The 210,721-nt window shown below is 40.8% G+C and overlaps 2 protein-coding genes and 1 long non-coding RNA gene across 19 annotated transcripts; all 3 read right to left on the bottom strand.

Annotated features, from left to right (window-relative positions):
* Positions 1-5,932: 5,932 nt before the first annotated feature.
* Tfpi (tissue factor pathway inhibitor) lies at positions 5,933-82,295 on the bottom strand. 9 transcript variants are annotated; one of them, XM_035446186.1, is made up of 12 exons: positions 82,147-82,291; positions 80,265-80,354; positions 70,071-70,213; positions 66,135-66,327; positions 47,759-47,903; positions 34,987-35,109; positions 31,533-31,730; positions 29,476-29,514; positions 18,066-18,242; positions 17,421-17,513; positions 7,699-7,878; positions 5,933-6,560 (listed from the first exon to the last, which is right to left on the bottom strand). In XM_035446186.1, the coding sequence occupies exons 6-12, from the start codon at positions 35,105-35,107 to the stop codon at positions 6,469-6,471; spliced, it is 900 nt and encodes a 299-aa protein (XP_035302077.1). In that variant the 5' UTR covers positions 35,108-35,109; positions 47,759-47,903; positions 66,135-66,327; positions 70,071-70,213; positions 80,265-80,354; positions 82,147-82,291; the 3' UTR covers positions 5,933-6,468. The 9 variants fall into 9 exon arrangements, with proteins under 9 accessions (XP_035302077.1, XP_035302076.1, XP_027278496.1 ...); XM_035446185.1 differs by lacking the exon at positions 80,265-80,354 and having other exon boundaries at positions 82,147-82,295; XM_027422695.2 differs by lacking the exons at positions 66,135-66,327; positions 70,071-70,213; positions 80,265-80,354; positions 82,147-82,291 and adding exons at positions 37,270-37,335; positions 50,990-51,137.
* Positions 82,296-93,669: 11,374 nt separating this feature from the next.
* Positions 93,670-111,142, bottom strand: LOC118239075. The gene is made up of 4 exons (XR_004770546.1): positions 110,791-111,142; positions 107,653-107,893; positions 105,354-105,434; positions 93,670-93,762 (listed from the first exon to the last, which is right to left on the bottom strand). It is a non-coding gene; the product is annotated as an uncharacterized LOC118239075 (long non-coding RNA).
* A 42,620-nt stretch (positions 111,143-153,762) lies between these two features.
* Ctnnd1 (catenin delta 1) lies at positions 153,763-209,983 on the bottom strand. Of its 9 annotated transcripts, none has more exons than XM_027422690.2 (20): positions 209,677-209,982; positions 182,529-182,646; positions 181,012-181,300; positions 178,690-178,761; positions 177,019-177,171; positions 176,076-176,611; positions 170,793-171,256; positions 168,970-169,153; positions 167,458-167,575; positions 166,529-166,682; positions 166,155-166,172; positions 165,645-165,713; positions 164,311-164,438; positions 164,062-164,212; positions 163,291-163,483; positions 162,598-162,712; positions 161,956-162,043; positions 158,423-158,485; positions 156,649-156,752; positions 153,763-155,886 (listed from the first exon to the last, which is right to left on the bottom strand). In XM_027422690.2, exons 3-20 carry the CDS (start codon positions 181,204-181,206, stop codon positions 155,878-155,880), a joined length of 2,814 nt encoding a protein of 937 aa, XP_027278491.1. In that variant the 5' UTR covers positions 181,207-181,300; positions 182,529-182,646; positions 209,677-209,982; the 3' UTR covers positions 153,763-155,877. The 9 variants fall into 9 exon arrangements, with proteins under 9 accessions (XP_027278491.1, XP_027278490.1, XP_027278493.1 ...); XM_027422689.2 differs by having other exon boundaries at positions 153,763-155,889; positions 209,677-209,981; XM_027422684.2 differs by lacking the exon at positions 153,763-155,886 and adding an exon at positions 156,058-156,264 and having other exon boundaries at positions 209,677-209,983.
* Between the last annotated feature and the right edge of the window lie 738 nt (positions 209,984-210,721).

The raw sequence follows: 210,721 nt of genomic DNA, 5'->3' as shown, positions 1-210,721 counted from the left end.
GTGGCTATTTTCTTTTTATTTCATATTAGTTGTTTATTAATATTTAAGTCATGAATAACTACTTACGATTTATAGTGTTTTCAGTTATTATTCAAAGATAACAGTAAACCTGTAAAATAGCATGTATTTTGGAGTATCAGTATTTATACCTGCCAGAAAATGTAGCTATTTTCAAACATGATACAATGCAATAATTTTATGTGGTAAATGAACTTTAATTTTTTTCTAAAAAAATTTATCTCTAAACATAATTGTACTATAAATACTTTAAGAAAGTATTGAGTGTGAGCAGGGAAAAATCAGTAAACCTGAAATATATTTGTTAGTTAGTTTTATGTAAAGTGATAAATTATGAGATTTGACAATAATCATAACTCCTAAACCCAGACAGTATGAAAAATCACATGATCTTTGCATCAAATTTCTCCCGAACAAAGAGAAAAGATTGATGAAATAATATCTGGAATTCTTTATGCCTTTTAAACTCTGGGTCAACATATTTTATGACATTTAGAAAGTGGTAAACTACTCTAATGAGCAAGGAAATCTCCCTGAATTAAGCTCAGAGGCACAGGACTAACAGTAAGCTACTGCAACTAGGTAGCAAACTGAGGAGCCCAGAGCCCCTGCAGATTAGTAAGGGAAGTAAAGACACAAGCTACAGAATCTAAGAATATCGTGTTTCTGAAAGACTGTGGTCTTTTTTAAACTTTTACTGTCTTCATCTGTGTAAGAAATTTATTACAGAATCTTTGATTTTATTTATGTATATATAACAGGATATATACGTATAAAAATAAGAGACATGATTGACAATCTCAATCAATCACCGATAAAGGAAAAGCTATGTAACAAACTGAAATGACACAGTGTAACCTTAGGAGATGGAGAATAAGCAAATGGGTAAATTGGGAAGTCACTTTGTATAGAATTTTAGTTTTGCTTTCTTTAGGGAACTATTGAATTTTTTTGCGTGCTGTTTCCTCCAGCTCTTGGGAAGAAAAGCCAATGCTGTAAATTACCACTGCCTCCTTAAATAATAACTCATTAATCATAAAAACAGCAGAGACATGCTTTGGTGACAACTGCGGAGTTCTGATGTGGAGTCACACGATGCACAGGGAGCCACAAACACTCAAAATAGCTCTGTTTTAGGAAATAAAGAACAAATAAGAAGTGTCTTCTGTTTGGACCATGTAAAAGACAATTGAAAGCATGTAAGAAATTACATTATCTATAATTAGCAGCTAATGCTGCCAGTACCCCCACATAGAGCATAAGCCATGCACAGTGCTAATAGTCCACTTTTCTGTAAAGTGAGGAAAGATGCACAGATGAAAGCCATTTTGAGGAACAGTCACATTTGTCCACTTCAAAATTTCACTGCAGGACTTATGCCCTGCATTTTGGTCCTTTATGGGGCACAAAAGTGCTAACGTCTCTAAATAAGGCTATGGCCTCCCCTACAAAATGGCCCTTGCCTCATAAGGCAATTAATCAGGAAGATGCTAAATCCAAGTCTTAGATCCACAAGTTAGACAAACTAGATGAAAATAATGTGTGACAAATTTAGGTTTCTGCTGTCTAAACTGACCACTTGAGTTTCTGTAGCCATTGCCTTGAAATATGGGTCTTTAAAAACAACCAAAACAGAACATTTTTACATGGAACATGTTATAGATAGACCATTCCCAGTGAAAATGCAAGGGTGGTCAAAGACAGCATTTAAAAATAAGCTTGTGAGGGCTGGAGATACAGCTCAGCCGTTAAAGACTAGGCTCACAACCCAAAAATAAGCTTGTGAATGCCTATCATTCTAAACTAGCCATTTTTTGTGTTTTTATGATGTAAAATATCTTCAAATAATTGATGTAATTAAAAGACTAATGTATTCCATCACTTATAAGAATTCAGTTTTTGAGAAATGCATGTCTTATACCCTTACATCAAAAAAAAATTCATTAAGGAAACAAGTTGACCACATAGTGTACTGCTTTACCTAACAACTGCTGTTAGGACTTTTTCCAAAGCAAAGAATAATTAATTGCATTTGGTAAAACAATTTCTACCCAATGCCATGTCTACTGAGAGTGACTATGCTATTTCTAAAACTAAAGGACCAACTTTCATTGTACTTGTACACATTATTTATTTAAGGTAAGTAATAATGTTTAAATAAAATTTACTATGCATAAGATTTATACAAGTGCAAAAATGGAATTTAAAGTGAGCAGCCATCTGCACAACAACATAGTGATCTCATGAGCCTGAGGTACTTCCTACAGGATTTCAGTACAGTTACATCAGAATCAACCATTTACCTCTTTACAAAGCCTCATTCTTGATATGTCTTGGTGGATTGAACATCTGTGGACGTTGTATTGTCTGGCTGGTGGTGTTCATGAGAGTCGACTGGAAGAAGAAAGGGTTAGTACTGGCAAATGAGGCATGAAATAGAGGTAGAATGAATCTTAGATCTGAAAAGCTTAGAAATTCCTGGTTTATTTTAGTAAGGTGAAGTGATCTCGCTGACTCTAAGTGCTCTTGGATGGAGTGATCTTATTTCTCTCTTCTGAGGGCCTTGTCCCTTTCATGCTCAGTAATGCTCCTGTTTGAGTGAAAAACTGTATTTTGTCACTCTTGTTCGTGAATCTATCAGTATGGACAAGTAATAAAGAACAAAAGTTAACGTGTGAGCGGTTCATTTGAGGCATGAAGATCTCCTTTCCCAGAAAGGTTTAAAATAATTCTTTCTATTTCTGGAACAGAGTTAGACGTTGATGCTTTCTCATCTCATGATATCAATTTATATTGGATATGTTGTGAGATGCTTCCTATTTTTGAATACTAATCTTAATTGTGAAAACAAAGTTAATTTAAATTTGCATTTGACATCTTGACCCATTGGTTATTTTTTAAGTGAACAATTCTATATTTGCAAACAAATTAATCATTAAATTCAAAGATGACAGATGGTTTTAATGTTTTCTAATACTAGAAGACAATATATTATTTTTGTATAGTGCATATTATATTATTATATATTATGTTATTCAATTATTGTCATTACTATAACTTGTAAAAGGTTTTAGCAATTTGTAATTTATTCTATTTTCTTCAAATTTTCATTCATCTTATTTACCACAACCATATTCTCTAGAATATAAGTATTCACAAACATAAAGGGTTTTGTGATGCACAGAATGAATAATTTAAAGAGTAACATGTTGTACTTTGAAAAAGAACTCTGGAGACCTGTGAAAAGGATGGAATTTTTGACAGTTGAGGAATTGAGTATCTGTAGTCCCATCCTGCCACCTAGTGTTCTCAAATTATAAAGTGTGGCTTGTTGGCAGGAATAAAAGTAAAACCCTCTCCCCTTTTTACTAATGAAACAAATCTCAACAACTGAAAAAGGTAAGTCCTCCCTGGCCTTTACACACACACACACACACACACACACACACATCAATGCTCTAAAGTCAATGACTGGGTCAATATAGATGGACTACTAAACAGCTGATCAGGAATATAAATCGAATTTCCAACAACTCCTAACATAATAGTAAATGCCTCTCACATTTTGATAAGCAAGCTTCTTTTAAGTTTGGAAAGAATTTGTTCAAAATTATCTGTCCAAAATTTTAATCATTAGTAGGCTATAATATTGCTTCAACTTAATATTTAGCTGACCTTTTACAAAACCATATTTTGTACATACTCATTATCTCCAAGACTTAGGTCCTCAAACTTTTCATCACCAGAAGTTTCTGAATAGTCATCCACTGAGCACAAACCAATTGATCATCTACCATATTAAACATTCAGATAGCAACTAGAATACAAAATTTGTCAATAGGAGATTCTCTGTTCTTGAGATTTTGCTGTAAACATTCTTATTGTTTAAAACTTTTGAAATTTTTATACATATACACCATTTAAATGATCATATCCATCTCACTCCATCCCCCCAATATCCCAACACATCTTGATCCTCATAACTTCATGTCTCCCTCCCCTTTCTCTCTCTCTTTTAATAACTTACTAGGTCTAATAAGTGTTGCTCATATGCACGTGTGTGTAAGGGACATCCTTTAGGTGCATCAGCTAGGGGTGGGGACTGTGATCTTTTCCCTTTTCCAAGCTGGAATGTTTAACTGGCTTGATCCTGTGCAGGTAACTACAGCTGTTGTGAGCAGAGGATAGCATTTCATGGTGCTTCTCTGATCCTCTAACTTACAACGTTTTTTCCACCCCTCTTCCTTGATGATTCCTGAGCTTTGACCAGTAGGAAGGTGAGGCTTTTGATATATGTGGGGAGAGGATGAATTCCTGATTGATGTGTGTTGTTGACATGAACATGGCAAGGTCAAAGACCCCAATGCTTCAGGCCTAGGGGGATAGCAAAGCTTTCCCCTGGCCTGTGTGTACAAAGTCTGAGGGAATATTGAAAAACTAGTTCAATATCTAGTCATCATCTTCCTAGGGTCCAATAACTGATCACTTCCAAAGAGCACTATAGAGCTTCTATTTGTCTGGGAATCAAAATGGCTCAAAAATTTGAAAAAAATGGAGCATTATATCCACATATACTGGAAATCAGAGCCTCCAAGTTTAGTAAACATTATTCCTGAACCATGGACCTTTCTTGAATTTTTTATTTAATTATGAAAAAACATATGAAAAGAATTTGACACAGTATACAATTCCCAACTAATTTCTGCATTTTGTCTTTTTATATTTACTGTAAAACTAAGGATGTTGGTCTATGTTGAGCCAAAGAGGCAATGGGGAGCATTTAGGCACTAATCTTCACTTTAATAGAATGATTTTAAAATTTGATTCCTAAATTTCATATTACTTATGATTTTGTTACATATGTATTATCAGATTAGCTAATCACTATCTTGCTGCAAGATTATTCAGATAAAAAGGTTGAATTTCATAAAATTCATTCATTTGTTAAAATTGATGCTTAAACTTTGTTTTTTATTTTTTTACTATATTAAGTAATGATTAAATGTGAACTATTATTTAGTAAAAAAAAAAAAATACCTCCTCCTCACTTTTCACTCACCTTCTTGTCCACCTCCCCCTCTCCTCCCTGTTACTCTTCATAAATGAATTCCTATGAACCACTCTGCCCCAGCCCTCTTTATTCAGCATTCTGAGTAATGCTATCTAAGAAACTACCAGTGTGATTGGAATAATCCAAGGGCTGCTCCTGAAGGACTGATACAGTGGGGAACTTTATGTTGCACAGAGAATGCAGGAAACATAACCATGGCCTCAAGTCAAAGAGCCTAAGAAAGAATGGGATACCCAAAGACCATGAGAACAAATGAATGCCAACTTCATAAAAAATACGATAAAGTTAAAAACTGCTGTTAGGAAATCAACACCCCCAAAATAAATAATTGACTAATTTTGCAGCATTTTCTCCTTTCTTCTGGTGTGGAGATGGACCCTGTGTACTAAAATAGTTTGAACTGGAAGCATTGGTATATAATGTGTAGTTATATTTTTTTTATTTAATAATATGTTTTGCTTTATACAATAACTGATGCAATTGTTGATGGAAATACAAATATAGAAAGCTGACATAGGCTTTTTCAAAGTTTTTTTTTAATTTATGTATACATATGTATTTGGGGGCGGGGATGCCTGTGGAGACCGGAAGAGGACGTCAGAGCACCTGGAGCTGGAGTTGCAGATGGCTGTTAGCCAGCCACCCAACACCCAAGTAATGAAAAATGAATTCATTCATGTCTTGTGGGAAAGCAGTACCTACTCATTCATGTCTTCTTCCATGGATCTTTAAGGCATTGTGTACTACTTTCTTTGACAAATAAGAAATCATAATGTACGACTACACTTTTATAACTTAAAGAGATTGTCAACAAGTTCTAAACAGGGAAGCAAATGCAGAGCGAAGCAGGGACAGTGATTTTTATTTGTTTTTACAACTCTGTACCTTTATGATAAGTAGCAAGAAGTTCTCTAGTAAACATCAGTGTAACAGTCAAGTTTATTGTTCAAGGTAGAATATTTTATTTCTTACATTGTTAAAAATAAAATTGAGAAGGTTTAGATTATCAAGAGTACATAATGTTCATGATCATAACAAAAGAAAATATATCTTCTAGTAGATGTTCGCCAATGGAAATGAGAAGATTGGTTCATGTGGTTAGTAGTAAGAGAACTTGTAATTAAACAGAAAATAGTTTGAAAGGGACTGAGATAAAATTCACAGTAGCCAGGTAATTAATTATAGCTTTAAAAAAGTACATTGGCTAGATTAGAAAAGAAACAATGAAAACACATTCTTAGCAGACACAATGGCCTGGAAAATTAACTATTAATATAGTCATTAAAATTATTGTAGTAGAAGAATAGACATCATAGTAAAACTACCTTATGAAATATTTAGTGAAATTAATGTAACAATAATGTGTTTATATCTTAACACTAATTAAATGCTTCATAGACTACTTTCACAGAAGGCTCCTTTCTTCTTTGGGTTTTAATTGTTCTTTCTTTTGATATTCTTTTGAGGAAACCTACAATAAGAACAATAAATGATAAGATAATAGTGAAAAGAGAACACATAAGAATTTATCTCAAATTTTCTGTCTTTCATTTGTCTCTGTATTTTTGTAAAATAATCTATTTTTAAGAAAGTTGCCAGGTGTTGGTGGCGCACGCCTTTAATCCCAGCACTCGGGAGGCAGAGGCAGGTGGATCCTCTGTGAGTTCAAGGCCAGCCTGGTCTCCAGAGCGAGTGCCAGGATAGGCTCCAAAGCTACACAGAGAAACCCTGTCTTGAAACACCAAAAGAAAAAAAGAAAAAAAAGAAAAGAAAGTCATTTTGCATGTATGAAAGTCACTAAAACTGGGTGAGTATATCATCATTCCATTAAAAAATACATGCTTAATTTTATAAAAGGGTAGATATGTGATAAATGTGTGGTTACTAGAGTAACAGATTTTTTTATTTAATGTCTATGTTCTTAGTATTCTTTGTGTTCTTTGTATTATATCATTATTATATTCAGGAGAAAAGTAATCACAATGTTAAAGTTTTTGGTGTATTAAAAGAACTTGCAAAAAATTTTAATGTATTTCTTAAAAATAAATTCTTAGTTCTTAAACATTCAAGAAAGAAAATTGGGGCTGAGAGATGGCTCAGCAATTAAGAGTGTGCACTGCTCTTGCGTAGGACTGACTTCAACTCCCAACACTCACTTTAGTCAGCCCATAAACACCTGCAACTGCACTTCCAGTGGATCTGATACCCTATTTAGATTAGGAAAACACCTGCACATACACATGGCATACCCATATCCAGATGTGCATGCGCGCGCGCGCGCGCACGCACACACACACACACACACACACACACACACACACACACACACATAAATTAAAAATCTTTTAAAAAGAAAAAAATTAAGATTGTGAATCTATTTGCAATTGATAATTGTTCTGTAATACATATGAAGAACAATTACAGCTAGCATATCTACTAGTATTATATAAGTTTGGTTGGTGGTGGGAGGACAAACATTGACTAAGACATTATGTTACTTCTTATAAGTAAAGAAACATTTGTTATTTCATAAGTTAAAGTATTTTATGATTCCAATATAATTATCCTTTCAAATATTAGTGATTTAATGAGAAGTGTATCTTTCATACCTCTTTTACACGCCCTAACACAGTCTTTTTTGGTAGTAAAATTATTATGATTTCCCCCACATCCAGTGTACTTAAATTGGCGGCATTTCCCAATGGTTGAATTGTAGTAGAATCTTTTCTCATTGGCTTGACACAATCCACTGTCTGCTGGACTAAGACACCATGAAGGGCCATGATATTCTATAAATAAATAAATAAATAAATAAATAAATAAATAAATAAATTTAAAACCCAGAAAATTTTGTAAGCTCTATGCATGGTGAATCTGAGCCTTCTTGTTATGTATTCCTTGCATATTAGTTTGATGTCATGTCTTCTGAATAAAGCAGAATCCTGTGAAGACTAATACACAAGAAAGTCCTAGAGTTTCAATTCCCAGAATATGCTTAAACAAATTGAAATGTCCATAATACCATGTTCTTTCTCCAATGAACAAAACAGAGCACATTTGATAAAAGGAAAGTTTATGGTTAGTGTTTATATGAACAAATTAGTTATACACAATCAAACCAAGTCCTACTCAACAACTTCTGAAACTTCAACGATATATTTACAAAAACATATAAATTAGTATATATGAAATAAATGTCCCATATTTCCATAGTAAAGTAAGTCACCGGTTTGAAATAGATAGCTTAGTCTGTCAACAGGACCAACAAATACCCAAAAACCAAGACCATACAACTAGGATAATAATGACAACAGTGATAACAATAACTCTAATGTGAAAAGTAGTTGGAGCTTAGTAAATCTTTTTTATTTCTTCGGTGATTTCTCTCAGGAAGGACAAGCTGGTACTTCTCACTGTCCAGCTAAGTCTGATGGTCGTAAATGAAGGCTGCAAGTAAGGTGTTGATGGTAATAAACTATGAAGGAAAACTTCAGTGTCTTCAGCAGGTGGTAAGATATCATACAGCACATGCAGAGGAAGCCCGGATAAATGTTCATGGGCAGAAAATACGACTTTGAAGAATCTAGTGCCCAGCAAAGGCAAGCAGGTTGTGCAGAAAGCAAGCAGCAATCTTTCAGCATGTAAACCCTAAGTGGAAAAAGACTGTAAAAGAAGATAACTAAAGTGAACAACACATAAGAAACGTCTTCATTTGATAAATACATTTTTGTCATCTCCTGCCTTCTAGATAGATTAATAGAAATCAGAATGTCCTGACATACTGAGTGAGAGCTTGGGAGATTAGAGGCACTGAGGATGATGGACTAATATTTAAGAAAAATTTATAAAAGCAATGTACAAATGTAAGGTTTGTACTCACATAAAGAATATTTAGTTTCATTTAGATCATTGGCTAAATACGTAAACACTGATTTTGAATGATACCCTTAAGATCTCTAAAGCAGTGTTCATCCAGTGTCTAGGCTTATTTTATATTCTGCTACTCTGCATCCTTGAATATGAATGTGTCCCATCATAAACCAAAGTTAAGATCATGTGATGGGAATGGGTTCTAAAGGTTCCACCACATGCCAGCACTTTCTGTCATGAATAGTTTAAGGAGACATGTTGCAGTTAGGTCCTCCTATTGTCCAGCTACTCCAGTGGGTATCCTGTGTTTTTTCATTCCTCCCCAGTTTAGATTTGAATAGCTAGCAACTGCACCTCTTTTGTCTCTTCAGCTTCCAAAGTCACCATCCGGGTTCAGAAACAAAAGTGGCAGACCAGAAGCAATTGAATGGAATTTGTTACTTGTTTTGTGTTTTTTCCCAGCGAGCACCACATATATTTCATAACAAAGTGTATATAGAAGGTAAGTAATGTATACATCACTTTAGTGTTTTCTATACAAGATGTGTCAGTCCATAGTAAGTTGCAGATAATGCAAGTTAATGTATCGATATCTATAACTGTGCCTTTCTTTACATATTAATTATTATGTATTTTAATAGCAATGCCCACCCTAAGGCCCCTTATGTCAGGACAGAGAAATTTTCATTCTCTGAGAGCATCTCCTTCTCCACTTACCATATAACCGCATGAAAGTTTAGCATCATAATCGAAATTGAACATACTTCTAAGAAAAGAAAAGCTAATTTGGCTACTGGCCCTCGACTGGAGGTAAGAAGGAAGAATGTTGCCAGAAACCAAAAGCCTACATCACAGGTTAAAACTAGAACCAGAAGAACCAGAACAGGCGTTTCTAGGGGAATGTAAATCATGGGGTGTATGCCATAGGTATAATAGACACATAGGCTCTAACCTCTGTTTTCCTTAGACTATCTATTCCTATTCACTAATGGCCAGTGGAAACGGGTTTCATGCAGCTCCGGGCAGCAGAAGGCAGGAGTCGTATGAAAGCAGGCAGTTAAGAACACAGTTAACCCACCAGGTGGTGGTGGCACATGCCTTTAATCCCAGCACTTGGGAGGCAGGAGCAGGAAGATCTCTGTGAGTTCAAGGCCAGCCTGGTCTACAGAGTGGGTGCCAGGATAGCCTCCAAAGCTACACAGAGAAACCATGTCTTGACAAACAAAAATAAAAAAGAAGCCACCCCCATGCTCATGGGTGTGCTTTATTAAAAAAAAAAAAAAACACAGTTAAGAAAAGGCTTCATTGACAATTTAACCATCCAAGACTTCACATTTCTGCCACCTGTACACAGTGACTTCTGCCTAAGTGTCTAGCATAGCTCTGAGAGCTGAGGTCAGCATGCAGATGCACACCACACACCTCCTGTTATCACACACACTCACTCGGTCCCCTTGGAGGTATCTTCCCAAGAATGAACGGTGGCAGCTGTTTCCTTGTCTCATTTTGTTAGTCCTGATACCAGATCTGCACAGATCCAACACAACATACCTTTGACCACATCAGCAATCATGGTTCTAATACTAGAAAGGATGCTATTTTCAGAGTGGAGTATAATTTGAAATTTATCACTAAGTATTCAGTACTATACATAGTAAAGTATTAAAATATACAAAACAATTTTCAATTTGGGAGTCTTTTTATAAGGTACTTGTTTTCCCAGAACATGAATTACAGACAATGTTGAAGTGGACTCCTTGTTTTTAAGATTATGTTAATGCCGACTACCACTTAATTATTTTAATATAAATGATAGGTAAAGTAAAGCAGTTTCTGAAGAGTGTTTGGAGTCCTTGACTAGCATCTAACTAAATTTCCACAAGTGAGAAAATAGAATATGTTTGTATCTCATGAAAAGATAAGTTTGCCTATGTTCAGTTAACAAAGTTATTCTAAACATAGGTAGACATCTATTTAAATAGACATTGATAGCGACAACAAAAGAAAACACATTTTGAAGTAGTTGCATAGTGTGATTTCTTTGGTCTAGATTATGATTAGTGACAGAAATTTAGGATAGATAAAAAAAGACACTAACCTGGCTGGTTTCTGCTCATGCTCCAAAGGGACTTTAATAGCCAAATGCATTCTCTCTTGATCCCACCATCAATAATAACTTGACTGGATTCCATCTGGAGGGCTTTTTGATAGGTTTCGTGGTATACCATCTCCCTTTCCTTTTTTGTTAGAAAACATTACTATCTAGTGTGACTACTAAAGTACAAGGTGGTGGCAGGGTCCATTTTTCAAGTAACATGTTTAATGTAAATTGACTTTGAAATTCATACAGTAAACTTGGGACTTAATGCACTGAAACATTATTGAAATGTTTTATTCCCACAATACTTCCCTGTGTAGGTTCTCACGGTATCAATAAAATTAGTATTTGTGAACCACTTCATGACCTGTGAACTTGTTTCCTTCTGGGATTGGGAGAAGGGGGTTGAATAACAAGTCATTCCATTTTTTCCTATAAGTTGTAGTAAAGAGAAACATAATTTCATTACAATTTTAATAAAAATTTAAATAATACCAAAACAAAAAATATGAGATAAAATATCTACATAATTCCCTCCCCAAATTAAATTACTATCAATGATTTTGTAAATGTTTTTCTCAAAATCATTTGTATATACAAATATATATTCATGTACTACTCTACATATTATTACTATTCTGAATAACATGAATATAGACTTATATTTTATACAATTATATGTCCTTTTAAATATGTGCATAATTGTTAATCAGTTCTACTAAACATAACTTGCATGGAATCTGTCTTTGTCTTTATGATAAGCTATTTTATACACTACTAATAAGGAAAACCTGATCGTATAATTGTATACTATCAGTGATAGGCTTTATCATGATTACAACCATATTAAGATGTTGAAAACTGTGTAACTTAAAATTAGCAAAATATGCTAACTTGTATTATATGCCAAAATACCAAATTCATGAATGCATGCATATAGAACCACATAAATAAAGGTGAAAATTATATGTTTTTCATTCATTGGGCAAAGTGCTGAGAGTCTATGTGATAAGTGACTACTATAAATATAGTTTTATCAGGTTGTAAGCTCAGAAGTTTGCTAGGCTAAAGTTCTACAGAAAAAAATGTTTTGTGTTGAGCTTATTATATGCTTTTGAACTCCTCCAGCAGATACTTACTGTCTTTCAATTTGCTCCATGATGAATTTTTTTGTTTTGTTTTGTTTTTTGAGAGAAGGTTTTTCTGTGTAGCTTTGGAGCCTGTCCTAGAACTCACTCTGTAAACCAGGCTGGCCTCAAACTCACAGAGATCCACCTGCCTCTGCCTCCCAAGTACTGGGACTAAAGGCGTGTACCACCACTGCCTAGCTATGATGAATTTTTTGCAAATTAAAGACAATTTATTGACAAATGAACAAGAATTTTTTTCTTCTGTATGATATGACTATGGTCAAATTTTAATTCTAATGCTCAAGTTACACAATAAAAATATTTGACTAGAGTTAATTCAGTTCCCTACAGTGATAAATAAAATGCTACAGACTGGAACCTACTCTTGTTGGTAATGGACAATAAATCCACCATCTCCCCTGCTTTACAGAAAACACACATCCATTCACTAGAAGGGTAGTCACTAAACCCATAGAAACTGATACTTCAACCAACATTGAAAAGCAGGCAAGGACTGCTAAGCAATTCCTTGGAGAATTAGTTCTCTTTCCCTGCTTATATTGGCCACTTAGTAGAGGGTAAAATTTAGAGGCTGTGCAGCCAGGAAATTTGAGATGGAAAAGTCATAGAAAGAGACTGTAAGAAATCTTTCCTGGACAGGAAAGCCTACACAGATTAAAAAGGAAAGAGAGAAACTAAGTAGGTATTTGTTTGCTTTTGTCTAGAGGTTGACTAAACCATACTCAGAGTTCTTTAAGGTATTTATACTCAAGAATTTTTCTCAACAATCCATAAAGCAAAAAGGCTTTAGAAATGACAATTGTGAAATTTTCATGAACATATTTTTTCAATTAACTGTTTTACCAGGAAATAAATGTTTGGGAAAAATATACTTACAATCAGAAAGAACCATTTTCATCTTCAAATACTGTGCTGAGGGGCTGGAGAGATGGCTCAGCAATTAAGAACACCTGCTGCTCTTGCAGAGGGCCCACGTGGCCATTTATCTGTAATTCCTTTCTAGGAACTGATACTGGCTGCCTCAGGCAATGTACACGTGAGATGCACAGGAATACATTCATGCCAAACTCCCATACATATACAATAAAAACAAATTTAAAAATACTGTCTTGAGAACCCTGTATAGGAAAGGCTATAAATAAAGGTGTATCACAGATCTTTGGCTGTGCAGCCAATCACTTATAGTCTTCTGTTTATTTAATATAATGGTTAGCTTTAATAGAAGAATGGGATTTTAGCAACCAGAGAAACAGTAGAATATGGGCAAGAACACAAAAAAAATGAGAGTATTCCCAGTTTATCTGGAGGAGTAGACTAGTAAGTCTAGACTAGTAAAAAGTCTAGACTAGTAAAAAACAGAACAAAACAAGCAGAAGGGTAGAGTGTAAAACTAGAAAAGCAGATTTAGGATGTACACAGAGAACTATAGGCAACTGAGGAAATCCAGAAGTGAGAAAGCTGGTCTTTCCCAGAGAAGACTCAGCTTACCCTGGGATCTACATCACCGGCACTTTAAATTTCAACTTATCCTGCCAAATTGCCTGTAAGGTCTCATCACAAAAGCCTTCTCCTGCCTGACAATTACATCTCTAAAGAACAAAACCACACACTCATATTTCCATTCTTCCATTTCCAGGTTCTATTACAATTACCAACAGCCAGGTGGTCAAAAATGTAAGTTTCACTTAAATTAGAAAGCACACAAACCCACACTTCATATCATAAAGGTGAATAGATAGGTGTTTGATGCCTCCAATGATCACAAATAAAATTCAGAGACACAAAAGATGAAATTTTGTTTAATTAATTATGCTTGGAGTTTATAAGCATTGTGTATTAATTCAGATAATTATAAAGAATTAATATTATTCAATTCAAGGTTACAACTTTAATTGTATTAAAACTATAATCAAATATGCATTAACAATACCTTTGAGCTACTTCTTTAATGTCTATATATCTTAGGTGAATCTGGGTCAGTGTCATCACCACCAAAATTGTCTTTAAATCAATATTCTCATTAATGACAACACGGATAAAGAGTTTTACATGCTATTACAGGATTTTAAATACTGTATGACATACTGCATTCCACAGGAGGCAAAGAGAGAACTGGAGACTGAGAGAAACTGCATGCTTTTTTTCAAGGGTACAAAACAAGTCCAGAAACTAAAGACCTGGAATTAAACTTGAATTCCATTCATAAAGCCAATGTTCTAGCCAACCATGAGACATCACTCTAAAGCTAAGCAGAAAATACTTCTAGACTTACTGGGCAAGTACTTCAATAATTTTATCAGATAAAGTTGGTGACACTTCATTATTTATAGTCTCCAAATCCCTTCTCCCCATCAATCTCCAATCAAAACCATCTAAATGTGCCTCATGCACTGTTACATGGATGAATTGGTGTTCAAGTCTGAACAGAAGAAAGGTGCCTAATTGAAACAGAAAACCAAAAAGGAGGCTGGAAACCAGCCTTGGGGGCAACAGTGGTGAGCCAAATAGCTCTCCAACATCTGAAGGCAGGAATCATTAGGTTGGCATGTTCAGCCTGGCCTCGTTCTAGAAATCACAAAACACAGCCCAAGTCTTTATGTCTCTGTGATCAGATGCATGCCAGTTAGTAAGCTCCAGGCATTCGTACAATTGAAAACTGGGAACACGGCCCTGTGGTATTGTGAGAGGTAGATGTGAGGGCTCTTTAGTGGGTGCTTCTCACTTCGTTTCTGCAGAATTAAGACTTAGAGTAGCACAGATTTTCCTAAACTAACCCCTAGTTTCCTAGTCTATCTTTTTGTTGTCAATACAAAATTTGTATTTCAAATGGATTTTTCCTTCTGTTTTAAGAAAAAGGAATCTTAACAAATTAATAGTAATAGTAGTTTGGTCTGTGTTAATATGCAACTAAGTTTCTGTTGTAGCTTTATAATTGTCACAAACTTAAATTTCTATTATTTTATTCGGTACAAATGTCATTTAAACTTATCTGGTTGACACAGTAAAGATGTCCACTTCATCTCTTGTAAACGTATCTGTTGACATTTGAGAAATATTTCTCTGGAGGGCTCTGTTGTCTGGGACAACCATTATCTTTGATTAAACTCAAAATTGTCTGTGAAGAGATTTGCCAGGTAGGTAGAGTGACAGCTGCAATTTTGGCAGAGGCAGTGCCACATTTTTGTTTCTTGCCAGCACTCCTGCCAGGAAGTAGAAGGCCTGATGTGAGCTCTGCTAAAGCTGTCTATTTATGGAAAGCCAGCTTGCCAGGGTGTCAGTACAAGCTACCAGATTTACTATGCAGGAACGAGTAGGACAAGACACATTCTGTGCTTCTCAGTGAGAATACATCTGAAGGCCACTGTACTTGCTTCAAATTGTGTGTGCTCGCCGATGAAATGAGGTTTACAGCACTGTCCATGGCATTCATGATGTGGGGTACGCATTTAAATGTGTAACTCCTTAGTTGGTAAGGGGATATTTTCTTCCCAGAAAATTTACATGATTTCAATATTCCTCTGCATACAATCACTATCTTCCAAGAGAACACAGAGCTAATATTCTATTGCAGTGGTGACATTTAATTATTGAATAGCTTCTCTGTCAACATTATTCCTCTTCAGAAGGCCAATGATAATAATATATATACACACACATATATGTATTATTTTTCCACCATTTTCAATGTATGTAAAGTTTGGCCCTAGGTCATGTGTTAGATAGAGTCAGGAGAGAGTTTCAAGTGGCCACAGGGTCTTCTTTTTTACATCTAGTCATTCTCCCTGGACCTGATGGCCGGCATGAAGCAGTATGGCCTTGGATCAGTACTTAGGTGCTCACTTCTCATTCAGAGACAAAGTGCTGGAGATTGAGTTAGCAGTAGTCTTTTGAAGTCTAACCAAAGATGAGTTTTTTCAAAATATCATAAAGGTGATGTAGTCCCAAGGCAACTGTTAAGAGATGATGTATAGAAGCAAAGTCGGCTATGAGAATTTGGAAAATAATTTATTTTTTTCCAAGAAAAGTCAAGTCTACCCCCAAAGACTCAGAACCAATATGATTTCCTAGTTATAAGTTTACCAGTTATACATAGTAAAAGACTATGCTAACTATGAATGTTAATATTAAAACTTTATTAATTATGAGTATAAAAACATCAAGTATACTATCTAAATATTAAGTAAACCCAAAGGTAACACATAATAGGATATACATAGAATGCTATCCAACCCTAAAGATAAAAAACGTGAGTACATGAATGTAGAAGACATTCAGAAAGACGTGGAAAGTAAAATCAGCTTTCTTCCAACCACCATTTGTTCCTTCTTTTGTAACTGTGAATCACAAAATTAATAAATAAAACATGTAAGTCATCTGTTGTATGCTTAACATTGAGACAAATGCTGGAACAGAGACAAACGATAAATGGTCATACTCAAAACCTTGTAGCATAGTAACTTAAGCAAAGTAAACACATCAAATGATAGCCATGTTAAATGAATCTGATTGGGTAGCCAGAGTAAAGGCAGAGAAAGGAGGCTTCTACACAGAGTGAATCCATAGGCAAGAAGATGAGCAGGCCAGTGAATACCAGTTGAGAAAAAAATGCATAGGATAGTCTGTGGAATGAATATGGATAACTTGTGATTAAGAATAACGTCAACGGACAGAAAGTCTTACATTTAAAAGCTAGTTTTTAAAAAATATGACATAGGTAAAAAGCAAACAGAAAATGTTGACAAATTCAAACTAAGTAATGAGGCTAAATTAAATCAAGCAAAGAATAGCCAGGCAGTGGTGGCCCACACCTTTAATTCCAGTACTCAGAAGGCAGAGGCAGGGGGATCTCTGGGAGTTCAAGACCAGCCTGGTCTACAAGAGCCAGTTCCAGGACAGCCTCCAAAGCCACAGAGAAACCCTTTCTTGAAAAAACAAAAAACAATCAAACAAACAAACAAAAACAAAAAAACAAGCAAAGAACACATCTACATGTTACATACATAGAAGCCCTACTTCAAAGCACATCTTAAAAAAGATTAAGAAAAATGATTGCTTTTATGAGATTAGGTGCCTTAAACACATCAAATATCTCTATTTTAACATAACCTCAAATAATAAAATCATTATTTTTAAAAAGATAATTCTAACACACATCCACTTCTATTGTTTTCATAATATATTCATAAAATAATAATAAAAATAAGATTCTTACCCCAACGGCTGGGTGTTTTGGTAGACTGGGGGATCAAAGTGTTATTTGCAGTATTGAGATCAGGTGTATAGTTGTCTGTCTGTAATTCATTCCCTGGGGAAGAAACAACGTAAGCAATCACAATCTGAAAGCACAACAGAACCTCCTATCTCTGCATACAAGCAAATGTAACAGTTGGCTTAAGAACAGCAGACTTGTTGCAATTTAGTCCTCCTGCTGTTCTAAATTAGCAAACAAGGAAGTTTAAATACATATGTAAATTGAGATTTCCATTAGTAATTTTGTAGCTAGTGACCAAAATCCTGCAACTGTTCATGCATAAGGTTTCCTTTTCTTGTTTTTTATGAGTTAATTATTAACCCTCATATTGCATAAGAATAAAAGATTTTAGCAGTCCTACCCTCTTGCTGAATGTATATTGCAGTACTGGAAAGTTAACTACTATATCTGAGAACATTAGGGGATTTAGGGTAACTGTAGAGATGTGCTGATTATCTGTATTTATTATTTTATCAGGACGGGGAATCTCTTTCAGACCTAGTTTCTGTTTGTGCAGCTTAAACAGAATCTGAGTACATCCTCAAGGACTCTTCATCTGAAATGATCCCTGTAAAGGGACCCAAGTGACATAAGAAACAAACTCACCGGTATCCTCACAGATGCTCTTGCATTCATCCAAAGTCTCAAAGTTGTTGCGGTTGCCTAGGCACCCACCATACTTGAATTGCTCACACTGCTTTGACTGGTTATTATAAAAATACCTAGTAATGAGGCCTCGGCAGATCCCAGGGTCCTCTTCCAAGAAGCAGAAATCTGGCTTTTCTACAAATGGCAAGACACATCAGAAAGAGATATTCTTCTTTTGTTATTACCACTTAATTATTTTCATGAAATTTATAATGAACTTATTTAGAAGATAAATTTAAAACCAATTTTAAAAGTTTAAAGGCTAAACCAGAAGATAATTGTTACCTCATTAAAAATAAATAAAATAATTTTATTAAAAACTGAACCATTATCTAACCATTTGGGTACATGGAAAAATGAACATGAAACTATGTCTTATATTTTTTTATCTGGTATTTCAGTTCTAAGTTTCTTATATTAGATTACAGGGAATTGTGATCAACATTTTTATGAGCCAATAAAATAAAGGATAGTGGGTTATTTGATATATGCTGACCTTGTTTTAGAAGTACAAAGTATTATGGCAAGTTTTGCTTTAATTATTTCTATTAAGCTTAATGCACTGGTATTAAAGAAAGGTCTACTGAAGTGTTGAGAATCTCTAGGGAAGGAGTGCTGTGTTAGTTCATTAAGAATGCTACAGAGATTTTAAACATTGAAAAGGATCTTAGAGGCACGGAAGTTGGCCTGGCTATTCTTGGAAGTTCCTGAATTCTTATGCTGAAATTAATATCTGTGCTCAGTTCGGCATCCTCCACTATCGGGTCTCTCCTTCCCTCCCCCCCCTCTCTTTTTTTCTTCTTCCAAGCACTGGACTGAAGGAACAATGTAGAGGCAGAAAGGAAATACATGTTCAGGGATTAGAAGGGCTTTTGCAAAGACTAATACCCTTCCTTTATTCACGTTCCAAAACAGACTAAACACAGCTGTCACAAAATCTGCAATAATGTGACCTACATTACAGTCTCTGTCTACATGCATATTGTGAAAAGAACTGAGTTCGTTTTCAAATCTATTATGCTCAAAAGTCTTACTGCACTGGAATATTTTAGACAAAGTTCCAATTCCTCCATTTTCTCTTATAAATATATTTCTGTGGTAGCAAGATGAACTATGATACCCTTCCATGTCTTAAAGCAACTTGCTTTTTTATATAAGGAAGTCGGTGCTCACAAGTGCTCTACTATCAAAAGAGCATGCATTACAAGCACTTCAGACACAGAGCCCAGAGATCCTAAGCTGGAAGTGACCTGAAACCCTCCTCGCTGAGGACTAGTTCTCATAGTACTAGAAGCACCATTCAAGCTTCCAAAGGAGGGAGGTAACCAACAGTCCTACCCAGCTATGACATCTATAAACAAAAATGACCAGAGTGACTCAGTAACCCTAAGAGTACAGTAGTGGCCCGTTTATCTTGATTGTAACCAACAGCTCTTTCATTGTTCTTAAGACCCCACTAAATAAGAAAGAAGTCTTGCCTGATTCCAGACACCTAGCCAACTACCCAGAGATAATGAAGTCATGGATCTTGGAGAATCTATTACCACCACTTTACTAAATCAACATAATCCCTAACTACATTCTCAACATTGACAGACAAGTGTCATCCTCACCCTGCACCAAGGAAACTTCCATTTGCAACAGAAGACCATTACAGAAAACTGAACATAATCTAAATTCAAATTTATGAAGAACAATCTCAATTGACATATCTATAACACAAATCCTACACCTAAGGCTAAGGGGTCATTGTGGAAGAGAGAGCAGAATGAATCTAAGATTCAAGAGAACAGAGAGTTTGCTATAAGATTGTGTCTCCTAGGAAAGCCAGAAGCTACACGGATAAAGTCCCACCAATATGAGCTGAACAATGACAACAGACATACTAAACACAGATCGGAGGAGAGCCAAGAGTTCTTGTCCCTACACAAAGAACTACAGGTGATTAAGGAAAGCTGAGAATGTAGAATTAGTGTCCAGGAAAAAACACACCAATTAGTTATCTAGTGCCAAATGGTCATCCCTGAAAACATATGTGTCTGTGTATGTAAATATGCATCAATGGATCGAATCTAAGACCCTAGCGTAAATCCACACATCTGTGAACTTCTTTTTTACAAAAAAAAAAAAAAAAAAGCTGAAATTATACAATGGAAAAAAGAAACCATTTTCAACAAATGGTGCTGGTATAGCTGGATATTCACATGTAGAAGAATGCAAATAGATCCTTATCTATCACCTTGCACAAAACCAAGTGTATCAAAGACCTCAACATGAATCCAGTTACACCAAACCAGATTAGAAAAGAAAGTGGGAAGTAGCCCTGAATGCATTGGCCCAAAAGACAACTTCTTGAATAGAGTAGCACAGATACTGAGGTTGACAATAAATGGGACTTAGTGAAACTAAAAGGCTTCTGCAAGGCAAAAGACATGGTAAATAAGACAAAATGGCAGCCTACAAAATAGGGAAAGATCCGCCACTGGATGAGGAATCTAGGATGGCATATAAAGTAGTCATCAGTCTCATTATAGGGGAAGGGCATTCAGGGTATCCTCTCCATCATTGGCTAGATTGTCAGTTCATGTAATCCTTGTAGATCTCTGGAAATCTCCCTAGTGCCAGATCTCTCTTTGGACCTATAATGGCTCCCTCTGTTATGGTATCTCTCATCCTGCTCTTCTCTATTCTTCTCCCCACTCAACATTTCTGCTCTTCCGTTTTCTCCTCTCCCCTCCTCATCTCCTCCTCTCATTCTGCCAGAACCCTCTCCCCTACCCTCATGCTCCCTGTTAGGTCAGGAGATCCTGGCCATCCTAGAGCCCTCATCCAGTGGTGGATGGAAGCAGAGGCAGACACCCACAGATATACACTGAATTGAACTCTGGAACCCGAGTTGCAGAGAGGGAGGAATGAAGATCAAAGGGGTCGGGACCAGGCTGGTGAAACCCACAGAAACAGCTAGCCTGAACAAGGGGGAGCACATGGACCCCAGACTGCTATCTGGGAGGCCAGCACAAGACTGATCCAGACCCCTGAACGTGGATGTCAAAGATGAGGCTTCGGCACCCTATGGGGACCCTGGTAGTGGATCAGTATTTTTCCCTGGTGTAAGTAGGAACTTTGAGAGCCCATCCCATGTGAAGGAATGCTCTCTTGGCCTGGACACATGGGGGAGGGCCTAGGCCCAACCCAGGATAATGTGGTGGACTTTAGGGAGTCTCCATGGAGGGCACTAACCTCCCTGGGGAGTGGAGGGTACATGTGGTGGGAGGCAGGTGGGGGGTTGGGGGGGCAGGTTGGGGGGAGGGGAGGGAGAGGGAGAAGGGATCGACATGTAAAGCAAGCTTGTTCATAATTTGAACTAATAAAAAAAAATAGAGAAAGATCTTCACTGACCACCACATCTGACAGAGGGCTGATCTACAAAATATATAAAGAATTCAAGAAACTAGAAATCAAACTACCAAATAATCCAAGTAAAAAATAGGGTATAGATCTAAACAGAATTTTTGCCGGGCGTTGGTGGCACACGCCTTTAATCCCAGCACTCCGGAGGCAGAGGCAGGCGGATCTCTGTGAGTTCGAGGCCAGCCTGGTCTCCAGAGTGAGTGCCAGGATAGGCTCCAAAGCTACACAGAGAAACCCTGTCTCAAAAAAACAAACAAAAAAAATTAAAAAAAAAAAGATCTAAACAGAATTCTCAACAGAAGAATCTCAAATGGCCAAAAGACATTTAAGGAATTTCTCAACATATTTCTCAACATCCTTAGCCATTAGGAAAATGCAAATCAAAACAACTCTGAGATACCATCTTACACCTGTCAGAATGGCTAAAATCAAAAACACTGATGACAGCTTATGCTGGAAAGGATGTGGAGTAAGAGGAACACTCCTCCACTGTTGGTGGGAGTGCAAATTTATACAACCACTTTGGAAATCAGTATGGAAGTTTCTCAGAAATTTGGGAATCAATCAACCTCAGACCCAACTATATCAATCTTGGGCATATACCCAAAGGATGCTCAATCATACCACAAAGACACTTGCTCAACCATGTTCATAACACCACTATTCATAATAGTCAAAACCTGGAAACAACCTAGATGCCCCTCAACCAAAGAATGGATAAAGAAAACGTGGTCCATTTGCACAATACAGTATTACTCAGTGGTAAAAAGCAATGACATCATGAAATTTGCAGGCATGTGGATGAAAAAATCATCCTGAGTGAGGTAACCCAGACCCAGAAAGACAAACATAGTATGTAGTAACTCATAAGTGGATATTAGATGTAAAGCAAAGGATAACCAGGCTACAATCCACAGGCCCAGAGAAGTTAGTTAACAATGAGAACCCTAAGAGGGATACATGGCTTTCCCTGGGAAGGAAAATAGATGAGATTTCCTGGGTAAACCAGGGCCAGGGGTAGAGGGATGGGGATGGAAGGGAGGATATGGGGGTGGGGGATGAGAACATGAGGGGTTGGATTGTTCAAGTTGTGGGTGGGACAGAGGAGGAGAGTAATAAAAGAGATATCTAGATAGAGGGGGCCATTTGGGGGTTAGGGAGAAACCTGGTGCCAGGAATCCACAAGGATGACCCTAGCTTAAACCCCTAGCAATAGTGGAGAGGGTGCCTGAATCAGCCTCCTCCTGTAATCAGATTGGTGACTACCCTAATTGCCATCAGAGCGCCTTCATCCAGTAGCTGATGGAAGCAGATGCAGAGAGACACAGCCAAGCACTGGGCCAAGCGCTGGGAATCTAGTTGAAGAGAGGGAAGAGAGATTGTACAAGCAAGGGGGGTCAAGATCATGATGGAGAACCCACAGAGACAGCTAGTGGGAGCTCACAGACTCTGGATCGACAGCTGGGACTGTCCTAGGTCCTCTGCTTGTGCGTCACAGTTGTGTAGCTTGGTGTGTTTGTGGAGCCCCTAGCAATGGAATCAGGATCTGTCCCTGGAACATGAGCTGGCCTTTTGGAACCTATTCCCCATGCTGGGTTTTCTCACCCAGCCTTGATGCAGGGGGAGGAGCTTGGTCTGGCCTCATCTTGATATGCCATGCCTTGTTGACTCCCATGAGAGGCCTTACCCTTTCTGAACAAAGGAAAAGTAGATGGCCGTGGGGGGAGGGGGAGGCAGGTGGGAGGTATGGGAAGGGAATGGGAAGACAGAAGGGAGGGGAAAATGTGGTTTTATTTAAAATTTAATTTAAAATACCATATTAGTAAAGAATAAAAGTCTATTTTCTATAACTACTCAACTTGCAAGTTGAAAGTTAACTTGTTTCTTATTGACTCTGAAAGTAAATGTTAGTGAGGGGGGTGATAGGGGAGGAGGGGAAGGAGAGGGAACTGGGATTGACATGTAAAACAATCTTGTTTCTAATTCAAATAAAAAAAAGAAAAGGAAATGTCAGTGAAAGTCTTAGATTGTTTCCTGTTTCAAATTTAAGTGAATTTATTGTGTACAAAATGATGGCTTCAAAAAAATGATGACTTCAAGCATATATATCATGGATAGATATATATAGATAATTAATGGATCACCTCACTTGACTAACATTCGTACACTGAAAACACAAGTAACATCCACTCTCTCAGCCATCACAAGAGTTAAATATACTGCTGTTAACTGCAGTCCGTGCTACACAGTAGATCTTTTGAATGTTCCCTCCTATGCAATGACTCCATCTTCTCGGTCACCTCTCCACCACACAGTCTTGGGTAACGACAATGCCACTTCCTACTCTTAGATCACCCTTCTAAGACTCTGTGACTGAGATTATGCTGTGTACTGCATTCAGCATGTTGTTTACCAAGTCCAGCCATATTGTTGCTAGTAACAAGGTCTCCTTCTTTTCCACAGCTGAATAGTTTCACACTGTGTAGAATATGACACATCTTCTTTATCCCTTTATCCACAGATTGAAGCCTCAGTTCATTCCATATTTTTGTAGAATAATACTTCAATGAATGGGCTGTGCAACCTATTGATTTCCCTTCTCTTTGATATGTCCTGAGTAGTTGGGTTGATGGCTAGAATAAATAGTAGTTCTATTTTTAATTTAAAAATTTGATGAGAAGCATCTATATTGTTTTCCCTGGTTGTCCTATGGGTTTAACAGGAGTGAAACAATAGTTCATCCAAGTTTGGATTTGTGTTTCTTTGACGGTTAGTGTTGTATAATCTTTTACTATCATATTCTTGTCCTTTAGGATGAGTGTCACTATGATATGTAATTGTGTCATATCTAGGAAATGGGAAAAAGGTTTGTAAATTTTAATATTTTATGGGAAAATACATTCAATTCTCATTTTGATTAATTTTAAGACATAATTCTTCAAGAAATTTTAAGTAATCTTTAAAATATACAAATTTTATGCATAAAAAGGTAATGGCTGAAATATATTGCATACTAAAAGCAAAAATTATAATGATCTATGCTAATGGTCATTATTATTAAATTCTACATGGAAGGTTTTTTTTATCTGAGATCCCCATAAAATTGTATTAATTTATTTTAGGAGAAAGCTAAGAATGCACATATGTAAAATAATTCTTAGGTCTATAAATCAAAATAGAAAATCAAGCAGGATTATAAATAAGGCAATTCTCCATATTCCTTAAAGTGTCATTCTTTTAGAGGTATGTACACACTTGTGGCGAATGGCACTCAGTTATAATTGAGTAAGAATATTAGTGTAAGCCATACAGCATCTTTCATAAGCTGTAGATAAAAATATAATGCCAACTTTCTGCATGCCTGCACACCAAGAAATTGCTTGCTGCTAATCTTTCTTTCTGAGGCATTGGCCTGACTCTTCATTATCTTTTTTATTTTCTTTTGATATCTTATAATATTGTCATCATCATTAAACCCAGAAATTTATTTGTCCTGTTTCAAGGCTAGGAAGCATATCAACTTAACTTTGATGGAATTTTTACTATGGAGTAATTGTAGCAACTAAACACTCTTGACATTTATATGTTCAGAGTGTTTATCTTTTTCATATCTAATGTTTAAAGTGATTGTTTCTTGAATTCCAAAATATATTTTTACTTTTTTTCTTACAGTAAAAATTTTTCTCTAATTCTATATTTAAGAGAAATCTTAATATTTCAATGTTGCTATTTCCTTTCACAAAAAAAAAAATCTTCTTTCACTTGTAGACAAAACTCATCTTATAAATATACTTTTTCTTGAATACTAACAATAACTATGATATTACTTAATTGGAGTACTGAACATTGTTACCAAGATCAATTCACTGTTTGAAGGGATATATATATATATATACTTTTTTTTTTTTTTTTGGTTTTTCGAGACAAGGTTTCTCTGTGTTGTTTTGGAGCCTGTCCTGGAACTAGCTCTGTAGACCAGGCTGGCCTCGAACTCACAGAGATCTGGCTGTCTCTGCCTCCCAAGTGCTGGGATTAAAGGAGTACACCACCAACACCTAGCTGGGATATATTTTTTAAATTATAAATAATCACTTTTGTTTGTTACACAAATTTTGATTGGGTTTATTTTATTCCTTTTATTTGTTGGTTGGTTTTGTTCTTTTGAGACGGGTTTCTCTGTGTAATCCTAGATGTCCTGGAACTTGCTATATAGACCAGGCTGGCTTTAAACTCAGAGATCCACCTGTCTCTGCCTCCCAAGTGCTGGGTCAAAGGCGTGTGCCATGACCACCTAGCTATTTTATGCATTTTTAAATTGAATTCTAATAAGTTGGGACTGAAAATTTCCAATTAGTAAAAGACATTTTCAACTGTTTCCCAGACAAGTGAGAATTCAAATGTGTAAAATTTAAGTGCACCTTGGATCTTGCATCTTCACTTCCTTTAAATGACTTAATCTTTTCAGAATTTTGAGTCAAGCAGCTTGATTTTTTGGATATTTTCCTGTTTAATGCAAATATCAATGGTAATTGGATTAAATCTGTTTCTGGGACTTAATTCAAAGCAAGTTGATCCTGGTGACTGGCACATCTTTGAATTACATAGTAAGATGGATGAAAAAACATGGACAGGAAAAAAAATGGAGCTTGTTTTCTTAACCCAATGATACTGTCATTATAATAAGTCCTTTAAAAGAGTTATATCTAAGACCCAAGCCTTTCGCCCTGCACAAAAACTTAAGTCAAAATGGATCAAAGACCTCAACATAAACCCAGCCACACTGAACCTATTAGAAGATAAAGTGGGAAATACCCTTGAATTAATTGGTACAGGAGACCACTTCCTGAACATAACACCAGTAGCACAGACACTGAGATCAACAATTAATAAACGGGACCTCCTGAAACTGAGAAGCTTCTGTAAGGCAAAGGACACAGTCAGCAAGACAAAACAGCACCCCACAGACTGGGAAAAGATATTCACCAACCCCACATCTGACAGAGAGGGCTTATCTCCAAAATATACAAAGAACTCAAGAAGCTAGTCTCCAAAACACCAAACAACCCAATTAAAAAATGGAGTACAGAACTAAATAGACAATTCTCAATAGAGAAATCTAAAATGGCTGAAAGACACATAAGAAAGTGTTCAACATCCTTAGCCATCAGGGAAATGCAAATCAAAACAACTTTGAGATACCATCTTACTCCTGTCAGAATAGCAAAAATCAAAAACACCAATGACAGTTTATGCTGGAGAAGATGTGGAGAAAGAGGAACACTCCTCCACTGCTGGTGGGAGTGCCAACTTGTACAGCCACTTTGGAAATCAGTATGGCAACTCCTCAAGAAAATGGGAATCAGTCTACCACAAGATCCAGCAATTCCACTCCTAGGCATATACCCAAAAGAAGCACATTCATACAACAAAGACATCTGTTCAACAATGTTCATAACAACACTATTTGTAATAGCCAGAAACTGGAAGCAGCCTAGATGTCCCTCAACCAAAGAATGGATGGAGAAAATGTGGTACATTTACACAATGGAGTACTACTCAGCAGAAAAAAACAATGGAATCTTGAAATTTGCAGGAAAATGGATGGAACTTGAAGAAACCATTCTGAGCGAGGTAACCCAATCACAAAAAGACAAACATGATATGTACTCACTCATATGTGGATTTTAGACATAGAGTAAGGGATTACCATCCTACATTCTACACTGCCAGAGAAACTAGTAAACAAGGAAGACCCTAAAAGAGACAAACTTTGTCCCCTGGAGAAGGGGAAAGGGTCACCATCCCCTGAGAAAATTAAGAACATGGGGGGAAGAAGCTACGAGAGTGAGAAGGGAAGAAGAGGAAGAATGCAGAAAGGTTGAGTCAGGTGTAGACTAAAAGAAAGGACATATGATAGGTAGGATTTTAGTTGGGGGGGTGGTAGGGAAGGAAGGGAGGGAGAAGGGAACTGGGATTCTCATGTAATTCAATCTTGTTTGTAATTCAAATATATAAAAAATAAAAAACTAAATAAAAAAGTTATATCTAGTAAAAAATCTTTCTTCAAAAAAAATTATGCACACTAAATAATGACAAAGGCAATTATTGTTAACTTTCTATACTCAGTCTTTGCATACTGTTAACAACTCATGAAAAATACACTCATGCAATGAAATTTACTTAAGTCACACAGTGCTGAGATTAACAATGGATTGGAGAACTAAAATGAGACAATTAAGGGCTAAATCGTTTTCGGCATGTTATTAATATAGCCTGCGTAACTTATACCACAAGGCCATTTGCTCAACTATGTTCATAGCATTATTGGTAATAGCCAGAACCTGGAAACAACCTAGATGCCCCTCAGCCAAAGATTGGGTAAAGAAAATGTGGTCCATTTACACAATGGAGTATTCCTCAGTGGGGGAAAAAAAAAATGACATCATGAAATTTGCAGGCAAATGCAAGGAACCAGAAAAAAAAATCCATACCCAGAAAGACAAACACAGTATGTACTCACTCATAAGTGGATATTAGACATAAAGGATAACCAGACTACAGTCCACAACCCCAGAGAACCAGGAAACTAGGAAGACCCTAAGCGAAACATACATGGATCGTCCTCTCCCACACCCAAAGGGAAATAGACAAGTTCTCCTAAGTAAATTGGGAGTGTGGGGGGAGAAGGAAGAGTAGAAGAGGAGTGGGAAGGGGAGAGGGAGATGGGGAGGACAACATGAGGAATCAGGAAGGTCGAGTTGGGGAAGGACAGAGAAGGAAAGCAAGAAAAGAGATAACTTGTTAGAGGGAGCCATCACAGGGTTATTGAGAAACCTGGCACTAGGGAAATTCCCAGGAATCTACAAGGATGACCCCAACAAAGAATCTAAGCAATAGTGGAGAGGCTAACTTAAATGCCTTTCCCCTGTAATCAGATTGATGACTCCCTTAATTGTCATCATAGAACCTTCATCCAATAACTAAGGGAAGCAGATGCAGAGATCCACAACTAAGCACTGGGCTGGACTCCTGGAGTCCAGTCATAGAGAGGAGAGATACTGTTAGCAAAGGGATCAAGACCATGCTGGGAAAACCCACAGAAACAGCTGACCTGAACAAGTGGGAGCTCACTGACTCATGACTGACAGCTGGTCCCTGCATAAGACCAAATTCGGCCCTCTGACAGTTGGGTGGCTTGGGCAGTTTGTGGGGCCAGTAACATGAGAACAGTATTTACCTCTAGTACATGAACTGGCCTTTTCGAGCCCATTCCCTATGGAGAGATACCTTGCTCAGCCTAGATACAAGGGAAGGGCCTTGGTCCTGCCACAAGTGATGTGACAGACTGTCTTGATTCCCCATGGAAGGTGCTAGGGAATCCACTGAGGAGTGGATGGGGGTGGGTTGGGGAGAAGGTGGGGGAACCAGGAGGATGGGAGGGAGAGGGAACTTGGATTAAGTATATAAAGTAAGATTGTTCTAAAAATAAAGGGGAAAAAATAGTAGCCTGTGTGGCTCTAGGGCAGCAGCTCCCAGCCTTCCTGCTGAGACCCTTTAGTACCACCTCATGTTGTGGTGACCCCCAACCATAAAATTATTTTCATTGCTACTTCACAACTGTCATTTTGCTACTGTTATAAATTGTAATGTAAATATCTGATATGCAGGATGTCTGCTATGCAACCCCTGTGAAAGAGTTGTTTGACCTCCCCAAATGAGGTCATGACTCACAGGTTAAGAACAAATGTTCCAGAGACCCTGTGATGCAAAACTCATGGCCCGTAGAGCCTTCCTTCTGAGCAGTGTCTGTGATGCCTAAGTTTTCATTGCATTCACTTAAGGGAACATTATCCCTGATGTCATGTAGATTCCATCAACCCGCAGCAGAGATATATAAAACTGAATACCCAGCTGTGTTAGATAAATGCTACCAATTTTCACATAAGTAAAAGTTCACCTGCTCCAGATGGTGTCTTTACAGTCTTCTTTTTATAACCTGTAAGAGAAAGAATGTGAGTTAATGGCCATCATTTATAATGCCATATGAACTTGACCTTAAACTAGAATAATTATATAATCCCATTAATATCCTCAAACAGAATGTCTTCATGACTCAAGTTTATTTTTATTTATAGGTTATATAGTCAATTATTTTTGTTTGTTTTATTATTGCTATTATTGGTTGTGGTGGTGTATATGCAGGGTCTTATGAATGCTATGCTATGTAATCTATCACTGAATTGAACCTCCAGCCCCCACATCCTTTTCTTGAGAATTATTTTAATTAGTATATAAAAATGTAGACTTACACATAGTAATAGGTTATTGTGTCATATTTCAATGCACATGTATATTGAGTAATATTTAAGTGAGGCTGAATATGTCTACCCTCTCAAATATATATCAATTCTTTTTGTTGAAACCTTTTAAAAACTCTTCCATGCAGCTTTTGGAATGTGTAAAATCTTGTTGCCTGTAGTTCCCCTACTATGTATTAGCATCAGGTAAAACTACCAATGATAAAATTTATAAGCACTGTTAAAATGTTATAAAATTATGATGTGATTACGAAGTAAAAATATCCACTGAAGTTTAATAATACATCATTATGTGCTTTATAGTCCTACATCAGTAAAATCAACACCAAAGCTAGGTTAGTAAAGTTTACACGGCAGGGATAAAATTTTGATTCTTTTTTTTTTCTTGCTTTATTAAAATTCCAATAAGAATGACTCGTTTATAGGTAAGTCTTAGACTTAGAAGTGATAAGCTGCTCCCATAGTAGAAATTTGTATGTGTTAATATATTTATCTTTGGAGCCTGACATTCAGCACTCTGGTTCGTTACCTTCCAGGGAGAATGCTGGGAGAGCATTCTGTTTATATGGTGCAGACGAGTCAACGTGAAAAACAATTCTTTAACTGCCAACCCAGCTCTCAGGTAAGTTAACTGTACTCATTGCATTGCCCCTCTGAGGTTCTTCAGTGGACTTTAGCATTCCTTCCCTTTTCACATATGGAGATTCTACCATAAGAAATAAGGCTTCAATCCTAGCGCCTTCATCCAGCAGCTGATGGAAGTAGAAGCAGACACCCACAGCTGAAAACTGAACCCAACTGGAATCCAGTTGCAGAAAAGGATCAGGCTGGTGAAACCCACAGAAACAGCTGACCTGAACAAGGGGGAGCTCATGGACCCCAGACTGATCACTGGGAAACCAGCATGGGACTGATCCAGACCCCGTGAATGTGGGTGTCAGTGAGGAGGCCTTGGAAATCTATGGGGCCTTTTGTAGTAGATCAGTACTTATCCCTAGCATAGGAATGGACTTTGGGAGCCCATTCCACATGGAGGGATACTCCCTCAGCCTAGACGCATGGGAGAGGGCCTAGGCCCTATCCCAAAGGATATGATAGACTCTGAAGACCCCCCCCCCAATGGAAGGCCTCACCCTCCCTGGGGAGCAGAAATGGTATGGGATAGGTAGGGTGTTAGTGGGGGTCAGGGGAGAAGGGAGAGAGAGGGAACTGGGATTGACGTGTAAAACAATCTTGCTTCTAATTTAAATTTTAAAAATGGAGATTAAAAAAGAAAGGGAGTAATTTTAAAGAAAACATGGAAGGACATTTTATAATATTGATTAAACCCAATAGATAATACATTTAAGTCATAATTACCACTAAAATTGTAATAATTTTATAAAGGCTGTAATAAACAAACTAGATGTACTGAGGGAAATAGTATAAAATTATTTTAGGAATAATTATTCTGGAAAAATTTAATTTCAGGGAATCCATCCGGAATATTAAAAAATGATTTAAAAAAAAAAGAGGCTTCATAATTTTATAACTGACCCGAAGAAATCAAAATCAACAGTTGACTAGGAAATCTAGAAATGTAAACAATGGGATTTCTTGGGAAATAGTAGTGTTTTTTCTAAAATTGCTAAATCTGCATGTAGGCCTAGTAACCACCTGGGCTCTTTCTTGTGTCACAGGTTTCCTGGACACCTACCTCTGATGCATGTCTCCTTACATTCTTCCAGGGTTTCAAATCGATTTTCGTTTCCTCTGCATCCCCCATATATAAATTCTTCACATTGGTAAGTAAAAATATTGAAAAAATAACTCCTTATCATGGCTTTGCACGGTCCATCATCTACCTTCATTGCGCAAAATGTATGCTTCGGTTTCATTGGTGGCTGTTCTGAATCTAGAAGGTAAGAATAATGTTCTTGATGTCATTTTGGCAAATACATAATTTTCACTCCCAATTTTTAAAGAAGAAAATTAAAACAGAAAAGTGAAATTATTATGAGTTCAGTGGAAGTAACAACCTGAGTATCTGTATATGTTCCATGTCTTTGATAATTTATTAATGATCCCTGAAGAAGGTTCGAGCAGCTTTAAATGGCATAAACCAATTCTTCCTCCAGAGGGCAGCAGTGCTCTGCTAAATTAAAAACTATCGGCACATGAATGGACATCATTTTAATGTTTTTATATAAAAACATTTGAAATCAAAGTATAAATTTGTAGATAGATGATCTAGTAGTAAATCCATTTTTTTAATTCCTTGCAATTTTAAAACATGAACTTTTGGAAAATATTCATACAAATGTGATTTATGTTACTTTCTAGTATCTTCCATTTGTATTTTATTATTATAGTTGTGTATACTAAACTAGTATCATTTTCTGGCATATTTTAAATCATGTTAATATTCTAACAAAGAAATTGCAATGTTCTCATTTATTTATCTGTTTCCTATTTGTTTACTTATTTGTGTCCATATATGTATTCAGATATGCTTATGTGGAGGGGTATACATACACCCTGACTGTCTTTCTTCAGCTACTATCTATCTCTCACTAGCCAGGACCTCAAAAGGTAGGCTGGCTGGCTGGCTTGCTCTCTGGACAGTGGGCTCCAGGAATCTGCCTTTCTCTGTCTTCCCAATACTACTAGGCTTAGAAACATGCACCATCAAGGGCTAGCTTTTTTTTTTTTTTTAAGAGATTCTAGACTAAAACTCAGGTCCTGGTCTTACAAGAGAAGCACATTACGTCTCCCCAACCCAATCATTTATAGGACTAATAAAATTACAGTTAGACAACTGTGGTGGTTGGGGTTAGTCATGAACTTGCAGAATCGAGAGTCACATGAGAGATGGCTTCTGAGCAGGCCTGGAGTATGGGTGGAGGAATACTGATTAGGTAAATTGTCTGGGAGAACCTGTCCACCGCAGTTGACTCCCACTCTCTGGGCTGGGAAGTAGACAGTTAAGGGAAAGGTAAGCTGGACACAGACTTTGTTTTCTGCTCCCTAACTGATTTATTTAAGATCTTGCAGATCTTGCTTACTGAAATCTTGAGAGAGAGAGAGAGAGAGAGAGAGAGAGAGAGAGAGAGAGAGAGAGAGAGAGAGAGAGAGAGAGAGAGATCAGGAAAACAGAGCCCAAGTTCAACATGCTGTTTAATAATTTTGCCACAAGAGGGTGAGAGTGTACCACAAAAGGCTTATTTTTCAAAGCTGTCTATGAAGTTACACTAATGACAGGGAATTTTTTTTGAGTAATAACAATTTCCCAGAACTTTGTTATAAAATTATCTAATAATCACAACCTCATGATGTTGGTAATATCTTCATCGTACAACAACAACAAAAAATGCAGAAAGTATCTAAGTTGTTCCTATTAATATCAGCAAATGATGGAATTGACCCTCAAAAGTTGTTATAGCAGGTATATTACACAATAAGAGTAATTATGTCACAAACCTGAATGACGGAGATGTTCAAGATGGCATTTGGGTTAAACAATTAGATTTAACAATGTGATTTCCACTCAACAGCATTCTAAGAATTTGCTTTATAAAGTCGGAAATCGTTTTCCTATGAAAGTGTCTGGTACTGAATCTCAGTTCCCTTCTCTGTGTCTTTGGATATCAAAAAAAAAAAAAAAAAAAAAAAGTCTTAGCAGAACATGGGTGCTCGAGGTCATGGGATGGCCTGACTGTTAGAATACCACTCTCCTGGAGATTGTTTGTGAATCTAGGGCCTGCAGGTTACTTACTATCCAGAGTCTACATGCTGTGTGTCTCTGGGTATGGCAACATTAATTAAAAACTAAACAGAAGTAAAACAAACCTAGATAAGGCTGTGCAACTCACTGATCAAAAGAACTTGAAGTCTACAGTAAAATCAAGCTGTGCATAGGTGTGGGACCCCTGCCTACTCTGAGCGTGAAGTCAACCTTGGTTAGCAAGGTCACAACTTCAGTCGTGGGAACCCGCCAGAAGCTGTGAGAATTTAAGGTTTTCTTCTCAGCCATCATTATTCCCTCCCATCTACTAAGTTTCAGGCTCAGAAGATGTATTTACCCAACCTTTGTTAAAAGGGAATACACTGAACCAATTCACCAGAGATGAGAATATATATATCAGAACTAAGATATAATAATGTGGAGACTATAAAGTTAATATTTTCCATTACCAATAACTTGAGTTCTATCAATAGTTTTGTACAGAATCTTACTTTGGGGAAACTATATAAATCTCTAAGATGCCTGCTCAAGTTTTTTTTTTCTTCAATTATTAGTATTTTCATTTTTGACACAGTTTATGGAGTTGAAACTCACTTCCACACTACTTCCTTTCATGTCAAGCTCAACTAGATTCTTACAAGAGTTTCATCTCATTCTTATTTTGAAAATACTGGTAAGAAAGAGAGGATGGCTGAAGCTGATGTACATAGTTCTTTTTCCTTTTCATGCTTTTTCTAGCTCAAAGCTAAAATCAATTCTCCTTCTGCTTTTTCCTTCTTGCAATATTCTAAAGCTAGTTCTGATATTACTGTCTTACACAAAACATCTCTCTTGCCAGGAGGTGGTGGCACACGCCTTTAACCCCAGCACTCAGGAGGCAGAGGCAGGTAGATCTCTTTGAGTTCAAGGGCAGTCTGCTCTACAGAGTGAGTTCCAGAATAACCTGGGCTACACAGAGAAACCTTGTCTCCAAAAAGCAAAATACAAACAAAAGTCTCTCTTACTGGAGTGCCTTGATTTGGGATAGTCTAAAAATTAACCCACTTAATACAAGAACTGGCTTAAGGAAATAATACCACTTCGTTGAAAAAAAATTCTAAGGGGGCCTGGAACAATGGCTCAGCAGTTAGAGTACTTGAGGCTCTTCCAGAGGATGAGGGTTCAATTCCCAGCACACCCATGGTGGCTCACAACTGTCTATATCTCCAGTTCCAAGAGATCTGATGCTGATTTCTGGCTTCTGAGGACACTGCACACATGTGTTGCACAGTCACACAAACAGGCAAAACACACATACACTTAAACAATAAAAACATTTTAATTCTAGCATAATGAAAAATAATAATTTTATGCTAAATTGAGAGTTTTGACAAACAAAAACAAACAAACAAACAAACAAACAAAGATCAAGTTTGCAGTACTTTACCTGTGGTTTTTGCATGTCCATCAACTTCCTCAGGCAGAGCACTAAGAAGCTCCGGGACAATGCTGAGCAACAGACATACAAATGCCCAAAAGACATGCTCCTTCCTCATTATAGAAGTCATTTCTGAAATATAGAACACAAACACACTTAATAAGAAGTCAGTGTGGGTGTGTCTGTAAGCTAGTAGGAATCTTGCAAACTTGCAAGTGAATTTAATGTATCATATTTAGTGCATCCTTGAGTGCCGCTGTCAACACATTCTGAAGTTCCCCTTTAAAACATGTACTTGAAACAGTGGCAGGTACAATCACATCCATACAGTGTACATTACCACTGTTCATCGGGAGGGCATCCTTTAGCCTTGAAAATACAAGGTCAAAAGGAAATGATGAGAGATTTATAAGTGCTTGTTAATACTGATTGGTACAGTCTCTCTCGTGTGTAATCTAGATTTAAATAGAGGTTGGGAGGACACAGGACAATAATGGGGTGGTGTTCTAAATGCAACCTAAAATGAATTAATGAAAACATGATTTCCTTCTAAACTGGCCACACTTTCCGTGCCACTCAGCTACTTTTCTTTCTTAGTTTGAACTAATTGCAAACTTTAATTTTTCCAGCATTCATTTTTTGATAACATTCTTAAGACAACCTTCAATTTTTTGTACTCTGCCCTCTTTCAGAAGGGAAGCATTTTCACAATTCCCTTCCTTGTTTCTTGTGGTATTTGTTTTCTAAGCCATTTCCTAACCAGGTTTTCTGTGAGATAAGCACACAGAAACTGCTCACAATAGAAGTATCTTTCATGCCAGCCACTCCCTTTCTTAAGCCCCTCAATTCACCATTCCCCAGTTTAAGGACAAGTGATGAGCCAACACTTTTGCACCCTAAGGGAAATGAGTTTCTGCAGGAAGAGAGACATTTCCTGTTTCAAACTGATTTAAAGATCTAGATCTAAAGAGGAAAAGACGTTGAAAAACACGTAGCTTTAAAAAAAAAAAAAAAAAAAAAAAAAAAAAAAAAAAAAAAAAAAAGATTTCCCCTTTGCACTCAAAGGTGAACAGAAACAGTGATCAGGGGATGCCGTGAGCAAAGGCATGTTCTACAGCTACACCTTCAAACCTCTGACAGTTTTTACTTCTACAGCAAAATGAAATCAGAATGCCTAAAACTAGGTAATTTTTAAAAATGGCTCATTTTTACTTTGTGTGCCTTGGTGCTTTACGTGCCTGTATGCCTATGTGGGAATGTCAGATCCCCAGGAACTGGAGTTACAAACAGTTGTGAGCTGCCATGTGAGTGCAGGGGATTGAACCCAGGTCCTCTGGAAGAGCAGCCAGTGCTCTTAACCGATGAGCCATCTCTCCAGCCCCAGACTACATTGATTTTTAAGGTATAGAGATTTCTGTCATAATTCTAGAGTCTGGGAAGTGCCAAATCAGGTTACTGGCAAGAAGGAAAAAATAAATAAAAATACATGGATGGCCTTCAAATACATTAATAGTAAAGTAATAATGCTGATTTACTTTCGGTATCATTAAAATCAGTGACAAACTATATAACTTGATTCTCATGACACATTGAAACTAGACATGACACATGACACTAGAACATATTTGAATTTTAGTCAGCAGCAATGTTAGATATTTGTAACTCATGGAACATACCATGTGCCATGTGAGAGTCTAATATGCACATATTACAAAAAATATTTCTACTAAACTTCTAGGTTCTAAATTATTTTTCAAACACTTTCAGAGACTTTTTTCTTTTTTCTTTTTTCTTTTTTTTTTTTTTTTTTGGTTTTTCAAGATAGGGTTTTTCTATGTAACAACCAGGCTAGCCTGGAACTCGATTTGTAAATCAGGTTGGCCTCAAACCCACAGAGATCAGCCTGCCTCTACCTCCAGCGTGCTGGAATTGTGAAAACACAGGAGATTGAAATTCTTTTGAGTGTTCATATTCCTCTGTATTATCTACATCCTGCCATCTACATTCATTTTTACAGGCAGCAGAGTTAAATGAAGAGGGAGACATGCAGGTGTCTTAGTTATTATATAGGGATGTATATTTAATATAGTAAAAATGTATGTAGATTCAAGATCTAAATTAGTTAAAAATATACCATCTTTCCCAGAACAAAAGATTGACTATTAAGATGACAATATTCTTAGATGTAATCTACATATTTTATGTAATTTGTACACAATCCCCAGCAAGATTTTGTTTTGTCAAAATTGACAGGGAAATCCTAAAATTCATGTGGAGATTCTAGCTACTTACCATAGCTAAAGCAATCACACAAAAGAGCAAGGCTGGAAGACTCCCACTTTGTGATGTATGAGGGTGCTTTTGTCATATGAGCAGATAAAGAAAATATGTCACGTAGGCATAATGGAGTTTTATCCATCCACAAAGAAGAATGAAATCAAGTCAGTCCCAAGAAAATGGATACAAGTGAAAGCCATCATGTTAAGTAAACTAAGCCAAACAAATGAAGACAAAAGAACAATGTAGTCTGAAAGCAGAAGGATTAATAAACAAGGAAAGAAGAGATCAGAAAGATTTTTTGCTTTGTTTTGTTTTTTGTTTTGTTTTGTTTTGCTTTTTCCTTTTTTTATTTAAATTAGAAACCAGCATGTTTTACATGTCAATCCCAGTTCCCTCTCCCTCCCCTCTTCCCCTGCCCCCCACTGGCCCCCTATCCCAAACCCTTTCTGCTCCCCAGGGAGGGTGAGGCCTTCCATGGGGGATCTTCAGAGGTCAGAAAGTTTTAAGGACAGTGGATCTGAAGAAATTTTCTCATATGTGTATATGAAAATGACACAGAAAATTCCATTCATTTATATACTTAATGTGAACTAATCATACACAAAAACTGAAAACAACTCAGAGCCACAGTAATTAATATATTTTGGCATCGATATGGATTCAAGGAGAACTGATAAGCATTAAACAGATCAATGTCTGGAATCAACTGACAATGACAAGGATTTCAAGACTCTTCAGTGGAAAATATCTTTTCACCTAAAGGCATGTTTCAAAACAATGAGACTAGCCTTCCCTTGTATCATACACAAAACTTCACTAAAAACAGGTCAATGGACTAAATGGAAGATCTAAAATGTGTAATATGCTTTACAATATGATGAAATCTTTGTGATCCTATATTGGGCAAAATCTCTTAGAAATGAAATCAAAAGCAAAAAGACAAAATGAGAAGAAAATAAATTGACATGGCACTTGTGACCAGCTAATGGAATTTTCATAAGCCTTTCCCCCATCCATGCTGGGGTTTTGGCTGGCTTAGCACAACACAGAACTGTTTGCCTGGTACTGTTAGCTGGGTCAAAACCCCTGGCAAAGTCATAGGCCTTTGAGGTGAACTCGATACTGTTATCCTGCTAAATGGACATAATATTAAGCCCACTACTAATGGCTTATCACTGTACCCATAGATCAGAGCATCTCTCAGTCCTCGTCAGAGAAGCTTCTTTTTGCAATAGCTGCTGATTGATACAGGCATCCACAACTGGTACAGAGAACAAAAGGCTGTAGAGTACTTAGCTCTAAATGAGATAGCTGTATCACGACCCTTCCCACAAGACTAAGGGATCATCATGGAATTGGGAGGGAAGATTTGAAGACTACTATCTTTCTAATACATTATTCATTAAAAGGCATAATACACCTAGTAGACATTCATTGGTCTAGTCTGACATTTCTGCAGTGCACACAGTATTTTGTCATCTGTAAATTATCTAGAAAACTCATGTATTAATTTTGCACATGAGCCAGACATGGTGGCATGTACATGCCTTTAATCCCAGCACTCGGGAGGCAGAGGCAGGCAGATCTTTGTGAGTTTGAGGCCAGCCTGGTCTCCAGAGTGAGCGCCAGGATAGGCTCCAAAGCTACACAGAGAAACCCTGTCTTGGGGGAAAAAAAAAACCTACACTGTATGGATCAAGTTATATAACTATTCTCATAACTTTCATTTTTTTCCATATTTTCAGGGTGTTTTGGGTTTTGTTTGTGTTTTCTGTTGCTGCTGCTGCTGTGGTTGGAGACAGGCTCCCTGACCAGTCTTTGCCACGTTTCAAAGCTAACTTTATGTAAGTAGTATTCTCAACTGAAAATTCTAAAGCATTCATAATAAGTGCTGGAAGTGAATTGTTGTTAAAAGTATTTTTATGGGACTGTCAAGTCATATTCTCCAGTGGAGGAATGGCTTAGTCTCAGGAAGAAGTCTGTGAACCAGACTTGCAGTCTCAGGAAGAGTATTTCCTGAAAAAATATACTGTGGGAATGCAAATATTTGAGTGGTTCTCCAAGGGAGAGCATGGCTGAAAAGCCGCACGTTTACCACATACCACAGACCAAGGAGTCCAAAGAGCTTCATTTATCTCCTTGCTAACTTCCCTGAGAGTCACATTCTTAGTGCACAGGGTCATTGCTGTAAGCAAAGTGTGAACACCAGGCTCACTTATGACATAAAATTTAAATTAAGCTAGAACAGAACTCTGGTTATAAGATATAAATATTAATTTCAAAAATGCTATCAGAAGCATAAAGATACATAACTATAAAACAGTATACATTTCTGTAATTATGTAATGTTTCCAGGGAGATTTCCTACCTGCTAGGCTACTGTATCGTGTCAATAATGCTGTGCAATTAATTAAGCAGGCATACTAAACTGATGGTTTGCAAAAATCATTTACTTTCCAATATCAAATGCCTAGATGACTAGGAAGGGATAGAAGCAGAAGGGATCCTGAACCACATTTGCAACAGCACTCTTAAAAGAACTAAGATGTATGCAACAGGCACCAAATTTTAACAGGAAAATACAGAACTAACAAATACATTATTTACATCCATATTTTTTGTTTGTTTGTTTGTTTGTTTGTTTTTCAAGACAGGGTTTCTCGTGGCTTTGGAGGCTTCCTGGAACTAGCTCTTGTAGACCAGGCTGGCCTTGAACTCACAGAGATCCCCCTGCCTCTGCCGCCCGAGTGCTGGGATTAAAGGCATGCGCTACAACCACCCAGCTTCATATTTATTTCTTTTGAAGCATTAGCTTAACTGCCTCTTGCAAAAGAGGCTTAGGCAGTATCTATTTCAACAGGATAAAATCTACTTTCTCTGCTATACTAGTCCTATAAGTAAAATTTATTAAATTATGATTATTGTTATCATTTTTAACACTGAAGATTGCTCAAATGTTTTATTCTAATTTAAACTCTAGGCTTTGCTAGCAATTATATTTATTAATGAAAAAAATTCCCATCATTCTACCACATATATATAGAAAATCAAGTTTCAGCCCAGTTCTGAAAAAGTGAAGTCTGGGAATTTGCCTCTTCCATGTGGAAATGGTGTAGAAGTTTACCCAAACAATAATAAAACCTGAATAAACAGATGAGACTAAGTCAGACAAAGCCAATGTCTTTGAGAGACGTGAACATGTGCCATGGATCATATTTCCTTTGTTCTCTAAAGGTTGGTGGAAACAGAAACTGTAAATTCACACATTAAAGAATCAACTAAAGAGAAAAATGGAAGAGCAAAAGCTGTTGAGTTTGAGCCTCTTTTAAATGCCTAGCCATTATCAGTTTTTGCATTGTCTGGCTTAACCGTGTTGTACGTCAAGCTTGTTTAGATGGAATCCTGCATATGCTCTTTTTTGAGGTGCTAGAGCCATAGTTTGTCAATTAAATGAAAATAGTGGTGACACAAATAGCAGGTTCCACTACTGAGCATTTAGCATCACTTTGATTTTCTTATTTGTATCTTGCACTCATGTTAAGAAAAAAAAAAATAATCTCATCTCATCACTGTTTTATACAGAAAACAAATCCTGGTTCAAAATAAGGAAGTGAATTGTCAAAAAATTCCTTGAATGTAACAGTGTAGAAAATTTTAAATATTCTTATAGGTATGTTTGCAAATTAATAGTTTTGTTTTAGTGAACATGCCAATTAAAAATCTAAAAAGGAAAGCTTTGAAAAAGGCAGTCATAATCTTCCAAAGGAACTGTATTCCAAACCAGGTTATAGGTCCTTTAAAAAAAAAAAAAACTTTGAATATACAATGTTATGGATGGAATTTACATTGATGGGTATATAACAAAACATAACACAGCATCTTCAATACTTAAGATAGGTGTTGTGAGATATTTGTACACTGTGAAGAGGTATTATTGTGATTAGTGTAATAAAATGCTGAAGGGCCAATACCTAGGCAGGACTTCCAGGTAGAGAGGAAGAGAATAATCAAGGTACGTGAGGGACACCACGGAGACATGGAATGAGTCAACACACAGAATGGGAAAGAGATAAAAGCTATGCGGTGGAACATAGATAACAAAAATATGGGTTAGTTTAAGGTATAAGAGCTAGTGGGACGAGCCTAAGCTAAGGCCAATCTTTCATAATTAATAATAAGTCTCCATGTCATTATCTGTGGGCTGGCCATTCCGACAAGAAAGTACAACTACAGACAGGCAACTTTGATGATTTAGTCTGTGACACATGGAAATTGGGCCAGTTCAGGATGCCTTTCCTTTGCTGTCATTTCAAACTAGACAACATAGCTTGAAATGCATCTTCACAGGTAAAGACAAAGGGATTTTATGGTTAAAGCCACATATGCTGTCCCAGTACTCCAAGGCTGTCATAATAGAATACCACAGTGAGCAGCTTAAACAGCAGGGAAGTTTTACAATGTAGACTGCTGTATCCTCTACAATGCTGGTCAGTTCGGTTCCTGGAGAGGGCTCTCTCTGGCTTGCAAATGGCCACTGTCTTCTCTCAAGTCTTCACTTGGCATCTTCTCTGTGTATGCACAGAGAAACTGAGAGAGATAAACCTCTGCACCTTCATCTTACCATAAGGCCATCAACACCATAGGATGAGGAACACAACCTTACTTAATTTAATTTTCTGCTTAATTTTAATTACCTCTTAAAAGTCTTCTCAAGTATTGTCACACTTGAGGCCAGGCTCCAACACACAACTCTGAGGAGAACATAGGTCAGTCTACAGTAGGAATGTGTGTCAGAAGTGAGGGCCACTGTTGCCTGGAGCAGGTGATGCATCAGTAATAGAGTCTATTTTTCTCAAACAAATTCCTTTTCTATAACTACAGATTTCTAAGTTCGGATAATTCGATAATTCCTACATTATGAAACTTGGGACGTGGCTGACCAAAGTTTAACATATTACTATTAAGATGTAGAAATCACAAGTATAAATAGTATAGTTCCCAAAAAAAGTAGTATAGTTCCTTTCTAATTTGCCCATATTATCTTCCCTCTCCATCTCCCTGCCCCTACCTTTTCTCTGCCTTCTCAGTGTATACATACACATATCCTAAAGAGATATTTTCAACTAAAATTAAAAAAAAAGAACTTTTGATGAATTCTGCCAGCCAGGGTCTCATTACCTCTGTATCCTGGAATCCAGTCCTGACTTAATGAACACAGTGGAAATACTGCTTCATAGCCAAATTTCTCCTCAAATATTGCCTTCTGAGAGTAGTTTGAACACAGAAGACAAAATAGTTCCATGTGTATATCTATGTATTTTTTTAAAGATTTTATTTATTTATTATGTATATAACATTCTGCTTCCATGTATATCTGCACACTAGAAGAGGGCACCAGATCCATTACGGATGGCTGTGAGCCACCATGTGGTTGCTGGGAATTGAACTCAGGACCTCTGGAAGAGCAGCTAGAGCTCTTAACCTCTGAGCCATCTCTCCAGTGCCATATTTTTCATGCATGTATAAATATGTGTTCATATATGTGAGTCCTCATGTGGGGGCTTACAAGTGCATGTGGGTAGAAGCCTGAGGTTAATGTTGGGTATTTCCTCAATCACTCTCCACCTTCAAGGTCCAGGAAGGGTCTTCATTAAACCCAGAGCTCACTGTTTAGCTAGTCTGTCTTACCAGCTTGCTGATTCCCTGATCTGCCTCCCACAGCTTTTATATGGGCATATGAGATTTGAAACTTCTCTTTGCTATTGTAGCAAATGTTTTACCTACTGAACTAGCTCTTCAGTCTTTTTACATGCTGCTGAGGGAGGAAAGTCATCAACAGTCTTACTTAGCTGCATTGTGAGATACAATAACGATCAGCAATATATCCCTATTTGGCAAAAGAGGCACGAGTGTTACGGGGTAACCAACAGCTTTCTAATTGGATTTTTAAAGACTCACTCCACAAGAGGAAACTCAGGCCTGGCACTATAAATCTTTCTGAGAACACATAGCTAACATAGCCTCTGGGGAGATCCCACTACTATTGTTTTGCTAAATAGACACAATATCAAACTACCTTCTACATGCTTATCCTTACAAACATAGATTAGTGCAACTTTCACCACCAACCCCACCAGAGCAGCTTCTTATGCTGTTATTAGAAAGAGTCACAACTGATAAAATGCAGAAAATAATTGGCTGAGGAGTACTCATCTATATCACAACGTGCCCCCATGCTAAGGCAAAACTAAAGAAGATGGTGTGGAAAGATTATAGGAGCCAGAGATAGAGGAAGACTGCCAAAAAATAGTGTCTTCTGGACTTGACAAGACCTTTACACTCAAAAACTCAGAGTAACTGTAGTTGCCTGCATAAGAACCGTACAAGATCAAGCCAGTCAAAATTCTAGCATGGGTAAGGAAGGAACTCATGAGGCCCCACCTCTACTTGAAACGAATTGTTACTTGATGGTTGCTAGAGATGGGAAAAGTCTCTTTTGATGAGTATGGCTCATTGGTAGTGTAATGGTGAATATTATGTTAAGAGGATAAATTTATTGTGCTAGGCTTGTAAAAAAAAAAAACACAACATTGTTTTTAGCTTGTGTAAGCCATGAGAAAGTTGCTCCTACCTTGAATGTACCATCAGCTGACCCAAGATGGACCACTTCCTGGTGCAGTTGGGCTACTCTTAAAAAAATGCTGATTATTGCAAAATATTTCACTGCCTCAGCTATTCCTACAAGGTAATGGGTCACAAGATGAAACAGACTAATTGTTAAGTTCTGCTTTTTTTTTTTTCTTTGAAACCCTTGCTTGCAGCTGGGCAGTGGTGGCGCACGCCTTTAGTACCAGCATTCAGGAGGCAGAGGCAGGCAGATCTCTGTGAGTTCAAGACCAGCCTGGTCTATAAGAGTTAGTTCCAGGACAGCTGCCAAAGCCACAGAGAAACCTTATCTTGGAAATAAGAAAAAAGAAAAAGAAAAAGGAAAAGAAAAAGAAACCCTTGCTTGCTTGGATACCTGAGGCATTTGTTAAGACATCTGTTATAAAATCAAGCCTTGCCTGCACCCAGACAGGATATGAGTTAATTTGGCTCCCCAAAATTATAACTTCATGGGTTTTGCTTTTATAATCCTTATAATCCTTAGTTGGTACCTTACCTAGAGAACTCTTTTTAGTTTGGTCCTGGCCAATCTCTTTTTACTATAAAACCTTTAATTTACAAAACCAAAACTTGAGTCAGACTTGTAAATCTCTGAACGACCCCAAACCCACAGAAGTAGGATGCCCAACCTCTAGTGGATAAACCTACATCCATGTGCATACTGACAACCCTAATTAGACTCAGTGACTTATGGGAAGGGCTGTAGGAGAGGGAGTGGGGAATGGATTTGATAAAATACATTGTATACTTGTATGAAACCACAAAAACAAAATGTGTTTCCATTTTGTCTCTAGAAAAAGAACAGGGAGGGAAAGAGAATGTGTTGACTTTTCAAAATGGCAAGTAGTGAACTTTTAAAACTGTAAAGGTCTGATATTTTCTCTTCATAAAATAAGGTATTAACAACTCCTCATTACATGATTTCTGAGCTGTTATGAACCCAACCAATCAATCCATGGTAATATTTACATTAAATTTCATTAATCCTTCTCATTAGGCATTTGAGTTAGTCTCACAGCTGTATTTTATCAACTGAATTGAGATTAAAGACAAAATAGACAGGACTTTGGAAAGTGTTGAGTAAGAGAAAACACATAGATGGTTTACAACATAATCAATAAGTCATGCCTTTTCCTATGCACGAATGTTTATTTTTCAGAAACGCCTGTAATTCGTTAAAATACCAAAGTTATACTTATGAACTAAATGCTACAAAAATGGCTAAATATACATTCATATTTGTTTTAGCAAAGAAAATAACATTGTACAATTGAGCAATATAGATTTTCAAGATTGTAAAAATTATTAAATATAGTGACACTTTTGTTAACTAAATGTTATCTCCCATGAAGTTGATTGGTAATGACAAAAAATAGAAGATTATTTGGGAAATAAGCAAGAGAACACTAATTTTGAAAGCGCTTCATATTCACAACAAAATGTGTATTTGAAGATCATGTGGTGGGGAGGGAAGGAACAACGTGCAAGGAGAGATACATAATTTGATAAGAGAAGATACGTAAGTTTTGTGAGAATATGTACATAGTTTTACCATTTTTCTTAAGATTCCTAAATGTTAATTGGGTCACCTTTGTTGGTTATTGAAGTAGTAGTTAATTGGCACTCTTCACAATCAATATGATCATAGGTCAGCTCACAGAGGATAGCCTGTGCCTACCTAAATAACAACTCTTCAATCTATGCTCATCATGGTGATTTGTGTTGATTTAGATGTCAGTACATAATAATCTCTGTCTAGGGCAGTGGTTCTCAACCTATCTAAATGCTGTGACCCTTTAATACAGCTCCTCATGTTATGGTGACCCCCAACCATAAAATTATTTCATTGCTATTTCATCAATGTATTTTTGCTACTGTTACAAATCATCATGGAAAAATCTGATATGCAATCCCCAAGGGGTCTCTACCCACAGGTTGAGACCCACTGGTCTGGGGAGGATCTGTGGGTATGTGTTTTATCTTGTTGGGATGAAGATAGGGTGCTTTTTAAAAATGACCCTTCATCTAAGTGCATGATATAGGAAGAACCACTCATAGTCACCTTTAACTTGTTCTACAGATGTCACACCCATGACTCAACAACTGTCATAAGATGTCAAGAAGGATGGCGCTAAGCACGTTGATTTTTTTTTTTTTTTTTTTTTTTGTGAATGATAGGAATGTTATGGAAAGAGCCTGAATTCATGCTGAGGTAGCTAGTGTTAAAATACCCACCTCTGTGTTTTGGTTACTAGAGGCTAATAACAAGCCTCATTAATTTAAGCTTGTATCTACTATGGTTGTTTCCTTTTGAGAACAAAATATAACCTGACAACTGCTGTTTGTGCTTTCATGAGCAAGCTATTAACCATTTTTTAAAAACATTTTAGTTGGAAGATATTTAAGGTAATGAGACAATTAATACTGTGTAGCTCACAAAGCCCAGAGAGAATCATCTTTTCTTTAACTGTGTTTTGAGCACAGTGGGTAAAAGGTACTTGTATAAACATTGCAATCTAGTTTAATCACTGGACTTATGCAAAGGCAGAAGAAAAGACTAACTCCTTAAGTTGACCATATGTTTAAAGGTTCCCCAGACCAAAAATTAAATATGGGGAGCAATGAAGCAAATCATTTTGAACCTGAAGAATGAATATTAGAACATGGAGTGATTTAAAACAAAACAGAAATGAAAACACACAAACACACACACACACACACACACACACACACACACACACACACCCCTCCCAAGGTAGTTCCTGATTCTGAGTCATCTATTTACTGAAAGACTGACCAATCCAACAGTAAAACTTCCTTTGGATTTGGCTCTGGTTACAGGAAATTGTAATTTTCTGGAGAATTGCTCAACATAAAATTCCCTGATGACATAGATCCATATTTGAAATTGTGACCATTTCACTGATTAAAATATACTTTTTTTTTCTTTTAGGTACAAAAGTAGTTGACACAAATGGTTTTATAAAACAAAGAAGGTTCCTCTTGAAATAAAGATGCTAAAATATTTAGACTGTGTGGCTCTAACTTCTTATTGATAACATAAAAAGTAAAAATGGCCCAGGCAGTGGTAGCGTACACCTTTAGTCCCAATACTCAAGAGGCAGAGGCAGGCGGATCTCTGAGTTTTCAGCCAGCCTGGACTACAGAGTAAGTTCAAGGACAGCCAGGGCTACGAAAAGAAAATCTGTCTCAAGCCATCCACCCACAAAAAAAGAAAAGATAGAAATAACCTCATGGTAATGGGATAATAATAGCAAGCAGAAAAGGAGAGTAGTCTAATGTTACAACAAAACAGCGTGGGCAAACTGAGATTGTTAAAAAGATTAACAACTTAAATGAAGGTAAGGTTATTGGGATGAAAGAACTTGTAAATACCTGAAATATTCTGGCATATTTTATAAATAAAGGAAACTTAGAAACCAGGGCGGGGAGAGGTACTATCTGAGCCACAGCATCACTTCTTACCGCTGGCTCGGCTCACTACACACCAGGCTGCTGTCACCTTGCAGCAGTTCTGTCTCTCAAGAGCTAGGATTCGAGGTGTACCATTGCATGTAGCCTGTCTTCTCTAGCTGAGGTTGTGATGAGAACAAGAGATAGTAACCAGTGAGGTTAGGAAGGTACTCTACACCAGCTCTTCTGAGAATGCCCTTACTGGGGGCCAGGAACGCCAATGCAGAGGTCTGGTCCGTGTTTCTGTGTGGCTCCTAAATGAGCATCTCTGCCTAGAGGCATTACTGTGTAACAGAAGCTGATGACTTGTAGTTGGGCCAACTGGACTGACCAGCGCACATCCCCCTCCTGGATTTCTTACCTTGGTGAGTCTATGGTCCTCAAAACAGAGCCAGGGATGAGGTTTCAAAGTTACACTGTCTTCAGAAGAAATCCGGAGGCAAGCCCCCAAAACGACTCAGTCTAGAAATAATATGGCCTAGGGGTCTTGATTCCGTTCAGTTTTCCTGTCAGTTAAAGAAATAAGAGGCAGAAAAAAATCTGAAGTGCAACAGATAACAGCAGAGAACTCCCAAGCACCGCTGGGAAGCTAAACAACCCAGTCTCTACTGGAGGCTTGGGGTTTTAAAGGCTCTGAATAGCCTTCCTCCCCCACTCAGGGTTGGTCAGTTTGAAGACAGATAGCATGGTTGGTTGATTGGTCCAAAAAATATGTATGACACGTCCTCAACAGGCCTTGAACTTGTTGAGCCAGTTTGTCAGCAGGAATTCTCTGCTTGAGGCGTTTGTCTCAAATTAGGAGGCTGAGAAAGAAACTGGTCACCTTTATTACTTAGCCTCCCAATCTCTGCCTACCAGTAAGTTTAACTTCTCATCACTCACCCTGGCAGACAAAAATACCAGTTTCTGGAAATGGGAGAGAAAATGGGCAGCAACGGACTCCCCCTAGATCTTGCATCAAGTGTGGTAAAGAATTGTCCCATAACCACACACACCATACACACGCACACACACACACACACACACGCACGCACGCACGCACGCACGCACGCGCACACACACACACACACACACACACACACATATCCTGCCAAGGCCCCGCCTAAACTATGGAAGCTGTTGTGTTGACTGCCCTACTCTGCCTCGCCAAGGTAGTTTTTCCAAGTCCTTCCTCCACGGGAAAACCTCTTAGACCTTCTGTGTCTGGTGGCTGAAGACTGCGGTTGTCTTGTGTGGCAGCTGAAGACTTAATGCTGCCCTGTGTGGCTGCCAAACACTGACAACCTTTGCCCCCAACAAAGCCATTGACATCACCATACTGGCTGTCCAGGTAGCAGGTCAAATTTCTGTCATTCTTAACTGATGCAGAGGCCATTTGGTTAATACTTCCTGCCCAAATTATCCCTCTCAGATCTTTGTATGTTGAAGGCCAAGCACTAGCTCTATCAGTTTAGGAGCAGCAAGCTGACCTTAGCCAGCTCCTCCCCACATAGCTCTTTGCTACTTAAAATCAGGCCTTGCCTTTACCAGAGTCTGGGTCTCCAGCTGAGAAAGGCAAGCCACAAGCAGCTTCATGCTGAGAAAGGTAAACTCACAACACAGATTTCAATGTAAAAGCAAACTCAAGCCATCCTGTTGCTATTACTAAAAATTTGCTTTTTACTATTTCTTTATTCAAAAGAACTTGCTTTTCAATGATTTCTCCCAGTAATCAAGCACCTACGCCTCATGGCAAATGATTAGATATTTCCAGACAAAAAGAAAAAGTTTAGGTCTACAGAGGGAGTTCCAGGATAGCCAGGTCTACACAGAGAAACCCTGTCTTAAAAAAAAAAAAAAAAAAAAAAAAAAAAAAAATTTAAAGTTTATACAAGCCATAAAGGTCTGAAGAAGGGATTTAAAGTTTGTGAAAATGACTTAAGATATTGAAAATGAGACTTAAAGATGGTACACAATATTAAGACTTCAAAGTTCACTCAATGGAGCTCTGATATGTTAATCTAGCCTTGGTAAGACACTGGGTATTAAATCTTTTTTTTATTATTATTATAGTCATAAGCCAGGCGTTGGTGGCGCATGCCTTTAATCCCAGCACTCGGGAGGCAGAGGCAGGCAGATCTCTATGAGTTCGAGGACAGCCTGGTCTCCAGAGAGAATGCCAGGATAGGCTCCAAAGCTACACAGAGAAATCCTGTCTCGAAAAAAATATATATATATAATCACCGACTCAAAATTTCAAATTTCCTTTGATTGTTTTCTAAATATAGATGTAAAAGTGCTGAGCACTTTGGCTTCCTCCCCACCAAGAAATGTCTGTCTTATTACAGATAAATAAATGTTCATGCTTTTATTATGCTGGTAACTTTCAAGTTTGTTTTGCTATGGCTCAAAGGTGTGTGTGTGTGTGTGTGTGTGTGTGTGTGTGTGTGTGTGTGTGTGTGTGTGCTCCTACTGTGTTTGGACATCTGTTAACAGCTTTCCCTGCAATGGCTACTTCAGTGCAGATCACAGACAGTGGTCACGCTAATATCTAAAACTATTATCTCTTTTTGTAAGTTTCAAATAATTCATGTAAACTTCAGGGGCTTGCGACTTGGAACCACCTGTGATGGGTCAAACGTACTCAGGGATCCCTTGCCATTGTTAATCCAATGTGATTGCTCCTTGTATCTCTCTCTTCAGGCTCCCTCAGCTAACCAGATCCTGCCACCATCCACCACCACCACCACCCCTGCCCCATCCTGGCCTTTGACTCAAATTCCAGCCTTCTTGACCACCATGGCAACCCTCCCCAGTCCAGCTAAGAAGTAACTACACTACATCATCCCTTATCATCAGCAAAAGGCTAGATTATTAGTTCCCTCAGCTGTCCAAATAAACAGAAACGAGCTCAAGCTGGACTACAGGAGGATTTCTGGGGGTTAGATAAAAGCCAGCATTCCTCGGGAACTTTTGAAACTAGTTCCCATCTGCCAAAAGTTGTCATTTCCCTTACCTCTGGCAGAAGGGACATACGGTTCCATTGAGCCATATGTGGCTGCATATCAAAGCCATGCCAGCCTCCGGGCTCCTTCAATCCCTACTCATAAGTACTTGTTATACATTTCAAAGTCCCCACACCAGTCTCCTGACCTCCCTTCCCAGCTACCCACCCTCCTTATACCTCAGATTCTGACTATACTCGTTGCTGTTATCCGCTGACTGTCCCTTATTCCTGTGCTCTCACTAAGCTCTATTCTTATCACTCACCATCTCCACTCTTCTCTCCTGCTTCCCCAGCCCTGGCCAGGTCCAGTCTGCTGACGATGTTCTGCCTACATCTTTTTCTCTCTGCTCTGGACTCCTCCAGATGCCTCTGGTTGTTCTCTCTTTCCTATCCCCAATAAAAAGCTTAACCTTATCATGAAGTAATCATGTCAGCAGCTCCTTTACTGCATCCCCTCACATACAAGAATTAAACTCATGCTCAAACCTTTGAAAACATACTCAAAACTCAACCCTCAAAGCACATGCAAGCTGTTAGATTATATTAGGTTATTTAAGGCAGCTGTAGAGAAACAGAAGGAGGAAAGGAAGAGAGACTTGGTCTGACCTTAGGTGGGACCATGTTTATTCACAGCGAGGAAGCACTTTATCACTCACGTGTGCAGATGGCCAAAATGCCTACAGAAGAAGATGGGATACGGGCCCCTCATAGGGGCGGAAATGACTTCCGTAGTCCACAAGGGAAGCTGGGAAGTGTAGTCCTTGAGCAGAAAACTATCATTCCTAACTCTGAGAGGATATAAAATAAAATGCAGGATGGGGGTGTTATAGCTGTTTTCTGCTGAGAAGGGGCTTTGTTGGAGGGAGTGGTTACAGGTCCATTGAAGGGAGGGGTCTTCTGGTCACGTAGCAAGGGGAAATCTTAACTTGATCAGCTGCAACAGATTGTGCATTTGTCATCCTGCATTACTGAAGAGACTTGAAAAATTATTATTATCATTGTTGCTGTTGTTGTTAGAGGGTTGTAAACAGATGATTTTGTTTAGAATAAAACTGAGAGGTTTCCCAGGAAGGTTATGGAGTAAGGAGGAGCAGAGGTGAAAGAGACAGAATGGGCCAATGAGAAAGTGGGCATTGAGCTGATTCAGGGTGACAGCGACTGATCCCATTGCCAGGACTGTTGCACAAAAACAAGCTAGCAGAAGTAGCAGGGAGCCATAGAGCATCAAAGGAATTGAACAGGAGAAAACAAAGGACTAATGTAAAGAATTACATCTGGCCTGGAATGAAAGGGATGAAGGTCCCTTTTAGCCAGAGTTTCTCCACAGCATCTAAAGGGACTTTAGGGAGATGTATCAGGAACAAATAGAGCTATTTGTAGGGTGAGAGCTATTGAGAAAGCTTATATGGGACATTTTATTTACGTAGAGGTGAAGTTCAGTGAGTATAACATTGTAAAGGTGGGGTAAAACGTAACTATGAGGATAATAAAGAGGAAAGAGTGATCCAGGGGAGAGCAAGAGTGATCCAGAGGAGAGCCAGAGTGGTCCAGGGAGAGCCAGAGGGGAAGGAACCAGAAGCCACACACTGGAGGCTTGTGGTTGAATTTTTTTCTGGTCCCTGTCTCTAGCCCCATCTCAAACCAGTTAGGATGTCTTGGCCTGGAAACAGCATGCTCACTAAGGAGATCACAAATCCCATCGGAGCAGCCAGATCTGGACTCCAGCAGTCAAAGAGTCTAGCTGGTCCCGAAGGATGTTAAGCTGACCTGAGCTGGTGAGACAGAGGTTAATTGATGGAAAGGAGGCTTTCATTTAGCTGCTTTAGTTCTGAGTCCCAACAACAATGTTCAGAGTAGCAAGATGAGAGATGAGTTGATGGCCCATGGTCCATTAGTCTGCTTTGAGAGGTCATCCAAACTACTATTAGGGTTTGGGAACATCCCAATAACTGCTTCTAGGCTGACAGAAGAGTGAAAAGAGGGGAACAGTAGTTAGAATGTCTAAGAAGAGGGTCCATCCGGGGGACCATGATAAAACTTAACAGTCAGCAAAGATCCAGAACATGTCAGGGGATAATAACCGTACAACTTTGTGGGCGACATTAAGAGACAAATTTACACAAGGAAACCTTTTATATCAAGATTAACATGAATTAATAAAAGGTTAAATATAACATTAACATCAGGTGAAATGCAACTGGACAACTGGATGGACCCATGTACCAGAGTTCTGTAGGAAGATAACTGCAATTAGCTGTTTGTTCCATCTGACAACTGCATACAGAATATCTGGAAGCAATGTAAAAGAAGTCAGTTAACACCGTAACACCTTAAGTAGAGCAAGTTATTAGTTTACTAAATAATCCTGCTGCCAAAGTGGTGCCTCACAGAACTGATCCCTTACTTTCTTATCAATTACTTAGCCTTCCTTCCTCCTCATCACCCATTGGGATCATATACCAATAGTACAGAAATTTATGGATGTCTTAGTTCTCCACAATGGCCTGTAACTCCTTATTTACAAGAAAGTATAGACTTGATAAGAATGGGAAGGACACATCTTAACCTACTGGTAAAGAACCTATAGAAATTATTGTGCCACTAAATGAAATGCAGGTTTATTATAATAGGTAGGTAGTGTTATTATGTTACTCAGGACCTACAGATAATCATTATCCCCAAGATCACTTTGTAAGATTTTATTGTCGATACCCTGTGCACATTACCTGAAATTACACATCTAAGAATCCCATAGGTGTTGCTTAGTAGTGCTTTTACAGATGGCTCTGCAAAAGGCCTAGGCGCATATGTTTTATATGCAAATTCTACATCATCCACAACAAAAGATTGTACCCACTCCTGATTGTACCCTCAGAAGTCTGAACTTGCCGTAATCAACCAGCTCTTACTAGATCTCTCTCGGCCACTGAATATTTTAACTGCCTGTGCACACTGTGCTCAAACTGTTTCTCTTTTAGAAACTAAAAGACCTAAACCCACCCCCACTACTATTGTTATTTCACAGCTATATCTCCCTTGTGACTTCAGTATGACAATGACCCCAACCTTTCTTCATAACTTCTATCCATGCTTGTTCTAATCTGCCAAGTTCATTAACATCTAACAACGTTCAAGTCCATGAGCTGGCCTCCTCCTCACTCCTAATACTTTCTTTTCAGGCTGCTCAAAAATCTCAAAAATGTCTTCACCAGCTTTCTCTTCTTTCACACCACTGCCATCTGCTGGTGGAACTCATTAATTACTCCTACAGGGTTAAAGTCTATTGCCATTTGGCAAACAGGTTTCACTCATATCCCAGAATCTGGATGCACAAAATATGTTCATGTAACAGTTGATACCTTTTCTGATATTTTGTTGCTTCTTTTCACAGGGGTGAATCAACTTCAGATGCCATTAATCATTTATTCTACACCTTCCTCTTTCGAGGAGTCCTGACAAGTAAAATCTGGTAACAGTCCTGCTTATACTAGCAAACACTTTAAGGAATCTTACAATTTATGGAATATTAATAATGTTACTGGAATCTCTTAAAATCTACAGGATCACACTATTATGTAACAACACCATCAAATATTTAAATGGCTTTTTTAAATAAAAGGGCACACACTTATGTACATACTATATGCTACATTTTGTTACCCTAACTTTAAACTTTTTTACTTTAAAGGATAATGCTTTTTCCATTCCACCAAAACATTATGTCCTAAATGAATCACAGCCTAAAGTATATGTTAAATGGAGTGGTCTACAAATTAATCAATGGAAAGTGACAGATGTTCTCCTCAAGGTTGAGCTGCGTCTTTCCAGAAAATGAGCAAAGTCCCAGATGGCTCTCACTCTGATACATATGACTAGGACAGCATCCTGGAGACCACTGGTCAAATAGAGCATCTGAAGAGAGATGACAATGCCATCAAGAAGAGAAGTCCCAAAGAAGAACAAATAGGTCGATGACTTGAGGAGGCAACAAGGTCAGAGTACTACTGATGCTAAAACGATGCTATGCTTATTGACAACATTACATGGTATTCTTTGGCTTGTTAATGCAGAATCCAAATGCCTTTTGTCAGAGGTGGGGCAGGGATAAAGGCACACCTGTATTAGGAAACAGAATGATGTTGTTTTGCCATGCTGAAGTTTTTTTATGCTTTTTATTACCAGTCCCAGGAATGATTACTGAACTGCAAAGAGAGGTTTCAAAAGCAGCTCATATGTTTACTAAAACTACTAACATTACAGCAAAAATATTAGCAGAAATTAATTGAGATGTTGAAGTGAAAGCCGCAGTTTATTTTACAAAATAGACTTACTATAGATTATCTGTTGATCAAATAAGATTAGTTGTCAACAATTTCCTGGAATGAGTTCCTTTAATGTGTCCCTCCATGCTTACTGCCATATAAATTTCTTTTGTAGTTAGCATGACTGATCATTAACTTGTATATTTCAGTTATCTTTAACAGTTACCTTTAACAGTCAAGATGGCAGCAAGCCACATAGTTGCTAGATCATCCTCCAAGATGGCCACAAGCCAGAGGTTGTTATTTACTCCAAGGTAAGTCTAGGTCATCAGCCAGGGTGGAGGGCATTCTGGCCTTGAGTGTGGTTGTAAACCAGGGCCTTGAGAAAGATTAAATAGAACTGTGTTATATGGGGGAGAGGCCTGGAACCATGATAGCATTCTGTCTTGTGGAATTAAAGTCAGTTTAAGTATTAGAAATGGGAAAGACTCTGGGCCAGCAGTGGCCATTTGTCCAAGGTATATTGAAGTCAGGTCTGGACTGAGAGTTGAAGAAATGAAGTAGGTATGAGGTCTACCAAATGGAGCTTTAGATTAGCCTGTAGCCAGGCTAACGGTGAGTACCTTGGCATGGAGGATTTAGAACCCATAGCAGGGTCCAGCATCAAGGTAAAAACAGGAGTCAATATTCAGCCACTTAAAGCATTCTCTCAATTTCAAATCCACCAAATGCACCTGGAAAGGAAGGGGGTGCCCCCAACTTCTACAGTTACAGGACTAAGGGACCAGAGGAAGGTTCTCGGGGCTTTTGCTGATCAAAGCAGTAGGTAGAGAAGTCCCAGAATTTGAGTTCTCAAACAAATTTTCTCACCACCAGTGGAAAATCCCTGGAGCCTTCAACTCAACAGATCTTAGATAGAATAAAGCTCCAGTGAGCCCCCAGACCTAACCAGAATAAGAGTAGTTCCACGGTTACCTTGTCCCAGCGCTTTGCTATGTTGCATGCATGTTCTGGTACAGCATGGTTTCCTGCCTAGAAGATTCGACTGTGTCAGGGTGGGACACTAAGGCAAGAGAGAAAGACACAAAACAGAGGATGAAAATAAAGGGCTGCCTGAGAACAGGTGGCCCTTAGAACTATGTGAGAGGCTGGAAGGTCTGTCCAGGGGTGGGTTTGAGCCTCTAGTGGGCTCAGACTTCCCATCCGGGGTTTCAGCATCATTATGTTAGATTATTTAAGGTAGCGATGGAGAGATGGAAGACAGAAAGAAAGAAAAGATTGATTTGACCTTAGGTGGAACCATGTTTATTCATGGGAGAGGGGTGCTTTTGTCATCCTCCTGTGCTGTGCTGATGGCCAAGATGCCTACAGAAGATGAGATGCAACACCTTATAGGGGAGGAAAATGTAGAAGGCTTGGCTCACAAAAAGCCTTAGAAAATCCGCGAGTTGGGATTTTTTTCTTTAAGGGAAAAAAATGACCGACACCTGGTTGCCCAGAAGGCTGGATTGGATTTTGTCTAACAGCCTGGTGATCTTTTGCTATTCTGTCGAGTTAGCCTTCACCTAAACCCCCCAAAATCCTATACTTTGTCTCTCAGTGACTAGAGTCTATCCTTATGAAAGAGGTCCCATGAATTTGCCTCCTCTATGGATAAAACCTTTAAGATCATTACAAATCCTTCCTCCAGCAGACTGGGTGGTGGTGGCATGGCCCACACCTTTAATCCCAGCAGAGGCAAGTGGATCTCTGTGAGTCCAAGGTCAGCCTGGTCTACAGAGCCAGGGCAGGCTTCAAAGCTAAAGAGAACTCCTGTTTTAAAAAACAAAACAAAACAAAATCTTCCTCTCTTGACCCTGAGCACTGTTTATCAATCAATAGAGCCTTTTTCTTCTTCTTCTTCTTCTTCTTCTTCTTCTTCTTCTTCTTCTTCTTCTTCTTCTTCTTCTTCTTCTTCTTCTTTTTGTCTTTTTGCGATAGGGTTTCTTAGTGTAGCCCTGACTGGCCTGGAACTCACTCTGCAAACCAGGCTGGTCTCAAACTCAGAGATCCACCTGTCTCTGCCTCCTACGTGCTAGGATTAAAGGTGTGCATCACAGAGGTCATGAGGGAACAGAAAGGTTGAGTTAGGTGTAGATTAGAAGAAAGGATATGCAATAGGTAGGGTTTTAGTTGGGGGGGTGGTAGGGGAGGAAGGGAGAGAGAAGGGAACTGGGATTATCATGTAATTCAATCCTGTTTATAATTCAAATAAAAAAATTTAAAAAAAACTGTATACAAAGGCCTGCAATTCTAGAATATGTAAAATGTTCGTCTCTGTAGTTTTATATGTCATAAATATAAACATGCACAAAAAAAAAGGTGTGCATCACACCCCACAATAGAGCTCACTCTTTTTGTAAAGGTCACACGTGCTGCTATAGAAATGTGCTCTGCAGTGAGTTTCGATGTGGCCATCCCTGAAGCTTCATTGTGATGACTGTCACATGGAGACTTTTGACCAAGTTTTACTGTGTTTAAATGTGTGAGAAAAATAAACCACAAAGTCAGACTTGCCTGCTAAATGGTGCTGACCCGGGTTTCAATCAGATAGTTTCCCTGCCAGCCATGACGTTCGCAGGGAACCTGACAGGAAATGGTTTCTGCAGTCCACAAGGGAAGATGGGAAGTGTAGTCTCACAGGAAACTATCACAAGCCAACGCACCCTGTTATACTAGTGAAACTATAGAGACTTCCAGAAAACAAGACTTTGATCTTTAATGTCTGGAATGGGAGGGAGAAAAGCAGAACCAAGAAAAACTTCTTAAGCAGAGTAGTGACTGGAATGTCTGAAAGAAGGCAGGCACTGTGTAACTTAGTTTTATTAACAAAGAGGGGAGAAAGGGAGATCAGAGAGATGGCTTCGTGGGTAAAGGTACTTGCTTACTCCCAAGGACCCACAAGATGGAAGGAGAGAACCAACTCCTGAAAGTTGTCCTCTAACCTCCACACTCACTGTCTCTCTCTCTCTCTCTCTCTCTCTCTCTCTCTCTCTCTCACATACACACACACAGAGACAGAGAGAGACAGAGAGAGGTGTTGGAATGCACACAAAATTTTTTAAAATATTATAAAACAGGGGGCTGGAGAGATGGCTCAGAGGTTAAGAGCACCGACTGCTCTTCCAGAGGTCCTGAGTTCAATTCCCAGCAACCACATGGTGGCTCACAACTATCCGTAATGAGATCTGGTGCCCTCTTCTAGTGTGCAGATATACATGGAAGCAGAATGTTGTATACATAATAAATAAATAAATAAATAAATAATCTAAAAAAATTATAAAACATTTTTAAAGAGAGCATATCCCTCTATTCTGTCTGTACCTCAGGTCTCTTAGCTGTAATAGAGGTGTGGAAGCATGTCCCTTAGGGGTTGTTCTGAGTTTCCGTGGGATTAGAGAAATCCATTGAGGGGCATGCCTCAGCGGCTGCTTAGACTACCCAGCATTCCCATCTGAGCTTCCACTCTTCCACATTAATCAAAAAGAATATTTTCTAGTTCCTCCTATTTGCTCAGTGCTCTGGAACGGGTTGGGGGTGAGTCTGTAGAATACCAAGAATCGAGGATTCAATTTGAATCTTTTTTTTTCATTTTTTATTTAATTTAGAAACAAGTTTGTTTTACATGTCAATCCCAGTCCCCTTTCCCTCCCCTCCTCCCCTGCCTCCTACTAACACCCTATCTATCCCATACCATATCTGCTCCCCAGGAAGGGTGAGGCCTTCCATGGAAGGTGTCTTCAGGATCTGTCACATCCTTTGGGATAGGGCCTAGGCCCTTCCCCATGTATCTAGGTTGAAGGAGTATCCCTCTATGTGGAATGGGCTCCCAAAGTCCATTCCTATGCTAAGGATAAGTACTGATCTACTACAAGAGGCCCCATAGATTTCCGAGGTCTCCTCACTGACACCCATGTTCATGGGATCTGGATCAGTCCCATGCTGGTTTCCCAGCTATCAGTCTGGGGACCATGAGCTCCTCCTTGTTCAGGTCAGCTGTTTCTGTGGGTTTCACCAGCCTGGTCTTGACCCTTTTGCTCATCACTCCTCCCTCTCTGTGACTGGATTCCAGTTCAGTTCAGTGTTTAGCTGTGGGTGTCTGCTTCTATTTCCATCAGCTTCTGGATGAAGGCTCTAGGATGGTATATAAGTTAGTTGTCAATCTCATTATCATGGGAGGGCATTTAAGGTATCCTCTCCACTGTTGCTTAGGTTGTTAATTGGTGTCATCCTTATAGATCTCCAGGCATTTCCCTAGTGCCTGATTTCTCTTTAAACCTATGATGGCTCCCTCTATTATGGTATCTCTTATCTTGCTCTCCTCTATTCTCCTCCCAACTCAACCTTCCTGCTCCCTCCTCAATTTGAATCTTAAAACTGCCAGAGCAGAAAGTGTTAGCTGTGACTTTTCACGTGATCGCAACTACAGGAAGAAGTAGAGAGAGGGCAGCAAAGAGCTATGGGGCAAAAGGGACTCTCGAGATCATAGAAAAGTCTTTATCCTTTAGAATGCTGAATCAGGATCCAGTATCCCCAAGAAACCATCCTAGTTCTCCCGTTTGCTTGCTTTGGGAGATAGACGAGGCACCTCACCGGTCTAGTGCGTGCCTCCCAGTCTCCAAAATGGGGACCGTCCCACCTAGCCCTAAGAGTTGCTGAGTTCTGCACCAGGGTTGCCTACAGGCAGAAGTAAAAACTAAACAAACCCTCACGCTGAAGCAGGAAGACAGGAGAGATGATTGGGGAGTTACATAAATAAGGTTGGTTTAAATAATAAACCATCTGTTATGACCAAAATAAGGATACAGTTTTTTGATGGTGTGGTCATTCTGTTTGTACCTCAGACAATGCAACCTGAAATGTGAGTCAAAGAGCACGTCTTTCTGTTCACTAGATCCTGTTCATTTTCCTGCTTCCTCTTGTACAGGCAAGACTGACTAGCTCTCATAATAAAGTGAGAGAGATATGAGTCAAAGACGATGTATATCACACACTAGTAGTTCCTGTTCCTTTTCTTGCTTCCTCTGTACAGGGAAGACTAGCTCTCATAAAAAAAAATAAAAAATAAAAAAGTGAGAGAAAGAGATGTCTCTTAACCAGAAGCATTGAAAAAAAAAATCTCCAGGTCAGTGTTTCTCAATCTGTGAGTCAAGACCCCCTTGGGATTGTAAGTCAGAGATCCTGCCTATCAGATAATTGCATTATAATACATAATAGTAGCAAAATTACAGTTATGAAGTAGCAACAAAATAATTTTCTGGTTGGGGGTCACCACAACTTGAGGAACTGTAGTATTAAAGTGTTGTAGCATTAGGAAGGTTGACCCCAACATTAGAAAGGCTGGGAATCAACTAGAGCCTAGGTGATCCTTCAGCTTCCACCCTTCTCTGCCACAGAAGCATTTGTTAGCCCAAATCCCTCCATGGGTGCACATGAATGAGAAACATAACTTTGCTGTGTAAAGATTAATTAAAGGTCTGAGTGTTATCACTGCATAGCTGAAACTATCTCAATACAGCAACAGAAAAGAAATGAAAAAGAAAGCATGTTTGATGATAAGGATCTAATGTGACAGGATTTACAGCCCAAAAGGGATATTAAATTTTACAGTATCATTTTATACTCACTAAAGGTTCATTCCATCAAAATGAGGTGTCATGACATCTTATGAATTCAAAATTTTATAAAGAAAATCTGTTTAAACAAATAAGGAAGAGTTAGAGAGATGATTCCGTCAGCAAAATGCTAGCTATACCAGCATGCAGAACTCAATTTAATGCACGGGAACCAAGTAACAAAAAGTTAAACATGGTGCCCCATGCTTGTAATCCCAGGACTGAGAAGGTGAACACAGGAAGCTCCTGGGGGTGCACTGCTCAGACCACCAGCCTCCTTGGCAAGCCCCAGACCAGAGAGACATCCTGTCTCAGAAAAAAAAATTATTTGTTTTGTTTTGTTTTTTTGGAAAAAAAATTTTTAAAGTCTGTGACTCCTGAAGAAAACTAAAAGGTTCAGGCTTTAATGCTGATCAGCTCTACCTCTTTAAGAGACAGACCCAACCCCCTGACAACAGTCAGGGCACTCACAGTGACCTGCCATCACCACATCACCCACCTCGCATTACGGCCTTCGTGAGGACTCTGCACACGCGTGGAACCTCAGTGCACATGTGCAGTCTTCCCCTTAAAAGTTCCAACTTCTTTCTCCTCTCTCTCTCTCTGCCTCTTCTCTCTTCCTCCCTTCACTTCTCTCTGTGGCGCATGGTGGTCAGCCATTAACTTTGTTTCTCTTCTCTCTTACTCTCTCTACTCTGCCGGCCTCTAATAAACTGGTTAATGTATTCTCTTAGTCTCATGTCTCATCTTGCACCCCCTTCTTCATTTCTAATTTAAGCAAAAGAATAACAAATACCACCCAAGGTTGACCTTGGCTTACACATGCATGTTCGAGCATCCATCCATTCATCCATGCACACACATGCACATACACAAAAAAGGAAAAAGTGACAAGCACAAGGGAAGTCAAAGCGTTTGAGCAGAAAAGAAAAATGAAAACTTCCAGGTACTGGTGGCACATGTATTTAATCCCAGCACTCTGAAGGCAGAGGCAGCCAGATCTCTGTGAGTTTGAGGCCAGCCTGGTCTATAACTAGAGTTCCAGGGCAGGCTCCAAAGCAACAGAGAAACCCTGTCTCAAAAAAAAAAAAAAAAAAAGAAAGAAAGAAAGAAAGAAAGAAAGAAAGAAAACATATGAATTTTTAAATATTTCTTCTATTTACTCTTTGAAAGTTTCATACATGTATATAGTGGGGGTTTTTTTACTCATTTTTCACTTCTATTACCCTCTCTCATACCCCCTCCCTCTCCTGCTGAAGCCCTTCCTCACACAAAGCCCCCCTGTGCCTTTATGTCTTTTTATGTATGTGTGAGCCGCTGAATTTTGTGTTACCTGCTCACATAAGCATGGCAGGATGATATTTACTGGAGCATGGGCTACTTTTCAATAGGGGCACCGCTAAGTAAAATGGCACCCATTTCTCCCTAGCAACCATGGACTAACTTCCTCAGGAAGACAGGGCCTCGTGCACTCCTCCCCCAACCATGCTGAAAAGCTGCTGACAGGCACAACCATGTGCAGAATTTGTGCAGGGAAGCACAGCTGTGGGGGTCCTGTTGACCATCAGTCCAAGGGGGAAAAGAGGCAGAAGGGGCAACAGGAAGCGTTGTATGCAGCCCATGGGCACAAACGGAGACAGCCCTACGTTTCAGAGAATCAGCCCAGTTTTATTCCAGAGTATGAGTAATCTATAGGATTGGGGAACCTGAGGACAAATCCTAATTGCATTAAGTGGCAAGCTGCTATGGCGAGGCTCCTTGCACAAGTCTTAGTTACTATATGTGCAGCAAGGGAGCCTTCTAGCAGGGATCTATGTCAGAGTTCAGGCTAAAGATAAGTCAGGTTTCTGGCTTAGAGAAAGGCATCTTGTTTAAAGACAGCTTTCAGATAAGGTCAGTATTCCAGGCCCAGGGTCATCCTCCAGATAAGGCTAGGTAGAGAGCAGGAAGCCTTGATGGGGAGGGAGGTAGTTTCCATATGCCAAGCTTAGAGAAAGCAGCCAGGCTATGGAAGACTGAGACCTGTAAACAGTCAGTAATGTATTCCAACACATAACTGCAGTGAGTCCTTGAAAGCAATAGCTATTTCATATCCAGGAGTCTTTTTTTTTTTTTTCAGCACACCACCTGAGGGCGTGGTCAGGGGGGATGTAGGGTGACTTTGGTTTCGCTTTCGGTTTCTCTTTTGGGCTTGCGTACAGACTGCTGCCACGCCGACTGGCTAGGTCACTCTGTAAGTAAGGCTTTTCCCTATTAAATACCCTTATATTTCTACCTGACTCCGTATTGGTAATTTCCCACAATAACCACCTTTTCCTCTTGCATTGTTTCCATCCCTCTTTTTCCATATTCCTGGAGCCTGGGATAGGATGATGTAAATGTCCTAGTTCTCGGTACTTTGGCCAGTTATGAGCCTCTGCATCAGCCTCCACCTGTAGTTCTAAGAAGCTCCTCTGACAATCGCTAGGGTATACACTAATCTATTGTTGTGAACATGAATATTAGAAGGCTGTCTGACATGTCCATGTAGCAAAAACTGGTAATAAGGTCCCTTCGAGGGCACATGACCTCCCCAACCTTAGCCAGGCTGACAGTACCAGGCTCTTAACCAGGTTTACAATAACAAGCATGGATTCCTACTGACAGAGCAGGCCTCCACTTGAATCAGAAAGCAGGCACCCTCATAACCAGCACAGCGACTTGCAACACTATGAAAGCCATCCAGCTGGGAGGAGGTCTCCAGTTCGGTTACAGCTTGATTTTTCTGTGTACTGTGTGCAAACTCTGTGACTGACGTCTTCAGCAATAGGGCCCTACCATCGAGTAGTGTAGACAACAGAGCTTATTAACTGACTATGGATGGAATGTGAGGTTCCAGAAAGAAGAGAGATGAGAAAAACATCAAAATTGGCCCTGAACCATTAGGAGGATGGACTAGCCAGACACTCATTTGAGAAAATCTCCAGAAGGGCTGCTTTGCTGGGCAAAGCAATGGTTTAATAATAGATCTAATAAATTTCCTCTGGGACACATCTAAGTAAAAGATCAAGGTTCATAGGCCTGAAGTTCTCTGAAAAATCTAGAATGAAGACAGAAATTTAGATTTCATCAGTTTATTGGTTGTATTTCAGGCTACAAGATGATCTGTGAGTACCTGGAATGAGAAATCATAGGCAGAAAAGCGATCCTGGCCAGTGATAGTGCTCGAAACACTTCTGCACTGAGATGAAAGAAATCAGAAGAAATTCACAAGGGAGATGGAGGAGCAGTGAATTTAAGGGGAAAAAGTAGGAAAGCGTGCTCTTTGGGTGCCCAGTGGAAAAGCTGTCTTAGAAAATCTAGTTCGACTGTGCCAAACGCTGCCAGTGCGTTAAGTAAAGGTTTATGATAATAACCTAAGAAAACTGAATTAAGACTGGAAAAGATTTTAGAAAGATTTGGGGTCTGCAGGGTGGTAGGAGTGAAAGCTTATTGGAGTAGGTTCAAAGAGGATGAAAGAAAAAGAACTAGGGACAAGGAGTGTGAGAAACCTTAGAGAAATGTGACTGCGAGGTAATGTAAGTGGCTCCATTGCAAGCACAAGGATTTGTGCTAGATCCTCAGAATCCACATTAGAAGGGTCATGAAAACAGCTGATGGCTTCTTGGGGAAAGGAGTCTGTTTTCTTTAGTGGTGTGACCCCTGGATCCCTAGATGGCCCCACACCCATGACTACATGGGCGGCATAAGTTGGACTCTGGACTGTTTTAAAAGAAAGAAAGAAAGGAAAAGAGAGAATGAAGGTGGTAGGGTGGGGATGTAGAAGTAGATCTAGCAGGAGTTATAGAGAAGAATTAGTGGAAAATATGATCAAAACACATAGGAACTTATCCATCATTTAAATATATATTAAAATAATAATATAAAATGATAAGCATGGTGGCATAAGCTTATGGTACCAGAGTTAGAGAGACAGGGATAAGTGGATCCTTAGGGTTCCCTGGCCAGCAGCAGCTCCAGGCTAATAAGAGATGCTGCCTCAAAAATCAAAGTGAATAGGACCTGGGAGATGATTCATTGGGGTAAAGATGCTGGCTGTCAAAACGAACAACCTAAGTCCAATGCCTGGGACCCACATAGTGGAAGGAGAAATGCAGACTATGGAGCACACACATGTGTGAGTGTGATCACACACACATATACACACACACACTACATAAATAGAATATAAAAAGGTATACAGCACCCGAGTAATGATACTTAGGTTTCTCCTTTGGTCTCCTTGAGAACACACAACTTTTTTTTACCTTCCCCCCCCCACTTCAGTCATTGACTCTGTGTGTGTGTGTGTGTGTGTGTGTGTGTTTCCAGTGAGAGAAATAACCCAATATGTGTGCAGCATTTGCGTATTTGTTTGCACTCAAACGGACAGTGGGAGACTCTTGGTTCCCAGACCTTCTGTTGCATCAGAGAGAACATGATAAACTCGTGACTACTTCAAAGACCACACCGGATTCCATCTGATGATGCCTGCAGCCTCTAAAGCATTCCCTGTGAACACCACACCATGAGGCCAACTGATTACAGAAGTGGTTTATGATACCACCACCTCATTATCATACAGCTTTATATTTAGTTCATTTTTACTGTCAAAGACTTCATTATGCAGTTTGAGGAGCTGAGCAATACCATGAGGTTTAAAATAAGAAGCCTCCCCGGCTTACCCGTCCCTCAGCCCAGACACCATTCCCACAGTCATTTTCAAATCCACCATTTGTTTCTCCTCTTGCTTCTTGTCATGTTTCTAGGTCATATGCTCACAGGTTTTTTAAGCAGTTTCTCAAGATTTTAACTTTGGGCTTCAGAAAAACAAGGATTTGGCTGTATTAATCTGATCATACCTTTATCATTGCACCCCTCTCTATACTCTCAATAAAGTCATAGCAAAAATCTTTGTTAATATTTAATGTTGTATTATGAGCTATAAAAATGTGATTTGCAGTTTAGTCATTTGGTATGTTATAATCATATATCTTTTATGAATTCTTTTCTCCATTGCCTTTGTTCACATTTGCTTAGCATTGTAAGTGCCCACAATTAGTGCAGAAACTCCATAATAGAACTAAAAATTTTTTACTGGGTGGTGGTGGTGCATACCTTTAACCTCAGCACTCAGTAGGCAGAGGCAAGCAGATCTCTATGAGTTTGAGGCCAGCCTGGACTACAGAGTGAGTTCCAGGACAGCAGAGCTACACTGAGAAACCCTATCTCAAAACACCCCTCCAAAAAATCTTCACACAAGCAACCTCTTCACTCAGTGCTATCTGTCAGCTACATACCCACTGGGGCTCTGCTATTCTGTCTCCCTTGGAACTGGGTTCTCCCTAACTCTCAGGATGATAATTCCTTTTCTTTCCTCCTCTTTGAATCCTTTTTGTTAAAATCTTCCTCTTTCTTAGTTTATTTCTTGGTTTTCCACTTTCTCTACAGTGTTCTGAGACAGGACACCTAAATGGTACATGTTTATGACCTAGTGCCTTTGCAACATTTTTCTTTTAATGTGATATTTTTATTAATTTTTGAGAATTCAATGCATGCATACAGTATATTTCACTTATATTCACTCTCTCTCTCTCTCTCTCTCTCTCTCTCTCTCTCTCTCTCTCTCTCTCTCTCTCTCTCTCTAATTCCCCTCAGATTTACTCCTACTCCCAAACCAACTTAATGTCCCATATACCATGGCATGGAGCCACCCATTGGAGCATGGCAGACCTACTAGGGGCCACACCCTTAAAAAAGACTGACTCTCTTCCCTGCCTTTTGCTAACATCTCAGCTAGGGGTGGGGTTCACATACCTCTCCATGTTCCATGCTGTTTTCTCTGTATTGTTTTGGAGCCTGTCCTGGAACTCACTCGATAGACCAGGCTGGCCTTGAACTCACAGAGATCTGCCTGCTTCTGCCTCCCAAGTGCTGGGATTAAAGGTGTGCACCGCCAACGGCCCGCAGCAAGTAACCGTAATTCTACGAGTTCATGGGTGCAGCCATTCTGTCCAGACAAAAGGCACTGTTCCTCTCAACCATTATTTCAACCACATAAGCCTCATGGAGCACAGAGAGCACTCTCTATTGCATGCTCACCTCCAGTGCTAATAGTAAGAAGGACAATGTCATTCATACAGTCTTGTTGTGGTCTCATTTCCCCTATAGACATTCCACACATTATTATCCCTTGTCATCTGAAACATTACCACCAGTGCCTTGAGATGATTCTGTTGTCACTTGCATTTCCAGTCAGTGTGTTAGAAACGCCCACAATCCAGAACCAGATGCTTCCCATCCCCCATCCCACCTTCAATTATCATCACTAAAGGCCCAACCTGACAGGTCATACATGACAGGTCATTACTAAGTGCCAAAGCTACAAATGTCTACTGTCACCACTCTTCATGTCCCTATGAGCACCCTCCCTATAAATCCCGAGCCATCATGGCCTGCTCTCTCAAACTCTCCTTCTCTCTCTCTGTCTCTCTGTCTCTCTGTCTCTCTGTCTCTCTCTCTCTGTCTCTCTCTCTCTCTCTCTCACTCTATGTGTGTGTGTGTGTGTGTGTATGTGTGTGTGTGTGTGTGTTGCACATGTGTATATGGGTACATGCAGATGTTCATGCACCTGTGTGATCAATGTCCTGTGTCTTAGTTCACCATTTTTCTTAAGACAGGGATTCTCACTGAATCTACCACTCACTAATTCAGCTAGACTAGCTGCCAGCAAACCTTGGGAATCCCTTTCCCTGCCTCCCCAGGTCTGGCTTTACGGCACATCTGGAACACCCTACTTTTTGATAGTTTTTATGTGAGTGCTGGGGATCCTCACTCAGATCCTCACGCTCATGCAACAAGCGCACCACCACCTTCATCCCAGCCCTGTTGAATCCTTCGTGATTTTTAAACAAGAGCTCACAATCTGCTGATTCTGATTAGTTTCTGAGAAATAATGTAACATTATGCACTTGCCTTTTTTATAGGTGGCCCTAAGTTATCTTATGAGGAAGATATCTAGAATAAAACATAGTTCCTCATTGTTGGCTCTTGACATTTTGGGATAGATGTTGTGGGGGCTATCCTGAGCACTGTAGTATGTATAGTAGTATCTCTGACATTTGCCTCTACTACATGGGTAACAGCATCCTCCTACCCCAAGACATAGCAATCAAAAATGTCTCCTTGGAGATGAAGAGATGGTTCAGCAGTTAGAAGGCACTGGCTGCTCTTCCAGAAGACTCAGGTTCGATTCCCAGCCCCCTACATGGTAGCTCACCACTGTTTGTAACTCCAGTAGCAGGGGTTTTGGCAACCTCTCCTGGTCCTCCGGGGCATTAGGCACACATGCAGTATACAGACACACATGCAGGTAAAACATCCATACCCATAAATATTTTTTAATGTCACCATGGGAATGTAAGGGAGAAATCAACTATCTATAAACCACATGATCTTAGACTTCCAACCTCTAGACTTGTATATAAATTTTTATTGCTTATGCTATGGCAGATGATGGTACTTTTGTTATGGGAGGCCTAGCTAGCTAATTACATCCTACAAACTCCATAAAGGCAGAGATTACAATTTTACCTAAATAGATGAGAATGAAACCAGTCTTTATTAGGAAAATGCTATATGTTAGCTACTGTATTAGATAGATACTTCTATATAACCCAACATTTTCCCCAATCATGTTATGAAGTTTAGGTGTTATCATTTCCATTATTATAGCCTAGGAGAGCAAGGCTTGAGAAGACAATGATAACCTACTCTGATATGTCTTCAAAAAGATTCCAGAGCACTATCTATGCCACAAAATAAAAGTTTGTTTCCAAACATTCTGAATTGTGATGTTTACTTTTAATTGTCAACTTGACAAGATCTAGAAGAAATTCTTTAGCCTCTGATCAGGCCTGAAAAGATCATGTAAATTATTGAAACTTCTTTGATTGTTTTATTAAAAAATAAAACTCAGGAATTAGCTATTGAGGAATAAACCTGAGAGATTCATGAAGCAAAGGAGAAACAATCACCTGCTTTTTCCCCAGTTAAAAAAAAAAGAAAAAAGAAAAAACACCCCTGCCCATTTCCTTAGGCCCTTCCTTATTCCTCCTGTGTGTCCCTCTACCTTCCTCTGAGTTTTCCAGAAAACTCTATGGTCCACTCCAGCCCACCAAACCAAGATCCAACTCCATTGACAGTCTCAGGGTGGCAACACAAATCTTCCTCAACATTTCCCCCTTTTTGTTCAAATAAAAAAAAGAAGGGTTTTAACACTAACGTAGTAAAACTATATACAATATGAATAATTCTCAGGTATTATCTAAATAAAAAGGAAAGGTATTAACTTTAACAAAATGAAACTTATAAAAGTAAGAACAATTATCAAGTAAGAATTACATTCACAATGTCCAGTCCATATGTATTTGGCAAATTCAGAGAAAATATTCCATTAACTATCACCTCTCTAGGTGAGTACAAAGTTTTGTACCTAATTTACTTTCTGTCATTACTAAGGAAAACTATAGCTATTTAGTCCTCAACAGTCTGTGACTGTTCTTGATAATCCTTTTACTATTTCTCTCAGAAGCATGCTTTATTTTGTTTCTGAGATTGGAGGAATGTTAATCTGTGTTTTCCATTGCTGCAACAAATCATGTCCCCATAAATTCATTGTTCTGTTAGCCACATGCGGTTTTAATTTTCCTATTTGTCTTTCTGGCCCTATGCACTCAGCATATCTTGTACTTTGCTTTACCTGAGATAAAATTCCAATCCCTAGAAGCTGAACATTACCTCCTGAAGAGACCAATCTGAATGCCAAGATGTTGGTGAAAGTATTGTTAAATCAACACCTATGTCTATCAAATCCTCAACTTCCTTGCCATTTACTTGTATTTTTGACTTTGGTCTCTGATCATTTATAACAGTTTGCCAAAATATTTGTTTTCTAGTCTCTCCTGAACTTTTTGTTGTAACTATAGGAATTGTTATGTCTTTGGTCACATCCAGAGCAGTATGGTTTTTTTGGTTTTTTGTTTGTTTGTTTGTTTTGGTTTTTTTGTTTGTTTGTTTGTTTTCCGAGGCGGGGTTTCTCTGTTTAGCTTTGGAGCCTGGCACTCGCTCTGGAGACCAGGCTGGCCTCGAACTCACAGAGATTTGCCTGCCTCTTCCTCCCGAGTGCTGGGATTAAAGGCGTGTGCCACCAACGCCTGGCTGCAGTATGGTTTTTAACAACAGATATTAAGTCTTCTAATTGCTCTGTGGATGAATTTCTCTGATGCAGACAAGGAATGATTGAGCCAGATTTGATATTGGGACCTGTGGGAGGCCCCTCAGGGCATTTCCCAATACCAACCTTGTCTGTCTCTTGTTGATTTGCATTCATTAGTCCAATGCCAGCCTTTGCTAACCTTTCTGCATCCTCCAGAAGGCTGGGGCCTTCTGTTTGTATTATTTCTAGAAAAAAAATATTGTTTTTAGGAACATATTGCCAACAATTCCTTTTCAAACGACCTTGTCAATGTCAGCCATATTTCTCATCCATTCACCCATTGGTGCTGATCTTACCTTTAAAGGCCTAATCAAATTTTTGAATTCTGACTAGCCTTTTCAAAAGCCAAGAATTCAGTTAATATTTGTCTAACTTCTGGATCTGATTTCGTTCTATTTACAGCTGAAGTCAATCTTTGTTAAAAAATTAATTAATTAATTAATTAATTAATTAATCAGTGAGGGCTTCTTTTGGACCTTGTATGATTTCAGTAAATTACTCAGTCCTCTTTCTTGATTCTTCAATCCTGTGCTGCTGTAGCCATGTTGCAGTATCAATCTGTTGTTGCCTGTCTTTGTGGGCCTTCAGTCGGATCCAGCCAGCTTGCCTGGGTACATACCTGAGAGGGGGAGTGTGGATTGAGCAACGGCAGGTAAAGATACTTAAGAAACAGAGACACAAGATAGAGTTGGGAGGGTAATCCAGTGAATACTGGACACTCCAAGTTTAATCTTCAACGTTCTTAAGGACCCCAACCAAAAGGGGGACAAGGCAAAAGACTTCTTTATCATGTATAAGGAACAAACAGACTTTCTTTCCTTAATCCTCCAAACATTTGGTAACCACACTTTAGACTCAATTTCCTGTCATCCAGCCTTAAGGGTCAAGAATAACCATACCTCAGACCAAGTCTGTTGTTATTTAGATAACACATCCTCTACCACGATCAAAACATCCTACAGTAGCCATGCCTTAGACCTTGAGGTCTTACGACTTACTAGGGACAGTTTTGAACTCTCTGACCTTGAGCCAAAATGATGCAGAGCCATCTTTATGGGCCCCCGCACTGCCCCAAGCATTCAAAGTTGCTATATGACATAGCGCCAGATGTGATCATCAAATCTAAACTGTATTTGCAAATCTGCATCCTAGGCTTCTCAGAGAAGCTGATCTTGGTTAATTCCCATACCTCTAGCCCTAATTTGTTGTTCTATGACCCTATCTTCATCTTTCCACCATGTTTTCCTTTGTAACTGAGGACCAGCTTCCAATATTGCTGTAACTAAATCTCTTCAGTCTTGTGAGATAATTCTGTTCCAACTTGCCCGTGAATTTAACATATTCCTCACATAGGGTGAATGCATACCATATGAAACAACTGCTTCTTTAAATCTCTTCAAATCTAAAACTTCTACAAGATTCTAGTCAACTTTCACTTCTTTGAGATGCCTATCATCTGATGGTCATTCTTGCATGGTAACTGTATAAACTAAAGTTGGTTTTCTAATAACTTTGGGCTGCTCCTCTTCAATTTTATAATACAATTGTATGGTAGGTTCTGCTCTAAGTTCTTCTGTCTGTGTCCAAATATTTTTCTTATTTTCATTAATAAGCCTTTCTAGGGGGTGGAGAGATGGCTCAGATGTTAAGAGCACTGCCTGCTCTTCCAGAGGTTCGGAGTTCAATTCCCAGCAACCACTTGGTAGCTCACAACCATCTATAATGAGATCTGGTGCCCTCTTCTGATGTGCAAGCATACATGCAGACAGAACACTGTATATGTAATAAATAAATAAATATTTTTAAAAAATAAGCCTTTCTAAGGTTTATATCTTATCAGTCAAATTTTCATATTTTTGTAGTTATCAAACCATTTTAAGGGTAAGATATAAATCAGCAAACTGATAGTAATTAAAATCGGTATTATATCAACCCTAGCTAAGTGGTTTATCCCTTCATTTATTTTTTCCATTTTGTTTTTGTTTTTGTTTTCTGAGACAGTGTTTCTCTGAGTAGCTTTGGATCCTGTCCTGGAACTTGCTTTGTAGACCCGGCTGGCCTCAAACTCTTAGAGATCCTCCTGCCTCTGCCTCCCAAGTGCTGGGATCTGTGCCACCATTGCCCGGCTATTTTTTCTATTTGAAAGCTGTCCACAGTAGCACTAAACAGGATCCTAACTCCTACATTGTAGTATTTTGGATTCTTAACATGGAAAAGATTTTTTTTTCCTTTTCTTTTTTTTTTTTTTTTTTGAACTAATTTCCCCTTGAAGAATTTCCAGTTGTCTCACCAGATCAGCTGATACCAACAGCATAGGCAGAGCTGTGGTGGTGGTAGTGGGGGGGTGTGATCAGTTGCAGTGATAATTCTTGACTGTGCCAGCAGGGAGGGCAAGCACATTAGGGTGCCCCAAGCCATGTTAACTGCACACCTGGACCGGCGCCACTATGGTTGATCATGTGCCTTGCAGGGAGGGAGAGCTGATGTAGGGAAAAGGGTAAGAGAAAACCTTGTGGTTAGGATGTAGCATGGGAGGGGAACAAGCTACCTGGCCATGAACATCAGAAGCTCCACACCGATTTGGTGTGATCTACGGTCACATGTTGGACACCAGATATTGCAACTTCTTTTATTGTATTACTAAAAATTAAAACTCAGGAGTTAAATATTAGGGGGAAAACTAAGAGATTCATGGAGCACAGAGAAATGATCACCTGCTCTCTTCTCCACTTTCCCAATTAAAAAGGCCATGCATCTACTTAGGTCTCTCCTTATTCTCCTGTGTGTGCCTCTAGCTTCCTCTGAGTCCTCCAGAAAACTCTATGGTCCATTCCGGCCAGCTTAGCGTAAACTCTGCCGTCTAAACCAAGGTCTGACTCCATTGGCAGTCTCAAAGTGGCAACTCAAACAGCTCCCCTGAAAACAGTAAATTAGGTTAATTAATGTAGGAAGACCTGCACTAAAAATAGAAAACACCATTCCCTGAGTTTGGGTCCTAGACTGTTCAAAATGAGTAGAAAATGAGCTAAGCACAAGTGTTCATCTTGGCTTCCTGATTATAGATATCATGTGACCACCTGCTTTAAGCTCAAGCTCCCTCCACTTTGACTTCCCTGGATGATGGGCTGCACCCTGGAACTGTGAGCTAAAACAAACCCTTTCTCCTTCGAGTTGATTTCAGTGGGTATTTTTAATCATAGGAACAGAAAAAAAAAGAAACTAAGACACTAATGTTCCTGTGGCCCCTATAAGCTTATAGTGGCACTATTAGGAGATGTGGTTTTGTTGGAATAGGTGTGGCCTTATTGAATGAAGTGTGTCACTATGGAAGAGGGCTTTAAGGTCTCATACATGCTCAAGTTGTACCTAGTGTCTCAGACCACTTCCTGTTGCCTGCAAGCCAAGATGTAAGACACCAGGGTAGTTCTCCAGCACTAAGTATACCTGCACACCACCATATCACACCATGATGATAATGGATTAAGCCTTTCAACTGTGAGCCACCCCAACTAACTTTTTCCTTTGTAAGAGTTGCTGTGGTTGCTGGGCAGTGGTGGCACATGCCTTTAGTCCCAACATACCCAGCACTCGGGAGGCAGAGGCAGGCGGATCTCTGTGAGTTTGAAACCAGTCTGGTCTACAGAGCTAGTTCCAGGACAGCCTCCAAAGCCACAGAGAAACCCTATCTCAGGAAAAAAAAAGAAAGAGAGAGAGTTGTTGTGGTCATGTTGTCTCTTCACAGCAATAGAAACCCTAACTAAGACAGTTCCCTAAGGTACAATTATTTCCCTTGGTTGAGAATTTCTATGGTTAAGGTATATGCTATGCAGTGAAAACCAACTCAAATCTGGAACAATTAATGTGGAAAAAATTAATCTAATACAAATAAATTGCCTTTGGGTAATTGGCCAGTTATCTGAGCTTTCCAAACTCAGGGCTACTTGGACACCACAACCCAAATACTTAGCAAGTCAGTCTTAGTTGTGAGTTATTAGTTAGCAGTGAGTGTTATTACTCCAAGCCTTCTCTCCAATTTACTCTTCCATCTTCCAAATCCTTGGCTATTAGAGCTTTGTTTGTCTGTTTGGACTATTGCAACAGAATGCATCCAATTGGGTGCCTTTTAATCAAGACAAATTTATTTCTCATGGCTCTTGAAGCTAGAAGGTTAAAGATACCATGTAAGCAAGCATCCCCTTTGGGTCACAAAATGCTCACCTGTCACTGGGTCCTTCATGGTAGAAGGGACAGGCCAGCTCTCTGGAGTCTCTTTTATAAAGGCAATGACCCTATTTGTAAGTAATCTGTCCTAATGACTTAACTAACTCTAAAAGGTACCACCTTGACCTTGGGGTTTAAGATTTCATCTTCCAAACAGGGGGAGATGCAAGCACAGGCATTCAGACTGTAAAAGAGCCCAAATGCAAGTCAAGGTATTTCCTCTAAAACACCATAAAAGTTATTTGTTGAAAGAGACAAGACTTTCTTCCAAAACCCTAGCAAACCAAGCTGCCTCCTCTCTTACAGGATACCTGTTGAGTTCTACCAATCCTAGAAGAGCAGGCTGTGAAGCCTTTGCCCCAGAGGAACCATTCCTCCAGCCCAGCACTAATCAAGCCCAGTGGTTTTCAGATCACACAGTAGATAGGCCAAATAGGTTCTAAATTGTATCCCCAGTGATTTACCAAGTCCTCCATCAGGATAAGCCATGTAGTGTTTGTGAATAAATTAATGTTTTACCCCCTTAAGACTAATTATAAAAAAACAAACAAAAAAGGTTCCAAGTCTCTAAATTATAAACTCCTATAAAATAAAGTTATATAATTCCAACAAATAATGACACAGAGTAAATGAAAGGTTCAGGCATTATGCTGGCCTGCCCCTGTTACCTGGTGGAACAGGCAGTACCCTGGTCAGCCCAAGGTTCCATGGGAACTAAGTCTGCACGCAGGTGCAGAGGACCCCTTTAAAAGACAAGTCCCTGCCCATTTACGCTCTCTGTTCCCTCTCTCTGTTTCCCCGCTCTGCTTTGTCTCTGCTGTCTCTCTACTCTGTCTCCCACCTATGCTCTCCCTGTCTCTCTATGGCAACCGGCCATGGCAGTCAGCCATTTACCCCTGTTGTTCTTCTTAGTCTCCCCATTCTGCCGGGCCTTATAATAAACTTATAGTCTTATGTCTCATGTCTCAGCATTTCTCTTTTCTTCTTTTTAAACAAAACAATAACAGTAAACATTCTTACTCTAAAATAGGAAAAACAGGGAACAAAACAATCACACCAAAGAAAACCAAACTCCAGCAATCCTGTGTCCAGCATTTGTGTGTTCAAGATAAATCAACCACTCTCCAGAGGGCTTGGGCAGCTCCATCTCTCCAGTTTTACCATCTGTTTCATACACAACTTCTCTCTCAGGGTTAGACCTGCTCCATTTCACACCTGAAGCTCTCCTTGGTGAATAGTCCATGGCTGTGGAATCACCAATATCCTGGAGTCCCCACTGCAACTTTACAGCTTCAGGAGTTGTTCTTTTAGGACCTCAACATGCCATCCCTATTCTCAGCTGATCTCCATGACCCTCTTAGTCCTTAATCTTTTATGTCCTCAAAAATCAGTGCCACTCGAACAATGCTGAGAGCATTGCCAAGGTCTGCTGCCAGCTTGAAGTATAGTCCAGCTCTCCTGGACAGCAGCTGCATCAGCTGTGTGCTGACCCTAAGGAAACACTCTCCCCTTGTCTCAGTGCAGTGCTGGAAGCTCCTCTACAATGATGGTCTCTGTCACTCCAGCTGCTTCTTCAGCACCAGTCCAAATGTCCTCTCATCCCAAAATTCCCTATGTCAAATGAATCAGTCCATTATCTTCAAACTCAAGTTCACCAAGGATCTCGGGACATGCGCAGAATAAATCCAGACACTTAGCCAAAGCGTTACATAAGTAGTCCTTTACTCGGTTCCTGGTAGAGTCCCATGTTTCCTTCTAAAATTGAATAAGCTAGCCACACACCCCCACTGCCTGCATTTCTTTCAGCATTTTTGTCTTCCAAGTTCATACCAGAATGGCCCATGAAGCTTTGCTTCCAGCATCTATGGATTTTCCTAACTCAAAGTTCCAAACCCTTCCACATTCCAGTCACAAAACAGTTCCAGTGGTTTAAAAGTCACAAGGTTTCAAGTCACGGGTTTATCAAAACAAAGGCCCTGCTTCTCAGTACCAATACCTGTCATAGTTTCTGTCTTAGTTACTCTTCTACTGGATGACAGAACACCACAACCAAGGCAAAATTACAGAAGAAAGAGTTTAGTGGGGCTTACAATGGCTTACATGGATTCAGAGGTGAGTCCATGACCACCATAGTGGGAAGCATTGCAGCAGACAGGCATAGCACTGTTTCAACTCCACAAGGGCCATTTTTCTACTGTCATTTACCCAGAAGGGCATTGTTGCCCAGAGAACCTTACAGGGAGACATTAACTGGCTGGTGTTTTGCTGTTTGACTATTTTTGTTGTTGTTTTTCAAGATAGGGTTTCTCTGTGTAGCCCTGGCTGACCTAGAACTCTCTGTAGACCAGGCTGTCCTGGAACTCAGTGAGATCTGCCTGCTTCTGCCTCCCGAGTGCTGGGATTAAAGGCGTGCGCCCCCACTGCTCAGGGGGCTGTTTGACTTTTAATGCTGCTTTCTGTTGGAATTCTCCCTCCTTCCTTTCCTCCCTTCCTCCCTCCCTCCCTCTCTCCCTCTCTCCCTCCATCCCTTCCCCTGTTTCCTCCCTCCCTCTCTTTCCTGCCTTCTTCTCTTCCTTCCCTCCCTCTCTTCCCTCCCTCCCTCCCTTCCCCCTCCCCCTCCCTCCCTCTGCCTCCCTTCCCTTTCTCTCTCTCATTCTTTCTCACACCCACTGGTGATTCTTGATAATGCTCCCTCCTTGTGATCCTATCTGCAGTGCTCTGAGCCAGTTTGAGTTCCTCATTAGGTGTAGCTACATGATCTTGAATGCATCTAGATTTGTGAGCTAAGTAAACCACTTCTTTATGACTTACCCAGTTTCTCAGGTTTTGTTCTAACAGCACAAAATGGACCAAAAGGTATAGCAAGCCACTGATAGGAACAATAACAGAATTCATCTATTTGGAAATGTTTTATCTTCTTATAAACCTCTGACATCTGCCAGGAAAACTTATGGTCTTCATATTGTGGAGGGGACACGAGAGGTCAAGATGGTGACATTATTAGTCTGGCATCATGTCTGGCCAGTGTACAATGTGGACAAAATCAAGAGCTTCTAAGTTGGGGGTTTGCTTCTCTTGTCCCAGCCTCCCTAGCCTCTTCTCACTTAGAGCACGTGGACAGGCAACATCCTATTCTGGGCCACAGAATCTCAAATGTGAGTGTTCTTGAGAGACTCCTGCTCTGCACTTGAGCAGCAGATTCTGAGGACATGGTACCTAGTATTCCCCCAACCCCCAAGTCCTCTGGAGGACCAGGGTCCTGCCTGTCAAAATGACTTCTGTTGAATCAAAAATGAACCCATGAGTGGTTCTTCCTTTCCTGTCCTCTGTGCTTCTCCATTTGTTATCTGTCTATCTTTAGCCCAGCACAGTTCACAACTTCGTAGGCCTGCAGGTGTACTGCTTGCCTAGCTGGTGAGACTTATTGCTATGATCGGCTTTGAATACTTTCCTGGGTGGCAGCCCCTTTCCTCAAAGTGGTTGCTTCCGACTCTATGTACTGGTATCTGCAATGTCTTCTTTCTCTCAATGAATTGTGCTGGCTTAGTTCCATCTCTTTCTATCTGGTCACAGGCATCTGATTCATGCCAAAGTGCTCCTAAAATGTGGTAGCTCTTTGCTTTCTGTGTCTTAAGAATCAGGACGAAAGCCTTTCTGTCAGAGAGACTTACGGCTATTGCATTATGTAAGAACAATTCTCATATCCAGGCATAGAGGTGCAGGCTTTGCGAATGAGGCAGAATCAAGAGTTCAAGGCAATTCTACACTGCATGAGATGCAGTCTCAAACAACCCACCACAAAACTTCCCAGAAAATAGGTATAGAAACTAAGTGTAGCCAGCTGTGGTGGTGCATGCCTTTAATCCCAGCACTCAGGAGGCAGAGGCAGGTGGATCTTTGTGAGTTCCAGGCCAGCCTGGTCTACAGATCGAGTTTCAGGACAGCCAGGGCTACACAGAGAAACCCTGTCTTGAAAAACAAAAACAAGGGCGGTGGTGGCGCATGCCTTTAATATCAGCACTCGGGAGGCAGAGGCAGGCAGATTTCTGTGAGTTCAAGACCAGCCTGGTCTATAAGAGCTAGTTCCAGGACAGCCTCCAGAGCCACAGAGAAACCCTGTCTTGAAAAACCAAAAAAAAAAAAAAACTAAGTGTATAGTCAAAGAGCTTAGGATGAAGCAATTAGATAATGTGTAACAAATGTCTACAGAGAGACATGGAATGACATAAAAGTTCCATGTATTTATGAGGCACACCATTTTTTTATGTCACCATTTCATTGGGGCTGCCCACACCATTTTGTTGTGTCCTCTCTGACTGGACTCTACTTCACCATTTCCATCCACTTCTGGCCTAGTTCTCAGAACGTCAACTTCTCACACTTGTCTTCCTCTGCTCCCTAGGTTCTTGGGTCCCTTGGGGAAAGACATGAAGACTTGGAAGGGCCAATAGGAACAGGAAACCTGGGGCTGAAGAGTTGGCTCAGCAATTGAGAGCACTTGCTGCTCTCCCAAGAGGTCACAGATTGCATTCCCAGCACCCACGTGGTAGTTCACAAATGTCTGTGGAGACAGTTTCAGTGGAGTTCGCCTCCTCTTCTGGTCTCTGCAGGCATCAGGCACATACATAGTGAACATGCATACTGAAAGACCCCTGGAGGCTCAGGCCCCCAGGATCTCAGCCCAGGACTTCGGCCACCCCAATCACCAGGTAGAGTTGAAAACTTGATGCAAACAGCACGAGGCTTTATTGCAGTTGTTTAATGAGCTAACCCCATGTCAGCTCAGGCCTTTCATCCATCCACCATTGCAGATGGCTAGGAAAGACAGCGAGAAGCCACTGCATAGAGATCTTATAGGGCAGAGTAAGGGGAGTGTCTAGGGGTACACACAGGCTCAGGATTGGTGTGCCTCCAGGCTTGGAGGGCCTGCCCTGTGTTGATTGGCCAACTGGTGGTTATGGCCCATAGCCCCTCCCAGGGTGATTGCTATGCTCTGTGCATCATTGCTGTGCACTTGTCCGTAAAGCACATCAAAGTCGTAAAGCACTACCAGCTAACTTCTGATTGGTTCCTTGCCATGAGGCAGGCATTTGACCTCCTAGCGACCAAGGCAAGGTCAGGCAAGCACATGTTAGGCTGTCATAGCTGCCGAAATGGGGAGCTGGCCTCTTCAAATACATTCTAGGAAAACACTCACATACATTAGAGAGAGAGAAAGAGAGAGAGAGAGACTGGAATCGACAACTCCAAGAAGAAAAGGGAAGAGACTGTCCCCTCTTTAACTTTCTAACTCATGAGAAATTAATTATTGTGTAAAAACCAAAGGCTTGCCTGGAGGGAGACTTGTTTATGTGAAGAAACTCCCATCCTTAGATTTTTTGGTTTGAGTTGGAGCATAGAGAGAACTGTAGAGCATGTAGAGAGGACAGAGGATACACCATGGAGAGATTACGAGCTGGTTCTGAAGGGCTGGCCGTCCCACCTAGATTCTGACATCACATTCCTCTTCCTCAGTGACCCCATTCACCATCACATTATAATGTCCACCAGTGTACTGGGAGTGAATGTTTGTTTGCCTTCATTGTCAACCCGACTGGCCTTGGTATCACTTCACTCTCCCTCCATGTATATGAAAGGTTATAAGGCGTCTGCCAAGGTATTAACAAAGGTTATCCTGGCTCAGTGGACTAGGATAAGGCTTTCCCTTTCATCCCTGTTTTGTGTGTATAAACTCCTTTCAGCTGTCATGTATGTATGCTGCCAAGTTTCCACTCCACTCTCTCAACAACCTAAGAGTCCATAATGACTCACCTATCTCAGGTGGGGAGACAAAGTGACTACTGAAACCATGGAGCAGATGCTGGCAAAGACTAGCCTGCCCCAGACAAATCCCGGAAACTGAGGCTGGAGTGTAAACAGAAGCAAAGACTGTGGAATGCAGGCCGAGAGGGAAAAAGTAAATGTCTGTGTTTATTTTGGGGGCAGTCTCTAAGGGGAAAGTCTCATCTGTACATTTCTCTTTCCCTGAGTTCAAATCAGTAATTGAGGTGGTATAAACACAACATTACTCATGGGGAAAGCTGCAGCAAAGAGATGCTATGGCGGCTGGCGCTGTGCAGAAAGCAAGGAGGGGGCTGGAGATGATTAAATCAGGGATCTCGAAATGCGATTCTTTTAAGATTCTCAGGGATGAGTTTGAGAGTCTTAACTTTTATGTTTTCTTCTTGAAGGTGAAGGTAATCAGGTAGAGTGTGTTTGTCTGGAGAGGGAACTATCAATGTAAAATACAGGGCTCTAGGGCCATAGACACAGGCTGTTTCAAGGACAATTAGATCTTTCAAGAGAAGGAGTGAGACACATTGTGCCAAACAGTCATTTTCAGTGGGTGTGTGAGTTCTGAACTAGTTTTGGTATTCAAGTTTGGTTATTTGTACAAAGGGTGAATTTACCTTTCAATGGGCTGTTGTCTTCCTTTGGTATCCACTAGCCAACCGGGAATTCATTTATTTCTCAAACAGTACAGGGCTTTTTGGTTTCACCTACAAAAGTGAATGGGCCTCTGTATTTCAAGGTTGCAAATTTTTCTGTTTCATTTAGGCAGAGATAAGGACTCCAGGGCTGCTGAATACAATAGGCTATTCTTGTAACTCAGATGTAGCTGGGCACCATGAGTAATCTCTGCTCTTGACCCTACACCCACCTTGAAGCAGAAACTTTGTTATCACACCTCCTCCCCCAAACAAATCCCTCACAACAAAGGATTAATGAATAATGACAATTTTACTGACTGTTTCTTGGGGAGACAGAAAAGATCTATGTAACCTATGGAGATAGTTTTGATTTATGACAAAGCCTAATACAAAATTTCATGAGACACATGCCTTCCCCCCCCCAAGGGGAAATGTTTCACATTCTTTTTATCTCTCTTTTTAATCTTGCATTCTTAAGCAAAAATGATCTAATCCTGACGTCTATCCCTCTGCCTGGCCAGAGAAGGACTTTACCTTTAGGAGGAGGGATGTAGAAATTGTTAATTAACCTGAACTCTGTCAATAATTCATGATGAATAGAGACAAGGAATGCCCCCCATCTTGTGGCATCCCCTGATCTTGCCAATATTGGTTTTTCCTTTGGGCATGGGAACCTCTTCTTATACAATATTTTAAATTTATTCTTTGCTAATTTCATAAAGGTATACAATGTATTTTGATCATATTAATCCCCACTTCCCTCTCCATCTATGGATCCATCGATCCATCCATCCATCCATCCATCCATCCATGCAATGTTATAGAGCATCCACTGTATCCAAAATCACTATACTAAGCAACCAAGGACTATTCTGTGGTCTATAGTAGCAGTAAGCCATCACCTTTACACGGTGTTAAAGAGATTAATGTAGCCCTGGTGAAAATCTGGTTAGTTTCCACAGAGTAGATTGCTAGAAAGGTCAAGACCAGCCCCTCCATTTGTACATTCTCGTCTTGCCTTGAGGTCTTTCTTTCACATGCCACCCACCATATTGTCCTGTAGCCGATGGAACCCTAACCAGTGCCCAGACTGACAGAGCTGCACATGAATAAGCCTCTTTTCTTCATTGAGTACCTAGTCTCTGGCATTCTGTTATAGCGACAGAAAGTGGACTGTGCACAGAGGGCAGGAAAAGTGTGAGTTGCTTGTGTTTTACCCGGTTAGCTGTAACTCCCACTTCCAGAAACCCTGAGCTGATTCAGATTATGAATCACTGGTCAGATAGAAAAAGCACTGGGCTAAGGATGTGGACACTATAAATGGAAAAGTGAGAAGAAACAAAACTTGACTGTCATAAATTGTGATGCAAGTTAAAAAGGAAGATTAGGCAGGTTGCGAAGAGCACGGCTGAACTTGAACCTCTCTCAGACAAAACTTCTACCTTCACAGAGTTGTAACTTCACAGAGTCTAACTGCTTCATCACTGGTATGTGTCAGAATGAACCAGGCAAACACGTCAATCAATGCCTCAGGTTGACCCAGGAATTATCTCCTTGACTTATTATAGGTTTGGGGTAATCTTTCTCAACAATCGTCACGGGTTCCAGGAAACCTCTAACACCATCACTATCTCAACACTACCCAGACGTAGAAATTTAGCAACCAGGCTATTTTTTTTTTCAATAAAACAAGACAAGTTCCTTAACAAAGACCTTTCCTTTTAAATAATAAATTCTCCCAAAGGCCATGGACACACACAAGACTAGCAAACAAAAAAAAACAGGAAGCAAACTCCTCCCTCCGGTCAAGGAACCTAAGGAGAAGCACACTTTATAGCAGGCACAGGCCAGAAAGACTCACTAGTCTTTGTCCTCAAGGTCCAGAATTCTCTGCATCAACTTCAACCAGTAGTTACTCCATGGTGAATTTTGCATTCTTGCCTCCTGTTCCTTCCTGTGGCCCTAGCCTCTGTGCTACGTGAATCTCAGATTACAGGTCCTGGGATGATTATGACCTTGGGAATGTAATAAAGCTGAGCTAAAAGTTTGCTATTTGAGGGGGGATTTCCAAATGAAAATATATCAAATATGTGTGTTAGCCTTGTTTCCAAGGTCAAACAGAAGAAAATGACAAAGTACAACTGGCCCACTCTGCCAAACAAGGGCAATATTTTTAAAATCGTACTTGCCTTGGGTGTGGTCTTCTGAGGGACCTGCAAGGGTGGGTGGGAATAAGGAGCTCTTTTTTCTTTGCTCTCTGGCCACCTAAGACTAGAACATTAATGAGGCCTTCACTTAAAATTCTGCCTAAATAACAGCTGGTCTTTTTTGTGTTTATTATCTTTTAGTTACACAAAGCTCATTGTGACCGTTCCATATATGCCTATAGTGTATTTTGAGCCTTTTCGTCCTCTCTATTGTCATTTTATTCCACTCTTCCTCTCCATTTTTTCACTTCCACATCCCTAGTAATGGCCTTCAGATCCCACATGTGGGAGGAAGCATGCGATCTGGGTCTCATGAGTCTGGCTTATTTCACTTAGGATGACACTTCCATTTAGTAGTTCTATACATTTTCCTGAAAACAAGAGAATTTCATTCTTCTTTATGGAAAGGTAGGATATCCATAGGGAACCTTCTCTGAGTCACACTGCTCCTACCAGAGGGAAGTCTGTTTCCTTCATCCCTGAATCCAGATTGTTCTTGTGACTAGAGACAGCAAGGGGATTTACGGATATCCTGTTCATTTTCAATTTCTTTTTTTTTTTTTTGAGACAATATTTCTCTGTGTAACAGCCCTGACTGTCCTGGAACTAGCTCTGTAGACAAGGCTGGCCCCGAACTCACCGAGATCCACTTCTGCCTCTGCCTCTGCCTCCCTAGTGCTGGGATTAAAGGCATATGCCACCAATGCTCGGCTCAATTTCATTTCTTAAAATAACACTTTAGCATAAATATACCCCAAATATTCCGTAAGACTCACATATACCAAAACTTACTTATTGTTGATATAAAATGTAAATGTAACTAGTCATCATGTGTTTTATCTGGTTACTCCACTTGAAACTAGAAGAAACAATAATGTGTCAGTTGCAAGATTGTCACAGCATCCATGAAGCCCTAGTTTGAATCTTCAGCAGCACATGTGGTCAACTTCCATCTCCATCCTGGAATCTTACTCTGAGACCACCACACTGTGAAGAAGTCCAACAAGCCACATGAAAGGACCACATAGAGAATCAGTAAGTAACAGGACAGCCTTGCCATCAGCAATATGCAGCTACACTAATGACTACCAAGCTTCCCCATGTAGAACGGAACAACCTAAGTCCTGCATAAATTCTCAGCCCACAGAACTGTGGGAGACTACTACTGTCATCTTTAAACGAGATGTAGGGAGATTTCTTATGTAGGAAGAGACAACCAAAATAACCTGCACTTGGCCATCTTGGGTTTAGGCACTAAACTTTGTAAGGTCCCCTGTGGTGTCTCCCATGGAGCATGGTTATTGTGATCTGAACACCTTGTCCGATGTCACTGGTTTCATTTCTTCTTAAGGAGGCAAGATAACTTCGCAGTGCAGAACGTGGGATTTGGAGACAGCCAGGCTTAGACCAGGGCTAACCCTGTCACATACAGCTGTGCAAGCTTGGTCCCCTTATCTGAAAACGAATGTCAATATTACTTATCTTCTAGGGAGGTTTATGAGGATTAGAGGCTTAATGTCAACAAATACTTAATAGTGCACTTTTCACATGACTTTACCAAGTGCTCAGTATACACTAAAGGACTTTCTAACTTGTATAATTATATTATTTTATCTGGTAGAGAAAAGTTCATATGAAGCCATGACAGCAAAAATGAATAAAATATCAAAGAAATGGTGGGGTTTTTTTTTGTCTTGTTTTGTTTGTTTTTGTTTGTTGGGGTTTGAGGGGTATTTTGAGACAGGGTTTCTCTGTGTGGCTTTGGAGCCTATCCTGGCACTCACTCTGTAGACCAGGCTGGCCTCAAACTCAGAGATCCACCTGCCTCAGCCTCCCAAGTGTTGAGATTAAAAGCATGTGCCAGCAACGCCCGACAGAAATAGTGTTTTTGCTGAGCAGTGATGACATATTCTTTTAATCCCAGCACTCAGGAGGCAGAGGCAGACCAATTTCTTGTGAGTTCAAGGCCAGCCCAGGGCTGCAGAACCAGTTCCAGGACAGCCAGAGCTATACAAAGAAACCCTGTCTCAAAACATCGAAGAAGAAGAAGAAGAAGAAGAAGAAGAAGAAGAAGAAGAAGAAGAAGAAGAAGAGGAGGAGGAGGAGGAGGAGGAGGAGGAGGAGGAGGAGGAGAGGAGGAGGAGGAGGAGGAGGAGGAGGAGGAGGAGGAGAGGAGGAAAGAAAAGAAAAAAGAAAAGAAAAGAAAAGAAAAGAAAAAAAGAAAAGAAAAGAAAAAAGGTGTTTTCCATGGTGAAAGATTTGCAAGCCTGGAGAAACACTGAGGTGTCTTGACTTCAGTCCCAGGTTCCGCCATGCTTTTCCCTCTAAAGCCCAGCAGTCACAGAGATCACATGTGTCTGAATGTAGACCTGGCCTACTGCGCAATCACACCATCCCCACAGGCCACTCTATTATGCTCCCAAAACTCCTATTTCTCTTTCAAAATGCTGGGACAGGAAAAAAATGTAGTTATGTAAAAACAAGTTATAAGAAACAGAAATTATGTGGGTTATAGAATCAGACAGTCCTGGAATCTAAATCTGGTTTTAGATTAACATATAAATCTGACATAATTTGTAAACAGGAAAATGATAGAAAGATTAACCCTTCTATGACTAAAACTTATATGATAGTGCTGGAGTAATAGCTCAGCAGCTAAAAACACTGGCTGTAAAGGGGTAAATACCATGCTGGGGAAACCCACAGAAACAGCTGACCTGAGCAAGTGGGAACTCACAGGGAACCAGCATAAAACCAAACCAGGCCCCCTGAACTTGGGTGTCAGTTGGGAGGCCAGGCAGTCTATGGGGCCTCTGGCAGTGGATCGGTATTTATCCATAGTGTATGAATGGGCTTTGGGAGTCCATTCTCTATGAAGGGATATTCTCTCAGCCTAGTTACATGGGGAAGGACCTAGGCCCTGCCCCAAATGATGTGACAGACGTTGATGATCCCCCATGGGAAGCCTCACTCTCCCTGGGAACTGAATAGGGAGTGGGATGGGGGGCCAGTGTAGGGACATGGGAGGATGGGAGGGACAGGGAACTGGGATTGGCATTTAAAATAAGATTGTTTTTAATTTAAATAAAAAATTATTTAAAAAATAAATAAAATATAAAAAAAGAACACTGGCTGTTCTTTCAGAGAACCAGGGTTCAATTCCCAGCACCCCATAAACTCCATTTACAGGAGATCTGACACCCTCTTCTGGCACCAGGCAAGCATATGGTACATAGACATTCAGATATACATGTAGTCAAAAATATCTACACAACATAAATTCTTTTTGTATCAATTGTTTTTTTTTTGTTTTGGGGGGTTGGGGTTTTGTTTTTGTTTGTTTGTTTGTTTGTTTTGTGAGACAAGGTTTCTCTGTGTAACCCAGGCAATCCTGGAACTCTCTCTGTAGACCAGGTTGGCCTCAAACTTAGAAATCTATCTGCCTCTGCCTCCCCAGTGCTGGAATTAAAGGCGTGTGCCACCACCGCTGGGACCAAACAGTTTTTTAATTAAAAAAAAAAACATTCTGTGGGATAGAGCATGATTCATACCAGATGCTCATTTTAGACCAGTCTCCCACTTTCCAAATGCTAGCCATTCAGGAACCCAAAAGGATACTGGCTATTAAGGGAAAATATCAGCAGAGGGAATAGGCTGGCTACAGAACAGGAGAGAATTGTTGCCAGCTATACCTTAGGCAAGGTGCTAGGATCTAGAATGCATTAACTGCAAAAGTTTTAAATTTTTTCCAATCAGTACATGGGCTCATGAACGAACAAGCAGTTCTCAAAAGAAAGGGTAGGGCATACTTGAAAAAGTGTCCAACATCCATAGCCATCAGGGACATGTAAAATAATACTGTTTTAAGATTCCATCACACCCTAGTCAGAATGACCATCAAGAAAATAAATAATAATGAATGCTGGCCAGGACATGAGGAAAGAGAAGGCTTTATTAATTCCTGATGTAAATGAAATTTGTACAGCCACAACGGAAGTTGGTATGGTATTTCTCAGCTAAAGGACGCTAAGTCCTACCAAGAAGATACTTGCACAGCCCTATTAATTGCTGTGGTGTTCCCAATAGCCAGGAAATAGAGCCAGCATAGATGCACATCAGTGGGTAAGTATATACTGAAAATAAATAAGGTGGACTTTTATTCGGTCATAAAGAAAAATGAAACCAGGGCTGGTGAAAAGGTTCAGTTGGTAAAAGCCTTGCTATCTTGAGGCTGGTGGTCTGAGTGCCATCCCTGGAACTCACAGAGTAAAAGAAGAAAACCAACTCCTCTAGCCTCCATATTCATACCGTGACATGTTTTAAATGAGCACACACACACAAATAAAAGAGAGAGAGAGAATGAATAGAAAATACATGGAGGGGCTGGAGAGATGGCTCAGTGGTTAAGAGCACTGCTTGTTCTTCCAATGGTCCTGAGTTCAATTCCCAGCAACCACATGGTGGCTCCCAACCATCTGTAATGAGATCTGATGCCCTCCTCTGGCCTGTAGGCAACATGCAGACAGAACACTGTACACATAATAAATAAATAAATCTTAAAAAAAAAAAAAGACTATGTTTAAAAAAAAAAGAAAAGAAAATACATGGAAACAGAAATAATTACCTTACACAAAGAATATCAGACCCAGAAAGATAAATACCACATCTTTTTTCTCATGTGAACCGTATGTTTCAGAGTGTGTGTGTGTGTGTGTGTGTGTGTGTGTGTGTGTGTGTGTGTGTGTGTGTCCATCCTCCATTTGTCCATCTGTATGACTGTGTGAAGGCCATGAAACTAGAAAGGGGACCATAAGAAGGGACAACATGTCTAAAAAAAGCTAAGGGCTAGGGATAGGATTCAATTGGAATAATGCCTGCCTCACATGTACAAAGCCCTGAGTTTGAGCGCCAGCACTGCATAAATCAGGTTTGGTGACCCTTGCCTATAATCCTAGCACTTGGGAACTGGGGCAGGAACACCAAAAGTTCAAGGTCATCCTAAACTATATAGTGTGTTTGAGGACAAACTGGAGTCCATGAGACACTGTATTGAAAGAAGAGAAGGGCACAGCTGCTACCAGAAAACATGGAACAAACAAGCAAAAGGTGGGCAGAGTGTTCAGTGACACGTGGGGGGAAAGGATTAATAATAATCAAGAATACATGAGGATCCCATGGTGGAACCCACTACTTTATGTATTAGCTTTAAAAATAAAATAAAATAAAGTGTGACATAGTTCTATTGATTTCATCTGCACTTTCATCTTCCTGTGTCCCTGACATCATTAGTCACAACTCCTGTGACCTTCTGCCCTCTTTCCATGATGCAACTTGTCTCTGTTAGCATGAGCAAGCCACCTTTGTTCTGCTTAACCATTCGGGTTATCCAGTCACTTCCTGATGGTTGAATTCTGTCACACAAGCCATGACAAATATGCTTCCACCCATGTCATACTCCATCTTAACATCATTTCCCTCTTCTGTGGCACTAGTTTTTCATGTGTGCTCTCAGCTGAGCTCTTCCGGTCTTGAGGAGCTAGACAGACTGTGTCAGAGAAGAGAAAGGACATGTTCTCATGCCACCAGGAAGCAAGGGCATACACACCTTAAGCCAAGGATGAACCAAGGGTCAAATACCCAGGGAAGAAAAAGACTACTCTAAAACTAAGACAAAAAAAATCAGCCTCAGGGCCAGAAAGATAACTCAACAATTAAGAGAATCCATTGTTCTGCAGAGGACACAGGCTCAGCTCCCAGCATCCACATGTCAGCTCCCAAGCATCTGTAACTTCAATTCCAAGGGATCTGACCTCTCTCTCTGGCCTCCTCAGGCTCCTGAACACACGTGGTACACATACTTACACTCAGGCACACACATATACACATAACATGACTGAAGTTGGGATCAAGCATAAGACGAGAATAACAGGAGGTGCCTAGGAATAGCACGGGTGTCGCATTATTTGCCCTAAAGACCTTAGCTCAACCCTGGGTCATGAGTCAGGCAAGGGAGGTATTTACAGATTCTTCTGTGCTCTTACTTATGCACAAAGTTAGTTGGGTGCTTAGATTCTGATGATCATGTTCACATTCTAGTGCCCCCCATTAGCCAGGGAGCCATGTCTGTATTGTCCCAAATAAGAGACAGTGCTTCACTTCAGATACTTGAGTGTGTATACCATTGTCCAGTGCCTGCTCCCTCACCATATGCTGGTTTTTTTATGAGTCCTCCTCTGAGGGGGCTCCTGTATTCAACCGCATTCTGTCACTGGGAAGGTGCTGAGTTGTCCCTTCAGGGTGACGTTCCTTCAAGCCCTGCCCATCACTGTTGGTAGATCTCATTTCCCAACTAGCCTGTAGGCAAAAATCAAACCTTAGGCCTCGCCCAGTGCTAAATTTTCCATTAATGATTCAGGAATATTTATTTATACATAGTTCACCACTTCCTTAGATTTGAGGCTCCAGGTAGCAGCTGATTAAAAAAAAAAAAAAAAAAAAAGCAACTGTGTTGCTTCTCCAAGACTCAGGACTTAACCAAACACGGGCTCCCTGAGGAAGGAGCCTTCCCAACAATAATTACTGGTTAATGTTTACTGAATACCTTATATGCAGGGCACCCTAGGAAGCCTATTATGCACACAGTTCTTTAAGGACACAACACCTAGTGCACCGATGAGGAGATGAGTAACTAGCTTGTCTAAGGTCTGACATGGTTCATAACTGACAGCCAGATTTTCAGCTCATGTCAAAGCTGCCTAAAACCATGAAGGTCTTGTAGAGAATTATGTAACAAGTTGAGTTTTAGAACTGTCTCCAAAAACATCCAAAGAGCTTGTTTTCCCCATGGTTCAGATTTCTGTTAACACCATAAAGCCTTAACTCCCTCCAGGGATTTTCCAGTTTCTGCAGAGCATCTGATGGGCAACTTGGAACAAGAAAAAAGAAACGAGAAAAAATTCCGGAAAAAGTCAGAAAATGAAAGGGATCCTGGGGCCACTGCCTTGTCCCAACTCTCCTGACAACAAAGTTCCAATTCCTTAAGTCACTCACATCTTAACATCTTCCTGGATTCTTTCTTCATGTTAGCTTCCGGTAGGGAGGCTTTTTGTTTGTTTGTGGGGTTTTGTGAGGTTTTTGTGGGTGGACCTTTTTTATTTGTTTTGTCTTTTGAGACAGGGTTTCATGTAGCCCAATCGACCTCAAACTCAGTTTGAGGCAGATGAGGACTTTGGCCTCCTTACCCTCCTCCCTGTATCTCTCAAGTGCTAGGATCACAAGCATGAAATACCATGGTGCAGGGGCTCAGACCCAGGGTTTTCTGCATGCCAAGCAAACACTCTGAGCTACATCCCTGTACCAACATGGAATTTTCTTCATGAATAACAACAAATAATGAGATGTTTCTTCTTCCAAGATAAATAAAGTCAGGCTTCAAGATATGCAGCTGTAATCCCAGATCTCAGGAAGCTGTGGCCAGAGGATCTGGAATTTGAAGGCAGCCTCGGGTACATAGCAAGATCTGCCTCAGCCCAGTCCATAGGAAGAGCCTTGCCCATCCAGCTCTGATCAAGGGTGGAAAAAAACAAACAAAAAACAAACAAACAAACAAAAAGACCCTGACTCAAAAGAAAAGATGCAGCAGACAAGCCATGGTTATTGACTGAATAAAAAAATTCAGGGCAAGGAAAGCTGATAATCCTCCCAGAAGCCAAATTTAGTGTCTCTCCCCCAATCACAAAAGGATTGGTTATCTTAAAACCTCAACTTTTCCTTGTGCAAAAGGTTATTAAAAAAAAAAAAAAAAAAAAAAAAGATACTATGTATCAGGGTCTTCCTGACATCCATCCTTAACTGTACACCCCTCGCTGTACCAATGACCTGCCTACCCATGAGGCAAACTTTTCCCTATAAGCTATTATCATTCACTTCTCTTCAGTTATCAAAGAAATAACGGTGATCCAAACAGGAAGCTGGGAAGGAAGCTTGGTGGCGGATGCCTAAAGTGTCCTTCTTCTAGAGGCAGAGGCAAGAAGATCCTAAGAACGTTCACCGGGTACCAAGCTGCATAGTAAGTCTGAAGCCGGCCGGTTATATGGTACATTAGCTACTTTTGCATGGCTGTGATCAAATATCTGCCAAAAGCAACTTAAGGAAAGAAGGATTTATTTTGGCTCATGGTCAAGGAAATACAGTTTACGGCGGGGAAAGCGAGGCAGCTAGCCACACTGTTATGATACACGGTGCAAGGGGGACCTTGGCAGATCCCATGGCGAGTGAGAGATAAATACCCCACGCAGACAGAACTTACATGGAAAGTTTTACTGGGGGAAAGGAAGGGTATAGGGGAAGGGAAGAAAGAGCGAAGAAAGAGGAGAGAGACAGAGACCAGACAGAGGCCTGCTTTCCTCCTCAAAAGAACCACAAAAAGAGAGAGTGGAGTAGGCGGAGCTTGGGAGTTGGTGGGGCTTGTCTCTTTATTTGTTTGTTTATTTATTTATTTATTTATTTATTTATTTGGGGTTTTCAGGACAGAGTTTTGTAGGGGAAGCTGTAGCCACGCCTACTTAGGGGCTGGCTACAGGTGTGCCTGACCACGCTTGTGAGGGCGTGGTCAGAGTGACGTAGTGTGACTGCGTTTGCTCTTTTGGTTTCTCTTTGCTTCTTACTGTACAGGCTACTGCTATGCCGGCTGGCTAGGTCGCTCTGTAAGTAAGGCTTTTTCCTATTAAATACCCTTGTATTTCTTCCTGAGTCCGTATTGGTAATTTCCCACTATAGATTTTCTCTGTGTAGCTTTGGAGGCACTGGCTCTGGAGACCAGGCTGGCTTCGAACTCACAGAGATCCGCCTGCCTCTGCCTCCCGAGTGCTGGGATTAAAGGCGTGCGCCACCAATGCCCGGCTCTTTTTTATTTTTATTTAAATAAAAAAATCTTATTTTATATACCAATCCCAGTTTCCTCTCCCTCCCATCCTCTTACTGCCCCCACCAACGCCCCCATCCCCTCCCCAGGGAGGGTGAGGCCTCCCATGGGGGATCATCAAAGGCAGAGCTTGTCTCTTAAGGGACCTTTTGTGCCTGTGTATAGAGTGACTGCTATGCTAAGGTGTGCCTGGATGCTAACTAACACACGCAGGTACTGCCAGGAAGCAGAAGTGCTCCCCCTGCTTTCTGCTTTACTTAGTTCAGGACCTCAAGCCATGGGATGCTGTCCCCACACTTAGGGTTGGTCTTCTCACATGGCTTACCTCAATCTAGAAATAGGCATCCAGACATACTCAGAGTTTTGTCTTCTAGGTGATTCTAGATCCTGCCAAATTAACGTTATTAGCCACCACACATAGCAAGATCCCGTTTAAGAAACACACACACCTGAGAAAAAAAAAAAGAAACACACACACCACTCACTCCAGCCAGGGAAGCAGGTAGGCTAACTGCAGATTTTCACATATCTCTAGGCTGTTGGGGGATGTTTGATCACACTGTGAACCCTGAGCTTGCATTTGTGTCAATTAAATAAAATTAACCTTGGGTCAGGAAGCTGAGTTAGCAACTGGTTGACAGAAAGTAACCGTAGAGCACCAGTGGACATCTGGGAGAAACAGAGAGACGAAGGAAGTAGTAGAGTGTGGTTTGGAGTGGCACAGCTTTTTGTGGTTTGGCCAAGTGGAAGCATGGGTCTTCTGTGGATGCCAACAAGAAAAGAGAGATAGCTAGTTGCTACTCACCCTCCCTGAGCTTGTAGGTTTTCTCCCCAGTCTTTGAATCTCGAGTTTTATTCATAATTATAGTGATAGAGATTTAGTTAAAGCTAACTTTAACAGCAGTGACAGGGCCAGTGCCTAGGAGCAGAATTCCCAACAGGCAGCAGCCTAAGCAGCCAAGTGACCACTAGAGAAGCAGGCCGGTAATTGAGGAGTTGCAATTGCTAGCTGGGATAGCAGTAGATTAAGGCACAGCCAGGTGACCAATAGCCACCACACTCTCCTAAGAACCAAAGAGGATACACAGAAACAAAAAGAAAAAACATCCACCCAACAAAGACAAGACCAGATACCAGCACCTAGAATTACAATCTTCCCAAACCCAGGTGCCTAGACTCCATCTTAAAAACACAATCTATAACAGCATAGATAATAAATCTCCCAAAGAGTTCAGTAACCCTACCACAACAGACTCTAGATATTGCAACAAAGCTGAAGCACAAAAAAAAAAAAACCCTTAAAACAGCCTTTATGACTATGATAGAGGTCCTTAAAGGGGAAATTAATAAATCCCTTAAAGAAATGAACACAAAGTAGAAGGAAATGAATAAAACAGTTCAGGGCCAGAAAGTGGAAATATAATCAGTAAAGAGAACCCAAACTAAAGGGAAATCTGGAAATGAAAAATTTAGGATTCAAAGAGGAACCCCAGAGGCAAGCCTCACCAAGAGAATACAAGAGATGGAAGAAAGAACCTCAGGCCATGCAGACAAGATAGAAGAAATGGATATCTCAGTCAAAGAAAATAATAAGTCTAAAATGTCCACACACACACACACAGGAAATCTGGGACACTATGAAAAGACCAAATCTAAAAATAATAGAAAGGGAAGAAGGGGGAAAAAAACAGATCAAAGGCACAGAAAATAGTTCCAAAACTGTCATAAAGAAAATATCCTAACCTAAAGAAGAAGATGCCTATCAAAGTAAAAGAAGCATATGAAAACCAAATAGACGGGACCAGAAAAGAGAATCCCTTCGGAAGACTTGATGCAGGGGAAATGGGAAGGAATTGAGAGGAAATGAGGAAGGGAAAACTGTTATTGAGGTATATTATGTGAGGGGAAAAACTCTATTTTCAATAAAAAGGAAAAAAGAGAGAACAGGAGTTTAATAACATGATTCACAATCGAAATTCTTTACTGTATGAAATTTTTTCAATAAAAATTCCTTCTCTGCTGAGCACTGGTGGCATATGCCTTTAATCCCAGCACTTGGGAGGCAGAAGCAGGCAGATCACTTTGAGTTCCAGGCCAGCCTGGTCTACAGAGCAAGTTCCACAGATACCCTGAAACACCAACCAGATAAAGACCCAACAAAGAAAGAGAATTACAGACCAATTTCCCTCATGAACAAAATGCAAAAATTCTCAATAAAATACTTACAAACTGAATCTAAGAACACATCAAAAATATCACTCACCATGATCAAGTAGGCTTCATCCCAAAGATACAGGGATAACTCAAAACATGTAAATTAATTGATGTGATTCACCATATAAACAAACTGAAAGACAAAAAAAAAAAAAAAAAAAAAAAAAACACATGATCATCTCATTAGATACAGAAAAGGCCTTTGACAAAATCCAACACCCCTTCATGTTAAAAGTCCTGGAGAGATTAGGGATACAAGGGTCATACCTAAACATAATAAAGGCAGTTTACAGCAAGCCCATAGCCAACACCAGTTTAAATGGAGAGAAACTCAATGTAATTCCACTAACATTAAGAACAAGACAAAGTTGTCCACTCTTTCCATATCTATTCAATATAGTACTTGAAGTCTTAGCTACAGCAATAAGACAACTGAAAGAGATAAAGAGGATCCAAATTGTAAAGAATGAAGTCAAAGTATTGCCGGGCATTGGTGGCCCACACCTTTAATCCCAGCACTCGGGAGGCAGAGGCAGGCGGATCTCTGTGAGTTCGAGGCCAGCCTGGTTTCCAGAGTGAGTGCCAAGATAGGCTCCAAAGCTACACAGAGAAACCCTGTCTCAAAAAAAAAAAAAAAGTCTAAGTATCTTTATTTGCAGATGATATGCTAGTATACATAAATGACCCTAAAAATTTCATCAGAGAACTCCTACAGCAGATGAACACTTTCAGCAATGTAGCTGAATACAAAATTAATTCACAAAAATAAGTGCCTCTCCTATATATAAACGACAAACTCACTAAGAGGGAAATAACATCTTTAACAATAGCCTCAAATAATATAAAATATATTAGGCTAACTCTAACCAAGCAAGTGAAAGACTTGTATGATAAAAACTTTAAGACAGTAAAGAAAGAAATTGAAGGCAATATCAGAAGATGGAAAACTCTTCCATGCTCATGGATTGATAAGATTAATGTATAGTAAAAAATGGCCATCCTACCAAAAGAAATCTATAGGTTCAGTGCAATCCCCATCCAAATTCCAATGCAATTCTTTACAAATCTTCAAAGTTCAATTCTCAGCTTCATCTGGAAACACACACACACACACACACACACACACACACACACACACACACACACACACACACATAAAACACAGCACCAAATAAATAAAACCCCACAGGATAGCTAAAACAATCCTGAATAATAAAAGAACTTCCAGAGATATCATCATCCCAATTTCAACTTATACGGCAGACTATAAGTAATAAAAGCAACATTGTATTAGCACAAAACAAACACATTGATCAATGGAATTGAATTGAAGACCCAGACATAATTCCACATGCCTATTGATACATGATTTCTGACCAAAAAAGACAGAAATATACACTGGGGGAAAAAAGACAGCATCTTTAACAAACGGTGCTTGCCAAACACCATTTGACTGTATGTAGAAGAATTTAAATAAATCTATATTTATCATCCTGCATAAAACTCAATTCCAAATGGATCAAAGACCTCAACATAAAACCAGATATACTGAACCTGAGAGTGGTAGATAGCCTTGAACTCACTGGCACAGGAAAAGACTTTCTAAATGGAACAACTTTATCACAGGTGCTAAAGTCATCACTTAATGAATCTGACCTCATGAAACTGGAAATCTGCTCAGCAATGGACATCATCATTTGGACAAAGTGCAGACTTAGAATGGGAAAAGTTGGTTTTTACCAACTCCATATCCAATAGAGGGCTAATATCCAAAATGTTTAAATAACTCAAAAAGCTAGATATCAAGAAAACAAATAACCCAGTTTTTAAAAGGGGGTACAGACAAACAGAATTCTCCAAACAGGAAAGTCAAAAGGCTGAGAAACACTTAAAGAAATGCTCAACATTCTGAAAGAAATGTTCATCAACATTCAGGATATAGAATAAGGAACTGGTGAGGGGCGCACAGGTAGATCTTGTTAGGAAAGAGAAATAGAATAGATAGTAACGGATGGATGGAGGGCTAGATCTGGTGGGTAGGGGGAGAAAAGAGGAGGGCAGGGAAGGGAATAAATACATGGAGAGACAGATAAAATTAAGGGCTATTTAAAGGGTAGCCTATATAGTAGAAGCTTTCTAAAATATAAGCATTTATGAAGGCGTTTTAAATGAAATCACCAAATAACGGGAAGACAGCGCCCCAGATAGTCATCTCTTGTCACCAAATGGGTTACATCTAGTTGAGTTGTTCTCCAAAAGGTCTCATAGGAACTCCCAAGCAACCCAGGCTGTTGTCAAGACTATAGGTTGCTTTCCACAAACTGATGGCAAGGCACCATTGCTGAAGATAATACCTACACAACTCATTGAACATGGAGATATTGAACTGATGCCTACATAGAGCCTTTACCCTTATGATTAATCATCTTTGATGCATAGCCAGCCAGGCAGGGCACACACTTTTAATCCCAGCCCCTACAGCTACAGAGAAAACCTGTCTCAAAAAAACAAAAAAGAGAAAGAAAACAAGGCCCTCTAAATCAACATATCAAAACTCATATGAACTCACAGACACTGAGACAGTATGAACAAGGCTTTCATGGGTCTGCACCAGGTCCTCTGCATGTATTTTATAGTTTCCAGTTTAGTGTTTGTATGGTATTCCTGAGTGTTGGAACAAGTGGGTTTCTGTCTCTTGTGCCTTCTCTTGGGCTCTTTTCCTTTTGTTGGTTTGTTTTGTCTAATTCAGATACATTAGTTTTTATTTTCTCTTTTTTGTTGCTGTTGTTTTTGGTTTTGTTTTTTGAGACAGGATTTCTCTGTGTATGTGCCCTGGCTATGGCTGTCCTGGAACTCATTCTATAGTCCAGGCTGACCTTGAACTCATAGAGATTCGCCTGCCTCTGCCTTCCGAGTGCTGGGATTGAAGGCATGTGTCACCAACTCCCGGCTCTCTTTTGGCCCTTTTGTTTTATCTTATTATTTTATTATTATCCTTTCGAAGCCTGTTTGTTTTCTAATGAGAGACAGAAATGAAGTGGACCCAGATGGGAAGGGAGGTGGGAAGGAACTGGAGGACTACAGGGAAAGTGAAACTCTAATAAATAAAGTATATGAGGGAAAAAATCTATTTTCAATAAAAGAAAAAAATAAACACACATACACAGAGACAGACAGACAGAGAGAGGAAGAGAGAGACAGAGGGAGATGAGAAAAAGAGAGAGAACACAAAATATCTTCCAGTAACTCTATTACCAGTGAATACTTCAAAAAGGTCAAACAAAGCCAAGCTTATTTAACCTACTGGAGCAAAAAAGACCACCACCTGAGATGATGAGATGGCTTAGTGGATAAAAAGTACTTGGGATATAAGCTGACGCTGAGCTCAGTCCCTGGAACCAACAATGGAAGGAAAAAACTGGCTCCCTGAAGTTGTCCTCTGACATCTACATGTGCATGATGACAGGAGTGTGTGCTCACTCACACACACAATAGCAATAGTAACACCAATAATAGCAGTAGTAATAATAATAATAATGAAGTTTTCTTTTGGTAAGTTCTTTAAGGATACTACTTCAATAGACTTTTCAGAATTTCAAAAGGAGGAAGTCAATGACAGACATCCCGGGATTTGGAGGTCTAGACTCAGGGACTTATTGTAGACTTTTAAGGTAGGAAACAAGTCAGGATTACACAAAGTCTGAGACAGCACTGGCCCAGGGAGGGAAGGGCCTGCAGGCTGGTCTAGGTAAGTTAGCTGTTGTTGAGGAAACTGTCTAGATGAGAGCTGTTTGCCCAGAGGAGACAACAGTTTGCAGGGATCCATGAAGCAATCCTCAGTTTCCAGCCCTCTCGCTTGACCTGAATTCCCTGCAATAATTAGTGAAACCAGGTTAACCCCCAGTGCTTAAGCCATGTGGATATGGATGGTCTCAGTTCTCACATTCAACTTATTATTTTTTAAATCCACTAGAGGACTCTATACTGTTCCCATGGAAACAGAACTTCACTTCCTCCCACCAATGACACTATGCTTGGGCTATCAAACTGTACTTTTCTTTCCTCCCACCACTGTAAGGAGACAGCTGGGGAATCATTTCCACTAGAGAACAGTTCTCTGCCTTTGCCGAGACTGTCTACATCCTGGATGGTAATGTGTCATCACAATCTCCCAAGGGGATTCAGAACATCATTCAGTAGAACCCGGAACAGCAGATCAATGCTATGGCAACATAGGTCATTTTAGAATATTTTTTAATTGAGAAAAACAATTCTCCAGCCCTACATTTTCCTAACACTATGTACCTCTCACCAAGCTGCCTCCCTCTACCTGCTATCAAATCTTTTAAGCTAGATATTCCCAAGAGTCTTTGAAGTCTTTTAGAATTCGTTTTTTTTTTTTTAGTATTATTTATTTATTCTTTGAGAATTCAATACATGTATACAACATCTTTTGGTTATATCCAACCCATCTGCCCCCAACTCCTCTTGCCCCATGTACAACACATCTCCTCCCAACTCCATATTTAAAAAAATTTTTTTTAATAACTCACTGAGTCCAGTTAGCCCTCAGTAGATTCTTTGACATGGTATCATTAGTATGTATCTTCTTTTTTGTTTGTTTGTTTTTTGTTTTTCAAGACAGTGTTTCTCAGTGTAGTCCTAGCTGTCTTAGAACTCACTCTGAAGACCAGGCTGGTCTCTAACTCACAGAGATTTACCTGCCTCTGCCTCTGGGGTGCTGGGATTAAAGGCGTGTGCCACCACCGCCTGATATATGTATCTTCTTTTAATAATAAAAAACTTTAACAATGATAAAGGACATCCATTTGGCTGATTATGAGAACTTCACCGTCATAAAGACAGATGTGTCAACACTTTTGCTTGCTTGCTAAGAAGTAAATTCACTAGGTAGAATTTGAAAGGTGGTGGCCCATGCCAGCCTGGTCTACAGAGCTAGTTCCAGGACAGCTAGGGCTGTTACACAAAGAAACCCTGTCTCAATAAATGAATAAAATAAAATAAAGAACTTGAAAGATGGGAACATTTTGACTCAAGACTTTATTCATTTTAACATACCACTTGTCACTCTGTTTTACAAAAAAAGGCTCACGTAAGAACCTGCAGATAATCACTAGAACCATGGTGACACACTGAAGGGGACATATTTCCAGGATGATGCACCAGGTTACCTGTGCAGGTTGGAATGCAGTGGCTAAGAAGGCCATAGCCCGGTTTTCTTGCTATGGTTGTATTACCTCAGGGCTTTCTCAAAATACGTGCTTCAGCAGCGCCCCATCCCCCCACCCCTTCCCACCCTGCTCTCCCAGAAAGCCTGAGCAATGCAGTCCCTCTTCTAGTGAGTCCCTTCCGGACTACAAGTCACATGCCTAACAGGGTTCTTTGTTGTGGGTGGCAATTTCCCTAAGGTTGTGAAAATCCAAAGTAGCAGCTAGCCAGACACCCCAAGGAGTGAGCAATTCCTTCTTGTTTGCCTGGAGAAAGCAGGCTGTCGACACCACTTCCTCAGTGCTCCAGGACCATTCCTCACCTCTCAGCCAGTGAGTTATTTGTGAGAGTGAAAAGACAGAAATAATTTGTTGTCAACCAGTAAAGATGGGTTTAGTAAATGACAGCGTGCACTCGCACACACACACACCCCACCACCACCATCATCAACATATGCAACCATTAAATATTATATACAAACTAATAGTTTTGAAAAATGTCACATCTTTCTGAGCAAGAAAGTAAATGACAGAATCACTCGCATATAGTATGACTAGGTTATTTACAGTCAGGATCTCAATGTGAGATTTATATAAAACAGAATGCTCAGCATCAACTCGTATCTCTGTAGTAGGGATTTCAGATGGCATAGTTTCTTTGTGTGTGTGTGTGTGTGTGTGTGTGTGTGTGTGTGTGTGTGTGTGTGTGTTTTATCCTGTGTTGCTTAATTCCAGCCAGCATATATTTTTATAAAGATAATAAAGACATTTGGGGAAAGACAAGAATAAAGCTTTTGAGAACCAAAGATGTGTTTTCAACAACGCTAGGTGATTTTGTGTGTGTGTGTGTGTAAGCGCGTGCGCGAGCGCTCAGTACTGTATGCTCATCTGTATGTTCCACATTCATATATTCTAGTAACCAAAAACCAAAAATGTTTGGGAAAACATTGTGTCTGTTCTGAATATTGTACAAGCATTTTCTTGTCATTATTCCCTAAACAACAGGTCATGACAACTATTTCTATAATAATTACACTGTACTAGGTCTTATATAAAAGTTATCTGGAGGTGACTTAAAGCATATGGGAGGATAAGCATAGGTTATAGATTTTTTTTTTTTTAATCACCAAGCTCCTTTCCCAGAGATATTCTGAGGCTCAAAGGAATAAACATTGGGTGAAGTGGAATCTACACCTCCAAAGACCCAAGTGTTGACTATTAATGTGGTTAGCATTTCCATCACTTTCCTTGAAGCTCCCTGTTTAGGCAGCCGTAACAGCCTAACACAGTGCTTGCCTGACCTTGCCTTGATCACTAGGAGGTCAGATGCTCACCTCGTGACAAGGAACCAATCAAAAGTTAGCTATTAGGGCTATGCTTTATGGCTCTGGATGTGCTTTACGGACAAAGTGCACAGCAGTGATGTACAAAACATAGCAACCGCCCTGGGTGGTCCTAAGGCCATAACAACCAGTTGACCAATCAACACAAGGCAGGTCCTCCAAGGCTGGAGGCGCGCCAATCCTGAGCCTGTGCGTACCCCAAGACACTCCCTTACGCTGCCCTATAAGATCTCTGTCCCGTGGTTTCCCAGGGTCTCTCCCCACCAGCTGTGGTGGGTGGATGAAAGGCCTAAGCTAATGGGTTTAGATCGTTAAACAACTGCAATAAGCCGGGCATTGGTGGCGCACGCCTTTAACCCCAGCACTCGGGAGGCAGAGGCAGGTGGATCTCCGTGAGTTTGAGGCCAGCCTGGTTGGTCTCCAGAGCAAGTGCCACGATAGGCTCCAAAGCTACATAGAGAAACCCTGTCTCAAAAAAAAAAAAAATGCAATAAAAGACTCATTGCTTTTGCATCGAAATGGGCCTCTTGGTGATTTTGGGGTTCAGAATTTGGGCACAACACCCTATGTGAGACACAGGGATTAGACTGCAATGTGTCCCTATCCATCCAAATATCACATTCCCTTCCCTGCCTCTACCCATACTGACTTTTCCTCAGCTCCTCTTTCTTCACCAGCATCCCTTAGACCTCAGGTTTTTGTATAGGTGATTCCTACCCTTCCTTTCTATGGAAATATATTTCTAGAGGAAGCCTCCTTGACCTTGAACCAGATTCCCCAGTGTGGAGCTTATAGCATTGGGTACCATGCCATCCAAAACAGTCCTGGGTACCAGGATGCAATGCATTCAGAGTCATAGTGGTGATTTCTTTTGCAGCCAAAGAAGAAGCAGCATGTGTGAGAGAACTTGAGCTCATCCATATCTCTGCGATATACACAGAGAGCGGGGAGAGGGAGGATCTTCTGAGAGTCTTGGGACTTTCCCATCTTGAGCAGGGTCCACTTCCACAAACTTCCTCTCTTCTGGCTTTCATAGCCCACCCCCCTACCCCACCCCACCCCCCTGCCACCGTGTGTGTGGTGTGTGTGTGTGTGTGTGTGTGTGTGTGTGTGAGAGAGAGAGAGAGAGAGAGAGAGAGAGAGAAAGAGAGAGAGAGAGAGACTAAAGTCTGACATTACCACTCTTCTATCCAAACCAGTAGCCATACCTGATGATTTTGCCCACAAACCCACTTGGGAAATAACTGACATATCCATCTCCTCCATATTTCTTTCATCTCTCCATGCTTCAGCTCCCTAAGAGCAAACATATCGTATACTTTACTTCAATACTCAGTTCAAATGCATGTTGAACTGCATTGTCCTGGCAGCCTGGGAACCAGGGGAGACCATTCTCTTTCCAACCAAAGATTATTACTGAGAATCCAGTATCCTCCAAGTCTACATTGTTCCGGGTTGTGTACAGTCACCTCATCCCTGACCCAGATGTATCATTTTGCTAGAAAACTGTAATCAAAGCTCACAGTCACTGAAGGGAAGACTAATTAAAGCTGGGCAGTGGCGGTGCATGCTTTTAACCCCTGCACTGGGCTGGGAGAGGCAAAGGCAAGCGGATCTCTGTGAGTTCAAGGCCAGCCTGGTCTACAGAGAGATTTCCAAGACAGCCAAGGCTACACAGAGTAACTCTACCTGGAAAAAAAAAACAAAAAAAAAAAAAAAACAAAACCTAAAAAGCAAACAAACAAAAGGCCAATTAGCTACCAGTGCCATCAGTGCCATCATTCTTCTTTCTATTCAGGTCTTGAAAGGCCACAACAAATAGTACCCTTTTTCACAATGTAAATTCTGAACCGTTAAGAGAGAAGATGTATAAGCAAGGAAGATAGGGATGACAATATTACCTGCAACACAGATAATACTTGGAAATGTAGGATGTGTTTCAGACCTGTAGGTAAGTGGTTTTAAAATTGAACACCAGAGGGCAGTGAGACAACTCAGTAGGTAAAGGTACCTGCTGCCAAGTCTAAAACCCTATATTCAATCTGCAGGACTCACACTGTAGGAGACAACCACTCCTGTCCTCTAACCTCTACACACACACCCTGAGAAATTAGTTCAAGCACTTGAGAATTCGTGCGCGCCTGATTGCACATATACACACACACACACACTCAAAATAAATAAATAAATGCTAAAAAGTTAAGCTGAGCCTCAGAATTAGACAGACTTTATGACCCAATTTTAAGGTCTATATTACAGAGAAACAGTATAGCAGAGCCTATACTTCCAGTGATTAAAGGAGCAGAGCAGAACTAAACACATTCAACTCTGTATCCCAAATCCACTGGTCACATGAGACAATTTTCCTCCAAGAGAAGAGGACAGGGGTGTCATACCATAGATACCGTCTGCAGGGAGGGAAATGTCACAAAGAAACATTCCCTCTGGTGATCTCCATAGCCAGAAATTCCACACACTCCATTTCAAGAGGCCAGAAGCTGTTTATAAGACCCTGAGGTTAGCACACTATTTATGTCTAGCACACTGGGATGCTCTGAATAGGCTCTGCCTTATTCTCAGCCTTACTCCAACCATATGGAATTCCAAACATTTAACAGTCAGTATGCCATGGTCACCAGCTCATCACAGCAGAAGCCTAAACAACCTAAACAAATGTTTGACCAGTCTGAACAGACCCTGGCAGCTGTGCTCTTTAAGACTTTACCCCCTCCTTGATTATCCGAAAACCTAGATGATAAGAACACTGGGAGCTGAGGTGTTGGGATAATGATACAAAAAAAAAAAAAAAAAAAAAAAAAAAAAAAAAACCATGGATTTGAAAGCCCTAGTATAGAGACCCTGAAGGTAACCGTGTTGATTCTTCAGCCTGTGTTCTCTGGTTAGAATTTATCTCCAATACTATCTTGAGAACGAGGTACCTCACTGGACCCCAAGAGCCAAGACTGGCACTTGCTATTACTCCCTATGTTGCTAGCTGAACAAACTGCTAGTTCTTTGTCACACTGAGGCTTTCATATTTGCTGAGCTGCCTATTCTCTCAGATAGACATATTAAAAGGCAGAGGTGTAAAAAAGGATCTTCTTTCTGGGCGGTGGTGGCGCACACCTTTAATCCCAGCACTCAGGAGGCAGAGGCATGTGGATCTCTGTGAGTTCGAGACCAGCCTGGTCTACAAGAGCTAGTTCCAGGACAGCCTCCAAAGCCACAGAGAAACCCTGTCTCGAAAAACAAAACAAACAAACAAACAAAAAAAGGATCTTTTTTTTTTGAACTTGCTATTTTCATTTGTTCATAAATGCTTATCCTCATACAATGTATAAGCTGCAGTGTGTCTATCATTTTTTTCATTTGTTTGTTTACTGTATGTCTGTGTGGGTGTGCACTCACATATCACATGGAAGGAGGTGAAAGTGCTACTGTGGAAGTCAAAGGACAATTTACAGGAGTCAATTCTCTTCTTCCTCCATGTGGGTCCCAAGGCTTGACCTGAAGTCATCAAGCTTATTGGCAAGCATCTTTACTACTGAGCCATATTACTGCCTCCTTATCATTATTTTTAATACATTTTTTGAGAATTTCATACATAGATCCAAAGTCCTTCCATTGTACCCATCCCTCTTGTAGGGTAAAAGGGCCAGTCAAAGAAACCCACTTTGAGCAACTGAAACACAGAGCCAACCAGTCCCTGAGCAGGAAAGCAACCAACCCCTGAGCACCTTGACTCTGAACCCAGAGCCAGAGAAAGAAACACACTCAGGATTTGAAACCTGAGCCAGTGAAAGGAACACTTTATCACTGGGCCCAAAACCAAAGAAAAACACCCTGACTTTGAAACTAGTACCAAAGAAACAAACTTTGTCCCTAGAATCAGAGCCAGAGAAAGAAATATGCCCAGGTCCTTAAATTAGAGCCAAAAGGCTAAAGAAGGATCAGTGAAACACAGTTTGCCCTGAAATCAGAGCCATCTCTGCCCCTGACTGACTAAACTAACCAATCCCTGAACAGGAAAACTAACTAATCCCAGAGCAGAAAAACCTCTCCCTGGGAAAACTCTGTCCCCCAAGAAGCCCTATTTAAGTCTGTCTGCCAGTTCAGTTGTTGGCTGTCCTTTTCCACCCTGGCAGAGACAGCCGTTCTCCTGGATTCCTCCTTCCCAAATAGATCTCTTTCTCAAAAGAGTCTTGGGTGAAGATCTATATTCACTGATGGAGAACAGAAGAACTTGATGAAATGCTTCCTTAGCAAGCTAAGCAAGTCAGTAGCAGAAAAGTAACAACTTTTCTCGTGAACTGACTACTACATTTCTGCATGTGTTTCTTCCCCTTTAGCTGACTGTAGCCAAAGAAGGGCTGAAGAGGCTATTAACTCTGCTAGGACGTTCCCTCAGAGGAACAGAGCAGAGCTCAGCTTTAACAGCCCCCACCACACCCAGCCTCAGGTAGCCTGGCGTCCTGGACACCTTTCTTTCCAGGACTGAGCTGTCCTATTGCAGCCCCAGCCTCCAGAGCAGTCCTATTGCTGCTCTAGGTAGCCTGGCTTCCCAGTGAGTCAGGACGCCTTTGCAGGTCCAGAGCTGTAACACTCACACTCATTTACATTTGGGTGCCAAAACCCGGCACTCACCTCTCCCCTCTCCAACACCTTCCTGACCCCACCACTACCACAACGTCCACTCCCAACTTCATATCTTGTTTATTTTTAACCAACTGACTCCAATAAGTGATAAAGTGGTATCCACGAGTGCAAAAGGGGGGTGGGGGTTGTTGATATCTTGCTATGTTTTTCCCAGGCTGTCCACAAAGTCCTGGACTCACAAGATCCTTCATCCTCATTCCTTCAGGTAGTTCCTGGGACTGCTCAGGAGGCCACCATGGAACAGCAGAGTCATAATTGTGTGTCATCATTCCCTATGGCTACTTAATAAAGCACCACAAACTGTTGACTTGAAATAAGAGGAAATTATTCTCTTACAGCTCCTGAGACTGAAAACATATCAATATTCTGGCTGGGCCATGCCCATCCCTCAGCTCCCAGTGGTGGCTCCTTCCTGAATTCCTCTAACTTCTGAGGACCCCAGGCATCCCTAAGTATCTTAAAACCCAGCTCCTGCCTCTGCCTCCATCTTTGTTTACCTTTCTTCCTCCTGAGTCTGTGTTTTCCTTCCAAATCTGTGTTTTTACATGGCAATCTCCTCCCAAGATCTGTTTATTTTCCTATAAAAAAAAAAAATCAATCATAGCGGAATAGCTTCCATCTTCATTGAATATGATGTCATCTTAGCTCAATTCTGTTGGCAAAGACGATATCTGCAAATAAGCTCACATTCATAGGTGCCTGGAGGACTACAATAAGCTATTGGGGAGACATGGTTTGCAGCAGTGAGAAAGTGACAGCCCTGCTGAGTCATCTTGCATTCTGTTGGCATGAGGCATCTGATCTCCTGTGTCCCTGACACGGGGACACTCTGTGTTGAACTTTTTGCTCCTAAATGTGGTCCAAATCCATCCTTTACTTAATTCTTCCTCCATCATATGCCATAGCTCCCACACCCAACACAGGTGACAGCTCCCCAAAGAACTGCTAATGTGATTTTGTCGTTGTCTTACTTGTTTTGCTATATATTTTGTTCATTTATTTTTGTTTTGAAACAGGGTCTCCTGCAGCCCAAATCGGCCTTGAAGTTGCCAAGTAGCTGAGGATGAGCTTGAACTTCTGGTCTACCTGCCTCTACCTTCCAAGTGTTGGGGTTACAGGCAGCAGTTCCCACACCCGGTTAATACAGTGCTAGAGATTGAACCCAGGGTCTCATGTATGTATGCTAGGCAAGTACTCTACCAATTAAACTACATCCTCAGGCCCTGCTTCTTTTGAGGCATAATCTCATTATGGAGCCCAGGCTGGTCTTGAAAATAGTGATTCACCTGATCCCCCCTCTCAAATGCTAAGACTGCAGGCCTCTGCCACCAAACTCAGCTTAGAACAGGAAATTTGAAGACAGAGAGTTACTCTAGGGGCCAGAGGAAATGGCTCAGTTAGCAAAGTGTGTTACAAGCATGGGTTCTTTACTAGAACCCAAGTAAAATTCAAGTGTAGTGGCATGTGCTTGCCAGTCCTGGTGCTGTGTAAGCAGAGACTGGAGTATCCCTGGAGCTCACCACCCACCCAGTAAAACTAAATCAATAAGTTCTTAATTCAACCTTGTCTCAAGAAATAAGATGGAGAGCAACAAAGGAAGACAGTGAACTTTGACCTCTAGCTTCCACATGTACATACACACAATATGATTCTGACTATATAGTACTCATCAAATTACTAGAAAGGACTGAGTTCTAATCCTATTTTCCCTTAGGTACCAGCTCTCTCACTTGGGATAGTTGGCAATTTTACTGAAGACAAAGGGGCATGGTATTTAAATCAAAAGACATGTATGACTGAGTTTTGGGTGGGGGGTGGGGGGGGGGGGGGTGGGGAGTGGGGTTATGTTTTGGGTTTTTGGTTTGTTTGGTTTGGTTTGGTTTGGTTTTTCAAGACAGGGCTTCTTTATTTAACAGTCCTGGCTGTCCTGGAACTCCCTTTGTAGACCAGGCTGGCCTTGAACTAACAGAGATCCACCTTTCTCTGCCTCCCAAGTGCTGGAACTAAAGGCATGCACCACCACTGGCTGGTGTTTTGTGACTTTTTATGTTTGTTTTGTTGTTGTTTTGTTTTTGAAACAGGGCTTCTCTGTGTATCCCTGGCTATCCTGGAACTCATTCTGAGGACCAGGCCGGCATCCTGAATGCTGGGATTAAAGTCATGTGCCACCACTGCCCAGCATGGATGACATTTAAATAACTGGTAAATTTCTTAGCACATGGCTAATAGTAGATATTCAGTCCATGCTAGTCTCCCCTCCCCACTTCTCTTGGTACCATTCACTTTGTGAAGGTTTTTTTTTTTTTTTTTTTTTTTTTTTTTTTTTTTTGTGTGTGTGTGTGTGTGTGTTGTGTTAAAGAGGACATAAAACTGGGAGAAATATGGGGTGGGAATACTAGAGGAAGTTGAAAGGAGGTAATAGTGGATGGATATGATCAATATACATTGTATAACTTTCAAAAATAAAATATATTATTTAAAAAACTTTGGTGGACCAGTGAGATAGCTCAGCAGTTAATAAAGGTTCCTGCCACCATGTCTGACACCCTGAGTTCAATCCCCAGAACCCACATAATAGAAGGAAAGAGAAAGAGAACAATTGCCCTCTGGTCTACACACACACACACACACACACACACACACACACACACACACACACTATTTAAATAAATAAGTTTGGGGTCCACACATTTAGATCCATTGGCAAAGTGCTTGCCCAGCATACATAAAGCCCTGAGTTCAATTCCCAGTACTGCATAAACAGAGCACAGTCGGACATTCCTGAAATCACAGCACCTGGGTGAGTAGTGGAGGCAGGAGGTTCAGAAGTTCAAGGTCACCCTCAGCTACTTATCCAGTTTGGGGTCAGATTTTCAGCCTTAAAAACTATGAGGAAATTTCTTTGTGTAAGTCACCCAGTTTGTTGCATTGTGTCATCGTAGTCCTGGCAAACTAATTCATCTTTCATTCTGAAGCCTTCTCTGCCCAGTATGGCTGCTGAAGCAATTGTCGTCCATTCAGTGTTTAAAGAGGAAATCTGGAAGAACAGTAAATATTACCAACCAGTCAATTTCCTTTGGTTATTTCCCAACTGAAACCAATACTGGGCAATTAGCTAGTATTTAATCATACCAAAATCACATATCTACAAAAAGAGGCTGGGAAACACAGTTATAAGCTAGGCACATTGCCACCTTGATTTTCTTGGGATTCTAACTTTGAGAAAGAAAAGGAGAAATGATTTCTGATATTCTAAATTCTTGGCCACACCTCTCTTATTGCCCACTGCTGATGCAGCCTGCAAGTTCAAATTTCTCTGCCAACCTAAAAAAAAATCAGTTGGGGGGGTGTAGGGTGGGGACAGAAGAATCATACACATGAGAAACTTATTTTTCACAGTTTCAGCACCCACAAGGCCCAGTATCAAGACCCCAGCACAATTAGGTTTGCTGAAGACCTGCTTTCTAGTTCACATGTGCAGCAGCTGGCTGTGTTCTCAGAGAGTGCAAGGGGAGAATGAGCTCTCTCAGGTTTCTTTAATGAGAGTACTAATCCCACTAAAAGCTCTACCATAATCTGACCATGTCTAAATACTATCACTTTGAGGGTTAGGACTCCAACATACAGGGTCAGCCTTAGCAGATTACATTTTTTTTGTTTTTTGTTTTGTTGTTTGCTTGTTTGTTTATTTGTTTGTTTTGATAGAGGTTTTCTCTGTGGCTTTGGAGGCTGTCCTGGAACTAGCTCTTGTAGACCAAGCTGGTCTCGAACTCACAGAGATCCAGCTGCCTCTGCTTCCCAAGTGCTGGGGCTAAAGGTATGTGCCACCACCACCCAACCCAGATTACATTTTTTAATGTTTGTTTTATTATTTTATGTGTATTGGTGTTTGCCAGCATGTGTTGTACCACATGTGCCTGGTACCCACTGAGATCAGAAGTGGGTGTCAGATTCCCTGGGACTAGAGTTATAGACAGTTGAGGGCTACCATGTATGTACTGGGAATTGAACCTTGGTCCTCTGCAAGAGCAACAAATACTCGTAACCATAGAGTCAACTCTCCAATGCCCCAGGGCACATTTTAAAACATTGGATTCCCAATTTCTATGAGAAACAATAATGAAATAGCTCACTAATCTAATTTTTATCTGCTGCTATAAGTCCCCAGCTGCTGTTTAGACCATCCAATTACCCCTTGCCACCACTCCCCATTACCTATTCTTGCTCTTTTATTTTTCATTTCATTTTATTATTTTATTTTATTTTTATCAAGACAGGGTTTCTCTGTAGCTTTGGAGCCTGTCCTAGAACTCGATCTGTAGACCAGGCTGGCCTCGAACTCACAGAGATCCTCCTGCCTCTGCTTCCCGAGTGCTGGGATTAAAGGCGTGTGCCACCACTGCCCAGCCTCTTGCTCTTTTAGGATGCCTTCTATGGGAAAACTTCATGGATTCACATCTCTAGAAATGTGACCCACCTCAGCTGGTGGGTCTTTGGACCATAATTAGCAAATCAGGACCACAGGCCAACCTGATCTAAACAATCCCTCCATGGGATGCCCTTCTCAAGAGATTCTAGATTTTCTTAAGTTGAAAATTAAAACTAACCATCACAACTCCACCCCTGAACCTGACACACAAACACATCACTTTTAAGCCACAGCTTTCTACCCTTTGTCCTAAAGTCTCGTGTTTCTTTAATAATGTAAAGTTCAATCCAGTTTTTAAAGTTCCTGCAGTCTTTAAAAATTCCAACACTGGATCTCTGTGAATTCGACACCAGCTTGGTCTACAAGAGCTAGTTCCAGGACAGCCTCCAAAGCCACAGAGAAACCCTGTCTCGGGAAAAAAAAAAAAAAAAAAAAAATTCCAACACTTTAAAAGTTCAAAATCACAGCCAGGTGTGGTGTGGTGGCCAGTGCTTTTTGTCCCAGCACTTGGGAGGCAGAGGCAGGTTGGTCTCTGAGTTCAAGGCCAGCCTGGTCTGCAATGCAAGTTCCAGAATATCCAAGGCTACACAGAGAAACTGTCTCCAAAACAAAACAAACTCTCTCTCTCTCTCTCTCTCTCTCTCTCTCTGATTTTTTGTGATAAGGTTTCTCTGTATAACAGCCCTGGCAGTCCTTGAACTCACTCTGTAGACCAGGCTGGCCTCAAACTCTAAGATCCAACTGCCTCTGCTTCCTGAATGCTGGGATTAAAGGTCTGCACTGCCACCACTGCCCAGCTGAGTTCAAGATCTCTTAACTGTGAGCTTCTACAAAATCAAGTCAGTTACATAGTTCCATCATATAGTGACAAAGAATAAACATTCCCGTTTCAAAACGGAAGAATTTGGGGCATAGCAAGAAGTGACCAAACCAAAGACAAAAATCCAACAGAAAAAAAAACAAAAACAAACAAAAAAAAAACATCCTGCAGCTGCATGTTTGGCAACTGGGACTTGTAACCAACTGGGCTCCGAAACACTTGGGCCACCCCAATCAATCCTCCATCCCTGCCGCCCACAGAGAGCACATACAGATTCTCTCTTAGGCTTCAGGTAGCCCTAGTACAGCTTTCCTTGCTGAACGTCCCATGGTCTTGGCGTCTCCAGTTTCCTGGAGTCTCCATGGAAGCTTGGGCTTCACTTTCACAGCTTCACAAAATGACCCCTGAGGGCCTCTTTGCTGTGACATATCTTTGACCCCTCCCCCCACCAAAAAGGAATAAGGAAGTACAGGAGTGACTTTTGTGCAATTTTACTTTGTGAGCTTTTGGGACCCAGGGAGAATATTAGAGACCTTTTAACATTGTTTTATGAGAGACTGCACCAATCTAGCTTTCCAGGGACCACTCCTCACTCCCTACCATAGCCTGCCCTTAAGAGAGTCAGTGCGTCCTAGAGGGGTGAGCTAAGCTGCACATTCTCATGTAGACAGGAATTTAGTCATACCTCCCCAGGGCTGGAATGTGTTTCTCCCATCTCGTTGTCAGCTGACAAACTGTGTGATCATTCTAGCCCCAGAGTAAATATAACTAACCTCTTGTGGGAAATCTCTAGCGCCACACATAGAAACCCTCCTTCCACTGTGCTCTTGTTATCCCCTGTTAAAGAAGAAAAATAATATAGGACTGGGATTATTTTGGTTGTGCCTGTCATGCACAAAGCCCTGGCTTCTGTCCCCAACACTGCAAAAACAGGACATGGAGGCATATGACTATACTCCCAGCACTTGGGAGGTGTTGGAGGATCAAAAGAACAAGGGCATCCTCTGCTACACAGGGAATTTGAGGTTAGCCTGGGACACGTGACACCTGGAAGGAAGGAAGGAAGGAAGGAAGGAAGGGAGGGAGGGAGGGAGGAGGAGGGAGGGAGGGAGGGAGGGAGGGAAGAAAAACGATCAGAAATCAGAGATTTTTTTTTCTCACTTGTAATCAGGAAGCCCAACAGAGTCTAGAAAAGTTTTGGATCTAAGGGTGCAGCAGGAGAAAAAAGTTCGTTCTCTAAAGCCAGCAGCTGGTAACTCTCTTTCCTGAGTTAGGGTGGCAACATCCCTGGCTGCTCCTGGCTGCCAGCATTTTGGTTTTAACCAAACTTCTGGTAGATTTGGGTGGTCTTCCATGTGCTCCCTGGCTCAAGGTCGTGGAATCCAGTTGCCTCTGTGGGCACCATAAAGTGCTTGAGTCACCATGGACAAAGAGCTTGAGTCACCACGGAGTCACCTCATCTGCCACTAGAGTTTAGACCAGGAGGCTAAGCAGGCTAATTCCTCACTCCACATACCACCAGCCCCAGCCACACAGCACCAGTGTTATGTTTTCTTTCCACACCAGCAGGGGGTGCCTTAAGTGTGTGCTTGTGTCTTCTCTTATCTATCTTTGTCTCTCCACCCCTGGCCCCAGCATGGAAAACTGAGATTAGTGCATGGCGTTTGGCTTAAATGAGATAATATAGCAAAGTGCCTAGTGCAGACTTTGTCACAGAATAGATGCTAGGCAAATTACAGCCAAATAGTGAAGCCTGGGGTTAGCTCAGTGTGGTAGGTTTGCCCAGGGAGGAAAGGCCCTACCTAGATTTGGTCCCCAGCACAAGAACAAAGCAACCATCCAAATAATGGGTTGGAATCTCTCTCTTGGGAGCAAGGAGGCTGCCTCTAGATAAAGCCCAATAAACCGCCACAAAGTTACAGGACTGAAAATGTCTCCCATACCTAATCATCACTGTTGTACTCAAGAGCCTTTTGTCCATGGAGCCAGCCATCTGAACACACCCACACTCTCATACCCACCAGTCCTTGGAACTAGCTCCATACAACCACATCCCCTCTGAGGGAGTTGACAGCAGTTCTGAATATCCCCTGTTGTACATTTTATTGTTGCCTTCCTTTTATGGAAGTCACAGAGATGAGCAGCTGTACTAGAAGACATCAGGATATGGACGAAGGCCATGGGATTGTGGGCATGGGCTCTTTCTCCTGCTCTGGAGATCCCTGGCCATCCTCTGAGCCTTGGCTATCTGCTTTTTAAAGCCTCTGCCACCAGTAAGCCCTTCTTAAAGCCCATTCATAGTGGGTTCCAGTGCAGGGATTCTGTGGGGAGTTTGCCTTGCAGAGATGGTGTTTATAATTAGCACTTAGAGAAATCCATTTGGGAACTCAACGAACAGATCTGCACAGACATCAGTTGTGCTGCTCACTGCTGACCTGGATTTTTACACGGAATTCAGAAGTAAGGACTTAGCTTTTATTCCCTCTGGGAAAAGCCTACCAGCTTCCACCCGCTGCCTCCTTCAAGGAGTCATTCTGACAGGGTGGGTGAGCTCCAGGAGAACGCAAGAAAGTTTCAGAAAGAGCAAGAACCAGAACAAAGCCGGGTTTTGGGTGGTATATGCCTTTAATCCCAGCACTCGGGAGGCAGAGGCAGGTGGATCTCTGTGAGTTCGAGGCCAGCCTGGTCTAAAAAGCGAGTTCCAGGACAGCCTCCAAAGCAATACAGAGAAACCTTGTCTTGAAAAACAAAACAAAACAAAACAAAAGAATCAGAACAAAATAGATGTTCAAGGTAAAGGTGGAAGACAAAGACTCTTCCCCCAGACAGTCTATTTCCAGCTGGGACAGGGCCACACCCCAGGCAACAAGCATGTGACTCACAGCTAGGCTTTCATCGTCTCCACTGTGAACCATTCAAACAGACTCAAAACAGGTGTGTAGGGGAAGGGCCATGAGTCACTGATGACAAAGCATGGATAGAAGAGGGGAACCGGTGTCCCACACTGTCAGCATCCTGATCCTCCCTTCTGACCTCTAATCAGGGATATCCAAAGTCCAAGGTCCTTTCTAGGCGTGGGCTAGCATCTCTCAACCTTGACACACTGGTATTTAGGATTGAGTACATCCACGCTATGGAAGGCTTCATGTATACTGCAGGATTCTGGGCAGCACACAAGGCTCTACTCAAGATTCCAGTGGAACCCCCACCCAGTTGTGATAACTAAAGATGTCTCTAGCACAGACAGTTACCAAAAAGCGTGTGGGGGGACTTTGGTGGATTCCTTGGCAGGCGAGGGTGACCGAGGGGGGGACAAAAATGCCAGGCAGACAGAGCTTTAGTGAGAAGTTTTATTAGAAAGTGAGGGAAGGGGGAAAGAGAGAGAGATAAAGACACACAAAGAGAGGACAGAAGAAAAGAGGGAGACAGGAAAAGTCCTGTCTGCCCCCGGGGATCAGCTGGAAAGACAGCATAAGTGGTCAAGGATCTTTCTTTTAAAGGGGTCCTTTGCATCTGCCTACAGACTATTGCCTGAGTGCATTCTGCCAGGTGACAGGGGCAGGCCAGCATAACGCCTGAATCCTTACACAGACCACTTCTTTTTATAGTACCTCCCTTTTGTTTTTAACAGTCTCATATCTCAGGCTGGACTCAAGCTTGCTATCTAGCAGAAGATGACTTTAAACTTTTGGTCTTCTCGGGGTGGCGGTGGAGCACACCTTTAATCCCAGCACTCGGGAGGCAGAGGCAGGAGAATCTGTAAGTTCAAGACCAGCCTGGTCTACAAAACTGGTTCCAGGTCAGCTAGGGCTATGCAGAGAAACGCTGTCTTAAAAAACAAAAACAAAACAAAACAAAACAAAAAACCAAGTGAGCTTCTGATCCTCTTGACTCTCCCTGCAGGGAGCAGGGAATACATGCAGGGACCGGGACCCCCCCCCCCGCCCCCATCTAGTTTATGTGGTTCTGGGGACCCAACCCAGGTCTTCATGAATACCAGGAAAGCATTTTGCCTACTAAGCTGCATTTCTAGACCCTAGTGTTAAATTTTTGCTTAAATTTTTAGAAATGAAGAAGAAAAAGAAGAGCACAAGATGAGACATATTAACCAGTTTATTATAAGGCCCAGCAGAGTAAAGAGACTAAGAAGAGGAACAGGGTAAATGGCTGACCACCATGGCCAGTCGCCATATATATAGAGAGAAGAGACAGAGAGAAGAGAAGAGCAGAAGCAGAGAGAAGAGTAGAGAGTAGAGAGAGCATAAATGGGCAGGGGTCTGTCTTTTAAAGGGTCCTTTGCACCTGCGTGCAGACTCAGTTCCCATGGAACCCTGGGCTGACCAGGGTTCTGCCTGAGTGGATTCCACCAGGTAACAGGGGCAGGCCAGCATAATGCCTGAACGTTTCACCTAGTGGTTACATTTTTGAAAATTAAAAAGGAGCCAAACACAGTAGCACATGTACATGTGATCTCAGCACTCTGGAGCCAGAAGCAAAACACTCAGGCACTGAAGGCCAACCTATGCTACAGAAGATCTTGTGAAAGAAAAGGAAAAAAAAGGGGGGGGGCGGGGGGAAGGAGGAAGAGGGTGGAATTCATTTGAGGAGCTGTGCCTCTTTCTTCAGTCCAGGGTCCTGGGCCACGAGGTCACCACCCACATTCAGCATAGGATGTCTCACCTCAGTTAAGTCTTTCTGGAAACATCCAGAGGCATGTTTCTATGGTGATTCTAAATCCTGTCAAGTTGGCAGTCGAGGTTAACCATTATAGCGTATAATCAATAATTTAAATTTGCTACATATGTATATGTGTATATATATATACTTAGTTTTTGGGATTATAGTATAATTACATCATTTCCCCTTCCTTGTCCTTCCTTCAACCCCTCCATTTCAATCCCCTTAGCTCTCTCTAAAGTTCATGGCCTCCATTTCTTAAATTGTTGCATTCTCTTTTCTTTCTTCTTTTTTTAAATCAGTACTAAGTCTTCAATTTCTCTAGTGTATCTTTTATTTACAATTTATCACAATTTAGACTAGACACACTTCCTATGCCCCGTAGCCTCATAGAGTCAGTAACTAATAAAAATGGACAATATAAGAAAGAAAATCTCCTCACAGACTGAAGGTCACCCCTGCCCCTCACTCAACACTAGGGGCTTCCAGAGCTAAATTACACAGTGAAGCTACATTGTCAACTGCATCCTGTCTGTCCCTTAGTATTCCAGAGTATTGGTTCCAGGGCCCACACAAATAACAAAATCTGCATTTAAGACCGTTATATAAAATGGCTTAGTATTTGCATATAACCTACCCACACCCTCTGAGTACATCCTCTCCAGATTACTAAATGATGCCTAATGCAATGCAAATGCCCATGTGAAGAGTTATCGTTATTCTACAGCTTAAGGAATAATGACAAGGGAAAGCGTCTGTGAACATGCTCGGAACAAAGGCAATTTTTCTTCCTAATATTTCCCAGTCACCGTTGGTTAAATCTACAACTGTAAAATCCATGGATACAGAAAGCTGACTGTATTTATAACTCAGAGAACAATTCATTTCAAGAGGCTTCTGTGCCATTCAAAGTGCCTCTACGAGGCAGACAAACACAGCCATGTGCAGGTAGGTGGTCTGTTCCTTTTCAAGGAGTCAGCTTCATATCCTCAGGAAGAAAGCCGCTAGCCCTGCCCACATTGACACCTGTCTCCTGGGAGTCATTCACACCCTTCTGCATTCCCTGAAGCTAACCTTGCTAAGTGCTTACCTAACAAGAGGCTGCAGATCCTTGAGCCCTGTGGTCCCTGCCTTTTTTTTGTACACAATCAAATCCCCAACCTTTCACTGATCTCTGCTTTTGATAGACAACTAAGATGCTCAGCTGAGTTGAGCTAAACACCCTTTTTTTTTTTCCTTTCTGAGGCAAGGCCTCTCAAGCACAGGGAATTGGGTCTGATCCCCAGAATCTGTGCACAAAATCTGGGCATTAGCACACTTGTAATCTCAAAGCTGGGTAGGTGGAGGAGACAGGAACTGTTGGCCAACCACTGTAGACTACAAATTCAAGGACAATGAGAAACTGTCTCAAAAAAAATGTGGACAGTGACCTAAAAATGACACCTGAGGTTGTCCTTTGCCCTCTGAATCCCCATGCACACACGAGAGCGCGCACACACACACACACACACACACACACACACACACACACACACATGCACTCACTCACAACTAGTCCATGGTACCTGGCACACAGTAACAGCCCAATAAATATGTGTATGACTTTGTTTGTAGTGGCAAATACAGCCTATACCTGGGGCAGAAGGAACTCTTTGAAAGACCTCCACGTTTGAGTTTGGGAAAGAATGGGTAAATGGCTGACCGCCATGGCCGGTCTCTGCAGCTCTTCAGGAGAGCTTTATGTCCATGGAGAACTGCACGGACAGACAAATCTATGGCCCAGGAAGTAGGCTGCGCTTCTGCCTGTACCCATTCCTGTAGTGCAGCTGTCTCACCTCCCTGAGTAGCTTTTAAAACCTGACCATGAAGACACAAATACAGCCCCAGGCCCCTCCCTGTGACAGATTTTAGGGCTTTCTTCTGATCTAGATCTTGGAGTTTTCTTTATTTAGCTTTGGAATCAGTCATGTTTTTCTAAATATTTTCTTGGCCAGGTGGTGGTGGTGCACACATTTAGTCCCAGCACTCAGGAGGCAGAGGCAGGTGGATCTCTGTAAGTTTGAGGCCAGCCTGGTCCACAGAGCAAGTTTCAGGACAGCCAGGGCTACACAGAGAAACCCTGTCTTGAGAAAAATTACATTTTCCTATACTTCTGAGTATGAGGCTGGAATGAGTCTTTATTTCTGCTACATACATCTCCTACTGACTGAAATCATCAGTCTGATGTAACATAGATCTAACATAGATCTGATGACCCAAATGCCCTGCTTCCAGACAGGTAGAGTAGTGTGCTTTTGTAGTCCCAGCACTTAGGAGACTGAGGCAGGAGGAACACTGGAATCCAGGAGTTCAAGACCCTCCCTTCCCCGCCCCCCCCCCCCGGGAAAACCTAGTCTCAAAAAAGAATGAATTGGTTAATTCATTATCAAGTCTCTATTCCAAGTCCGTCAATGAGTTCCCTCCCAATTGCTTCAGGCTGTGTAAAGAACACAGCCTGGTGCGAAAGTTTGCTAGGACTAAGGTTGATTCTAATCTTGGATGTGTATCCTCCTACAAAGGGGAATCGGGACACAAAGACAGATATACAGAGGACACTGCACTAAGATGAAGGCAGAGCTCTGAGAGATGCTCTTCAAAGAAGATCCACAGATGTCCAGAAAAAGGCAAAGCCTAGGAAGAGGCACAGTATGGATCCTCTTTCACAGTCCTCAGAAGATACCAAGCCCGCAGACCCTTGGCCTCACATCTCCATCTCCAGCATTGGAGAACAGCATCTACTGACTAAGCTGCCTGGGTAGAAGCTTGACAAGAGCCATAGCAAACTAGTCAAGCCCCCAGAGTAGCACAGCATCACTCTCCTGCATATTATGTAAGTCATTAATTCACCCATCCTCAAGGAAAGAGACTGAAGATCCATCTCTTGAGACTAAGAGTATGAAAGAATTTGTGGCCATGGTTTAAAATCATCACCAGACCCAGGAGTTCTCTCTGAAACCTTATGATAAATTCTCTTCTGTTTAAGCTGATTTCAATTTGATTCCTGACTTTTACATCCAAAGGTTTTTATTTAAAATATATTTAAGATGACCCTGGTGGCACATGCCTGTAATCCCAGCATATGGGAGGTAAAAGTAGGAGGATCAAGTGTTCAAGACCAGCCTCAGATATACAGTGAGTTCCTGGACAACCTGGGCTACATGAGACCCTGTCTCAAAACAAACACACAAACACACACACAACTTTGTGTGTGTGTGTGTGTGTGTGTGTGTGTGTGTGTGTAAGAGAGAGAGAGAGAGAGACTATTTCTTAGGGTTAGAAATGTTCATTTAAGTCAGGTGTTGGTGGTGCATGTCTTTAATCCCAGCTGTCAGGAGGCAGAGGCAGGCAAATCTTTGTGAGTTCCAAGCTAGCCTGGTCTACAGAGCAAGTTCCAGGACAGGCTCCAAAGCAATACAGAGAAACCCTGTCTCGAAAAAACAAACAAACAAACAAACAAAAAGAAATGTTAGTTTAAGAAACCACTCATTCAAGCCAGGTGTGGTTGCACACTCCAGTTCTCTGTGAGTTTGAGGCTACCCTGGTCTACATAGTGAGTTTCAGCCAAAGCTACATTGCAAAACCCTGTCTCAAGCCGGCCGGTGGTGGCGCACAGCTTTAATCCCAGCACTTGGGAGGCAGAGGCAGGCAGATCTCTGTGAGATCGAGACCCACCTGTTCTATGAGAGCTAGTTCCAGTACAGCCTCCAAAGCCACAGAGAAACCCTGTCTCAACCCTCCCCAAAAAAAACCCTGTCACAAAATAAAAATGAAAAACAAGAAATAATCCATTCAATGTGGACATGGTGCACATGCTTCTAATGTTAGCACTCCAGAGGTTGAGACTAATATGAGATAGATATCAAGAGTCTGTTCCCACAAAAAACAAAAAAAACAAAACAAATAAACAAGGAGGGAGGGAGGGGGAGAAGGAAGGAGAAAGGGGGAAATGGAGAGAGGAAGGGAGAGAGAGTCATTAATGTGTCCAAACTAGCAACTCATTCTACTTGTATAGCATCCAGGCACCACTCAGCAGCTTCCCATTGAATACCTACTCAGCTGTGGTGGTGAACTGTGAGAATGGTGCAAGTGTGCAAGTGTGTGGAATACCAAGGTTTTCCCTGGAGATGATTCGTGTTCAGCAGACCAGGAGGGTTTGATTTGATCTGCTTCTGTGAAGATAAAGCTTCCTTGTAACTGCATACATTCATGCATTAAGCAAGAAGGCTTGGAAAACCTGCTACATACCTCATGTTCTAGAAATAGTGTGGTGTAAAAGAAAGCCCCTGTCCTCAAGAAATACAGTCTTGCATTAACACTATTTGTCCCAAGTTGATGGTAGTGCTGCCTGTCCCCATCTGCCTCTCTAACCAGAGCCTTGTTTTCCTGTTGGGCAGCCTCCTTTTCTAGCCACAAGATGCCTGCCATACAGAAGCAAAGAGGCCCTGTCTTTGCGGAGTGACAGGGTTAGCAGGAAGCATATGGTCAGAGACACAGTTGTCTGAAGCTTAATTTTAACATTCTGAGAATACTTCTCCCCCTTTCATGCTGCAGAAGATCTGGGCCAAGGACTGTGAGTGGGTGGAAAGAGAGAGAGAAATGGAAAACTAAAAATGACAACAGGAGGAGCAATGGTACATTCTCATTGGAGAAAAAACTGTGAAGACACTGCTGGGGGTCGGGTAGTGTGGGTGTATGCAAACGGTATGTAAATTGCATCCACACCAGCCCAAATTATTACAGTTCTTTTAGTTTACATATTTGGTTGTGGGTCATTGGGAACAGCTCCTGGAGTTGAGAAATTAGTCACTGCTATGCTCTCACTCCATTTGATCATGAGTGAGACACTTCTTCCCTGCTGTAGTTTTTTGACACAGCAGAACTGGAGACAGTCTTGGAGGTTTCTTCTAGGTTTCACATCCATTTTTGGTACACACAGCAATAATTTCCTTTGCCATCAGTATTTTCAAGAAATTAGCCTCAGAAGTGGAACACTCTTAGAAAATCTAAATCATAGCCGTGACATGGAATAGAGGGGGATAAAAGGAAAATAAAATTATAAACAGATATTGCCCATAGTGAAAAGATGATAGTAGAAAAACAGATATATCCCTTGTACAACAAGGTTGCTGGGGACTCCCCACAATTTCCTAAAATCCAGAGATGGAGAATTGTACATTGCCTGTGTCTCTCTGGCATCTTACATAATGCTACACATATACTAGGCTACAAATTTTTTAGCTCCTAAAGGGAAATTTTTCCAGCTGAATTCTTTCCTACCTAGTGGCCGGTACCACAGGCATCCAGGAAGAAATCTTTGTTTGTTTTTATTTTAATTTGGTGGTAGTGGCAGTTGTTTGAGAAAGGGTCTCATTACATAGCCAGGCTGACCTCAAAGTCGGAACCCTCCTGCCTTAGCCTTCCAAATTCTGGGATTATATGAATCACTATGCCCAGACCCAGAAAAAAAAATGCCCTCTGGGGGTGACTTTCAATATCTTTTCCAAGCCCAGGAAAGCTTAATTCAATTCAATTGAACTTGAAATCCCTGAAACTTGGGTTTCAGGCTTTTTCACACTAGTTCATGCTTGAGGTCATCTTCTATACTGTTCAAACGCATTTGGGCATTCTTCCCGTCTCAGATTCTCAATCACCCTTCTGTGCCCAATGCAGACAAGGTAACAGCTCGTTAGAGTCTTTGTGTGCTTGGGTCCTCCCTGGAATACCTTTGGGCAATTTTCAGTTTCTTTTTGGATCCTTCCATTTCCCCCAAAGCCATTTCCTTCTATTATTCAATCAATAAATATATTTTAAGATCACTGAACTTCCTGCTATATGTTTGGAAATAAGTCAAATACAGACCACGAAACTGGGCAGTGGTGGCGCATGCCTTTAATCCCAGCACTCGGGAGGCAGAGGCAGTTGGATCTTTGTGAGTTTGAGATCAGCCTGGTCTATAAGAGCTAGTTCTAGGACAGCCTGCACAGAGAAATCCTGTATCGGAAACCCCCCCCCCCCAAAAAAAAACCAGACCAGGAAAACACTCTGGTACAGTTTGGTTCATCACTAACAAGATCAACAACAGGATCCTAGGAGGATCCCAAGGAGTCAAGTTCATTTTGATAGTTACAGGTTTCTTTCAGCATGCATTGAAAATGTGGCTCTTGTGCTGACTTTTAGGGCTAGTGCTTCATAAGGTGAAACTAGATTTATTTTACCTTTAAATGAATGACTTTTTTTTGTTTGGTTGTTTGTTTTTGTTTGTTTGTTTTGAGACAAGGTCCCCCTACAGAGTCCTTGCTTTCCTGGAACTGACTATGTGGACTAGGCTGGCCTTGAACTCACAGAGATATACCTGCCTCTACTGGGATTAAAGGCATGTGCCCAGCCTTAAATGAGTTCTTTTTTTTTTTTATTTTATTTGTTTATTATATATACAGTGTTCTGTCTGCACGTGTGCCTGCACAGCAAGCCAGAAGAGGGCACCAGATCTCATTACAGATGGTTGTGAGCCACCATGTGGTTGTTGGGAATTGAACTCAGGAAGAGCAGTCAGTGCTCTTAACCTCTGAGCCATCTCTCCAGCCCTTAAATGAGTTCTTAAATGAGTTCTTAACATTAAATAATACTAATATCATGTAAACTTGGCAAAAATCATGACCAACTTTTGAAAATTACTGTGCTAGGCAATACTTTGGATGCTGTTGGGCAGTATTTCCAAAAACCTACCGAACCTCTAACCTTGTAACTGCCATTTGATTGATTGTTTTCAAAGTGTGTTTATAACCAAGAATTAAGTGGCATACCTAAGATAAGTGTTGCAGCATTTTAGAAGATAGAAATAACCCTTTCAGTTGGGGTAGACTAAAGGAGGGGAATTTTAGTTAAAAATTTAAATCTGGTAATAATAAACTGTGATTGTAAAAAACAAAACAAAAAAGCATTGTGGGTTTGAGAAACAAAAGCAGGAACCAAAATAAGTCTTCCCATGCACGAGTCTGGCTGGCTGGAGATCAGGGACAGTCCATGCCCAGCCTGTGGAGATTGGCTGAAGGATTTCAAACACAGTGAGAGACAATGAAAAGTTTCTAAACGCTGTCATACTCAGCATCTTCAGTCTTGGAGGGTGGAGGCTCTTTATGACTGAGGCAGAATATGATAGGAATCCATCAGTCCTCAAAGGCTTGTACTTCCCACACTCTCACCATCATTAGCAAAAAGGTCAGTAGTCAGGCAGCTGGAAGAGGGATGAGGGAGGATATGGAGGCTTGAGTGAGTGAAAGGTAGATGTAAGTGGAAGGCAGAGGTGACAGACTGCAAGCATCATGGAGAAGAGGTGTGCCTGAGACTGGCTCATTAAGAGGTAGAGACTGGTAGACAAAATCACTTGCTACTGGACGACTGAGACATCCTGGCATTCAGCACTGCTTTGTGTGGACAGCATTCCCTTGAGGCTCCCTCTACCCTTTGGCCCCTATGAATCTGAAGGATATGGAATGTTCCAGTTGTTGCTCAGACTTGTCTTTTTTCCCTTCTTGCCATTTCTACAACCGTTTATCTCCAGTGGCTGCTCAAATTCTCCCTGGAGATACTGGCCCCTAGTAACCCAACAAAAATATATACTATTCAAACCAATTACTTTCTTTTATCTTTGTTTCAAAGAACAAAGCTATATCCTGCAATTTTGGTGAATTTTAGCTGCAATCCACAGTCTATACGAGATGTTACCTATTGGGATCTCACTAGATACCAGGCACTAGACTAATATGTATATTCTAAGTGTGACATCTCAAATGGCTCAACCAAGATTTCTTTTTTTGTTTGTTTTTTCTTTGTTTATTTGTTTTTTTCTAGACAGGGTTTCTCTGTATTGCTTTGAAGCCTGTCCAGGACCTCAATTTGTAGACCAGGCTGGCTCAAACTCACAGAGATCTGCCTGCCTCTGCCTCCCTGAGATTAAAGGCGTGCACTACCACCACCCAGCTCAACCAAGATTTCTTGTAAAGATTTTCAACCCAACTTTACAGATTCTAGGAGTCAGACATTATAGAATCCATTCAAAGCTCCAATACTGTCATCAACAACTTGAATATATTTTTTAATGTATAGACTGTCAGGGCCCATAAAGATTGCTCCACTTCATCTTGGCTCTAGGTCAGAGAGTTCAAAACTATCCTTGTAAGTCTTAAGACCTAAAGGTCTAAGGTGTGGTTACAGTAGGCTGTTTGATCTTGGCCTTGGGTGTCTAATCTAAATAACAACAGATTTGGGGCCAGGTGTTGTTGGTGCACACCTTTAATCCCAGCACTTGGGAGGCAGAGGCAGGTGGATCTCTGTGAGTTCGAGGCCAGCCTGGTCTCCAGAGCGAGTACCAGGATAGGCTCCAAAGCTACACAGAGAAACCCTGTCTCGAAAAAAGTAAAAACAAACAAAACAAAACAAACATATTTGGTATGAGGTGTGGTTACCAAATCCTTGGAGAATTGAGGAAGAAAGTCTGTTCCACATACATGATAGATACCATGATACCATGTTCCCCTTTTTGATTAAGGTATTTAAGAATGCTGAAGAATAAACTCGGGCATTCAGTAGTCACTGAATTGCCCTCCTGACTCTATCCTGTGTCTCTGTCTTAAAGTCTTTACCTAGCCTTTCCCAATCCACACTCCCCCTTGCAGGTACAAACCAGGCAAGTCATCTTGCTCCTGACTGCAGTCCCCCAAACACAGTTTCCCACAATACACCATTAGTTAAGTACACCTTTATATGTATGTATAAGAGTATTTCTAGAGAGGGTTAGATGAAGAGAGAAGACCTACCCTAAGTGTGTGTGGCAACAACATTCCATGGGATAGCATCTTTGACAGAATAAAAAGGCAGAAAGTAGAAAGCCAACTGAGTAGAGCTTCTTGGCCTGCACAGATGTGAGCCGCTCCCTCCCTCCACAGTGGCCCTTATCATTTCAAACCACAGCCCAAAATAAGTTCTTCCTCCCTTAAATAACTATTTTTGCTTTTTTCCAGGTGTTTGATCAGAAGAACAAGAATAGCAACAACTAGCAATATCAGAAGTTTCTATCAGGTGTGCAGAAGAGATGGCTCAGTGGGTAAGAGTGCATGCTGCTCTTGTAGAGAACCAGGGTTAAATTCCTAGCACCTACATGACACTCACAACTGTTGAGGACTACATTGATCCAAGGCTTTCTCAGAAAGCCTGATGAACCAACAAAGGGGATGTTAGCTCTGTGTTCTTGTCCAAGGGCAGACTTGTGGGGAGGGTAGAGCCTGTGCCTCAAAGGAATCTTCTTTGGTCCTCATCCCGGGTCCTCCCACTTGACAACTCACCATTCAGAATCCTTATTCCCACAGGTTCCAGTCACACACCATCTGTAACTCCAGTGTCAATGGATCCAACTTCCTCCTCTGACCTCCACAGGTGCTAGGCACTTATATGGTGCACACATATCTGCAGGCAAAACACTTAAGCACATAAAATAAATACATCTTTTTATATATAATTTACTTATTTTTATTCCATATGTGAAAGTGTCAGATCCCCTGAAACTGTAGTTGCAGGCAGTTATGAGCTACCATATGAATGCTGGGAGTTGAACCCAGTTCCTCTGGAAGACCAGCCAGTTCTCTAAACCTCTGAGCCATCTCTCCAGCCCCCTAAAACTAGATTAATAAGTGAGTCTTTTTTAATACCAAGAAAATATTTGTGGTAGTTTGAATGCAATTGGTCCCCATATGCTCATAGGGAATGACACCATTGGGAGGTGTGGCCTTGTTGAAGGAAATGTGTCACTGTGGGGCAGGCTTTGGAGTCTATTTTGCTTAAGCTTCACTCAGTGTCACAGTCCACTTCCTGTTGCCTTCTGATCAAGATGTAGCCAGCCCCATGTCTGCCTGCACACCACCATGCTCCCCACCATGATGATAATAGAATGAACCTTGAAACTGTAAGCAAGCCACCCCAATTAAATGTTTTCCTTATAAGAGCTGCCATGGTCATGGTGTCTCTTCACAGCAATAGAAACCCCAATTAAGACAATATTGCATATTGTGTGTAACTTCCTGAAAAACATGACAACTTCCAGAAAGCACTGCTAGACTGTGCTTGCACATTTTTGAGTGATAGAATCTGCCCAGTCCCTAACCTTGTCATTGTCACTGAACGTATAATTTCCCTATAAACTCCAGGGTAAACAAAGCCACACTGAGATGCCAATGATAAACTCAACTAAACTGACATACTAAGAAAGTGACTCCAAACACCAGTAGAGTAGGGCTGGTGTAGATGGACATTTCTTTCCTGCCTGCCAGTTACCAAATAACTGACACAGACACTTTATATTTATTAATTATGAGTGCTCAGGCCTGTTATTAGCTAACTCTTACATTTAAATTAACCCATATTTCTTATCTATGCTTTGTCACTCTGCTTGGTTGGTACCTTTTCTCAGTACAGCATGCCCATCTTCCTTCTCTCTTCATCTGCTCTAGACTCCCGCCCGACTCCACCCTTTTTCATCCCAGCATCCTTAGTTGTCCCACCTATACTTCCTGCCTGGCTACTGGCCAGTCAGCTTTTTATTAAACCAATTCCAGTGACAAATCTTTACAGTGTACAAGAGGATTATTCCACAGAATTTCCCCCTTTTGTCTAATTAAAAAAGAAGGATTTAACTTTAACATAGTAAAATTATGTACAACAAAACAGTTATTAAGTAAGAATTACATTATCCAGTCCATTTGTATTTGGAAATTTTAGAGAAAATATTGTTTATCCTATCTTGGTGAGTCTAAAGTTATGTACCCAATTCACTTTTTATCCTAAGGGAAAAAAATTTGTTTTGTTTTTGTTTTTCAAGATGGAGTTTCTCTGTAGCTTTAGAGTCTGTCCTGGAGCTTGCTCTGTAAACCAGATGAGCCTGGAACTCACAGAGATCCACCTGCCTCTGTCTCCTGAGTGCTGGGATTAAAGGTGTGTGCCACTACCACCTGGCCCCTAACTAAGGAAAACTTTAAGTCAAATTATTTAGTCCCTAACTCCAATGAAGACCCTAGATGGGTGAAATGTTACCTAATAACAGGGACATCTGGCTGCCTAGACAATCACTCTAGATTCTTCTGTAACACTGGGGCATCCAACTTTGGCCTACAGGCCTGATATATCTGACAGACATTTCTGAGAAGCAGGGAATTTTGAAGGACTGTCCTACCTTGTCCTGGCAAAGTTTGGCATTTGTCTTCTTTGTATCCTACTGGTCCAGTTTGAACAGTATACTGAGGCAAGGCAGTTTCTTTGCTATACATTACATTTTACTCCAAACAAGAGTAGAAATATACATACAGTATGACAAAACTAACTTCAAGTTTGTATCAATATACAAAAAATCCGTACCAATGTGAAATATTTAAGACTAATAGTTGCTTTTTGGCTTAAAAGTAGATTCAATAATCTTCTCCTTTATCCTATCATTTCTATATACCCCCTTATTCTTTTCAGAAAGAGATCCCTGAATCCAATTTCCTTTGTTCAGTTTTTTTTCCTGACCATTACCAATAACAACTTGTAACCTACCCTCCTTAAATGATAGTAAGTATCTATAGCCCATCTTTTGGGAATATGAGTATATGAGTCATTCTCTAGACTGCTTCCTGTTATCTGGGGGCGCTGGTAATCTTTGGGGGGAACCTTGAGAAATTCAAAATAATTGTAAGGTCTTGGTTGCAGTATTCTGTGAAGCTGGATCATCTCAGTCAGCAGCCTTGAAGCTGTTCTGGATGCTGGATCACCTGAGCCATCCATTTTCATTAGTATCTGGTCCCCTTGCTGTGAAAATACATACATTTTAAAAGGTAGCATACATATCCCCATTAATACAAGTATAGACTGTACACTGTACACAAGTCAGCCAAAGATGATTTTTTTTGTTGTTGTGTTTGAGCAGGTAAAACACACATCACATGTCTTGTAGTTCTTCTAGGTTTATTTCTTTATGTTTGTAGTCAGGATTTCAGGCAGAGAAGGAAGAGAAAGAAAGAGAAAGGAATCAAGAAATCAAATCACAGGGTACCTTTTCCTTCCGGGGAAGTCCACACCCACTCCACCTGACTCCACCCCCTTGTCAGCCTTTCCTGGGATCTTGTGGCATTCAATCAGTGATGGGAGATTAAGCAACATCCTCCAGCTCACTACTCGATATACGCTCACAGTCTAGCTTGCAGCAAAATGGAAGTTAATATATATCAAGTGCCTCCCCACATCCAGAGGTGGGTTCACTATATCAACATATCCTTTCAGTTTTTGTAGAAGCTGAAGAAACTGAGGCTCAGAGAAGTTGAGTTAACCTGACAAAGACCCATGACTTTCTGATGCCTCTTTTGTGTTTGTTTTTTCTTTGTTTTATTTTTAAGACAGGGTCTCATGTAATCCAGACTGGTCAGCAACTCACTAAGCAGCAAAGAATGATCTTGAATTTCTGATCCTCTTGCCCCTACCTCCCAAATACACCTGGAATCCCAGATGCATTTGCCAAACACAGTTTATGTGGTACTGCGGATCAACACTGGGGCTTTGTATGTGCTAGGGAAGAACTGAACTACATTGCCAGCCCCCAAAGAATCTTCTGCCTGTGGATGTTTAGTAGGGTGATTAACTCTCACTTCAAGGTATTAGCATTTTCATCTTCTCCACCTTCCCAGATGCTCAATCTTCTCATTCCAGCCCCCATGCTTCCTAGTTCTGAACCTTCCCAGATCACTCCAAGCCTCAGTCTCCCTTCATCTATGGGTTCTCATTGTAGAGTGGGTACCACTCCACTCTGCTGATTGTTTTATGGGAACAAGTTTATCACCCACCAAAACTTTTAAGATGCCAAGTACCCATGTCTTATGTCATTTTAGATGGTAGTTGTTTAAATACTTGCAACAACTGCCATTGTTCAAATTCTTTTGAATAACAGTAGTTGTGCAACAACTTGCTGTGTGCTTAATATAAAACTTCAAACAGTCTCTTTAGAAGTTGAACTGTGAAAAGGAAGCATAAAACTCAATGGTGAGAAAAAAAAAAAAGAAAGACTTAGAAATATTGACAAAGCACCGTTAAACAATTATTCAGAAGTACATCTGAACGAACAGCGCATAACTGCCAGATCACCGCAGCACATAAAACAAGAATTCCAGTGGGTAAGGGGAGTCTGGCTAGAAGGACAAAGGGGCTGGCAGGATTTATGGAGAAATCCTGGGAGTGCTTTGTGGCTGAATCTCAGAGTACATCTGTATGGCTGTTAGCCAAGAACATCACAACTGAGAAGTCTTCATAGGTGTGTCCCTGAAGGAATCAAATGGCCATCTGAGAATGGGGTGGGATAAAACAGGATTAGATGGGAACAAAGCCCTGACCATGGGGAGAGAGCGAGAAAGGGGAGACTAGGAAGGGGAACAAGAAAAACTCATTTTTCTGCATAGCAGGATCCAGGAACTCAATCTAAAAATATTGCTGCACGTGACTTTATGTATGGTGTGTGTGTGTACACAATGGGTTGTTATCCTAGCAGAGAAAACTTAAAGCAATGCTGTTTATCATAGATCAGAAACTCATGGGTGGGTAGATTTGGGCAGAATCAAAACCCCAAAGAAAGTCAGTGAAGTAAGAATAAACAAAGAAGCCCAGGTGAAGAAGCCAGAGTATAGAGGAGAAAGCTGGCTTTGCTAGGTTAAATCTCAAGACTAATACTGGGCTAGGATTCAGCCACTCCATCATCAGGACCCTCATTTTCAAGGTTCCCATTCTGACCTTTACAACAACTTGATAGTTAGAAGGTATGATGGTTTGAATAAGAATGCTCCACACAAGTTCATGTATTTGAATGCTTAGTCACTGGGGAGTGTGTCACTGGGGGTGGGCTTTGAGGTTTCAAAAGCACAAACTTGTCCCAGTTTTCCCCTCTCTTCCTGCTGCCTGCAGATATGAATATAGAACTCTCAGCTACCTCTCCAGCACCGAGTCTGCCTGTGTGCTGTGATGCTCCCTGCCATGACGATAATGGACTAAACCTCAAAAACTGTAAGCCAGCCCCAGTTAAATGTTTCCTCTTGTAAGAGTTCCTTTGATCATGGTGTCCCTTCACAGTGCTAAAACAGTGACCAAGACAGAGCAGATAGAGTATTTCAATGGGTTCTTCTGCAGTCACATAGTCACTTCAGCTGTGGGAGGAAAAAAGAGGTAGCAAGAACAGAAAGATGACCCTGGAAGGTTCAGGGAACTAATTAGTTCTAAGATCTCTGTTTTTAGTCTGGGGATGTATTTCCCTGAGGGTAAGTAAAGATTCTTCGAAGGGGTCAGGGGCACGCTGCCAGAACTTCTGTGTCTGTGTCTAGCCTTTCCTGAAACCCACGTCCTAAAGAATGTTTATTGATGGAATCACTGTGTTTTTCTGATCTCCCATCGCACAATTGCCCTTCTCCACTTTTGGAGAACTTTCTCAGAGGCATTTCATCATCATACAGAAACTTACAGGATACCAGACAGAAGTATGTATTTAAATGACTTTAATACAGACTATAAGGCCAGGCAATGGTGGCACATGCCTTTAATCCCAGCACTCAGGAGGCAGAGGCTGGCAGATCTCTATGTTCGAGGCCAGCCTGGTCTACAGAGCAAGTTCCAGGACAGTCAGGGCTGTTACACAGAGAAACCCTGTCTCAAAAAAACAAAAATAAATAAATAACGGATTATAAAATCCATTAAAGTCATATGATCTCTCCCAACAAAGAAAGCAGAGGGAGACTCCATATGCAGAGATGATAAAATATGAAAAGCAATTTCATATTTTAAGGTTTCTCAGAACTTACTATTCTTTACTGTTTGTGTCTTTCTGTTTTTGCGACAGGGTCCCATGTATCCCAAGTTGTCCTGGAACTCACTATATAGCCACCAAGACTTTGAACTTCTTGTCCCCCTGTTTCTCCTTCCCAGGTGTTGAGATTACAACACACCCAAATATTTACACGATATTACTGCCGTGAGTAGCCAAGTATTTGCAGGAAGCTGGACAACTCTAAAATTGTCTATTACAATCAAGTATAAAGTATCTTTTTTGTTTGTTTGTTTTTCCAGATAGGGTTTCTCTGGGTAGCCTCAGCTGTCCTGAAATTTTCTTTGTACATCAGGTTGGCCTTGAACTCACAGAGATCCACCTGCCTCTGCCTCCCCAATACTGGGATTAAGGATGTGGACCACTACCACCCAACTTAGAATATATTTTTTTCTAAACAACTTTTCTGTATTCCTGGCACACACTAATACAAAGGTCCATACTTAGGCAGGAAGCTGGGGAACTAGGTAGTCACTGGAAGACCAGATGTGACCTCAAAGATCCTTCATTCCAGACCTTTACTTGGCAGGTGTGGAATCAGAGACATAGAGAATTGTCCAAGACAGAGCAAATAAGTGCAGAACTGACACAGAAAAGCAGCTCCATCTATTATCCCAGGGTTCTTTCTGCCCTCTCCTATACCAGTTAAGACAGGTGGGGAAGGTCTTCTCCCATGGTCTGCATGGTGACACCACTTCCCCCTTGTCCTCAAACAGAAACTTGTTTGACATGAATGATTAGGTTAATGAGGTTCTCCTGTGACTAAATTCAAGGATATATCCCCAACCATTCAAGAGGAAGGTGTGAAGGGTCAGAAGAAAGTGAAAAGTGTGAGGAGCATGAGTTAGCATCAGGCAAGCCTGAAGTGCATTTCCAAAGTGATGGCCTCTTGGGTAATAAATACATTTGCCAAGGACATGATCAGTGTAGCACGGAGGAGGGCATGCCCGGAGAATGTTTGCATATGAGCAAAATGCATTCTGATATATACCGTACCACATATGAGACCTGAAGACATTGGCATAAATAGAAGCCAGACACAAAAGATCACATATTATATAAATCCATTTGTGTGACATTTCCAGAATAGACAAATCCATGAAGACAAAAATAGATTAATGGCTAACAGAGAACCAAAGAAAGGTTAAAGTGAATGATGACTAACAGGTATGGATTTTATTGGGAGGGGGTGAGAAAACTGTTTTGGAATGAAATATGATGTTAACACAACTTTGTGGATATACTAATAACCACTGAATTCTATACTTCAAAATCATGAATTTAATGTTGTATGAATTATATCTTTATTCAGAAACAGGATGAAATGGGTGTCAAAATGATCTATGGATGTATATACAAAGAGGGGCAAGAGAAAAGACACCTGGCATTTCTTATTTTTTTTTTTTTTTGGTTTTTCGAGACAGGGTTTCTCTGTGTAGCTTTGGAGCCTATCCTGGCACTCTCTCTGGAGACCAGGCTGGCCTCGAACTCACAGAGATCTGCCTGCCTCTGCCTCCCGAGTGCTGGGATTAAAGGCGTTCGTCACCAATGCCCAGCTCACCTGACATTTCTTGATTATCTACTGTACCCTAGACATGCAATTCTTTCACACTTGATTTTCTCATTTAGGGCACAGAGCAACCCTGAGAACTAGGCATATTTTCTTCAGTTCACAGATGAAGAAACCAAGGATTATAGATATAGTGGAGCCAAGAAAACATAACTAGTTAATGCCATGGCACAATTAGAAATCAAGTCTTCTGTGTATGGGGCACATGCCTTTAATGCTAGCACCTGGGAGGTTGAGGCAGGAGGATCACAAGATGGAGGAGACCAGCCTGTGCAGCATAGTGACCAGCCTGGTACACATAGTAAGACTGTGTCTTTTTATTTGTTTTTGTTTTTTTTTTATTTTGTTCTGCTTTTTGAGATGGAATCTCATGCAATCAGGCTCAGAGCCAGAGCTTTGTGCATCCTAAGCAAGCACTTTAATAAGCTAAGCTGCCTCTGAAGTCCCAGGACCATGAGTCTCTCTCTCTCTATGTCTATATAGGTAGATAGATACAGGCACATGAGGCGTATATAAATCAGTATTAGGATTCAGTATGAAGCATTCATTCTCCAGCCACACTGAGGAGAGGCAGCAGTTTGAGACTTGGTGCGTGGATCAGCCCTTTCAGTCTGAACTAGAGGTGAGAGCTAGTGGCCGGCTGCTTTGCTTTCCTGATCTTCAGTTTGAACCCCAATATCTGTCTCTGGGTCATTTATTTTTTTGGGCTACGTCTCTGTAAGTTCAAGGCCAGCCTGATCTACAGAGTAAGATCCAGGACAGCCAGGACTAGGACTACACAGAGAAACACTGTCCCAGGGGTTAAAAAAAAAAAAACAAAAGGCCAATTAGTATCTATCTTCTACACCATAATAATACCAATGCTCAATCCCCTTATCTCCATAACAAAGAGATGACACTCCTTGCAGAGGAACCTGGAGATCAGCATCTTCCCCAGCTGAGCCCTGTAAGGTTGTCTGTTGGAATGAGGAGGCCATAGCATCTTCCAAAGCACATTGTGGGTAGACCTAACAAGTTCTGAAGAAAATGGAAGCAAGGAGGACAGTAAGTACCATATATTATTTAGTTTATAAAACATGTTCTTATCCATTATCATACTGAACCTTTTCCACCATATAATTAGCAGCCATTGTTACAACAATCACATCTTACAAATAGAGGTTACATGACTCGGAAAATAAGTTAACTAGCCAAATTCATTAAGAGGGTATGTATTTGGACTGGCAAGGCGGCTTAGGAAGTTCACGTGCTTGCTTCTCAACATTATAACCTAAATTTAATCTCTGGGTCCCACATAGGTGAAGAAGAGAAATGACTATGGAAAAGTTGTCTTTTTGATCATCCATGTGTCATGTCCCCCATACAAACTCATAAATAAAAATAACATGAGAGTAAGAGGGTGTGTGTTCATCACCATGAGTTCCACAGAAAATAAAGGACATTCCAGTTATACCACAACTACGTTGAGTTATATGTTATTTTGTCTTATTTCATTTTGGGGACTGAAGTGTCACTCTAGCTTGAGTTGTCCTAGAGCTCATCTTAAGTGTTTCTTGCCTTTTCATCACAACTCCCAAGAAGCTTCAGACAAGGGGCCACAAAATCATGACTAACTCACCGTCATCTTAGTAAAATGGGGGTAAGCAATGGGCAACTCAGTTCTACCCTCTGCAAAAAGAGAGAACAGTGGGATAAAGGTATGTCTACATCTTGTTATAGCTGTATTTTGTCAACATGTCTTATTAGAACCCAGGGATCAACAAACTACAGAAACCAAGGTCTTCGGATTCTTCCTGCTGGCTGGTTCCCACCAGAAGAACCTGGCTTTGCCGCAAATTGGTGCAGTCTCTCATTTTGAATGAGCAGTAAGTGGCAAGGAACATTTTGGGAATGACTAGAAATTGATGCAAATAAGTAATATAAAGCAGTTGGAGTGAGAACCTGACCCACCCAAGCCACACCATCCCCCAGATTCCTGCATTGCTGGATTTTCTTTCCTAGAGAACGCAAGGGGTCCACCCAGGGTGTGGCTCAGTGGCAGAGCTTGCCTAGAGTGCATGGAGCTCCCAGATCAACTCCTAACACCACAATAAAGAGACTTTATCTTGTATTTCTGTTTTCTAGAGAGAAGTCTATGCACGTCTCATAACTGCCAAGGTTGTGGGATGTGGGGCTTGTGTAGGTATGTGTGAATGGTGTTTGGGCAGTTACAGCATTATGTAAGACACTGTGTTTTAGAGATGACTCAAACCTCTTTTAATATTTGCATCAGCATTTTTTTTTTTTTTGGTTTTTCAAGACAGGGTTTCTCTGTGGCTTTGGAGGCTGTCCTGGAACTAGCTCTTGTAGAGCTGGCCTAGAACTCACAGAGATCTGCCTGCCTCTGCCTCCCAAGTGCTCCTGGCTTGTATCAGCATTTTACACACACACACACACACACACACACACACACACACACACACACACACACCATGTAAGCATTAGTGTCTTAGAGAATCACACAAGTGAACTTGAACTCAAAGATCTAGCTGTGAGCTGAACACTGAACAAAAGATACTATCCTAACTGGGCCTAGTGGACCACACCTTTAACCCCAGGGAGGCAGAGGACCACCAGAGCTACACAAAAGAAACCCTGTTTCATAAAACCAAAGTTGGGGGGTGAAGAATAGTACAAGAGGTTTTTTAAAATTTTTCTCAAAACTTTTCCAAAATTAAGAAAAATATATATCAAAATTTAGTGTTTTTTTGTTGTTGTTGTTTTGGGTTTTTTGGTTTTTTTGTTTTGTTTTTTGTTTGTTTGTTTGTTTGTTTGTTTGTTTTTGAGACAGGGTTTCTCTGTAGCTTTGGAGCCTGTCCTGGAACTGTCTCTAGTCCATGCTGGCCTCAAACTCACAGAGATCCACCTGCCTTTGCCTCCTGAGTGATGGGATTAAGGGCATGCACCACCACCACCACCCAGCTCAAAATTAGTTTTGATACTTTATTGTGAAAAAAGAATAATTAGGGCCAGTGAGATGACTCAGTGAGTAAAGGCAATTGCTACCAAGCATAACTACCAAAATGCAAGCCCAGGAGCTACGTGGTAGAAGAGAACTGACTCCCAAAAGTTGTTCTCTGACCTCCACATACCCAAACAGAAATGAATGTAAGACAAGTTATACAAATCCTTCCCAGGAGCTGAGTAGGCACATTGCTCCTGTGCTGCTGGGCATCAAACCCAGGGCCCTGTGAATGCTAGGCAAGCCACTGAGCCACACCCCTAGCTACACTTTTAAGATTTATTTTTATGTGTATGTGAGAAAGTATATATGCATGCACCACATGCATACAGAAGCCCGCAGAGATCAGAAGAGGCTGTCAGATCCCCTGAAATTGGAGTTACAGACGGTTGTGAGCTGCCATATGGGTGCTGGGAATGGAACCCAGGTCCTGTGGAAGAGCAGCACATTTAACTGCTGACCCATCTCTCCAGACCCCACCTTTTGGAAATATAAAAGTCAGAAACGGGAAGTTTGAAAAGCTGAATGTCCATATTTTTTGTGTTTAATACCTGCAAGTACTCTTCTTGAGCTCATCATTTGGCAGGTGACAAAAGCATACTCAACTCAAGGCAATCTCATTTAAGTCAATAACTAACCTTTAACACAGTCCATACACTTCTTCCTCTTCTTGGGGATTGTGGAGTGCTAAGGAATAAGGATGGAACACACACAGGGATCCTGCCTGGTTGTCTGCCTCTGATGGCATCTACCACAACATCCTTCCTCCCATTTGGTCACCAATGAACAAATTATGAAGATTATAGTCATAGTACCACATCTGAGTCATGTCAGTAGTATACAACTGTAATCTCCGCCTGCCTCTGCCTCCCAAGTGCTGGGATTAAAGGCGTGCGCCACCACCACCCGGCTGTAATCTCAATACTTAGGAGGTGGAGGCAGAAAGATCAAGAGTTCAAAGTCATCCTCAGCTACCTATCAAGTTCAAGGCCAGTCAAGGCTACAATTATAAAACAACAAAAGAAAACAAACAAACAACAACAAAAAAAGACCCTCCTCATTCCAAACAAAACCTCTGTAGGCTCTCAACTACTCCTTGGTCTTACACAGGGAGCTTGAATGTGTCCATCCACTCATGTTGCCACTCTGGCTCTGAGAGGTTGTTTCAGGCTGTGTCTATCTGGCCCTGCCACACAGACATCTCTTGTCCTTAGCTTATACCCCTCAAGGATTTCCTGGAGATTTGCCAGAAATGAAGCTCACTTCTTTGACTTTCTTTGCTTTCCAAGCTTAGAGAAGTTTTCATTAAGGCTCAGAGAAAAAGCCAGGCACTGTGGAACTGGCTCTGATTGATCATATATTCTTATATGCTTGTGGTTAAGCCATGACTTTCTGCCCTGGGTTATTGATAGTTCTAGCATTTGAAGTTCAAAAGCTTTTAATCACAAAGGTTTTATCTCTGCCTTCAGTTTCCAAAACATATTTGTAACCTCAAAGACCAAGACTGACTTTTTTGGTATCTGCACTGTGCTATAACTGTACCCTAGAGCCTGTTCCAAGACGTCAGGTTTGAATGAGGAAGGAACACTGAACAAATATAAATATATTTATGTATATATTCAGGGATAAAAGTCAGTATATGACAGTAATCCACTATGCATACTTGTAAAGATCCAGACACTTGCTCTGTCATTATACCTTCCTTCTGAGCCACAAGATCTGACATGTAACATTTTGTACATGTGCTTCAGGTTTGGTTGTTTTCCTCTATAATTGAAAACAGTCTCTAGACTCAAACTCAAAAAGGATCAGATTTACTGTTTGGGGGTATAGTAAATATCTCAGTTGTAAAATCATTAACATCAGCACTTTGTTTTTCCACTTTCCACTAACTTTTATAAATAAGGGCAAATATGCTATAAAGTGCCAAGTAATTGCAAAACACTGCCATATTTAGATAGCAAAGCTGCCTGAAGAAAGCTATGGACTGGCAGGTGGCACATCATAAGGGAACTTGATACAGCTGTCTGCTCATGGAAAAGGGAAAAGTCAAAAATCAATGCAGAAGGTTTGGAAGTGTTTGGTGCAAACACGATGCATGGTACTGCATGCCTGTAGATCCAGCACCCAGAGATGAAGGGGTGAGGATGAGAATGTTCAAGGATATCCTAGTTATGTGTGAAGTCAACATGAACTGCAAAAGACTCTGTCTCAAAAGGTGGCGGAGTGTCTGGTGTGTATCTGAAAATGCTAGTAATGGAGATGTTAGTGATTTTTGCATTTTGATTTAATATTGTTCACCTCTCATTCATCCTAATATTCCTGAAATATAACAACATTTTGAAATTCATTTGTATGTGTATGAGTGTTTAGCTGCATGTATATATGTGTACTGCATGCATGCAGTGTCCACAGAGACCAAAAGGGGCTTTAGATCCCCTGGAAGTGGCTTCAAACTAACAGATCTGCCTGCTTCTGCCTCCTGAGTGCTGGGATTAAAGGGGTGCGCCACCACAGCCCAGCCTACTTTATTATTTTTAATGCTGCTATAAAGGCAATTGCATTCACACACCTAGGCATTCTGTTACGTTTGTGTGTGTGTGTGTGTGTGTGTGTGTGTGTGTGTGTGTGTATGCAAGCATGCACATGCACATGTCCCCATGTCCACCTGCATGAACATATATGCCATGGAACATTTGTGGAGGTCAGAGGATAACTTTGTAGAATCAGTCATCTCCTCCCATCTTTACATGAGTTCTAGGAATCAACTCTGGTCCACAGGCCTGCAGAGCAAGTATCTCTACCCAATTATCCATCACATGCTCTTATTAATCCATACCTTGGCTATTTTAGACAGGGTCTTGCTATGCAGTCCAGACTAATCCTGAACTCACATCCTCCTGCATCAGCCTCCAGAGTTTAGAATTATAGGAGTGTATCACCACCACAGCTGGCCCAATAGTTTTCTTAATTTCTGTTTCAAACTGATCATTGCAAATGTGGAGAAATACAGCTAATTTCTAGACCCTTTAAGATATAGTGCACATTTCCACTAAAATCAAGAGTAAGACAAGGTTGTCCACTCTCAAAGTCTTAGCTAAAACAATAAGACAACTGATGAATATTAAGAGGGATATAAATTGCAAAGGAAGAAGTCAAAGTATCTTTATTTGCAGATGTATGATTTTATATATAAATGACACTAAAAACTATACCAGGAAACCTCTGCAGCTGATAAACACATTCAACAAAGTAGCAGGATGCAAAATTAACACACAAAAATCAATACAAAGAGTACAAAGTGTAAAGAGAAAAAAAAAACTACACCAGCCTGATCAACAGAATGAGTTCCAAGACATTCAGAGTTACACAGAGAAACCCTGTCTCAAAAAACCAAATGAAGTGGGGGAGGCAGTATGACTGGAGAGATGGCTCAGCAATTAAGAGCACCAGCTGATCTTCCAGAGGATCTGGGTTTGGTTCCCAGCACCCACATGGAAGTTCAAAACTGTCTACAACTCTAGTTCTAGGGGATCTGACACCCTCACTCAGACATACATGCAGGTGAGACAACAATGCACATAAAAATAAATCTTCTTAAAATATAACGGAAAAAAATCATGAAATTTGCAGGTAAATGGATGGAACTAGAAAAAAAAATCACCCTGAGTGAGGTAACCCAGACCCCAAAAGACAAATATTGTATGTTTTCTCTTATGTGTGTCTTTGATAGGCATTTAACAATCCATATAGCCACACAAGTTATGTATTAAGGAAGTGGTGGTGGGCTCCCAAGGAAATAGAATATATAGTTATGGAGAGATGAAGAAAGACTGAAACAGATTAAATCAATGGGATAAAGAAGGGAATGAGGGGAGAGACAGCTACCACCAAGGGCCATTTGAGGATCATATGGAAATCTACTATAGTAGTAGCTTCCTAAATATATACATATATGAAAGAAATCTAAGTCCGGTTGGTGGTGGTGTGCACACCTTTAATCCCAGCACTCAGGAGGCAGGGGCAGGTGGATCTCTGTGAGTTTGAGACCAGCCTGGTCTACAAGAGCTAGTTCCAGGACAGCCTCCAAAGCCACAGAGAAACCATGCCTCGAAAGCCCCTCCCCCCAAAAAAGAAATCTAAATGGAGTCACAAAATGATGGGGGAGACAATGCTGCAACTAGATATCTCACCACCCAGTAAAACCAGGAATGGGCCACATCTAGCAGAGTTGTTGGCCAAAGGGTCCCCATGGGAACTCCCAAACTTCTTGATTTATTACAAAGGCTGGTTGCTCTCCACAAACGATGGTAATGCTGCCCTATTGCTGTAGACCACATTCACATATCTCACTGAACACAGAGATGTCAAACTGGTGCTTAAATAGAGGCTTCACCCCTACTAACCAGCATTCATGGTACTGGAAGGTATTTTACAAATCACCAGAGGAGAAAGGTAACCACCAACCCCACTACAAACCTGCAACATAAAACAGTCATCTGCCTGCAAGATGTGCTAGTAGAATAGTGGCCTAAACATTGTGGGAGTAACCAAACACTATCTGATTAGATTTAAGGCCTGCTCTACTAGATGGAACCCATGTCTGACACTGCTTGAGTGACCAAGAACCTAAGATTGGATAGAGCATGGGCCTAGGGAAAAACCAAATACTATTGTTCTGCTAAAAGAACATAGCAATAGAATTACCCCTAATGACATTGGGAAATACCCATAGATGAGTGTCTTACTCAATCATCATTAGAGAAGCTTCTTCTTGCAGTAAATGGGAACAAACACAGTGACCCACAACCAAATAGGTTGCAGAGAAGGAGACTTTGGAGCACTCAGCCTTAAATGGATGCCATTACCAAGCCCCTCCCCTCAGGGAACTATTCGGAAGAGGAGGTGGAAAGAGTCTAAGAGTCAAAGGGGATGGATGACTCCAAGGAAACAATATCTTTCAGACATAGTAAGACTGAAGCACATATGAACTCCATGGACTGTGACAGCAACCCTCAGGGCCTGCACAGGTTCAAACCAGATGGGGATCCAGCACTGAGAGAGAAGAAAGTGGACATGGGCTCACACCCTTGCTTGCAATGGAAAAATTTATTTTCTCCAATGGATTCTCACTGAGTATATTAATTACACTTCAGGTAGGCCCCATGCCCAGGAGCAGTTGTCCAGCACAAAACAAATTCAATGGTATTTTTGTAGACTTTTTGTGTCATATTACATTGCTGGCTCATTTTTTGTCTTACTGGTCTTTTGCTTATATATTTTGTTTTCCATTTTTGTGTTTTTGTGAGGTTTGTATGCTTATCATTTTCATTGTTGTTTGGTTGTTGTTGTTGTTTTTCGAGACAAGGTTGGAGGCTGTCCTGGAACTCTCAGTAGACCAGGCTGGCCTCAAACTCACAGAGATCCATCTGCCTCTGCCTCCTGAGTGCTGGGATTAAAGGTATGTGCCCTGTCTTTGATTTGTTTTTTAAAGAGGGGGGTGTGTGGAATTGGGTGGGTGGGGTGGTGGGGGAAGACCTTGAGGAGTTGGGGGAGGGGAAAAGATAATGACAACATTCTTAGCACTGATAGGACCAGAGAGGAAATAACAGTAATCAAAGCAGTCAAGGACAGGGAGCACATCTCAGAGAATTTAGAACACTGGTGACAAATTGATTTTGGGGGTAGAGTCCAAAATCCTGTCACAATCATTCAAGCCTGAATGGTCCCTGAGGGTATGTGGCCCAGGACAGCACTGTGTTGCCAGGACAAACAAATCAGACTTCCTCTTCAGAGGAAAGATAGTCTGCTCGCCTTCTATCCCTCCTGATGCCCTGCTTCTGTGAAGCCCTTTAGAGCATTTCTAACGTGTAGTTCAACTTCTAAACATTGCTAAGATGGACATTTCCTCTGAGGTAAGATTTCTGGAAAACAGCTTGGCACTACATAAGCAGAGCTTTTAATATATTCTACAACTTCTGACCCAGCAATTCCTCTTTCAAGACAATAATCCAGAAAACAAAGATTTAGACAGAAATAAGTTTATTGTAGCATTCTTATATTATACATAGTTGTAATGCTTAAGTATACAACAACTTAACAAAAATTAAATAAATAATGGTATATTCATGCAGCCATGAAAATAATTGGTTTTGAAGAATCAATTTAGAAACATTGTCTAAAACAATACTGGACAGGAAAAGCAGGTAATTGTACCATGTGTATTACATAAGCTTTATTATTTTTAAATGGCAAAAAAAACCTCGATGAAAGGATACCAGAATATTAATAGTGGTTGCTCCTGGATGGAGAGACCTAAGATTATAAGTGCTTATCCTTCGAGGTCCCATGTAGCCTAGTTTGGTGCCAGACTCACTATGTAGCCAAGGACGACTTACTAGTCATTACTAGTCATTACTTGCCTCCACTTTCCAAGTGCAGCGATTACAGGAGTATGTCACCACACCCAGCTTCTGCAAAATCTTTTACTGTACCCCTCTAACCCCATTTACCAGGTCCTCTATGCAGATCACTGGCTATCGCACAGGAATAATACAACTGAGTCAAGAAGCGCAGAAAGAATCACAAGACATCCTGCTTGGGAGGGAACAAGTTGGGATGGGAGGAAGATGAGTACATAAAGTCCATGAAAAATACAGGAGTGAGTGGAGCAATCTGGGACAGGGCTTAGCAATCCAAATTCAAAACGGTGTGTAGATGCAGAACCACTGTCAGACTCCAAGGCTTACTCAAGAAGATACTTCATACCCTAGCCTTAAAGGAAGTGAATGGTCTTCTCTTTAAAAGAGGACCAAGACTTCAGACACTGCAGCTGGGATTAAGAAGCTGGGACGGGGGCTGGAGAGATGGCTCAGAGGTTAAGAGCAACCGGCTGCTGCTCTTCCAGAGGTTCTGAGTTCAATTCCCAGCAACCACATGGTGGCTTAAAACCATCCGTTATGGGATCTGGTGCCCTCTTCTGGTGTGCAGATATACACGGAAGCAGAATGTTGTATACATAATAAATAAAATCTTAGAAGCTGGGAGGGGAAGACAAGACAGACCACGAAAACAAGTTGAGTCTTTTGTTTGTTTTTCAAGTCAGGGTTTCTCTGTGCAGCTTTGGAGCCTATCCTAGCACTCGCTCTGGAAACCAGGCTGGCCTCGAACTCACAGAGATCCGCCTGCCTCTGCCTCCCGAGTGCTGGAATTAAAGGCGTGTGCCACCAACGCCCGCGACAAGCTGAGTCTTCAGAGGAGGATTTCTAGCACCTCAACGTACTTGAGAATTATCATTTAAATTGTTGCTTTTACCACCAGAAATTCTGCTTTAACCAATTTGGAGTAAGCTTCCCCTCACCCCAACTCCACCCCAGAGAAGTTACAGGAGGAGGAGCAGGCAGATACGATCAGAGCATATTGTATAAATTATGAAATTCTCAAATAAATAAAAATGTATTTAAAAGGGAATACTATATTTTAACCAAGCAACCCCATAAGCTCTGAGGTTTTCCTGATGCATGAAGCATGCAGCATGAATTTAGACTCTTAAATTGTAGGCAAAACACTGTGTCCAAATTGTTCTACTAAAGTCCCATTAACTACCATCAATCGGATTCTCAAGGAGTTCCATAACTCGAAAATGCTCAAAACTGTCTAAATGAGCTCAGAATTTCAGAACTGAGGAACCCTCACTCAAGAATCAAGTTGGCAGGACAAGAGGAAGATGAAAATATACACACAATTATGGGGCAGAGTGGAGTAGAAGCAAGCCTACAATGTTGACAACTTATTCTCACTAGACCAGGGCAGCTTGTCCCATCAATGTGTGTCCACTTTAAAAAAGGCACAGGGATCAAAGAGACTTTAGTGCTAGGAGAGATTAACGAGTCCATGACTTTTCCAAGATAGAAAGATTTCAACTTTGAAGAGAAGGAGGAGAAGATGGCCAACTGCTGGAGTCTTGCAGTCTGGAACTTAAACAACTATGAGGTACAGGGGGTTGGGGGACAGGGAAAGAGATGCAGTGGTGAATGTTACCAAGATACACAGTAACATGTATGGAATTGTCAAAAGCCAACTGTTTTTAAAGGTACAGTGCTATTAAGAAGGTGTGACGTGCATGAGAAGCAGCCATTGATGAAAGAGGAGCGATTATGGTGGAAAAAAAATTGCTGCAATCCTACTCACCAGGCACCATTCCCTACCTTCCAACCTGATCAGTCACAGTGCACAGAAATCCATCTTCTAGACTACTCAAAGACACCAAGACACAGAAAACCAGCTGGGGTCCAACCCATACAACAGCCGCCCAGAGCTTTGGTGTTTTGAGACATGAAAACATTTCCATACCAACCCCAACCCCGTCTGTCCTTCCTAGAAACAAATTATTATATGCAAATTTACCTCCTGGGCCAAACCTTGATTAGCAAAATTCCTCCTCAAAACAAACTTCTCACTCATTTATAATACTGTGACAGCCTTATGGCCAACTTTCCTACTTTGTCTAGTCTCTACTACAATTTGCAGCAGTATATAGCTCAAGTAACAGCCTTTAAAATATCTAAACCATCCATCAATGGCCATAAACAAAATTTTAAGTCTTCTACAGTCATGCTTATAAGTGAAATGCTACCAACAAACCAAGTTTAACAAAACTTAGAAGCAGGGCTGTTCTTGTTAAAATGTGATAGATTGGTTCTCCTTGGTTCTGCCTCTCTTTCATCCTTATGTCTGTTCAGAATTCCTTACCCCAGACTTTCAGTCCCATGGAAATCTGAAACCTGCCCTCTGCCTGCACTTGGCAGGAAAAGGACCTAAAACCCACCTCTGTTGCTGCTGCCGCCCCTGTTTTGCCCGTTTCCTGATGTTTGCATGGGGATACTAGTAGTCAAATCCATGTTATTAGTACAGGGAATTTCAAATCCACACAAAAAGTGAATAAATAAATAAATATATATATATATATATTTTTTTTTAAACACCTCCACATATGTATAACAGCTTTGATGATTAGCTCTTAGGCAGTCACATTTCACTTATACTCTATCTACTCCTTCATCACAGTACTTAAGGCAATGTTTCCCATCATGGCTTTTCACCCATGAACATTCCAGTTCATTGCTGGAATTGCAAGGATGCAATTAGACAGATGTCGTGGCACACATATCTAATCCCAGCACTTGACAGGCAGAGACAGGAGGTTCTTGAGTTCAAGGCCAATTTAGGACATATCAAAAAACTGTCTCAATAGTGGCATATGCCTATAATCCCAGTTCTTATGTACAGAGGCAAGAGCATCAATAGTTCAAAGTTATCCTCAGTCACAGAACAAAATCAAAGCCAGTCTGGTTTTGTTTTGTTTTGATGTTTTGTAATCCTCTATTTCAAAACCAAAAAAAAGGGGAGGGGGGCACTGGAGAGAGGTAGCTCAGTGAGCACTGACTGCTCTTCCGGAAGAGCCAGGCTCAATTCCCAGCACCCACAGCTCCAGCTGCAGCTCCAGCTCGAGGGGATCTGACACCCTCACACAGATACACATGCAAGGAAAATGCCAATGCATATAAAATAAAAAATTAATCATTAAAAAAGTTGTAAGAAAAATCATAAAAATGAAATAAAAACCAACCAAAAAAGCAAAACAGTGAAAGACCCTGTCTCAAAAAGCAGAAAATACAAAACAAAGGGGGTGTTATAATTCACAAACTCACACTTACAGAATGATCCCTTTGTAGCCTAAAATGGCCTTGAACTTGATTTGCAACTGAGAATATCTGTGAATTCCTGAGCCTTCTCCCTTTTTCTCCCAAATTTATAGGCATTCATTGGAATTACAATCTTGCAATATATACGTCTCCCTATATTCTTTCCTTATTGCAATTAATTTATCCAAGAATTTTGGTCATCTTGATAAGATAGTTTAGTATTTCCCTTATCTCTGGTTAAGAGTTAGATCTAGGGGCTGGAGAGATGGCTCAGTGGTTAAGAGGACCCGGGTTCTATTCCCAGCACCCACTCATACCTGTCTGTAACTCCAGTTCCAGGGGATCTGGTATCCTTACACCAATGCACATAAAATAAAGTTAAATAAAGTATTTAAAATAATAAAAAAATAATATAATAAAAGACTCAGCTATTAGGGGCTCCACAGCAATGACATTCTTTGACTACTTCATTTATTAGATGAAATGTCTCTACAAAGAGAATCTCCTCTTGCCTAGTTGGTGTCTAGTGAACCATAGTCTCTTTACACTTCTGTAATTTTGCACTGTATTCCATCCGACTTCAAATCTTCAAGGAGTAGAATCCTAGCTATCCTTTAATAATCCCAGTATACCTCAAGGACGGTTTGCTTCCCTTAAAAGGTTTTCATTATAATAGGTCTTACCTCACTGACTCATTATTCATACAGCCTTCATCATAGAATTGGAACTCTTAGAAACAGGAGGAGCCTTAAGTCCAAGCATCTGAATCAAATGGTTGTTGGACAAACATTTGCAGAAAAATAAAGTATGAAAGAAGTTGGGGTTTCATCTATGAGGTCATTTACTTTTTCTTTCTTTCTTTTCTTTTCTTTTTTTTTTTTTAATAGACAGGGTCTCTCTGTAGTTCTAGATGTTCTTGAACTCACCACGTAGACCCATCTGAACCCAAACTCACAAAGATTTGCTGCCACTGCCTCCCAAGTGCTGGTATTAATTAAAGGTCTATGCCACTGAGCCCAGCTCAAGGTCATTTTTCTTAAATGGTCCTATGATAATGCAGTCTACACATTACTGGAATGTGAGTTACCAGAATTAAAGGGTAATGTGGGAAGAAAAAGGTAGAATTGGAACTGTGTTATCAAAGTATTCAGTCAGGCACTAACCATGCCTAGCAAGAAAAGTGTGAGGCCTTAGAAGACAAGGTGAGACCAGGGTGAGCTGGAGTCCTTCCTAAGGATTCCATCAGACACAGGTTAGAAGTAGATAGTAGCTTTCTAGCAATCAGGTAGGATTCAATGCCCATTGCAAACCCTCTCTTGTCTCTGTACTCATGCAGTGCCAGACATGTTAAGGCTGAGGATCTTAGGCAGGGAAAGTCTTATTTTCAATGAAATAAGGGTTTAAAACAATTAAATCCCCTTTGAGGGCTGAAAAGATGGCCCAGCAGTTAAAAGTACTTGCCACTTTTGCAGAGAACCTGAGTTTGATTGCCAGCACCCATGTGGCAGCTTAGAAGGTCTCTAACTACAGTTATAAGCAATCCAAAGCCCTCTTCTGACCTCTGTGGTACACAAATATACATGCAAACAAAACACCCACACACATAAAAATAAACATGTAAAAGAAAACAGTTTCCCTTTGGTATGTTCTGAAGGAAGGGAAGGAAGGATGCTTAACATCTCTGGCTGGGGGCACAGAACAGAAGCAAGTTTCCTTTCAGATCTTCTGGGGAGAGAAGGAAAAGGACTAACAAGCTGGACCACAATGAGAGGTGAGCAAGAATGGTCACAAGCAGCTCATCCTAACCAGAAGGTTCCAGATTAAGGAAGACCTGTCTCCTGATGACTCAGCCTCTAAAGTTTCCAGAGTGGCCATAAAAAGGGTGCTTCAGAAGCAGGAAGATAACAAACCTAAATAAAGATGTGACACAGACCAATGGCAAAATAGTCAGACATCAGGAAAATAAAGCAGGAGCATATACAGCCAAATATACATAGGTCCATGGCATATTTTACGAGAAAAACAGACCATGGAATATGTAGAGTATGTGAAGTCACTGCTCAAAGCAGGTCTTTGTTGTGGGAACAGAGAGAAAGATGTTTGAAAGCACAGACAAAAAGATGACGGGAGTGGCACAAAAGAAAAAAATTAACTGTCCCATCTGCTATGTTAATTTTTACTTTAAAAATACTTATGTAAGCCGGTCGTTGGTGGCGCACACCTTTAATCCCAGCACTAGGGAGGCAAAGGCAGGCGGATCTCTGAGTTCCAGGCCAGCCTGGTCTACAGAGTGAGTTCCAGGACAGCCTCCAAACTAATACAGAGAAACCCTGTCTCGAAAAAACAACAAAAAGATGTAGTTCTGTTGGTAGAGCACTTGCCTAGCAAGCACAAAGCCTCTTATCCAATCCCTAACCAGACATGATAGTGCACACTTATAATCCCATTACTGGGGAGGTGAAGACTCAGCCTCGGTTACATGGTGAATCCAAGAGATGTCTGGGGCACATGAGACCCAACTAAAATGTGATCTCAATGTTGTTATTTTGTAAAAATGTAAAAATTAGAAAATGGATCTGTGAGATGGAACCAGCGCGATGGAACACGATCCCGTAGAGAGTACATTAAACATAGTTTATTAAAGGTGGGGGAGGGGAGAGACAAGAACAGAACAAGAAGAGAGAGAGAAGAGTGGAAAGAGAGTAAGAGTGAGAGGGTAAGAGAGTGTGAGTAGGCCGGGGTCTGTCTTTTAAAGGGGTCCTTTACACCTGCATGCAGACTAGTTCTCATGGAACCCTGGGCTGACCAGAGTACTGCCTGAGTGCATTCTGCCAGGTAACCGGGGCAGACCAGCAGCATAATGCCTCATAAATTTCATTGATCTCTAAGATATGGATAATAATCATCAAGTTGTAGCAAATATTAAGCAGGAATAAAACCTTTTAACACAAAGCCTGCCTTGGGGTTATTTTGTATTATATGTTTATATCATTACCTTCTACATACAAAGGATTTGAAACAGTGTCTGTCTTACACAGAAAGAACTAGCAGGGTGTGTGGGTGCAGGTCTGTAGATCCAGTTACTAGGAAGGACTCAGTAGGAAGGTCACAGCTGCAAGGACAGCCTGCAGCTTAACGATATTCCATCTCAAAAGTGAAAATTGGTTGTGGATGCAGCTGCATGATGGAGAGGTTGCCTAGATCACTCAAGGCCTCAAATTCAAGTCCAGAGGGAAGGAGAAAGAAAAGGAGAGGAAGACAGAGACAGGGAGGGAAGAAGGAAAGGAGGAGAAGGTGGGGGGAGCACTAGTTATTACTATCATTTTGCATACACCTTGAATTGGTAATCTTTTTTAATAATATGCCCCAGTGGTGTAAGGCATCATTACATCTTGCTCCAAATTATGCAGCTTCCTGTAGTTGGTTACACAATCTTTCCCACACTACATTCCTCTCTGTAACAGTGATCTAGAGTCATTACTGTTTCAAATACTTCAAGGTCTCTTAAGGAAGGAGGCCTGTGCTCGTGATAACCTTTACAACAAGGGTAGTTCTAGCATATAGCAATATACTTAATAAATATATGTAGCTTTTTATGTGACTTCATGCAACTAAATCTTTTCATAGCTCTCATAGGCTCTGTATTCAGATTATTGCCCAAGGATTCAGACATCCAGAAAAACCTTGGTATCTGAAAAAAAAAAAAAAGTTTCTTCCATCCTGTTCAAGAGGCCTATTATCAAAAGTACTACTAGACTGAACAGATGCTTCCACCTGGCCTTGCCACAAAGTAATCTCTAAACCTTAACTTAAATTCCTGCACAGAGCATTTCTAATGGAAATCTAGCATAAGACTTGGATGAAAGAAGTATATCTATCAAATAATTACTGTTATCCTAATCCAGGAACTTGGCATAAACACTACTTGTCATTTCGGGTTGCCCTTGAAATCATTCTTTAATGATTTTAGTTGGACATAACTTAGCAAAATGATCATCTAATTAATATAAACAAATAGACATGCAAGCACAGATACATATAAATGCAAAAGATCTAGTAATAAAGTAATAATAATAAAGTAATATGCCAGGTATGGTGGCTCATGCGTGAAACCACAGCAGTAAAGAAGCTGAGGTAGGAGGATTATTGTGAGTTCCAGACCAGACTGGGTGATAGAGGCTATCTCAAAAAAGTAGTAGTAATAATAATAGTAATAGTATACATGGTATATGTCGATTACAGTTTATGTATTCATAATTTCATTTTATTTTCATCATACATACTATTCAGCTCCATGATGAGAGGTACAAAAGATTGAGAATACTGCCAAAGAGGGTTGGGCACAAGGTTCCTTGGTATGTGTGACTGCTTAGTATATGCAAGGCTCTAGGTTCAAACATCTAGAGTCCATGTAAAATCTAAGCTAAGCACCATGGATAGGCTCTACTTAGGAGAGTGTCTATTATACATGCCTCGTGATGGAGCACCAGCATTCCAAAATTTCACCTAATGGCCCTGAGAAAGACTTTGGAGGCCAGGAAATGTTGAATAGTGCTGAAATGAACTGGAATAGCACAATGCTCCTCACTGGCCCTCTTACCTTAAAGTCAGCAGTCTCTGAAAGAAGGTATATCTCACAACTGAGGAAAAGTGCTGGCTATGAAAGCATGACAAGAGTTCAGACATTCAGCACCCATGTTAAATCCAGCTATGCATCTCCCCAGCAATAGGGAATGTAGATGGGTGTTTCCCAGGAGCACACTGGCCAGCCAATGTAGTCAATCAACGAGTTTCAGGTACAATGAGACACAGCCAACTAGTGAGTTCCAGGTTCAGTTAGAGACGTTCCTCCAAAATAAGGTACAGAGCAATAGAAGAAGCCACCAGAATTTGACCTCTGGCCTCCATGCTCGAACGTGCACACACGGGAAGTTTAAAAAAAAAAAAAAGTATAACTCCATTCTGTCAAAGGGCAGCCTACTGTTTTAGTTAAGCCCTACTTTGGATCAAACTTTATTAGAATGTGGGAAGCTAGATTTTTGTTCTGTCATCAATTTAGAAAAACAAGGCAGCAAGACTTAAAGTATTCCACCCTACTTCTGTCTTTAAGTTTACATGATCAACTTACTTGGCAGCTGCTGAGGCTTTATTCAGTTAACTTTGCCTTTTTGGAAAAGATTTCTTCCCAATCTCTACACTTGCTCTTTTCTGCACACATCTGTTCATTTGTTGGATGGTAATCCCAGCACTAGAATGATACACATCCTTCCTGTATTGCTGTAGCCCTTAAGCCTAGCTCATTCCATCAGATGACATACCAATTTTAAGAACACCTCTGTCCTGCTTTTCTTTGGAAGTTATATGCTCTACTTCTATTCTTTGAACAAAGCTAATATGGACGCTCAGTTTCAAGAAAGTATCTTTACTTTTCTCTCAAATGCAAGAATCTGAGAATTCTGTTCTAATCACCCTTCAATATACATGTCATTGTCCAGCATTCTAATTTCCTTCTGTCCAGCATCTAATTACATGCCACCTTTATGTAAAGCCTGTAACATTTACATCATTTACCGGGGCTTTGAATCTGCATTCCACTGGAACTCATTGACCCTAAGCCACGTCTTGTTACAGTCCATGCTAATGCTAACAAACATCCAAAGTATTTAAGGACTGGCTTATGCTTCTTCTATTCCCAGCTTTTGAGCACCTGGTCAAAGTCTGTAAGAGTTGTTTCTGAACGCTGAGAGGAAACACACTGACTTCTGGAAAACATCCAGAATTATGGCCAACAAAGTACCACTTGAAAGTCCCTATTTACTGGTTTTTGAGTCACACAGGTAGCCTAAATTTGGTATTCACACCCTCCTATCTTTTATCAAGATCAGGACAAATTCTTTGTTGCCTCCCTCAATGGATTATTTGTTGTATAATAGGTTGTGCACGAACTTTGTGGGGTCAGTTTTCTCTTTCCACATATATATGGGTTCCAGGCATAGCAAACCATCTGATCACGAGTATTTATTCATACTTGTGCTGGGGTATTCATCTTTACGTGGATTCCTTCCTTCCCACTTTCCCACATTCTTTAGAAGCTTAAAGTATGCTGTGCTTGGCAATAACTCCGAGTAAAGCTGGGTTATCAGATACTTGCAAGGGTTCCAGTCTTGGCTTTGTTTAAAAGATCAGCTTTCTTTTGTGCTTCTTGAGCAGTGGGTTTAAAGTTATCTTTTTTTTTTTTTTAAATACACAGCTAGATGTAGTTCAGTGTTAGAATGTTTAATGTGTGAAGCCCTGAATTCAATCCCAACAAGGCAGGAGTGAGAGCATTTTTAAATAACTGTTTATCTAGCATGCTACTTCCCTCTGCTCAAAGATTCTCGGGGAATCTAATTCACCATACTTCCAAAAGCAAAAGCCTGAATAGTAAAAAGGAACCAATACCAATCCTATAAGGATTAAGATGAAGACAAGGAGGGCCAAATAAGATGGGTGAAGAGCATCAATGAAACAAATTGTTTGAAAATGCCATAACAAAACAAAACAAAAAGATGAAGGTAAAAAGTTTATAGGAAGTGGCTGGAACATAATCAGGAGTCCCACCAAAACTCCTTTTCCTCAGATACATTACAGCATTTGGACCTGTGTGTCCATTAGCACTAGAGATAGTAGGGAATGGCAGCAAGACATGGTTGTATCTTCAAAGTGGAAGTGACTGTCCTTTGCTGCAACAAAACCAGAAATGGATAGAGACAAGGGTAGCACTGGAAAGTACAAAAATGTTTGAAATTCCTACAATCATAGCAGCATGACAAAGCTTTTCATGAAGCTCACTGTGGCTCATTGGCCCTGGTCACTGTACGATACACAAAATAAAAACTCAAACTGTCACCAGGTGGTGGTGGCACACACCTTTAATCCCAGCACTTGGGAGGCAGAGGCAGGCAGATCTCTGTGAGTTTGAGGGCAGCCTGGTCTATAGAGCGAGTTCCAGGATAGGCTCCAAAGCAATACAGAGAAACCCTTTCTCGGAAAAACAAAAAAAAAAAAAAAAAAACAAAACAAAAAAAAACCAAAACCTCAAAACTGTCACAATGCAAACAGATCCAAGTGGTTGTTCTTAATGGCAATTATCTGCCTTGCTTCTCCAGCTTTCTTTCATGTCCAGTAATCCTGGGTGGAACAGCTTAATAATTGATATTTTAAGGGAGAGTTAGCAGAAAAGCCAAGAAGTCTGTTCTATGAAAAGAAGTTTGCTTCAGGCAGTATCATATTTCTTTCATGTTTATGTTTTCTTGAACTAGGCCCTCTCTCTGGAATGATTCATTTTCAAACCTGACCTCTTTGGCTTTGGACAATAGAGCCACTTGCTCTCTAGTTGAAATACCCTTTTGTAGACAGAAGCAGTTCATTAATTCATTATAATCCAGGACATTCTTTCTGCATTAAAGGGCACCATATTCAGGGACAGACTGCCGGTGGAATCCTGGGAATTACCTGGATGATCTGAAGTATGGAGAAATATTAGAACTCACAGCCTCTGCACTTCCTTTAAAACAAATGTTTCCTTTTATAAATTATCTATTTTATCATCACCACATTATCCATACTCACTACTATTGCCAAGAGAGTTAGTCCATCATTCCAGGTTCTACATGGAAAATAAGCAAGTGTCCTAGACCAGGGTTTCAAGGTAGATAACCACATACATCACATAACCTATGTCATTCTACAAGGTTCAGATTCCGGAGACCAACCTATGAATCAGTTTCCAAAGTGAAACATGGGATTATGATGTTGGTATAGTACCTATGGTCTTGCGCCTGTAGACAAGCACTCTAGCTTAGAGCTATAAGGCCCATCCCTCAGAAGCCTGAGGAGGTGTGCAGGTGGGCAGGTTGGTCTTTTGATTTTCTGAGATAAGAATCTGGCAATATAGCCCAGGATGGCCTCAAACTTATAGCAAGCCTGCTTCAGCTTCCCAGATGCTAGAATTAGAGACATCTTTCATCACAGCCAATTTCTGGAATCTACATTTTCAACCAACAGGCCAGGTAATTTTTATATACTTGCTCAGGTCCACAAAACTAGATCTACTGATTCTATAATGCTAAAAAAGTACTAAGGGGGATGGAGAGATAAACTAATAATTAAGAGCACTTTGCTTTGTGGGCCCAGTGGACCCAAGTTTCATTCCAAACACCCACTGGCTAACAATTGCCTTTGACTCTAGCACTGAAAGGATCTGGTTTCCAGAGGCACCCACACAACTGGCACACACTCATATACACACACATATACATATATACATATATATATGGGGAAAACTTTATAAAAAGTACTAAGAGGGGCAGCAGTTGAGAGCATTGGTTGTTCTTCCAGAGCACCCAGGTTCTGTTCCCAGCATCCACATGGCAGCTCACAACCATCTACTGTAACTCCAGTTCCAGAGGATCCAACATCCTCTTCTGGTTTCTTTGGACACTGCACACATGTGATGCAGGCAAAACACTCATACACATAAAGTGAAAAGATAACAAAACAAAAAATTAATAAGAGCCATGAAGGAACAAACTCCAAAGGTTTCTAATGTTAGAGTAAGCAAGAACTATCAAGATGCATCAAAAGTACCATCAAGTCTGTCAAGAAATTTATCAGAAAATCAGGCAACATGGCACAAGTCCATAATCTCAGCACCTGGGAGTCAAAAGCTTGAGGACTGATCTACATAGTCACAAGTCAGCCAGGGCAAGAGTGAGGCTTTGTATTTAAAAACCAAACAAATATAGGTGATATGTACCTATAACCCTAGCACCGAGACAGGAAGGAGGACCATAAGCTTGAGGCCAGCCTGCAGTACTTTTTTATCTACCATAATACTAATGGCCAGGGTTTTCTGCATGGATAGAAATCAAACCTCGCTGCAAAGCAAACTCTGTATGTTTTTTACTTTGTATTTTATTCTTTAGATCTAAGACTACAGGTATTAGTGCAAATCAAGCCTTAATGTGCACAGCTAGTGTGCTTGGGTTCCTTGGTCTCACAAGCCCAAAAAGTTCTCATACTTAAATCTAGTATAACATGGTGATCCTGAACAACCAAATAATTTTAACTTAAGATGTGAGTATACAATAAGCTTTTTACACAAATTCTCTTGAAGTTTTTAAACTATATGACAGCACATTAAGGGCCCTGGAAAAGTGTCTTCCTATGAGTCTGAATCTTTGGCATCTGCCATAAAGATAACTCTCAGTAATCTGGTTTCTGTTAACCAGCAATATACAACTTGGCAGGCTATCTATCCTATCAAACGCCCTGACCATCTCTATGAGGCCTGTGATCAGTGCTCATGTGCAGAGGACTTTGAACTCTTTCACATTTACTAAGGTAGCAGTTGGGATTGCTGACTTTAACCCTCTAGATTTAATGTATTGTGTTCAAGACAGCCATTTATTCCAAGGGCTTTGTTCAGAGTTGATTTTGTCAAACGATGGGAGAAAACCCCAGAGAATGAGGAAGCTATCAGTCTGCACTCTTCAGTTTCTGTCTTTATTAGCAGTAAGTTTTTCTGCTCTACTTCAGCCACTGATTAACTGACTCTGGGGTGGGGGTTGTTCCAAAGAATGTTCCATGATAAGAATTAAGACCAAAACAAAAGTAAACCCATCCTGAGACAACTTCCTTCTGGCAGTCCTGAAAAGAAAAAGACCACTGATACCAAAATAACTAAGATGAAAAGGAGGGAAGAAATACAGCTTGAAGTGAAGAAATGACACAGACCTCCCACATACACACTTTAAAAACTTTATTTATATAAAAAACTCATTTGTTTTTAAAAGCATTAACAAGAGAGAAAGAAAAAGAGAAAAGATACAGAGCAGAAGACATGCCCCTTAGTAGTGTTCGGTGGGAAGGTAGGATTTTTGGTTTGCTGAAATTGAATGTTTAGTGTTTTTATAAATGAAAGAGAAAACAAAACAAAACAAACAAACAAAACAGTTAAAGGTCCCCCAAAGCCCATGGCTATTCTATTACCCACACCCCACCGAAAACAAGAGCACCAGGAAGAGCAGAGGACAAGAGAAACTGAGAATAGAGCCAGGTCTGGGTGGGTGAGGCTCCCTGTGTAGTGTACTCTGAGGGTCACAAGGAGAGGCTCTTTTTGCCAGAAAAGGTGGATGGGGGTAGGAAGAAATGGGAGGGAAGCAAACGGTTAAAAAAAAAGAAAGAAAAAAAAGGGGGGATTGGTGGGTTGTGCACTTTTCTCCTACCCCATAGCCTCAATATATTAAGGAACAGGACAAGAGGGATAAAGAATTCCAGTTGCATTGAATAGAGCTTTTACATTAAGGAACAAAAGCAAATAAGGGAAAAAGTTTAAAAAAAAAAAAAAAAACCAACCCACATAGTAGCTGATTCTCTAGCTCAACCTGTAATATTCCCTACTATTGGAAAGGGTATAATGGAGGCAAAGGAACTGGCCAGAAAGCCTTAATTCCCTATAACCTTTCAGAGATGATGGGAACTGGGGACAACTAATAAAAGAGTCATGGCACTCCCTTCTACCAGCCTCACTTTGAGACTTAAATCATGAGATAGTCACCAATCCCCACTGTACACTGTTGAGCAGAAGCCTGCTGTGGCTAAATCAGAGGCTATAACAACCCCCCAGGGGAATTGGTCATCACTCCTTTTCTTTCCTTCAGCTACTAAGGGTCAACAGTGGTTAAGAAAATAACAAAATCTAACTTGCAAAATCATGAAAAATGAGACTGCAGAGGCAAAGAAAGGCACGTGGAAGAGAGGGAGGAGATGCACCCCAGGCCAAAGGCACAAAGAGGAGGCAAAGCCAGGGCAACTCCTACCTTAGAAGGGCAAAGGGGGCAGGAGTTATGTACAAGTCTTGTAGTTGGCCAACAAATCCAGGGAGGGAGAGAAGGAGGGACAAGCCTATAAAGGAAGAAGAGAAAAGGGGCAGGGAAGGTGGGGAAAGCCAGCTTTGAAGCTTCCTGCCAGTCTCAGACTAACCGCTTCATGTACATTCCTTCTACTTCTTCCTAGAGGTTCATCTTTTCCCCGATAGACAATCTTTATGCTTCTTCTCAAGCAAGAAGTGTTCCATGGCGTTCTCTTTTCTACATAGCCTCTTGCAAACAGCCAGGTCAAGTTAGCAGATTTATCACAGGGTAAGAGAGGAGGGTTGAGGACAGCCTTGGTCAGGGCAGCACCCTAAGGTTGGCCTGAAGCTGACAGAAGAGATGGAGTCTGTAGGTCCTTTGTGGTCTCTGTCTCAGACAGGAGGAACAAGAGTTCTCAATCCCAGTTTGAGGAGTACCTCACTTACTGGAGGATCCCTGCCAGGTGGAATGTGCCAATGTTTCCAGCCTTCTTGGCTTCAAAAACAGCCACTGGATAAGGGAAGAACTCATATTTCCCATTATCCAAAACAAAATTAAAAGTTCCCTCCCCACCAGAAAGATAGTCTTGATTAAAAGTCATCAGTTTGTCAGAATGCTGAATGCTGCATATACAGCGTGCAATTTTCAGTTCTTCCCACAGCTTCCAGCGAAGAGTTCCACTCTCTCCCTCCCTCCCACACAGGCCAAGAGTCCAGGGAGGGCTGGCAAAAAGAGCTAATCTGCAGCAGTCTCTCAAGATATGCAAATAACTGAGTCAGGTTTCTTGGGGAAACTGGAGGTAGGGGGGATGGGAGGACAGGACAATTAAACTTCAGTGGAAGGTGTTGATGGAATGAAGGCAGCCACTCTGGGCTATAAGGGTAGGAGGCAGCCTGGCAGTTGGCACAATAGTCCAGCGAAGAAAGGAAAAAAATCATCAGTCCATTTCACCACCAAAAATAAAAGTAATATATTATATGCTCAGATGGAGCAGGTAGAGTGGTGCTAAATCTTCTGCTGTAGGGGAAAAAAAAGAGAGAAAGCTGTTAATAAGGTTGAGAACAGGAAGACCTGGAGGAGAACAAGGCAGCTGAATAAATCTGGAGTCAAGAAAGCAGCACACACAGAGAACCCGATTGATCATCCCAGCTCTGAAGAGGTCAGGGTCACAGAAGCAGAAATCCTTGGGCCCCACATGGCTCAGACAAGTGTCTCAGGCCAGATCAGATCAGCATGATTGGCAAAGAGTAGGCACACAGAGGCCTCCTTCTTAAGGACCATTTTAGGGGTGACTGGAGGACATACCATGGGGGAGTAAGACACTTGGTCCCCCTCATCATCCAAAACCAACACATCCAACTCTTCCTCCAAAGATTCCTGCCCCTCGTCCTGCTGTGAACACATGCAATTTGTTAGTAAGAGAGCCAAGGTAAGAACCTCTAACTGCGCTAGTTAGGAATACCCCAAAGTTTGTAAACCAACACTGCTAAAAGTAAAAAAGGTGAAACACCCCCAAGGTAAGTGCAAGAACAGGGTAATGTATGAGAGAACAGATTAGTTCATGTTAGTCACATCAGTAACACTTATAAAGACATCCTCCAACACAATGAAGACCATCCCAAGAAACTTCAAGATGCATCAAAACCTCTACTTTTTCCTGAAAATACCTACCAAAGAAAGATATTGTCTCTTTACTTTCCCCATTTCATATATCATACAGTTTCAAAATACTATCAGCCTTGTCTACACAGCACTAAGTATATAACAAGGATTTACCATCAAGGGTGCTCCCTTCAATGGCTCCATATCACCCAGATCCCCAGATCGATCCAGTGTTCTATTGTGGTCTCCTCTTTCATTCAGTGTGGCATAGTTGTTGTCTAGAGAAAAAAGTACACAGAAACAATATAGTCTCTCTAGTATACAATGTATATCAATTAGGCATCTCGATAGAGAAGTGAGCTAGTTGTTCCAGATGCTCCAAAGCATAAAGACTGATACTTTTTAATACTTAAACATAACTGGAATATGATGGGGAAAAGAATGTATGTGAAATACCCAGTACTAGGGATGTAGTTTAGTGGTAGAGTGGTTATCCTAGACTCAATTCCCACCACTGCAAAAACAACAAAAGGATAATAATCAACAACAACAATGTATCCTATGGTGGGTAATACTAAAGAGATCAATTGGGATTGCTTATAGAAGCTCTGAAATTAGGAGAAGACAGAGAAGTAAGCTGCAATTGGAAGGAACTGACAGAGCAAAACACAACTTGAGTTCAGCCTTTGGGAATGAAAAGAAGTTAGAAGACCAAATGGGAAGGATGTTCCAGTAGAAGGCTTAATATACCCAAGGTTTTTAAATAATGAACACTTTGTTGGATGTCCTGATGTAAACCTACAATTGCAGCACTTGGGAGGTGAAGGGATGAGGATCCACAGATGTTCAAGATCATCCTCAGCTATATAGTGAGTTCAATGTCAGTCTGAAATATGGGAGACCCTAATAATAACAAATAATAAAGTAGAATGATAAGCTAGAATAGCAGGTAGGCAGGAGGCCCAAGAATTCAAGATCATCCATAGCTAACCAGGGCTGTGAGACCCTGCCTCAAAGGAAAAAAAAAGATCAGCTAAACTGAAAGTAGGGAGAAAGGAAACAGAGAGAGAGAGAGAGAGAGAGAGAGAGAGAGAGAGAGAGAGAGAGAGAGAGAGATCAGGGCAGATTATATGGGCACATCAAAACTTTCTGAGAACATATTAGGAGGATCAAAAGTTCAAGGTCGGGGGCTGGAGAGATGGCTCAGCAGTTAAGCACACTTGTTGCTCTTGCAGAGGGTCTGGGTTGGCTCCCATCACTCACATGGTAGTTCCCAACTGTCCCTAATTCCAGTTCTAGGGGATCTTACCTCTGAGGGCATGAAGCACCACACATGGTAAACAAGCATACCAGCAAAACACTCACACGCATAATATAAAGTAAATAAGCCAGGCATGTTGACAAACACTTTTAATCCCAGCACAGGGGAGGCAGAAGCAAGCAGATCCCTGTGAGTTCAAGGTCAGCCTGGTCTACAAATTAAGTTTCAGGACAAACAGGAATACACAGAAAGAACCTGCCTCAAAAACATAAAAATTTAAAAAAAATTTTTTTGAGAGTTTTGAGGAAATTTAAGAAAGGTTGTCCCATCCAAAGCAACATGTGAAAATGTAGATAAGAATAGATTATTCAAATTTTATTATATTTCCAGATATCCTTTCAAATGGAGATTATTAATCACAATACTTCAAGGATAAGGGTGTTTAGGGAGGTAAAAAGCTACAGAAAAAAAAAAAGCCAGACATGGTGGAGCATATCTATAATCCCAGCACTTGGGAGGTGAAGGCAGGAAGATCAGGAGTTCAAGATCAGCCTTAACTGCAGTTGATTTCAAGACCAGACTATGTAACTTAAAATACTCTCTCAAAAAAGAAAGGAAAAAGAGAAAATACCTACTCACCCCAATTAAACACTATTCTGCAACATTAGACAGGAAATCATCACCTACCTAATGATTTTGTGTTTGACCCCATATTGCTCATTGGAATTTCTTCCCGGTCAGGTTTCTTATCTATATGGAATTAGAAAGTTATCCAAATCAAAATCCAATACACCAAAATCTATATAAAGTACACATTTCTCTCTGGCATGCCATCCTTCCCTGCCTTTATTCAAATATCACTTTACTCAGCACATATGATGGGCCAAATAATAATCACAACCTACAGTTACGGGAAAGCCCTCTCCTACAGAAACCTAAATACAAGAAGATTTCAGAGGCCAGAAGACAGCTCAGTGGATGTAAGCACTTGTTGCCAAGCCTGATGGCCTGAGTCTCATCCCTGGAATCAACTTGTGAAAGGAACTGACTCACATAAACTGTCCTCTGACCTACCTACACACCCAAACAAAATAAACAAATAAACAATAAAAAGCACTTCAGCAATCTGAGCCATTATATCTCAAAGTTTCTTTAGTCTTCAAAATTATGAAGGTCTAGGTTGAAGATGTGGCTCAAAAGTAGGTAAGGCGGGCTGGAGAGATGGCTTAGAGGTTAAGAGCACTTACTGCTCTTCCAGAGGTCCTGAGTTCAATTCCCAGCAACCACATGGTGGCTCACAACCATCTGTAATGAGATCTGGTGACCTCTTCTGGTGTGCATATATACATGGAAGCAGAATGTTGTATACATAATAAATAAAATGTTCAAAAAAAAAAAAGTAGGTAAGGCATTCGCCACCAGAAGCTTAGATTCAGTCCCAAATCACACACATATAGAATAAATTAAGATGCAAAGGACTTTTATCGGTGTGGAATAAGTACATAATACTATATTCAGAAATGTAAACATCTATTCCACTTAGAAATACACTTATTACATAATCATAATCACCTTCAATTTAAAAAGCATTGTGTGTGGACTGCAAAGGTGGCTCATTGGAACAAGCACTTGCTGTGCAAGCCTGACAGCCTGAGTTTATTTCCCAGAAGCCATGAAAAAATACAAGAACCAGCACCACAGAGTTGTCCCCTGAGCTCTACTTGAAAGCCACAGTATATGTATGCCCACAACAACATACCATGTCTACAATAATAATAAATTTGAAAGACCAAAAGAAAAAAAAAGTAAGGAGCAGTTTAACATTTTTATATACCTCTTTTAACTTTGATTAATAAGCACACTTCCATAATTTTAGCACTTAGAAGGCAGAGGCAGGGATCACTGGTTCTACATAATGAGTTCCAGGCAATTGTAGGGTCCATGGCAAGACCCTGTCTCAAGAAAGATCATAAAACATAGATGGATAAGCTGTCTTGCCCTTGAATTACTCATATAGGATTTTGAAATATCATGGCATTGTCTCCCTGCAAGATAATGGTTTACAGAATTATGCAAATGTTATAAAATTAACACATTTTAGTAGTATACATGTGTATTTTTAAAACACATTTATATCATCACTTACATAATCATAAAAGTCATTTTTAACTTGATACTTCTATTCTTTTTTTTGGGGGGGGGGGTTTGAGACAGGGTTTCTCTGTGGCTTTGGAGGCTGTCCTGGAACTCACTGTTGTAGACCAGGCTGGTCTTGAACTCAGAGATCTGCCTGCCTCTGCCTCCTGAATACTGAGAATAAAGGCGTGCGCCACCAACTTGAGATACTTCTATACTTTTTTTTAAATAAAATTTATTTATTTATCATATATACAATATTTTGCTTGCATGTACACTTTCATGCCAGAAAGGGTGCCAGATTTTATTACAGATGGCTGTGAGCCACCATGTGGTTGCTGGAAATTGAAATTAGGTCCTCTGGAAGAGCAGCTAATGCTCTTAACCTTTGAGCCATCTCTCCAGCCCGATACTTCTATTCTTAACACCTTATTTTTTAATTTTTCTATTACTGCAGTGTGTGTGTGTGTGTGTGTGTGTGTGTGTGTGTGTGTGTGTGTGTGTGTCTCCGTCCCCATCCATACTGTGACATGGATGACCCTACAAAAAGCCTTTTAAGTACTGGGAAGTTACCAAGCTCAATAACATGGGTATGATTTTTCTTTTCAGGGGAGGGGAGACAGTGTTTTACTCTACATGTCAGGCTGGCCTTCCAAGTGCTAGGTTGAGTCACCACACTCGGCCAAAATTATGTGGTTATATTGTTTACTCAGGTAGTAAATACTGTCAGTTTTTGCTGTTGGGTTTTTGTTGCTGTTGTTGTTTTCGCTTTGTTTTATTTGTTTTTCTGATACAAGGTTTCTCTGCATAACCCTTGGCTGTCCTGGAACTCACTCTGCAGACCAGGCTGGCCTCAAACTCACAAGAGATCTGCCTGCCTCTGCCTCTCAAGGACTGGGATTAAGAATGTGGTGCCACCACCACCTGGCTTTGGTCCCTGCTTTTTTTTAACTAAAGTGATAAGGTTTCCACATTTATTTTTGAGAAAATGCTTGCCAAATAACCATGTTTCAGCTGCTTCACAAAGTAAAACAGCACTCTAAATAAGTAATATCTATAGTCTGCCTCAAGACAGCCACAGTGGCTCCCTATACAGCACAAGAGCTGCCCATCTCCTCATTAGCACTACACATCTAAACGATGTGTACTTAGGGGTATTACGTTTACAGCTCCATCAAGGATGCTCCTGAGTCAAGATGGCTTTTTATAGAGTACATGGTAATGAAAATAATTTGTTCAGTAGTGTTGCTACCCTCATTCATGTTGAGCAACCTGTGCAAACACTACTGTTTTTATGCCATCAGCACCTATGTCCAAGAGTTTTGGGGCCCTCACAGCACACTCCAAATCAGAAGCCAAAATCATCAAGAAGGGTTACAGTACATTCTTTCAGTGAAAGAAAAATACATACAATACAAAATACATACTTCATCTATGGTAAAGTGGTTTGAAAAGCTCTAATTCAGTAAGGGACGTACAACACTTGCCTAGAAAGCCCTGGGTTCAATCACACAAACATGAAAACATAAGTGCACACACACACAGAGCTATAAGCTAAAATAGTAATAGTGTTTTTTTTTTCTCTAGGCACTAGAAATAACAGATTTTCTAGTTGTCATTAATTTTTAATTAGTAATTAATCAAGCACATTAATCAACAGAACACAGAAATTTAAGAGGAAGAAATTAAACAGAAAAATTATGCCTTGCTTTCTAAGTTCACAGGCAAATAGAGGAGCCACACTCAAGCTCACCAACTGCTTTGATTTTGGTTTTATTTTATTTTCTTTTGAGACAGAGTCTCATGTAGCCAAGGCTGGACTTGACACATTGATCCTCCTTCCTTCACCTCAGAGTCCTGGACTGGGATTACAAATGTGCACCACCACACCCTTCCCTGCCTGTTTTAATTTCTAAGTTCAAACCTATTCTCTTATACATTATAATCCAGAGTTAAAGCATTACTGCTCTCTTCAGGGTCTAGCTCATTCAGAAATAAATACATATCCCATTGCTTAGTTAATAAGACATTAAATAATAGTGGGAGCACTAAAAAGAAAAAGGTGCACCTCTTAGATACTATACCTGATTTTTGGTTCCGATCAATGAGGGGGAGAGTGCTATCATCATATGAATGGCTGCTCTGGCTTCTAGATGCATTGTTTAGATTCACCTGTAGGCAAACATAAAACCCAATGTCAGAGAAACATGAATATCCACTTCTTTCTGTCCCCTCCTCCTAATCATGTACTTCCTGCTTCAGACACTGAAGGACCACTAACTTCCTTCTCCATCATCTGCCCTAGCCCTCACTCATACATCCTTCCCGTAATGGGCTTAATTCTCTAGGTTCCTACTGACAACTATAACTCTTTAGAAAAAGAATCTGAGGCTAGGCTGTGGCACTTATCTATAATGCCAGTACTTAGGGGACTAGAGGCAGAAGAATCAGAGAATGTTAAGTACATGGAGGGTCAGAGTAGATGGGGAGGGGGATCACAATGGCCATACACAATGACCATTCACTACCAGCAGCATCTACTGCATGTTCAACATTGAGAGACTGTGGGCACCACTGCATTAAGAGATAGTATGGCAAATAAAGTCTTCACCATCTGAAAGACTTGGATTTAGTATGATAGTGAAATAGAAGAAACCAAAGACAGAGGCACTAGCCAAGGACCAGAGGAGAAGAAAAGTCAAAGCTTTGATCAAGAGTTATTATACCTGGAAGTCTGATTTCTTCCATCCTTCTTTTTCCAGTGGCTTCCGAAGCTCCTTATAGCCCCAGATAGTCTGTAAGACAAGAGCTGCTGCCCGGACTTCTTTTTCTGAGCGATTCCTATAGAGTTATAGAAAGAAACACCATACAAAGTTTGGCTGACGACCAGGAAATCTTGAACCTGTACCCTCTAACACAGTGGTTCTCAATCTTCCTAATGCACAACACTTTAATATAGTTCCTCATGTTGTAGTGACCCCAACCATAAAATTACTTTCCTTGCTACTTCTTAACTGTAATTTTGCTACTGTTATGTATTATACCTTAATTATCTGTGCTTTCCAATGGTATTAGATGACCCCTGTGAAGGCTTATTTGACAAGCCCAAAGGGGTAGTGACCTACAGGTTGAGGTCACTGCTGTAACAACACAAGAATATAAAATTGTAAAAATGGGTGAAATCAAATTTTCACCAAACTGTATATTCTGTCTGAAAGACTGAAATAGACTAATTTGATGTAAGAGTCCATCATCAATTTATAGACCAGCATTAAGAATGAAAATAGATCAATACCTCTCCACATGTCAGAGGGTAATATATGGTAAAGTAATCTAACAGAACAGAAGAGGGCAGCTCCTTTCTGAAAACTCTTCTCTTACACTCAAATTCTTCCAGCTCTGATTAAGTACAAGCTCACCCTGATTTGTTGATCAACACCAGCTTCTCAATACCCTGGGTCTCTCGAAGCTTTTTGGCAGCTTCCAAGTTCTCAGCAATAACTTCATTGATGGTGTTCAAAATAGAGACCACGGTGTCTTCAGAGAAATTCCAGGAGGAGTTCTGCTGACCTCCTGGCAGATTCTTTACCAAGTTAGGAATGGCATGTTTGCCTATAGCAGTGAGACAAAAGTAACACATGTAGGAGACAAGGCAGTCAGGCCAGGCGGGGCCTTACAAATCAACTTCATTATTACATAAGACTATATCAAAGGGGCAAAGAACATGAGATAGCCATGAACCCACAGCCCCTCCTCCTTCCTCAAGTGCACTAAGACAACATGATGCTAGATATCAAAATATACCACTGATATCTTCACACAAACTAATGAAAACAGTATGTTCACTACTATTATATGATAATTCAATGGGACAGAGTCTTCTTTATGAATTAAAAAAATCAACAACTTGGGCTCTGCCTAGTACTAACAAGCTATTCTGGGCAAATGAAAAAATAGGAAAATTCTTAACAATGCCTAGAGGAAAAAAAGCAGATATTCAACAAATAATAGTGGCTATAATGTTTTTGAAGAATCATCACTTCATGTTTTTAAGAATCATTAAACCATGAACCTTTACCAACACTCAGATATATAAACTAAGGAAGATCCTATTCTTCGGTGACATCAACAAATGACTAAACATTTGCTGGAATCCAGGCACTGTACTAGGTACTGATTCAAATCCTTACCAATTAATTCTTTGTTCCGAGCATCCACAGCCAGGTTTCTCAGTGCCCCAGATGCAGCTTTCACTACTCGTTCATGTTCACTGGTCAGGAGGTCAGCTATGGCAGAGAGAGCCTTCTCTTGACGCAGAGCAGAGCGGATGTATCGACCATACTAGGAAGCACATGGGAAGTGGTGAAAAGATTACAAATGGCAGCAAACGAGTTAGCTAAATTTCCTATCTCCAAATCCATTTTCTCAGGGATACTCACTGTCCAGCGCCCAGCACACAAGTTCTGGATAGCTCCAGCGGAGGCTTCTAGGATGGCCGGCGTCTTGCTCTCCTTAAGAAGTGAAATGTATATTCGCACCACTTCTGGCTGAAATAAGAGTTCATAGCCTGTACAAGAAAAGTCAAGAGCAAACTCAGAGGCTTGATTCCATATCTCTTTCTTCTTAGATTTTTGTTTTCTCTTTTGAGACAGGGAATTGTAATGTCACACAGACTAGCCTCAAATGCCAGCACTATAAGCAAGAACCACTATGCCCAGCTGACCCCCTGCCTTAAGGTGGTGGCACACGCCTTTAATCCCAGCACTCAGGAGGCAGAGGCAGGTAGATCTCAGCCTGGTCTACAAGAGATAGTTCTAGGACAGCCTCCAAAGCCACTGAGAAACCCTGCCTCTAAAAACAAAAAACAAACAAACAAAAAAAGATAACTAGTCTAGCCTGAAGCAATGTACACACTTTTCATCTCAGCCCTTGGGAGGTGGAGGCAGGTAGATATGAGTTTGAAGCCAGCCTAGTCTATATAGAGAGTTCCAGGACAGCCAGGGCTACATAGTGTGACCCTATCTCAAAAAACAACATAAAATAACAACAACTAGTCCATGGCAAAAATAGAATAGACATCAATTCTATCATATTCAATTCCTGTCTCCTTCCTCCTTGACTTGTACTCCATAGCTAAATGAAGCCTTGTTTTCACCGTGAGTAATCAGGCTTAGTGATTCAATCTCTCAAACAAATTATTTCTGATTTAACTCAGTAATTCTCCCCACCAGGAATATAACTAAATGAAAGGACAGCCTGAGATTTAACATCACTTAACTAACATCTTTTATATTTATGGAAAGCTAGCAAGTTTATATTTATTAATACAATGAGCCCAAAAATCCAAGCTGCGATAGATTTCTTCTGACAGTAAGGTTCAAGATCAAAAAATAGTAGCCACTTAGCTAAGTCTCTGGCTTTTCTTTTCCTTTTTTGAGGCATTCTCTCACTCTCTACCCCAACCTGGCTTTGAACTCACAGCAATCCTCCTGCCTCAGCTGCCCAAGTACTACGTTTGCAGGCAGGTACTATTACATCCAGTCTAGCTTCTGACTTGAGACTAAATACTGTGAAGTTTCCCAATATTTTTCAACATCACTTCAAATCCAACAAGTCAGAGAGAATTGTTAATATAGTGCTACCATGTGAAATAGTGACTCTGCTTTCTCTTCACATCATATAAATCTTTTCGCCTTTTACCATGTGCAATAATGTTACCATGTGCAAAAACTGTATCTGAGCTCTCTGGAGACTGAGAAAAAGGAAAATTTACCTCGAGCAGGACTAGTTCTTTTAGGGAAATCCACTGTATCATTTGCTGGATCCTCTGTGGGCTTTTTCCCTATAAAAATGGGAGAAGGGTAGAGAGAATTCAGTAAAGAATTTTTAAAAGAAGGAAAGATTTCACCTCAGTTTTTCATCCTTCAGTCAGAATTTTCAGATCAGAGATGCAGCATCAAAAGAGGCAAAAGAAGGAAACCCCACACATACCTGTCCAAATAGGGTGGTGCAGAACAAGGACCAAAATCAGGCAATAGATTGTTACAAAAAGGATAACCACTCTTGCTACTAAGAAAGAGTTCTTATAATGGAGACTGCTATCCAGAAACAGCAGGTCAAAACCATAACCCAGAAGAGCTAAAACTTATTTCAATGCTTTTCCTCAACTAAAATTTTCCTACATGCATCCACAGGGAAGGGTTAGACAAGGAAATATTAGGGAAGGTAAAAACCAAAACATGCAAATTAGAAGGAGATAAGCGCCTTAAAAGATTGCACTCACCTCTGGAGAACCACTCATCTTCCAGTGCATCACCAAGGTGGAAAGCGAGGAGAGAAATGAAGGAAGAAAACGCAGGAGAAAGATGTCAACAGGATCATGGGCAAGTACACAAGAAAGCAGAGGAACAGGAGGAATAGGGAGGAAGGCCCCAGATTAGTTGAGTTCTTGTCTTTCAATACCCCATTTGCCAATACACTAACAACCATCACCACCATCACCATCACCACCGTCAAAGCATCCAGAACAAGGGGAGCAGCAGCAGAGCAAAAAAGGACAAGTCTCCACCAGGTAGACTTCCCGACTATTTGTAAGTCCTAAAAAGCTAAGTGGTCCCTCCCTGTCCCCCACATTAAAGAACAGGAACTAAGACTTACCTTTGCCCTTCTTGGCCCCAAAGCAACTGGCAGCATGTGGCCCAGTACTATTAGCCACACTGGGAAGTGCCTCTTGGTAGCGTTCAGCCTGTGGGATTTCTCGATGAACTTGATATGATAAGTTCCGAAGGAGGCAAACACAGTTCTCCACAAGCTTAGGGACACAAAACAAAAGGCCCAATTGGAAAAGACAATGTTTGTGGTGATTTCCAGGAAATCCTGTCTCCATAATTTGAATATTAAAGTATCAACCCTAAAATGCATAATTCAATCCATCTTCTCTCAGGTTGCTTTCTCAGTGCCCTAGGCTCCTCAAAATCCTTGTTATCTTCATGCTAACAGAAGAACTAACTACAGACATATAATGGCTTCTGAAACTATTTAATGATGTGACATTTAGGTCATTGTTTTCCCTACTTAGAAAACGTATAACCTAGGAAGCTACTGAGCAGCTTTAATATATATGGGAGAAGGAGAAGGGGTAAAGTCATTCACAGCACCTGCTGCACAACAAGCCAGGCATGATCTTGAATGTACCAATGTACCTGTAAACCCAGTGCTATAGGAACAGAGACGGGATTGCTGAAGTATATTTATTGCTAGTCTAGCCAAAGAATACAACCTCAAGGTGAGACCTTGCCTAAAACGAATAGGGTGAAGAGTACCTGAGTGACAAAGGACACCAATGTTTTCCTGGCCTGTGCTCTTGTGCACTTGCACTGAAGTACACATACACACACACACACACACACACACACACACACACACACACACACACACACACACAAAATACAGACACTTTGCTTCTTCTAAACTCAATGCCCATTTTAAGGAGAAGGGGTTGGTATTTTATATTATCTGATAGCCTGAAGTGGAAGATCTGAACCACGGTTACCTTGTTAACAAAATTCACTCAGTCATTAACTTACCTTGCTGTCTGAATCCTTCTGTCCAATTTCTGCCTGAACAATGAAAATGAGGGCATCAACTAAGCCATCACATTCCCGAAGTTTCCGGCGAGCTTCACTCCTCTCTGAGCTTACATTTCTAAGGGAAAACACAAAGTTCTGAAGATGACTCAAGTCCCTGATGCCCTCTTTGATATCTTTCTTCATCTACATCTAAAGCTTCCTTAAAACCTTTTCTATTCATTACAAATAAACAGTTCATACCTATTAAAAGCAAGGCATTACAGTTGGAAACTGACTGATTGTCTTCTAAACTTTTCATTAGCTTGTGGAATCAGGCTGAAAATGTATACCAGGGGCTGGAATGGGGAGACAATCCCAATAACCAGCACAACATGGTAGTTCAAGCCCCAGAAGACCTGACACCCTCTTCAGGCCTCCTCAGGCACCAGATACACATGTGGTACACAGAAAAATATGCAGACGAGACACCCATACACATAATAAGTATGTTTTAAAATGTATACCACAGCTCAAAATGGTAGTCCACACTTGCAATGCTAGCACTTGGGAGGCAGCAGCAGGAAGATCAAGAGTTTGAGGCCAGAGTGGACTTATTAGAAAGCAAAACCCTATCCACTACCTCCACCACCACACCCAAGCATATGTGCACTGCAGGCGTGAGCCCATGTGCATTCCTGTGCGAATGAACATCAGCAGTAGAGATATAGCTAAGTGGTAGAGAGCTCACCCAAGCATATACAAGGCAATAGGTCCAAATACCCAGCACCACAAAATGGTGGTTTGTGAGAGGGCATACCAACATCAATGAATTCAGACGGAAGCATCATTTATTTTACAGAAGTACAAATATAGGGAATGATAAGGTGCCTGATTTGAAATATGGATAACTGAGACAGCAACTAACACACACACACAAGTCCAGAACCAGATAAGAACCTTGTATGTGGGAGGTTCTAAGCAGGTATTTACTTAACTAGAAGAATAAAGTCAAAGAGGAATAAAAGTGACGAGAATGGGAGGAGGAAGGAAGGGAATAAACACACGAATGAGCAGGTAAACATGGTGCACACAAGAAAGCAGCAAAAGCAGGTGGGATGATGTCAAACACACCTTAGAATAGAAACTTGAAGTAGAGCAGAAGCTTGCCTAACAAATGAATTTGGTCCTCAGTACAACAAAACAAAAAAGCAAATAACTCCACCCCCCCAAATACCTCAACTTCTAATTTTAAAAATTAGAAAGAAATTATATCACTCTTCAAAAGGTGAATATTGGGATGCTTGTGTGCATGTGGTTAAGATTGGGCCCAGGCAAACACTTTACCACTAAGCTACAATTTACCTGCTGCTAGATTACTCCCTTTTTGAGTTGGTTTTACAAAGCTAGCCTTGGACTCACTCTAGCACAGACAGACTACTGACTCAGCCTCAGATGGGTTTACAGGCCTGCACTATCAACTCAGGAAAAATTCAATCTTTATAATCTCAAAAATCGAAAACCTTCCCTTACCTAAGGCAGCCAGCTGTGTTGGTGAGCACTGACTCCCATTCAATATGCCGTGGCTTACAGTCTTCATTAGGTTCTCTCTCCCAACCAGAATGAGGAATGATCACTTCGTCTGTCAAGGCGTGAAGTGCATGGTCCACAATTTCCATTTTGATTGAATCATGGGATGAGAGATTCCACAGGGTTCCTGACAAGGTCAAGTCATAAGAGAGTTCTCCAGTACCCAAGACAGTGTGTCAGAAGAGTATCAGAAAGAGCCCCATTCTATTCCTTCTTAGAGGTCCTCAATAATCATAGATATGTCCATTACGGAGTCTATATGATTCCATGTAGTGTTAGCCAGGCTGCTTTCTGCTTATGACCCATGGTAAGATATATTTTATTCTGTAGTTCAATTCAGACACACAGTCATGAAATAAAGCTTTACTGAATAGTATTTACTATAATCTATGTTCAATAGTCTACACCAGTTTCTCTACCTCAGCAACACCGTAACTTTGGTCCACATAATTCTTTATTATGGGAAGTTGTCCTGTGTATTGTTGTATGCTTACCAGTTAACCAGTATCCTTAGCCTTTATTCATTAGATGCCAAGGACTCTCTACCCCACCCCAAGTTATGACAGCCAAAGCAACTCCAACAATGGAGATATCCTCTGGAGGCCAAATCAAGAATCAATATTATTTCTTTTTCTTTCTTCCTCCTGGAATAGTGATTATGGCCCACAAAACTGTGCTCAGCTTACACTAATGGATCACTATGTACAATCTGGAAATTTTTCATCCTAAATAAAGGACCACAAGTTCAAATTTCTAAATGGAACAGGCAGGTTGAATCAAGACAGGCACTCATTTAAAACAAATTATAAGGTTATGAATAAATGGCAATTGACATTCAGCTTCTGTGTTTGGAAGACCAGTTCTTCTACTACTACAGTTGATCAGAAATAACAGAATGTGCCAAACATGGTGGCACATGCCTTTAATCTCAAAACACATGAGGCAGAGGCTAGTAAATCTCTGTGAGTTGAGTACAGCCTGATCTACATGGTAAATTCCAGGACAGCCAGGGCTATGCAGAAAAAGACCCTGTCTCAAAAAAAAAAAAAAGAGGGGGGGGGGCCTAGAGAGATGACTCAGCAGTTAAGAGCATTTGCTGTTGTTTCAGAGGACCCAGGTTCAATTCCCAGCACCCACATGGTGGCTCACTGTAACTCCAGCTCCAGAGTATCCAACATCCTCATACTGACATACATGCAGGCAAAACACCAATGCACATAAATACAAAATTTTACAAAAAGAGAGAAAACACGAATGCATACAGAATGCATCAGAGATTACTGCATGTGTCATCTGTCATCCAATCAAATCGTTAAAGCAGATTTGACCCAAAGGCCACTACTTCAGAACCTATAGTCAAAAGGTAATGGACTGGCCAGGCAGGGTGGTGCACGCCTTTTATACCAGCACTTGGGAGACAGAGACAGGCAGATCTCTGTGAGTCCAAGTCCAGCCTGCTCAACATAGTGAGTTCTAGGACAGACAGAACTACATAGTGAGACCCTGTCTCAAAATTAAGGCCAGGCAGTAATGGCACACACCTTTAATCCCAGCACTTGAAAGGCAGAAGCAGGCAGCTCTCTGTGAGTCTGATACCAGCCTGGGCTACAGAGTGAGTTCCAGGGCAGGCTCCAGAACTACACATAGCCACAGAGCAACCTATCTTGAAAAACAAAAACAACAACAACAAAAAAGGGCAATGGACTGGAAATCTCTACATCCCTGCCTCTCTAGAAAGTAAGAGTGATTCCCATCCTAGCACTCACCAGTAATGACTTCGGTGAGGTCCATATCACGAGCCTTTCGGAGCAATCGGACCAGGGCAGGAACACCATCACAGTTTTTTATGGCAATCTTGTTATCTTGGTCACGCCCAAAAGAGATATTCTTGAGAGCTCCACAGGCTCCAAGGTGCACTTCCTTTTTGGGATGGTCTAACAATCCTACCAATACCGGGATACCCTTGAGCTTCCGCACGTCAGTTTTCACCTTGTCATTTCGATAGCATAGGTGCTGCAGGTATGCAGCTGCATTGGACTTAACAGCATCCAAGCGGAAGCCTAGCATGGCAATCACTTCTGGCAGCTCAGGCTGTCTCCAGTTTGGAGGTGGGGGCACTCCCTTTCGCAGACTATCCAAGCTTGCTAAACTTCCCCGCTCATGCTGAGCCAAAGGAGCCCAATAGTACTGATCCGGTGGCACCTCCTCTCCAATCATGTCTTCATAGCTCCTGCAGTTTTGAAAGAACCAAGAACCAAGCAGTTAAATCAGGATTCTTGGACATTCCCGTTAACCATTATCTTCAAGGCAGGATCAACCTCAGGTCTACACAGAGATCATCTATCTCCTTTGTATGGTCAATTTTAATAAATTTTCTGTGCAAATGTAAGTCTTCTCAATGGTCCCCCACCTTATTTTTTGAGACAGGAGTTTCTTACCAAATCAGAAGCTTGCTGATAAGCTAAACTGAATGTCTTGCAAGACCCAGGGATCCTCTTGTCTCTGCCTCCCCAGTGCTGGGATCACAAGTGTGAGCCACCACAGAGCTCAGCTTTTTATGTCGGCACTGGAGCTCAAACTTCAGTTCCCATGCTTGTGGGAGAAGCATTTTATCAACTGAACCATCTCCCTGCCCAACTTTAATTTAAAGATCTGTATTTAGACCAAAACTCCCTCTCTTTTTTTCTTGTGAAGTTTGCTGATTGAGAAAGACAAGTACTTGGAAATGTTAATCACAAAAACAACAAATCCTGATTCTTTAGTACTTACTTGAATGACATATGACAGCTATTAACTTTTCTGTAAAGAATGAAATAAAACCTTAAACAGAAGAGTTAAGCAAGGTGACTGATTCCATGTCACGTAAGTAAGCACGCAAAGCCTGAGAACAGGTAAGGCTTATGAGCCCAGCACTGGGGAGGCAGAGACAGATGACAAGTCTGAGTCCAGAAAGGTCTTAATAGGAAGTTCCAGGCAATCTAGGGCTACAAACCAAGATTCTATCCCAATGCATTTTCCTTCCATCCCTACCCTCAAAAAGAAACAAACAAAAAACCCTGAGAATAGTTCTTAAATCTTAGCTAAACAGGAAACAAGGCATTTGCACCCAGGAAACAGTAGAACAAGACCATTTCATATTTAATTTTCCTTGCCCTATTTTGGAAATTACAAAAGAGGAACTGACCAAGAAAAATGGAGGACTTCTTGCTACATTGTTATGGACTTGGCTTTAGTACTAATGAGGTATAAACTTGAACCTTAATTGTCACAGATCATCCCAAGGCCAACAATGAGCTCCATCCTCCAACTTAGTACATACTTCTAATTCTGCCAAAATGGCATCTACACACCAACAGCTAATTGGAATGTCCCAGCTCTTGGATTAGAGGAAGAAACTGAAAGAAGTCAAATGAAAAGCAACTTTTCCTGGTTCAGTACTACCAACAACCACTAGAGGGTGAGCCTGTCATACTATTATTTATTCATAACTACCAGGAAGGAAGAGCCCCATTATTTGTGAGCTTATCTCACCCCGTGGGAGCCACAAGGGAGAAGAGAATCTATTGTGTGGGACTCTCCAAATAAGGCTGTTGTTTGTCCTAAAAGACCGGTCACTCCCACTGTCATCAAACACTGAAAGTTAGCCTGATCACAAGGCCTACATAACAGGTACCAACCCTGACTGTTAAACAACAAAAGATTCAATGGGACAAATCATTTAGTTTAAAAAAAAAAATCTTAAAAATTACTTTAAATTTAAAATGTCATTGAAACAAAATAAATTATTTTAAAAGTAGATTACACACACGTATATACATATATTTATACATACATACATACATATGAGATTTTCTTTTAATGAGAGAAAACAGGACACACCTAAGAAAAACCCAAGGATACAAATTGTTCTTCATGAGAGAATGGTGTTTCAGGCTATGTGTGTTGAATAGATTTTACCTTTCTTGTTTAAGATAAACAACTACAAAAAAATTGCCATTGCCAGATTTTTTTTAATCACTCAAGGAAATCTATATACTTCCTTCTTTCAGAGGCAATAGATCAAGATTCTTTACTATGAGGCTAGAGATGACTCAGTATTTAAGAGAAATGGCTCTTAACCAAAGGACCTAGGTTCAATTCTCAGCACCCACAAGGCAGCTCAAAAATGTCTGTATGTAGTTCCAGTTCCAGGGGATCTGACACTCTTACACAGACATACTTGCAGGTAAAACACCAATGCACATAAAAATAAATTAATTAAAAAGAATTCTTTCCTTTTACAAATGACAAAACTGCTCAAATGTTCAAATAACTCGCTTACGGCTATATAGATAATGGTAGAGGTACAGCTAGAACCAGTTTTCAAGTTCATTGGTCTTCCCACTACTCACTGCCTCACTAAGTTTGACCTTGCAACTGTTCTTGTAGGCCCGGAACAGGAAGCAGATGTTCTTGCTAGTCAAGCAGGTTTCTAAGCCCAATGTCACCCTGGAGCAAACCCAAGAACCAAGCCCCAAATCCTTTCTATGTGTACTGCCACTTCACAGGACAGCGGGAATGGCCTGGCCATCCACACCCTTCTGTGTCTAATCTCTCTTTGCTAATGAGGAAGTTAGAGTAAACTGACTTACATTCCAGCCCCACTCCCAGGGCAGACTGTTCCAATGATAGCTGCTATCTACCCCTGGCTAGCTTACAACAGCTAAGATCTGGTGCCCCATCAGGAATAAAAGGTGAGTCACATGGGAGTTGAATTTGTTAACCACGCCATCTGAAGAGTGTCAGTGACTCAGGCTTAGATAATAGGGCCTCTACTCCTGTCCTCAGACTAAATTCAGTTTATGTTTAGCCAATACTGCCTAATATATTCAGAAAATAAGTGCCAAGACCTTTGCTTTGGAAGGTCATGAACCTACATACAGAAACTGAGCAACAGCTGCCAGGGCAACCTCACTATCAAGATAACTATAAATCTTGTCTTGAACCGAGTGGTGGCGGCGCATGCCTTTAATCCCAGCACTCAGGGGAGGCAGAGGCAGGCGGATCTCTATGAGTTCCAGACCAACCTGGTCTACAAGAGATAGTTCCAGGACAGCCACCAAACCCACAGAGAAACCCTATCTCGAAGAATAAATAAATAGATAGATAGATAAATAAATAAATATCTTGTCTTGGAAAATGTAGATCCTGATTTATTCTAAACTAATGTTTTCAGCCCAAGACCAAACATGTTTTTTGTTTATAACCAGTGAAAGGTTCAGGCTTTAATGCTGATCGACAATATCTCTTTAAGAGACAGACCCTGCCCCTGACAACAGTCAGGGCACGCACAGGAAAATGTTCTACATCATCACCACATCATCCGCTATGCATTAAGGCCTGCTGAGGACCCTGGGCATGCATGGAACCTCAGTGCACATGGGCAGTCTTGCCTTTAAAAGTTCCAACTTCCCTGCTGCTCTCTCTCTGCTTCACTCTCCTCCCACCTACGTGCTCTCTGTCTCTCTATGGTGATCGGCCATGGCGGTCGATCACCCTGTTCCTCTTCTCTCTTAGTCTCCCTACTCTGCCGGGCTTCTAATAAACTGGTTAACATGTCTTATCTGCCTCTTTTCCTCTTTTTCTCTTTTTAAACAAAAACATAACATCCAGAACTAATAATTTTTAAAATAACCTTTTGTAAATATGAAAACCAAGTAACAGACATGACAAAGATACTAATGCATAGCACACGAAACCTAAGATGGGTCCTTTAGAAAGGCCTGCCAGCCAGGCCTTTAATCCCAGCACCCAGAAGGCAGAGGCAGGGGCTGTCTGTGTGTCAGAGGCAAGCCAGAGCTATATAGTGCTACCCTGTCCCACAACAAACAGGGAAGGAAGGAATAAATGAAGAAAGGGAAGGAGGCAGGGAGGGAGGAAGGACCTTTCAATCACAATCTGAAATACTCTTCCAATGCAACTACTGATCATCCAAACAGTAATCCTTCATGTCACCAAAGATCACCCAAGGGAATAAGTACCCTTAGAATAGATAGCCTCTTATTAACCGTTGGGAGTATTACTAATATACCAGGGGCCATTCCCCTTCTCACTACCTTCATAAAACCCTAACTAAATACAAAGTGTCAGAGCTTCTGTGAGGTCAAAAGTGGTTGTTTATAAACACCAGGATTAGAACTACTGCAAAGACAGTTTTAAAAAACAATTTTAATTGTGTTCTAACACCAAAAACATAGCTTAAAAAGCTCTCAGGAAGCCGGGCGTTGGTGGCGCATGCCTTTAATCCCAGCACTCGGGAGGCAGAGGCAGGCAGATCTCTGTGAGTTCAAGGCCAGCCTGGTCTCCAGAGCGAGTGCCAGGATAGGCTCCAAAACTACAAAGAGAAACCCTGTCTGGAAACCCCCCCCCCAAAAAAAAGCTCTCAGGAACCAGAATGTGAACACTCACACTCTCTGTAATGCTCCTTTCTCTTTCACCAAAAGGGAGCCAAATCTTAGGCAGAAATTATGGCATAGCAACCAAGTCTCTTCTGTCTTTAGGACATAGACCAGTAACCATCACTAATCACTTTGGGGATACAGAAATGTTCATATAGTAAATTGTCCAAAGCAATCTCAAACTTAAATGCAATCATATGCCTCAGCCTCCTCAGCAGCAGAATTACAAGCGTTAAGTCATCACACCTGGCCACAAATCACTTTCTCACCAACTGTGGTGACACACACTTGTAATCCAAAGACTTACAAGTAGAGGAAGGAGGATCAAGAGTCCAAGGTCATCTTCTACTACATTAGCCAGACTGGTAGATAGCCCGAGCCACTTAGACATCTCAAAAAAGCAGTAGCAAACAAACAAAAAAATCTCTTAGTATAACTAAAATATGACTCTAATAACAAGAAAGAAAAAGAGAGCAAATCAACATTCAGTGAGCCTTCTATGAAAAAGAGAAAGGAACCAGTATCCAAAGGTGTCACTGACCCCAAAAAGCTTAGAAGATAATTCTATGCCTTTCCCATCTGGAAAGTCTTTCTTCCCCTATTCCTGCCCACCTGAGGCGTCGTCGAGGATCCGAAGGTGTTCCTGTCCGACGAGCAGTGCCATAATCGGACATCATGCCATAATCTAGGTCATCATAGCCCATGCTGCGCTGGTCATCCTCTAGCCCATAAGGCTCTGGATGAAATCGATGTAGATCCACACTGCTCCCACCTACTCGAACCTGGGGCTGGGGACCATAGACATCTTGTCTACTTGGTGCCCGGTAGCCTTCCATGCTGGGTCTATACCGCTCCTCAATTCGGGTCACCCGGGACAAACTGCCATAGTTGTCACTGCCACCTGGATAACCATCTTCATAGTGTCGGCCATATCCATCTGGAGGATAGTGGAAGTTCCTAGGAAGGGTCGCAGTGCCTGCCTGCCCTACATAGGGACCAGGGCCCCCATTGCCATTCTTGCGAAAATCACGGCCCAAAGTCTGGATATAGTTGTTGGAGACCGATGAGGCATCCACAGGCAGTCCATCTGGTCCCATGGGGACTGGCTGTACTGTCCGTGTTGTCACTGTCTTCACAACTTTCTTGACCTTCAGTTAAGGAATGAATGAGAAAATGAAAAGCAATTATTGAAGGAAATGAAGAATCTAAGTTTAAATTCCACACTACTCTAAGAAAAAAAAGAAACCCTACCTTCTAGATCTTTACCTAGAAATGTCTCATGTGTGTTATCAATACCTTTTTTCCATCCCACAAAAGCCCTTAAGTGAGAAAACTCTCCTGTCAGTAACAGACTCTTGGGCAACTATTATAGTTGTCATACTCCCTTCTCTTCCCCCTTCCATTACATTTTCCTACATTTGTTTTACCTTTTCTGTTTGCCCAGTGATCATTTTCTTTCTGGCAATCAGTGACCTGCACCCATCTACCTGGTTAACCTCATTACTAAAAGATCACAGAGGACCTATCACTCTAAGACATGAAAATTTCAGCTCACTGTGGTCTCTGTACGCCTAGTGGTCCCATCATCTGAGGTCTCCACAGAAACAACAGACATGGCTCCTTCAGGGTCCTCCTCTGTGTAGGTTTCCACAATCTGCCCTGGCTCCTGCATCCTGGGGATAGTGCTATACAGAAGGTGGTTGTGATCCTATGAGAGAGAAAAAGAGTAAAGCCACAACTAGAACTATGCAGTAATGATCCATCCTAATAAGAAACATTAATGCCTCTAGAGACAAGAAGTCTTCAGGCAAATCCAACTAGCCTCAGTTTTAGCAAGAGTGGTTGTCATCTTTTAAACTTGTAAAATGGCAGGGCATGGTAGTGCACACCTTCATTCCCAGAACTCAAGAGGCAGACATATTTGAGCATTCCAGGCTAGCCTAATTTAAATTGCAAATTCAAAGCCAGCCAGGACTACCTAGTGAGAGACTATCTCAATAAATAAATAACTTGTGTAAAGGACAGTAAATAGAATTTCCCTGATATAAAAACAGGTCTAGGCTAGGCATTGGTGGCACACGCCTTTAATCCTAGCACTCAAGGGAGGCAGAGGCAGGCAGTTTTCTTGTGAGTTAGAGGCCAGCCTGGTCTACAGAACAAGTTTCAGGACAGCCAGGATTCACAGAGAAACCCTATCCCAAAAAACCAAAGAGGTAACTAAAACCACGCTGGCATTCTAGTGGCAAAAACAGCAGATTTATCTTCCCATTCTGGTCACCTACTTGAATATAAACTGTGTTAACTGTTACCTCGACATCTGAGTAATGCTTCAAGAATAAAAATCTTTCAAGATTTAAAAAAAAAAAAAAACTAGCTGGGCGTTGGTGGTACACACCTTTAATCCCAGCACTCAAGGGAGGCAGAGGCAGGCGGATCTCTGTGAGTTCCAGACCAGCCTGGTCTATAAGAGCTAGTTCCAGGACAGCCTCCAAAGCCACAGAGAAACTCTGTCTCGAAAAATAAAAATAAAACTAAACTAATACACCAGGCCCAGCAAGAGTTTCATGTTATTCATCAGATACTGTTATTCCTTTGTTTAAAAAGAAGAAAAGAGAAATGCTGAGACATGAGACATAAGGCTATAAGTTTATTATAAGGCCCGGCAGAATGGGGAGACTAAGAAGAGGAACAGGGTAAATGGCTGACCGCCACGGCCGGTCGCCATAGAGAGACAGAGCGAGAGCATAGGTGGGAGACAGAGTAGAGCGGGGGGAGGGGGGGGGGGGGGGGGGGGGGGGGAGGGAGAACAGAGAGCACAGAGCACGTAAAGGGGGCAGGGACTTATCTTTTAAAGGGGTCCTCTGCACCTGCGTGCAAACTTAGTTCCCATGGAACCTTGGGCTGACCAGGGTACTGCCTGTTCCACCAGGTAACAGGGGCAGGCCAGCATAATGCCTGAACCTTTCAGATACTACCCAGTCAAGATTTTAGGTAAGGTTTTCTATAACGTAGAATTATGCCCCCTCTCCCCGACAAAAAAAAAAAAACTGTAATACCAGAGGATCAAATGAAGAGACAGGAGTAGCATGATAAAAGCCATTGATTTTTTTTTTAAATCAACAAAACTATATAATTTGGAAGGCACCCTTTTACTTTCCTAAATTAAAGAAAGACTGAAGAAGTAAAAAGATATGAAGTCATACAGACCTTGAGTCAAAACAATTACCTGTGGTCCGTTGAGTTTCAAATCTGAAAATTTCTGTCTCTCAAGGTCAGCATCGCCCATAAACCGGCCGTTCTGAAACATAGCCCACAAGACAATTCATTTTCTGGCCTTCCTTTGTTCTTTCAAACACAAACATCTTTCTTTCCAAACAGAAAAAAAAGGGCTTTCAAGAAGGTGTTTGTGTCCTGAAATCCCATGTCAGTCTTCATAAAAGACCCATAGCATTCCTTAATGTTAAGTTACCACTTTCCTCAACATTGAAATCAGGCCTAAAATTCTGGCAGACAGAGTCTCTGGAACATAGAATGTTAATTTCCATGAGTACACAGGGTTTGAGGTCAGTAGTATTAAGGATGTATCCCTATGGAAACAGTGCTTGCCACATGAGTAGCATTCAAAAGCCATTTGCTAAAATAAATAGCACAGAACCCCCCACATACAACCTTCTTGGAAAGCCCTAAGAATATAAGGAAAGTCAAAAAAGCTAACGGGGGGGGGGGGGGCACTACCAAAAAAAAAAAAAAGCCTTCTTTATTAAGTTTTAGGAATTTTCATGCTCTGCTACCATGGGAAACTCCTATTCCAGAAAGCCTTTTAAAGAAAGAAGAGTTAATTCTCCATTTCCAAATACGAAGACAAGTACTCAGCAATCCCTTTCAAGAAAAATCTTAATATATTTATCAATTTACAGCCACAGAATGTTCTTAAATTGCCCTATCTTAAGTGCCAAGACATAGCCTAATGACACTATATACATAAAAGCACATTTCTTGCTCCTTCCCCAGTAGAAGACAGTAAGACCCAACAACCTCTGGGGATTCTTCCTCCACCCATTCCCCCTTTACAGAGAGTATAATACTGCAGAGGGAGGAAGTTAAACATTGCTTTCAGGAAGGAAGAAGGGTGTGGTTTCATTGCTGAGCAGAGGTTAAAAATAAAAGAACAAGAGAGAAACCACTAAATCCTGGGATTCCCCACCACCTATAAAGTCTGAGTAGTCCACTTTCCTTTAGTTTATCTTCTCCCTATCTCTCTACTCAATCCCTGTAAGATTTCCTGAACAGTGCAAACACAGTCTCTTTTAAAACCCTGATTATTGCCCATTCAAATCATGCCCGATAGTTTAAGGGTTAAACAAGCAGCTGGACATGACTGTAATCCTAGCACGATCAAGGCAGAGGCAAGAGGATCACAAGTTTGAGGTCAACCTGAGCTTCATACCAATATCTTGTCTTCAGAATTTCAAAGGTCTAAAATGTTGCTTAGTGGCCAAGTATCTGCCTAGCATGCACAAGACCCCTGGGTTCCATCCCCACCTCCTCATACATTAGTAAATAAATAGTTCAGGATACAGTTCTGTGACAGAGCACTTACACTTGCCTAGCATGTTCAAGGCTCTAGGGTCAACCCCTATCACTACAAAATAAACAAAAAATAAATAAAATAAGCAGTTAAAAGAGCTGAGCATAAGCATTACTCTAATTATACTTAGAGACCTCTTCAGAGGCAGTCTACTAAGTGCTTGAGCATGAGCTCATGTATGCGTGTCTGTCTCTCTCTCTCTCTCTCTCTCTCTCTCTCTCTCTCTCTCTCTCTCTCTCACACACACACACACACACACACACACACACACACAAAACCTCAGACTACATCACAGTAAAGTTAGACATAAACCATAGAAAACACAATATACTTCTCATTTCTAACACCAGCCCTCCCAAGTCCATACAGACTCAGCCAACTCAGAGACCACCACAGGCTCCTGTGGTTATCTGGGTTAAATAACAGCATAATATTCCCTCTCCAACTCCAACCAGTAAAGATTAACAATGACCCTTCCTTCCAAAACATGATTTACACACCCAACAAAAGCACACGAGGACAATATGGAACAGGAATATACAATTTACCAACTCTAAAATGCTTTCTGAGAACAAACTGTTCCCTGGATAAGACTGAACTGGAGGTAAGAACTCAAGCTGCCCAACTTCCCCAACCACTAAGTAGACATTCTTTCCTAATTTTTGACCCTAAGAAAAAGGATACCTCAAAGAAAACAGAAGTGAATGTAGCTCCAAATCCCTGCCCAGAAAACCCACTCTAGCAAAACAGGAAGTCTCACTGGTTACTAAAGTCCACCCAACTCAGATCAGCAACAAACTTCTTATCTCTTAATCAGTGTTTATCATATTCCTGGAACAGTTCATCATGAAATGTACGCACTGGACAGCCCAGGGCCAGTAGCATCGCATTAAGGATCCATAGGCCTCTCTTACGACAGTGCCAAAGTCCTACCTGCAGGTCTGATGGGGAGAGGGTTACCTGATGCCGACGGGTGAGGGTGCCGTTGGCCATGAGTGGGTTGGCATCTTGTGGTGAGACCCGGACGCGTTCCAGTTGCGCCGAGACATGGCGCCGTTCCTCCTCTAGCGCCCGGGTCAGCTTCTCAAACTGGGCCTCTTGTTCCTTCACAGAGGCCAAGATGCTGGCGGTCGACTCCACCTCTGAGTCGTCCATGAAGGTTAGGGGAGGAGCCGCCGAGAAGCAGGATAAAAAGTAAGGTGGACCACAGAGGGAGTAGAAAGGAGGGAGTAGGACCCCTCACTGCACACTAGGGAGGGGCGGTAAGAAAGAGAGAAGAGAAAAGATCACAGGTCAGAGAAGACAGATGAATTGTTAATCCCCAGTGCCAAAGATGCCCTCTGTAGTTTTACTGCAGTGCAGAAAGCAAGACACCATCAACCAAGCTGGGAACCCATCACCAATGTCTTCTCAAAAACAATCCTTTGCCTACTACCCTTTTCTACACTCTACTGTGAACGCCTATTGAAAGAAAAGGTGGCAGCATGATCAAAGTCTCTATACTGTTACCAGGACAAGGAAACAATGGCATAGGATTAAAATTAATTTTTTTTTCCTTGGGGGGGCGGGGAATGTAGGCTTCGTTTAATCAAAGTTTCAACTCCCTGGTACAGGTAAGCAGTTACTGTCGTGCAGGGACAAGCTCCTAGAGATAATGGGACAGCAGATTTTACTTATCCTCTCCCAAAACCTAAACACTATAAACGCAGTGGAATGATGAACTATAGTAAATTAATATCAGTTAAGAAATGAAAATATGCTGGGTAGTGGTGGTGCACACCCAGCACTCAGAAGGCAGAGGCAGGAGGATCTCTGTGAGTTTAAGAGTGAGTTCCAGGGCAAACAAGGTACAGAGAAACCCCATCTCCAGAGGGATTAAAAAAAAACTTTCCCAAAGTTGAAAGACAAAAGGCCTCCACCACATTTCATATATTTATGAAGAGGTTTTTTTTTTTTTTCAAAACTAGAGGGCAATATATTAATTGAAAGAACACAGTGACAAAACCCACAAAACAGTGCATAAAAATGCTTTGCCTCTAGCCCTGTCTGTGGTGCACCTGAACCTAACTTTTCAGAAGGCAGAAGATCACAACCTCACAACCTCACAACCTCAAGGCCTGACTGGGCTACAGAAATTTGTGGCCAGCCATCTTGGGGAATTTAGCAAAATGTTGTCTCAAAAAGTTTTTGTGGCCAGGTGTGGTGGCTCAGGGCTTTAATCCCATCACCTGGGAGGCAGAAGCAGATGGATCTCTATGAATTTGAAGCCAACCTGGCCTACATATGGAAATCCCGGATAGCCAGGACTACATAAAGACCCGGTCTCAAAACAAAATAATAAATATAATATATATTGCTGAATGGCAAACTAGGAGGATATTTTCCCTCCTGTATTCCCTATCCTTTCACCAATCTCCTAAGGGAAAGAAGGTACCTAAAATTATTTTTAATTCTTAACAAACATATTCCATACACACCTGTTAAGAGAAGGGTCGTAATTGATTGGTTTAGCACAGAGAACAGCCCAGGCTAGATTCACATAAATCATGGAAGCATCCCAGCCACCTCAGAAAGCAGCAAGCAGGAAGGAGAGAGCTGCAGAAATATGTGAAATAAGGGAAAATGAGAATGGGAAGAAAATAAACTATATCCAATGCATAAATACAAGATGGGAAAGGGGAAGTATTAGAAATGACAGGGAGTTATTTAAGATAGGATTTGGAATTGCTTAATGTAACAAATACCCTTTAAACTTTGCTGTGTTCAGATATCTGGACCTTGGGTGTAGGATTAATTAAAGCACAAAATTGTACTGTCACCACCTAGAGTGAGTGACTCTGTTTTTAATTTCATGACGAACCGGACCAGGTTATAATGTAGATAAAACTCCACATATCTTCTGTTCCAGGAAACCAATTTGGGGGTGAAATTTGTTAGTGGAATGCCCTTCCCCCTCCTTCCCACCCTTAAGGCAGAAACCTCGAAGCCCAGTCCCAGCATGCCCACAAAGACATTGAGAAACCAATGCAATAGTCATGGTAGGGAAGACATGTGGAGACTAGCCTAGGCTGGGCCTTCTGCTTAGGCTCTCTTTCCCACGCTCCCCAGAGCCCCACCAAACACAAAAGCTTGGACCTGTTTTGCCTTAGAATGTATCCAGCACTCAGCAAGCAAGAGCACCCAGAGGAAACTGATAAACAGGTGCCCAGTAAACTGAATGAATTCAGTCATTAAATAGAGAACATGCCGAACTGTCCCTAAATCCCTCCTACCCAGCCTTGGGCTCCCACAATCACTTATCAACTACTGTTTTCATTCGGCCCAAAGCCCAATGTCACTTTCTCATACTCCTACCCCACATTCCAACAGGCCACTCAAATGTCTTTCTTTAATAAGTACTCTTTTTTCTTTTTCTTTTCTTCTTTTTTTTTTTTTGTGACAGTCTCCCAGGCTGGCCTCAAACTCACTATAAAGCTGAAACTGGCCTTGAATTCCTGGTCCTCCTGTCTCTACTTCCCAAGTACTGGGGTATAAGAATGTATCACCATTCCTGGTTTGTTTTAATTGTTCCCTTTTCATCCCTGTTCATTCTAAACACTTGTCCTCGTCTACTATGTACAGTGACCTATGGCCCTTCCACATCAAGAGAAGCCTGCTCAAGAGAGACTCTTTAAACAGGGCATGTACTGCAGTCACCACTGTGGCAGCCTCCACCCTGTAATCTTCTTGCTAATAAAAGCCCAGGCAACCACTACTATGGGGCACACAGAAACAACACTCCCTGCTACCGAGAGACATTGTTTGTCACCATGCCTTAAATGGTCACTTTTTGCCCCCATAACTTTAATTTGATACAGGGAGTTAGAAAGAAAGTTAGGGAAAACACTGAGGGATCTAAGTCACAAAGCAGGGTCTGGAGAAACACCAACTTCTCCAGCATCCTGGCTTTAAAGCTGACCAAATGACTGAGAGGAAAGTACAGTTAAGTAGAAAAAGAGGTCGAATTCCTAGGTCTTTATACACGGATAGATTTTCTGCTTCAGAGAGGGAAGTAGTGGCTGTGTGAAACAGGATACAACTCACAAGACTGGTCCTAGTCCTGGCTTGTGTGATGGTTATTCTCATCTGTGTGGTGTTGACAGAACATTCTAAGTCAAAGCTGCTGTGAAGATTGAGTGAGATAGTGTGTTCTACAAGGTGAGGTATTAAGTTGTTTCAAGAGTTAGTTTCAATCTTCCAATTACATTACTTCATGGTAATGTCTCAGCCCCAAACTATTTTGTGAAGTAGTAGATGAAATTAATCGGATCAAGAACACAACTGGATTCTACAGAGTAGATGAGCTAGTTTCTCTACTCCAGCTCTATATACTAGGAGGTCCCAACTAAACCATTGTTTCAAGGACAGAAGGTGTTTTTCTAGTACCTGACTGTCCCTGTAGTAGTACAAATCTATTACATTCATTCTTATTTCCTTCTCAGGGCCTTACAAGTTTGTTACCTCAGACAAAGAGAACATGTATGTAAAAATTAGCAGTGACTAAATGGCTTACAGTTATTGCCCTAGCAATCACAGAAACCATAAGGAAGTTAAGTTTTACTGCAAATGTGAAAACAGACTCATAGGTGAAAAAATTAACAAAGTTCCTAGAGTTCATAGCAAATTTAGAATTTAAACCTCAGTCTAGAATATTGTTAAAGCCTACATTGTCTTCTATGCCATTGTCTTGGCCAAACACAAGTCCAAGCAGTCATACTGGCAAATACCTATGAGGTTCAACAAAAGGTTGAAGGTTCAAGCCCAGCCTGGGGCTACAAAACAAGACCCTTTTTCAGAAACAAACAAAAAAGAATAAATGGATGGATGGACCAAGGCCCTCTGACCTATACTTTGAGAACTTTCTTTTTACCCATTATGGGGAAAGAGAAAAAAAAGGAAAGCACACATGGGAAGCTGCAGCCATGACAAGCAATAGCAGAAAGTCTCATAACTTGATGTATCCCTCTTTCTGCCACATACCATAAAAAGACTGTATTACAGACCAGAGTTTGCAAACCACTGACTAACTCTGGCTGACATCAAGAAAAGTCCTCGAAGTCTTTCCAGGTTCACCAATTAATGTTGTCAAACAGACACTTTCACCAAAAAAGGATCATCAAGGGAGTGTTTAACCTTGTGATTCTCCTAAGATTATGTTTTATGAGAATAGCTGTGTTTACTTTTAACAAGCCATAGGTCTTTACTGGAGGGAATCCACCAATTCTAGAAAGAACTTCCAGGTCTATAGCTTACTCATTCAAGCAATGACAATGATAAAAAGTCAGTTTCTTTTTGTCAGAACTTCAAAGTAAATTAAATCAAGTGTCCAGAAGGACCAAAGAATTGGACAGTATTAACCAAATAGCAGAGCAATAATACCAGTCACTGATAGCATAGTCCCTGGAATGATTTGTTCTACTATAAACTGGCTAGAGAAATCTATTTAGGGGCCAGTGAGATGGTTCGTGGGATAAGACTTTTGTGCACCAAGCCTGACGACCTGAGTTGGATTCCTGGGACATGGTAGAAAGAGAAACCTGCTCCTACAAGGTGTTGTCTGACCTCCTCAGAGGAGTTACAGTATTCATGTTCCCAGACACAAATAAATTAGTATAATTAAAAACATTTTATAGGGATATAATTTGGGCATAGTGATTCACATCTAAAACCCAGCATTAGGAGGCTGAGGCAGGAGAATTGCTAGCACCAATCATCATCATCAAAGAATGTGGACTTTTAGATCTTGACTGCATTCAAATCCCAGATCCCAACATTTACACAATACTAAGCAAAGTGCTACTTTGCCACTAAACCTCAGTTTTCTTCTCTGTAAGATGGAAAACTAAAAACACATAAGGGTAGTTATGAGAACTAAATGAAACAATCCATGTGAAGTGCTTAGAAAAAGTCTGAACATAAGGGAAGTCACTGGCAATGTAACTGTAGCAATTACTACAGTTTGAACACAAGAAACTAGGAGTATGTCAATGTGAGAAACCACATGCCTTCCTTGCTCCCATCACTCCTCTAGAATTTTTTCTTTCTTTCTTTCTTTCTTTCTTTCTTTCTTTTTTTTGGAGACAGGATTGCTTTGTATTGTTTTGGAGACTGTCCTGGCACTCGCTCAGTAGACCAGATTGGCCTTGAACTCACAGAGATCCACCTGCCTCTGCCTCCCAGGTACTGGGATTAAAGGCATGTGCCACCAACACCCGGCCAAATTCTTTACTTTCTTAATGGCAAAGATTAAATGAAATCCTTGACATCAAAAGATCTAGGATCCAATCCCTACTTCTGCCACAAAAAATAAATAAGTAAATAAATAAATAAATAAAAAGAAAAAATTTCTAGGAACACTGGGAGTACTACCCCTGTTTAAGTATCAATTTCCATTATCTTCCAGAGCTCCGTTTAATGACTACACCCATCACACCCCCAACACCCACATCCCCACACATATACCCTTCCATGAAGCTCAGGTAGATACAGCCATACATGGCCAGACTTCGGTGAGCACTCTGGAAGAAACCCCAAGTTTCCCTGAGTTGAAGAGCTCTCTAAGCTTCAATCTTCAGGGGAAGGGGTTACAATCTTCTGTAACCAGTCCCAAAGTCTCCTCCTCTCTTCCTGTTAGTGCATTATAAATCAAAACTAATGCAAATATATGTTCTCCCTCAAAGAAAACTCCATTTCCATGTCTTCTGGGCTATAAAATAATTTTTTTAAAGCACTAAGCCTCTTACTGAACACCAATCAGTAACATAGAGCAAGCACCTATAACACTTCAGCACTGTGTGACATAGCTTTTGTCAAGAAAAGGATGTGTCCAAAACTCACAACTCAACGTTCCTGTTCAAACACATACACACACACATACACACACAGAGAGAGAGAGAGAGAGAGAGAGAGAGAGAGAGAGAGAGAGAAAGAGAGAGAGAGAGAGAGAGAGAGAGAGAGAGAGAGAGAGAGAATTACCATTCTGCTTCTAAATCTCAAAGAAACATATTCCGTGAAAAGTTTTTCTAAGACTCCATTCATATTAGGAAGAATGCTCATACCAGAGGCCAAACTTCCAGCTTCCAACCCAACCCTCATGAGTTTCCACCTTCTGAAATTCAGTCAGACTAATTATAGTATTTCTCACTTCTCTGTTAAGATTCATTTCCATACTAACCCAAGTCTCAAGTCCCTGGAAGATCTATGCCTGTAATCCTAAATACTTGAGGCATACTTGGGCTACATAAAAGAGTTCAAGGGCTGGAAAACCACCTCTCAATTTTTTTTTTTTTTTTAATTCAAGGGCTGGGGGTTTTAACTCAGTAATACAGTGCTTGCCTAGGCATCCTAAGGCCCTAGGTTTAGTCCTCTATAACACACAAACCAAAAAAGATCCAAAGACAGAAGAGCACAGCAGTGTGTGCCTGTTGTTTAAGCCAGTTCTGGGTCAGTCTGGACAATATAGTATGACAAAAATAATATTAGTAATAACAAATCTAAAGAGCACTCTACTTACTTCATAATTTCATCTCAAGTGAGAACTACTGAGACACAAAATTAACACTCTAGAAACAACCCAGTCTTGGAAGTTTCTGCATTTCCCTGAGGCTCCACTTCATTGAAAAGGCTGACCAATAATGCCTTACTATATCCACCCTAAGGCTCACTCAGGGAATTAATGGGTCCTCTGGTCCTATCACCTTACCCTGGGGAAAGTAATACATCTGATTTAGTGCCAAAGAAAAAGAACTTAAACACATTCTTTTTCCTAACTTAAATTTTTCTCCACTTAGGGCCAGACAGATGATGGCCCAGCACTTAAGAATGCTTGCTGTTCTCCCCCAGGACCTGGCACCCTAGTCAAGAAGCTTACAACTGCCTGTAACTCTAGTTGCAAGGGATCTGATACTTTCTCTTGGAAGGGCACCTGCACACATGTGCACTTACATATATACGTACACATAAATAAAAGAAAAGAAAAAAAAAAACAGGCAGTGGTGTTGTGCACTATGGAGGCAGAGGCAGGCAAATCTCTGAATTCAAGGCCAGACTGGTCTACAGAGCTAGTTCCAGAACAGTCAGGACTATAGAGAAAAACCCTCTCCAGAAAATAAACCAAAAAACAAATAAGAAAGAAAAAAAAAAATAACATATAAAAGGTTTTCTTGTGCCTCTGTGGTAGGTCACACCTGCAATCCAAGCATTGGTGAGGCTGAGGCAGGGGGATCCTTGGGAGTTGCTGAGTGGCCAGCCTGGCTATATGAGCTCCACAACAGTCTGGGTTACATTGTGTGATCTTGTCCCGTAAAAACAAAAACAAAACAAAGTACCAGGAATTTGATTCCACCTTCCCCTGGATGTCATGGCAAGAGGCTGTATCCTGGAGCAATGGCCTAAAGGCTCCTTGGACCTGAGACTATAAAGATAGACTTAGGGTAGCCAGAGCCACAAGGGCTTGTGAGTCACGAGCATCTGAAAGCTACAAATACACAGGCCATAGGATGGCCAAGGAAACAAAGACTGGCCATCTTGGCCTGACTTGGCTCTAGATAGCAAGCTGAGAGGTGAGCTTGGCTTAGCGATATAGACCAGGCTAGTCTAGAACTCAGCACTCTTCTCTTCCTCAGTTTTCTACTGACAGGATTACAGATGTGCATCACATCCATTTCAGAATTTAATGTTTGTTTTCTTTTTCATTTTGTTTGTTTGAGACGGGCTCTCTACTCTGCAGTCTAGGCCGATCTGTAACTCATATAGTACAAACTGTTTTCAAACTTTTTTTCTTTTTTCTTTTTGGTTTTTCGAGACAGGGTTTCCCTATGTCTTTGGAGGCTGTCCTGGAACTAGCTCTTGTAGACCAGGCTGGTTTTCAAACTCTTAAATCCATTATCTTACCTCAGCTTCCAGAATGCTAAAACTGCAGGTGTTGACCACCATACTTGGTAGACTTGAAGTCCCTACGGTAAATTTATAATTTCAAGAAAGTATATGGTAACTGGAGAATACAGCTCAGTGGCACAAAGCTGCCTAGGATACAGGAAGTTCTGGGTTCCATCTCCAGTGCCACAACAAAAACTGGTGCGCAGGTAGGACCATCACTGGAGCATAGGGGGTTTGAGGAAACCATACACAAAAAGACATCATCTCAAAAGAAAAAAAAAAAAAGATCACTTCTACCATTATGGCCTCCTAAGTTCAGAAACTATATAAAACATTATTGTTCTTTTTCCCCTTCTAAAAAACCCCCAAACCCTAACACATTAACACTGGCTAAAATTGCACTGGCTTTGACGCAAAGGAAAAGTGTGACTCTCCTATCGAGGAGCCGAGGACTGAAAGGGCATGGAAGAAACAAAACCTGCTCTTTGGAGTTGTATGACACATTCATTCACAGGACTGGTCTAACGAGTCCTTCTGATCTCTCAGGCCAGGCCACCTCCCTCTCCGCTCCTCTCCTCCCCCATTAGCCAAGGCCTCTCTTCAAGGCCCTCCACTGGGACAAACACTGCATTTTCTCTCTAGAGACTTTGAGACAGCTACTCACCTAGATCCCTCTGCTAGCCTTATAAGGAAAAAGCAGGGCCTGGGGAGAAGCCGATAAGGAAACAAAGATAAAAGGGAGGGGTGGGGGAGGTGTCAGACTAGAGGAAGGGGAGAGGCCAAATGCCTTTCTCTTTCCTGAAAAATGAGGGAGAAAAAAAGAGAAGGCAGTCAGTCTACAGTGGGAAGTCAGAATTTGATGATACTGTTTAACTCTCATTAAAAGGAAAATTCTAAAATTAACTGTGACACCTTATACCTCCAGGCAAAAAATTGAAAAAAAATCCAGAGAAAAGCTTAACCTTTGGGTTTAGGAGAGGTCATCCAACTGTTTGAGCTCACATTCTTTGTTTTAAAGAGGCAGCGTCTCACCAACCCCTTTACTTCCTATCTACAGCATTTCCCACATCTCTTTTGCTCATCATTTGAAAATAACTTGGGAACGATGGAAGCACGAAACTGAGTCATATTTGCAGAGTCCCTACTTCCTCAAAGCCCTAAAAAGGACAACAGACAACCCTCCTCCCACACTTAGAGAACAACACACTATGAACAACAAACAGGGACTCTATGAAGAAAGCAATGAGAGGAAGCATGAAAGTCTATTTTAGCTAGACTAACAGGTAACAGGATGAAATGCTTTTTCCATCTGAATGAAAATAAAATACAAACCTAGAGTAAAGTATACTGCAACCTCCCCCTAGAAATTATCAGTAGAATCGTCTCAATACTTTCTGAAGCAAAACCAGCCTACTTGTGAGATGAGGTCTAGCTTAGTATCTCTGTGTGTGTTGCCCAGGTCTTTTGAAATCCCAGGTGGGTTCAAGTGGTTCTTTGCCTCACTGTAGGTATGTGCACTAATAGCCCCTTTTTATGGATGAGTAAACCACTTATCGGAAGTAGCATTGCTTATAGTAGAAACATCCTGCTCACATCCATATCACTTCTCCTTGATACAGAAGAAAGTATGTAAGTTTTCTATGCTTCCGGTGGTTATGAGTCATTCTAAGTCTACAGAAGTTAAAACAAGGGTTTTTTGTTGTTGTTGTTGTTGTTGTTATTTTATTTTAAGCAGGATTTGATAGAATATACACACCTGTAATCCAAATACTGGGTAAGTTAAAGCAAGAGAATTTCAAGGGGGCCTGGCATTGGTGGCGCATGCCTTTAGTCCAGCACTTGGGAGGCAGAGACAGGCGGATCTCTGTGAGTTTGAGACCAGCCTGGTCTACAAGAGCTAGTTCCAGGACAGTGTCCAAAGCCACAGAGAAACCCTGTCTCGAAAAAAACAAAAAGAAAAAAAAAGAGAGAGAGAGAGAGAATTTCAAGGCTACTCTGAGCTATATAGTGAGCCTCTAGCTACACACACATACACACAATGTGTTTGAGGAGAGTGTGGGGAGTGGACATGGGCAAGTGAACACACCCAGAGAGACCTCTGGATCTTACCTTCACTTTAAAAAGCAAAACATTCCTCATTTCTGGGGACAAGTGGTTTGTATTCTACTTCAGACCAAGTGTCTTATTTTTTAAGACGTAGTCTTTCTCTGTAGTTTTGGCTGTCCTGAAACTCAATGTGTAGACCAAGCTGGCCTTGAACTCACAGAGATCCACCTGCTTCTGCAACCCAAGTGCCGGGATTAAAGCTGTGCATCACAACTGCCTGACCTAAATTTCTTTTTATAAAGAACGAGAACTCAGAGAAGGAAGGTAGTGGACACAAAACAGATTGCTAGGCAAGCCTCGCCTAGAAATCTGGGGAAAAAAAAAAAAAAGCCACAGCCACCCCAACCCACATCAAGCAAGAAAAATCTCATGTAAATATTCTCATTTTTAATGAGATATCTCACTAAGTCCAAAGCAAAGAACAGAGTTGGGGTGGGAAAAGGAAGGAACTAGAAGCAGGGAAGATTGTGTTGGTCAATATCAGAACAGAGGGGAGGGATTGTTCTAGTGGTATGTTAGCAATCTGCCTTTAGGGCAGCTGTCCTCCTGGGCAATCAAAAGCAGATCTGTGTGTGTGTGCTCAGGGGCTAGCCAGCTTAGAAAGAAGTTGAGGACTCAGCTACCCAATCAACAAAATGAGAAAAGATGCCTTTTTAACAGCTGTAATAAAGAGCAGGAAAAACAAAACAAAGAAGGAAGGAAGGCAGTAGGAGGAAGACAAGTGTCCCAGGTACTACTTCAATCCCAGGAAACTACCAACCATCCCCGGTTATGGGTAAACATTGGATATCTGCAATAAGGGAGTGCTAAAATCAAACTGTGTAGCAGGATACTGAAATCAAATGGGCAGGGTGTGTAGCAAGGTGCCGAACAGAAGGGTACCAGCATTACCAGTTTCTTTGTCCCTTTCAGACCCAACAAGGTTTCTGCAACACACAGGCACAGTACATCGACATTATCTAACATCTATGTCCTTCTAGAATTCCATTCTTAACTAAATCCTAAAGATCCATAAATAAGCACACACAAAACTCAGTAAGCTCCTCAGTGCTAAGAGATCAAGACCATTTATATAACTCAAGTGTTAAGATGTAAAAGGCCACAGTCAGATCTCATACCCTCTAATCCCTCAGAGTAGCTAGATGCTCTGAGACCCATTAGACACACAAAGGTTGCTCTCTTCTCTGTAGGGCTCTGTAGCAGAGCTGCTCTCCAGGGACAAAGAGATTTCACAGGAGAACCACAAAGACATCACTCCTCTCTGTTCCCCCACTCCCAGCTTTCTCACTTCCTGTCACAGTAGCACCAGACCACAGTCTCCCAGAAACAAACAAATACAAAGTGCTGGATTCTGGGCTTCGGGCCAACCACATTCCAGGGCATCCTGTCTACCAATCACCAGCTAGAGCTCCTACTTTGCCCTGCTCAGTTCCTTATCATGTTCAGGAAAACAACCCTCCTCTCAGCCTCAAGCCAACACTACATAGGACAAAGCTCAGGCCTTTAAGAGTCAGCAGAAAGATACTATGTGCACAGAATTAAGAAAGAGTCTGGGGGGGGGGGGCATGAAGGGTTTTTAAAATTGTACTTGGCAAGTTTTCTTACTTTGCAGACACTGAAATGTGAATTTTTAAAGCTAAAGCTGCTACTCCAGTCAGCACAAGTGGCACATCCCCAAGAAAGTACCACCAATGACAAGCTGATGACCAACAGGAGACTATGCCCTCTGTCACATTCTCTATCACCCACTATATTGCTTTTAAAACTTTCAAACTTCTTTACATGTGGAATTAATTCCTAAAGATAGCCCCACAGAGAACAAACAAAGGCAGCAGACTCCACCCTACAGGACGGCAGTTTATCAAGTTCTGAGGGCAAAGTTCCTAACTTCCCAAGAGAACAAGAGAAGGGCCACTAGGAACTGCACTAAGGCCCAGGCAGCAAAGAGGTTAAGACAGCAACCTCAGCTTTTCCTATGGCTTAGTCAGATAAAAAAGCACTGGCTGGCTCCAAGAATGGGCTAAACTATTCATTTTTCTATTACCTTGTACAGTCCATTGGAAGTTAGTCCTAACCCCCAGAAGCAAAACTTTAGACAGAGGTCACGCTCCATCAATCAGATTCCTGAGATCCAAAGAAATAGCACCCTTTGCCCAAGGTTCCATTTAGTGTGCATAAACAGCCAAGCTCGTCAGAGTTCTAACCAGAGGAACATTCCAAGCCAAGAACTAGCAAAATGCCATCTTTCTCATCTTTCTCTCTCCTTCCTTCTCCTAGACAACACACCCCCCAACCTGCTAGAAACACTATCAGCTAAATCCTGAATCTCTGCAGCTCAAGAAGCAAAAGATGTTCTAAGTTGAGAGCAGCACAACTTAGAGAAATGTAGTCCTTATCTGGACCTGGCACAACCAGATGGAGAGGTAGGGCAAGAATATACAATAGTCAGCTCTTCTAGGTAGACACAAACCAGTATTTAGCAACACTGTTTTAGAGCAGCAGGGTCAAGCCATTACAAATCATGCCACTGAAGCATACAAGGAAACAAAAGTTTTTGATATTTTATGTATCCCCAAATTTAATTCCTTTTTTCTTAAGAATTTTGAATATGTAGTTATAAATGTCAGTATTCTTAATGTTCCCTTGCTCATGACCCAAACCAAATATAGGAAAGTGGATTGTATACTATAAGATGAACACACAAAATATTTTTTTGTTGTTGTTTTGTTTTCCAGATAGGGTTTCTCTGTGGCTTTGGAGGCTATCCTTAAACTAGCTTTTGTAGACCAGGCTGGTCTGGAACTCACAGAGATTTTCCTGCCTCTGCCTCCCAAGTGCTGGGATTAAAGGTGTGCGCCACCACCACCTGGTGAAAAATAATTTTTTTTTAACAGCATTTAAGGAAGTGTTCTGAAATAAAACAACAAGAGCGTGTAAAAGACACCCCCCCCCCCCAAGACAGACCTAAACACACCTCTTTTCTCCCTGTGATGCTCTGAAAAGGTGTCTGCCAGGTCTGCATCAAACTCAACAGGTAAGATAGGAAAGGAGTGTTGAGTTACAATTGTCATCACTCTGGAGTGTGAATCAGGGTTGGAAAACTCAACCAAAGGGACAGTTAAAGAGAACATCCCTGGAAGGCCTCCAGGACTTTAGGTGAAGGATGAATCTGTTCTGCTATCTAGCTTCCTGCATCATGCTCCAAAGCCAAAGAATTAGAGGGAGGTTGGGAGCCAAGGCTCACATCCTTAATCCCAGCACTTGGGAGATGTAGGCCGGAGTTCAAAGTTAGCCTGTACTACATAATGAGACTGCCTCTCAAAAAAAAAAAAAAAAAAAAAAAGCCATCCTAGCATTTGGAAGGCAGAGGGAGAGGAGAAAGAATGTGTCTCATAAAGTTAGGCTACATTCCAAATAGACAACATCCCACAGAGTGTTAAGAGTGCCTGAGAGGCCAGTGCCCCTCCACCACCCAGTTCCAATTCCTGGTCACTCCTTATTCCAGAACAATCTTTAAGAAGAATTACAGAGAGGTTTGATGAAGGCACCAGCTGTTTCCACTACTGTCCCTCCCCCTCCTCCTCAAACCACAGTTCAAACTCACATCAAACAGTTAATACAATTGACCGGTCAGTAGGAAGGACAAGCCTGGACTAAAATAGCAGGAAGAGTGCCAGCTGGCTCCACTTGGAATGCTTGTTTGGCTCAATTTAAAAATAAGAAACTTTTGTCATCTACTCCCTCTGTCCAATTAAATTCTCTCTACAATCTACCTTTCAGTGTCAAATGAGTTTTCAGTTTCTTCCTAGAACTCCTTGGTCTATTTTCAAATCTCAGAGAACACAAGTAATAATGCTTAAAGTAAAATAATGTTAGAGGGATGGGAAGGTTTCCTGGACTGCAAAAACAACTTTAGTACAGGCTTCCCCTTTCCCCTTTCCCCTACCAAAACAAACAAACAAACAGACAAAAAAGCACAGAGGCAAAGGGGAACATACAACGACACCAAAACATGATGGTAACTATTTAAGGCTTTGGTAACTAGGTGAGATCAATAACAGACTGAATGTACCTCAGAATGGAACACTTGCCTAGCATGCATGAGGTGCTAAATCAATCTGCAACACTGAAGAAGAAAGACTTGCATGACCAGCTCCTCCCCCACCCATATTCCAAGTTGGCCAGAGTTGGCCAAGGAGGAAGTTAAGGAAGCCAGCATTTCCCTTTCAGACAGGAAGTAAATTAGCCCTTCCTGTGAGTTTTAAACAAATTGTACAGGTGGGGGTTTCAATGCTAACATCCTCTCTTGAATTTGTTCCACAATTTCAAAATTGCAAAGGGGAAATGGAGCTGTAGTCTAAGTTTCTCTTAACAGGCAACTTGAATTCTCCACACCATGCTACATATTGACATATCCTTCAAGTCAGCATTAACATGTAATCCCAAAACAATATTGGGTAACACTAAAGTAGATACATTTGAATTAACCAGCCCCCACTCCAGGTCTACTACCAAAAACCAGTTTATAGTCTACTCATTCCAATTAAATACCCACCCACTTGAGACCTCAATCCTGAGGAATCACAATAATTTAGGAATTCAGTTTCAAAAAGGCTACATAGTGATTCTCACAGCCTGTAGAAAACCATGTGGCCTATTTCTGACAATCTAACCACATTATTCCTCTGACAAAAGGGGCAGTAGTTAGAAAATATATTTGGGCCTGTTTTGCTGCCCACTAGACAGCTCAGACCATTACTCAATCTGGATTAGAAGCTCTGATAAAGCATGAATTTAAGTATAGGATAGCTGAAACAGCATAATGTTATAGCCTTTTATAGGATTTTGTGGTTGTTTTAGACAAAGTCTCACTAAATAGCCCAGTTTGCTGTTTGCTGGTCTCAAACTCATAGTGATTCTCCTGCCTCAAACTCCGGGTTGCTGGGATTACAGACAGGTCACCAAGCTCAGCTGTGAATCCTATTTTTTTTAAACTCAGGACCTAGAAGGAAGAACTATTTTGTTTACCAGATCTACTGTTCACGTTCACGGGGCTCCTGAGCTGCTGCTTACTAGAGTACATGCCTATTTACACTGCAGCTGGAACAACGTTTTAAATTCCTGCAAGAAACAAAGGTCTATGCCAAATTCTCAAAGACTGGTTCCATATTCTACTGCAAAAGACGCCAAGTCGCTGGGTGTTGGTGGCGCACACTTTTAATCCCAGCACTCAGGAGGAGAGGCAGGCAGATCTCTGTGAGTTTGAGGACAGCCTGGTCTCCAGAGCGAGTGCCAGGACAGCCTCCAAAGCTACACAGAGAAATCCTGTCTCGAAAAACCGAAAAAAAAAGGCCAAGTCCTAAAGCTTCTTGCAAGCATACATGATCCCTAGATATTTCTAGTCTACCTGATAGTTGATGAGGAATAACCAGAAATTCAGACATCAAGCACTGTTGCTGACATTTTCCCAAGCAAGTCACTTTAACTTCTGGTTTGAGAGCAAATGAGTATCAAAATGTCCTTATAAAGTATTTCTATAGAAAACATGTGTGAGTGAAGACTTAGTTAAAAAAAAAAAATGAACAGCATTACATGATACAGTCATGACAATTACAAAGGTCTTCACAGATGAAGATGCATCTACAGATGCTAGAGAAATAAGCATCAACCCGTTACTTAAAGCAACATGAAAATCTTGCAGAAATCTGTGATTACCTGGAGGACTTCCCATGTAAAATGATAGTTAGGACAAGGGAAATGGGGTGGGGGTGGGAGGTCCTTAGTCAACCCTCAAAGATGGTATTAAGTAACAGGATGACAACCAGATAATTATAGAGGAAGAATAAGAAGTAACCAGGTCAAGTACCAGGACTAAAGCTTCTAACAAAAAGAAAGGGAAAGCTGGGTGTAGTAGCTCATACAAGGTAATTGCAGTCTGGGGAGGCTCAAGTAGGAAAACTGTTTCAAGTTCAAGACTATGCTGTAAGCTTGAGTACCCACATACACACAGAGATCAGGGGAGGTAGAGAGGTATCTTTAACTGAATGACAGACTTCTGAGTCAGAAATCTCAAGAGGGAAAATAAGTATAGTGATTCAAGACACAGGGTCTCTGGTGGTCAGGTATTATCTGACTTTCCGATGTGGGTTGCAAAAAACACTATATCACCAAATAGTTGGTTACTCTTCTTCAGCTCCCTCAAAATCATCCAAGCAAAGTAGTTCAGAATGTGCTTTGATAATCCCTAATAAATTAAACTTTCATATCTAGAAATCAAAATGGAGTTCTACAATTACTTAACAAGGATGATCAACTCTGATATGCAAGATAGAAATATGGATATGGTAATTTATAAAGTGACTGTGATCCCCGGTGTTAGGAGGGAGGATTCCAGAAACCGTCAAACCCCAACATTAAAAGGGGGAAGGACGAACTTCTAACCAAGCTAGGCCTACACAGTGAGTTCCAGGGTTATGTTGAAAGATCTTGTCTCAAAAACAAAGCAGGAACTGTTAGTCAAATGAGCATAAGCAGCAGCAGCAGGTAAGTGAGGTCTAAAACACCTAAACAAAACCAAAAAAATGTAGAACTGTACCAGATCTATGCTGCAATTTCTCTTTTTCCTAGACAACTATGTAGTAAGAAAAACATTTATCTTTACAAACACGTATAAACTTATTCTAACTAACTGCACTGCTATTATGGTTCTCCAAGACAAGGATCATCAACCTATACAAAACCTACTATTATGAAAATAAGTCTCATAGAGTGGGAGAAAGAGGCTGGGACTGCTGCTGCCTCAAGTTAGCAGGAACACACAAAAAACTAGTCACAGTTGTTGTCTCTCTACGACTTGAAGACAATTTTTCTTTGTACTTCATAGTGCTAGACAGGACCCTGTACCAGTACTCTGTCCTTCAGTACACACCAGCCCAGGTCTCTGCTGATATCTACACTCTACCATCTCTCCTGATCAGGGTTTAACAACCAGCCTAGAGTTTGTGACCTTTGTATTCCTCCCATCTATATAACCACTCATTTATTTTGTTCTCTTCCAAATATACCTTACATATATGGCCTCCGTGATCACTCTTGTAAAAAATAATAAACCTCAGCATTTGAGAAATAGAGACAAAAGGCCAGCCTGGACTTCATGAAACCCTGTTTCAAATAAACAAATAAATGGATGAATGGATAGACGGACAGACGGACGGACGGACAGATGACAGCAACACACACCCACACACCCTTTAGCACCATTTAGTTTTCATTCTATGCACTATGCTTTTTTCAACAGAATTACATATTGTAACATATATGCTTATATACTCATTATTTATTAAGTGTATTTTGGTTTATTATTATATACTACAGCATGGCATGCAGCAGGGGTTTTTTGTTTTTTTGCTAGGATCAAACCCAAAGATTTGTTTATGCTAGATAAATGTTCTACTAATGAGCTACCTCCTCAGCCCTAGGTCTTTCATTTTGTTTTGTTTTGTTTTCTATTTTGTTTTGATTATTTATGATTTGCTTTTGGGTAAGTCTCAATATCTAGCCCAGCTAGTTCCCATCTCTTATCCTCCTGCATTAGCCTCAAGTGCCAGGGCTGTAGGTATACCACCACACCTGCCTTCTGTTGCAGAGGTTCTTCTTGTCCCACCAGCCTGGTCCCACAACCGCTTGAGCCCCAAATAAACACACACATGCTATATATATTAATTATAAAACCATTGGCCAATGACTAGGGCTTCTTATTGGTTAGCTCTCTCTTACTAACCCATTTCTATTAATCTAAGTATTTCCACGTGGTCTTATCTTACTAAAGAAGGGTATGGCACATCCTACCTTCCCTGTCTCACATGGGTTTGAAGGGTTTGTTGAATATCTATCCATTTGATATATATATATATATATAATATATATATATATATATATAAAAGCCTAATATACCTATAAGTCTTGAGTATTACAGGTGACTACAATCTGTATTTATACATTACATTTTTTTAAAAAGATTTATTTATTTATTATATATACAACATTCTGCTTCCATGTATATCTGCACACCAGAAGAGGGCACCAGATTTCATAAGGGATGGTTGTGAGGCACCATGTGGTTGCTGGGAATTGAACTCAGGACCTCTGGAAGAGCAGTCGGTGCTCTTAACCTCTGAGCCATCTCTCCAGCCCCTATACATTACATTTTTAAATGAGCTGTCTAAACATAATACCTGAACAAGAGAAGAAACATGCATATAACAAAATTGACCTTAAATTTGTGTCAATAAACCAAAATCCATACCAATGCTAAGTATTCATTTCTATATCAGCTTTCTTCTGAGTAAAGATGTTTCACATGTTCAATGAATACAAACAAACTTTAGAAAAACAAATCAACTTCATTTTGTTTTTATTTTAGTACCTTTTGTTTAGTTGGCTGCATTTTTGTTCCTTTTGAGACAGGGTCTCATGTTCACCATGCTAACCTCAAACTCACTACTTACCCAAGGATAATTTAATTCCTGACCCTCAACTTCTCAAATGCTGATATTACTGGCATGCACCACCATGACTAGTTCTTTTTATTATTTTACATTCATTTTGCATATGCATATTGTGTGTGGGAACCTATGCTATGTGGCACACATGCAAAAGTCATCAAGTTTGGCAGCAAGCACCTTATCCCACTGAGTCATCCAACCAGTCCTATTTATCTATATTTTTTGGCAAGGTCCACTCTATAGTATAGGCTAGCCTCAAACTTCAGATCTTCCTGCTCAGCTTTGAAAATATGAGGATTAAGTTGGGCGTTGGTGGTACATGCCTTTAATCCCAGCACTCGGGAGGCAGAGGCAGAGGATCTCTGTGAGTTCGAGACCAGCCTGGTCTACAAGAGCTAGTCCCAGGACAGCCTCCAAAGCCACAGAGAAACCCTGTCTCGAAAAACCAAAAAATAAAAAATAAAAAATAAATAGGATTACAGGCATTGCCATACATTTTTTTCTGTGATTCTTAGGTCTATCTATGATTTGGGCGCTCTTAGACACCTGCAGCCATACCTACTCCTTTGGCTGACCTTCAGCTGAGTAGACACTCAAGGGCCCAATTGTGTCCTAGTTTACAAAGCCAGAAGTGGAGAGAACAGCAGAAAGGTTACAGAGTTCCACCATTCCAACAAAGAAGCAGGAAAGAAATCAGATTGGCATCAATTTCCCTTTTAAAATAGACTCCTCTATTTTAAAAGTGAACTGAATATACACCAGCTACTTTATTCAATGAGATTTACTTCACTTGCAATGAGATGGGAACTGCAGGTGCTTTGATAAAAGTACTGAAAAGTTGACCTACTTTCTATAACAATGTCTATGTCCTCAAATATCAGAATAAATTTTGGTCTCTTAAAACACAAGCTTCTTCAAACAAGTATCTTTTCATTCTACAGTAAGAAATGTGCTTCTCCATTCCAATACAGAACAACATGGGTCACGCATAAAAACATGGTCATTTATTCTGGGGAAAGTAAATTTCTTTTTCTCTACTATTGGCTGGGCTATAATGTGCAATTAATTAGGAAAGGTGAGATCTAAAACTAAATAAATAAACAAATAAATGATAAAAACTAAGGGTCTGGCAGTGGTGTCACACACCTTTAGTCCCAGAATTAGGAGGGCAGAGGCAGTTGGCCAACCTGGTCTACAAAGTGAGTTTCAGGACTGCCAGAGTACAAAGAGAAATCCTGTCTCAAAAAAAAAAACAAAACAAACAGAAAAAAAAAGGGGGGGGCCTCTTGAGCACTTGGGAGACAGATGGATCTCTAGAGTTCAAGGCCAGTCTGGTCAACAGAGTTCCAAGACAGGGCTACACAGAGAAATCTGAGGGCGGGGATAGGTGGCATTGGTTGAATTACTAAGTGGACCTTCATGTCAATCAAACTCAAGTAAATCAGAAGCAGTATCCTATACTCGTCTTTAGCATCAATACAACTAATTAAATACAAAAATTAAAATCTTGAGAAGACCATTAACTTAAGGAAGATAGTACACAGAAAGGAAAGCAAACAACAGGGTAACAATCAGGAGAAACAGTAAAGTTTCCTAAAAATTGTAGGAATTTGGGTAATTAGCCATCACAGAAGGCTAAAGAATACCAAATAAATATTATTCAGAATCCTAGTTACATGGGTTACATAATATGAAGAAAATACATAGCAAGGCCCTGTCTCTGAAAGGTGAGGAGTGGGATAAACAGAAGGAAAATTCTAGGCTGGGGGAAACTTACAAGCTTCCTTTAGACATGCATACATCCCAAATCCAGCTAGGCTTTTCCTCATATCTGAAAGCAGACTTGTTAGAAGCACTTTTCACAGGAAGCACTCATGAATTCAAAATTTCTACATGGCACAGTTTTTCAAATGTCCATAAATATGGGCTGCAAGTGGAATGTTTCCCAAACAAAAAAGAGGGAACTCATTTCAGTAAAAAGGATAGCAAAACCCTGCCTTCATTTCTGTGTACAAGCATTTATAACCCGGCATTAGCTTACAAACTTCTGGCTGGACAAGCTTTTGGCAAATAATCTGGTTCAAAATGGCATGTGAAAGAAAAAATGGGGGTATGATGCTACATACCTGTACCAAGCAACTGGGGAGGCAGAGATAGGAGGTTTTTCACAAGTTTGGGGGCAGCCTGGTCTACATAGCAAATTCCAAGTCAACCATGGCTATATAGAGAAAGCCAGAGTCAAAACAAAAATCTGGTTCAAGTTGATAATAAACCCAAGCAAAACCCTTCTTAGTTCACTCTGATGAAATTACATTTACCCAGAGTTCTGTTTCTGCTAGACACAAAGATGACAGTAACCTGTAGTTCTTTTCTAAAGTCCTTGAAGAAATTAGGAAGATATTTAGACAGCGCTGTTTGTCTCCCTATCAACAACCTCCCATTACAAAGAGTTATCACTGTTTTTGACAACCCCTCCCACACAACTCCCCAAGTTGCTGCCTACTATAAAATAAAATGTGCCCTATTCATCTGAATTTCGCTGTGTAGCCCTGGCTGTCCTGGAGCTAACTATGTAAACCAGGCTGGCCTTGAACTGTCAGAGATCCATCTGCCTCTCCTCCTGAGTGTTGGGATTAAAGGTGTGAGCCACTACCTCCTGGCCCAAAATAAAATGTTTCTTAAAATTAACAGAAGGTAGACATGGATGCTTGAACAGGTCTGTGATTCTATTACTTGGGAGGCTATGGCAAATATTGAGTATAAGCAAGCTGGGCTACACAGTGAAACTTCATTTCAACAAACAATTAAAAAGACATTTTGTCTCACAGATAAATGAAGACAAATGATGTCTCAGTTAATTCAATGTTCTATGGCAAGCACATACAGGTATTACCATGAGCTATATATTTCTGTGTGAATTTTAAGTAGCAAATGTAATGACAACCCTATATAAGAAGAATTAGAAAAGATCAAACCTAGAGCCTAGAGCATGCTAGGTAAGTACTCTACCACTGAGATATGTCCCCACAGAAATGGTCAAAATGACCACGTCTTAGACAAGACCAGGACAAAGAGTGACTAAGAAATTTGTCTTGGGGTAAATTGAAGCAGGACTGGAACCCAACAGTCTAGCTCCAGCATCTTTTCTTCTCAGCAGGACTTTCTTTTACAGTTATTCTTTTTGTTTTTTTAAGAATTAATGCAGGCTGGAGAGATGGCTCAGAGGTTAAGAGCACTGACTGCTCTTCCAGAGGTCCTGAGTTCAATTCCCAGCAACCACATGATGGCTCACAACCATCCGTTATGAGATCTGGTGTGCAGATATACATGGAAGCAGAATGTTGTATACACAATAAATAAATAAATAAATAATCTTTCAAAAAAAAAAGAATTAATGCAATAGGCTGGGCGTTGGTGGCACACCCCTTTAATCCCAGCACTCGGGAGGCAGTGGCAGGCAGATCTCTGTGACTTCCAGGGCGGTCTGGTCTACAGAGCAAGTGCCAGGATAGGCTCCAAAGCTACACAGAGAAACTCTGTCTCGAAAAACCAAAAAAGAATTAATGCGATAACTACTGTGCTATGCTACTTGGTCTTATAACATTGGGGAGAGGCTCTCAGTAGGAAATTACTATTTTGGTTGAAAATATTAAAATATATGATAGTTAAAATATCTGAAGCAAAACAGAAACATCTGGTGCTAGGTAAATAAAGGGTAAAGAAATAATGTGATACTTGAAAAATTTCTTACAAAATTCTGCATGTTTGAAATAAAAACTTTAAGCACCACTTTGCCCATCATATGAGTCTTGTGAAAACATTAACAAAATTACCTATCACTGATCATCACAGAACACGTGAAGAAAAATTCCTAAGACTAGATGTAGCAGGATAGAGTGGTGGTAGTAGTACTTGTCCTTAATCCCAATATGAAGGCAGAGGCAAGAGGATCTCTATGACTTTGGGGGCCAGCCTGGTCTTTATATAAAAAGTTCCAGGACAGCACAGGCTCCAAACCAGAGAGACCCTATCAAACAAAACAAAACAAAACAAAAAAGACTAAGGATGTAGCTCAATTGATAGAGTGCTTGCCCAATGCATAAGATCCAGGCAAGGTCAAGGCCAGCCTGGGCTACTTGACACCCTGTCTCCAAAAAAAAAAAAAAGAGTGATTAAAAATAATTACACAACTACATAAAAATCGCTCATACTTTAATTCTCCTCCCCTCTCCTTTTTTTTTGCCTTTCTAGACAGGGTTTCTCTGTTTAGTTTTGTAGCCTGTCCTGGCACTCGATCTGTAGCCTAGGCTGGCCTCAAACTCAAAGTGATTCACTTACCCCTGCCTCCCAAGTGCTGGAATTAAAGGCATGGGACACTACTGTCCGGCTAATTTTCCGTTTAATTCTAAGCAAGTTTTAATTCTAAGCAAGACAGTGTTCTCCCTCCATCAGTGCTCTATTGGAAACCTTGGAGGTCAATCAATCCCTATTTCAGCTTCATGTAGCTAGGATTTCTTTATTTTTATGTGTATGGGTGCTTTTGCCTACAGGTATGTACATATACTATATGTGCCTAGTGCCCACGGAGACCAAAAGAGGATCTCATATTCCTCTGGAACTGGAGTTACAGAAGGCTATGAACCACCATATAGATACTGGGAATGGAACCTGGGTCTTCTGGAAGTTTTTGTTTTTAATAAACCCTTATTTTAATCCCTTTTTCTAAGCAAATACAAAGGAATATTTGTAATTTTTCCATATCCTGATTACCTATGACTCATTCCTTACATAAGTTAGTGCAACCCTGAATTGTACATAAAAGCAGATCTTAAAGAGATCTTTACTTTTATTTAGGTGTGTGAATCTATGTAGGTATATGTCACACCTGTGCAGGTGCTCAAAGAAGCCAGAAGACAGCATCAGATCTGATGGAACTAGAGGTATAGGCATTTGTGAGCTGCTTGACTTGGGTGCTGGGAATCAAACTCAGTCTTTGGAAGAATAGAAAACGCTCTTATCCACAGAGCTATTTGGTTCTTAAATTAATAGACTTTCTAATATAGTTCCATGGATGAAAGGGTGACTAATACAGTAATCATGATAATAATAATGGCTGCCAAGTGTGACAGTTCACATTCTGGTCATAACACTAAGTGACACTGAGGCAGGAGAACTGCTTCCAGTGTGTGTTATCCTGTGCTAGCCCTGTATATACACACACAGGGCTAGCAAAAAAAGGACACATGATAAAAGACTAGGTGTGGTAGCCTACTCCTGTAATTCCAGCACCCGGGAGGCAGAGACAGAAATATCAGGAGTTAAAGATCAGCCAAGTTGGAGTGTGCTGGATGTCTCCACAATTTTGTTCAGATGATTGCAGAATATGGAAAAGCTGTTGCTGCTATTGATGCATAACATACTGCTATTATTGTCTTTTTATATAAATACATAGACATATATATATATATACATATATACATATATAACTTGAATTTTTGGAAACTTTAGCTGTGCTGTCAACTTTGGAAAAAAGTATCCCAGTTTACCATGTTGAGTTGGCATTGTACAGAAATTAACAGCCATATTGGTCTAGAAATGTTGAACTTATTTTTTTTCCATTTGTACAGGGGTAACACAATGTATTAAATATGTAAGGTCTTATCTACGTGGGTTTGATTACAAAAACTAACAAAGTATTCTCTAAATAAAAAAAATTAAATTAAATTAAAAAAAAAAGATCGGCCAAGTTTCAGGAGACTGTCTCAAAATGAGGCTTGGGGCAGGAAGAAAATGATATCAAACACATTTTCTTTGAAGCACTCATGTCTAAAACTATCATCCCAAGCTCTTCGTGGTTTTGTTAGTAGTGGTATATAAACCACTGATCCAACCAGAGCTGAAAATGTCCTTCCTTGCTGCTGCCCACATTTTTCCTCAGAAAATGGATAGGTTGCAAGTTTTCACTGACTGAAGGCAACAGCTGCCTAAGCTATGAAATGCACCTTCTTACGGTTTTTTAGACTGATTGCTAAGAAAAGCTAAACCTTAAAATCTTCCACTATTTCCAGAAACTGTTTAGAAGCTAGCTGTGATAACACGTGTACCAGCATTCAGAAGGATGAGGCAGGGGAATTAGAAGCAGTCACAAAAACAAGGTGATCCTCAGCTACATTTTAGTTTGGGCCAACCTCAGCCAAATGAGAGCCCCCCCTCTAGCCCCCACTCCCCACACCCCGCCAAAAAAAAAAGTTAGGATTGGTGAAATGTCTCAGTGGATAAAGGCATGTGCCACCAAGTGTAAGGACTTGAGTTCAATCCCTAGAATCCACACAAAGGAAAGAGTGTGCCTGCCCCTCCCCCATTCACACAATGAAAAAAATGTAGGCCGGGGGTTTGTGGCACACCCTTTAATCTCAGCACTTGGGAGGCAGAGGCAGGCAGATCTCTGTGAGTTCTAGGCCAGCCTGGTCTACAGAGCAAGTGCCAGGATAGGCTCCAAAGCTACACAGAGAAACCTCAGCCTCAAAAATAAACAAACAAACAAATAAATGTAAACAAAAATATAAATGAATAAATAAAAGAACTAAACTACAGGCCACAATGAAAGTGTTGTTTTGCTTCTTGTCTTAACTCAAGTCGACACTAATTCCCATCAAGTACCTTAATTAAACAAGACTTATTGAGCACCTCAGTTTGTAGCAGACACTGAGATAGGTAATAAGGGATAGAGATAAGACAGTACCTACTCACAAGCAGTTCACATTATAAAGTGAAAGACATAATTTTTAATATAGTATGGTATACTTATTAGGAATATAATAATACATTTATTAGAACTACCTCCTACAAGCCTGTCATTAGAAGGTGGTATCATTCAACCCAAAGAGCTGAAAATTCTCTGGAAGGGAAAGTTTCACTAATAAGCAAATGAAGGTTGAGGCAATTCCCAAAAGTTAAAAATGAATAAAGCAGCCGGCAATAGTGATACACACCTTTAGTCCCAGAACTAAGGAGGCAGAGGCAGGCAGGTCTCTTGAGTTCAAGGCGAGCCTAGTCTACACAGAGAATTCAAGGACAACTGGGGTTACATAAAGAAACCCTGTCTCAAAATAAATAATGAATAAAGTAGGACTGGTGATGAGCACTTCCCTAGGCTGTGTGAGACCCTGAGTTCAAGCCCCAGCACTGCAAAAGGAAGGAAAAAGAGAGAATAGTGGACAGCAGTGGCCTGAATATGATTTGATCCCTGCTTTTAGAGCTAAAACAATATCTATGTCAGTACATTCAGGTCTAGCTTTCTCTAAGGAAACTGGTCTTTTACATATATCATTCCAATTTGGTCTCTGTTTAAATAACGACTATAGCAAGGCTTCGTTTATTTTAGTTCCAGCTGTTATGTCCATTCTCTCTGGGTAATGGTAGTGTATCCCTGGTTATATCCACTGACTTTGTAGTCAGTCAGACCAGGATTAAGCCATTTAGATAGTGAGATGTTCAGTAAATCTCAGCTCTGAGTACCAAATTCTTTTAGAAAAAATGGTTATTAGAAATTAGGTAGTCTATATAAAATACTTAGCACACAAAACAATGAGAGGGAGGGAGGGTCAGGGACAGGAGGACCTATAAGGTATTAACAGAGGGTGACCATAATAGAAAACTAGAAATTGTACAAAGCTAAATATTTTGCTAGTGCAATTGATAGTGACCCAACTAAATTTATTTGCCTGCATCCCGCCTCATCCATCCTTAAGAAGCCAACTATTTGATAAACCTAAGGCTGGGATGTAATTACATGAAGCTTTCCTTTTCTTTCTTTCTTTTTTTTTTTTTTAATAAATCTCCAAGAGTCCCAATTTTAGACCAACACAGAACATGTTCTGACCCCTCTGGCTGTTCATACTGCAATCCTAAGAAAGGCACTGGAACTATAACCAGCCATGAGACGCCTCACACACACACCTGAAACAGACCACTACCTCACTCACATAACAAAGAAACTAAGCAAATTATATACAAAGCAAACAAGGAAAGAAAATCTGTACTATTCATACTCATCTGTCATCATTTTCACCCCAAAATCAAAATACAAAGCACAGCAAATAGTAATAATAGCAAAATAGAAGATTACTTATCTGTACCCTTTCCTATAATTCCTCAAAGAACCAGCAGAGGTGAAGTAAAAGATAAAAATCTTCCATCTTATCACCTCAAAAGGCTCTATATTAATTACACCGAAGGCCAAACAATGCTTTAATTTGTAAAAATAGTCCTGGCTTCTAATGCTGTTGAACCTAGCTACACAAAGCCCAGTTTCAAAGCCGGACCCAGATCACCACCAGTCATCCAGAACCTATTTTCAAACTGCCTTTGTACTCCTCCTTCAGACTCTCATCCCTCCCCCTAAAGGTTGAGCGAGAAACCGACACTCTGGCAGCAACAGACCAACCCTCCAAAGACCCCACCAAGAAACCTCCCGAGAAAAGCATTTCAAAGGAAAACTAAAGAACTGGAAATGAGAAATACGGTCCAACTGACTGTACACATTGTCTTCTTTCTTTCTTTTCAACTACTTCTTTTAATTCTGAAGTCTAGATGTCAAATCTTTTCCTGTAACCCTCACCTAAACTATATGAAAAGGGGAACAAAAGTTGTTTCCTCCATAAGCCACAAACCTCACAAGGACAAAATCATCTTGCAAGGAATGTCTTCACTGTAGAAAAAAATCAAGGAAGTATTCCAGTCTAAAAAGAATGGGGGCAGGGACTATGAAATCAGAAGATTCGTATCAATTTAAAGGTAATGAGCAGCTTACACATTAAGACTCATCTTGCTACAATTAGAGCAATATCTATACCAGCCCAAATTTCCATACTGAATCCCATTTTAAAAGAATACCATATTTTGCAGCTACTGATGAGTAGGCTATATAATTATCTGGGATCAGCACATTTGCAAGAACGTATGTACAAAAAGCAAAACCAAACAAATCTTAAGGCCAATTATAAAACATGAAGCAGTCATAGGCCTTTATCTCTAACAGATTCTAACTTAATGGTAAGTTAACCAACCAAACAAACAAAAGACAACTGTAAAAATCACCTTTCCACTGGCTTAGAAATAAAATTCCCTTTGTGCTTTCTCAAATGGGTTTGCAAACTCAAGTTTTCATTAAGTGGTTCCCTTTCGTCTGATCATTCACAACCTACAGCCCTTTTGGAAACCAAGAGGGCTGAAAAGACTCTCAGGTGTTCTGCCGCTTTCCTCTGGTCAACAGAAAGCATGGTTAGAATTCCTTACCCCTTAAAGCACCAACATTATCATATTTGCAGGTCTAACACACGACACCTTCACAAATCTCTGCCATCAAAAGTATTTTTAGGCTTAAAAACAAAAAAAGTGGTGGCAATTCAGTTAACATAGATCCATTTGTTTTTCAAGGCAAAGCAAAGGGGTTCCTACTAACAGGCTAGGCTCCCTCCCACCCACCTCACCTGGAAAAGTAAGGGATCCACCCAGGAAGAGCAGAGCTGAAAAGCATCTGGGCCGTTCGAACTCAGGAGGAAAAAAACAATGAATACTATTTAAGCTCTAAAGCTCCCTGCAACTTTCTACTGCCACAGATTCAAAGGTGAGGGGGCTGAAAGTTTTGAAACATGGTAAGAGCCATCTATACAACTTTCTCCTGACCAGGACAAATTCCTTTCCCAACCCACACACAACATGCCAAGAAAACAACTTTTTGAGCTCTGAAAACAGAAGTATGTTAGCTTAATTCAGAAAAATAAAATAAAATGAAATAAAAGTACACACAAAAATGTAATTTACACAACTTCTACCTCCCGGTTCTAAACCAGCTTCCGGTATTAGGTCCAGTACATTTACCTTTTCCTTAACATAAATAAAATACCAAAATACATCCAAAGCATTAAAAGTAGAAAAAATAACTGGCTAAAATTCACCGTCAGCTTTAACAGGCTCTCTTGCCTTTTTTTAAATTCCCTCCAGTTACCATTAAGACAAAAATTCTACTTGGGTTATCCTTTTCCCAACTAGTTATACACACATTTTTATAAAAGGAAAAAATGAAAAGAACACACACCTCAAATGTGGACTTCTAAAGCCAATCCTTTAAGACACAAACCCAAAGCTTCACCGGTGTGCTGTGAAAGACAATCCAGCGAGGTTCAGGCCACCTCTTCCTCTTCCTCTTTCAGGATCTTTCCTGCCTCTTTCCCTCTCCCTCCGTGTCTGTCTCTGTCTCCCTCCCGTCCTCCTGTTCTCTCTCTCTCTCTCTCTCTCTCTCTCTCTCTCTCTCTCTCTCTCTCTCTCTCTTTCCCCTCAGATCCAACACCTAAAATGGAAGTTGCACCCAGCCAAAGGCAAGGGAGCCTGGGTGGTGACAAACTGATCTGGCAGCCCTACCCTAGCTTTCCTAAGTGATGTCAGCCCCTGCGAGCTTCCAATAGGAGCCAGGCATAAATCAGGGAGCTGACCTTATCCAATAGGAAACTTTATTATAGGAAATTAAAAAAAAGAGAGAGAGAAAGACAAGGAAGTTTTAAATATATGTATTATATATATATTTATATTTAAAGCGGAGACTATACAATCTCCAAGGAATTACTGCAGAGCTCAGGGGGAGGTGGGAGGTGCTAGATAACAAAGCTTTTTTAGAACGGCACGCCTAAGCCTCAGTTCTCTTTGATGAGGGTCTTGCTCCCTTCCCCTACCTATCAGGGTGGGTAAACGGAAAAGAGCTTACTTTATTTGCCTGCTGCTGTTTGGTTTCTTGCTTTCTTCCCCAAAGCATTTCCCAATGGAAGCCAGGAAGGAAGGAGAGAGAAATCCCAGAAACAGGACTGTTGATTGGGATGGTAGGAAATATCTCAGGCAAACTCTCAATTTCATTGTTTTGATTTAATTGCATTAGCGTTTATGAGGAAAAATAAATGCTTAGGCTTGTTGCTAGCTTGTTAGCCTCTCTGCTTTAAACTAAAAGGAAGCAGAATCCACAGAGCTGTTGAGGAAAACCACTGTCTTTCCATAAAAGAAATGTGGGTTTGCCTGGTACAATAGACAGAATCTAGTAAACAAAAAGTTTAGAATAGATAAGAATATAGTTAAAATAATTAAGGGAATGCTAT

Source organism: Cricetulus griseus, chromosome 6 (assembly GCF_003668045.3).
Source record: "Cricetulus griseus strain 17A/GY chromosome 6, alternate assembly CriGri-PICRH-1.0, whole genome shotgun sequence".
Taxonomy (NCBI): Eukaryota; Metazoa; Chordata; class Mammalia; order Rodentia; family Cricetidae; genus Cricetulus; species Cricetulus griseus.
The sequence above is the reverse complement of the archived record's forward strand: the minus strand, read 5'-3'. Positions and strand labels throughout refer to the sequence as shown.

What these genes read in the sequence shown, in the direction of transcription:
- Tfpi (XM_035446185.1), bottom strand. Translation starts at nt 35,107, where the DNA reads ATGACTTCTATAATGAGGAAGGAGCATGTCTTTTGGGCATTTGTATGT. An exon ending in AAAGACACCATCTGGAGCAG is followed by an intron (nt 18,243 to 29,475) that starts GTGAACTTTTAC and finishes TGCCATTTGTAG; the next exon opens with AAAAGCCAGATTTCTGCTTC. An exon ending in TGTTAGGGCGTGTAAAAGAG is followed by an intron (nt 6,561 to 7,698) that starts GTATGAAAGATA and finishes TTCTTATTGTAG; the next exon opens with GTTTCCTCAAAAGAATATCA.
- Ctnnd1 (XM_027422684.2), bottom strand. Translation starts at nt 181,206, where the DNA reads ATGGACGACTCAGAGGTGGAGTCGACCGCCAGCATCTTGGCCTCTGTG. An exon ending in CCCTCACCCGTCGGCATCAG is followed by an intron (nt 178,762 to 181,011) that starts GTAACCCTCTCC and finishes GCTATGTTTCAG; the next exon opens with AACGGCCGGTTTATGGGCGA. An exon ending in GTGTTGATCAACAAATCAGG is followed by an intron (nt 162,713 to 163,290) that starts GTGAGCTTGTAC and finishes ATAACTCTATAG; the next exon opens with GAATCGCTCAGAAAAAGAAG.